Raw genomic sequence first — 244547 nt, 5'->3', positions numbered from 1 at the left:
AGGCTTGTAACCACGTGTGTTTAGAATATTCTTTAGAAAAACTAATCAACAGACAAATGAGCAATATATCCAGGAAGGGCAGGGTATGGGGAACCAAGAAGGACCAGATTACGGTCAGCTGTCTTCTGGAGGTTAGTAATTTTGACATGTACAGTAGTTTAAATTGATCTAATTTTTTATTTAAAAGTACGACTCCATGCTACCAGTGGTGCTGTATTTAATAACAAGAGGAAGAGCTGCAGTGAAGAGTAGCTACCAACATTGTACTTCAGCAGCTGCCAGGAGAACTGCTGTCAGAATGCAGATTGCAGATGCCACCTAACACCCCTTCCCACGAGACACAGGCAGAGGAACAGGGTCTTCACCCTTTTTTTCAGCAACACAAATGCTGGATTTCTGTGATAACCATCATCCCAGGGTTTAGTTCTTCCCCTATTGCCTCTTTAACGTACCAAACAGCTACATAATGTGAATATGGATCCTGGCACTCTTGGATGAACCTTTAGACTGTGAGTGTCCCATTGAAGACCGAGTCGATTTACTCTGCTCCAAAGAAAGTGAAGTCCTGCTTAGTCACTAAGTTAATCTCTCTTTCCAGAAGTACTACTTGTAAACAGGTGCTGCTAATTTATTCTCTCTCTAAGTATTTATTGGCCAGGTAGCCTGACCAGGCAAATGTTTTTCCTCTCTGTTGCCACATGTCTAGAAGCAAGCTGATCATTTCAGTGCTTGACTGACACAAGCAGGTATAGTTGAGGCATTTTTTTTTTTACACCAAATATAATCCATAACAAAATCCAATGGGGACAACCTACTACTGTCTGAAAACATGAAAGCTGGGCCACCCATTCAGGTTTGTTTTTTTTTTTATGCTGAACAGGCACTGATTTCAGTTTGAAGAGAAACATTTTGTTCATGAGCATAATTTTTTGCAGCAACCTTTAAAATTGATTGCTATACTAATTACAGGGTTTTTACTGTCACCCAAATGACTTGTCAAGTGTGTTTTTCTTTAATGTTCACATTTTTGAGGACTTGGGGGAGGAAGGGTTTGATTTTGGTGGGTGAGAAAATCAATTTTGTTGACCAATAATCAGTTTTTCAGAGAAATAAAAACATTTATTTCCATCTGTCATTGCTTGACTGCGGAATTCTATATTATGAATTATTTCTAGGGACAACTGGTATTTGTATGTAGGCATTCTTCCTGCCTGAGGTTTATTTACAGTGGAAATGAAACCAAGACATCCTCAGGGCCTGCAGACCAGTTGCTTCTTCTCAGACTTCAGTTTGAGTGGTTTATTATTTCTTGAGGGTCTGGAGGGATCGTCACCACCAAAAATCAATACGTTGCATCAGGTCCCTGTGTTGGATTTGGCTGCCACCTCATTGATCTGGTTATTGTAGACCTCAAAATTCACATAGCATTTGGGATCCTTTATTTGAGACTGAAACTGCTAAAATCACATCCCTATCCCTCTTTGAAAAAAAATATGCAGGCCCAGAGCACAGAAGTTCATCCTCTTTTAAACTGAGTTAGCCCTGATAGCTGGAAACCAGGCTTCTAGCATCCATGCTGGGGGGAAACCCTTGTGCCAACCTGCTGAAGCATCCTCTCTTTGTACAAGGATAAACTCCAGAAATGAAGGTGGCCTCTAATAGTTGGGGAGAAGTCCACTTTCCCTTGAGTGTGTGGATTTTTCCACGTATGTGTTGGCCTAGGGGCTTAGTATGTTACTGAGTCCCCTAAAATAATCAAGAGTGTAGTATTTTGCAACTGATGTTGGATTTTATGGGCCAGATCCTATCTTTTGCCCTCTCTATTCTGATTACAGATTGGTGTAGTTTCTGGATTGTAAGAAAATATGCAGCACGGTGATTGGCTGTTGTTATTGTTGCATTGACAGCAATTGTATGTTGTCTCTTGCATGTTGCTTCTAAAAATACATTTTTTTTCCATTGCAGGTCAGAGGAAACCTGGTTTGATCAGACTCTTCTCTCTCAGCCCTATTGAAACTGTATGTCCATGAGCTATTCTCTCCAGAGAGCCCATTGCTGGGGTGAACAGGCTGGGTTTGTGCTCCTTGGGGAGCATGAGGTGTTGGTGTCCACACCCAACCCAGCAAGCCCTGGTCCTTGGAGCACAGCTCTGGCTTGCTGGTCCAGGGAGAGATTTGTCTCTGTATTCCAGAGTCTGGACTGATAAATGATCTCATCTATAGCTCCAAATTGTCTTCTAGCTTCTGTTCTATTATGTAGCTTGTCAGTGTTGTTATTAATTTTCCTGAGGAAAGTGTGTAGTGTGGGCTGGCTGGCCTTGCATGCTCGCCATTAGGATGCAGTCTGAAGTGCAGGGCAGTGACCTCTCGAGTGTGTACCTCACTTTGGGCATTGACTTGAAACAAAAACTACACATGCTGAAGTCCCCAGATCTCATCTACTGCACTCATTCTGGCTTTAGTTCAATCCAGGGGGCTTAGCGGGGATCGCCAATGGATGGTTGATACTTCATTTGATTAACCTGCAAGCAATTACACTCAATGCAAAAACAAAAGATAAAACAACCAGAGCATGAACACTAGTTCTGAAGCTCTGTAGCTGTGATTTCACTAATCCCTGCCGCTTCTGAATAAATACTTCAGCTCCAGGTGGCTCACATTTATTGCCAGATAAGTAACAAAAGTAGCTCTGCATTTCTTTCCCTTGCTTTCTCCAGTTCAGGAGGCTTGTTTTTCTCCTGCTTGGGGCTGTGCCTGGGCAGCTCAAGAGTAATAGTTTTGGCCCTAACGCAGTACTTGGTCTCTTCAAAGCATTGTACAAACCTTCAATTAAACATCTCTCTACCTGTAAGAGGAAGAAGGTAGCAATAAGCTCACCTTGCAACTGGAGAGGTTGGAGAGGTTTGGCTTCCACCCTCCCAGGTGGCAAACTGCGCTTCCAAAGTCGTGCTCAGCTGCCACCATCTTTCACAACCCCTCTTGCAGAATAGAAAGAGACTGAAGTCAGTGAGGTGCTATGACACATGGTTGTTTAAAGGTGAGACTTGCAAGCTATTCAAGCAAATACAGGGCACCCCTAAGATATCTAAATAAGCTTAAAAAGAAATGCTACAACCCTGTTAGGCTTGATATACTTTGGGGATTTTTTTTTCTTCCAACTCCTTCTCAAGTGAGAAAAAAACAAATGAAATAAAATTCCCTTCACCTTTCATGTTTTAAGTAGGGTCTGCTAATGTCTTCATCTCCTTCCTCTGGTTCAGCATTTCAGTAGAGACTATAATTTTCAGTTTATGATATTTCAGCTCCTTACCATAGAACTCAAGCGTTACAGGAGGTGGCAGGGGGAGAAATAACAACAAAAAGCTTCCTTGAAATTTGTGAAAGAGCTTTGGTCATTCATATAGCGGTCACAACAAGATCCTGAAGCACTCCAGGAGGGTCGACAGCAGGAACATTTTTCAGGTGTGGTTGCTGAGATGGGGCAAGGCACAGCTGGGTCCCAGCTTCAAACCCTCCAAAATGAAAATGACAACAGTGAGAAACTAGGTCTTAAACCCTCACGGATTATCTTCCTCCTTAAGCATCTGCTCCTTTTTCTCGCAGTTGTAGCCTTTAGATGAGTAGTTTAAAAGCTGTGCTATCGCCTCAACCATAACCAATGCAGCTATTCCAGGAGAAAGCCGCTTGGCTCAGGGACAGCTGTTCCACAGAAAAAATTCTCTTCTGATGCATTATTGATAGATGTAAGTTAAAGCCATAAAGCTCGCAGCTTTATCAGGCAATATCTACTAAATCCTGGAAGCATGTAAGATAACCTAAATGTAATCTACTGCATACGAGCTCCTTCAGTGATGGATAGCACAACAAAAGCAGGACTAATGAAAAATTAATGAAAACAGTTACTTCCATAAGAGAAATGATCTGTTTTCTCCCACCTTTGTATTGATTTTAACTGGCCCTGTAATTGGAAGTGTATAATTTTTTCCTAAGGTAGAAAGCATTGAGGGCGAGGGAGAGCGAGCATATAATTCTATCCATGTTTGTGACATACTTTCAGGCTACAAAAACAAAGCATTTTCCTTAGGATGTTGAAACCGCCTGTGAATGCAGACTTCAAGCATATTTTCTCAGCTCAGGCAAGCTGCCACGCTGGTTGCCTGAAACCAGATATTGCATGAGCAGAGTACTTGGAGTACTTTGAAGGCTAGCGAGGAAGTACAAAGGAACAATGTTTAAGAAAAATCAAATACAGTGCATGTAACTTGGTGTGCTTAACATGTTACATGCATTCAAGTCTATTCTTGATTGATCTGCCACTTTATGAAAGCGAAAAATCCTCCAGTAGCTCTTTGGAAAGTGAATGAACGTCAGGCTCAGAGGAAGAACCTTCTCTGTGAGACCAAACCAGTTGCACCATGTTGGTTGTGCTCTGGCTTGACAGTGAGCTAACTGCCACATACAGTCCCACCACCTTCTCAATGACACCCTTAAACACAACTGTCTCTTCCCCTAAATTTAATAGAGCATGTTTTTTGTTTGTTTGTTTCCACCATACAACAGCAGAAATCAGCCTGATCTGTGATGCTGCTGCAAGCTCTATGTTATATTATTCTTAAGTTTTTACCTGCTTAATATTAATATAGCCACTGAGCCCAAAGGGCACTGCTGAGATAATAAATCAATCAGAGTTCCATATAGTTTGTTTTGGTAGGGAAAAAATGCATTTCTCAAAGTGTTTATGAAATGCCTCTTTCCTGTGCCCTGTTGTGCATGGTATAGGTCTTTTTCTAATCTCGTCCATGAGAGCTATCAAAGACATAATGTGGGGCCATATTGTGATGAGGAGCTGAGAAGAAAGATGTTTCTGCGTATATTCGTAATAAATGCTACTCTTTGTCTTTCTCTAGCATCTTTTAGCTAGTATGCCTTCATGTAAAATATACAGCTATTTATAAACTGGAGAGATTTAGCCACATCCTTGGTTGTTGCTTTTTGTTGTCTTTCTCATTGACCTGATAACAGCTGCAACACAAGATGAACCACCTCTTTTGATGCATGTCATTAAAAATTAGGGCATTTACTTGTCCTCGGTGTTTGACTTGGCTTTGTTTTTGTTGCAGCAATCTCAGCTGGTCCAATCTCATCTGGTGCTCTGTGCAGCAGATGTGGTGAGTGATGGACATGGGTAACCAAGGGCTCCCTTTTAACAGTGCCCTCCCCAGCTCTCTGGGCCTTGCTGTGTGAATGAGTGTTGCAAGAGCAGCACCAGTGACGAGAAACTACCCAAAAGTTGCTGTGGCTGCAGTAAGGGGCAGATACTGTACCCACTGTTGGGACTGTCCAGGCTGCAGGGGTGGGAAGGATGCTGCTGGCAGCAGAGTGTGCTGGGTGGCCCATTCCCTGCTCCACCCTCAGGGCAGATCCTCCAGGCACAGATCCTCCACGTCCCCTGGAGATACTCAAAAGCCATCTGGACACAGTTCTGGGCAACCAGCTCTAGGTGGCCCTGCTTGAGCAGGGGCAATGGACAAGATGACCTCCAGAGGTCCCTTCCAACCTCAACTACTCTTTTTGTTGTTCCCAGGAACATGGGAAGGCACTGGGGCCTCCTGGGGGCTGAGGGTGCTGGCAAAGCACATAAGGGTGTGAGCAGGGCATTCCTGGGACAGGCCAGCTGTGTCCCTGGGTGACAATTAGCGCGTGCTTGAGTAGCTAACTGCATGAAGAGCTCAGCATCCCGGGTCTCAGTCCTGCTGCTCTGCAGTGCAAGCTCAGCTCTCCATGGTGGGAAGTAGTGTATGAAAGGAACACTATGTAACCAAGAAAGGGTCTTAATGTGGGAAAACAAAGCTGTAAGTCATCAAAAATCGTTAACAGCAATGTCACAGAAGAAGCATGTAGGTTCACTGGGAACTCTGGCATTAGGAATGTATTTTGTATACTGCTTGTTAATTCAGGCTAGTGATGGCAAAACGTGGCAATGATAAATGGTGAGGGCAAGTAAAACATGCATGTGAGGAAGTGATTAGCAAATACTTTTTCCTTAGCATGCCAGAGTGAGAGGAGGACAGTAATTTCAGTGAAAACACATAGAGTAGAAAGTGATCCTGATCACTTCCATTCTTTAAAGAAGAAAACCTACAGTTACACCTGTTACTGCATCAAAAAAGGCAGGCCAGCCACCTTATGCTGGGCAAAAAAGAAGAGACACACTGAAAAAGCCTGTTCTGTTACAGATGATGTTCTGACTACTTTCTCCTTTCACCATCTGTACATGAATTACAAAGTCAACCTTCTGCCTGGGCATCAGTTCATTCTGTCTCACTCAGCCTGTGCTATGGACTGTAAGAAAGTTCATTGAAAGAAATAGAAAAAATATGTAATTTTTTTTCCCAGAAACAATCATTATTTACACTAATACATGACTGTTTTTCTTAAAAATGAATATGCACTCTGTGTCTGTCCATTCCCCCACCTTGGCATTTAACTGGGCAGGGCAGAGCCTGAGTAAAGTTTTGCTTTGGGAAGAGCAGGAAAGGAGAACTCCTCCGCTCCACACATTGGGATAAAGTTGATGCTTACAGAAAGAGCTCTTCTTCCAAGCGACAACTGTGAACTCTCATTAAACAAGCATAAATAAAACCAGAGCCTTTTGAGCAGCATCAGGAACAGAATAGTCTGCATATGTTGCCTCAAAAATAAAAAAACAGCAGGGAAAGGGCTTTCATGCTTCCTGGCTCTTCTCAAAGAACCAGAGAGGCCACAAATGCATTTCTTCCTCCAAGTGTCACTCTTAAGAAGCACTGTTTATTTCTAAGCATCACAATTGTCTTGCATTTTCTTAGAAGTGAGACATCACTTCATTCTGTTTTCCTTCCGTTGATGTATTATCTGGAGTTTTCATTCTGTCCTCTCATTTTTTTCAATCAAGACAGAGCTTTTGCAACTTTTATTTGTTTTCCAGTAGGGAATGGAATGGGGATTCAGTCCTAATGGGGGTTGAAAGCCATCGGGTGCCAGGGCTGAGCTTGATGTAATAAACTATATTTAAAGTATTACTCATAGAAAGTCTGTGAACAGTGAAACTGCAGTTCATAATTACATGACATTGTTGCTGAAAAGCCAACAAACAAACAGCAGTGCTTCGAGAAAGGTAAAGCCAGTGCTGCTCAGAGCTCCCTTGTGGGGCCCCCATTTGGGAAGGCATTTCAGGGTGTCCTTAGCCATCAGTACAGTGGAATTTTAGTCTTCATTTCAATGGGACACTCACAGTATTTATGCATATATTGTACATACATTTCCATACCTCACTAAGCTAAGACACGGATGCCTAAAGGAAAGAAGGGCAACAAGACACCAGAGAAAGCTTCCTCAAAGCTCCTTCTTCCTGATTTTTTTCTTTGTTTTACTGGTTATAGGGACAGATATTGATTTTCAAGCTCTAAAAAACTGAAGACATATAGCATCTTGTTCTGCCATGTTCTCAATATGCTTAAAAAAAAATCACTCCATGACCACATTTTTCTCCTATAAAAATATGAGCAATTAACACAGCAGGTTCTCAGTTCAATGTGTACAATTTATTGTAAAATGTACATAATTGGGTTTGGCAGACAGCAAATGCACCAACACAAGCACAAACATTTTACGAATCTATATGTAATACTGGATGTTGATGGATTTTTACTACAGCAAGATGTCACATTAAATAACTGATGCAGATGTACAGTAGCAAATTACTGGTTTTGCCATTTTCATTAAAAAAGGAAACAAACAAAAAAACCCCTATTCACATTTCCATTATTTATTCAAGATTTTTTTAATACACTCACTGCTGGAGCATCTGGGTGTATTAAACAGCTGAATTCAGTATCATATTAAGCTAAATTGCCCACAATAGGCAGCTGCCTCATTTCACTCTTCTTAAAAGTCCAAAATGTGTTTGCTGAACCTGAGGCACTTGTCTCCTCACTGACAAGGTGTGCTGGCAAGTATTTCACCAAAGAGAGGGAGAAGCAGGAGGTGGGGGGCACACGTTGCTCTGCTGCTGAGACCCTGGCCAAGCTGTGGCCAAAAATTTCCATGCACAGGGGAAAGGACAGGAACAGGAGTAGAGGTCAAAACTTCATATTCACGGGCCTGTTTTAAAACCTGGTGGCCAAGGAGCCATCTCTGAGCTGCCCAGCAGTTGCAGAGTTGGGTCTGTGGAGAGAGCTGAGTTAATTCAGCAACCTCTCAAGCTCTCTGGCTCCCAGATATCTACTGTAGAATCATAGAATAGTTTGGGTTGGAAGGGATCTTCAAAGCTCACCTAGTCCAATCCTCCGCAATGAGCAGGGACATCGTCAACCGTATCAGGTTGCTCAGAGCCCTGTCCAGCCTGGCCTTCAGTGTGTCCATGGATGGGGCATCTACCACCTTGCTGGGCAACCTGGGCCAGTGTTTCACCCCCCGCACTATAAAAAATTTCTTCCTCATGAATCTCCTGAATCTCCCCACCTTTAGTTTAAAACCATTACCCTTTGTCCTATCACAACAGTCCTATCACAACACTAAAAAGTTTGTCCTTATCTTTCCTATGGGTCCCTTTTAAGTACTGAATGGCTGAAATAAAGTCTCCCCAGGGCCTTCTCTCTTCTGGCTGAACAATTTTCAGCACTCTTTTATCTACAGACCCATGGATGGACATTTTATTTTTTTAAAGCACTCCGACATGTAGCAGGGGCACACCACAGCAGTCATGCATTCCCTTGGCCACCTGAAGTACCCCTTGGTGCTTGAGGTACCCCCAGCAGGACATGGGGAAATCCCTGCTGCTGGGTGAGAGGCTGGGAGCAGCAGGGTGCTGCAAAGAGGGCTGCACGTGTGTGTGTTAGGGTAGGGGAGTTGTGGTGGAGGGGTGAACTGAGTCTGCCCCGTCTGGCATGCCACATGCCCCCGCCCTGTGCTCCTTGGTCCTGTGGGAAGCCCTGCAGTGCCTCAGGAAAAAATAGAGGGTCCTGCAGCACCTGCCCAGGCTTGGACCCTGGTGGGCAGGACAAGGGGACCTCACTCTGTTCCTTCCATGCCCCATTACCCTTATGTCTTTTCCCAGAGACCACAGGCAGCTCAGACAGTTTCCCACCTCTCTGGAGGTGTAAGTGTTCTTCAGAGAAGTCTCTTCATGTCACTAGTGGAGCTCAGACCCTGATGTCAAAGTCCCTGTGTCCATCCCTATACCCAGCACCACCTGTGTTTCACACAGATGTTCCTCCATTTGTCACCTGCTTTCACATCTTCTTTGGCCTCTCCCTCATCCCAGAGTGGATTTTCCCATTTGTTTTCCCATCTTCTGTATCTTCCTTCTCCCTTAATCCATTTTTCATCATCTGTTTTTTTTATTTCTCCTATAATCCTGCACATTAGGATAATTTTCATTTCAACTGTTTAACATAACCACTAGATTTGTGTTTTAGCCTTGTTTGGCAGGTTGAAGGCTCCCTTTTCTATCATCTTAGGTTCTGCATTTTCTTCTCCCTCTTAATAAAGTCCAGCGTTGACAGACTTGGGATCCAGCTCAGCTTCAGTGGGAAGCTTCACCAGTGATCTCCGTGGGAGCAGGGGGAAAACATTCAAAATATTCCAGTGTAAGAAACTATAACTATTTGGGTTTGTCTTTGGCCAGATTTCTCAAGGTAATCCACATTTCCAGCACCCTCATCTCCAGAGGGACCTGTAGGTAGAAAAAACAACTTTTCTGAAAAGCATGTCATGTTTCTTTAGGTTACAGATGACGGAGGGAGCATCATACCTGGTTTGATCCAACATGCCAGAGCACGGACCTTATCTCCTGCAAGTCTCTTCTAGGCATCATGCCCAGTCCTTCTGCTACATTTATATTTATCAGTAGTACATTTGGAAGGAAGGAGAAAATCTTTTTTGCCTTCCAGCTTCTTTCCAGGGGCAGTTCATAGAATTTCAGATCTTTCAAGCAAGCCAGACATATCTGTTCCATCACCCAGTTTACACACTCATGCATTGCATGACTGTGGAGCTGCCCCACAGTAGTTTTCTGAGTGTGTGTATCCTCTAGACATGCTGTGTCCATCCCCAAATCAACAGCTGTGATGGGTGACACCATTCATCCACATGGCTAATCTAACAAAAACCCATAACATATGTTCAGCGATATGCTAGAAAATACGCTTTTGCTGGCAGGACTTACACCATGACATTTCTTTCCTCAGCAAGAAAAGGAGGGACTGATAGGAGGGATGCCTGCAGGAGGCTCACTCTACCTCTGCATAACCTGGGGTGGCTGCCCTGGCAAAGCTTTGCTAATGCAGTCGTGAAAATAGGCAGCCCTTGTTGTTTCCAGCCTTGTAGAAAGACTCCCACATTGTGCTCCCATCGTATTCAGATGGTTTTAATTCTTCAGTTGCAAAACACCTCAGAAAAATAATCCGAAATGATCTCAGGAGTGAAAGAAAAATGGAGCGGCAGCTGGTTTTGAGCAGGGCTCCTTCATCAAATGGTGTCTGTTCAAACCCCTTCTGTTCAGTGGGAGATGTCCCACTAGAAAAAGTCCCCCATTCCCAGTTATCTTTCCTGCAGCTGCCATTGCACTGCTCATTGTTCGTGAAGTTACCGACACCTGTGTCTCCCTCAGATGCGATCTGGAGGCTCCCACTGTTTATTTCAATGTAAATATTTTTTTTGTTGAGAAACAAAAGGGCTGGAAAAAGGGAGGTTATGGGAATATTCAGGATGAGATAAGGAATCTGAGGCAGTGAAGAACACATCAATTACCTCAGCTCACACGCTCATCTGCCAGATGAAACCAGTTTTACCGGCTGTTGCCCAAAGGCAAAACACCATAGGGCTTCTGATGTCATGTTGGCCTTTGGTTATGAGCCCGGGTAAATGGGTACCTGGCAGAGAGAGAAAAAAAGGGCTGTGCTGCTTAATGCCAGCTTCATCTATTTATGTTCGTCTAGCATCAATTAAAAATATCTCTGTCTCATTCTGCCTGCCTGCCTGCTAGTGTGGTATTTGTTTTCTTTCCATAACACTGTAGATTGCCTTGCCTTACAGTTTACAACAGCGGGAGCTGGCATTTGCCTCTGGCAGGGCAAAAGATGAGAAACCATTTCACTTCCATGCTACTTTTCCTCCACTCTTTCTCAGCACAGAACAGCAAAGGTGTTGGATGTACTGGTTGTTGTGGAGAGGTGATGTAGAAGGCCAGGGTTGTTAATTTGCAGTGCTTCAATAACATTTCTTTTTTCCTTAGGATTTAAATTGAATTGGTAGCATTGCTGAGACAATATAGTGCTGTACATCTGAACTGCGTTCTGTGTACTCAACTGTCATTTTTTCTTTAGTATATTAACCTTTTTTTTTTTTAATCCTTTTTATATCAGCAAGACCCAGTGAAGCAGACTTTATGTTGCAATGATTCTGCATGTTTTGGTTATAAATATCCCGAAGCAAAGTTAAGGTTTTTTTCATATAACTATCAAAGCAAGTGTCTGCTTCAGCACAGAGTGAAAGGGCCATTTTACACATAAAAGCTCATCAGTGGGTGGTAAACAGCTTTTGTCCTAATACATATTGCAAATATTCTGCTGCGGTGTAGACTGAGGGCTTTGGTGAAATTGGTGGCATCTGACTGAGATGCAACAGTTCTCTATGTTAGTTGCCATCGTGGGAGCCTAACCAGGGTCTGAGCACTCAAGAAATCCCAGGAAAATCAAGTTTTTTGCCTGTTGCATTACAAAACACGTCTCCCGTGTTTTAAATTTCCAGTTGTCTCCTTGAGCGAAACAAAGCCACAAAGTAATTTAAAACCAAAGGAGGTAAAAATCAGTAACTTCAGCAATAACAACGTAGACAGTTTCCTCCATCGCAATCTCCCATCTAGATTTTCTGAGCAGAGTTGTGATTTCAGCAGCTGCCTTGGCAGGTGCCCATCATGATGCACCTGAAAGCAGCCAGATTGTCTGAGAACGGATCCGCAATGGTTTTGGAAAATCAGAGGTCTTCAAGAGTTCTCAAGTCAAACATCAAAAACTACTAACTATTTCACATTTTTCTCCTTCCTCAGTGTTGCATGCCCTCAGAATGGCAGTTTCATGATCTGAAGTCAACACAACAGCACTAGTGTATCACCGGCTTGCAACAAAATCTATTTGAAGGGATGTTTTAAAGCAGTCTGCAGTGCTGGAAGGCGGCTTTTTCTGTGCTGCTTCTAGCAAGGATGTGCTGATCTGAGCACTCAGTGGCATGATTTATTTATTAGAACTTCATACCATTTTTTTTCTCCCCATCGACACAGGATTAAAATTAAACATCCTTAACTGCACAAGATGAAATTATAGCTTAGCTCATTCAGGTACGTCTGTGTTAGATATGTGTGTAAGTGATTGCTCTCCAGTAGCTTGATTTTGTGTTTGTGTACAGGCAAAAGTCCCCTGAGACAGCTCGCCCAAGTCAGATGTTCAGAAGAACTGTAACTATTTCCAGAAGTGGCAATGATTGGACTAGGCCAGGGCAAACATTTGCAGCCTTTGATTCTTCGAAGACCCCATCAATAGCTGTCACTGATACTAAGGGGGGCTGTCATTAAGGCTAAGGTCCTTGTGAATGCATTAAATTCATGGCCTCATCATTTCACCTGCTGAGCATAGCACTGTGCCAACAAGCCTTAAAGCTCAACAACTCACCTCTTAGTGGGCTGATGAGGAGGAGATGTGTTCTCAAGTCATGCACCTACCTGGCCACTGAGCACTGCTCTCCAGTGGTATGAGTGGCCCTGGGGACACCAGTGCTGGAAGAGTCTGACCAGGCAAGAGGCACATCCACAAGTGACTGCAGCACAGTGGGAGATCTTAAGCTGTAGCAGCACTGAAGCAAAGCTCGATGGAGGTTTACATTCAAAGACCCCTTAGAGGTGCACTGGGCCAGGGATGGTGCTTCAGCACATGCAGATTTTGCACGACAGCTTGGGAAAGCAAGGGAATGCCAGGAAAGGCAGCCGCTGGCAGCACAGACAGTGATCATTTGCCCACTCTACTCCACATTAAGAATTTGCTCACAGCAGTTACCAAGGCTGAGGCTAAGGGCTGTAATGGTACCTTACCAGGATGTCATCCTTTGGTCATGTTTCCTACTTAGAGATGGTCCAGGAAAATGGGAAATGTCTGGCTGGGTGTCCTGCTGCTGGTGCACAGCAACACCTCAAAGGGTGACATCATGGAAAGCCAAAATGCTGAGAGCAGCCCTGGAGATACACAGGACCCAGGAGAGGGGAGGAAAAGCAGGTCCACTGTCACGGAGACACTGCTGGCTGCTTTGGGTGCTGGGGAAGCAACAGGCACGTGAAGAAACACGGCTGGCAGGGAAGGTATCTGATGCAGAGCGAATCGGGACCCACATCCAGGCACTGCCATAGGCACCCAGGTGACCCAGCCCTGAAAAACACTGCAGGGCCTGATTGCACTACTGCAAATGGGTTGTGTTGTGCCGCTCCACCATTACATTTTCTCTTGCCCCATCAAGCACAGTTACTCCAATGTCCAGGCTGACATGCATGAATTTGAGTTTGAGGTTCAAACAGTATGAATGGGGAAAAGGGCTCCAGAAGATAACACCAGCTTTTCAGGGAGGTGGTTTACCTGTGCCTCTGCTTCCCTTGGGGTCTCCACTGCCCTCACAGCTGGGGAGAGAGCAATGGGACATGGTCATCCAAACTAGCCATGGGTCAAGCAACCTGCTGGTCTTTTCCTGATGGACACAGTATTGAGTAGCCAGAGCCAGGCAAGTTTGTGGGGTGTTTTGTGTCATGCTAAGAGCATGCGTGATGCAGGCTTGCTTGGCCTGAGTAGAGTTTGAAAGGGCCTTGTTGGGGATGCAAGGTTCTTTTTTTGGGAAAAGTGTTGCCTATGAGGGACTCTAAGCTTCACAAAGCATGCAGGTGAGCACACTGCTCTGAAAAGAGTGGGAAGGACTGTGGCAGAAGGTGGGCTCTGCCCTCTCTGCCAGCGGGTCTGCACAGCATCCAACAGATCAAAGCAGGTGCAGGCTTCAGGGGAAAGCAGGCCCTGTAGTGCTGTGTAAAAGCTGAATGCTTCCCCTGCAAGGATCACAAAGGAGTAATGAAATATGCTTCTTACTGAAAACATTATTTAACGTACAACTTGCTGCCTTTCACACCAGCTGCTTTGAAACACAACCTCATCCTGCATGCAACCAGCTGCAAAAGCAAGGTCTGCTTTAGCCTTCAGACTGCCTAGCTTCCCTCCTTTTGCAATAACTAACAAGTGTATTACTTTGTCCACTGGTCTCCGTGCATATGTTATGTGGTGACATATGATGTGGTGACAACATTGAAACCAGCTGCCCTGTGCTCAAGATTCCCCAAGGTTTGGAATGAAAGTTATCATCACAAAGACCTTCACACTTGAGTTGGTTGGTGATTACAGAGTATGAAGGAATGAGATAGTAGAGCTTGGGTAGTTTTATTGCAAACAATGTGGTCAAGATTATGCTGTAGATGTTGAGGTGGCCTCATTCATGAAGCTTAAATCACACGATAGGAGATGCAGTCATGTTACCAATGCTCGCAGTAGCATAATATATATGAAAGTACTTCCAGTGCTTCCATCTCCCCAGAAGTAAACAGAAATTAAAATATGCTCTAAGTTTGCACACACAGAATCATTAACTTTGTATAGTTAGGGACTAGAGGGAGGGAGGGAAGGGGGAATTTTGGTAGGTTTTTTTCCTTTTTTTTTTTTTTTTGCCTTGAGCAAAATTTTCAACATTAACTAATTAATGTTTATAAAGCACTTTGCATATATAGTGCCTTTCATCAGGGGATCTCCAAGTATTAGATTATATTATCTTGAAGGCCCCAGGCTTGTGCATACTAGCCCTATAAAGTATTAGCCTTATAAACTTTAGTAATACACTTTGGTTTGGTTTTTTTTTCTGGGCTTTTTATTGTTGGGTTTTTAATCTTCCCTCTTCTGAAAATGTGCCGAGCATTTTGGCTGTATATGTATAAAGGCGGTAAAAAGGGTGGTGTCAGACAGAGTGACCATATGAAAAATCAGGGCCCCATAATGCACTTCTCAAATCCTCTAATTGCTGGAGTTGGGGAGTAGCAACCGTGCCAAACTTAAATTGAACTATAAATCCCACACATCAAGTAGGGATCAGGAGGAGGCATCATCACCGTTTGGGGAAGAGGCTCTGATATTTAGTCTGTATTACCTGGTAACAACAGTGGAAATAAGGAGAGAAACAGAGATCTCTGATCTCTATCAACATCGGGAGGCAAATGCAACCTCCTGCACAGGGACAAGCTGGTGGCTCTTCTGTATCGCATTAAGTTTCAGTTACTGATGGCTGGGAGCCAGGAACCCAAGGATGAGCATGAAAATGGTCACATTCAGCCTGTCTGGAGTGTCTCGGTTGCTGTCATCCTTGCGGGCAGAGCAGGAGGCAGAGTACCCCAAAGCCACGCCAACAGTAGTGAATCTCCCATGTGTCAAATCTGAAAAGCCTGCTTGGGTGTGGGCTCAGTGGATGACTCAAACAATTACTTAACAATAGCTGGTTGCGTGAGCTGGCAGGGATGTAGCCAGGTTCACAATGGAAAAAATGTGTAGGCATCTTGGCTTCAGCGAAACACATGGGGAGCAGACTTGCTGCTGCATGCAGGAACTACCAACAGAGAAAGCAAGGCCTTGGGGAGCAGAAACTTGACAGGGACAAGGCAGAGGATGTCTTTGCCCTTACTTGCAGGTCTTACAGGTGGAATTCCCCCAGCTGAATTTAGCTGGGTAAGGGCTGCTGTTCTGAGGGCAAAGACCCAGCAGGAAACCCAATCTTTCAAAGAGTCAGCGGTATTCAGAAATCAAGAATGGTGCCATCTCCTTCAAGGCTGTCTTGCCCAGACCAAAGTACCCTTGTGACCAGTGAAATTTCACAGTGAAGGGTGGGACTTCCCTCTTTTTCAAAGGCAAAGGAGAGTCCAGCAGGTCAAAAGCACATGTGGCTAAAACCAGACCGGTACTGCTTCATAGAAAGAGCCTGAGAGCACTTCCAGAGCTTGCACACATTGAAGAACTTGATAGTGAGCCTGGGATCAGTAAAATCACTCACTCTCCACTCATGGGCTGATGATCTGAGTCCCAAAATAACCACTGCGCATGTACCATGGGAGAAGCAATTGAGAGAAGTGTGCAAGGGTGCTGCGGGGAATGGCTCACTAGGCAGGATGCAGGTAGAATCTGGGCATGGAAAGCCATATCAGGAAACTGAGCAAGTAGGATTCACTCAACAGACTTGCAATGTGGACAAGAGGCTCATGAGACTAAGCCTTGCACTTCGCATTGTGCACTCCTGGTCCTGGACAAAAAATGGGAACCACATACAGATCTGGAGGGTGCTCACTGTGTTGACCTAGAGGAGCATTCAGATGTAGATGCAGGTGTAGCACAGCTCTTGGTGGCAGGGAGAAGCCAGAGATGACTTTGCCATGGAGCTCCATGTTCTCTGTTCCTGGAGCCAGCCCTGTGTAGAGCACCCAGGAGGCCACATACTGTCTTGGCAGATCTCCTAGGAAGCATAGCCCACACAGGCTGCTCCTGTTGTAGCAGCAAGAGGGGGTCATAAGGGCCAACTATGGACTAAGAGTGAAGAGAGAGCTAACTTTTCTCCTTTGGAGACATTACACTGCAGAGACTTGGCCTGGGAGCAGCCAAAGGTCTCATCACCTTGATCCAGCCTACAACTGTAGGCTGATGTACAATGTGTGACCTCAGTGAGCATGAGGAAGAACTTTTCCTGGTCTTCGGCCTCCCTCTCATCTAGCTGTGGTTGAACAGTGACTGGAAGAAGAGAAATTGAAGCAAGAACTACACTGGGGTATGTCTGGGTCTGCTCCCTGGGTTCTGATGGTGCTTCTTTCCTGGGATCTCTGCATATCCTGGGTGCACTTTGCCCTTTCGGCTTCTCCTACACTACACGTGCCATATTTGTTTCACACTGGCAAGTGTGTATTTACACTGGCAAATGAGACCATCTACTAGATAAAGAGCCTCTAACAAGGCAAGCAGGCATGTTTAGGAGGTGCCGTTGCCACTGGCTGTGTATGTATGTGTTATTCTCACCTCTTCTTTGAAGTAGACACTCCACTTACCGAAAGGGTCAGGCTAATACGCCTGGTCCTTCAGGCCAGGATACTCCCACACTTGCTTGTTATGCAGCAGGAGGGAGTGCTTGGTATTATTGATATTGCCTCCAGCCTAGGGCAAGGGTGGACTAATTCACACTCATCAATAGAGAACAAGGCACCTTTTCCCTTTCAGGGAACTCAGGAAACAGACATTGCTGCACCAGGCCCCAGGGAGCCCGAAGCTGGGCATGACAGCTCACCGGTAACCATAAACCTGTTGTGAGTCACTCCTACCGTGGAAGCCAACCAGGTCCTGCTCATGAGCTACCGTTGCAGGAGCTGCTGCTCCTGTTAGACATGAGTGGTTTTGCTGCCCACTGGTAGTGCTCTCTGCCCACTGGGTTGGAAGTCACCTGGATTCTTCTTACATGGGTGTCTGGTACAAGTGCTTTGGAGAAAAATACAATGCTCAGCTTTGAAGGTAACAGCGTTTTACCCATTGCACGGCTGCAGCTCCACCCCTCACTGAAGCAGGTGCACTGCCAACTGCAGACTTCAGTCTCAGCAGGTCTGGGAGAATTGGGGCTCTTTGGTTGCTCTTCCCATTTGCATGCAATTCCCTCTAACTCCTGAATCCTCTCCCTGAAACAGGTAATTTGCCTACCTTACAGGAGCTCAAGAAGAGCCACGCAGCCTGGGATTTCCCCAAATTTCACACCAATGAGTCCTGATGGGTACACTCCTGTAACTGTGAGCTGGGACATAAGAGCAACAAAGAGGCAACGTGCAAGGATGAGAGCGGCTTCTGCTGAAGCAGAAGAGATGCCGGTCCAGTGAAGAGGGACAACAGTAATGTGTGTGGGATTGGGAAGACCAGCCCATAATGCTGTGTAGTCAGTCTTGGGAGTCCTCTCCCATGGACGTCACCTTGCTGGTCCTCTGGTGTGGACAGCTGTAGCTGAGCAGCTGAAGCATGACCAGAGAGCTTGCAAGGACCGACATCACGGTGCTGGCAGTGGCTGAGGGACTCCAGAGGGAGGGACAAGAAAGGACTTGCTGCAAAGCTGACTCTGCAAGGCTGAGTTGGGCAACAGCAGTTTAGATCAGCTATAGATCTAGAGGCCCTCAAGTGAGGCAGGAGTCGGAGGAAGCTTCCCTCTCCTGCCAGCACATCCATATTTGGAGCTGTGGGTGAAGGCTGCTCACCGCCTAGGGGCTCAGGCGCCAAAAAATGGGACAACTTAGCCTAGCACTGGGGAAGCTTGCTGCCGCGCTCCCCTTTTCAGGTTGGGGGCTTTTTGGGTGACTTTGAAGTAGGAGATATACTCATTTGTGCCCCCAGATAAAATATTTTCAGCTCTGTCCTGTAGCATGCTCTCGCATAGTGTGAAAAGCAAATAATGTTCCTCCAAAAGAGCCATTGTGGGCAAATGTTCCTGCCTCGGGCAGCACTACTTTGGTTTGATGGTCCAGGCTACGTACAGCTTTGAACTGTTCAACGTAGTAACTCTGTCTCACTAAAGTCTGTGGGACAAAATGGAGATGCTGCTTCCTCACCACCTGTCCAGGGGGAGCAGACCAGCACTGGTGCAAGTGGCTGTTATTACCCTCCGTGGTGAGATGGGCACTGGGGATCGTCCGTCCCTCCAGGCAGCTCAGCAGGGACGTGAGGGAGCAGCAGTGATGTGCCATGGTGAGGGACAACACTGCAATGAGGCAGCCTTAAGCGACTGGGAGGGTGGGTTGACCATATGGGGCTGCAGCACAGGGAGTATGGGTTCCTATAAGCACTTGTAAGCCTCAACTCCAGCCTGTCAGCACTCTCTTCCCAGCGGAGGGAATGCAGCTTCCCCTAGAGCATTGAAAACAGGGAGGGAAATACCCTTCAGAAACTGCCCAGATTTTGTATTTGAAATTCAGACCACCAGTCTTGTGATTCCTGGAGATCTGATTCATGCTTTTTGAACGTGTGGGTTTGGCAATACTGTGCTTGCACTTAGAGACATTTCCCAACCCTTTATTTTCCCCAGAGGTGTTCTTTTTTCCCTTTTTTTGCTCTTGTGTATATAAAATAAACTGCTTGGGGGTTAGGGGAGTTGTTACCGATAGCAAAACTCATCTATTAAATTCACAGTGAGCTGCTCACTAAACAACAACAACAAAAAAAAATCCCCCGCAACTTTATAGTCTAAAATAACCACGGCAGGTTGGAGCAACTCCTTCCCGCTCCTGCTTTGCCTTGGGGCAGGATAGACTGGGGAAGGGCTCCTTTCCCCAAAGAGCAGCAGAGAAAAGCTGCCCCTCAACTGCACCATGCTTGGGGCAGCGGACAAGCCCTGGACCTCCATGGTAGATGTGACCTGTCTGTCCCCACATGTTCTGTGGGAAAACTGAGCTCCTGCCCCCATCTGCTGCTCTGGGGATGGAGGTCATGAGTGCATGCAGACATGCAAGACCTTAGGAGAGCATTTGGGTGCCTCTCCTGTGGTCACAAAAAGAGGAGGAGTTTGTTTCAGGAGATTAAGTTTAAAACTTCTGGACTCATATTCAATCAGATTACCAAAAAAAATTTGTTTTTTTTTCTCTCAAACATTTTTTTCATCCAGTCATGGCAGCGACTGTCTATCACCGTACATACCAATCAGGGGCACAAGTGCTACCTGAGCTCAACGAAATAGTATTAATTCCCCACAGCCTGTGCTAAGCACCATTTGTATTCCCACAGACTGCTGCTGGCACAATAGAAGGCAAAATCCCACACCCATGGGAGTGGAGACTGTTTTCCATTCCCTGCGAGGGATCCCTGCCCACTTGAAGACAGGGCAGCAGTCAGGGAGCAAAAGGGATCCCCGCTGTGAGGGAGAGGGTTTGCAGGGTGTCAGCCTCAAACTGGGCTGCAGCAGGTTCTGAGTGCACGGGGACAGGCATGGGAGGTGCTACGAGATGCGTTCTTGTTGGTAGGTTTGGGACTCAGGGCTGATTTCAGGAAAGACCTTTGTCATGGTAAATATTAGGGAGCTATAAACAGCCCCTGCCACTCTAGGAGTCCACTGCTGCAAGAGGCATGCCAAGGAGATCCCCAGAAGATAGCATATCAGGAAGGGGAACTACCTAGAACTAGATGGAGGGAAAACCCCAACTAAGGGCTTTAGCTGCTGAGAAGGGAGCGCTTCCTTCTTGCAGTGTTCACTGTGGTGCCACAGAAGCCTAACAACAGCAAGTTTTTGTTGGCATCACAGCAAAGGACAATTTGAAGGAGACAACCAAAAGAGAACAGCTTAATAGTCTAAAAGCACTGCAGCTGTATGGGACAGCCCACCTCCTTCCTGCTCTAAGTGCACACAGGGGTCTAGGAAAGAAAAACTGCTCTCCCTCCCAGCTGTCCTCCCCCGAGGAAAAGGCAACCTGCTTCCCCAGCACCTTGGGAAGCTGGAGATGACAGTGGAGACCTTTGCAGCCAGCATTCCTCAAGGTTCTCCAGAAGTCACATCCAAGATTTGGAAGCTCTTGAGAGGGCTAGTGCAACGGAAGCAACATTGGCTAGTAATTAACAAAGTTTATAGGAAGAGAAAGTAACTGAGCCCTATTTTAGCCCTATTCAATTTGATTTAACATCTCAGCATGATGGAGGGTCTCCAGGTGCTCAGAAGACAATTGGTCTGCTATAGAGATCTGTGAGCCATTAGCCCTGACAAGCAGTAGCTGAGGAGCTGCTTGTGCACGTCTTCCTATGGAAGACAACCAAAGCAGTGAGCCTGAAGAAAGCTGAAAAGGGATGGTAGTCGTCCAAGGGAAACAGATTATTTGGGAGATGGGGAAGAGAACTGGCACAGCCATGGAAGCTGAAGAGGAACGCAAGCTTCTGGGAAAAGCAGAAGTGCCCAAAAGGCTGTGCAAAGGTGGAAGCACTCAGTCTGGTCTTTGCTTGGTCATGACCATTTCACTTGGGTTTCACCTGAGCACAGAAGTTAAAGCCAGGCTGGAGGGTGCCCAGACAAAGCAGACAGTTCATTCCATGTTTAGAAATCATTCCCATCATTAAAACACTGCGAAAGGGCAGCAGCCAGGGAGACCAGCAAGCAAAGGCGGGCAGTGCTACAGCAGGTTTGTGCTGTAAGGCACGAGCATGGGGGCAAAATGCAAAACTAAGGCAGCTGTGGTGGGAGAGGGGAGGTGGGAAGGAGATCCAACAGCACAGAAACCAGGTGGAGGAGATGAAAGGCAAGAGTGGGAAAGATGAGCTGGGCCACTGCTCCTCAGCCAGGCATGTCTGGGGATCTTTGTTCAAAGAGCCAGGGAGTGCTTGTGCCATATCTTGATGTCAGGAGCTGGAGCCCCTTATGTATGGCTTACCGCCCATGATGGAGACTCATGGAGCCTCCCTGTGTCAAGGACACCTCCTCAGCATGAGGCATGTCTGTGGAGGCTGAACATACAGTGCCATGACAGATCAAGGAGCACCCAGTGGGGACTGGTGGGCATAAAGAGGGCTCAAAGCCCCCACGGCCAGGCCTCCCTCCCACCTACGAGCTCATCCTCTGGCTGAGAGCCACCAGACCCCAGTCTGGCACAGCTTGGGGGCAGGGCAGTCCCACAGCAGCTCTGCGGGCCCCCGGCAGGCTGGGCCGGGCCAGGCATGCCTGGTGGCCCTGGGGCGTCGGGGCGGTGCTGGCTCCTCCGGGCCCTCCGCCAAGCAGGCGTCTTTCCCAAGGGCAGCTCCGCCAGCGCAGCCCCACCGCCCCTCCCGGCACCGGGGTCCCTGGGCAGGAGCTGCAGGCAAGTTGCTGCTGGCTCCCGCCACCCATTGCCCCCGTGTCACCCACCCTGCCCAAACCCTGCGCCACTTCGACTTTCACATGTCGAAGTGCCACCCAAGGCAGGTGACAGCTATACAAGGCTTAAATCCTTTCTCAAACTTTCTTGGGGGAAAGAAATCACAAAAAGAGGTGGCACCATACCCCCTGCCACCCCGCAATGGCTGGGCTGTGCCTACCTGCCTTTCTCCCTTGAGGGACGCTTCCCCAGGGTCACCTCGTCTTCCCTGGTCCAAGCTACAGTCAGAAACTGCAGGACTGCAAAAAGTCTAGCCTGTTAAAGAGAAAAAGCCTGAAAACGGAGCCATTTGGGAGGTGGAGGAGCCTCACCCAGGGGTAGGGATGTCTGGAAGACTCGGGTCCCTGCAAAGTTTTCTTAAATTTTGACTTGATCAAGACTATAGAGAAAAAAAAAAAAAGAAAGAAAAGTCTCCTGACTCACTCTCTTCCCAAGACTGCCCAAGCCCTGAGCGTTTTCCCTGCCTTGGGAAGTGTTGCAAAATCCGAGCTTGCCCTGGAGGTATCTCTCACTAATTACTGGATATCCTGGTTTTGTGTAAGGACACAGGCAGAACCTTCCCACAGGTTCTTCTTTACTGCATGGGAAAAAAAAAAACAACAAAAACCGAAACACTGATTTCTGTTTCAGCATCCCGAGCAGACTGCTGTGAAGGGCTGATTACCCACTCGAGGGGATCTCTTTCTGGAGCCGTCCTCCCCAGCTCTGGGGCATCACTCACCAACAATCTCTAAGAAGCGAAGAATTTCAAAGGCATAAAAACAACCTTACTTTTAATATTTGCCCTCTGTACCTGAAGTTTGGGTCACTTTCAAATTTTTTTCCCCTGTAATAAAGAAGGCTCAAGCTTTCAAATTAGAAGCAAAGACTCTGAGAGCTCTGTGAGATGAGGCCCGTTTGAGTTCGCACCACCTGCCAGCCATGGCTGCTGAAGGGCAGGGTGCAGAAAATTACAGCCCTGGCCCTGACAAGAGGTAGTACAACCCTGATTACCATGTCAGCTCGGCGCAAGGCAGATGCTCACACGGACGGTAAGCCTCCGTCTGTGGTTTATTCACATCAGCAGAAGAAAACTGCTCTGGCTCTGAGAAGCTGACTAGCCCGCACTGTATCTACACATGTTCTGCTTGTTCCAGATTCTCAGCAGCAGCGAGGCCACCAACTCCCATGGACAGCACACGGCCCCCCGCACCCCGCAGTCCTTCAGCTCTGTGGCTGGACCACAGCACTGGGCTGCAGCTGGTGATAATCCTTCTTGCCACTCCTTCAAAGAGAGATGAGATGATTTCAGAGGGATTATCCCAATTTTAGGAAACATGATGTTAAAAACAAAATATATATTGAACAGGAAACAATGGTTTAAGGATTTCTTCCCAAATAGAAATTACTCAATAATTCTGCTTCGTTAAATACATAGTCTGCATATAAATATCTACCAGCTTTGATGGATCTTTTTTTTCTAGAAAGGCCCTTTTCTGTCATGAATCTAAATGAAAGACATTGCCAAAATGCACATAAAGTTATCACCAAAGCTCCTGGAGAGAGGAGCAAGCTCTGTCTTCAATCCTCTGAGTGCTTTCTCTTTTTCCTACCCTCCTTTCTTGAGAAGTCCTGCTGATCAGCTCTTCAAGGGAGTCTTTATTCTCTGCCTAATTTTGCACACAGGTATCAAAGGATTTTAACATATTAAAACTTGAAACCTCTTCAAGAATTTGTCTCTTTCCTCTCTCCTTGTTGCTAGAGTTTCACACCTGGGAGCTGTTATAACTCAGCCCTTACAAGAAGTAGGGTATTTCTTTTTAAAAGTTACTTAGCCATCCTTATACTCTCAGAGAACATGTATATTCACACATAATTACTTGAAAAAAATACTCTCCCTCCTCCCTTCCAGCTTCTAAGGACAGAAATAAGAAACACCTTCAAATAACTGTAAATAATAAACCCCGTCACGCTAAACACTTCAAAGTGGAAGAGCAAATATCTCAAGAAGCTTGGGGAACTACACATAATTATGAATTAACTCTCAAAACCAGATGATCTGTCAGATAATTTTTCATTCCAAATAGATTTAAAAGTAATATTCCCTGTGATCTGGTAGACAGAATAACCACTTACTGGTAACTGCAATTCTTCAAGGAAAGCCTGTAGAGTGGGAGCATGCATGCCAAGTGTCTGAGATGAAGATAGGTTTTTTGCCTTAGCAGTGTCCATGCAGAAGACCTCCACATTTGCACCAGGGCCCCAGGTGACATTACTGACAGGCAGAGCTCTGGAGAAATACACACTGGTCATCCCTGTGGTCTCAGTGCAGGTCCTGTATCTAGCCAATGTCCACCTGAATCATGCAAGACAGGGCTCTAGAGCCCTCCCTAATTCTGAGACAGAAACAGACTTAGGAGATATCTGGAAGAGCTGTGGAACTGTGAGATGGGAGCTGTGGAAGAAAATGGATGACCGACTCTGATATGGTCTCCAACAGGAACTTTAGGTGGCTCTGCCAGGGAAACATCCCTTGGAAGGTGGAAAGTACCTACTGCTGCAAGGACCTTATAGAAAACTCTTGACTGAAGTAGGACTTAATGGCACAGATCTCAACCACCATGAAACACAAACTTTCTGTGAGGATCTGCTCCCTGCACAGAAAGTAGCAGCCTCAGGGCTGACGTGAGCTGACCTGCACCACCACCTCCTTCTACTCCAGTATAACTATTTAAGTCTAGGATGGAGATTCTCCTTTTCCTTGCTCCTTCACAAAAAAAACAAACCTTTCAAAAGCAGGCTGCTGGAGGCAGCCTATACACAGAGAAGAAGGGGATCCTGATGAGAAACTGGGTAGCAAAGTTAGCAGCTAACACGCCAGAGTAACCACAGGCAGCAGGCAAGAAGTGACCAGCTCATGCCTATAGTAGAAGTGGTATGAAGAGGTGGAGCAAGGACTGCTGTTATCTGAAAAGACAAGGTTTCTTGCTTATTCCTTTAAAGTGCTCATCTGGCTCACAAAGGGCCTGTAACAAGTGAAAACACTCGCCTTGTGACCTCCAGATAGGCAGCCTTTCTACCAATTGAGAGTGGGACAAGCCACCTACACGTGGTAACAAGCCCAGTACCATAAGTGGAAAACAGAGGAGTCTGGTGTGCTGCATTCTTCAGTCTCGGTAGTCAATATTGTGCTCATCAAAGGAGCAAAGCCTTCACTGCAGACTGCAGTTATCTCCAGACCCGCAGGCTCCAGCCATGGGATTTTGGATAACAACGGTTGGATCCAGCTCTTGGAGGATGTGCAGACATCACGTGTGCTATGTGCACAGGGAAGAGTGTGCAGTGCTTGGCCTCCAAAACCCAGCAGCCCTTGTTTGAAAACTTGCTGAGAGCAAGCCCATTTCATCAAGTCCAATCACTTGGACTGTTTGCCCCTTCAGGACATCCTCGTTTGCTTTTGTCTTTCCTTCTTCACCCCAGTGATTACAAACGAAGAGGAAAGCAAAGAACAGAGCAAAGAGATGAAACTGGAGAAGAGCTGACAGCGCTTTTGCTGAGCACAGTGCACTCACATGGCAGGACACAGGTGCCTACAAGAGAGTGGGCCTGCACAACTTGATGCAAACAGTAGCCTTAAGCTACTCGTGTCAAAGTGTCCAAGAGAGTGCAATGGCTTTGAGGAATCATCTAGCAATGTCTCGCGGGCCCTGCTACCTTCCTCATTAAACCTTGAACAAAGCTGCGGGGTGTGTTAGCGCACTCCGGCTAGTCTTTCCCATGGGGAGAAGGGAAAAGCTGGAGTCAAAGACAGTGCAAAGGGCTGGATTTAGCAGTAGGACTTGAAAATGGCGATAAAGGGAAAAATCAGCAGCTGAAGGAGAAAGAGTACGGGACACTTTTGTTACCACGTAACACAGAAAACTTGGCAAATTATTGCTGCTAAAATAGTAGCAGTCAAGAGCCAGCAACAACAGCTTCCCCCCCACAACTGTATATAATGCTTTCTTTCAAGGCTGAATACTTGAGTGGCAGGGATAGTTGCCCAGGCAGCTCAGTGCATCAGAAATTGCCACCAGGCTAGCAGGCCACCTGGACAGCAGTGGGTGCCTGGAGCAAGCCTCAGACCCCTCACAGCATCAGTGGCATACATGGCTCTACTGCAAGGTTCCCAAGCTTGAATACGAGCGTCCCGAGAACTAAGAGGCAAGGGAGCATCATGGCACGGTTTGTCCTCATCACCTTATGACTGGGATTTTAGTATGCCCATAAAAGGCAGCAAGGTTGGGGCAAAAGTGGGGAATTGAACCCCTGGTCATCTCTCCTTTTAATTCCTGGTGTGGCTGAGCAAAGTCTCCTAAGCGCCATTTTAGAGGAAACTTGTTATTCTTAAAAGCAATCTGAGCTCGAATGAGAGGTGGGCAGTACACTTGGGAGGGAAACCAGTATTTTTAAGCTTTGCACCAAGGTGTCATCTGTCCCTGTCTGAAATCAGGCCTAAAGATCTACTGGAAAATGTTTCTGAAAATGTCTGCTGCTCCTTACAGCATAAATTTGAGGCTTGGCGTGTGTTTGGGGCAGGGGAAGAGGGCACTAAGGGAGGTACCATTGGTGAGAGACAACGTGCTACGGCAGCAGTGAAGGCAAGCAATCTGCATCGTATGCAGGCCATAAAAGCACTTCAATCTCATCTATCACACTTTATATACATCTGTTTAGCAATGAAGTTTTTGTCTCCAACATATTTCATTTTAATTATTGCATTGGCTTAAAGAAGATGAAAAGGCAGGCCAGTAAGCAGATGGCCATCTTTTTCTCCAGCCTGCACTTAATTATTTGTGAGTTGCTTTAAAAATAATTTAGGACAACGCTTCCACTGCACATTGCTGAAGTCTGAGACAGCTCCTGTGTTTTTACTTCCCAGAACACATGCAAAGCACTCACCTCTACCCAGCTGCTAAAATAACCAAACCAAACCAAACAAAAACCCAACCACCACCAGACTCCGTGCTGATTGACTTGAGGAAATCAGACAAATGAGAGGCTGCTTTTCCTCCCTGCCCACCCCCCTTCAAGTAATTCTTCACTCCCATCACCTAGTTCTGTTTAAAAACTTTAAAATATAGATGTTTATCATTAATACGTGATGTGAGGCAACCATGCCAATTACTGTGATGTGCAGATAGCTGGGGCTTGCTCTCAGAGCCACGCCATTAGTCATGGTGATGACAGCTTCAGACGCTGAAGTTCTCACATTAGGAAATAAAGTGACCGATTTATTATTTTTAATAAAATAATCACTTTAATGCAGTATTTAAAATAATTTTAAACATCTGATCAATAAGATACAGTACACAAATATGGAAAATGCTGCACTTTACATAAAAAGTAAAGCTAAGCATTTAATTATAGAAAACAATTTTGCCTGATGCCATCAATATCTTGCAAACCATAGCTTTGTCAAAGTACTGCTTTTCTTATATATTTATATATATATATGCTATATATACATATATAAATAATTTACAGCATCCATTTACTAGATTTTTTTTTTACTACTGTTCCAACAAAAAACCATAACTCATTCAAAACGTAGTGAATTTGGTAACTATCTGCAGTGGTTCTGACAGTGGAGGGTGTTTGAATCATCGCTTCAAGTTTTGAAGTAGCATGCCAAACAACCATTGGAAGCTTGTTCCTTAAAAAAGAAAAGAAAACCAAACAAACAGTTTCAGCAGGAAGCCATTCAATACAGTCAGTGCCTTTCCCACAGGTCCTGGAAAATAGCCATGCTATACAGCACTGTGTCATAGGAGGCAAAATGTATGGAAGCTGGGGAGAAGGGTGACCCAGGGGGTTTTCCTTCCACCACAAGGAAGTGTTTACCAGCAAGTAGAGAGAAAACCTTTGAATCTGTTCTAGGAATCTTAATAATCTGGAGTTGACCTCCTCACTGAAGGGAAACCAGGTAACTGACTACATACTTTCTATTTGGGAAGTTTCCCTGTTATACCACACTGAGGTATTAAATCAGTATTCCAAACAAAGCAGTGAATCCTGTTCTTTGCAAACACTTTTCTCCTTATGAGAGCATCCAGCTGCAAAACTTCAATGCATCTCAAGTTTTCCCTTTTTTACAGACAGCACACGTTTCTTTTGTTCATTTCTTTCTACATCCATGCTCAATTTCAATGCTATTTTTTATAGCTACAGGAAGATAAGCTGTTTCTTCTGTTCACCCCTCCTTTTTATGCTCTTCCACTCCTTGTATTAAAGTTTAGTAACTGTAAGTTTTCCCCCAAACATCAAAGTATGCCCTAACTACACTGCCTGATGTACTCCAATCACAAGAATGACCAATTCATTCACCTTCCCTCGGTCAGTTTCTCAGAGGAAAGGGGGACGCAGTTGAGGCCAGGGGAGGAGAAAGCACCCCTCATTCCTCTTGCTTGCTACTTTGCTTTCCACAAACAAGCATTCAGTTGTAATTCTAAACCCAGAAAATTTCAGGAGATGCTGAGCCAGATAGGCAATACATTAGCATGTTGACTGACTGCTGCTTCATGATTAAATACAGTTGCCATGCTATGTAGTGCCTTTAAAGTGTTATTTGTTTGCCTAAAGAAGGTTGGGTTAGAAGAAGGCACTACATGTAGAGCAGATGTTGCAGACTCCGGAGTACTAAAGCAAGTGACATACATAAACCAGGGGCACATATCAAGCCCTCTGAGCCTGCATGATAGTTAAATGCAAGCAGGTAGTCAGGTGCTTGTGTGTACAGCTCAGTGTTTTCACTGGTTTAAGTAAAATATTATTAAAAACCCTGCAGGTGATAAGTTAGGTATTTAATAAAAATGTTTATCTGTAAACAAGAGTTATCCTTACAATGGATCATTTTCCACAACTTGGAATTTCAAGACAGTGCAACAATGCTTCAGTGTTTTCTTTGGCAGTAGACAGCAAGTTGAAATGTAAAATTCAAATCACTTCAGAAGAGCACGGTACAAGGTTAGAGAATGCTTCATCTCCCGCTCTTGTTCCATGCAGAATATCAAGTCCCTGAGACAGACGCGGGTTATTCTTGGACAGAGCAGCTGTTTTGTAAGGCCAAAACCAGATGATCCAGGAGCAGTTCCATTGCCATTCAAACCCTAAGTGGGGGAGGGAGAGAGAAAAAAACATTAGAATTCCATATAAATGCAAGTCTTTAAGCACATTGGATTATACTGCCTGTTGCATTAAACTCGTCTGCTGATGTTCAGCTGAAAACCAAAAGTCCTTGCACATTGGATACTTTAAAAGACAACGCAAGCACTTGCCAGTTAATGGTTTATCTCAGTCAAAGCAACCAGAAAACTTTATATTTCTTTAAAACTATGTTATTATGGTAAGATAAATAACTGCCGCTTCACTGAAGATGACTACAGAGACACTTGCTCTAAGAAAGGACAAGCTAACTACAAAGAAGGCACCGACCACAGTGCCTGTGCAGAGCCCCAGGTTGTGCACGGTTCTTACTCCCACACTTGCAAACCCCCCAAGCTCTAGATGTTCGCATCTCTTGAAGAAAACCATCACTGAGAATAGGCTCTAGCCTTGAAACACAGCCAGGAGAAACTCTTACCCCAACTATCACCTGTGCATTATCCTTTAAGGCAGTAACAAATACACACAGGCAAAGCATCCGCGTGTTGAGAACACTGTATCTGCGCCTACCCATCTCAGTTGGCCGCCCTGCTCGGTTATGAAAGCACAATAGGTAGGAGATGATGATGTTTAGTAGTTATACATTCAGGCTACTGGAATGAGCAACCCCCACGCATTCCAAAATGCCCCAAGATTTATTATTAGGGGTGGGGAGGAGGAAGATTACCATGAGCTGCACAATAGACCGGCTACTTATCTTGGAGCCAATCTATGCTACACAGCCAGTCTCTTATCACTACTGGAGGGTTCTTGGTAATGAATGCAATTTGTACAAATACGAGTGCTCAGTCTCTGTAACTTCAGCAAGGCAATGCCTGCCAGCATCAACACCACTTGGAGATGGTGTTGCTTGGATGCCATGTTAACTATATCAATTCTTACCCTAACGCTCTCCGCAAGACTTGAGCAAAATGACTTTGCCCACTTTGCTTAGAGAAATCTGGTTAAAAACCCCCATATATTAGAAACAGATACTAGTGCTGGACTATCTATAGCAGCGAATGCTACCCTTGTTAGGGGGCAGGCATTGAAATTTATTTTAAAAAATGAAGAGATTGACCAGAGAGCACACACTAGCCACAGAAAACCCAAGGCATATTGCAGAAATGGAAGCTGTATTTCTTACTAGCGGCATGCAGGGTATTCAGCACCATTTCATTTGCTTTACAGTCGATACTATTCAACACTACGAAATGCCATCATTTCAAACTTTCAGTTTGTTAAATGGCTTGGAACAAACGCGTGCGTAGGGAAGACTGCTGGCCACACTGCACAGAGAGGGCACCGCTGTCCTGGTAAGACACAAAAGGGTCACAGTTCAAGTTTGTCATATGACGACCCCGGAGGATCCAGGGAAAAGATAGCTCTGCAATGCAGCTGCCAGCACGGGTTGAAAAGGAGGTCAATCCAACAGGATGCAGCAGAAGGCCTGAGGCAACGTTATAAATGAAACAAACCCCAAGGGTTTTCAGTAACCCAACAGCAATGTCCTTTATAATTCAAAGAACTTTATGGAGGTGAAAGTATTTTCTCTCTAAATAGTCATTAGACTAGAAGTCTTACCTTTAAAAAGACACCAAACAGAGCCACCTCAACTCTATTCACCCCCTTACAAAAAGGAGGCAGACAGCACAAATCCCCCAGCCTACTTTGGAAGCTGTCGGAGCTGCAAGATGCTATACAACAGGACAGAGGTGTCAAGCTGCCTGCATTTGGGACAGTTATGCGCTTGTTTCTTCTTAAGTTCTTACCCCATGCCCAGTGCAGAGCCATTAAGCAATGTTATGCCGTAATATCACACCCGAAATCAAGCTTATCCTGGAGTCCTGTTTGCTAAGACAGCCAGTTCATACTTTTAAGTTTCATGTAACATCACACCAGCTTATCAGAGCTACTGAGCACAGCATTTCAGGGACTCTTCGACTGCTCACTGAACATACTTAAACCGACAGCTGCCACCACATCCAAGTTAAAAGAAAAGGTCCTTCTCTCAAAGTGCAGATGGTTTCAAATTAAAGAAGCCAACAGACAGCCTGGGTCATTCCAGTCCAGACTGGGACAGCAGACAAGCTTTGTCTGGTTGGCGAACTCACCCAGCACCATATGCCTGGCTGCACAGAGCCTCCTGCGTGCATCTCTCAACAAAATTTATACAGTGATGAGCACTAATTCCTTTTAGCTTCTGTCTTCCACAGCTGCATCAAAACATGGATCTTTTTATGGTTTTGTTTTGGACTTTGGACCAAGAAGTGGAGGGTGAGGTACTGCCTGTCTTTTTGTAATAGAACATTTAAAGAACCAGAAGTGAAAACACTTGAAGATGACATCTGTGCATCAAAATGAATCATCACAGGTGCTTCTGTTAACACCCAATACCTTTTTTAGGAAGTGCCAGACTCTGAGCTCTCCAGCTCACACCAGGGACACTTCAGGGGAAGGTCCTCTGCTGCTCAGTTCTCAGAGCCTACTCTTGAGCAAGTCCCTGTTGGACAGCAGGTCGAACTTGTCTGGCCCTAGCAGTCAGCAGTACCCTCCTTTAAATCTCACATACCCCTTCCTGCACAGAAGTTCCCCCATACTGCTTTTGAGACCTTAATACCCTGGTTAGAAAAACACCAGCCTACTCCTTGGCTCTTTTACATTCCTCCTAGTTGGGCAGTGACCACTTGCATCTTGCTCTTTTGGGGGATTCTTCACTGCCAAAGTCTTCAGACTACCCTAAGACAGCTTTGTGAATCTCTTCTGAGGGGAAGTGAAAAACGCTGCTTTGCAACCAGGGCACAGACAAGCACAATGATAAGTGAATATAAAATGCATCCCTGCAGAACCAATTCTAGCAAAGTGTACTGCAAACCAGGCTGTACCCCCCTTCTGCAATATCTAATTGTAACTTTTTTTTTTTCTTTTTTTTTTTAAATCAGGAACACTCCTCTTCTCCACAATGGAGGCTGCAAGAAGTTCCTGTCTTTCACTGACCCCCAAGCATGCCATTTTCCTTCTGAAAGAGAAATGATGCAGAGACACACAGCCCGAGATGGGTAACTACCGGCATAGATACCACCTGGGTATCAGCAGCTGTGCTACAACAGCAACAACAGCTTCAGCCCAGCTGACAGACCCTGTAATGGCCAGGTAAGGTACTGTGACAATGGGACTACGCACAACTGGAAACTACCCTTCACAGTACAGAGAACACCAGTTGGCTTAAAACCACCCCCGTGAATCCACAACAGCTGCAGTCCTGCTTTTGGCCTCTCCTCAGAGTTGAATCAAATCAGCAGCTTTGCCAAAGCAACACACTGTCGCCTTTGCTTGATCCTTAGAGCCTTTTATATACACCTGGCAGAGATCTGTTATTCTCTGTGATCTTGGCAGCAGAAGACATGATGGAGCTCCTGCAGTAGTCCCGTGCCTGCTGTGCAGCTTATCTTGTTGGGAGGTTGCTCCCAAAACCTGTCTTTAAGATCTCTAGAGCTCTCTCCAGTGGCTGGACCAAGAATTAAATACTAACTCTGAAAAGGCACGAGTGAAGCTGACAGGAGAGCCACAGCTCACAACAAGGCTCTTCTTTTACATGAGCGACCACTGTCACCTTATTCTTAATCTGAAAGGTATGCAGAGCATGTGACCTACAAGTCTGCATCTTGGGTACTGACAAGGATGTCAAAGCTGCTCAGAACTATGCTATGGGCCCTGACACAAAGATCAGAGGGCTCTGCAGACACCTTCCTTCCCCCCAACTCTGGGTCAGGCTCAATGAGTGTTTCTGGCAGAATATATGCTCTCTTCTCAAATTCAACAGCTTCATACCAATCACATTTTAAAACTCCTAAGAGGCGGACACTTGAGGGGTGCAAAGCATTCAGTCAAAAGTCAAGCCAAGAGTTCTCATTTCGATTTTTGGTGTGGCATAAACACATCCCAGACTCAGAGCCAAGATCCCAAGAGAGCAAACTGTCATTGCAGCTCTGCTGTTCATTATAAAAATACCACCGGCAGAAGGAAGCAAAGTCGCAAGACAGTTTTCAATGACATCTCCAAACAGTGAAAAATTACAGCTGCGTGCAGAGATGTTGTTACAAGGTGGTAAGAGCACCTACCGAACTGGAGCAAAAGCATCCAGGTTCAACCCCCAGCTCTGTCACCTGTGGCCACACTGAGGTCTCTGATATCTACTGTACCCTGTACATTAGTTTCCCAGCTGTACAACACAGAACACATTCCTGTCTCACAGGAGGAAAAAAGGTTAAAAATCCATTAAGAGACTGTAGAGTGCTCAAACACTTTCCTGGGTCTCCCCCAGCAGCAGTGGGGAAGGAAGAGATCCTGTCAGAATTGCGACAGTTTTGCTTGTACAAATAAGTGCCTAATTTAGGCCGGAGAAAACAAAGCGTAAGAAGTTGATACTACCTGGGTGACAAGCCAGCCTATTCTAACAAGCCTCAGTCTGACAGAAATACTCCCATATTCACAATTACTCAATACATTACTCAATATTTATAGAATTCTTTTTTCAAAAAATAAAGTTGGTTGTGTTAGGTGGTTGTGGTTTTAATGATTTTTTTTTTTAACCTTCTAGACCAGGGGTGTCAAACTCATTTTCGCGGGGGTCACATCAGCCTTTCAGTTGCCTTCAAAGGACCAAATGTAATTTTAGGACTGTAGAAATATAACTATTCCTGCTGTTCTAGACCATTAGGATAGACCAAGCCAATGTCTGAAAGGCTTAGATCTCTATTTCCATGCTGCTTCTCATGCAGCTGAAAACAAACATGTATATTTATGATGTTATCTGTAGTCTACAAAGAAGTCTCACGAAGCTGTAAGATCTATATAATAGAGAATGCTATTCAACTATGCATTTTTCCTCAGATTTCATTGCAACATTCCTGCAAGTCCTTTCAAATGTAGGCAACAGCATGTTTTACATATTGAAACAAATCACTGCAAATGTAATGTCAGTTTATTCACTATTATGCCCAAGATTCATGTACGCATGTCACTTCGTATGGCTACATCAGATGCTTAATCTGTACCTGGAGGTAATGAATACTATACAAATATGTCATGTTAGTTAATAGACAATTATTAAGCTGAAATTTTCTGGCTCTTTGCCACATCATTTCAAGCAATGTATTGTCAACTAAATTATAAATCTCTTGACCCTTCACATGTCATCAACATTTGCGCACTACCAATATGTTCAGCCTAAAGCTACAATGCAATTAGTCATTTAAATTGCAGATATCTTTCGCACATAAGAAGAATTAAGTTCATCTCTAGCACGGAGAAGGCACGATACGGGCCAATGAACTGTATTTCTGAAGCGTGTGAATGGCAGTCAAGAATATTTTTGCCTGTTTACATGGGAAAAAATTCACATCAAGTGTATGGCCTAGACTGACAGCAGCCAGGAAATTCAGCACCGAAATTGAAACTCTCTAGCTGACAGGGCTGCGCTTAGGTCTTGCAGCAGATAAGCGAGATGCTGAAGCCATATTTTATAACTGCAGCAACACTTTTAGCTCCCCTCTTCCCCAAAGGTATGACCACACTGTTGACTCTTCAATTGTCTGATAGCCTGAATGAGAACCAGAAACTGAAGTCAAGGGTCTGCATATATTAAGCATATGCGAAGTAGAAAAAAGAAAACTCCTCCTGTATCACTTTAGACCTATAGGATGGGGGAAGGGGTGGTAGAGACAGAAAGAGACTCAGAGAAAGAGAGGGAAACCCCTCAGGTAGAGAAATAGATTTTGTGGCCTGGCTCTGAACACCTACTTACATGCAAGTAGTCTAGGTCCACCTTAAAATTATTGCTTTTAAATTCATTTTCTGCAGCTTTTAAGAAAATATTTTAGCAGGCTATCACGTACCAATGCCACGCACCAGCCAGCAGCTCCTCTGCACCCCATGGATACATACAGAAAGCAGTAAACCTATCGTCAGTTACTGCAGAACCAACTTCTACGTTTAATTCACATTTAGACACAGTCACTTCCTTAACACCAGTACTAAAGTTGATGAATTATGCTAGTGTGCCCTCTCATTAGAAGAGCTTATGGCCAAAAAGGGAGCAGTAACTTCTACAGCTACAGCTTGTAAGAGTGTAAAACCACATACACACTTAACTACCCCATATCCCTCCTGCAAATGCCAAAAAAATGGAAGCGATTCGATCATAACACAGTGGAAAAAAGGAAACACCTCTCTTCCTTGGTCATTTAGAAGAGTTAGGATTTTCCTTCATTCTGCAGAAAAAGACTTGTTGCTCAAAGGCATAGCTTTTCCTGAGTCAGCCTAAAAAGCATTTCCAAAGGTTAAACAAGCACCATATACAGAATATGTTTAATCGACATGCATACCAGCATCCTAAGCTGTAAGGCAAGAAGGGTAATTTTCAGTTCTCCTAACAATGGTCAGATGTGCAGAGACCTACTAGCCCTAAGAGAGGACAAGCATGTTTTCTCCACCCACAATCAATAATAAAAATGGAACAATGACCAGTGTGGTAAACAAGACATTTCTCCCATTTCCTCTTGCCAAACCTCTTCCCAGAAGGAGAAGACAAACTTATTTGTGGACTGCTGCATTAGATGTGCGTCACTCTGGAAGTATCACGTTATTTTATGCATGTTGGTCAGAGCTAGGAGTCTGACAGGAATAAAGTACTTGAATGGCTCTGCACTGACCCCAGGATATACATTTACTTCTGTAGCAGCTACTTGCAGTAGCCTCAGTTTCCACAGCAGAGGTAGACTATGGGTGGCAAGGCAAGAGCCACACGTACTGACAGAGCAGCCAGTCTTGGTGTGGGACAGAAGAACCAAAAGCAGTATCTAGAAAGAGGAAATTTCCTTTGCCATCAGACCAGGCAAAAAGAAAGAAACCCACAAGATTTACCCCTGAGTCAGTTAACGTGACCAACCTGGAAGAAGGCAAGTGAAGGACGTGCCACCAACAGCACTTCAGGGCAAGACAGATGCATCACTTCAAAGTAGCTAATGTGTTACCACTGAGCCAGAAAACTGATCAGAAGCAAGCAGTGTGCCAAAAAATAAAATGCAGAAGTGCAGGCATTCAAGTAAGTTTGCCTGTATAAAGCAGAAGAATGGTCCGACCACACTCTTTAGAAGCTGACCGTAAGAGTAACATCCAGTCTCCAAACCCTACTTTCAAAAAAGTATCTAGACTTATTTTTTCCTCCCTTCTGCATGATACTGCACAAATATGCTGCTCTCAATTCAAGGCCAAAGAGGACATGAGAGCTGAGACACCTTTGGATAGAAGGAAAGAAAGTTTAAGGACTCAGAACTACAGCCTGTTCCCTCACAGCAAAAAGAAGTTTTAAATATTTGCAAGGCTTTTCAGACTTCTAAGACTCCAGTTACAGTGAGAATGAGACAAAACTGTTTCCAAAATAGCTTTGTCATCAGAAAAAGCAGTAAAACTTAATTCAAAATAATCCTTGACTATTTCTCAGCATTGAAAACATCATGGTGCATGTTACCAACCAATAAAAACTGTGAAATAAAACACAGAATCGGGGAAATAAGTCTGTGGCTTCAAGTTTGTGATTTGTTTTAGAAGTGTTCTCCCTTCTCAAAATGAGTTACTTTTCAATTCTTCCCACCCTTTCATTTCATTACTATTCACCACATGCCCCCCAGAAAAGGAAAAGAGGTGGGTAACAAATACACAAACAGAAAAACACATATGAATGGAATCCAAAGACTTCTCGCCCTTATTGTATCCAAAAATGTCCAGAGGGACCAGAATGGGACAGATTAAGATATTACCACCTCTGGAATACAAGTAGCACCAATTAACACATTTTCACAATAGAGGGATTTTCTTACCAGGGCTTTCTCAAATTACTCTTTCTGAACAATACCATTCAAATGTTAAGTTGTAGTGAAGAGAACATGTAAAACTACTCAAACCAGTGTTTCCAACCAGGAGAAAAAGAGTTCCCATTATACTGATGCCTTTTTTTTTTTTTTAATTAGGACTGGTGCATTAGCCTTATTTTTTCATCCCATGATCTTCAAGGATTTCCCCCTACTCCTAGTTCAGGTTTAGTAATATACAAGCAATAACCATGGCAAAATAGAGTTTACCCTTTTTATATTGCTTTTAGGGTCCAAATTAGTTGACAGACACTCCTCTGGGCAAGAACCTTTTTATTTTCTACCTGCCGTATTATAAAGTGGTGTGGCTGCTGGTAAGCGGGCTCCTAGCTGTAAAGCACATGTTCATGTTCTAGTTGCCAAATTAAAATAATCCATAATAGGTCTCCTTAAGAGACAAATTAAAGAAAGCAGAATTTCAAAGAACAAGATAGGATGAATGTGCAGGAGTTGGGCATTCAACTATACCAGGCAAAAGATTTTCCAGAAGAGGTGCAAAACCAGATAGCAGAGTACAGAGGAAGCAGATGCCTTGGGCTGAAGAACCATCCCAATTAACCACAGACCCTTCATTTGTGGAGAAAGGAAACGTGGTATACTGACAAAATGCTGTTCCTAGCCCCTCACACCTGTTATTGCACCAGAAGGTAGCAGATCTCATACCAACCCAGTCTGCTGAGCTCAGTCTTCACTACCCATTATACTTTGGTACTGAATAAAGAAAGGGAAATGGATAACAAACTTGCTTACAGTTTCACTTTTTAAATACATACTGTAACCTGATGATTTCTTCCCTGTCTCCTCAAATACCTTAGGGCTTCAATTTACATCAATAATGGCTTGAAGCAATTCCTTTCCTTTAATTATTGCAGTAGGCAACGATAAAAATAAGCTGAAGAGAGTCAACTTTGCTCCAACCCGGACGTAAGAGATACAAACATTGTACAAAGAACATTATCCAAGGAAAGTTGAAATCTTATTTAAAATCTCAAATGCAGTTAGCAGTATTTCATTTGATGCTATCAAAGGATCAATCATATTCAAGAATAACTTCTTCCATCATACCTGCCTACCAAGATATTAGGCTTAAAAAAAAAAATGATCACAGGAGTATTATGTACGGATTTACTCCTTGCTATTGCATAGTCAGGAAGTTCTGACATTTCAGACTACTTGAGAGGAAAGCTGTCTGTATTTGCAATTTGAAATGAGAAAGTACATCCTGCCTGTTTAAATTATTCTCAGACAGGTTACCCAAAAAGACGATTTTGAAGATGCCCAAATGTGTATCGGCCTAAGGCCATATTGTGCTTGCTTTCAGTTTCAAAGACCTCCTTTCATCTTTGAAGAATGGAATGTTGTTTACTGCTCAGGATGTTTTGCCATGTTATCATGAATGTATTGCAAATGTTCTGCTTCTTGAACTAGAGAGTGTCTGTCAAAACCATTCTTTATTCTACAGGAGAAGTCTTAAGCCTTTTATAAATCCTGCTCAGATATATTGGGATGCTTAAATGTCTAAATCTAAACATCCCTCTCAAGTTTGCTATCTGCATAATTTCAGAAAAGAGAAAAAAGGTCTGCAGAGAACTGCTTTCTGGCAGCACAAAGCCCAAGTACTATGCGCTGGAATGCAAGATTGCATGTGACAAACACAAGTAGGTGCACTGGCAGAATTACTTTCATCTACTACCCTTACAACTCAGTGTAGTAATGCACCTATATGAAAAGCCTTTTAAAATACAGCGGGTAAATCTGTGACAATGAAATGCTGTCAAGGTTTATGGTCAGTTTTAGGCATGTTATGTCCAGGTTCTTTTAAACTGACAATGTAAATAATGGATCACCACCTTTAGCAACACTGTTATCTGTCTTACTTTGGCACAATCTCATGCAGCTTTTAATAAAGCAGACATGCTGCAGACGATGAGAAATAACTGAAAAGTACCTAACAGGCAGACTTGTTAAATATTCAGAAACAAATCCGGCAATAATTACAGAAAACCACTACGAAGAACAGGAATAGTTACTCAATAGAAGCTTGGGGGGAAGAGGAGAAAAGGATGGGGAAAACTGTTCTTGTGCTAGACTTATTTTTTCAAGTTTTTCCAGTGGTATTATAAAAAACCAAACCAAAACAAAAACCCCCAAAACCAACAATACTTTCAGCTTCATGTGAAAGCGCATTAAAAAACTTCAAAGAAATGAAGAATAGCTGCTCAAAAGCTGGGAGGACTGCTTTCTGTGGCTTGTTTAGATACAGATTCCTTCATTTGTGGTAAAACAGGGAGCACTCAAGGAGCTAACTGTGTCTCCATGTCAGAGAAATGGAGACTACTTCACCTCCTTAGTGAGGTGTCTCATCACAATCCAGGCTGAAGGAAAAACCTACAGGACAGAAGCCACCTCTATCTATCTCCTTTAAACTGCAAATAACTGAACTTCATACAAGGTCCTTCCAGACTCCAGCATGTAAAAAAGCTGGAGTATTTAAGCTTCCTCTGCCACAAGAATGAAAAAGACCTCAGGTTTATCAGAAAGGACAGAACCTTTGGCACCACTACTTCTACACAAGAGTTACTTTCCAGGCTCCTGTTCACTGTGCTTGGGTCACAACCAACCAGCCATTCACCTGAGCGATGTTGAGGCTTCATAAGGAAGAGGGGCAAAACAGGCAACAACACCTGAGGGACAGCTCACAACAGATTTCTCCCTTCTCCAGCCAAGATGATCACTATCAGAGGTTGGCTGTCAGTCTCCTTGGAAACACCTTGTGCAGCCCCACAAGCTTCCCAGGTCCCAGAAAAAGTTAATCTCCAGCACAACATTAAGAGATTTGTTCAGAGCAAGATTTGTTAAAAGCACCTTCCAGTCACTTTTACAACACAGCACGAGCCAGAAAAGGTGACCTGGTTCATTGCAGGAACCAAATGGTCTAGATTTTATTTCTTTCTTTATTGCTTTTTGGGGGGTCTAGCCACAGCAAACACAGTATAATTGAAAAGAGTCCCTATGCATGGAAACAAGTCCACAGCCAAATGTCAAAACAAGAGCCATTTCGAAAGCCATCCAAACAGCCATCATGACTTCAACTGAGAGGCCATGACCACCATCTGCTGTAGAAGACCACCACAGCTTCGTTACCCTCCACCGCAGATGGGAGTTTCTCTGAGACATCGTTTCACTCAGTCTTTTACATACGGTGCTTTTAACCACAGTTCTTCCTATAACACACCATTAAACATCCCCATCAAATTTACCAGAAGCAATCCTTTGAAGTATCTAATATATGGACTAGTTTTCTTACAGTAGATAACCAGCAATTTCTTCCTACAAGGAAGGATAAGAATAATTCAGTATGAAGATACAACAACATAAAAGTCATCTCTGTACCTCCAGCCCAGATCCAACGTTTGATGAATCCAGTGGTCTTTTCTTCCTTGGTCCAATGGCTGCCAAAGCTGTGAGGTTGGCTTCTCTTTGTTGCATTTGTGCTAACTCCAATTGTTGCATCTAATTTAAAAAGAAAACACCTACATTAATTATGGTATACAGTATTCTGAAGGTCTTGGTTCTCCTTACGGCACCTTCAGACAGCTCTGCAGCCCCCCCTGAAAGAACGTATTTCACAGCATTTTTTTCCTGCCTTTCTAGACAGCTTTCCAGTATTTTGGAGACATTCCAATACTCGGTCATACTTAGAGCTTTGAACACTAATGATGCTATAGATAGTACTAAGGAACACTTTTAATAGAGACAGTATTGTGGTATCAGTGGAGCCTTAACAGGAGCTTGCTGCAGCTCCTCAGCTCATAAGCTTTGCCGTTTCTGATTACCAGAAAATATTGATCAGAATTGCTTTATGAAGCTGGACTAGTTTTAAAAATTGAAGTTACCATGTTGTTTGAACTGGGCATATTCTTAATTCAAAATCTCAACTCATGACTGCACAAGCAAGACCCTCAATTTCTTCACACTATATTACCTGAATCCAGCACTCAATATTGCCATTCCGAAACATCTTATTTTCCAACTGAACAGGACACTTACTTTTCATCAATATTCTTTCTTTTCCCAGTACTTATTTGAATCTTCAGGCATATCTGAAGCAAGTTAGAGATACACTGCGTATATTTATTTTCACTCAACTCCAAAAGCTGTTCAACACAAAGAAATCCTTAAAAACAACCTCTACTTGGGTTAGGTAAACTTGGGATAAGAGAGAAACCCATAATCAAGAAGATTAATTATCTGAGCATTTCAAGGTACATACAAGTTCTTTCTATTGAATAACTATAGATGCCAGTCACTCTGGACCTCAACCCAGTGAAGTCCTCTCATAAACTTACTATTAATATCTTGGACAGGCCTCCTTGCTAATACAATTACACTGCTTTCAGATCCACCAGCTGTCCAACTTGGAGCGTGGGTGGAGGGGGACATGCTCACTCTCTCTGTAGAGAAGGAAGGTTTTCTATTTACACAGGTCGAGTTTGTCCTTAAGCACAAACCTCTAGGTTTGATGTTAATCTTTAAATGATCCAACACACAACTATAACAGCTCCTTAGCCCATGCTCTTCCCACTCACAGAATCCCAGAATGTCAGGGATTGGAAGGGACTTTGAAAGATCATCTAGTCCAATCCCCCTGCCAGAGCAGGAACACCTAGATGAGGTTACACAGGAATGTGTCCAGGTGGGTTTTGAATGTCTGCAGAGAAGGAGACTCCACAACCCCCGTGGGCAGCCTGTTGCAGTGCTCTGTTACCCTCACTGAGAAGTTTCTTCTCAAATTTAACTGGAACCTCTTATGTTTGAACCCATTACCCCTTGTCCTACCATTTGTTGTCAGAGAGAAGAGCCTGGCTCCATCCTCATGACACTCACCTTCTATATATTTGTAAACATTAATGAGGTCACCCCTCAGTCTCCTCTTCTCCAAGATAAAGAGCCCCAGCTCCCTCAGCCTTTCCTCATAAGGGAGATTCTCCACTCCCTTAATCATCTTTGTTGCCCTGCGCTGGACTCTCTCCAGCAGTTCCCTGTCCTTCTGGAACTGAGAGGCCCAGAACTAGACACAATATTCCAGGTGTGGTCTCACCAGGGCAGAGTAGAGGGGCAGGAGGACCTCTCTCAACATACTAGCCACCCCCCTTCTAATACACCCCAGGATGCCATTGGCCTTCCTGGCCACAAGGGCACAGTCCTGGCTCATGGTCATCCTGCTGTCCACCAGGACCCCCATGTTCCTTTCCCCTACGCTACTTTCTAATAGGTCATTCCCCAACTTATACTGGAACCTGGAGTTTTGGATGGGAATTATTTACATTCATGGACGTCCATGTCTTTAAAGAAAGCACAGCCATATCATTATAGCAAAGCATCCAACTCTCCTCCCTTCCCTCAACGCAGCAATTCATATAAAAAAAAAAAAAAGAAAAAAAAGAAATCCTCATTCGGTCAGTATAGATATTTTGGTTACTAAGCTTGCAATACACAATATGTCTTTGTTTGCTTTTCAGCTCCTAGAGATCTCACTTGAAGAACAAAAATTCAGCTGGTAAAGAAATGAGCTCCTAGCACCTACACAGCACTAATCCCCCATTTGCTACTATATCACTAAGAATCCATAATAAAAAAAATACCATGGGTTCAGGGGGCAGAACAGTGGTGTCTCTATTGTTGTCAAGAGTTTGTTTTTTCATTTGGGTTGGTTTTTGGGGCTTGGCTTCACCTCCCTGCCAAGTCTGTTATTTTAGTTCAGATTGGTAGACTCGTTCTTACTTTAGTGATGCTGGCAGATTCACATCAAGTACTGCAGCCAGTGAGGCTATTTAAAGAAAAACAGTATTTCAGTGCAAGATTCCTAAAAGGATATCCTGCCTCACAAGACTCAAAATATACATATGCTCAAGATTTTTCAACAGAAATTGGGGAATGCAAGACTTTGATGTACATATGTTGAGTAGTTGTTGTGGGGTTTTTTTTCTGTTGTTATCTGTTTGGGTTTTTTAAGATGAGGCATGATTCATTTACAAAAACAAACACCATTTGCAAGTCAGCTTTCATCACACTACGTAGGCTTTTCCTTATAGAAGTATTTCTTCAATGCTAGACACCATCATTCACTTACCTCACACCAGTCTCGCTTTAGTGTGCCAAGTAAACATTGATAACTGTATTTATTAGAATTACTTCAGTTCTGAATGGGGTTTTTTGTCTTTTTCCAAGGATATACTATTGCTTTCAAGAATATTTTAGAGACTGTAAGGTTTTATGTCCCTTAAACTTGAAAACAACAGTTCTGAAATCATCTGACATTACCTCCAGCTGGCCTACTTGGATAAGATGTTTAAGATAAAGTTCCCTTTAATCTCAGTCTTAAATATCTATATTTATTAGGAGCACATTGCAACCAATGAGGAATGGGCAAAAATAAGACTAAATCCAAAGAAGTAACTTGAAACGTCATAAACCTCTGTGAAACACTGAGGCTTAGAAACCACTTTTTTGTGATGTCTTCACCCCCTGGATTAATCGGGAGGAATAAAATGCTGAGATTCTTTGAAAGGGGCACATGCTGACTTCCAGCCCCAGCTGCCCAACACCTGGAGCCACCTCTACCTACAGACAGCTTGGGAGCATCCCCGTAGAAATGCACCTTCCTGCGAACCATGTAGTTCGGTCATCACAGTGGTTGCATGGACACGGCAGCTTTCTTGCATGAGAAGAGGCACTGCAACACGCAAAGCACATGGCATCCCTCTGGGAGCAGATTAAATCCCAAAAGGCTCCAGTGGCAAAGAAAACCAGAAGGGGAAAGATGTTTTGTTTTACTTTTAAGAATCACTGCACTTAAAATGAAAAGGACTTGTAAAACTATTAAACCTAAAACAAAAAAACTAAAAGTCTTTTATCAGTCTAACCTTGTGCTTCCATCCCTGGCAGCCATCACAAAACACATCCTCCCTTCTCCCTTAACCCCTACAAAACACATACAAACCAGCTTTGCTGCAGTTACACATGTCAAAAACAGGTGGCTGCTGAACATTTGGTCACTGGCTTGAAGCAGCACTGAAATTCTGGGCTTATGTAGCCTGGAGAAAAGGAGGCTGAGGGGAGACCTTATCTCTGTCTACAACTACCTGAAAGGAGGTTGTAGCATGGAGGGGGTTGGTCTCTTCTCCTGAGTAGCAGGTGATAGGAAACGGCCTCAAGTTGTGCCAAGGAAGGTTCAGATTGGATATCAGGAAAAAAATATTCATGGAAAGGGTTGTCAGGCATTGGAACAGGCTGCCAGAGAAGTGGTGAAGTCACTATCCCTGGAGGTGTTTAGAAGACATGTAGATGAGGTTCTTAGGGACATGATTTAGAGGTGGACTTGACAGTCTTCGGTTAATGGTTGGACTTGATCATCTTAAAGGTCTTTTCCAACCAAAATAATTATATGAAATAAGGCCTCCTCTCCTTTTTACAGCTGGTGTTGAGGAGCAGCCATGGTAAAGATGGAGGACCAGAGGCAGAGCTATGAATTAAATACCGAGGGAACTCTCTGTTGGCATCAGCATGAGTGAAGGGGACTGGGTGGGTTAGGTGCCTCTTGAGGGAGGCACCAGAGTGCTGCTCTCGCTGACGACTGGGGCACTGTCACCATTTACCCCACACAATCGAAGCTGGCCAAACACACTGTCACCATGGATGCTGTCACCACAGACACCTGGAGCAGCGAGTGCTGCTGCTGGAGGGCAGGGCTGGCAGAAAACCCACCGATACAAAGGGTGGGATGACGTGGTATGAAAACGACGTGCTTTCTAGAAGCATAATTGCTGCATCTTTGACCACGCAGTTCCCAAGATGATGTTGGAAATGCATGTCATTACCATCATCTATTCTCCCCAATACATTTTCCACCCCATTATCAGTCAAAGGATTTTTCAAATCAGAAGGAATCTCAGCTGGGTTTTATTGTAAAAGAAAAAAAGAAATCATAGTCTTGTTGCATTCTAGACATCTTGGGGATTTTTCTGAGAAGATAATTAAGACAAATGAATTTAAACACTCAATCTCCATAATGGACTCAACAGATCCCCATTAAGCCATTTGGGCAGGCATCCAAATTACCCTGCTGAAGCCAGCAAAATCATCTTTTCATCAAGTTTTGTTCCATTAAAAAGTGTGAGATTAAATGTCCAAACATTGTATGAGCAGTTAAAAGCACTGGATAAGGGGAAGACAGGCAGATAACATCAAGGGATACCTGAGGATACTGGCTGGCTAACTATTGCTGGAGTTTCCTAAACAAGATTAAGAGAGGGCAAGAGGCAACTATGTTGAGTCAAATCTTTCTTAAACAGACAGTTTTGTAGCACACAAGTTAGGGCAGAAAGATCACTGCAGCAAGTGAAAGACAGTTAAACTATAATAGTAAATACACTTTATTAAAATATAACACAGAGAAGCTGCATCTAATATTTCTTCCTTTCTAGAGGCTGCTTTCACTAATATTGGTGTCTCTGAAATAGGCTACAAATAAGAACTGTCATACCCACGTCTGTATCTTGAAAACATTATTTTTCTTTTCCCCTTGAAGATACAAGTGTGTCATGGCAACTCAAGAGGAGGAGGGTGAACCTGCCCCATACATCGGACCCACAAACTAGCAGGTTTCCCCTCAACCTGACCTACTTCATCTTGTGAAAGACGCTGCTGTTCCACCACAACACAGGAGTCCAACACATGTTCTTTTCAAAATTCATTCCTTGAGAAGGGTGTTGAGAAGGGACACTCTCCAGGCAAGAGGCAAATGAACGTTCAGGCTTCTCCCCACTTTCCAATTTTTACATATGCTAAGAATTGCAGTACAAAGAGTTCTAAAAACCTGTGTATAAAGATCAAATTGCTATGAAAACGTCTCAGAACTTGTAAAATAGTCTTTGTTGCTGCTGGCCTTTTTAATAATAAAAATAGGGTTTAAAGTCTGGTCTTGCAGCAAGCAGGAATCTCTAGGGTGGCACAATAACCATTTTAGTTAATCTGACCTGCAGCACAAATCAAGAAGTGAGGCACGTTTTAAAGTCCTCCCTTATAGTGAAATGGCATTTGCAGCATGGCTGTAATCACACAAAATGAAAGGTTTTTAAATTGACCTCTCCGTTCTTCACTCAATCCTTTACTGAGAAAAATATTTCTTTTCCTGCTCACAGGAATTCTATCTCACTTATGTTTCATATTCCACATTTCAGAAAAAAAGCAAAATCTATTTTAGTACTACACCAATGACATTTTTGTGGCATTTTATTATTAAAAATTAAATTTCAAGTTGCATAAGAAGATAAGAAGTACTTCAGCTATGAGATGCCAAGACTTGTTTTTGTAAAGCAATACTGCAAGTTGGCTTTAAATCCTTTCAGTTATCAAGTACATGATATGTGGTTGTTCACATTATCAGAACTCCAGTAATTCAACTTATGCAGACACTGGAGGAAGAATTCCTTAAACACAGCTGAAGAAAGGAAAAAGCATACTCTGCTACAAGTAAAGTCAACTAATTCATACCAGCTAATCCATGATGTGTACAGCATCTGTATTATCAAAGGGGGGAAACGCAATAGCTACCTAGCTCAATATATAGAATCCTAGAATCATTTTGGTTGAAGACACCCTCAGGATCACTGAGTCCAACCACAACCTAACTTTGGCACTAAACCACATCACTGAGGACCTTGTCTATAGGTCTTCTAAATGCCTCCAGGGATGGTGACTCCACCACTTCCCTGGGCAGCCTGTTCCAGTGTTTCGCAACCCTTTTTGTGAATAAATTTTTCCTAATATCCAATCTGAACCTTCCCTGGTGCAACTTGAGGCCATTTCTTCTCATCCTATCACTTGCTACTTGGAAAAAGAGACCAACACCCTCCATGCTACAACCTCCTTTCAGGTAGCTGTAGACAGTGACAAGGTCTCCCCTCAGCCTCCTTTTCTCCAGGCTGAACAGCCCCAGTTCCTTCAGCTGCTCCTCATCAGACTTGTGTTCATGTTCACCTTCAAAAGGAGTAAAGAAAACCCTCATGTCAGGTCACAAAGTACCCAAGGCAGAACAGGGTATTTGGTATAAGCTTTCATAGAAGATGAGCATGTGAAACCTTTACCCTCTAGATCCTCAAGAATAGTTTTACCAGGGCAGATTTCCCTAGAGACAAAAAATCAAGCACCTGTATTAGCCAAGGCTCATAGAGCAGTAACAGGCTTGAGGTTAAGGAAAAGCCAAATAGGTGGAATTTGTCCAGCACAATGTTGGCAGATGACATGCATCTCAAGACATTTATACCACTGCCCACTTCTGCAGAAGCTTCAATATCTAAAGTACTAGGAGATAAATTAAGAGATTTCTTTTCTCCACTGCTCAGATTTAAAGGCTAGGAACTTATGTTTAGAAAAAAAAAACACCCCAAAAATATTATTGGCAACATAACAACAAATAAATACAGCCGTATGGATGTATATGAGCTCAGAAGAAATGCTGGAAAGACAGATGGAAAAGCAAAACACCACAGATCTGGACTTGGTTGTGATTAATAGAAAGGAAAGACTAAAAAGCACATGTACATGATACTGAGTTTAATATCAATAAAAAAGTGGGGATGTTTCCATGTATGACATTGTAGGCTGAAAGTATGGGACAGATTAAATAAATATTTAAACTAACAGAAGAACTGGCAGGAAAGGAAACCAGGGAAGGCTGAAGACAAGTTAATGTATGCCTAAGGGTTATGTGTCTTATCCAGCAATAAGTACATCAGGAGTAATAAAAGCACTAATGTAGATGAACAAGAATTTGTAGAAGACTTGCAGGGGAAAAAATGCAAGGAATATAAGCATACAAAAGAGGCAGAAGGCCCCAATTCTTTCAGCTTCCACAATAAAGAAATTAAACAATAAATTAATGAATATTAAAATTCAAAGTAAGTAAAAAAAAACTGTGATCAAATATCAACATTCACTTTTTTCTTGCTTGCATCAGTGAAAAAGGAACCTGAAAACCGACATGGGTCCTTACTATTGCCTCTTAATGAAAATTTTTGAAGAACTAAATATTGAGGTACTTTTTAAGTGGGGCCGCTTATCCCATTGAACCAACTTCTCTCTCTTCTTTCTATTCATTCTTCTTCCTGAGCATCTTTTTCAACATTTCACTGGGTTTCACTGAGTCCCCCATTTAGTGCTTTGAAAGTTTTCTACTGCTCCCAGTCTCTTCTCCCTTCATTGTCTTTGGAAAAAAAGAACTCGATTTTTTTCACATTCTGTTAAGCATTTTAAGGAACTTGTGATGAAAATGAAAAATAAACCTTAAAAATCTGTTTTCTATCCCAAGCCTCTCGCACTGGTTGTCATAAAGCTCCATGAGCATTACTGCCTCCAGCCTCTACCTTTCCCATACTAAATTTTCTGCCCTACAGGTTGAATGTGGTTGAATAGCAGACTTCTCATATGGGGGACATTCTCTGAGGAAAACTGACATTTGAAGGCTGCATATTTAAACATTTATCATCCTCTTCTCTTGACTATAATGCAATTTCTCTTCTTGCAATTGCTTCCTTTCAAACTGTTTTAATTAGCCATACAATTAGTTTCCACTGACTTTTCCCTCTGTTGTAATTTAGATTTAACAGCAGAAAGGCAGAATAGCATACACTGGTTTGATATGCAGTCCTAACTTATAAGAGGGCTATATGTAATACTGTAGTTTTTTTCAGGTAATGTTCCACATATGTGCCTCAGTGGCAGAAATGGGCACAAAACGTGGCTATGTCCCCAAGACCAGGTCCCTTGTCTGTCTAGAACTAGAGGGTGCAATAAGATGATTTGGAGAGCAACAGAAATTTTTTTCCAGTAGTAATATATCCATTTGAAAAAAAAAAAAATTCAGTTGCTATTTGACATTCTCTGATATATAACTAACTATGTCCCCACAGAATTAATGAAAAAAGTAAAGGGTGCAGTGACAACTTGACTCCTAAATTTGCCCATCCTGTTAAGAATTTCCCAAGTGTGGAGTGTGTATTTCACAGAATCACAGAATGTCAGGGATTGGAAGGGACCTCAAAAGATCATCCAGTCCAATCCCCCTGCCGGAGCAGGAACACTGAGATGATGCTGCACAGGAACATGTCCAGGCGGGTTTTGAATGTCTCCAGAGAAGGAGACTCCACAACCCCCCTGGGCAGCCTGTTCCAGTGCTCTGGCACCCTCACTGAGAAGAAGTTTCTTCTCAAATTAGAGTGGAGCCTCTTGTGTTCCAGTTTGAACCCACTGCCCCTTGTCCTATCACTGGCTGTCACTGAGAAGGGCCTGGCTCCATCCTTGTGGCACTCACCCTTCATATATTTGTAAACATTAATGAGGTCACTCCTGAGTCACCTCTTCTCCAAGGTAAAGAGACCCAGTTCCCTCAGCCTTTCCTCATAAGGGAGATGTTCCACTCCCTTAATCATCTTTGGCTTTTTATTTCCTTTTACAATGATTTTTTTGTTGTTGTTTTGCTTAATTATTGATGCATATCTGTATATTCTAGTACACCTGGAGCATGCTTTTCCCCGTGCAGTCGCATCAGCTTGCTTTTTGGAGGCCCAGAGAAATTCCTGGGTGTCTAGCATCCAGCACCGAACTCTTTTCACGTCTGTTTTCAGACACAGCCCAGGCTACTTTTGCTACAAGGTCAAGAAGAGGCTACAGCACACCACACCAAAGCAATATATTCTGCAGTTTCTGTTTCAGATGCTATCACATGTGAGAAGACTGCTCAATGACCATCAGCAGACCTGCATTATTGCAACAGTACAGTGCTCAGCCCTTGCAAGATGTTACTGTAAAACCAATCACAGTTCTTCTAAACACATGATTTTTTGAATGATTTTCAGCTGCTCTAAACACTGTGTATTGATTCACTCCCTCTTGAGGTCTCAATGCTAGAGGACATTTAAGACTTATCTTCTACCTACAGGTTTCTCCATCTCACCATTTAGTCCACCCAACACTCATTCTCGGCACAGAACTCTCTGGTTCTCCATTATCATCTTTTTGTCATACTTTCAGTTCTAAATTTTCCTCTATTAGCAAGCTTCTAATCCCAGTCCATACTTTCAGCTGGTTACGTGTCCATTATAGTCTATCAATCAGACAAACCTAGAAAAGGCTATTTGAAAACCCAAGAACAGTCTTAATGGAGTTCTGGGGGGGCTTTTGTTTTTCACTTGATAAAGATAGTTGTTCTGGTCTTCCAGTCAGCTCAGTTTAGGGTATCTTATGCAGCGTCTCAGCTGCTCTTCTCTTCTGCTCCTTCAAAACACCAATACAAATGTCCTATAAACAGGGATTTGATTGACTTTTTAGTTTCCTCAATAATGTAACACTTAACAGAATTCCCATCCCTGACTTTCTGCAAGAAGCATAACACACAGATTCTCTGATAATAGCCCTTTGCTATTTTGTAGGGCTACACTACAGGTAACAAAATTTATGTCTATTCAATAATCATGCCTTTTTTTTTTCCCCCAAAACAGGCAGAAGCAGGTAAGAAACACTACAGAAAAAAAAGAAAAAAAGATAATATAAATCAGATAATTAAACAGAAGCTCTCAGGATGTCACTGAAGGCTCATATAAAAGCCAATTGATCGTGATGAGATCTTATTTCGCTCTCAGCATCTTGTTTGCTTATTTGAGAGGTTATGGTTAACTAGGGAGTTTCCTCTTCCCCTACCACAAGAGTTGTCTTAAAGAATTTGAACCGTTAGGTCCAAAAGATGAAATAGAGAAGCAGCAGAAAAGGTGTGGGGAAAAAAGGAAACAAACATCTTGAAAATGTGGGTTGGAGATGGTAGGGAGAGCAGCTGACAAAGAATCATGTTACAGTTACTTGTTATCTGAGAATGTGAGAGGAAATAAGGGAAAGAGTTAGGATGGACACATGAAATAGAACAAAAAAAAAAGAAGATGATTTTTGAAAAAAGATACTACAGAACAACTAAAGTTCAGTCATTACTATATAAAACCCAGGAACACACTGGAATCACGTGGACCTTTTGTTTCAAGTTCTTTGTAGGGTTTGTTTTGTCTCTATTAAAAAAAAAACCAACCAAACAAGCAAATGAACAACAAACCCTGGGGTTTGCTATTTCCCTCCCAGTCAGTTGATAGTAAAGGTATTGAATTTTCTCAGCATCTCATCTGCTGCCATCTTGCGACATCTGTGTCAAAATCAAACCAGTAAAATGCGTGAATGCATCAAGCAGGCAGGAACAAGGGACTGTGCAGTCGCCAGCAAACAGAGCTGCTGGAAGAGCAAGCTGTGGGGCAGGCACGTCTGCTGCCCATCAGGTGCTTCACTCGTGCCTTCCTTTATCCACCAATAGATGCTGTAAGGTGCCACAACATAAGAGCAGAGATGAAGGGAGCTGCTGCAGAATCAGCAGAGATGCTGCCAGTACGATGCCCATTCACCTGCTTGACCCCAAATCGCAACCTGGCACACAAACTACTGAGAAGGTTTGCCTGGCCTCTGCCTTCAGCTTCCTGAAGCCACGCTATGAGCACAGCTGCTTTTGAAGATGAGAGACAGAAGCACAAAAAATCAGGGTTTATATTTAAAGTTACAGTACGTGCTGTTGAATACTGACAATTTACAGTTCTTCTGGGATGCACTGTTCATATGGCATGCTTGTGCATCTGATGGTATCCTACACCTACTCAATTTAAGCAAGCTAATTTCAGAAAAGGGATGAAGCCGGGGATAAACTATAAATACAGTTAAAAGAAGTACACCAACAGAACAGTTTCTTTGTAATGGGAAGCATAGTTGAAAGTAGAACAGGAAATAGCAGAAAGCACCTAAAAAAAGTTATGGTTTAAAATGGCAAACATCAGGGACAATGCATGGACTGTCTCCTCTCAGCTTGAAGTAGCAGATAAGGCTGAATGAAAAGCAGGGGTAATTTACCCCGACTTTGGGAATGCCATTGCACAAAGAGCTGGCCCATGAGGTGAGCAAGGGCAAAAATCTTGAGTGCACAAAGGAGCAGCTTGGGGTGAGCCTTGCAGCTGTGTCAGAAGGAATGCACACTTTCTGTAGGCACTGAAATCTGCTGGAGCAGGTGAAAGGGGGAAGTAAATAAAGAATTAATTCATAGCAAGCTACATAGACTAAGAATATAGCAAAGTAAATGAGTTGGCATAGGGGAAGTTTGAGGCAATAGGTCATGCAAAAAGGGATGAAAAGGTCACAGCAATTATGTATATAGCCTTTTGGATAAAAGAATCCACTGCTGAGTCTCTGGATGTACTTCCAGCAATGTTAAGATGTTGCCTCCAGCTGCCGGATGACAGCACATCCTGGATTCATAAGTATTCACTGTTAGGATGTGCACTCTCCATTTTGGGAAACATTGCTTTAGAACATGCCCCAGTGCCATTATCTCACAGCCTTCTCCTGGGAGGTCACCAACAACACATAAGAGACACCTTTGAGGAAGGAAGGGCCATATTCATTCTTAAAGAACTTTAAGCAGATCAGATTGGGCTTTCCAGTAGATACTCACCACAGTGGCCTGGAAATGATCCGATTCCATCTGACAGAGGTATCAAAATTCTCAAGTGTGGTTTGTTAGGAGCAGGTTACACTCAAAACATGGTAAGACAGACACCGGTGAGCCTTTTCAGGCTTTCATCCCAGTACACATTGTGCTTCTGAGTCACCAGTTTCAGCCTTGGGATATTTGTTGATTTTTATTTTGCTCTTATTCCTGCTCAGCTCAGGTTTGCATTTTTTTCATGCAAATCTGTGCTGACCATTTATCTCCAAACTGTCAATAAAGTGCCCAAACTGACCAGCTGCATTTGGGCTCATTTCCTCTCAAGCCTGGGATGGTCTCACAGGTAAGAAAGCACCCCTGGCATGGGAGGTGGGTTTCCCATGCAGCATGTGAAGCCTGGAGAAGTTCTGGCTGTCCCACTCGCCCGAGAACAAAGCAGTAGGACAGATGGCAAGGCGATACCAATACAAAGATCTGTGCTGTCCCAAGAGGCACATTTGTCTCCTCTTCTTTGCTGAAGCAGTTGGAGACCATCACTCTTGAAGCAGCACAGCATAGAGAAATATTCAGGACAAACACAATGAAGGCTGTGTTAATCTGGCACAAGATGCACTAAAGGATGTGAATTAAAGCACTTGATAGAACATTAAGTACTAAACTCAGACACCTTTCCACTCTGTTGGCTCCTTATTTTGTACACCTATATGCCACTTTTTAAGAGGTCTCATTAACAATACCAACTAATCTAAAAAGTGACTCAAAACATACACATCTAACTTCTTTCTGTTCTAAATATGCAAATCACAGAATATTTTTCAAGATCCTACACATTATTGTTCAGAGGAAAAGAGAGAAGTTGCATAAACGAATTGCTTTGCAGTGTTTTATTAAAAGAAAGAACCTCTAGAAACGACCAGATGATGCGGAGGTAAAGTCACCTACAAAACAAGACAAATTAGCATCACCCACTGATTGTTGATCCTGGTGGCACTAGAGGCAAACTGGGAAGGGCTTCAGGGCAACTTTGTACTCACAGATTGTAAGCATGAAGAAAGAGATGTAACCAGAAAAAAAGAATTAAAAGACAAATAGTAAACCACGTTCTTTTTCTCTCCTCTTATTTTACAAATTTCTTATACTATGGTGCAAATCCAGAGCATTGATTTTAATTTTACTGGATTTCCATTTGTTTTGCCTGGGTTCCTACATTAATCCAAACAATAAGGGCCTTTAAAGCATTCATAAATAACCTGCTGCTGCTGCTGGCACGTAGGAGCCAAGTGCAGCAATGTTAAGCAACAACAAATTTCATAGTTCAAGAGGCACAGTTAAGGAAAAAGGTTGCTCAGAAAATCACTCTCATTTAGCACAAAGATCCTTAAAAATTGCATGAAATCAGTCAAGTAACTATAGAAACCAATTTCTTCAGCTCTGTATCACACGTCTCACACCTCAATTGTCTTTATTATCGTCTGCTGTCAGATCCTTAATCAGAAATGTGAACAGGCTTGATGATTTATTCAGCAGGGAAAAGAATCTGTAGGTCAAGTGAAAAATTTCACACACACATACACACGCACACACATCTTCAACCTTAGGTACTTTCATTTCATTCTGTTCCCAGTAGCTCTGGGGGCAACTCCAGTGAGATCCAATATTAAGGCTCAATTAAAATAAGCTCCAATTAGTGGAGCTTTTTTCTCTCAGGCTAGAAAAGTCAGGAAATGGATATTGGGAAATGTAAAAAGTCAGCTACTGAGAGGAGGCTGCAGACATAAATGAACTTATTTGTTGATTTCTACAGTTGCTATGCAGAGGCCTCTGGGAGTAAAAGCTTAACCAGTCTAAGCTATAAACTAAAACCCCTGCAGCTAAACATGAACTGTGTGAAACAAGGGCTCCATTCCAGAACAGAAAACTGCTGGGCCCAGAAAATTAAAAGCCAGAGGCGTTTTCCATTTAAAACTAAATCCCAGTACCGCCTCCCAGCCAAAGAATTATAAGCAGTATCAGATTTACAAAACGAACAATTACCCTGGAAAAATGTAGCCTATTGTACAGTCCCAGATGCTAAATCTCAAAGTTTCTTTTTTTTTTTCCCCCTAATCCCACATTATATTCCTACCAAGTGTAGCGCTGCAGTTTACAAAGGACCATTTCTAGACAGGACTGAAACTATGAAAATAAAATGTTAAAAAAGACAGCTCATAATTCATTGACCTCATTTGAAGCACTGCCCTTGCCTGTGGCAGTTCCTGTCCTTCCCCAAGGCCTCTGCAAATGGTATGCAGCAGCAAAATAAACCCTGACCTAATTGCCAGGACAGGGCTGCCAACCTTCTCTCAACACACAAAGGCAAGAATGGTAACTGGAAAGTCCTACCTCTTTCGCTTTCTGCTTTAACCGCAGTTGCTCTGGATCCTCTTTATTGGAACGGCTCTACCAAAGGAAGAGGAGAAAGACTGAGTATAAATAACTGGCATCCAAACACCATCGTATCCATTAAATATTTAATAAATGACAATTTTCTCTGGTGATTGAAAGATTTAGCTCCAGGGCTGAATGCCTCAATCCAGACTGGCTTCCCTCCCCCTCCACACACATACACACACCCCCCTTCTCATCTGGGCCGGCTGCCTCTGCTCTAGCCTGAAGCAAGATTAAGCTGAAAATGATGCTAACACTGTCAGTCAGGTCCAGTCTAGGCATGATGTTGTTCATGTCAGCAGCAGACACTTAAAAACGACAGGAAGTACAGGAAAGAAAGGGAGTCATACTCGCGCAAGTATAACATGATTCTTTCAAATCAAGATTAGGCTTCCACCCAAGGGGCTCCAGAATTCAGCTTGAAACAAAACCAAAAAAAAAGCAACCAACAGAAGACAATCAAGTCACATCTGAGGGAGCAACACCTACTGATTTTTTTTTTGCTTCGCTTCTTGAGGGGAGGGAAGGGGGAAGAAGGGTACTTATTCTGTGCTAGCAGTGGCTCCATCAGGGGTTCTCAGATGCCAGGGTACCAGCTCCATGGCTAGCACTGATCTGACTACAGAAAAAAAATACAACTGGCAGGATGTGGGCTTCCACCAGGCTTCAGCTTGAACAAGCTTAGTGAACCCATACACAGATACGGAGACAGGCATACTGATTCCAGAGCCAGAAATAGAGCCAAGAAGGACACTTATGGCTATGTGAATACTTCTTTTATTTAATTTTCACCAGTAAGAATAATCTCAAAGTGAGAGTTCACCTCACTACACATTTGAAAGAACTCTTGTTATTTTTTAAAGAATGGAAAAAGCTAAAATCCCACTCTGTATAGCCTAAGCTATCCTAAACATTACACATTTCCAGTTACAAGGTTAATGGTTACTATATTTAAAGCAGAAATAGGAGAAACCTGAGGATGTTCATCAGTCTAAAGGACACCACTACTTCCTTGGAAAGTAAGAAGCTAAGTTCTTACCTTGGCTGCTCGAAGCAGCATTTCACGTTCCTCTTCATCCTTTCTCTGCTTTTCTAGGTGATCAAGCTTCTCAAGAAATCTCAGCTGTGCTCTGGTGTCACTAGATACGATGTACCTATCATTGCCCTGGAAAGACAAGTTTGTTATAGTCAACTGGGCTTTCACATACACCGCTACAGCTAATAAGCCCAATGGGAACAAAAAGAACACCCTAAGTTTTCAAAGTGTAAAAGTGTAGGCTGTGTCAGAACGACTTCAGGTGTTGGTTAGTCATTTCCACATCTCCTCTCCACTGAAAAAATGTTTCTTGGCATCTATGACTAGCAAGAGGATCTTGCAAGAATGACATTAGCAACATCTAGTTCTGTAACTCTAACAACAATGGAACAAAAATGAAGTCTAAAGGCTAAAATTTTGTTTTAAACAGCAATTTCATATCCAGTACAAACACATGTACAAGACTTTCTTTAGGACAGGTTAAGAGGGGAAAAAAAATAATTTTAAAGCCACAGAATATCATATCTTTCAATTTTAAAGAGAAAGGGTGATGAAAAGATAATATTTGAAAAGTTATGTTTCTAGTGTTTGGTATTTTAATTTCAGCCATTTAATCTAGACTTTGAAATGAGTCTCACCTGGTATTTCTAAGAGAGAGTTTATGGAGCAGAGAGGCGATTTAAAACTAGTCATAATGAATCTTGAGGGTGGAGAAAGTGAGATGATTAATTATATATGGTTCATTATAGCTTTAGGAATACATACTTTTGCTTCAGTGGATGCTCTCAAGTCATAGAATAGTTTATGTTGAAAGGTGACCTGTGGCAGTCATCCGGTTCAGCCCTCTGTGCAAAGCTGGACCAGTGAATGACAAATTCTAATAATAACTGAACACACACACACACACACACACACATTGAAACAAGACTATGGTGCTTTTAGTCTAAAAAAAATAGCAATCAGTAGTGTATTTTTCATACTATTTTTGTCCTCACTGGAAAGTCTGAGTGAGTTTACTTTTGCTTTGTCTAGATAGGAAAGAAGACAGAAAGGAAAGACTTAAAACGTGGACAACTGGCAATGAAAAGCTTGGCTTTGCTGTCTCTGCTCTTCCAAACACATGCTATTTAAGCCATGCATTGGCCAAGGGGCATTAGGCAAAACAAGGCAGGGAGCCCATTCTTGATGTACATCTGTGTCACCTGTTTGTGCCACACTTTAATGCATGTCCTAGAGTAATTTTCTTTCTCTTACTCTGTGAACTTGTCTTTTCCCGAGAAATTTATCCTTGGGCTTTTACTAGCCAAAACCACTACTTTTTTCATCAACCCTTCTTTCTATCCAACCCCAATCTTACACTTTAATGAAGCAACCTTGACACACAACTGTTCTGGCATAAGCAGAGCACATATTAGAGCTACATTTTAGGCAAGGGTATATTTTAAGTATATGGACTATCAGTGACTTCAGTTCCTAAATTTCTAGTTTTCAAACACATGATACTCAGACTCTCCTTCCCATACCCAGTCATATACTTTTAAAACCTGAGAGAAAAGTAAAAGTCTCTTTGTGGGGCACTGTTGTCTCCCAGTCTGAATTCCCACAACCTAGCCAGCCAGAGCATGAAATCAATGCCTCTTCTGGTATTAAGTTGTATTCCCTTCAATGAGCCACCACATTGTCATGTATCAACAACTGTGGCTCAGACCACACCATGTGCTGCCACCAAGGAGACTTTCTTTCCCAAGCAGAGACTGTGGCTTTGCAAAAAAATGTCCAACAAACCTTTCCCTGCCCTTCTGCTACTGCTCAGGATATTTTTTTCCTGCTCCCACAAGACATGTGGTACTTTGAGTCAGTCTCAGTACATTAATACAATTTGTTTTGAAGCAGCAGTTTATAAGAATATACCACCATGCCACAATCCTTTTAAAGGGACAAATAAGAAATCCATATTACAAGAAGATTATTTTCCCAAAGTTTAGAAGTGTTTCACTCTGGAATGCTCAGAGCTAGATACTCACATTTTTAAAGCCAAGTCTAAGACTCTACAACAATTAGGAATGCAAGCCTCCCAAACAGAAGCACTCCAATGCACTACCATGAGCTGATATGGGACAATAAATGGGTGCATTCCTAACGGTATTTCTGCTCATCAACTGTTTCAAGATACCTTATTTCAGGTCTTTTTTTTTTTTTTTTTAGAAGAGGAACACCTGCAGTTATATTTTGTAATACTCAATAAACTTGTTCTCTGTGATCATTTAACACTGAATTGCTTAGACAGAAAAAAAAAATGTATTATATATCTGTTCATAACTTGTAGTCATCACTGTAATAATGAAGCTGTACTCAGTTGTAATGACCAAGTTGGACGCAGTTTTTGTCCATGTAACAGTTCAACTTCCTCAGGTAAGACCAAACTGATCCCAGCTACAACAGTGCAATCCCAATAAAACTAAAGTTGCAAGTGTATTCGAGGACAGAATTTAACTTAGTGACAAATAAAACATGTAACTACAATACAGTGTGGTTAGATTTGTATATGCCAAAGCTGAACTTGTGTATCTGACAGTTAAAAAGTCATATTTACTGTAACTGAGCTAAATTCAACCCAGAGCTCACTTCACTATCCTGAAAGAAGCTAGTGCTTTCACATAACAACAGCACACTAGTGCATCTTTACAATCCTGTTACAAAATTAATTCCTCCACAATTTTTTTTTTCTTAAGAGAAATGTACACATTCAAGACTTCATGGATGCTCTCTAAAGCACAGCCAACTCCTCACAAAATCTTTATGTTAGGTTTTCACACATTTGAAATATGCAGCATTGAAGCAAAGCATTCCCAGGTGTGAATTTAGTGAGAAGAGAGCTGGTGACAAATTCAAGAGCAGTTATTTGCCTTGTCTGTGATTTGCAACTTCCTTCCTAGATTGTCACATACCTGTAAATGAATCTGAAACCTGACTAAGGCACTTGCAGTTTAGCACCAGGAATGTATGGCATGTCCAGGGGCACAAAGGAAAAACCCACACACAGGGAAGCTGCACGACAGTGCAGCAGGAAAGAAATTGGAAGAATCCCACGAAGGCCAGTTCTCCCACAGGATCTGAACAGTTTAAGTCATGTTGAATAGCCTTGCTGAGGACAGATGAGGGACAGGCAGTTGCAGGGGCACAGCTACTATGTGGGAACCTACTAAACTTTGGCTTCTATATAGTCAACTCCTAAACCAAGGTAATAATAGAAAATTTCCTGCTAAGTTACCTCTGCATTCTGCAGTTTGATGGTGTGTGGGGTGGGAAGGAGGAGGCTGCTGTTTTCACATCTAAGCGCACTCACTCCACTACATTTAGAGCTCACCCCTTAAAACAATGCAGCTGCCACACCACATTGCCCTACAGATAGTACAGTTTAGGGTCTAGTGTTTTACTGCTACTGCACATGGGGAAAAACGTTTTCATGGAGCAATGTTTATAGCACAGCCATGTACAGTGCCTCTCAAAGCCACGTGCTCGTGGGCTCCAAACACAGGAGCATGGCAGTCATCTCATGCTGTGTTGAACCTGCCCACAAAAACGTTTTTAATCACTGTACTGTTTAGTTGTCATTATTAATTCTGGTTTTGGGTATCATATTATGTCACATGCATACTCTTATACCTCAGCAGTTCTCCAGATTGTGGGAAGGAAGCAGCTGAGGAACCAAAACAGCTAATTGCCTTTATGTCTTACCAAGGCTCTACAAAGGCACTGCAATGAGTTGCAGCACAGGCAGCAGCTTACAACAATCTGAAAGGCTATTCCTACTTTGGATGAAGAGACTACCATGATAGTTTTAAGCCAGTTAAGTTAGTAACTTTCAATTACATAATTTTCCTTTCTCCTAAGAAGAGTTTCCCGAGCACGATCCTATGAATTAGTGACTTTTTACACCAACTTCTCCCCTAACAATAGTTACCTTGGTTTCACCACACCTATCCCTATTACTGTGTGTCTTTATGTAATGAAGGTAGACCAACACAAAGCCTTACAGGGCAACTACCTAATCTTCCTGGAAAGGATCTGGATAATTCTCTGAAATACATGGAGCCCACATTGCACACTGGTGCCTATGAACAGCCTAGAGGGAAAAGAGGGCGGGGCAAGCAGTGGGGGAGATGGAATACTGGGGTCTGTAAATATATATATATATATAAACACATAACAGGGCTCCAAACCCCTCTAGTGTTCTGTTCTTGAATTTAGATTTGTATAAGCTTGTCAGCATCTCTCACAATACTACTACTCACAAACACAATCCTGTAGGATACTCTTCTGTAGTGCAATACCAACTGCCTAACAAAAGAGAGCACCCGTGCCTCTAGGATTATTATGCCCATTACTTTTTGTTTATTTGTTTTGTTTTTGAGAAAAGAGGCAAAGCAAGCAAGCTTATTGCAGTCTTACAATCTTATCATTCTTTCTGGCAATTAAATCAGACAAACAATGAGAAAGAAATCAGCCCCATCAAGTCGACTGTCCAAAAACATTCCCTTGTGTCCTTGCTGTCTGCAAAGACACTCAGTCCCACTCAGGACTTGAGCTTCCACCTCACTTCTTCTCACGAGCTTTGTTGGATCTCCCGCTTTGGAGAGACAACACAGAACACGTACAGATTACTAAAGATTTATAAAATAAAACTCTCTCATTTTTCTGTATTGGTTTTATTTCTACTGCATCTTCTTCTGGCAAGGAAAAGCATACTCCAACTGCTCCAGACATCACTATAAATACTTCGAAGTTTCCAAATAGTTCCTGCTCTTTATTATTGCTTCTCCAGTGCTTAAAAGCCTATAAAAAGCGCTCAGTACAGAAATAACCCCATCCCATCAGTTAGCTGCTCTTGTCAAGTTCCATTAAGTGCTAAGCTCCTGTAAAAAGAAAAAATGAGAAAAAAAATCCAAACCCACCACAACAAAAAAGAATTTAAGAGCTGATGGATACATCTAACTTCCAAATCTAACTCCCAAATTTTTTTCTAAAACAGGTTGATACTTAAAAAATTAAGAACTAACATCTTATTATTGAATGACAAAAAAAAAAGGCCTCAAAGAGCTATTTTGGCTACTAGTAAGCTATTGCTTCCCATTTGTAACATACAAGCATCTTAAGGGATACTGGCTCACTGAAACCCAATATACTTTATATTGAATGGAGCTTACACAAGAGGGAGGAAATCTTAAGCAGCACTGGCAGAAAAAAAGTCCTGGAAACTTTAAGATCAAAAGGATCTCTGCCTTCACAATGAGCACTTTCTAAAACTAAAATACTCAATTCAGCTTCCCAAGGCTTTTTACTGAGCCAATACTGCAGTTCCACCAACAGTAAATGCATAAAGCAAACCCAAGTCCCTAAATCAACCTGACCACCACGACCATTCAAAAATAGCTTTACATTTACCATGCAAGACAGACTTTGTATAACAACCATCCTTTCTATGGAAGAGGAGAAATGTGTGCATTTACTCTTTTGCCTGGTTTTAAGAGCACCTATCGAACAAGCCGAATGGAAAACGTAAGGAGTAGTTAGAGGCTATAAACAGTTAAAATAAAACCAGCCTTTGGTAGATACTGAAAATGCACATATTGCATATGATGTGCCTGTGCTTGGAAGAGGTTTACCTTCAAGGCTGCAAAGCAGGAAAACTTTGGTGCAAAACTTGCTTAATGATTTCCTTTACCTTGTGGGTTGATAATCTGTGCTGAGCAATTACAGTTAGTTTTTCTAGGAGCCCTCGTAATCTCTCCTGTGTAGCATGGGAGATCAAGTTCACAACATCAGAGTTAAGTTCCATAATGTCATGCCTTTTACCTGTGGAAGCAGAGAAAATCCATTACGTGTTTTAGTAGTAGCTGATAATTGAAATAATTAGCACAGCAGGTATTCTGTTCCCCCTGGAAGTCATACCCATTATGAATAAAGGTTTGGAGATTATGATTTTCCTGGAAAAGTCACAACTTCAAAGATCTTAGACATTACATTAATAAAACTTAGCCTGGAGCTTCAGAAAATATAGACATTGTTTCACTTAGCCTCCAGAACCACTCTCCTTGCAAGGTCATTTATAGGACAAAGTTAATAAGAACACAAATCAAGCTTCATGTTCAGGGAGGGGGAGAAGTGGTAGCTGTAGAAATTAGTGCCATATTCTGTTAATTCCAGTAATTAAAAAAAAATGGAGAATTACATTTTGCCCTGCTTGACACCGTGCTTGTTAACAACTCATGACATTTATTCGATCAGCGAGGATGGTTTTTGCAGCGTATTTCAGGCACATGGGACCCTCTCACCTGCCTCAACTGAATTAACATGAGGCAGACCAACCCAGCCGTCCTGCTGCAGCAGCTGGGACAGCACAGATCACGTCCAGCCGGGGTCATCATGCCATCACCTTCAACCTTTTCTCGCGGGCTGCTGCTGCCTCTCTGCGTTTCAGCAGCTGTGACAGAGGCTGGTGACAGCTCCAGGCAAAGCTGTCCCAGCCCCATGCCCAGAGCTGGGCATCACCTCTGCAACCCTCCTGCGGCTGCAGGCTGCTGACAGAGAAGCCTTCCCGTGGTTGACACCATCGATCACTCAACACGACTCCGTCAAGACACCTGGACAGCAGCAACTTTTCCCTGGTAGGCACGGCAGGCAGCAGTTTCACATGCTTTCATATGCTGTACCTGTCAAAGGCATTTTTCCTCGCCCTTCGCTGCATTTACAGTGGCTGTAACATTTTATGATGCAATATACAGCACGCTTTCAAAAGCTGTTTCGGTATTTATTGCCAAGTGGAGTGTTAAGAATGGATAAACAGTACACCATAAAAAAAAAATAAAAAGTCACCTTTTCATTTGCCTTTGCTACTCTAACTGAAAATTAATAACAATCTCGCAAGACAGGGAGAATCTACAATGTTTTCTCAAATATAATCACAGTGTTCCCGCTGCTTGATCTTGGCCAGTGAGCACTGGCCTGTACATTAGCTGAGTGCAAAGCTCATTTTGCTCAAGCACCTTTCAACACTTTCTCAGCAGTTTCCCACTATACCATCAGCATACTAAGATGTCAACTTAAAGACAAAAGAAAATCCCCCCAAACCTCAAGACCTCCCCCCACGTGCACACACACACTTCCTAAACCAAAGAGGGCTCAGTTCAAAAGCAGAAGTGTTCGTTTTCTGAATTGCTGTACTCCCTAACAGTATTCCTTCCCTTTCAATCAAAAAACTTCTCATTTATGACATGAACTATTCTTCTTCTTCTTCTTAGGCATGGTAGTGGTATTAATGTGGAACAGCTACCATGCCAGCCATAAACAGTCAGGCTTGTACCTTCCATCTTTCAATGAACTGTCTGCACAGCCCAAAACAGACAGTTATTATAGAAGCACTTTATGTTTTTGTAGAGGTCTTTATTTTTCCTTATATCTACTTCCCCCTTTACTGAATCTTGAGAAAAGCTTCTAGGCACCAGTTTCAATGCATATTTTCCCTTTTTCACTAGTAATACAGCCCTTACTTCACTCAGCTATGCCCCACACAGCTCAGCTCAGCCGGCGCACCTGGGCGGGACGTATTGAGGCAGCAAAGAGCATTTGCAGGTTCCGTGCTCATCACAGGCGAGTTTGGTTGCATGTAGCAGGACTTTGCAATCACGTAGTTAAAGCACTGTGACAGAATTATGACTGCACGTACGAACCACAAGCTTTCCTGAGTGCTCAGCTCTAGACTCACTGTTCCAGCATGGCAGCAGAAAGCAGGAGCAAGGAGTTGAGCAACATTCACCCAGTTTGCCATAGAGAGCAGCGGTACCAGCCAGTGTGGTGCTGGGCAAATTCATGCTCCCTGCTCTGACATAATACAAAATTGCTAAGCAACAGTTATTGTTTTGCTCAGAAGCTAACAGCTGAAATGATACATACACTAAAAACTTTCTATTACAGTTTAGTCTCAGCCATTCAACATGTATTGTTCACTGATACAGACAACTTTCATTAATTTTCTGTGAAAGAAATGTTAAAGATTTTCCATAAAAGGAGTCATAAACAAAGGTCTGCCCTGTGCATATTAACAGTTTGCAACTTCTTCCTCATCACATGGCCAGGATCTGAAATGTTGGTCAATAGAGTACATATATCTGAACGGGCTGAGGAATGCAAAAGTTGTTAGAAAAGTCAGTGTAACACACCAAGTTAGGAGCTGCAGAAATAGAAAAGCATGCTTAAGTGTCTGATTTGACTCTAGCATCTATATGGTTATGTGTTCCATTAACAGTAATAAAGTTGCTCAGTTGTCACATGCAAAAGTGGCATCAATTTCTTTTTTCTGGTTGTGCTTCAGACTATTTCCATGTAAAAAAGTTCAAGAACAGTTGTTTTCTAGAAGAGCAAGTAAAAAAAAACTCAGTATAGTTTGGTAGAAATACATTAATTGAGATGACAGATCATAGCTCCAGCTCTTTCTTCAGAGACTGGAGGTTGGCTGCTGAAACAAGCAAGGACATACTACACCCATACATATCTGTTATGTATGCTTTCTTCTCACCTATGTTCAAGATCTTCTTCTGAAGTGCTTCCGAGGAGAGAAAAGGTTCATCTGCACAAGAGTGGATCACTGTACCAATGAGCTCAGAGTTTGTTGCCAAAATGCACGCGTTCTCCTCGTTAAGATTGACCCCAGCCATAGAAGTCACATCATTGATGTCATCTTCATCTCTACTAAAGAGAAAACCAATATTTTATACTCTGTTCAAAATGGATAAATAGAAAAGGCCTCCCAACTATCAATAAACAGCCACATTCAGGTACCTTGGAAGCTACCCTTATACGATAGATGCTTAGTGTAGTCATGGACACAGACGGCTCCTATTAACTTTCACACTCCAGTGCATTAGCTCAAATGTTAGCCTCAGTTGCTAGGTATAAAAATACTTTACATGAAACTGAAATTCTGAGCAAGCTTGGAAACCAAGGACTCAGGTAAACCTGGATTAAAAGTCCCCACAAGTCCCCCACCATTCACCACCGCTCTTACAGCCTGGAATTTGTTCTAAAACTCTAATTCACCAGGTAGAGTCAAGAGTTGATTAAAGTCAAATGCTGACTCATTGAACTTAAAAAAAAAAAACATTTTCTGAGATGCCTATCCTACAAACTGAAGCTTACAGCACAACTGTATTAGCACAAACATGATCTTCATTCTTCTTTTAGTGAGTTCCCTTAAAAATAAGATAAAAACGCTCCTTGTCAGTAGTATACAGAACACACCAGACCTTGCCCTTTGAATCAGTCCTATCATACAGTACTTATGTATCTAGCAGGAAGGATGCTGCACTTCTGAAGAACAGCAGCAGAGCTCTAGTTCTTAACATCCACCCCTCCATTAGCTGGATTCTGTTGTAGCAGCTTTGGTCTACATGTCAGAAATAAAAACTCAAGTCTGGCGTACTTAGTGCTAACATAACTAAGACTAACTATAATCACAGCAAAGCTCATGTTATGCAAGTAGCCTGTGTGCCTCAGCTTTTTTTTTACAGTATAATTTTAATTAAAATACTGAATGAATTTTATATGGGTAAAGTTTTTGCAAGACTTCAGCAATGAAAATACCCAAGTTATTTTCAATTAAGTTTAGATCATTCAAAGAAAGCATTTTTACTTCACAAAGTAACAAAGGCTGTAATGGTGGCTTCAAGGATTTAAAATCAAAACACAAGTCAGCATTATTAATAGAGACAGGTGGAAGCACTCTATCTGAAGGTCTTTTGATTTGGAAAACAAAAGAAAACAAAAATGAAAACATCACTCCCTCACCTTCAGAAAACACTGTGTGGTCTATGTAACTCTTGAATGAGGAAACTTGCTATTCTTAGGTGAAATGGGATCTCTTGGAGGCTGTCCTCTTGAGTGGCAACAGGTAGAAGCTGAAGTTATCAGAACATGGGTTTGGTTTGGGCAATACTCAAAAGACACAAGAAAGTGCTGGGATTTTTTTCTGAAAGTATAGATGCATTTTCTCCTTTGGGCTTCAATAGGTTTCTATGGTGCAAGTCTTCTCCCACAAATTTCTAGAGAGAAGCCTGGCTAGGAAAGGAGTCCAGCCTTCCCCTACTCATCTCACCATTTGTTTCTGTGCCTTCATGGCTAGGACTTCCTATGTGATTTGTACAGGAAAAAGGAGACCCAAGAGATTCTTAAACCAGCTTCTTTTGTAAAGCCAAATAGATATATTTTCATGACTGGGCTTGTGCCCCAAATCCATCGTGCTATAAAAAGCATTAAACCTTCAGATTGTCAGAATTGTGACATCACCACAGTTACAATCCACAGCTGAAATCACCTCTGCCCTAATAGCTTCCTTCCTCATCCTACCCTTTTACAACCAGCAACCAATCAGTTCAAAGCACATACTCATGCTCTATCAGCCTAACAGAGACCCTGTTCTTTCACGAAGCGTGTAAATGAAGTTTCACTGCATGTTAACTGAGTATTCAAAAGTACACTCCAGTTTCTTCTCCTCAATGACCCCTACAGAGAAGCCTTTGCTGGTGGCAAAGACAAGAATGCCACCAAAGGGGAACTGCCACAGATCTGCTGATAAAGGACTTTACAAAATCAGTACAACTAGTACCAAAAATGCACATCACAAGCTATCAGAGCTGCAACATTACCCTGATGCAGCTGTTACATGGAATCCAACTACGGATGCTTGCACCTCAGGTACAACTGTATACACACGGCTTCAGTAAATCATTTTAGCTTTCAATCTGGCCACATACTCCAAATACTCAAGCAAGAAGGAGGTAAACTTTTATACTATACATCTCTCTACATACCCAAGTTTAAGTTCTCTAAAACCAGCCTTTATCAGGTTACTATTTTATTTAATATTTCCATGCACAGCCTCTCTTGGGAGTACACACGTACAAAAGCTTATATGCAAGTAGACATCTCTACCTGTGCTGTTTTTAATGACCGATTCTAACTTCTTCACTGTGGAATATAAGTTTGCATTAAGTCACTGAGTCAGTAGCCTTGATGAAAGATTGATTTGCACCTATAAAAATACTGCTGCACTTATTCTACTTAACGAAACTATCATTACATTTCCTTAGAAGTCATGTTCACTAAAGATTAATGTAAGTTTCAGAAGCCATGTAGAGTTTGTACCATTTGCTATTCCTTTTTCCTTGCTGTTCAAACAAACCTCAGTCTTTTTAAGCAGGGTACCACGTACTTTGAGTAAGCTATAAAAATCATTCTACTGAAGTGATAAATTTAAAATACTTCAGAGTATACACGCAGACATTTCTGTTGGATATGGACCTGCTTTCATTTTCAGCAATCCCTCTAGAAAGCTCCTCTTCTACAACACTTCCTTTAATGTGTTTTGCATTTGATCAGGTCACACCCAGAAATCAAGAAGAAAAACTCTCCCAGTCTCCAGTGACTTAAGCTTATCAGGACACAGGGGAAAACAGAACATGGAGTTCTGAGCACTACCATGCATTAAGTCAGATTTGACATTTATGTTTAATATTCCACTGGAAAAAAAAGCCTAAGCAATGCAGATACACCTCAGATCTAAGAATTTGCCTGTCTTGGCTGAAAAGTGAGTCTGTGGCACCCTCTGGTGTTGGACCAAGGCACATGTCTTCTTCTGAATTCATCTTTATTTACTCAATTTTATACAACAGAAAATTAGAAAGGCACACTTACCCCAAACCTCCCTACACCATTATGGACAACTACAGGGGACAGAACAATTCCAGCAAAGCAATAATCACCAGTGCTTCCCGCCACCACCGGGCAGGGGGAGCAGCTGCCCAGATGTTTTCCACTCTGCTGTCTCACTCCTGCTTGTTTGCTAGTTGAGATTGCTGGTAGCTTCCAGACAAAAAGCACAAATTGGAGTTCTATGTGCTTTGGAGAACAATTCTATTAAATAAATAGATGCACAAAGATATTTGAGGATGCAAATACATGTCTTATTTTTTCCAGGGTGCTGTTGCATACACTTTACAGAAGATGTAAGTGCAGTACTTTATAAAAATCTTGACGCTTTTAAAACAGACTGTCCTTTTATAATACATGCCATGGGGTAATCAAGTGCCCGTGATGCTCATGCTTAGTAGAAATTATTTCCAGAGCTTTTTTTTAATTGTGGGGGTGGAAATCACCATTTTTTCTATTGCTCATCTCAAGCAACCAAAACAGCCTGTCAAAGAGCAGACAAGGTCAAATTGCAGCTTATTAAGTACAGCTTAGTGAGTATTACATTCTCAAATCCTAACCTAACCTGGTCACACAATGGCAGACAGCATCAGGCTTGATGACACACTGCAAGGTGAGTACACAGCTTAAGTGTCACATGTACAATCACATCCATTTCAATACATGCTCTCTGCCTATAACAAGTCTCATCACAAAACCTGAAAGGGGGCCCATGGTGCTTCTCCTCACCTCACACATGATAAGCATTTGACGGATCGCAGGTCACAAAGAAAAGCTGTGCTGGGAATACTGAAAGTAAGGACAAAACAGAGCAAACACCTACATGGCTTACTGGGAAACATCTGTTGCCCAGGCCCGATTAACAGTATGTGGTGCTACACCTGCTTGGTGAACAGATACTTCACCTCAGGAAGCCAGGAGCTCAGGTACACACCGCCCATACCAGCGAAAGAGAGATGCACCAGGGATGCATCCAAAAGGATAAATTCTTCAGACGCAAGAGACTCATCTGTAAACAGCAGAGATTATATCTGCTCTAATCCTATGGGGAGCTTTTAATACAAGGTAACTTTGCTTTAGTTAAGGATGGAGATCAATATGGCTCTTCTAGAAGTTAAAACTGATTTATATTGATGCACACTGTTTATATAATTACACTCTTGTGACAATACAATGAAAATCTAACGTCATTGAAACAGTTTCCTTATACTAAGAATAACTAGATCTGCTATGAGGTCAACATTTTTAGGCACTTGTCAATTAGTATTATAACATGAAAAACACCTATAATAAACAGGTTTCTAAAGAAAGTTGGTTTTATTTGGACTTTGTTCCCACCTCTGTACTTGCTGTCCGTTCATTTTGTTTCTTCCTACAGTAAAATTCTGATATTGTATTTTTTTTACCTGAAGGATGTTGTTCCATTCTCTTTTATTTTAGCATTCTGAACAGAAGATGCTTGAAGTGACAGAATTTTATTTCCTGGCAGGGTAATTTGTTTCAGAATGGAACCTAAAACAAAGCAAAGAACACATCACAGTAGAAGGCACAACATAAGGTAACTGTTTCATCAGTTCATGCTTCTGGTAAAGGCTACTGGAGACTCAATAACAACTAATTAGGTTCATGTGAAATCCAGGCACTGTAGAGTCTTACATTCTACAAGTTCTGTATGGCCAAAAACCCTACATGTTCTGAGCAAACACTACCCTCTGTGCTGACGAGTGAAAGGTTTTAGTGAAAACTATCTGGCTGAGACAAATTCACATTATACATCAACCTGGACCTGTTGAAGGAAAAAGCAGAGTCTCATGAAACAACTCTCAAAAACATCATGGTTTAAAGGAGTTTACTTGCAGTATTTTAACAAGCACAAATGTTTAACTCACACATTTTTAACAGGTGCCAGAAGTAGACACGGCACAGTTTCTCATCAGAACTCCAAGCAGGCAATAAATATGTTCAACTTCTCGCACAGAGTTGGCTGCTCCAGACAAAAACCCACTTTTTTACATTCCTACAACCTACAAACAGCCTGCACTTATTTCTGTACTTCAGCAGTCCTCTCCCTTCTCCACTAAAGAGGTCCCACTTTACCTGCAGAAAACTGGTTAGTTTGAACGAGTGTATTCAGCGGTATCCTTTTCTCAGCAGAAGTCTGTAGGGTCAGCGTTGAGGGTTGTGGGGGCGTGGATACTTGCTTTACAATGGTTCCTGATGGTTGCTGGACTACCTGGAAGTGGAATATCCAATATCAAGAGTGAGAAGAGCTAAACACACAGAGAGGTAAATAGTATCAACACGTTCATTCAGTCAGAAGTGCCGCTGGGCATGCATGCATGTCTAGCTTTCGGTTTAAAGCAAACAGCACGCTCAGAAAAAACTCTTTTTGTTTTTTCATTTCATGACAAGAAATCTTGACAACTGGTGGTGAGCTTTAAGCTCCAGCTCATTCAGTGAGCCCTAATAGACACTTCACCCCTGCTCTCTATTGATAACCATTTTAGACCAGTTTCACTGAGTATTACACAATCCATTACACTAAGAAGCTTTCCTCTCTGTAAGTCTTGCTTAACAGTCTAACAATTGAATATTGAGTCTTCCTGCCAATAAGTTCAAAAGGGCAGGTATCACATACACCTAGTCGAAAAGAAGGAATACCAAAACAAACAGAAGTCTTGCATTAAATCCTTTTCCTACCAAGAATTAAGAGGACATGCTATAAAGTTACTAACATAGTTTTGGAGCTGCAACATCAATTGTAAATTGAGTTGCTGAGTTCCAAAGTGTTAAGCAAAAGTACACTGAGCACATCAGGTAGCGGGAACATGAAGTACCAACTAGCAACACCTACAGTGAGTAGAGCCTCTACATAAAAACATCAGTACATTGCTGAAGGGGGTTGATAGTTTTGTTTAAAGAGGCTCTTGAAAGAAACAAAACCAGACAGCAGGGTGTCATCACAACACGCACCTACAGGCACAGCCCATAAATACTAATTCTTCCTCTTCAGGGGCAGCTATTAAAATGCAAGACAGTTCTAAATTGCAGCAGCCCTGAAAAGCTTCATTTCTAAGCCTTCTAGCTAGCAGAATGTGAGCTGCAGCTTTTGATACATCGTTTAGAAAAGTTTTTGATTACTAGTAGACAGATGTGCTTTTACCAAAGGATAGAATTATCATCATCTTCAGACTGAATCTTATTTTTTTCAGAGGCAAAAAGCTAACACAAAGGAATTTTTAGGGTCAAGAAACTGCTTGTTCTTCAACTTCAGAGAGTCTAAAGAATGCTTCTTCAGTGACTGCACAAGTTTCATTAAAGAACTGACATGTACTATATTTCAGAAATTAGACTGTCTCCTTCTGTCATCTAACTGCAGATTTATCAGTAAACCTCAGCAGCAAAAGCATCATGCATTCACAAAAAGAAGTACTTTCTGTATTGAATAGTCAAGATACACTCCACCCATCCCCATATTAATAGTATCATCATTTGGTATAGCAGTGGTAACACAGAACAGCTGAGCTGAAGGTGATATCTAAAGACGAGACAACAGACAGTTCTTGAGAAGAAACATAAGATCCAGAAGAGGAAAGAACCATGGCAGTACAGGGAAAGACTGTGGACAGGGTAAAGGTTCACACATGTGGCACCTCCTCATGAAGTAGCACAGGCACCAACATTTGCTTCTATGGGGTTTCACCAAAGCACAGTTATGTCAAATCATCAGCCTAGGTGGAGATTGGGAAATAAGTAACCAAGGAGATCAAGAAGAAACAGAAAGGGTGTGCTGACAGTAAAGCTGATTTTCTATTTGCCATTCTAGCTGCTAGACTAACAAAAGCTGCAAGTCCTTGGGACTTGGAACAGGAGGGGGCAACAATTCTAGAAATTTTGACAAGGATCTAAGGACAGAAGTATTACAAAAACAGGTAATATCTGTGAGAAAGAGTTATTGTCTCTTTTCTTTAGGTTAGCAGCAAGAAGTAATGGAGAAAAGGGACTACTCCTTTGTGCCCCAGCAAGAACGTTAACAGAGACATCAGAATAAAAAGCACTGACACTCTTAAGTAAAAAAAATGCACCACAACAATTAGGTTGAGGCCAGTTTTATGAGGTTTAACAAGCCCAAGTGCTGGGTCCTGCACTTGGGTCACAACAACCCCAGGCAGCACTACAGGCTCAGGGAAGAGTGGCTGTAAGGCTGCCTGGCAGAAAAGGATCTGGGGGTGTAGACTGACAGCCAGCTGAACGTGAGCCAGCAGTGTGCCCAGGTGGCCACAAAGGCAAACAGTACCCTGGCTTGTATCAGGAATACTGTGGCCAGCAGGGCTCGGGAAATGATCGTCTCCTTGTACTTGGCACTGGTGAGACCTCACCTCGAATCCCGTGTTCAGTTTTGGGCCCCTCACTACAGGAAAGACATTGAGATGCTGGAGAGAGTTCAGAGAAGGGCAACAAATCTGGTGAGGGGTCTGGATCACAAGCCTGATGAGGAGCAGCTGAGGGAGCTGGGGCTGTTTAGCCTGGAGAAAAGGAGGCTGAGGGGAGACCTTATCGCTGTCTACAACTACCTGAAAGGAGGTTGTAGCATGGAGGGGGTTGGTCTCTTCTCCCAAGCAACAAGCGACAGGACAAAAGAAAATGGCCTGTTTTACATTCATAAAGCAAAGCTCAGAGACAGCAGAGAGATGTTGAGGTATCATCACACACTACAAGCAGTAGTGCTTCATGAAGGAAGCCTCACCATTTGAATGCGAAAGCATATACTCAGGACAAAAAATTCTTGAAAAATCACGGAGGAGACTCTTTGTTCAAGAAAGCTCAGTTCTGAGGGCACTCAAGACTACCAGCTCTCTAAGAGCAAGTAGTTAAAACAGCACAAGCGCTTGACTCCTTGCTTCAACTATTAGTAATACGCAGGGAGAGCATCTCACTGGTAATAGCAGGGACTACACTGCAGAACTCTTGCTCTTTATGCTTAACATGAAGTTGTAGCCTCACATTAGCTTTCTCACCACTGGAACCCAGCAGCTGGTAATGTATATTTTCATTTCTTGTGCTTTAACAAGAGACAAAACAATAGTACAGCATGACAAGCTTTATTTCCAATATTACACTTATTTGTAAGACAATGCCCTTAAATAAGGCTATATTAAGAAAGTTACCAGGAGGGAACCCTACTAAACGTGCAACTCTTGCAGCAGAGGTGTGTGACCAATCCCAACAGCATCTCTGAAGAACAAGTCCCTTGGTGTCCAACATGCAAAACCAGAGTTCCAACAATGAAGCCACAGAAAAGAAACTTACATGTCAAATCACTGCAGTCACAGTTTTGATTTTAGAATACTGCAGTGCTGCATTTTTAAGCATAATCAACATTACAACAGAGCTGGCACATGAAAGTTTGCTTTACGTTCCTCATGCACCAGAGACCTAAATCAGAAATGGGCATGGAGAGAGAGAGTATGGCATTAGACAGCCCTGCAGGCTGGAAAGGCAAAGAAATTGCTGGCAGTATTGTATGGACAGATTTGCACAGCTGACATGTGCTTGCTTTCAGCTGGCAGCAGGACCCTTCTGTTGAGGGAAGGTGCATCCAGATTTGTCTTCTTGTGAGAGGAAAAAGACCCTCTTGTCCTTTCAAGGAAATGCACCAGAGAAAGCTTAGAAGATGAAGATACTTCTACTAACTTGCTCTTCATGCTAGTAGGTTGCCTGAACAAACACCAAGCTCCTGATATGGCTTTGCTGCGAAGTGGTCAACTTAGCCCCTCAACCACATCCAAAATCAAAATTAAACAGGTATTTTGAAGAGCAAGTATTTTTATCACCGTGCCTGGAATCTACCCAGATGAGGATAAAAACATGTTTTGTATGCAAGTCAACATTTGTATGGCACAGTGAAGAAAAGCAATTGCAATAGGCTGCCACGCTGCAGTCGTGGAGGAGTTAGAAGTAATTTATTAAGTTCAACAATATCATATTCAGGAAGTGTTTTGAATCCCTAGTGTAGAGTTAAGCTGCTTCGTCTATTTGTACAGATGGTCAACCTCTCCCCTGGATTACATGCCTTGCTGTGTAGCCAAACTGCTCTCCAGCCCTTCTACAACCTAAGAAACCCTCATTTTCTTCTGGCTGGAATTTCAAATTTAGTCCTCAAAGACAGTAAGGGTACCAAATCCATCTCCAATTTGGCTTTAGCTACTACTATCGAAGACTCTTGATAACTCTTCAGTTTGGTTGTTCAGTTGGTTTGTATTGTTTTTGAAAAACACTTGTAAAAAAGACCCCCTATCCCCTTCATATAGGGGAGTGCTTTGTTCATTTACTTAGAATTTTTTATTTAGAATGCAGCATGCTTGTATTATATCCACCTTACACACTTTGAAAGGAAGAAGATTTTAAAAGCAAAACATTTTAGGGGTCTGAATACTGTAAATCAAGTATACACAATAAATAAGCTATAAAGGAAATTCACAAACTAGATGACCTGCTATAACTGTGGAAAGTAAATCTAGCTTTACATGAAGACTAGTGTTTTATTCTCTTTTTGATGAACAAATCTTTACAAGGAAGTGCTATTGAAGAATTGAGTTCTTCATCTGCCAAAGAGGGACCAGTGTCTCAAAACACTTGAGAACATTTCTTGCAAGTAGACCAGTCAGACAGCACACTACACACCTCAAACACCCATAAAATCCTAATGTATTTCACAATGTTGCTCTTTGGGGTATACCTGTGATCCACAGTTTGTTGGTATTTAACATTAACATTAGCAAGAAGTTAACCTGTGCCAAGAAAAAAAAATATTAACACATTGTTTTTGCAAGTATTGTTTTAATAAGACATTTATCCCTCCTGGAATTTGCTAGCTAACAAGATCTGATAGAAAAGTTCACTTTTGGATAACTTCATAATTAAAATGTCTTAGTAAATCTGGAGGTCAGAGCTCTGCTCTGAAAAGCTCCTTCAGCTAGTTTGTACATCTCAGTTAATATATCACTAAACATCACCAAGCCACCTGTGCCTGCAAAGTAACCAGGGTAGGAACTATCAAACTAGAGACTGGAATCCCTAGCAGCCAGCTGAGGCACAGCCTTAAAAGGCCATCTAATAGTAATTAACATAAGCATCCCATCAGCAATTTCTGTTTCTGACACTTGCATTTCCTGCCTTTTCTTTCAGATGCCAACCTAGCCCAGCTGCACACACAGCAAGGGTCAGAACTCATGTTCCCTTGTGTCTCAAGCTGGACGTTCAGCCTGGTACAAGAGTGGTCAGTGTGCCTTGCAAGAGACTGAGCTTACAGCTTGGCTTTAGATTCACCTTTTCAGCAAGGGCTCAATGTCTCTAGCTATAGAAAACAGAACTGATTAACTCATGACAGACTAGCTTCATATGTTAAACAAAAAACAAAAACAAACAAAAAAAGCTAAGATCCAAATTGAAATCCTCTTTACAAATTGGTAAGAGTCAAAGCAAAGAAGCCCAGCTACAGAGAAGCAGAGAAATTAATCTTACCAACTGTTTCACTTTAACCACCTGCTGAGCACCCACTGACTGCGCAACGATGGAGTTTGGCTGTGAGATTTTGATACTGATTGGGGTTCCAGCAACTGGTTTCAGAGACTGGAGAGGCGTTGTCCCTGAAGATACCGCTGTAGAGACCAGCATTGGCTTTGCAGACTGGAGAGACGACTTTGCTACCACAGAAGTGAGCACAGGCTTGACAGTTTGGACAGCTGTCAGCCCTGATGATGTTGTGGTGAGGACTGAAGATGCAGGCCGAAGAGATGCTGTCACCACCGCAGAGCCAGGAACAGGCTTCATGGTCTGCACAGCAGCTGTTGTCGACACACTGACAAGGACTGGTTTGATAACCGGAGAGGCTGTGACTGTTACAGAGGCAGACACTGGTTTTATAACTGGAAGGGAAGTTGTTGCCACAGCTATGGAAGGAGCTGGTGCTGCAGAGGTACAAGTCGAAACAGTTTCTTGGGTTGGAGCTGGCTGCTGCATACACTGCTGGATAAAGCTCTGAGCATTGGGCATTAGCTGCCGTAAGGCAAGCATGCTTTTCTAGAAGAAAAACGAAAAAACACTGGCTGTAACATCAGCAGAGTCTTCCATGATTCATTCCACATTAGCAACTGAATCTCCTTCATCGTATTTCAATTTAATTTTTCATAAGACAATAAACTGCTTATTCCAAACAGGTTTTGCTAGAATTCAGGCACCCTTAAATTGATGATACTGCTCAGTGAAGACCACAAGAGTCACCAACACAAGCTGAGCAAAGGTCAACAGTCACCATGGCTTCACTGCATGTAGCAAATTCCATCTATAGAGAAACTCACCCATAACTTTATTCTTTCCTTCAGATTTTTCAATTTGAAATTTGTGTTCTAGAAAAACACCAAGTGTTTAACTAACTCGAAAAAAATCTGTTTTGCCAAAAATCCCTCCTATATTGTAACAGCTGTGTTTATTCCATGGAGCCTGTCTGACAGAACTACAAATTATCCAACGAAGTCAGAAACAAGCTCCAAAGATATGAGCACTTCCACACCAATACAGCTGGATCTACACTAGGGGGGGATACCACTTTAATAATGCCTGTATAGCTGCAGCAGCACAACTTAAGCCAGACAGTTCCCTGCACAAGAGAACATTAGCAAATGTATCCTGGAAGATCTCAATTTTATTACAGCTATGTTGGAGAAGGTTAATGGACAGAATAATCTTCAAGCCCTCTACAGATTTTTCTCCTTGACTATTTACAATCTATTATGGTTCAGAACCAGGGGAAATCAGTTCTGCAGCTCCCTGTATATTCTCACAAACCTTTTATCTCCCCTCCTAACAGTTTTTGAAGTTTGTAGGAGTCTCTGGCACAGTACTGTTGCTATGGGCTTCATGAAAAAGGAACATGTTTCACTTGCTAATACACTGAGTGAACAAACTGTTTGGACATCTAGACCTTCTGTGGCACATCTATCTTTAATGCTCATTTCCTTTTTTAAAAGGCTGCTCAGCTTTCCTCATGCTCCTGATGCAATTTATTTCCCAAAAGGATCCAGCAGAGATATGAAAATCAAGCCGGCTTTACAGCCAAAGCTACTGTACTTTTTCACCTATCACAACAGACAAAACAAAACACACGTAACAACTTCCATCAAAAACCTGCAGCTCAAAGATAAGAGGCAAGTCCAGAGAGTCCTCTCTAGAATTCCACTTCATTGGCTAGAAGTGAACTGGCAACAAGCCGTATCTATCACATTTCTTTCCAGCCGTGAGCTGGAAGCATTTCCCCCACAAACAAGGCCAGCACCGATCCTCGTAGCACCTTAAGAGAAGTGCTCCTGAAGTCACCTTCCATTTGGCACTTGGTCCTGTCACAGCTGCTCGGAGTTACAGACCAGACCTAACTGATGTGTATGAACTACACATCTTTAAGGCTTTTTGCAAAACAAAACAAAACAGAACAAAAAACAAACAAACAAACAAAAAACAAACAAACAAAAAAACCCAACCACCAACCCAAAACCAACACAACAAAAAAAAACCAAACACATTCTGGAAAAAAAAAAAAAAAATCAGAGTGCAAAAAGTTTTAAAGGATGGGTAACACTACAAAATCCGATAGCTTTGACCATGACGGTGTCTAAACAATATTTCCGAAGTCACAGTATTTCTTTGTTAATACAGTGTGCAACAGGGAGAGAGCACCCTATCACAGAAAAACATGCAGCAGCTCTTCTGTGATGGGTCAGGGTCTGACCCACGCTGATGAACCCAACTTAACTCCTGTGGAACTACCTCAAGGTCTGTGCACCACACGTAGCAGCTCTCCACATTGTGGGATGGCTTATGAACCCCGGCTGAACACCTCCACGAGTGCACGAGGACACCGCTGTGCCCAAGCTAACAAACCCTTGGAGGACCCAAAGGGGTAGAAGCGTTAGCAAGTGCTGTGAAGTCACCTCTTGCTTCAGCTCTGCTGCATGAACCAGACCAGGGCTGTCATGGCTCATCATCCCCAGATGAGGTCTAGCTGTGCTGGTCTTAGGCTAGGTCTGTGTGGAGCAACTGAGTTTCACAGCACAGGGGCACCTGAGCTGGCCCCACACACAAGCAGCCAGCCCACATCCAGTGGGGTTCATCATCCAGGGTGCCGCAGAAGGCAGCTATGCTACATCTGAAGCCAAACCTGGCTTGGCAGTTAGTGGAGCTCTGCTGAGACTACACGCAGCTCACAGAAAATCTGTGCCAGCCACACTGACCCTGCACCCACAACCTTCTCCTTCTGCAGCCAGAGCTACACTGGGTGCAGAAAGGCCCATAACTCCGAGCTTTTTTTTTTAAGCTTTTGCATGAGCCTCTAGGAAACCTCCAGGGCATTAAACAGAAAATAAGTAAGTAAGCAATATGAAAATTTTATATCAAGCCTTGCAGAAAAGACTGTAGTCTTCCAGACTCATGGCAAACTTTCCAGCAAAGCATTTAAAGGCTGCCACTGTAATAAAAATATTCATCCCACACTTTAGCAGATTAACATCAGCCACCTAAAGTAATATCAACATTATCACATGCATTGTTACATGTGCTGTCAAATGCTAAGAACACAAACTCCAGAAAACCTCTGTCCTAGCTTTAGCACTGAACTATTCTCCCTTGATTCTCAACTGTGCCTATAGTGAATGGTAAGCAGAAGTACAGACCTATAAATCCTAACAATAAGATGTGCTTTGCAACTAAATATAACCAGGTTTTCTGTATTTCCACTGGAATTTAATGCTTCTTATACAACAAAGATATTAATTTTAATTTTGATTGTTAATAAACTCCATTTTAAAAGGACAGCATTTTTAAAAATTTACGTTATTATTTGCTTGAATAGAGGCAGAGTTATCCTGAGTTACTCTTCCTAAGTTGCATTAGTCCTGGCAGACCTTTTCTGACTCCACTTAAACATGAGCCAGCAGACAGATGAATGCTAGTTCACATAGATTCTTTGAGCTTAAAAAATGCATAAACTGTGCACAGCCTCCATTTTCAGTCATCTGAATTAGAATTTAGTACAGTTACAGTTTTGATGAGAAAGTAAAAGGTTATCTTATGCACAGCTGCTCTACGGTAGATGCACCAGCTTCCAAAACATTAATCTCCACTAATGACTGGAGGGTAATCACTCTCCAATTTAAGAACATAGCATAAATTACTCCTCCAAAATGCTCCCTCCCTCAAAATCTTGTCTTTCTAAGAGCAAGAGTCACACAGGTCGAGGTGAAACACCATTTCCTCAGCTAACCTGAGCAAACACCTGTTTGAATGCTCTGACTCTCCTTGCCTTTTCTGGTCCTCCTCCCCGCCTCATTAAATACTACATATCCACAATCAGACACTTACCTTGAGAAAAGGAACTAAATACGGTTGTGGAGATGACTTGAGTTCTATGTATAGTTTTTTGGTAAATTCTTCTGGCTCAATTTTCGCTTCCTAAGAGGAAAGTATAATTACATTGGTAATCTATGATTTCTTTTTTTCACAGGTATTTTTAAGATTAATGGAAATTTACATTGTTGTGGAATTGTTCAGTGTCAATACTCAAATTTTTTCCTCTTTTATCTTTAAACACAAGGTTTTAGGATAGGATGATCTTGTAATTTAGATACAGTATTATCAAATTAAATTAATTTCTTAAACTCCAGGCAAGTAGCACACTTAAGGATACTTGTTCAAACACCTCACTCAAGTGAACTGATAGAAACACGTTTATAAGTAGCAATGAGTACCTCATTGTTAAGCAGAAATATTTAAAATCCACTCTTTTCTGTAAAGGTAGTTTATCTGCATAAGGATCAACTTAAAGAGACAGCAGACAAAAGACAACTCAGTAGTTTTTGTAAGACAATTCTAATCTAATGCACACATAGCATAATAAAGCAGAACACTTAACATCGTCTTTCAAAAGCAACGGACACTGAACATAGGAGCATTACTTGTGCATACCACGGTAACAGTTCTCTGGCTTGCTGAGTACAGTCCCCTTCAATGCTTTCTGCTCTGCCCCAACACAAACACCTGACCCAAGGGCTTGACAGGGTCAGGAGGCTGCAGGAGACTTCTCGGGACCCTCACTCACCACTTCAGTGTCACCACGACAGGGCCCAGGTGGTGGGTAGCCCCAAAAAGGTTGCCCTTTCTCACTGTCCCAGGTGAGACCCTGCCACAGAGTCACCAAGAATGCTACCTCCTCCAAGAAGGTGCAGACACACAGGAAAAGGGACCCCAGCACCAATCTGTCTCTGCAGAGAAATTACTCCTCTTACCCATATTCTCCTTTGGAGCAACTGTTCCAAGGAGTTCCATGACCAGAGCACAGGTTTTTAGGACTGTATATTCACAGACAAACAGAACTTACAACACCTCTCCTATTTAGTCATTTGATCTGCTGCCTGTTCGGTCTCACTGATCTTTGGATACAGGTCATTGAGGTCTCACTGACACAGATGCAGTGATTTGGTACACCACATTTCTCTGTATATAAGGTGCTTGACACCCATTTCATGAGATACTGCCTTAAGGGTCATTTTACTTCATAGCTGCCATTTACCCATTTCCCTCGCACATATGAAACATTAATTTATTTTGCATTTAAATCATATATACGTACTGAGTGGCAGAACAGCAGCATTTTTAAAATATTACATAAAGCAAATAAATGCACACTTAAACGATATATTAATATCTGGTAACAACTGTTGTTAAAAAAAATAAAGTACTGTAAGCACAAGAAGGAACAATTCTAGTATTTCCCTACATACTCAAGGTGTATAGTGCACATACTCAAGATGTATAGTCCAGCAGGGACACAAAGGCAGAGGAAGAAGAGGAATCAAACAGTTTTGCAAGGCTGCATCTCAGAACAATCTGCTCTTTGAAATTACACTTTGTCTACACCATGCTCCTCTAGACTGAAAAGTCCTTTGGTACCACTAGCAAAGCCATCCCCCTCTACCAGCCCACAGCCTTCTGCTACAGTGGAACAACAAAACAGTAGTGGTCAAAAGCCAAGACAAGATGTGGCAGAAGAAATCGTTACTGAGAAAACCCAGCTGTGCAGAGGTACAGCACAAAGCGGCACATGGAAGCCACCTGCAAGGAGAGAGAGAGAAGCTGGCAGCCACCACGTTATTTTCTCCATCTCATTGTCTAAAGACATAGATAAGGTCATGCGTGTTCCACTGGAGCTTCACTATCAACCTATAAGTCAGTTCTGTAAAACAACAGTATGAACGTAGCACTGCATTACAACCTCCATAGTAATACTCTTGCCACTGAGGACTCAAAATTATACTAACATGAAAAACAAGGCAGCTCAGACCCAGAAGCTGTGTTAACACTATCAGCTCCTACTGCTGTCTGTTATCTGTTTGCATAAAATGAAACAGGAATGTGAAGGGGAAAAAAATACAGCATGGAATCCAGTTAGAAATAAGAGTTGCAAAGACTTAAAGAAGCTCAGATGTACTTGGCCACAAATCAAACTCTTCAGCTGCTAAAAAAAAAAAAAAAGACAAGGAACAAAAGTATAATTAAATCCATGTCAAAAATTAAATATAAATAAAGCAGACTTTCTTTAAAAAAAGTCTCACCAACAGATTTTGCACCAGATTCTTCACATTCTGCCCCATCTGAGGGGCTTGAGGTCCACTGGATGCCAGTTTTATTAGTGTAGCAAGAAAATTCTTGCACTTCTTCACATTCTCTAGCATCTCCTAGTGTGGAAATAAAGAGAAGACTGTTAGACGTGGCATTGGCTCTCCAACCTCTGATGAATATAGAGAATGTTAATTTTTAATTAAAAACTTTTTTTTTTTCCCTTACTGTAGAAGTGCTGGTCTGTGCTACTGTTGTGCCCTCTGCTTTCACAGAGACTGCCTTTTGGGAGACAGCTTGCGCAGGTGGTCCTGTAACTGGAAGTTTTACAGGTGTTTCAGTACTCGAAGGCTTTACAGCAGTAACTGTAGTAACACTAGCTGTTGCAGCTGCTGGCTGAAAAGAAAAATTAACACTTCTTAACCGAAGAGTAACGTGACAAACATACTGTATTCTGCTAGTGTATAAGGTAGCACCCTCCCTTCACACTACTATTCAAAACATAAATAAACAGTTTTTACCTTTGTTTTTAAAGTTCAGATTAATTTCCTTTGAGAGGCTCTATTTCATAAAGTGATGGAACCCTCACAGCCATAATTCTGTTTTTAAATCAATGGTGGGGGAAAGAAATGACAAAGGCTCACCCAGACTGAAGCTCTGCCTGCAACTTCAACTGGAGAGAGAAAGGTAAACTTGTCTTGAAAAAGCCAATATATTAACTTCACCAGGCTTGTTCAGTCTAAAACTAACGAATTTTGAACAATGCTAAGCCAGGTGATACTACTCTGAAGATAAATACAACCTCAAGTGATTATTTATCTTCCCTTCCTACCCTGCAACTCCCCTCCCAATTGCAATATCCCTTACTCTTCCCATCACACATGCAGTGGGCAAAGGATGTCATGTCCACTTTGGAAGGATGCATGTGACAGCAGAAGTAGACAGTTAAGCAAATGCACCTACCAAACCTAACAAGTTCTTCCTTGTGGGCAGCAATTTGACTCTCTCTCTGCCCAGACACAGACCCTCACAAAATTCTGTTGTCTTGAGACCTGTGTTTAAAATCTCATGAGAGTTTACCCACAGATTCAGAAGCTCCAGCAACAGGAAAGTAATGAAGATTTAGGAAAAAAATAACACAATTGCCTCTCTCCTTTGAATACCAGGCTACATGGAAGTTTCCAGAAGAAAACCTACTAAACTGAAGTCCTTCTAGTTCAGATATTAAAACCAATAAACAAACTAACTGACCCCAAAACACCGCAAACAAAAAGCCTAACACAGTTCCCATACAACACAATGCTATATGAATAAAAGTCTGCCTCTACAAAAACCACTACTTCTGATTTCTTAGCTTGAAAACTAAAAAGCCAATTTGAATCTGCAGGTTACAGAAAATAAGGAGTTTCAGGTTAGCATTTGAAACCTGAAGTTGGGTGCTGGTTTTCCTCCAAATCTCTCAACAGAAAGGGAAAGTCTGGTTTTGTAGGCCAAGTTCTAGCTTAGGAGGTGCACATCTGCTTTCACTGACTCAACACATTTAAACACCCCAGTTTAGCCCAACAACCACAAATTAATGCTAATTGCTAAATGCTAATTGCATTAATGATAAGATGATAACACAAGAGCCTAACTTATCCTACTATGGATAAAACAAAAACTGATCAGAGTTGGACAGAAATCACGCAGAGTATCAAAGGGCTTTTAAGTCTTTCAGGATAGGGAAAATTAGTGAGAAACATTTAAAGCTGAAGCAAAACACTTGCACTTTTGTTGTTTATTTATAAATTATATTTTTTTCCTGGGTGTGTGTCCCCCATCTCCCCAAGCTGCTGCCAGTTTGACATGAAAGAAGCAGGCAGCTACCAGGGAGCTTTCCAGCTTAGGCTCCCACTGCTGGTAACACTTCAGCAGCTCTCTGCAGGATCTTTGCCACCACCTCTGCCTCTTCCAAGGATGAGGCTCAACAGCTCTAAAACCACAGGGAGGCAAACTGGGCATGAGAATCCCACAAACAGATGGATGGGAGGAAGACAGAAGGGGACAGAGTACAGATCTGTCAAGCTGCAATGCCCTGGGCTTTTAAAAGCTGAAAACGTGAGGTTCTCAGGAGCTGATCTCTTGCAAATTCCAGCGTGTTTATACATCAAGACCAGAACAGCATTTTATCAGCTGAGGGAGGGAACAACAGGAAGCCTGCTGGACACTTTCCCCAGGAAAATGAATATATGGGAATTAAATTCTGTCATCTGCCCTCAACCTTTTTCATTACCAACAGTTCTCCTTCTCACTTCGAGCAACAGAGAAACAGCCACCACAAAAAAAAAAAACACACACACACCCACGATGCATTAATCCTGCATATTTTGAAATAGTTACAAGAGAAGAGGTGCTCTGCATCTAAATGAAAGTGCCCCAGCATGATACTAATTAGATATTTGCAGCTTCCTTACCCCATCTGGGAAGAAGGTAAAAAATAAAAATGTGCAGGTATTTTGTCTAACTTCTGAGCTTAAACATTCAGGAATGTAAACAAATCGAAATATTTTTGTAGATGAGGAGAATAATGCTGGAGTCAGTAACCAGAGAGAGTTTTGCAGATAGCAGTGTTCCAAGCTGTACTTTGCACAGGATAGGAGATATACAACCAAGCCAAGGATAATTCCCTCTCCCCTGTCTCCCATGTTCTGTGTTGACATTGTACATCCACACCAACACTCCTCTTCTATGACCTCAAAAAACTGCCAAAACTAACATCAGCAAGTTATTCTAGGACTGATGAATGAAACAGCTGCCAAAGTCAGAACCAAAGGTTCTTCCTTTCTTTCTCCAGACAACCTTATGCACAGGTTCCCTTGTCAACAGTCTTCTCTCACCCACCCCAGGGTAAGAACTGAAGTGGCTCTGTGATGGCAGGACATATCCATATTGCACCTATTTACTCTTTATTGTACAAGGGACTTACACATATAGCTTTGCAATCCTCTGCAAAACAGGCTCCAAAGAAGCCACTCCAAACAAAACAGCACTATTCATTTTCCCTAGAGCCATCCTTCCTGCTGTTTAAATCCAATATTAGACATGTTCAAAAATCTACAACTAAAAAATATGGCTTAGAAAAAAAATACTCCATGTGTACCTCTTTAAATATCTCAGAAGTACACAAGTTAAACTGATTACCTCAAAACTGAACTAAGAAAGTACAAAAGAACCAAGTCAAAGGCAGATACAAGTTAAAAAAACAGAAAAATTAATAGCATGATGAACCTCAATGTTTATCCACATGAGAGTATAAGGATGCAGGCAGGTTCATCTCGCAGAGGCAAAAGGATGCTGGGACAGGAATTAGCAGGGCTCATTTGGAGAGCTTTAAACTAGATTTGAAGGAGGATGGGGTTGTAGCTGGGCTTGCATCAGTGGGGCAGCAATCTAGAGCTGATGAAGATCAGGAGGCCTCCCATACCCCTAGAGTGAAATCGGTGTGCTCAGCTCGCTCCCTGAAATGCCTGTACACCAATGCACACAGCATGGGGAATAAGCAGGAGGAGTTAGAAACCTGTGTTCAGTCAGGAGATTATGACCTGGTGGCAATTACAGGGACATGGTGGGACAGCATGACTGGAATGTGGTCATGGATGGCTATGTCCTTCTCAGGAAAGACAGGCCAGCCAGGCGAGGTAGTGGAGTTGCTCTTTACATGAGAGAGCAACTACAATATATTGAGTATTGTCCAGTCACGGATGAGGGGCAAGTTGAGAATCTGTGGGTGAGAATTAAGGGGCAGGCTGGCAGGGGTGATACTGTTGTGGGTGTCTATTACAGGCCACCAGATCAGGGTGAGGAAGTTGACAAGGCCTTCAACAGGCAGCTGAGAGTGGCCTCACAGTCACAGGCCCTGGTTGTCTTGGGGGATTTTAACTTCCCTGATGTTTGCTGGAAGGACTACTCAGCCAGCCAGCCACAGTCCAGGAGGTTCCTCCAGTGCATTGATGATAAATTCCTAATGCACATGGTGGAGGAGCCGACTAGGAGAGGTGCACTGCTGGATCTCATCCTCACTAACAAGGAGAGTCTGGTTGAAGCAGTAAAGGTTGAGGGCTGCCTTAGCTGCAGTGACCATGAAATGGTAGAGTTCAGGATCTCATGTGGCAGGAATAGAATAGCAAGCAGAATTGCAAGCAGGGCAAACTTTGACCTTTTCACGCAATTGCTAGGGGAAATCCCATGGGAAAGGGTACTTGAAGGTAAAGGGGCCCAAGATAGTTGGTTAGTATTCAGGGACTGCTTCTACCAAGCTCAAGGTCAGAGCATCCTGATACACAGGAAGTCAAGGAAGGGAGCCAGGAGACCTGTGTGGTTAAACAGGGAACTGCTGGGTAAGCTTCAAGTGGAAGAGGAGAGTTTACAGATCATGGAAGTGGGGGTCAGTCACTTGGGAAGAATATAAGGCTGTTGTCAGAGGGTGTAGGGAGGCAACTAGGAAAGCTAAGGCCTCCTTAGAATTAAACCTGGCAAGAGGGGTCAAGGAAAACAGAAAGAGCTTTTTCAAATATGTGGCAGATAAAACTAACACCAGAGGCAATGTAGGCCCACTGATGAATGAGGTGGGTGCCCTGGTGACAGAAGATACAGAGAAGGCAGAGTTATGGAATGTCTTCTGTGTCTCTGTCTACTCTGCTGGAAGCTGTTCTGAGGAGCCCCGTACCCCTGCAGCCCCAGAGGAAGTCAGGACAGTGGAGGAGTTCGCCCTGGTTGATGAAGACTAAGTTAGGGAGCCATTATGCAATTTGGACATCCATAAATCCATGGGTCCTGATGTGATGCAGCCGCGGGTGCTGAGGGAGCTGGCTGAGGTCATTGCTGGACCACTCTCCATCATCTTTGCCAAGTCTTGGGAGACTGGAGAGGTGCCTGAGGACTGGAGGAAAGCAAATGTCACTCCGGTCTTCAAAAAGGGCAGGAAGGAGGACCCAGGTAACTATAGACTGGTCAGCCTCACCTTCATCCCTGGGAAACTGATGGAACGACTTCTCCTTGGTGCCATCTCAAGGCACAACAAGGATAAGAGGGTCATTAAGGGCAGTCAATATGGCTTCACCAAGGGGAAGTCGTGAATGACCTATTAGAGACCAGCGTAGGGAAAAGGGACCTGGGGGTCCTGGTGGACAGCAGGATGACCATGAGCCAGCACTGTGCCCTTGTGGCCAGGAAGGCAAATGGCATCCTGGGGTGCTTTACAAGGGGGGTGGTTAGTAGGTCAAGAGAGGTTCTCCTCCCCCTCTACTCTGCCCTGGTGAGACCCCATCTGGAGTATTGTGTCCAGTTCTGGGCCCCTCAGTTCCAGAAGGACAGGGAACTGCTGGAGAGGGTCCAGCGTTGGGCAACAAAGATGATGGAGTGGAGCATCTCCCTTATGAGGAAAGGCTGAGGGAGCTGGGTCTCTTTAGCTTGGAGGAGACTGAAGGGTGACCTCATTAATGTCTATAAATATACAAAGGATGAGTGCCACAAGGATGGAGCCAGGCTCTTCTCTCTGATAACCAATGGTAGGACAAGGGGCAGCGGGTGCAAACTGGAACACAAGAGGTTCCACTTAAATTTGAGAAGAAGCTTCTTCTCAGTGAGGGTGACAGAGCACTGGAACAGGCTACCCAGGGAGTTTGTGGAATCTCCTTCTCTGGAGACATTCAAAACCCACCTGGACACATTCCTGTGTAACCTCATGTAGGTGTTCCTGCTCCAGCAGGGGGATTGGACTGGATGATCTTTTGAGGTCCCTTCCAATCCCTAACATTCTGTGATCCATCAGATGGAAAAAAAATCTTAACCTTCATCTTTCTCCCCAGTGTCAGGATAGTATAGTAGATGACTACTGCTTTTATATTCTGAAGATCTCTATGCAGATAACACAAGCACATGGTTTGCAAGCTAGTATTCCAAATTAAAAGTGGGTAAGGAATATCCACTACTGTTCTTAGACACGAAGTGTACGTTGTTTCCATTCTAAGCAAAACAGAAAGTGTATTAAGAGAGGCCTCTGGGTTTTCCTCTTTAGCCCCGACATTATCTATCTATAGTGAGAAGGAAGAGAGAGAAGATCACAGACAGAGCTATGAGTAGTTTTCAGTTGCTGATACGAAAGAACAGCAAGAATAAAAAAGTATAAGTCAGGCTGTTAGTTACCACTGTCAGTGAACATATCCCCCAATCCTTCAAACACCCTCAAGGTCAAGAACATATATCCAGCTTGGGGTTTTTGAATGACTGATCCTGCTCACTTACTGAGTGTTTGGTCAACCACAACAGCCCAGTCTCCTTCAAGCTCTTGTTCGCAAATGAAATGTACAAGCCAGACTTCTTCCTAATTTCCCCTCCAGGTTAGGAGGAGAACAGAATATTTTAGCTGCAGAAAGCAGCAGTTTTCATCACACACATTTATCCAGAACTCTGGTCCCCATAAACAGAGGAAGATCTGTATTTAGGAGAAGTCTCATATTCTACGGGTAGTAAGAGTCCCTTCAGAAGAGTCCTACAGCATTTTTCTCTGGAAAAAGAGAAATAAGACCTAGGAAATAAGACAAAAAAATTTACCTAAAAATAAAGAGGTATGTCCAACCATTCTCTATTTACAGTCATATCTCTGGAACCTGTCTGCTAAATTGAATTAGAAAACAGAGGTCTTCAGCTACGACCTTCCTTTAAGAAGGAAAAAAAGTGTAGACATGAAAACCAGCTTGACTGGTGCAGACAGTACATCTTCCCCTCAACAATATCCCAGGTATACTTTTTTTTTCCTCTAAGGAATCAAATCAGGGAAATCAAACAGGAGAGAGCATTAGGAAGTCTCCATCTCCCAGAAAATCTTCAGCTAGACCTTGAAGAAGCTATGTCATAGGGTACAAAAGCACTGGAAATGGCTCTCTTAACTATTAATTTTATACATTGTTCATGCCCTTTCTACTGTAGTGAGAGATGAGCTGATGCACACTGGCAGAAGCATAATTAAATTATGCATTTAAAAAAAGACACTCAGGAAAGAATTTATCATGAGGACAAGAGTTACTAGCTCAGTGAAAAGCAGATTAGAATTAGAAATAACAAGAATGAATCCATATTTTCTTCAATTCTCTCTGTCACTTTTTCCACTGCACTATAAAGCTTGCCACCTACCTGTATTACAGCAGGTGCCTGAACAGTAGAAGCCACAGCATTTGTTGTTTGAGATAATGATTTCACAGGAGTAGATGTTACTTTCTTTAGTAACTGGTTGCCAGAGTTCTTAAAAAAAAATAAGAATAATTAAATATGCAGAGAAGAGTTGTCAAACAAGTCAATGACAAAACAGACACTGAAGTTAGTACCTGCTCTTCTCCAGCATAAACCAAGACACCCTGGCCAGGAAGGCCAATGGCATCCTGGGGTGTATTAGAAGGGGGGTGGTTAGTAGGTCAAGAGAGGTCCTCCTTCCCCTCTACTCTGCCCTGGTGAGACCATACCTGGAGTATTGTGTCCAGTTCTGGGCCCCTCAGTTCAAGAAGGACAGGGAACTGCTGGAGAGGGTCCAGCGCAGGGCAACAAAGATGATGGAGTGGAGCATCACCCTTATGAGGAAAGGCTGAGGGAGCTGGGTCTCTTTAGCTTGGAGAAGAAGAGACTGAGGGGTGACCTCATTAATGTTTACAAATATATAAAAGGTGCGTGTCACAAGGATGGAGCCAGGCTCTTCTCTCTGACAACAAATGGTAGGACAAGGGGCAGTAGGTGCAAACTGGAACACAAGAGGTTCCACTTAAATTTGAGAAGAAACTTCTTTTCAGTAAGGGTGACAGAGCACTGGAACAGGCTGCCCAGCGAGGTTGTGGAGTCTCCTTCTCTGGAGACATTCAAAACCCGCCTGGACACCTTCCTGTGCGACCTCATCTAAGTGTTCCTGCTCCGGCAGGGGGATTGGACTAGATGATCTTTTGAGGTCCCTTCCAATCCCTGACATTCTGTGATTCTGTGACACCCACTCTTACAGTAGCAAAACAGGTATCATTCACCTATGTAGCCCGTACAGTTTAAACACCATTCAAATCTACATGTCTACCAGTTTAATCCTCAAGAGCAGATTCAGAGACATTTAGACACAGTGCCTAATCAGAACAAAACAGTTAAAAGATTAGCATGTTGGCAAGACCTATGCAGATGGTTACTTTTTTTGTACCCACTCTTACTCTTCCATGCTGACCACATTAGAAGAGATGGAAGCAAAAGGTCAGCAGAGCTCAGGGAAGGAGGAACATCCTGGGGACACTGGAAAGGTCCTCAGCTTCACTCAGCTTCAGAGAAATTATCCCACCAGAGGACGGTTTATGATTGTTTACTAGCAGTAACCATTTAGGTAGTCAGGTTTTGTTGTTGTTGGTTGTTTGTTTTGTGTTCTTGTGGGGTTTTTTTTCTAAGCCCTTTATATCATCAGGGAGGAATTCCTTAATTTGAACTACACTGTATGTAACGGCTAGCAGGTTTTCAAACTGAGAAAGCAAAGTGCATAGTGTTTATGTGCAAACCAGACATCATCACGCTGTTCAGAAAGTGTTCAAATGCCTGTTTTAACCCTCCATAACTTATTTGAAAACCCTGTTATAACTATAAAACATACAGCTACATCAAATTAAAGCTATGAGAGAAGTTACCTGTACAGCACATATTCTGACCGTAGGTGTGCTGGTTGGTACAGATGGTGTCACACTTGTGTTATTTTGTGGCTGACTCTGTGTTCGTGCTGTTGCTTGTTGAGATACTAGCATTAGTTGGCCATTACTGCTTCTAATGAGAACAGTTCCTGTTAAAGAAAAACATCCAGAGTGTTAGAAATGAAGCAATATTACAGCTTTCCTATGCTTCTGTGGAAGAAATAATTAGACCACACTGATAATGTAATATTTAGTTTCTTACTCCAAGGAACAGCTGTCAAGAAAGGTAAGAGCTAAGTGTACATCAGTTTTACTCTGCATTTTATGACAGAGAACAATTCCTAAAGTCAAGAGAAAAACTTAACTAGACAGCGACATCAAAACACTGTGTGCACACAAGATGCAAACTGCAAAGCAGTGCATCATTTCACTTAGAACAGTATTTTGGACATGAAAAAGACAGAGACAGCCCACATACACACTTTGAGATTACTTCAACAGTAACTTCTTCAAGCAGTTCCTCAAAATTCATCACCACTATCAGGTTGGGCTGCCTCTATACATCTTCACTTTCTGAACATTTAGGCGCATACTTACAGACAAAGACATGGTTTAAAGAAAACCTGTAATGGGAACTGAAGCCTGATTAATACCAGTTCATGGTGGTCAGAGAGGGCAGTGGTCTCCAATGAAAGTCAAAGCCACTGCGGCATTTGAAGCTGTCCCTCTGTCAGGGGTCAGCCTAAAAGCATTAAAATGCATAGTTTTCATGAAAGCAGCTTACAGACAAACAAGGAGATTCCAATGGAGATAAACAAAACCACATCCCAACACCACTCTTCTGCCTTGTTTCCTTGCTTTTTGGTTTTTCCTTCAAACCTACAGCTATGTCCACCCAGCTCGATTCAGCTCCTACCACCCTTCTCCTACACAGCTGTAATGACAAACAATTAAACAGTTAACAAACAATGAGTATTTTTACTAAAGCTTTCAAACAACAATCACCCTACTGAGGATCAGACAGATGCCATGGCACAGACACATATTCCCTGCACTTGGAAAGTATTCAGCTACCAATGCCTCCTCCTCCTCCCCAGTCCCCTGAGGGCCTGGCTCTGGATAAACCCAGATGTTCCATCAGGGTCACAAACACAAAATGTCATCTGGATCACTGGTCTCAACGGCTTCAGTTCCTTCAAGGGAGCTACAGCGCACCTTACCTTTGCTGGTGCCTCACCTCCCTCACCTTCAACAGCAGCTGCTGCAGAGTCCACCACCAACAAAACCTCCCTCATGCTCAAACACCTCACTCAACAAAGGCCTGTCCCGTAAGAGAAACGGGGAAGGCGCAGGAGAATGCCAGATACATAAATAAGAGCACCTCAACATTTTTTGAGGACTACACTAAACTTTCTTGCAAGCTATTCAATATCTGAAGAATCCCAGATCTTCTATCCACACTTATGATCTCTCCTAGCATAAAAAAAAAGACTGCATTAATAGAATAGCCTTTTTACTATCCGGTTAGCCTGGAAGCTGTCAAAAATATTGCTGTGCAATGCAGCCTAAAACACTGCTTCTGTCTGAGCCGACATGAATACAACTGGAAAAGCCACAAGCTCCTTGAGTTGGGTTTTGTTTAAAAAAAAAAAAAAAAAGTCAAGCCATAACCACATGCTCAAGCAGTTTTTCATCCTCCACATCTAAAAGCATAAGAGGATACTGCAAGACAACACAAGACTTGGTATGAAATTCTGTAATGTCAACATATTGCCATTTACATAGCACACACAAACTGAGACTGCAAGAGCAGCATCTGGAGCTGTTTCCTCCTTTCTCAAGCAGCCTTTACCAGATGGGGCAGATGCACAGGACACTTGCATATCCAGAAAAATACTGTTACTCCATCTGACAACTCAGCTTTCTCCTACTGCACTGACATCTTGACTATAATTATACTTAGGGACAGATGGATCTTTTAATTTAATCAATGAATACCCAGAATCACAGAAAACACAACAGATTTCTAATTTTCTTTTCATGCCATCTTATTTCAACAGTGATTCATGGCACACAATTTATCATCAAAAAAGGTAATTTTTTTTTTCTTGTTCCCATTGCATGCTTATGCAGATTCTAGGGGAAGAGAGAAAGCTGATGTTACCACACTGATTTTGATAGCAATAGCATTTTTCTCTGCCATAGGTCTACACCCAGGATGGCAGAAGTGTTACTTCTGGAGGTTTTAGGGCTTGTTTTCTAAGTTTGCTTAAAAATGCCATTGCTAGCTCTACTCTTTGAAAAGGCACATATAAATTTATCATCTAATTCCTTTAGAGATTTGGAATGCATTAAGTGTTTTGTTTTCATGTATTTGGATATTTTGTCACTACTCATTAATTTGTTTTTCAAGTCAAACCATCAGAAGCAGTTTCTACTTCTCTAAATCATATCACATACCAGAAACGGCAACGTCACCAGTCAACTCGATTATAGGTTTGGTGGTTTTTTTCTGCACTTCTGAAGTTCCAGTTAGCATTTGCCAGAGATGGAGACCCTGCCTGAAGAGTCTCCCATGCTCCAGGCAGTTGACTGGGGAGAGTTTCCAACAGACTCCACTGAACTTAAGAGCAACACAGCTAGCAAGCTTAAGCAAATACAATACAGTTCATATGCAAATTCATGAACATCTGAAAAACAAAAAGTAAATAAAACCAACCACTGCAAATCTTAACAAGTCCCAGTAGCCCCTTAACATTTCACCATGAGCACGATGACCCCCAACAGCACTGTACCCTGAAACAGAAATAATCTTTCCTCCTTGTAACAGGATTAGTCTATACAAGGAAATCCATACTTCACCAGAAGACTGTAAAATAACTTCAGGCTTATTCTTGGTAAAAGCATCCACAGAAGTTACCTAAGGCTGCTCCAGTGGTCATAGCCTTCGAACAGACAAGTAAGATGATGTCTGTTTATTTCCATTATAGGTTATGATAAGAACCTGTTCCACCTGGAACAAACATTAATTTCCCTACATTTGTTCCATTTGGAAGAATTTTTTGATATGGTGGTGGCTTGTTCATGGCTGTAGCTTTTCACAACAGCTAGCAAAATTAGAACTCCAAAGTTAATATTACAGTAATCTAGTCACTGCTGCTTTTGTAGGCTTAGTACCATAAATACCTGATGATAGCACAAATAAAGCTGAAGGCAAATTTGAAATGACTGTCATAGCTACAGATCCATACAGTGAAAAGCCACAAGACATCACTTCAATCATGAAACAGAGTTTTGGGCAGTTACAGCCTAATGTCGCAAAGTGACAGTAAACTGACAAGTGGATTTTCTGAAACAGTTTGAAAGCTGTTTCATTTATTTTTTTATTTTTCACTTCCAATTGCCACAATTTAGTTATACTTTTTCACAACTTAAAAATACCCCCTGTCTTTTGATACTCCCTTTTCACCTTGAAACAAAACCAACAACCTAACACTGAAGTCGATAGTGCAGGCTCCAGGAGGAGACACAGGAGGTGTCTTCTGCCAGAAGAGAAGGTTCCACAGCACTCAAAACCAATGCCTTAAGTCTCATACACCACATACCGTTCATATGTGTGAAACAAGGGAACAGCAGGTGATGATAACCTTGAGGTTCTCAATAGAAAGGTCACAGACTCCTGCAGCTACCAAGATGCTACTATCAAAAACACAGAGAAGATAAGTGCAAGAATCCATATTCTTCACGTGGGAAAACTTAAAAAAAAAAAAAAAAAGAAAACCACAACACTGAAACAAGACATAACATAGTATTTATTATCAAGAGCTGTTTTCACATTCATTAGAAAGCATTTCTGCCAAACTAAATGTGAAAACAGATCAAGTCACGCAGCCATTGCAACTCCACAGGAAAACGGGCACAGGGGTAGGGAGGGAAACCACCAAACATCTGAAACATTGAAGTTTCAGCTAACTCTCCACAGCACAGCACTTAAAACCAGAAAAGATACCTGCAATCACCAACCACAATACCACAACCAGCTGCAGTTACCCAACAGCAATCGGGCATCTTTTTAACACTAAAGGTGCCCTCTTTTGGGCAGTATTTCCAATAATGCACCGTTTACAGGATACAGAGTTTGATAGTTTTACTGAAGTTGTTTCAGAGAACAGGAAAGACTTTCTCACCACTCGTGCATTTGATTCTAAGTGGAAGGTATGATCCCTTTGGGGCTACAAGGCTGTTCCTATTTTCAGATCACAAAAGAAAACCTAAGTGACTAGTTACCAGCAGAGATTAGTTCTTACATGCTTCACTAGAGGACTCAGGTGCTTCTCAAAGATTAACAAACAGCCTTTTACAATGAATTGAGACTTCTGTCTCCAGATATTCTGCCTGTCCTGCCAAAAACATCCTTTGGAAAGTTATTTATTTTTCTTGACTGCTAGAGAAGCAGTTAAAATAAAATCAGCTATTTCAGCCCTTTGTTTCCTGCACACCTTCCTTCAGCTGCAATCCTGCAGAAAGGCTGGAGGGGAAGGAACCAACAACTGTAACCCAGCTCAGCTTCCTCCAAAGCCACCCAGAAGGAGCCACGCTATAGCTTCTTACCTGGCAGAGGTCTCATTGAGACCTATACCCCTTCCCTGCAGCAACCTGCCTTCTCCTGGCACAGGGGCTCCAGGAACCATGCCTCCAAAAAGAGCACCTGGCATCAATCCTGCAGAGCTCAGGCAGCCACCACCCAGAACAGCCTCTACCTGGGCAAGCCAGCAGTGTGTACCATGGAAAACCAGATGTCTTCTATTGGAATTCCATTTGCTGATCAAACCTGAGGTGCCTTCACTCTAAATTTTTGCTGTCCCAGTACCACCGCCCAAGGAAATCCACCTTTTTCCAGATTTGGTTATAATGCAGTTCAAATTTTCTAAGCTGTAGCTATGTTTAGCATCCAAGCTAGGAATCAAGAAGCACAAGTTAGCAGGAAGAGCAGCTGCCAGATATCTCTTCATTGTAACTACAGAGAACCAAAAACTCACCAGATACATGAAAAAGATGCTGTGGGATCATGGCAGAGATCTGTTTATGCCACTGTACGTAAGGGCATCTGCATGGGCTTCCCTGTATTTCAGGGAATAGTGTTAAGGAAACCACACTGCTGTGAAGCTGTGTTGCCAACTGAAGCTCAGGGTTTCACGCAGCAGTGTTCACCAATGCGTGCTGAAAACATCCCACCATGATGGCAACTTCCACCATTCAATTTCTACCACATAAGACAAGCCTGAGAACATTTCTGAAGGGGAACATCCAGAAGGAATTTCCTGAGATGAACCAGCCAGCAGGTGTGCTCCAGTGGAGATAAACCATATGCTGCTACACGTCAAGCTGAAATTACCAGGATAAGCCACCACTTTGATTACGTGGTTTACAACACAACTGCTCAAAACAACAGCTCTCTGGAACTGCTGGCTGGGGAGCAACATGAGGAAGACAAGTCTCCCGTTCCTAAAACAAAACACAAGCAACAACCAACTGCATTAGACTCAACTCATTTAAGAGAACACAAGTTACAAAAGCTGCCTTCAAAGAAGGCTAAGTTTAGCTTATATCAAAACCAGGGGTGCCTGCATCAGGCATGTTGCCAACTTTAGTAAAGTTCACTTTAATACCAATTCCAGTTACAGGACTAAACGAGAATTTCAGGTCCCAAATCAGCACGCAAACAGTTCAACAACAGAAATGTTTCCGATACTGAACTAACTTAACTTTTACATGACTTACATTAACCCTTCTAATATGTTAAGGCTGTATGTTTTCAGATCAAGTATGGAATGTACTGCATGGAGGAGAACTACTTATTCCCCATGACCTTCTCTTGGTGCTTGAGACTTCCTAGATGTCTACTGCAGATTTCTGTACTGAAGATGAAGAAACAAAGACAATAGCCCAATACAGAGGCAACATCCAGCTGTGCTTCTCACTGTCTTAGGAACGAAGCTACAATGAAGATCTGGTGGCCACTCAAGGTTTCCTTGCCACAGGCTGCCAATAATGAGCTCTAACTTCTATTCTTTAATCAAATACAATTGACTTTGGACAACTGATCTTCTAGGAAGCCACAAAGATTGCCTGTTTGGGGCTTTTCCTGGGAAAGCATCTCTGATTGCTCTTAGATTTCCCAGACAAGAAGGGCAGAGGGCTCATCTACACCATGTGGGTCAAGTTGAGTTGTTCAGCTTGTACACTACACCCACAAAGCATTTACAATAAATCATTCCAACTTTTGGAAGTCAATATTAGTTGATGCAAGAGGAATTCAGCAATGATCAATCCATAATTACCACTGTTATGGCAACAAAAAGAATCACATACCCAGGCCCTCAACCAATTCATTCTGCTACCATGTCATTTCACTAACCAAATAATTCTATATCTCACAAATCACCTCTGCGCCCTTTCCCTCTCCTCCAGGGAAGGTTCTATACTAATGGGTCTTTGTAGCAATGGCTCAGGATCAGTGACTAGCATGTAGATATTGTAGTGTTACAATGACATGCCTGATTTTGAGTTCAAATGAAAGACACCTCGTTTTGCCCACAGATGTGGAATTCACTTATTTCCAGGTCAGGAGAAAAGTTCAAGGTGCATAACTCCAATATGCTTTCATGCGCCAACAGAACACAGACAGCCTAAATAAAATACAATACAATGTTATACCCACAAGTTCTCTGAAGAGGTTGACTGCATCTTTGCCAACTGCACAAGCACCGCACTGCAGATTCTTGTAAAGTCTTGTCTACAACTTTTAAGGTTGCATGAGCCTCAGATGTCTCACATCTCACCTTTTCAAAGCCAGGGACTAGCCTTCCTCACAGACATCACTGTCCAGTTGACAGCGCTGTTTCACTAGCATTAATGTTTCCCAGATTGCCTGTGTTGCCATGAGCAGCTTTTAAACCACCGCAGTCTCACAAATCTGTCACACAAACAGCCCAAGCAACGTACAGCCCCAGTGAAGGCTGTTGCCTCCAGTAACTCCAACCTTTCTCTGGCAAAGTTTTGTGCTAACAGTGAGCACCAGCTCCTGAGACACTGAGTACAGGCACAGCCTTTTCAAGCATAGGGAGATAGAAAAGGGAAAAACATCTCTCTTCTAAACAGGATGGAAAAGAGTCTGACAACATATTGTTTCAAATAGACTGAAATAATGGACACCATTCATCTTTCTGAACCATCTCAACAACAACCCTTCTCCCTCCCTTCCTCCAGAAGCTAGATACAAAGTGCTAAAAAACTTAATCTGAAGCCAGGTTTCACACACTGCTTAATCAAGGTGTTGGAGGCTAGCTGCTCATCAATGCATTTTGGTGCTCAGATGGATGTCTGTATTTAACAGACTAGCAACTGGGCCCCCGTAGTGCTGATACGTGCTCACAGAGTACAGGCCCATGTTTCAGAGCTAAGAGTTCTCAATTGCACACATGGTTGAGCTTCATCACTTGAGAATACATTTCTATCCACACGATTCTACAGTTACAATAGAACTCTTGTGCAAAAAAGAAAAAAAAAAAGTCCCAGTTGCAAGGTAGTATACCTTTTATATATAGCAAACAACAGATGTCCCTACCAACCATCTAAAGAAGATCTGGACATTGCATTGATTCTTGGAGGGGCTGTAAATAACCAACAGGTCATAAATATTCTCTGGGCATAGTTCCAAGGTGGCACTACTGTATCTGTTAGAATTCAACAGAATTTATTGTATTTATTACACTTGAATCCCAGGATTTTTTCTGGATAGGTGTATGGGACTCCCGGCCAACGCTGTGTTCCACAAGGCACTCTTATTTGGTATCGTGAGAACGTCTAGCTCTTATCCTTGGGCTATGTCTTTCAGCAACTGGGATCATTTTCCATCAGCATTTCCTCATCTCATCTTTGTGGTTTGCACCTTCACTACTTAGGGCTTGGTTGCTTTCCTATCTGAGTAATCAGACAGTTCCCGGACTGTATACAGATAAGATGATCTGACTTAAGAGTTCTCCAAGACACAAGTTACTAAATGAGTTTAAGTATTTGCAAAGGATTCAGCTGGTGGCAAAGGAGCCAATGTGACAGTTCCTTACTTCCAAGACAATTCCTACTGCACTGAAAAGGACACTAAATCTTGCACCTCACCCTCTTCTAGTTTGCTGTGTACTCCTAGTATTCACTGGAGCCAAATTCTCTAAAAAGCAACTTAGATGCTTGGCACACTGCAGCCATATATACACAGCATGCAGCTTTATAAAGAGAGCACCTTTCTTATGAAGAGAGCCTGAGAGCGATGGGTCAAGCCTAGAGAAGGTTGAGAAAGGATCTCATCAATATTTATAAATACCTCAAGGGTGGGTGTCAAGAGGATGGGGTCAGACTCTTTTCAGCGTGTCCAACAACAGGAAGAGGGGGAGCGGGCACACACTGAAGCACAAGAGGTTCCATTTGAATGTGAGCAGAAACTTCTTCACTTTGAGGGTGGCAGAGCACTGGAACAGGCTGCCCAGAGAGGCTGTGGAGTCTCCTTCTCTGGAGACATTCAAAACCTGCCTGGACACATTCCTGTGAAATCTGCTCTGGGTGAATCTGCTTTAGCAGGTGGGTTGGACTAGATGATCTCCAGAGGCACCTTCCAACCCCAACCATTCTGTGATTCTGTGACCAGAAGGTATGCCAATACACTGCCTTTTCCATTTCTACAACACTGTGAGCTATTAAGCTCTTACAGAGAACTGTGAAACTTAGAGAGTGTTGAACTACAAATCTTAATTTTAAACCAAGAGTTGCTAAGAACATAACAAATGTCTTGGTAGAGTTCTAATAAAGGACAAGATCAGCCTCCTTTAAATCTCTAACTCCTTTAAGTAAGAGGAGAATCAACTCAATTAATCCAGCTTAATTTTGCAATGGGACACTTGTTTTCTTGGTGTTCACATGGGGACCAGCAGAAGGTTGAATTCCACTCATTTTCCTCTAAAAGTACATATTCACCCCTCTGTTGGATGGATGTTCATTTAATTCTGAAGGGCAAGCAAAGGCTTAACACTGAATTTTAACATTGATTGCCACCTTGCGCTAAGTGGGATGGAGCAAACAAAAACTCTTGTAGAAGACAGGAAAACCTTCATGGAAGTACTAACTTCTGTCTATGTGGATGCTGTGGAAACTGCCACCAAAACCGTGTGATATTTGTCAAATGGTTAGTATGCAAGCCATACATAAAGTTGTTCTGAATATGCTTACCCCCTTCAACAAATACCATCAGCTGCCTTGAGCAGACTGCCTGGTAATACACCACCAAGGAGTCAGCTGGATCCAGCTTTGATGGCTACACTTAAACTAGATGGCAAATGCCACTTGATAAACGGCAAGTGAAAAATCTTCAGGTGTTGCACCAACCAGAGCATGCTGCTTCACCCCCACCTGTTTATCTTGCCTGTACACCACACAAGAAACCCTGATTGCCCAGACAACTCCTAAGAGCAGCCAGTACTAAGCAAGCCATCTCCTTTGCCTCCAACCAACTGGCAGCATGCACTAGAAGAGGTCTGCAAACACAAGCTATGAAAAACATGTACCATCTTAACATTTGACTGTTCAACAAATCACCCCAGTAAGATCATTGAGCTTCACAAGTTCTCCAGCCTTACCAGACCCTAGATTTGCTCATTAGCAACAAGGATCTTCCATCTGCTGCCATTTTTAACTTGCTTCAGTTGTGATCAGAGACTATTTCTTCACGATACTACAGGGAAAGATCCATTAGTGGACTTTGTTCTAAAGGTGACCTAGATGGCAGAACAGACCTTAATCCTGACAGTTTGAGTAGCAAGACACTTAGAAACATCTATTGTGATCTTTTCCACTTTGCAAATTGTACACATTTTTCTTCTGAAATTATCATAGTTTTCAGAGAAGTAGCTTCACGACAAAAAAGCATCTGGCTTTGAATTTTTGTCCAAGTCATTAGGGCAGTACTGATTATTCATCTTTGATAGTTATCAAAAGCTTTGGAACTTACAGCAAAACTCCCATATACAACTGTAACATACAATCCTAACCACTAAGCACAGAATAGATTTCTACCACATGGCATGACAAATACTTGGTTCTCTAAGACAACTTAAAAAAAACTAGTATTGCCTACTATTAAAAGTAACAACTCATGAGCTTACCTACTTTATCAGCATCTTTGGGAAAAGAATAATGAAACATAATTAGTATTTCTTCCAGCTGTCACTTGTGTGTAGATGATGCTATTTTTACTGCTACAAGCTGAAGGGTCCTTTAAATACTGCAAAAGCAACAGAAGTCAGGCTCACATTTTCTCTCTTCTAAGGATTAAAAAAAGTTTACTATTCACCAATTGGTAGCTGTAATTCTTTGCAACGCACTCCAATTGATAGTAAAATCTGAACAGCATTTAACATTAATTTTACTGAGCATCATATTTCAGTGCTTCAGTATTCAGGATGCATTTGGTTGTGTTTTTTTGTTGCCTTTTTTTTTTTTTGGTGAAAGCCATAAATTCAGACGTTAGCTTTATATCTTCTGCCAAGATTTAAATCCTAATTCCCAGAGGGCTGTGCATTTAATGATATGAAGGCATTGTTTTGCTAGACACATTCAGCCCTGAAAGGAAAATCAAGTCTTGCAGAGCAACTGAAATTTCTACTGGTTGCAGCAGAAGACACTATTTTTAATGCTCAATTTAGCTTCTCAAGTCTGCCAAAGCTTTGCTGACCCCTCCTCAGACAAAGCTGACTGGTGTCATCTATTGTGAAGAGAGAAGTTTGCAAACAATCCAGCCTGATAAACCTGCTAAACACAGGACATGCAATATGTAATATTTAGCCTCTACTAGTCATCCAATGCACAAGTATTATGCTCAAACTTCATGAGATTATTAACATCCAGAAATTGCAGAGTTTGAAGGAGTTTCTAGATTTTTTTGTGTTGTCGAAACAAGAAATCTTTGAATAGCCTCCTCCTACCAAAACAAAATATGAACTAAGAAGTATTTTGAAATCAATACTTCCTCCTATTCCAAAGTGAAAGACTAGACGCAGTTATGAAAATATTTAATTCCTTGTGTGGTTTTACAATCAAGAAATAAAAACTAGAACATGACGAGGGAGATTCAGAGTACTGTGCTTGAGAGGTATCAAGCCAACTTCAAAAGGAGAAGGCAGCAGCATCCAGATGTCTACCAGCCCTTAACTCTTCACGTTACCTTAGTTTCTATACGCAATTAAGAGAAAACTGACGAGATCAGGCTCTGTACCACCCCACAGCAGTTTTGGGATACCCACATCAGCTCTCTCTCTCTCCCACTCTCTCTCCATCCCACCCATGGGTGTCCGCACGCCGACTGCCTGCCTCTTGGGAGGCAGCCCTGGCCTCCTGCCATGAACACTGCTTGTGCTTTCTGCACGGTTACCCACTATCAGCCTAGATAAATAAACTCTAGGCAGCAGAGAACCTGCCAGGGACAAGCCAAAAACATGCAGGCAAAGACAACTGAGCTGCAAACAGAAACCAAGAACTTGTACCTGCTGCCATTCCCCTCCAAGTCCGGTGCAAAGGAAACTCTACGTAGTGGCCATGCCTTGCATCAGCTCGCTAGTGCAAACTGAGGCAGACTGGGGGCAGCTTCTCTTTGCTGACACCATACTTGTTCAGGCCCATTGGTGTTAGCAATAACAGAAAGGGTAAATTAGAAATACGCACAGCAGAGGCAGCTGACGCTACAGCAAAAAGCATCAGCAGCTGCTGTCATAGCCCTGTAACCAGCAACAGTGCCACCAGGTGAGCTTTTTGAAAGGCTTCTTGCTACAAGCCGATTCTAAGGTAACAACTGAGAATCCTTAGCATCCAGGAGAATTCTGTATATTTTTCATCCCTCCACAAGAGAAGCAGATACATCTGCTAATTGCCCTTTCAATGCCTACCTGTAATGAGCATTCCAGGGCCAGGGATAGAATCAAAGACATAAAAACAGACACAGAAATGACAAAAAACTAAGTTAAAGAAAAGTAAAGAAGAAAGGAAATAAAGAAACAACATTCTTCTCATTATTTTTTTGCTCTTTTTCTACTCTCCGGTTCTCCAAAGCGGTGCAGGGCCCAAATACACTAAGGTGATCTATAGACATTCATCACGGCCCATGGAAACCTTGTCACTCCTTCCCCTTTCCAACCATTTAACCATTTTGTTAATAGAACAGCCCAGCCATTTTTACCGCCAACATTAAGCTCAGGTTAACCAAGGACACAATTTCTTGTTAAGCAGATGGACCGTGACATGAGACATTTGTAGTTTTAGGAGCATCAGCACAGACCACACAATCACCAGAGCCCAGGACCAAGGGATCTGCTGGCAGTACGGCACTCACCATGCTCATCTGCTCTCTGCTGAGTCCCACAGACTCATTTGCTACATGCAAACCCTTCTGAAATGCTGCTAATGTGTTCCTGACAATAAAAGAGCAATTGAGGGAAGGTCCCTTTAGTAGATCATACAATTCCCTCCAAAAAGCAAGACATAGTCCAACAGCCTAACAGCTGATGATACGTAAGGTCAAAATGCCACAACCCAACCTTCAAGGCAGAATCTGTTCAGCTGAAGATGTACAAAGGACAGTCCCCAGATGAAGTCTTACTGCATGTTAAAACCTCCAGTGGCAGCTGGCTGTAATCCAGGGGTGGGCTCACACCTCCTGACTGCTAGTACAGGAGATACTCTACGGGTGAAGGAAGAACAGAATCATTTCAGTTGGAAGAGACCCTCAGCAACATCGAGTCCAACCATAAACTAACACTAGCACTAAACCATGTCCCTAAGAACCTCATCTAAATGCCTTTTAAACACCTCCAGGGACAGTGACTCCACCACTTCCCTGGGCAGCCTGTTCCAATGCTTGACAACCGTTTCCGTGAAGAATTTTTTCCTAATATCCAGTTTAAACCTCCCCGGCACAACTTCAGGCCACTTCCTCTTGTATCACTTGCTACTTGGGAGAAGAGACCAACACCCTCCATGCTACAACCTCGTTTCAAGTAGTTGTGGACAGCAGAGAAATTTGTAGACAGGAGGAAGGCACTGAGTACCAGCTGGCTACTCAGTTGAAAATCAGCATTTTGTAGAGGAGAGCATAGGAAGGTGTTGAAAAACCCTTGTTACTCATGTGCAAGTCTGGGTCCTGCAAGACTTGGAGAACTTGCAAAGCTCAGTGATCTTCCCTGGGCAACCAGGTAAAGCAGCACTTGGCAGAAGGACAATCTATGCTCAGAGAAGTGAAGTCATACCTGGTCATCAGCCAATGCCTTTCCCACTGCCAGCCTTTATTCTGGGTAGAGATGGAAGAAAAAGAGCATCCTAAATCCCTGACTTCCAGGAACCTCCGCTGCCCCCACAAGCCACAAGGTCAAATGCAGCTCCCCTGGTGCCCTTTCTTCCCAGACTGCAGCCCCGTAGAAGAAAAGGAGCAATGCCTGCTCCAGGCCACATGCAGTTCAAGAGTATTTCAGGATGACCAGTACAGGCAGTGCTGTCCAACCCTCCCCAGAACAACCAGTTCAAATACCTCCCTTTGAAACTCAAGGGGGAAATGCTTTCTGTATGCATTTTTCTTAACAGGTTGAATGCCATGATTTTAAAGCCAAGTGCATCCTCTCTTCTGTATTTTGTCCTGATTGATTAGAGTTTACAATTTGTTTGAAATACAGATGTTTCAACCCTAAGAATTTGGTGGTTTATTCCACTGTCTTTTCTAACACTTGTAGCTTTAATGGCATTCATCTTGCATTTAAGTTTCCGAATGATTTTATCAATCATTAACAATCAAATCTACATAGAAGACAGAGGTAGAATACTAATACTTACTCAAGCCAGAATGCATTTTTAAATTGTCCTTAGGATAATTATATAGAGACGTTTCTCTGAAACAGCGATCTATTTGAAATCCAACAACTTCTGTCCTCTTTCTGGAACATTACTCTCTACAGTTACTTTCAATTTACAATGCTGTACACAGTACTGGCACCTCTGAACTTCCAATAGAAAGCCTTCTCACTTTGTTTCTTGTCCCAGCAGCAAGGGAAATAAGCTGATGCAACTGAAGGGTAACTGCCATGACACAAGTTAAATGACATTCAGCAGGATACCTTGATGTAATCAAGCCAAGCTACTAGGAAAAACAAAAGTTCTACTAACCTGTAGTTCCCAAACTACAGGCAACTCACATGAGCATTGACCTTCACGAAAAGATGTTTAATTCCAGAAAACAAAAATATTAGAGAGAAAACCTGAAGATCTGGGGGACCCTACTACAAAAAGAAAAACTTACATCGTGGTTCATTTCAGAGAAAGGTTGGCAAGGATTTAGACTCATCCTTGAGTGCTGATTACCCAGGCATAGCATCATGTGAGTGCTGGGAATCCACAGTGAAACTTACTAATTAAAGGCAACGTATTTTTAAAATTACATTAGGATCATGTATTTGCTTGAGAGGTGCAGGTCTTTGACAAAGACATGGAAGGTTAGGGGAGAAAAGCAAGAAAAAAGGAAAAAATGCAAATATGTACCAGCAGCACAGGAATTAATGTAAAACCAGTCATCCTTTAGGCAACATCCTACCTGAAAGTAATTGCAACAGATGCTCTAACAAAGGAACTGTCCTGGCAGGAAATCATTATAGCAACAATAGCAATAACATGATTACAAATCTTGGGATCTCAATATAGCAAGACCAAGACCAGCGGAATCAAAGTCACGTTTTTTTTAAAAAGCATTTAAATACAGCCAAACAGGGACGAGAGGGAAGTTTGGAACCAACAGCATCTGCTTCCTCTTGTAAGGAAGTGCAGGTAGGAGCTCTGGCTAACCCTGTGCTGCTACGCAAAGTATTAAGCCATCTTTATCAGCACTATGCAATTCCTACATCAATATCTTCTTTGCCACTATAGGAAGTACATCTTTAAGTGTGGCATCTCTCTCAACTCTTCCTTTCCCACATATGGGTTACAGAAAAAAGGCATTTCAAAGGACAACACGTCACGAAATTTTAACATTACGCTCCTTATGCAGGGTAATATTTTCTTTTAATAACGATTCACATTGGCCTGGTTGTAACAGTGAAAACAACTCCTCCAGAGCAGCTTGCTTGGAGGGGGAGTAAGAGCACTGTGACTTGCACTGTACGTGGGAGTTACTTTGCGGTCGCCAACCCACGCTCACACTTCGCGGTGTCACCCGTTCATCCAAGTTCCTTGAAAGCCTCAATTAGTCTTTTTCAAGTCACAAATCAAGGTAACTTGGCCACTGAGTTTCTGGTTAGTCCTCCTGCTCCTCGTGCTATCCAGCAAAGTAAGTATAAAGTTGCCTTAATCCAGAGACTTCCAGATTCATCCTCCAGATATGCCGTACGCACCTCAGATGCTATAAGCATCCCCATTGCTAAGTGACTTAACCCATGTACGTTTCCAACGCCCTGCAAGACAGACAAACACCCCAATTCCCAGAAGTTTGGGGCAGAAAAGCAACTCGCCCCAAACTTCGGGCACAGCCGCGAACCGCCCCCTCCTGCGGCGGCAGCTGCCGCTCCCCCCGCCGCCCTGCCCGTCCTTCGCTACGGCTCGTCCCCCGCAGCAAGGGCAAGGCGACGGGCTCCCGGGGACGAGCGGCTGCCAGCCCGTCCTCCCCACCCGCTCCCAGGCAGCGGGGAGCGCGACCCGCCAGGTGAGCCGCGACACGGGAGCCAGCCCGCAGCCCGGGCAGGGCGACCGCCCACTCACCTGGGGGCAGCTGGAAGTTGGCCGGTAACTGCAGGGTGGCCGTGGGCGGCCGCTTGGGCGCCACGGGCCGCGGGCCCCCCGGGGCGGCCACACTCGCCACCACGGGAGCGGCCGCCAAGCGCGGCGGCGGCGGTTGCGGGGCGGCGGAGGGCGCGGGGCCGCCGGGCACCTTGGCGGTGGGGCTGCCCGGCTCGGGCACCGGGCCCGCAGCGGGGGCGCAGAGGAGCTTCACGGGCGGCGCGGCGGCCGCCGCCGCCTGCTCCGGGTGCCCGCTGGGCATCAGGCTGACGGGGGCCGCCGCCGAGGCGCTCATGGAGGAGGATGCGGCGAGGGGACAGGGGGTGGCAGCGTGGCGTAGAGCCCCGCGCCGCCCCGCAGCATCGCGGGCGGGAGACGCTCAGGCGCTGCGCCGGCCGCCGGCTCGCTCGCGGAAACACATGGTGGCCCCGCTCCGCCGGCTCCCGCGCACGTGGGCCCGGCCGGCCCACCCTCCCCAGCCGGCGGCGGGCGGGAGCGAGCGAGGGAGGGAGGGCGAGCGAGGGAGGGCGGAGGGCGGGCCCACGCCGCCGGCGCACCCTACTGCGGCGGCGCCCGGCCCAGCCGGGCCTGGCCCCACCGCCCCTCAGAGTCCGCCGGGCCACGGCGCGTCCGTGGCCGCTGTGTCTATAGAGCCATGCGGACGTCACGCAGGCGGCAGGCTCGTTTCCCCCGTTCCCGCGGAGAAAGTTGGCGGCACCCCCACGCTTGGGAGGAGGGGGGTCCACCCAGGTCGGCCCGGGACGAGGCTGCGGGGCTCCGCTGGGAAGGCGACGCTCGCCTCGCCTCGCTGCGGGACCCGGGTCCCGCCACAGCGCAGCGCCGGCCGCCGCCTCCTCTCCCAGCCCCGGGTGCTGCGGGCACAGCAGAGCCCAGAGCCGGCGGGCCGGGCGCTGCTCATCCCGCCCGCCTGCGCCAGCCCTCCGGCTGTGTCTGAGGGCTGCAGGTGGCCTTGGGGTTTCCTTTAAACACAAAGGGGCTCCAGCAAGAAGCTTTCCACGCCACGGTCAGCTCGGGGCCGCAGCTGAACTTGCTGACAGGCTGAAGAGCCAAGCACAGCACATACCTGTAGGGATGAAGGGGATAAAGTTGTCCCGTTTGACCTTCATGCCCAGGGCTCGATTTGAGGAAAGGCTGAGGAGGGACAGTGCAGTTCACTGTCCTTGCAAAGCAAGCGTGATGATTACAGGATACATACAACAGTTTTTGGAGTATAACTGAAGGTACTTGCTCATTTGATAGGGATGTCAGCGTGACCTTCAGTAATTCTGTTTGGAGGTTTTTGTGTATCATAGCTAAGTTTGGGCTAAATTTCAGTAGGTTTTGAAGCATGCTCATGCACGTGCTTCTCTTTACCCAAAAAACTTAAGGGGCATTGCTCATCTGTCCAACTTGAGCACAGCGTGATTACCAAGGCCTCGTATACAGTTCATTGTAGTGGTACAAGAAGCACAAAATCCAACCAAATGTTAGGAGAGCAAAAAATAATGACTCTTGTATTAAACATACTTTGCAAAAATGTTTTTTTCAGGTAGAAATGAAGAAATTATAATACTTGAAGATACACTGAAAATCATGTAAAACGTGAACAGAATGCAAGAAGTTATACAACTTGTCTTTCCATGCCCTGAAATATAGTTCCATGTACTGCTGCTTACAGGTTTGTCACTGTGGAAGCAAAGGAAACACTCCTCTCTTCGACAATTCCCATTCACAATCTTGCTTGATTTCAGAGTATTACTGCTTTAAAATACTGTCAACACCAACCAAAACAGCTACAGAACAGAAATCCCTTGAGGTGAGAGTGCATATGGCCACAGCTTAATTTCCAGCGCAGTCACAACACAGGTAACTGCCCTCCCAAACTCTACTAGTACAGGTAACAACACGCATGAAGATAAGTCGAATGGACAAGCTGGATAAGTGCCTTAATCTCTTACCTGCGTGCCAGGTTCATTCTACCATGCTTTTACCAATGTTGTTACACTGGTAGCTTTAACAGATTGCAGAAAGCGCAGCTATTGCACCTGCCTTTGCAACTTACCAGGTAAGAAACACAGTGCCACAGAGGTCTATATTTAGGAACACAAAAAGAGGGCTGTTCAGGATCCAAACACAGTATTTGCTCTCTCACACAGCATCCCCTCTCCTTCATCATGGCACTTTTCACCTTGCCCCAGCTCTCACCATGCTGACCATTCCAGAACAAACAGCCCAAAATCCCAAAGAGGCAGCAGGAGCAAGGATTAGAGTTTCCAAATGTGAGAGCCAGCTAGGAAAATGGTGGAAGAGGAAGCAATGGGATAATGCAGGAGGGAGGCAGCCTCTGTACACCTAAGAGCTCTGCCAAGTCTGAGCAAATTGCATCGCTTCTTGTGCCTATGAAGCTGTGTTATACACAAAGTAACATCCAGGACGCAGTGAGTTAAGTCCTACATACCAAAGGATGCTCATAGACCAGCAGACAGGGAAACTTCAGTTCCAGTGAAGACCAATAGCAATTGATGGCAGAAGGAGGAGGATGCAAGGGAAGGTACGCTGTCCGCTCTTCTTGGACTTCAGGAAGAATGGAGTTGGCTCATTCCTTAAGGACAAGTTTTTCTCTTATTGGGGCCATTCAACTTCTGAAGGAATCTCCGAGCCCCCCCTACAAGTGCTCTGGAATGAAAGTGTATGTGGAAGAGACAAAAAGAAACAGCTGAAGCCAACAGACGTCTATGCACTAAAGCTGTGAAGCACAACAGACTGTGAAAAGACAAAGTAGAAAATACAGCATAGCAAGAGAAAAACATACGGAGGCTGAAAAAGGAGCAAAGGACGTGATATGAAAGACAATCCAGAAAAAGGTATAGCACAATGATAATAAAGAGGCAAAACCAAGCAAACATCCCCCCCCAACACTGAACAAAGCCCAGAAGATTTAGAAATATGCGCATCTTAAAAAAAACTGGGCTAAGTTAAAGTGCTGTAAGTGTCGTCTCCAAACAAAGCAGATGCACCCATCATTCTGTGAAACTGCCCAGGAGATAAAAGAAAGAGTCCTTTTTCCAGACTGGAAAAATGTGTTATAATAGAAGACTGAATATTACCAGTATGTAGTCTTCATTACCCATGTTAAGAGATATGCAAAAAGTCAGTCAGAATAACAAGGAATAAAGAATCTGTAATTTTAAAGCTATTTTCATAACAGAACAGGTTACAGCACATGTGAGAAAAGTTACTTTTGTCAGTACCCAGAGTTTTGTTGTTTTGGTTTGTTTTAAATCTTTGTTTTCTTGAATGACTGCTACCACCCAAAAAGAAGTCTGAATTAAGTCAGCATTCTTGTTTACAACTTTTTTTTTCTTTTTCCCAAGACCTTATCCAGGAAATACTGATAAACAGGATAACTGCTTGTCAAAGTCAGCTGAAGATACATGGAGCTGTTCATACCATGAATGCCCAGCCTTGGCAAACTGACCTGCTTTACTACTTCAAATAAAGCATGAATGGACTCATCTGACATTCATGTAGAAGTGTCTTCCTTACCTCCCAGGCTCAGGAAAGCACAAAAGCAAACTGCAAACAACAGTCCAGATCTCTTTCCCGGGAGCTGTTATGTTACGTACTGCTCATAGTTTGGTCTGTGTAACCCCTTCCCAGCAGCTGACACACTGACCACACTGAATCAGTCTCTGCTGTTCTAAGCTTTCTTGAGGCTTTCAAATAGCATATTTAAAATATAAACCAACTACCAACCCTCCAAAACTCCTCTCCAGGCAGCAGGCCTTACCTTTTCGAAAGACAAACCTTTATAAAGTCCTCTGGATGTTAAAGTCAGTTTCACCTCCAACACGTTGGTTTTAGTTTCCTACAACCATATAAAATCTGTCTAATATGCTTCAGGGTTTTCAAACTGCAATCATCCTTTCTATGAATACAAAAGTTTTATTTTTCTCTCTGATTGATAAATCATCAATTAAATACAACCAGCAAATTAGCTGGAATGAGAAACTTGTAGTACAGAGTGTTTCAAAAAGATGGACCCACTTTCATGATGGCAACAATTACACAAAAATTTGCAAACAGTTTAATGAGTTACCAAGTTTGAGTGACCTTTTTATAAATGCCCTATCTTCCCTCTACCTGCTTCACGGCCAACATCAAGATGATAGCTGAATTAATCCCAAACACCTCTCCTATTGGGTCCATGTTTTTGAAACAACCTGTATTTGCGTTAAGCTTTTTTTAAATGACAGAGACTTAGCAGCACTACGGAATTAACTTTAACATGTAACAGGAACATGATGGGAAGGAATACATGTGAAGATTTAATCTCATTAGTTAAACTAGTAAAGTTTATTGGGAAAAAATAAAAACTTACCATGAGAGAAGTTAAATAGTAATAAAGAACAGTAGCTCTTTAGGAAAAAATGCTGAAAGAAATTATATACTGTAGATAAAAGCAATAAAAAAACCCAACAGGGAATAGAAAATAGAAAAATCATTTTTTTAAAAAGTAAGAATGAGTTAGTTGGAAATACAAGAATAGAAAATATGACAAAAAGAGGAAGTAATGGGAATACAGTTGCAAATGTGAATTTATTTACTAATGAAAACGGCCAAGTGAAATCACAATTGGCTATTAATTATCCTCAGTAACCACACCTATACACTAAGTTCGCAATTTGAGTAGATTTTTTTAAAGTTATAGTCAGCATTACAGTCTGCCCTGTTTATTCTGTCTTGACTGATGATCTTTTATGGGGATCACAGAATCACAGAATGTTAGGGATTAGAAGGGACCTCAAAAGATCAACTAGTCCAATCCCCCTGCTGGAGCAGGAACACGTACATGAGGTTACCCAGGAAGGCGTCCAGGCAGGTCTTGAATGCCTCCAGGATAGGAGACTCCACAGCCTCACTGGGCAGCCTGTTCCAGTGCTCTGTCACCCTCACTGAGAAGAAGTTGCTTCTCAAATTTAAGTGGAACCTCTTGTGTTCCAGTTTGTACCCATTACCCCTTGTCCTATCATTGGTTGTCACCGAGAAAAGCCTGGCTCCGTCCTCGTGACACTCACCCTTTGTATATCTGTAAACATTAATCAGGTCACCCCTCAGTCTCTTCTTCTCCAAGATAAAGAGACCCAGCTCCCTCAGCCTTTCCTCATAAGGGAGATGCTCCACTCCCTTAATCATCTTTGTTGCCCTGTGCTGGACTCTCTCCAGCAGTTCCCTGTCCTTCTTGAACTGAGGGGTCCAGAACTGGACACAATATTCCAGGTGTGGTCTCACCAGGGCAGAGTAGAGGGGCAGGAGAACCTCTCTCATCCTACTAACCGCCCCCCTTCTAATACACCCCAGGATGCCATTGGCCTTCCTGGCCACAATGACACCGTGCTGGCTCATGGTCATCCTGCTGTCCACCAGGACCCCCAGGTCCCTTTCCCCTACAGTGGTCTCTAATAGGTCGTTCCCCAACTTATACTGGAACCTGGGGTTATTCCTGCCCAGATACAAGACTCTACACTTGCTCTTGTTGTATTTCATTAAATTTTTCCCTGCCCAACTCTCCAGCCTGTCCAGGTCTCGCTGGATGGCAGCACAGCCTTCTGGCGTGTCAGCCACTCCTCCCAGCTTGGTGTCATCAGCAAACTTGCTGGTAGTACACTCTATTCCCTCATCCAAATAACTGATGAATATATTGAGTAATATAGGCCCCAGTACTGACCCCTGAGGCCCTCCACTAGATACAGGCCTCCAGCTAGACTCCGCCCCATTGACCACGACTCTCTGGCTTCTTCCCTTCAGCCAGTTCGCAGTCCGCCTCACTACCCGATCATCCAGACTGCACATCCTCAGTTTAGCAGCAAGGATGCTGTGGGAGATTGTGTCAAATGCTTTACTGAAGTCAAGGTAGACCACAACCACTGCTCTGCTATCATCCATCCATCTTGTTATGTCCTCATAAAAGTCAATGAGGTTGGTCAAGCACGACTTCTCCTTGGTGAAGCCATGTTGACTGCCCCTAATGACACTCCTATCCTTGGTATGCCTTGAGATGGCACCAAGGATAAGTCATTCCATCAGTTTCCCAGGGATGAAGGTGAGGCTGACGGGTCTGTAGTTACCCAGATCATCCTTCTTGCCCTTTTCGAAGACTGGAGTGACATTTGCTTTCCTCCAGTCCTCAGGCACCTCTCTCATTTCCCAAGACTTGGCAAAGATGATGGAGAGTGGTCCAGCAATTACCTCAGCCAGCTCCCTCAGCACCCGCGGCTGCATCACATCAGGACCCATGGATTTATGGACGTCCAGATTGCCTAACTGCTCCCTAACCCAGTCCTCATCAACCGAGGCAAACTCCTCCATTGTCCTGACTTCCCCTGGGGTCTGAGGGGTACAGGGCTCCTCAGGACAGCCTCCGGCAGAGTAGACAGAGACAAAGAAGACATTCCATAACTCTGCCTTCTCTGTATCTTCTGTCACCAGGGCACCCACCTCATTCATCAGTGGGCCTACATTGCCTCTGGTGTTAGTTTTATCTGCCACATATTTGAAAAAGCTCTTTCTGTTTTCCTTGACCCCTGTTGCCAGGTTTAATTCTAAGGAGGCCTTAGCTTTCCTAGTTGCCTCCTTACACCCTCTGACAACAGCCTTATATTCTCTCCAAGTGGCCAGCCCCTCCTTCCATGCTCTGTAAACTCTCCTCTTCCACTTGAGCTTACCCAGCAGCTCCCTGTTTAACCACGCAGGTCTCCTGGTTCCCTTCCTTTTGGACATTCAGGTCACAAATGCCAAACTAAACATCATACTTATTTATATAAGTCAAACTCTTTGTTCCATTAGGTACAATACACTGCAGCTTTAAAACCTTATAAAACATTTAAAAGTACAACAGAAAGGTACAACAAAAGAATTAGGTATATACTTTTATATTGTTCTAAGCTGTAAAGCTTGGCTGAGTATATTGAGCTACTAATAACAAAGAGAGCTAACTGAACATGGAGCTTAGCCACATGGTGAGGTGCAGTAAATTCCAGCAGAGGAAAGCCCATCTGGATGTGTACCTTCAGTTCCTGCTGGTTTGGGGAACCGAAAGCTACATTATCATAGAATCACAGAATACCAGGTTGGAAGGGACCACAAGGATCATCTGGTCCAACCTTTCTTGGCAAAAGCACAGTCTAGACAAGATGGCCCAGCACCTTGTCCAGCTGAAGCTTAAGAGTGTCCAACACTGGGGAATCCACCACTTCCAATGGCTGATTGTTCTCATTGCGGAAAAAGTTCCTTCTCGTGTTCAGTTGGGAATCTTTCCAGGATTAACTTGCACCCATTACATGAAGCCACAGAAGTGATCTGATGAGGTGGGAAGGTCAGGGAAGCACATTCACCTCACAGGCTAGGCTTTAAGTGAGGAAGAAAGATCAAAGGACTAAATGAAGAGAAGGGAAAGAGAGAGAGAGAAGTGAGGAATGGCCACAAGCAATATAAATGGTTAGCTGAAAATACACAGTAATGGGAAATAGGTGCAGTTAAAATGTCTCTGCAAAAGAGGTTCACAGTATTAAAGGCTTAGCCATCAGGCACAAATATATTCTCAATGGAACACAAAGAGTAAAAAAAATATCTAAGACTTAACATTTTAAGAACTACATAACTGTATTAAGAAGTCATACTGGATACCACTTGCTATCTGGTAAAATTCACAAAAAGAAAGCAGTTGTATCACTGAAGCTGCAGTGGCCTATAATAATAATAATGTGGCATGAGGTAAAGTGACATTGCTAATCTATTTTCCATTAATAAAGTACAGTGTTGCAACATTTAGTGAATGAAACAGGAGAAAAATCAGAACTTACTGGACTCATGATACCACTGAGCAGTAAGTATCCCATTTGCAAAAAGTTACAGTAGAAAAGGAAAGAAAATAGGGGTTCTGACAGATTTTACATATCTCGTACCAATGCTAACTAGAGCAATCATCAGCTCCTCAATAACATGTTAACAACTTTTTTATGGCAAACACACGTACAAGAAAAAATGAATATGTGAATATATACCTCTTTGTAGAGCACAGGATGAATGAGCATATTGGTGTTCATTTACCACCTTAAACAGAGACTGGAATTCTGCTATAGGATGTCTTCCTGTTCTTTTATGCTATGCCTTAGTATTAAACAAGCTCAGGTGTCAGTCAGAACTATACTCCACTAAGTACATTCCAAAATTTAAAAATGTGTACTGTATTTTATTGCGTTTATCAGCATTTTATAAACACATAGGTAATTATGCCAGATATTAGAAAATTTTATTTCTAAAAGAGAACAGAACACTCAAGAATTAACACTTTGGTGGTTATTCCAACTTTGTTGAGAAAATAAGCCTAGAGTTCAGTTATTTTTCCTCTGGGGAGAAAAAAAGGCAAACTAAACTGACTAACCAAACACCAACAAACACCACTGACTGGAAAACAGACATTGCAAATCAGTTTCATCAGGGCAAACCACGAATTCTTCAAATTACAAGGTTGTGTCCCTGTTTTTCTCTGTCCTCAGAAGTAATCACATTGTAGGAAACTATTGCTGGACTGGTGCATTTAATTTCTGCCTCCTTGTGCTTGCATATCATTGTGGATTAAGCAGGTGCATGTATTTTAGCTGAACTGCTGGCTGTCTGCTGGAAATTCATGATCTGATTCTCCCTTAAGCACACACAAAGCATAAAAGCATGGAAATATACGATTTCTGAACCTGGAACTGCAATCTTGCATCCTTCTTTTAGTTCCATGGATGTCTCAAACATACTGGTTTACAAAAAAGAAAAGGTGCCTGCAAAGAACACCTGGATTTATCGTTTTACTTTTACTTTTGCTGAAAAATAAAAAGATCAAGACTCTTTTTTTCTTCCCCTCTCTCCCCTCCCCATCCTGTTCTTATATTTGAAGGGGCAGAGAGATATTTTAAACTTTGAGCAAATGTTAAAACTAAAAAATTAGTCTGATTAACGTCAAAAGCATTAATGCAAAGCAAATTAATTTCTTAACTTTACATATTTGGAAAAGTTTGTTTACATGTTGCTCCCTCCCGTATTTTCTCTGTGCTGTTTTTCTAAACATCCAAGTCACAGTCACTTACTGTACTGTTGTATTGGGAGAGATCAAATGTACACTGAATTTCAAAGCACACATTCATTGTTAAAACTTGTTACTCAAGCTGAAGGCCTAGAGACAGTCACCTCTCCATCCACACCTGAGAGTTACTGGAGGAAAAAACAAACAAACAAACCCCACAACCAAACAACACACACAAAAAGAAAAACAAAACAAAACAACCATGATGAGCTGGGAAAATGAACGCAGTTTTGAAGATGATGTCTTTATTTTTCTACCATCTCAGAATCACCAAATGGTTGAGGTTGGAAGGGATCTCTGGAGGTTCTCCGGTCCAATCCCATCCTGCCCAAGCAGGGCCACCTAGAACCAGTTGCCCAGGACCATGTCCAGACGGCTTATAAACACCTCTAAGGAGGGAGACTCCACATCCTCTCTGGGAAACCTGTGCCAGTGCTCAGTTATCATCTCAGTGGAAAAAAAAGATGTATTTCCTGATGTTCAGAGGGAACCTCCTGCGTTTCAGTTTGCACCCATTGCCTCTGGTCCTGTCACTGGGCACACCTGACAAGAGCCTGGGTCTGACCTCTTTCTACCCTCCTTTCAGGTATTCATGTATGTTGACAAGGTCCCCATGAGCCTTTTCTTCTCCAGCCTGAGCAGTCCCAGCTCTCTCAGCCTTTCCTCATAGGAGAGATGCTTATCATTGGGACCCTTTGTTGGACTCTTTCCAGTATGTCCATGCCTCTCTCCTACTGGGCAGCCCAGAACTGGACACGGTACTCCAGGCGTGTTCTCACCAGTGCTGAGCAGAGAGGAAGGATCCCCTCCTTTGACCTGCTGGCAATACTTTGTAGTATGTAGTAAGCATTAAAGTAACTGTTCCAAAAACCAAAAATACTGTGTTCTGGTAATATTTTTAATGTAAATTTTTTGTATACACTCTAAAGCCTGTATTCCCCACTTGTGGTAGAAACAGAAGCTATTAAGCTACAAAGGGGACCACAGCATGTCAGAAATACTGTGATAAGAATCACTACAGGATAAAACATTGCTATCATTTTCATCATTTTCAAAGACAATGATAATGTCTTACACAGCCCACACAAGTAGCGTGTTGCCATACACCTTCCTACGCTGCTTCCTGCATGAAATGTTCCCAGCAGTGTCTTACACTGCTATAAATTAGCAGTAATCACTATAGCTTCCAGCACTATCAATCTACAGTGACACTACAAAAGTCACCTAACATTGCACCACCAGATGTTAGGGGAGATTTCATGCATCAAGTTGAATGCACATGTGTCACCCAGAATAATTTTTGTGAGAAGATTTTGTATACCAGCTATACGCTTGTTTCCTATAAACTCATTAAGACATAGCTGTGGCGGCTGGTTCCTCCTTATTATAGCAAGTTCAATGTTTTTTCTGCCAGATTTCACAGCATAGCATCCAATGAAATCACTAGAACAAGTAGATTTACCAAGCTGTCGAGGGTTAAGATTGCGGGGTGACAATAAAACCCTGGCAGATGTATTGTTAACCCCCTCTCCCCCCCACACACTTCCCTCTCCCTCACCCCTCTTTTCACTAAGGAGAGGCAATTGGGAGGAAAAGAAGGACAGAGTGAGGAGAGTTGGAAAAAATTAAAGATGTTTTACTAATGCTACTAATAAGAATAGAGAAAATAATACAAAATATACAAAACCAATCTTGAAAGTCTCAGCAACTGCAGAGCCGGCAACCAAAGTCCTGGATTAGACTCTGCAGCCAATCGGAGCTGGATTCAGTCTCTCACTAGGCCTCAGTTTGCAGGGACGACTAGCAAGGTCCTCTCCTAATGTCGGCCATAAGCAGAAGGGAAAAGGCAAAAAGGGAAAAGGGCAAAAAGGCAAAAGGGGACGAGATCCTCGTGATCTCCCACTTTTATATGAAGTATTCACGTGAATGGAATGTTATACACAGTTGGTCAGTTTCTTGGTCACTTGTTTCTCATCGCCCCTCTCGTGAGATGTCCATCCGTGCTTATCAATAAGTTTGCATTCCATTGCTAGGTTTACCAAAACATGTGTCTGGTTCTCCAGGAAAATGCAGTTAATACGAAGGCTTTAGCTGACAGGAAAAATTCACTGAAAGAGAAACTTGTTTTTAACAAAACCAGGACACAAGCATTTCACGTTTTCATGAAGGAAAGAAGCCCAAGCTTTTCTTGAAGCATTTATGACATGCTTTATACTGGATTATTTCTTAGTAAAGCTGACTGCTGATTCAGTGGTGTCCCTTTGAGCTCCTGTAGCTGCTTCTGGGTAATTCTTTTCCAAAAACTCTTACCCAGTTTTAGCATTGCCACCAATTGCACTGGCCTGTTGAGGTCAGAAAAGAAGTTATAAATCTCACCACAACATACATTAACTTACCTGCTGTAATCAGTCTTATAAGGGCTTGTATACATTTCATACTGGGAGTCCCCCACCATCACTATGCAACATGCAGTGCACAACTTGCCAGTCTGCCAGGTCAATGATTTCCCCTTGCAGCTTCTGCTTAGACTCTGCTCATGTTTCAATACTTCATCTTAGGGTATCTGGGAACATAAATATATGAGAATAGCAGTTCTCAACTTTTTCGTGCCATACATGTCTTTTCTTTATGAAAGCTATTCTAGCAACTCTATTTGTTAAAACCCCTTGTCATGTAGAGCTAGAGGAAGGACAAATTTCAAAACCATCTAACACAGTCCTGCGAGCAATAGTTGAAGAAACTCAAACTAAATTCTGTCCATGGGAGAAACATCCTGAGTAAGCCAGGATATAGAATACATCTTTAACCAATGTAGATCTATATTCAGGGTTTTACAAATGTTGTGTTGTTTGTGGTGTTTTTTTTCAGTTAAAAACCAAGAGGTTCTGTTTGGAAGAAGTGCCAAAGTTTGGTAGCTCTTACATCAGGAAAAAAAAGGGATACACGTGGTTTCTTTCAAATGGAATTAAAAACTTTTTACAGTTTCATTGGCATTTAAATTGCTATCAGAAATTCCTAGTGAACTGAGGAATGTCCATGTGGTCTGGTATGCAAGACTGGCTTCTAGTGCTGCAGCTATTGTATTTTCTTGCAATACCTAGCGAATAAGTATTTCTAGTGATTCAAGGATTATCTTCCCCTCTCTGAAATGTAATAAGAATAAAAATATTCTAATGGAATAATAACAACAAAATCGCTAGCATTTATTAATTTAAAAGGGAAGTGGAAGGTGGGCAGAAATTTCATCTGGGCTTACTGAGGGGCTGATTATGACCATCTCCACCCCACTTTGTCAACTGTATCCCTAGTGACCCAACTGCCAACACACCTCTGCCAGTCCTGCAGGCAAGTTTCCATCAGCATTTTCTCAGACTAGAATGAGAATGGCAAGAATGGTGTCTTGCACTGTTTACAGTATTTCATGTTTACAATAATGTCATTAATAAATAGTTGCCAGATTCTATAAATCCTCAGCTTTTCACAGGCTCCTTGCTTCATCTGTCCAACAACCATCTGCATGTCCCAGGACTGTTTGCCAGCTAGCTCAAAAATGCCTTTGAGGTATTGTGATAGCTCATGAGCACAGCGGTCTGTGTTTTGGTCTGAGTTCATTAGAATGAAAGAAATCCACAGGACAGGGGAAAAGCAGATGGTGGCTAGGACTTCCCTGGTTTCTGGCTCTTGGGAATCAAGCAGAGAGTATGAACTGCAATCCAATTAACTGCAATCCCTTGAGGCAAAAGCTAGGGAATAAGAAGCAACTACTGGCAGGTCCCAGCAGGACAGGGAACCAAGAAGGTGGCGTGATGGGCACATCATGGTACAGAACAACAGAAGACTACAAAGCAAAACCACGACCACCTGCATTGGCATGTAACACTGCTACTCTATGCTCGCGTTGGGAAAAATAACAAACAAAAAAAAAAACATGCAATAATTAAGGAAGAGGGAAAGAAGTAATTAGGACATTTCCTACCCTTTTGTCCGAGTTAAGAACCCAAATCTCAGAGCAAAAGGTGTCGGGGATTGGCTCAAGGAGCACAGACATGAGTCCACCAAGCAACTGTACGAGCAGAGCCCATTTTAGTTGACATAAGTAGGCCTTAGTTAGCTTGTCTATTAGGCTGTGGGAAAGGGGGGAACGGAAAAGTACTAACTAAGGCAGGGTCAGGATATTTTTGAAGAGATAAGAGTCAGAAGAATGTGGGATGCGCATAGCTAGCTAAACCCAAGTAGGTGGAGTAAGTAAATGTGCTTAGCCTATTAGATAGAGACAAGTATGCATAATTATGGTATTTGGTATAAATGCACGCTATCTCGGGCAATAAAGTTGAAGTATGCTTTAGCACTCATATTGAGTCGGCTGCATTTCTTCCTCCGTCCGCTCGGGTCTGGAACTCTGATGGGACTTTTCTCTGCAAAAAGGGAGTTGGTAGATAATGCTAACAGCAAGAATGGCTATTATCTGACATATTAAACTATCTACAAGGCAACTTTCCCCACAAAGTTTCTTAAATGGAGACAATGCAAAGTGTTTACTTACTTGCCAGTTCTAGCAGCTATGTTAAAGCCATCAATAGCATTAAGAGGTGTAAGAAAAAAGGCAAAAGTATCAAATTGATAAAACCACTATTTACAGTACCAACACAGGAATGAGAAATACCAATATAATAAAGCTGTCCAGTTGAAAACAAAGACAGTCAATATAGAAGTGATGCTCACTATTCAACTTTCTCTTTGGATTTATTTAATCGGTGAGAAGTTATTCTCACTATTCAGCTTTCTCTTTGGATTTATTTAATTGGTGGCAAAAGACAGGGAGAGACTTATAAAATATGCAGAACATACATAAAACTAGTGTAAGACTTAAAAGGGACCTCATGCCCTTCAGATCTTTGCCTCAAAGCAAATGTTATCTTTGATTTAACCTTCATCAAGGCACATGCACTTGCACATCTGGGAGAGTTTTAATCCATTCCACAGAAAAATTGCTCCTATTTACACATAAACAAAGCACAAAAGCTATTACAGCATGCTGGCGTACTAACTTCCCTCTGCCTCCTAAGTTTAAGAGATACTTATTTTCAGAGGGAATTAATCCAAAGCCTTCTGAGCAGTGAGAGTGGACACTGCTCCTGTCTGCAATGGGGAGACCAGCCCACTTCAGCAGCTTTCAGTTGCCACAGCCACTCCTGCGGCAGAACAGAAAAGTTGTCAGCACATGGCTCCAGGCACCAGAGCTTGATTATCTCTGTCGCTACAATAGTCTCCAGAATACATCAGCAATAGGCAGCCAGGACAGCTGGAGGCAAGGAGAGTCTGGTATGAATGTGGTTTTGGGGACAAAAAGTGGTCTTTGGCAGTTTCATTCACTAATGAAGAGTGAGCTCTCTCATGTGAGCTCATGCACTGTAAGGGCTTTTTCAGCAAGTGCTAGACACAAACTCAGCAATGAAATCACACCAGTAGCTTGAAGTGGTAAATATCTGATTGACTGAGTACAAAGTACAGGCAACACCGGCTACAGTCAGGTGTGACCGTTCCTTCGGCCAGAGGACATCCTCAACCCTGCCCCTACATGTCTTCAAATAATAATAATAACAACAACAACAACAACAACAATAATAATAACAATACAGTAATAATACTCTTGGCCATCGCTTCCATGACCAACCAACATATTCAACAGTTTCTCCACAATTAGAAAGGAAGCCTAAATATAATCATCCAGATTACTCTCTCGCCACTGCTTCCAGCAGCACGGCTGCAGTGCTGACAGGGAGAGCTCATACATACACAGAAGGGTTCACTGTACTTGTTCCAGTCCTGCTTGAGTCAATCACAAAATCCTGTGATGGAGAGCAAGTTATGACTCAAAATTCTCTGGCACAAGAACTCCAATAACGGCCCAGTTGCTGTTTGTGTTCTTTCAAATAGAGCTGATATGCAAGTTCTCAGTACCTGTACAGAAAAATTTCTACAGAAAGTCATCAGTGAACAAAAGAATCACAGAGAAACACAAGATATATTTTAGATATTTTTTTTCCTGTATGAACAGGCTACCATTTATCAGAAGAAGTATCAAGCCTTTGTAAAGCTTTTACATCTATTTATGTATTTTTGCTATAGTTCATTATAACTTTATTTCCAAAACCAAGTATGCTCCAGTGACTTAGCTTGAACCTTCCTTCTGATCCTGTTCATGTTTGGTTCAGAATTCAACATCCAATGTCAGAGACATTCAGTAACTATGCAAAAACTTTCAGTGCATAGATTCCTCATACAGTCCATATATGTAGTACTTACACATAAGTACTTAGATACTGACAGATAATATGCATGTATTAAGTTGACACTTACCTTCCAAGACTGGTAAGTACCAGATGGATCTGTCTGGTGCAGGTCAGGACTCCCGCTGCTATCAAAGCCCACAGTCGAGGCAGACATAACAAAAGGTCCACAGCCACTGTCTTGTGTGCAGCACTGTGGGAAAGCTGACTGGTTGTAGCATCCCAGAAAGTTAATAAATTTACTGGCCCAATACACAAGCAAAGCACAAGACTGAAAAGGCTGGATAGAGGTATTCACCATGAACCCCTTAATTTCCATTACTTCAACAGCTTATTTCTGGTCATCAGAAGTCAGCTTGTGGTCAGTGTTCTAGTTGCTCAACTCACATGCGAGTAACTGAGGCAAAAATGTCATCACTATAAAGAAACTACTCCCTGTTAAAACCACACAGACTACAGGAATTAAGGTTCAATCACATTGTCCTTTAACATGGTCTCAAGCACTGTTGTGAACAGATTTGAAGGAACACCTCAGATGGCCGCAATCAATCCGCCTGCTCACAGGTGTTCTCCTAATCTTTAGTATTAGAAAGTAAGAATCTGTATCTGAGTTTTACATTCAATTTGTCATTTCACATTGCTCTCTTCTGTAAGAGATTTTGTTGTTTTCTGATTAAGTTTATAGTTTTATCTCAGGTATTTTATACAGCAATATTGTTTGGTCTCTCTGCATTATTATTTCCAAATTATACAATAAAGTTATTCATTCATTAATACATGTGAGGAACAGTTATGTTTGCTTGTGCTTCTTAAAAGAAAAGAGCCCATAATGGTGATTATTTTCTTGTGAAAAGCAGTTATTTTTCTCAAGTGATATTCACTTTTTTTATAGAAGTTGTGCAAAGGAAACTTAGCCTCACTTCCTTTTTTACAGATAATAATAGAAACACTTGGTTTGTTTTCAATACTCAGGATCATCTGATGCTTTTAAGCGAAAACCTAAAAGTGTCGAGGTGCTTACCTGCTGAAGTTGCAAAGCAACGTGTAGTATATTCTACTGCAACTAGACCCTCAAGAGTCAGTTTATGGCACTGTTAATCACTATTCTGGCACCAGCAGCCAGGTCTGAATAATCATAATGATAAAATCATCACAAAGACTCTTTCATTAACTAGCAACAAATTATTATTCAAGAAGGCACAAACCATTGCAACTTCTTATTTTTTAAGTCAGAAACTGCTGAAAAAATTATGTAGGTGAAGACAAATTCAAACCAGCACAGAGCAGTAACTTTATTCTAGCTGAGAAACAGCAACTTCAAGTAAATTTCAGGCCATAATAATTTTTAGGGTTACAGAAAGTTAACTGACAGAACTCAATATGGATTTAGCCCCTCCAAAAACACACATGTAAAAAGTACCCTGCTCCATACCGTACCACAAGTTTTGGTATTGTACAACTCCCTCCACCCCTCAGTACCAGGGGTTACAGCACCATACCAGCTGAGGTACATCCTTTTCTTCTTCATTACAAGCTACTGTAGACAATACAAGGCACATTGCACATGGTGACTTTCCTGGCAGTAAAGCCAGTTGAGTAGGTTCCTGATTTCCCAATTTTCTAGTCACTGATGCACTCACCAGTGTAATTCTTCATCCTCCTGCTCACCCACAAATTCACCTGCTTGTGAGGCCAGTGAAAACACTCAGCTTTCAAAAGTAAAAGATACATTTTAAATTCTTTTTTAAGTTGGATCATTTTGGTGAGCCATTTACTACAAAAAGATGAACATTTCTTCTGTCCTTTGGAATTCTCTTGGGGCGCAGCTCCATGTTCAGCATCAGCTGATCTAAGAACACACTGCTATCAAAATCGGAGATTCTCCCATCTCTTGTCCCTCACTGAATCTTCTCATTCTCTCCCTATGTTAGGATGAGCTGTTCTGCAGCTGTTAAGTCAGATCAGTGTGTTGACCCAACTCAGAAATAAATTGTTTTGGACAAGCTAAGTTTTGTTTTCAACCCTTCTGAAAGCATGCAAAGAGGACAGTTTCACATCCTGATAGCATGATCTACATGGAGATTGCTACAAAAGCAGCAATTCTGTTCTTCCCAGCCACTTCCACATAGACATTCCAGCAGCTTCTCCTGAACTGTATTTAACAATCACACAACTTTGTGGCCATTAACCAAAAAAAGAACTCACTTTCACATAATCACAGAATGTCAGGGATTGGAAAGGACCTCGAAAGATCATCTAGTCCAATCCCCCTGCCAGAGCAGGAACACCTAGATGAGGTTACACAGGAACATGTCCAGGCGGGTTTTGAATGTCTCCAGAGCAGGAGACTCCACAACCCCCCTGGGCAGCCTGTTCCAGTGCTCTGTCACCCTCACTGTGAAGAAGTTTCTTCTCAAATTTAAGTGGAACCTCTTGTGTTCCAGTTTGAACCCATTACCCCTTGTCCTAGCACTTTGCATCAGATCAGTGAGTTTAGGACATTTTCTTCAGCAGCAGCTTGCCTGCACAGTTGGTTGAGTGTAACATCAAATTGCACCCTCAGTGGGTGGTAATAATTGTTTGACCACCAGAAAAGGACAGTGCCATCTCCTCCCCCAACTTCTTCCTTCACTCCCCTCTTCTTCCCACACAGAATTATGGGGTTCATACAGTTGCACATTGGATCAATTCAACAAGCAGATTAAGAGGGGTTTTTGTGTGAGGGTAGTGAGTTGAATCAACTGACAAGGGGTCAAAGGAGCATCAAAAAGGGCAAGAGTGCCCAGGGTAGAGCAGAGACAGGAGGAAGAAGTGGTACCACCCAGGAGCATGCACTTGAATGAGAGTTTAGACTGGCCTAAGTCAGTGCTACTGTGGCTCTTCTCTGTGAATTGCTCCCCTTTCCCCTGAGCCTCTGCTGGCTCTCTCCTGGCCTTGGTCAGACACTGCACAAAACCTTTTATTCCTGGTTTATTTCTCCGCCAGCCGGCAGGCTTCCAGCCTGGCTCACCCTGCCTCAGCCGGCCAGCAAAGCCAGCACAAAAGTGACAATGGAAAAGCACAGCCCAGAATAAGACCTTTGTCTTGCAGTGGCAACTAGCCACGACCAGTCAGAAGAGGTCACATGGAACTGTTCATTGAGATGAGACATATGCTCTAGGCAGTTTTGCTACCCAGTTTGCTGAGTTTCCATGCAGTCTTGCCTTCATTGAATCATCATCTGAAGGAAAATATTCCTTGCAGAGGCTAATATTCACAAGTGTTGGTTGATATATGGAACAGGGTTCTCATAAATGAGACAGGCATGTCAAGAGGTAGTTGTCGTAAAACTCTCCAGGAATATTTCCAATATCATCCTCATTTGTTTTGCTGAATTTGATCTCTAGGTTTGCCTTTCTGATCCCTTTCAGTCTGCCTGTTACCATTGCAACCAGTACAGAGCAGCTTCTGCTAACTAAGTGGCTTGTCCCTCAGGATGAGCTGCAAAGAGACTCACGTAACATGATTTATGAAAGTGGGACCAATAAGTTTTAACAATTTAAGTAATTCCTACTGGCCCCATAAGAATCCTTCAGCTATATTCAAATCAGTTTTGTAGGAACCCAGGCTTTCATATCGCAAACCACCACATCCACCTTCACAATGTTTTCATAAATCCAGTCTTTAAAGGACTTTTACATACTCCATACCTGCAAAGGAGTGAACTGTGGAACAATACCTGCAAAAGCCAAACAGACATGATCATCAAGTACATACATTTTCTTCACAGTTCTTTCCTCTGGAAGCTTGGCAGCAGATGTTTTTTTTTTGTCTGTGTATGTAACAGAGCTGTATCTAGCCCTCAAATTCCAACCTCTTAGGTGAGAATAAAGAAATTGTTCTTATTTCCAATATTGACTTTATTTATGTTATGCAGAGGAGACGTTATAAGACCAAGTCTTTTCACAAGGACATCGGCAAACAGCTGTGTGGAGGCAGTGTCATCCTCCCTGAACAAGAAATAATAATATTTGACATCTGTTAGGAAGGAAAATAAGGTGTGGTAAACGTCACAGCAAAAACTTTCAAAGTTGCAAAAGTTGTGGTTTACAAATGCAGTACAGAGAGGCAGCCCCTGAAAAAACCTTACAACCAAAATAGAAAACAAAGGAAATAAGGTGGTTACAGACACAAGAGCCCAGGGAGACAGCAAGACAACACAGATCAATGTGATAAGCAGTATTCTCAGGACTCACTGCTCAGAGGTGCGATCATGGCCAAGCTGATCTGAAAGCTAACTGCTGACAGAGAAGGGTAACGCTGCGCCACTCCTGTGCCCCAGTAATTGTCTTCCCTTGCTTTGACATCAAAACTCATCTCCTCCCAATTTGTGCAACTTAACGGGCAGAAATCTGCTTTTATAGAAAAGCAGTTGTTTTTCTGCTAATTTAGCTTCTTTAAACATCTCACTACAGGATCACATGAGTAAAAGCGGTGGCACAGGAGACTGCGTGGGAACACGTGGCCATGACTGTTGAGGGGACAGAAGGAAAAACATGGCTTTTGGTAACAGCTAGCTGTCAGGTTTACTTATCTATAAGGTAATTCCAGACTACAGCTTAAATGCTTGTCACAGGTTTCATAGGTATTTTGGTGCGGAAGAGTTTCGAAGGTAGACGATGACATACTGCAGACATTTCTGAGAAGCTCCTTTCATATCCACAGGCAGAAAGAAAGAAAGATGAAGAATGCTGCTTTGAAAACTTCTAAGAAAGACTAATGGAAAGGATGTTAAGGTCAACATCTCAAGAGCAGATAAGATCTTTGTTTCTTTCATGGTTAGTTTGAAACAGCATTTCCCCCCATAAAACCTTTTTCTTAGAAAATGCAAATCAATCATTTTTTAACATCATGAAATATGAACACACAATATCTGTCATTTCAAGCTAAGAATAAAATGTATGCATCATTGTACAAGAAATGTTATAGAGCCTCACTCTGGAACTGGATCTCCAGTCACTGTAATTTCATCCTCGGAAATACTTGAAAAGTAGAAAAAAGCATTGAAGCAGCATGAAACCCACAGACATTAAAAGTGGAAAACAATAAATGTACATTCATTACAACAAGATTTTAGTTAGAGTATAATTCCCAAATTGGTTTCAAACACAGTAATACTCACAAAGCATATTTACAAAAATGTGAGTGTATCGTTTCTTTTGCTATGCTTTGTTGTCGCTGAGGTGCTGTGTATGAGAAATAGCAACACTGGTTATTAACAATGACAAGACTCTCTCTATAATCTAGTTTTCATCAAATACGACTGTATTCCCTATTTTGTATTTCATTGTATAATTTAGTATCTTTATTCACCAAAAGAATTAATCTTTTAAGATTTTAAGAACTTCTGATAAAATATACAGTAACTTTCAGATACATTTTGTATAGAAAGTTAAAGAACACAATGTTAAACGGCTATTTATTGCTCTTCTATGATTTTAGAAAGCAATATACAGAGTATATCAACAAAAACAGTGGACAGAAGAGAACAAAATAAAATGTCATTTATGTGACAGCAGCAGGAATGGAACATGGAACTCTGCCTTGGGATAGATGAGGAGTTAATTGGGAACTGCTGGGGCAGAACAACATAGGCAAAGTTCTGTGTGTCTGCTACAGACACTTTGATCAGGAAGACAGTTGGAAGAAACTTGGTGTTTGTGGGCCCTGATCCTCATGAGGGACCTAAACCATCCTGACAACTGCTGGAGGGGCAGCAGAGCATGGCACATGCAATGCAAAAGGTTTGGAGAGTGCATTGATTGACAAATCCCTAACAAATATGACTGAGGAGCCAACAAGGAGCCAGCAAGGCTCTGCTGGACCTCACACTTAAAAACAAAAAAGGACTGGTTGGGAATGTGAAGGTCTAGGACAGCTTTGGCTGCAGTGGCCGTGAGACAGTGGAGTTCAGGATCCCAAGAGGAAAGAACAAAACAAAAAGCAAAATCACAGCCCTAGATTTCAGGAAATCAGAATTTGGCCCATTCAGGGACCTGCTCGAAAGAGTCCCATGAGATGTGGCCCTGGAGAGAAGAGGGATCCAAGAGACATGGTCAGTTTTCAAAGATCAGCTCTTCCAAACTCAAGAATGGCCCACCCCAACCTGAGGGAAATAGACCAAAGAGGCCTGCAGGGTTGAACAAGGAGCTCCTGACAAAACCCAGACATAAAAAAGGAAGCATAGCAGAAGTGGAAGCAGGGACAGGTGACCTGGAGCAATACAGAGACACTGCTTGAGCATGCAGGGAGGCGAAAGCAGTGGATTTTTTTTGTGTCAACCTTAGTAATGTTTTAGGCAGTTACCTCCAACAACATTCTCACAGGCAAACTGAAGTAACAGATTAATTGTACAGTGAGCTGTACTGAAAACTAACTGAACTGCCAGGCTGATAGGGCGGTCAGTGGCATGAAGTCCAGCTGGGGGCCAATCAGTAGCGATACATCTCAAGGGTCAATACTGGGGCAAATACTGTTTAACATCTTCATTAATGACCTGGATGACAGGTGATAGTACACCCTCAGCAAGTCTGCAGGTGTTGCAAGACTGGAAGGAGTCGTTGATACACCAGATGGTTGTACTCCCATTCAGAGGGACAACAACAGGTTGAAGAAATTGGTAGATGTCAACTTCATGAAGTTCAGCAAGGGGAAGTGCCAAGTCCTGCACCTGGGGAGAAACAAGCCCAGGCACCAGCACATGCTGGGGGCCAACCGTCTAGAAAGCAGCGGGGCAGAAGAGGCCTTGGGGGTCCTGGTGGACAAGGTGAACATGACCCAGCAATGTGCCCTTGCAGCAAAACCCAAGAGCATCCTGGGCAGCACTGGGAGCAGCACTGCTAGCAGAATGAGGGAGGTCTTCTTCAGGTCATGGGATTAGGCTCAGTGAAAGAAAATTGCACTTCATATAATTATCTTTCTATACTCCTTCAGCAAGTTGTTGATTAGGATTGTGACAATAAGGTAGAAGTACTGCCCCGTAACCATTCAGTCATCTCCTCTGTCCTTCATGGTCATGAGTCTTCAGAAAGCAGAAGCTGAAGATGATGCAGATGGTGCAGAAGAGTCACCAGAAGCATCCCTAGAAGAATACCTCTCCACTGCATATGTGTTGCCCTAAACAGTTCTGTATATTCAGATCACCAACATCCTTGCTACCTTTTCTTCAGCACTGCTTGGCAGTGCCTCCTCATGTTTATCTTTTTGGCTTTGCTTTTGACATCCAAAAAATGAGAAAGTTAGTGAACCGCAGTGCTTTGCTTCTGTGTCCTAAAATAAAATATTAACCTCTACAAATTCTTGAAGAATTTTCAGCTCTAAGGAGGCTTAGATTAGATGTTCTGCTATTCTTTATTTATAGCCTATGCTCCTAGTAGCTGGAGATTCCCTTTTGAAGAATAAAATCAGTACACCGAAAGCTTTTTTCACGGCGGCTGTTGCATTTACTCACACTAGCGCAAACTGCTGAACCTGCTGTGAGTTTCTTTATTCCAAATATTTATATTTGCAGACTAAAATGACAGATACTAGAATAAAAATTTAGCATCCCAATGATTTTTTTTCTGGGTTTGTTATTGCCCCTCTGGAACATGGCAGAGTCACCAATATCATTGTAGCATGTAGTGCTGTTTGGGTATTTCACTTTATATCAGAACATATAGGCTTGAATTTCAGGTGCTACTTCTTATTAATATTCTCTACAATAGCACAGAATATAAATAGCAAAATTGAAAAACACAGATAAGAAGCTAACAAAATAAATCTGAGACAAATTTATCCTGCTAGTGTGATCCCTTTTAGTAAGCAAAAAGCAGTATCTACCCTAGCAACAGTCTGATGCTGTTGTGTATTTTGATCACAAATTACTGTTTGTTAAATTAACAGAATCTGAGACATTTTCAAGGCTCTACCATGAACACTGGCAGACCTTCAGGTGCAAGCTCTGTTTTGCAACACGATGAATTAATATGGGGACACGGCACATAGGAAATCCCACCAAAGTTAGGAGATCACACCAACTTCAGTTGGTGAAGACACACTAAACCAAAAATAGCATTTCTCCCTTTTGCTGCCTTTCTTGGCATCTGCTCTGTTACCTGATTTTATTGCTGATGTTACAAAAAACATGTATAAACGTATTTTTTAAAAATTGCAAGATGAAAAAGCAGTCTGCTCTGAAAGAGAGGCTCAAATACACCCTGTCATCCTCTTAGCAGTAGATCCTGAGCTATCGTACCTAGTATAGTAAAGAAAGTGGGGTTATTTTGGTCAATTTGAAGTCAATGCACAAAATGAGGTTCTGTCACCAACATGCTAAAGGCTTTGTCTGAGTAACTCTCAGGAATCATTCTCAACTTTCAGACTGAGACCTTTAGTCAAGCAGGTTTAAGCAGATGTTGCTACCATGGAATTCTTTGCTGTGCTCTATCTTGTGTATATAGCTTTGTAAATGCTAAGACTGGAATTTTGATTTTAATGTAAATTTGAAAATGCTGATGAATCAGCATTCTGTATTTTCCTATTGTGGATGGGAATGTCTGTGGGTTCTTTATTTTACTTACATCTCCTATTCCAGAGAATTTATGGAAACTTGGATAATACAAATGGCAGAAAATACAGACAGAAACTGAAGATTGCTTACCATTTTTTCTCAGAATTATTGGAAGACTGGATCACTGTCAATATTATAGCTTTCTCCAAAACTAAATTAATTCATCTCCAGTGAGAAATTTTGACATATCCTGAGAAGACTAAAATCACTCTACTATTAGCACGTCATTTCAAACAGATAGCTTTCTCTAGGAACTAAATTTAATGCTTTCCAGACCCTTGTCTCAGGAACTGTATCTTTACCTATTACTTGTTACTGAGAAATACAAGTTGTAAACATAGGGAAAAAGTCTTTCTGAAAAGGACCCATCTTGTTCTTTCTGCATTCTTGTCTCTCCAAATGCACATCAAAAATAAAGAGACACTACACTGACAAAAGTTGGAACAGAGGTGGAAGAAGATCTGATTGAAACACATTTGCATGTGAAACTCTCAGTGATGATCTAGATTTATGCATCTAAATTACAATTAAATAATGTTAAGGTTGCGAGTAACTCACAAGAGCAAAGAAATGTGCAATTAAAGAGAAAATATACCATATGTCCTTTGATATCTAGGCATATTGCAGTGCATTAAGAAAGTCATAAAAGAGACACCCTGTTGTGGTTATGTGTTCTGAGACATGTGGCACATTTCCATTGCAGCGATCTATTTCCCTGCTTGTATGCATCTGTGCCATTATTTAAATGTTGATTTTGAGTGTGAATTTCCCTTTTCATAGCAACAAAAATGGAGCTGTGGACTCTTTTTCCAATGTTTCTTTAGATCTGTTGCTATTTATGAATGTGGAAGTCCAAAATGTTAAACATGTGCATGAAAAATCACCACAAAGGGGAATAAATTGATTCAATTTCATCGTCAGACAAAATTAGGCAAAAGAGATGGTTTTAGTTACTACGAACAAATGTTCTTATGTGTATATATTCCTCTAAAAACTAATATAGTTGAATTCCAAACACTGGTCTCCTGTATTTTGCTTGGAAATAGGAACATACTAAAAATTTCATGTTTAATTTGAACCATTTTGGGAAATACAATGGGAAATTCCTCCTTTCATTGTAAGGTTCCTCTACTGTGGCATCCTGCAAGGCTATTATTTTTTCCTCCATTCAAAACCAACCTGAAAATGTGGGAGAATACGATGGAACATTCAGATCTTAAAAGCAGTAGTTGTGTGGCTGACATCTAACCCACACTGTCTCAAATGCTGTGACCACCAAGATACTCCAACGTGAAATATTTTATAAACAGTGGTGGGTAACCAGAGAATGACAGAAAGATAAGTTATACTTGTGGGAAGAGAAAAACATTTTGTGGAATTCCCAGTGATCAGAGTATTTCATGAGTACACACTTCCCCTCCAGTTGCTGAAGATGCCTGCATCCTTGGGACACTTTCACACACTTCATCAGTCTCCAGAGCCAAGTATATACTCCTGTTAAAGAAATAAGTCCTTGTAATTCTGTTTGCGGCTGGCTAGGAGACAGTACCTTCTGATTACATGCTGCTTTGGCCATGGCTGTCTTGCATTCTTCATTCCTAGGATTCGTTGTTGTCATTTGTACTAACTAGAAATAATACCAATTTGGGCACAGAGCTATTTTAACAGTTATCCTATGAGTTCATCCCAATAACATAGAGTAATAACTATGAATCACCAGGAAGTGTGCCAACTTTAGAACAGGCTTCTTCAACCCCTTCTTTGCCTTTGGTTCCCTACAAGTATAATGATGATGATGATGATAAAGTGTGTGGGAGACAGAAAAAAAATTGCTACTAGTATAAAAAATGGACCCTGATACAATGATGATGCGTGAAATGGTTAGAAACACAAACACCCAAATGGATACACTGGCATCACTCCTCCTCCTTAGTGTGACCTACAAGGCAAGGACTGGGCCAGTGACATTTTCTGGAGAGGAAAGCGAGTCAGATTAACAACATGTCAACTCAGGGTCCTGTGTAATCTGAAAAGACAGGGACGAAGCAGCGCCATGCTAGAAACACATCATCAAGCCCAAGTGGCGGGCCCCTGAGCAGAGGAATGCCGCAGGAATGCAAGAACAGCTTGGAGCCAGCATCCTGGGAACTGCTTGTCAAGGGAAAAAGCAGAGGGTGATGGGCACTCACAGTCAGTCCTAGGACAGCAGAGCCAGGAAGAGCCATCTCCATGGGGCTGGGGAAAGGAGCCAGCCTAGAAACAGTCTGAGAGAGCACGCCAGTTGGGAAGCAGCTGTAGAGCCACAGGGTGGCCAAGGACACCACTTACAAATGTGTGCTGCAACCAAAAGGGTCAGGGCTTGAGGGAAGAGCCAGGGACTTCAGCCAGCAACAGCTGAAAAACAAAGCGAGTAACAGGATGAGTTACGGAACGAGATTCACGTTTTGTGGGGTGTCACGGTGTAGTGTCCTGTCAGTCACAGCAGCATGTGCTTATGCCAACCACAAGAGCAGGAATCGGTTTACATAAGGCCAGAGCCTGGCAAGGAAACAGGACTCACAGCCTGGTGTGTGGCACTGAAAGGCACATGGGCTGAGCAAGGGATGTACCCGGGAAAAAGCATGTTTGAAATGCTTTAGTTGGGGATTTTCAACTTCACTGTACCATTACCCTGTGAAACTCTCTCATCCTTATAAAGAATAGTCTTAGACTGCTCAAAGTTGTACGTGACGATCCGCGGTGAAACTGAGATTCCCTCCAGCGGCCGCACTGAAAAAACATCAAGCATCAGCACTTTCAACGTCTATCATTTATTTAAAGTTGCGGCAGTAAATGTTTCTCCTTGCTCCGGTTTCACTCTCACGACAGGGAAGCCGCGGCCGCCCAGGTCGGTAGGGGAAGCCGCCCCACACCACCGCGCCGGGAGTCGCACAGCACCAGCCGCCGCTCCTCTCTAACTTTTCTTCACGGTTTGTTTCGCCCCCCACCTGTCAGCGCTGGCCGCTGCCGAAACAACGGCTCCGCAAACAGCCACAGTGTCACGGCGGCAGCGGCACCTCTCCGGTAGTGAGCGCCGGGCCCACGCCTGCCAACTCCCCTCACGGGCGGGCCCGATGGTACCGCACACCGAAACCGTCGCGGTCTCACCCGGAGAGCGCAGCACCGACCGCCGCCGCCTCGGCGCGTCCCTGAGGTGCCTCCAGCCCCGCCCCGCCAGAGCGGGCTGCCCGGGTGAAACCAACTGTCGCGGCGGGTAGAGGGGGGAGGAGAGCGCGCCGCTCGGCACAGCCGGAGCGCGTCCCATGTAACGTGCGCACCACAACGCTCCCATCCCCCCCGCCGGCCGTACCACTTCGCTGCCTGTCCGGCGCTGAGGCGCGCTGGGCAGGAACGTACCAACGCCGCGGAGGGAAAGGGGTAGCCAAGAAGAACGCGTCACAAGCGGAGGTCACGTTCAAAGGACTCAGCGCCGACTCTCGGTCCCACTGCTTTGGCCGAGATCTGCCAGGCGGCCACGGCCTCATCGGGGCTCCCCCTCGCAGCGGGAAAGGGGGAGGAGCAGCCGGTCCTCCTTAACCCTTCCCGGCGGGACTGGGATGGGCCGTCCCGCTGGGCAGCCGCCCCCGCCCCCCGCGCACAGCGTTCTTCCCGGATCGCTGCCGCCTCCCGCCGCTGCTGGTTCCGCGGGGCGCGTGAGCGGGCGGGCGGCGGGGGCGGACCCTCCTGGTGCGGCCCGACATGTCGGTGGCGTTCGCGGCCCCGAGGCAGCGGGGGAAGGGCGAGATCACGCCGGCCGCCATCCAGAAGGTGAGTGCAAGAGAAGGAGCCGGGCCGGGCCTGGGGGCTGCAGCTGCTTCCTGCCGCCGGGCCGCGCGGGGAAGGGGGTGGCGGCGGCGCTCCGGAGCACCAAGGCCCCGGCGGCGGAGGGGCGGCCAGGCCGTGGCTGCTCCAGTCGGGCACGGCCCGGCGAGGCGCTGCCTCTCCGCACTTCGGCAGTTGTTCGGGGGTCCCGGCGCCGGGAAGAGGCGCCGGGCGGGCGGGCTGCGGTGGGGCGGGGGCGGCCGGTGGCCCTGGGGCCCTCCCAGCTGCTGCGAGCGCTCCCGGAGCCGCGGGCGGGAATTAACCCGTAAGGACTCCGCCGGGCACGATGAGGAAACGGCGGAGTCGAGTAACCCCTTCCTGTGAGGGGTGTCTGTAAGTCCGACTTAGTTGGGTTGTTCCTAAAGGCTGCCGAACTTCGGGCTCAGCCTCCGCGGGCTGAGCGGCGACCGCAGCTCCCAAGCTTGGTCCGCATAGCACTGAGGCTGCTCCTAAACTTTTAAGCGTTATTAACGAAGAACATGATGGTCGGAGCCAATGACAGCGACTTCGAACGACTCGATTTAAGCCTCTGTGGGAGGGAGCAAGTTAATTCGCTAAAGCAATCAAAGAAAAGCGTGTGTAGGATTTGTTACAACCCGTGGTGTTTTGCATGGGCAGAAGCAAAGGAGCGCGTTCAAGTTCACTGGTGGTTTGGTGGTATTCAGAAACTTAACTGAAGACTTGCACTGTTACCCGTGTAAATAGCCATGAATTGAATTGATTCCAGAGCACTACAAGCTCCTTGTTTAGGAGCTTTTCAGGTAGGTACAGCTAACCTAGGATTTAGTAGAAGATGAGGTTGTCAGCAAGGTAGATGTTGTAGCAATCAGGACCTCAAAGGAGACCTCAGAGTTATAATAGAGGCCTCCACAGTTACAGAGCAGAAGTCCTTGCTTGACAAATAGATGTGAAAAATCCATACCCACTGGGTGGAAAGCTGCTTAAAGGTGATAGTCAGTAGAGACTTCAGGTCGCTGGGGTGCGTATGGCAAATGCAGACAATTAAGTTTTTCTTGTGCTGTAATCAAACCAGTAATTTGATGCTGGTGTGCTGGCAAAACCCCGGTGTAGTTAAAGCTGAAGAATCTTTGTAATTTACATAAACTGTCAGAAGCCCTGGAGGTGTCTTCATCCATCTGGAAACTAAATTCTTTTTTGACAGTAGGTGTTTATAACTCTTTGAAAGAACTGTTTCAATTTTTTACCAGCAACTGCTCAATCAAAACTGGATAAAACAGTGCCTGCAGCCCTGTCTCAGATACAATCGTATTCCTTCTTGCGTGCTCTCCTATTCCTTTCCCACCTTCCCCTCAGCCCCAAAAGGTCCAGATTATGTGGGGAAAGTGAAGAATGCAACCTTCTAACTGGCAGTCGGAAGGTCTACCTGTCTGCTAAACTTTATCTGCTGCCTTGCTCTGGAAGGTAGGAGATGTTTTGAGGAGAGCCTTGATTCACAGCTTCCTTTCAAGTGCTCTGTTAGACTTTGGTGTCAAAGGTATTAGTTCCTTTTTCCCTTTTTTTCTTTTTTTTTTTTTTTTCCCCCTGGTGAAAATGCACACTGCATTTCTGTAATATTTCATGTTAATAGATGTGAATTGTGTCTGTGTAGCACCGTTTTTATGATCCTCATCAGTGTGTGCAGCTGCAGTTCTGCCTAGTTTCTGAGGCTGAGACAGTAACTCAAAATACTGCAGTTCTGTCTGTATTTAGTGCTTAATGACAGTGTTTCCAGATCCAGCAGTTTAGGTGATTGTTCTAGCCAGTTCTGGTGAATTACTGGTTTAACTTAAGCAGACTCATCTGGTTGGCTCAGTCTTACAAGGCTAGAAGTCGTGAGTGGACTGCATGAAGTTTCTGACTCCATACTCTTTTCATAGTAGAGGTGGATTAATCAAAAGGGGAAAAAAAAGTGTCAGTACCTTTTTTCTTTATTTCTTCTTCTTCTTTTTTTTTTTTTTTTTCCCTATATAATTTGTTTAGGTTGGATTCCTAGGGAAATAAAGATGATTTAATGAGAGTGTTTGCTTTCCTTGTAGTCGCGTGAGCCTTTTGGCTAGTCTCAGCCATGTTTGGAAGAAGGAAAGAAAGTGGAGATGGTTAAGATCCTGTTATTTTTGTTAAATTCAGCAACTGGATAAAGGGATCTAAACAGCTTTCCACTGAGAGTAAGCAAAGGGAGAAATTGATGCAGAATTTTCCATTTGACAGTAAATTTTCTGTTCAGTTGACTTGGATAACTTAGCTGGTAGCTCAGATTAGCCATGGTTCTGATGACTCTCAACTGATCAGAGTGCAGGAGAGTGGTTAAAAAGATGTGAATCTGGGGGTATGCAGTTCTAGGGAACGAGACTATTATTTTTTTCTGTTTACGGAGCTTGGAACACCTTGAATTCATCAGGTCTTTGTGAAAAGCTGAGATCTGCTATTTCTCCTTATTTTAGGACTACTTCTCCCCCGCCCCCCCCCCCCCCCCAAGTAATTCACTTATCTTCTACTGTAGTAGATCTAGTGTGCCCATTATACACAATATTTATGAAGTGCAGTTTAATTGGACATCCTTAATGTAAATATGGCCTAGCTTTCCAATGCATTTCCTTGAAACAAACCTGTCCGGTAAGCTCGTTTTCTATCAATAACAATTTCAATGCCTTTTGTTATTAAATTTTTGAACGTTTGTGGGCTTCAGAAAGTAAAAGGAAATTTGGGAAATAAATTTTTAAGTAAATTTATTTGTAGAGATCAAACGAAGAAATGCAAAACTTTGAAAGCTTCATAAGAACTTAATGTAGAAAAAGGATAGGTATTTGAATAGGAAGCTTCACAAATGTAACTACAGTGGTGTCTTCAAACCCTTATGCTGGAGACTGTAAAACTAATGGGAGGGAGGTGAGGAGATGTGAGCGAAATTGTGTTCTATAAATATTTGGTTGAACTTTCTGGAATACTACTTTTTAATTTGCTTTCAAAAGCTTCAAGAAGAGGAACAAGAACCAAATTTATCCTAAGTTTCTTTCTGTAAAGAACATGAAACTTACTCAAGACTTCTTTATCGTTTCAGATGTTGGATGAAAATAACCATCTTATTCAGTGTATAATGGACTATCAGAACAAAGGAAAGACGTCTGAATGCTCTCAGTAAGACATTAATCCAAATCTACTGTGGACTGGGTGAATTTCCATCTAGAGGACTGCTCTTGATTTGTTTGGCTCACTTTGTATGGGAAGTGTGCTGCAGAGAATAAAAAAGTGTTGCTGCAGATAGTAAACTTGAAATTTATGTTTGTATTTGCCATATGACTATCACTTCTATCACTGAATTGTTGCAACTTGACTGCTACAAGTTGGTGTTACGATGGTGATGCTCATAAAAGTGGGGACTGTATAACCAGGACCTTTTTGCTCTGCATCATAATTACATTTCAGGAAAGGTAGTTTTCTTCGTAAACCCTTCAAAATAATTCAGGGAAGGACCTTCCTGATGGCGTGTTTAAAAACTACCTGTTTACCACTTGCCCAGGAGGAACAAGCTTGTCTTGAAAGTTTGGCTTGCCAGAATATTCCAGGTGGACTCACTGTCTAGTGGGGTCTCTGGAGAGTGATCTGAGACAACTGTCGAAGGAGTGAATTATGAAGGAATATTATTTTCCCATTACTGTTTTCTGGCATGGAATCATCATGGTACCCTTGTAATCACACAAATGTTCAGTTACATGACAGATGGGGCATCATAGTCTGGCTCTTGAGCCCTTACTAAGACAACCGCTAGTTTGGGGATAGGAGAGGGGTCATAAATGGTAGGTATTTTTACTTTAAGGGAATTCTTTTATTGTAGCACAGTTACTCTGTTAAGCTGTTTGCAAGCCTGTTGTTACGTATTCATAATATGTTCCTGCTTTGAAGGTTATTCTTGTGACTGTGGGGCTACTTGTTGAGACCTTGGAATGTGGTTCTTTAGCAGAAAAATGATTCTATAGCAAACTGCCAAAGCTCAGGGTCCTGATGAAATGTGTGCATTGATCTTGATTTTGGTTCACATAATTCTATGACATCTCGCATCTGAGAACATAATAAAAGGAACTTTATTTCCATAGTGTTTATTATGGAAATTACATCGAATAGCACCCCTCACACACAGTATGTGTCTCCTGGTGACTTAGTTTGGGGCAGGAAGTGAAACAGGTGAAAACAGTATTGCCCAGCTTTACGTTTTCATAGCAAGATGGAAGTTACAGACAAGATACAGGCACAGATTTCATGGAGACATTGGGAAGGGCTGAGTAATAGGTGTGAGGGGAAAAGGCTTAGGATTCCTAATAATGGTACTCTTGTAAGTCTCATGAATCTTGTTTTACATAGGTAACTTTATGTGTGTAGAATTAAAGTAAATTCTTATGTCTATTGTATTCACACCTTAAGATCTGTTTTGCTTTTGTTTATTTTGATAGATACCAGCAGATGCTGCATACAAACTTGGTTTACCTAGCCACTATAGCTGACTCCAACCAGAACATGCAGTCTCTACTACCAGCAGTAAGTACAGAATAGTGTAAAAGTAGGCAATAGATTTCACTTGCGTTCCTGGAGGAAAAAAAAACCAAACCAAAACAGACAAACAAAAAAAGAAAACCGAACAGAAGTGTTTGAGGCAGTGACAATACATTTAGCCTCTAATTTACTGTACAGTGAAGACAAGATGCAGTGTCTTTTCGTCCTGTATAGGGAATCTAGTAATCTCACTGCATAGGTCTTGCTCAAAATCTGACTTGTTTAACTGAGACTGATATTCTAGATTAATTGCACAGTGCGCAAGTATCTGACCTGTCTCATAGATAGTCTTAGTTTTTTTCCTCAGCTAACAAGTTCAGTGCTGTGGTTCTTTGTTCCTACAACAGTACCACATTTTTCATCTTAGATTAAGGATGCAGGTCTTTTTTTTCTTTTTTCTCTTCTGGAAGATCATCGATTCTTTTGCCTCAGTGGAATAAGGTTGGATAAATCAGTCTGCTTTTCTGTAGTCTAGGTGAGCATCTTATTCTTTGCCTCTCTCCTGTATTGGAAAGCAACATTTTTTTAAGGTGGATAATGGTAATATGCAAGAAAAAAGGTTGCACAAGACTTAACTTGAAACACTGTATCACTTTTTATAAATGAAGCATTTGTTGAATAATGCTTTTTTTTTTTTTTTTTTTTTAAATCTGGAATTTTCTGAATCTCTGTTCCTGAACTCTTTATTTTAATAAGATATCTCCAATTTTTGCCCCTTTCCATTGCTTATGGAACAGTAAGGAAAGATACAACAAACATTAAAATAGCTTGCTATCTGTTTGCTTCTTGTGTTAATTGGAAAGCTTGGGGAGTTCATTGTAACACAAGGAAGTTCTTTGGTTTTTGATAATAAGACTTTACTTGAATGAATATAGTCTTGATTCATTTCTGTAATATGAAGCTAAAAAGAATGTCTATAAAACAGCCATTCCTAGATACTAGTTTTCACCAACTGAAATTGAATTACTTCTTCTTTGGTCTCAGGAGAAGTGTTCTCCAATCTTTGCTACTAGCAAAGCATCCTTTCAAGTTGGTACCTAGAGGACCATAGAAGCAGTGGTTCATTATGTCCAACCTGTTGTGCCCATGGAGGCTTCTCTTTTTATAAATCCATGCTTGTAGCTGAGGGAGAGGGAAAGAAACCTTTGAGAGGGCTGTGTGTATTACTCAACTAATATGTTTTTGGAAGTTTAATTCATATCCTGGTTCTGATGACAGCTGGAAATGAATTTGACCTTATCCTGGTCCCTAGTGAACAGCCTTGTTCGTAAAGTTGAATGTGATGACATTCTCTGTTCTTCAAAGAAAATTAAGATAGGGATGGAAAAGACTTTTGTGGATCAGGACTGAAGTGCCTTTTTGATATGGAATGTAAGAAATAGAATTGTGGGTTTTGTTTATGGGTGGGGGGAGAAGTTCCCTTTGGACAATTGGGCCGCAGAATAAAAAGGTAGCTTCTTATTTTTTCTTTCAAACTAAAATACAAAATGACATTTAGATGTTCAGTCTTACTTAAGTGTAGGTACTCTGACCTATGTAGTCAAATACTTGAAGATTTGCCGAAAATGTGACCGCATCTGGAATATTTTGTCCAGTTCTGGGCCACTCAGTTCAAGAAGGACAGGGAACTGCTGGAGAGAGTCCAGCATAGGGCAACAAAGATGATTAAGGGAGTGGAGAATCTCCCTTATGAGGAAAGGCTGAGGGAGCTGGGTCTCTTTACCTTGGAGAAAGGAGACTGAGGGGTGACCTTATTAATGTTTACAAATATGTAAAGGGTGAGTGTCATGAGGATGGAGCCAGGCTCTTCTTGGTGACAGCCAATGATAGGACAAGGGGCAGTGGGTACAAACTGGAACACAAGAGGTTCCACTTAAATATGAGAAGAAACTCCAGTGACAGAACACTGGAACAGGCTGCCCAGTGAGGTTGTGGAGTCTCCTACTCTGGAGGCATTGAATACCCGGCTGGACGCCTTCCTGTGTAACCTCATGTAGGTGTTCCTGCTCTGGCAGGGGGATTGGACTGGATGATCTTTTGAGGTCCCTTCCAATCCCTAACATTCTGTGATTCTGTGAAAATGTAGTAATGTGATCAAGTAAAATGACGTTTTGATGGGGCTTTTAGAAAAATATTCTTTGAAGTTTCTTCCCAGAAAATTTTAGCCAGAAGAATCTGGAAACATTAGCACTGTTTTCTCAGTGCAAGATAAAGTACTGCAGACTCTCTACCTTTATTGGCTTTCTGTTTGACCTGATGAGGCTCGTGTTGACTTGGAAGTATTATGTTTCTGTTCACTGTGCTTCCATGTCAGCTGTTGAACAGTCTTACTAAATTCAAGGGTTGTGGGTGACAACAGTTCAGTATGGAGTAAGTTACTGTGTGTGTAAACATCTACTATTTTTAACAGTAAAATACATCAACTTTATGATATTACCATTGCAGTAGTTTCCTCCTTGACTTAGGAGGGCTTCAATCTGAATATCTTCTGAAGTTTATTGTATCCGATCTATTAATACCTGGAAGATTGTTCTCCTAGTAAACTATACTTTATTTTTTGTTTAAATTTTATCTTGTTTTTATTTTATTGGGTAAAATACACTCTTACATTTCAGAACTTAACTGTTAGTTTTTATAAAATGTTTTCTGTGATAAAATGAAGTTGAAAAGAGAATACTGCTGTTCAAACTGAACAAAAGAGTTAAATGATAGGTTCATTAAGTTTTTAATAAAAGCTAAAGTGACCTGATAACTTTGTTGCATCCTCTCACAGTATTCCTTAGACTCAGTGCTTCATATTGCTGGGAAAAATGCTTGTAGTGTATTCTCCCTCATGTTTTCTGTCAGAATTACTCAAGATAGTTACTGGCTCCTGATCTTTTGTATTGGACCTAAATGTTGGATTTTTAATATAAAAAAAGTCAGCCTCTGTCCACATCTTTTTAGAATGTACTATTCTAATCAAATTATTGTATATACTTTTTGAAAGTGTGGTATTGCCTGTAGAGAGCAATACAAACCTTATACTAGACACAAGTATAGTCAATCAACTGTGTTGTGCAGAGAAATGCTTCTATGAAGGGCCTGGAACTGAGGAAAAGGTGAAACAGGTGAAGCAAGCATTGCAGGCTGTGGGTGCGGAGAACTAGAAAGACTTTGAAACTCCAGTGTCATAACAAAGCTCCTGTTGTCTTTGTATGCGTGGTAAATATCAAGTATTAAATTATGACTTCAGGGGTTAGAGGCTTGCTTTCACATTAGAAGACAGAAGTGTGAGGTTGATCTCCCTGAGTCAACAAGTCTTTTCTCAACCACATGAACAGCAGCATTACTAAACACAGGGCTGTTTTGTCTGCCCAGCTGGATGAGAGTTGTTGCAAAGTCGGCATGTAAAGCTGATGCAACTTTTTGCTTGCTGTTTCCAAGTTACAGTAGGTATTCTCTTTCTTGGACAGCAGTGGAAAGTGTGTTTACCACCACCATATAGGATAAGCTAGTTTCCCAAGAAGGGCTTGTGTAGTTGGCAACACAACACTTACATTCATATGACTTCCACTGGTGCTACTTTTGAGAAAAGCAACAGCAAAGTATTCCTCTACTTGAACTGTAGAGAGAAAAGATGCAATTAGAGTTGATTACGGGGACTTGCAAAAGAACCACCCAAAAATAGTGAAGCATTGTGTGTGTTCCTAAGCACTTCAAATCTCAAACTGCAGAACACGTATCTTATCCTCCCTGACTTTTATTTTTTGTTTTCTTAATAGTGTCTTAGTGGATTAAAAAGTATTGAATGAAAGACATTTTTTGATTTGGATGTTTTCCCTCCCCCATGTGTATTCATTTTGCCAAATATTTATGAAAAAACAACTCATGACCGTCACTGTATTGGGAAAAACAGAGAGGAATTTTTGTCCTGCAGTCAAGCCTTTTCATTTTGGCATTTGTTTTATAACAGACAGATATTGAGGTCTGCAGGAATTACTTGATTGGGAACTTTATCTTTTGTTTTTTTAAATGGAGAAAAAGTTGTGTGTTGTGGGTTGTTTTTTTTTTTTTGAGTTTTTTCTTACATAATGTAACTTTCTTTCTGTGAGTCTGCAGAGCACTTAATTTTGATGTTGTGTTTCAAGAAGGTGATGAAAATAGATGCTTATGATTATTACTCACTTCTATAATGTGACAGATTTCTTTTATATTGAAAGTGCCAGCTTCTTCCAGTACTAAACTAAACTCTGTGTGTAGTTACTTCCAAGAAAACTCATTGTGTGAGTTGTAGAAAAATGTGCACGTTGCATCAAATTGTTTTTCTTAATTTCATAATATTAGATTATTAATAAACTTATTAATAAAAGTATTTTTTCTTGCTTGAGATACTTCTCTCAAAACAAGTGCTTTTTGTAGGACTTGAGAAATCTCTTAATCTGTGTTGTTCCCAAACTTGTCACACAGATTAAGGCAAAGTCCATGCCATTTTGGTTACAAAAGACTCCTGTATAAAATGGTAATTGCTTTTTGTAAACATCTAACATCATCAAGCACTGAAATGCTAGTTATTTCCGAAGAAACTGCTTCAAGAAGTAGAACCATTAAACATCATTAGTAGTGCCTAATGAAACTTTTCTTCAAGTTGCTTATTGGAAGACAGTTTTGTGTGGGTTTTTTTTGTTGTTGTTGTTAGGTTGTTTGGGGTTTTTTAAAGCTGCAGTGTTCAGGTGGCTAGGAAACTCTTCAATGTAAGAATGGTTTTACTCAATCATCGGAAAGTCTTATGTGTACCCTTTAGTACTTTTTGAAGGGTAATGTTCAATATATGGTTTTAATGTACTTGTGATGTAAATAGTTTGTAGAAACAATTCAGAGTCTTAAGAACTGAACAGTGCACTCTGTTTTTTTTTAGTAGCCTCTATTCTGAACATAAAACTTGTTTGAAATGTTAATTTAATTATCTTGATGCTGCTTTTTTTTTTCTTGAAAAAGCAAGATGGTATCCAGGAAAGAGAAATATGGCTCAGTTTTAATAGCTTAAAATAAAATATGCAAATAAAACTCTTGTTACTGAAGACTAGAGGAATGCTACATTAATAAAATTATTGTCCAGTTATGTACCAAATGCTTGGGAAAGTCTAATATCTGTGGTAGTATAGCAGAATATCTGTTAGTGGTATCTGCTTTCTTGCTGATCACAGCTGGCATCAGTCTTTAAGTTTCTGGATTAATTCAATGTATTGAAGGACTAGAGTGTACTATCAGCAAGTTTGCTGATGACACCAAGCTGGGAGAAGTGGCTGACACGCCAGAAGGCTGTGCTGCCATCCAGCGGGACCTGGAGAGTTGGGCAGGGAAAAATGTAATGAAATATGACAAGGGCAAGTGTAGAGTATTGCAACTGGGCAGGAACAACCCCAGGTTCCAGTATGAGTTGGGGAATGACCTATTAGAGAGCAGCATAGGGGAAAGGAACATGGCGGTCCTGGTGGACAGCAGGATGACCATGAGCCAGGACTGTGCCCTTGTGGCCAGGAAGGCAAATGGCATCCTGGGGTGTATTAGAAGGGGGGTGGTTAGTAGGTCAAGAGAGGTTCTCCTTCCCCTCTACTCTGCCCTGGTGAGACCACATCTGGAATATTGTGTCCAGTTCTGGGCCCCTCAGTTCAAGAAGGACAGGGAACTGCTGGAGAGAGTCCAGCACAGGGCAACAAAGATGATTAAGGGAGTGGAGCATCTCCTCATGAGGAAAGGCTGAGGGAGCTGGGTCTCTTTATCTTGGAGAAGAGGAGACTGAGGGGTGACCTTATTAATGTTTACAAATATATAAAAGGTGAGTCTCATGAGGATGGAGCCAGGCTCTTCTTGGTGACAACCAATGGTAGGACATGGGTAATGGGTACAAACTGGAACCCAGGAGGTTCCACTTAAATTTGAGAAGAAACTTCTCAGTGAGGGTGACAGAGCACTGGAACAGGCTGCCCAGGGGCTTGTGGAGTCTCCTACTCTGGAGACATTCAGAACCTGCCTGGACACCTTCCTGTGCAGCCTTATCTAGGTGTTCCTGCTCCAGCAGGGGGATTGGACTGGATGATCTTTCGAGGTCCCTTCCAGTCCCTAACATTCTGTGATTCTGTGATGTTGCGTGGTAGTGTGTTGATTAAATTAGTTTTAAAGTAGATACAGAAAGCAGTATGCTGTATTATTCACAGAATCACATTACCCTTTCAGAACACAAGTCCAGGGCAAATTCAAGTTCAACTATTTGTAAACTCAATAAATAGAGAACAGAGCAAAAGAAGGGTTGAATGTCTCCTGTCAAGAGGCAAGTGAGCTATTAGTCAGAAACAGAGCTTTGGATTTTGAAGAATAATTCCTCTGATTAAATGTTTGTTAAATGCTTTTCAAAAATCATATTAATTTCTAAAGTTTTTTTTAAAAGAGAAACATTAGAGAGCAGATTTTTTGAGAAAGGGAGGAAAGTTGTTGCATTCATACCTACTGTATTATGTGAGTATGCTCTAAGGACGATTTCTAGATCGTGTAACAGTGACTGTTCCTGAAAACAATGAATTTGAATGCTTCTGTTTGGTTTGGGATTTCATGTTAGAGTAACAACCAAAAGAGCAACTTTTCTGCTGCTCTTTAAACAAGAGGCAACTGTGGTTCAAAAGGGTAAAAGAAATTTAAGCTTCACGTGCCTGTCTTGTTATTGTATTAGAAACTATCAAGCCCAGTGCAAATCCACAGTTAATAAAAATGAACCTCTTTGTGCCTGCATGCTCCCTGAAGAATTTCTTGAATTGTTTCCTCTTCCACCTCTTCATACTCTACCTTTTTATTTACTATGTTGATTTTTGCATAGCAAAAAATATTTTCTGTGTTTTGTGAGCAAGAAACATAATGGGGTAAGCTTCCTTTGGTAATAGTCTCTAGCCCACAGTTGGTTGGGCTTTGTCACTAAAAAATGGGAGATAAGAGACATGTAGGTTCATGTTGTAGTACCACATTATTCTAAGAAGTTAGTGGTATCCCACTGTATTTGAGTGATCTCAGAGACCCAGCACTTTGAACAAAATAGTAAATAAGACTTTTTCTGAGGTGTGTTATGATATAGCTATCTAAGTGCTTACAGGGAGGTGGAGTGTGTTTATATCACTTAATTGTCTTTGCTCCAAGGCCAGCACATGATCATCTCTATCCATTTTCTTTCTTTGAGGCTTTGGATGATGTTTCACTTCTGACCTCTGAGCGAACACTCTGCGTATGTGTTCATTGTATATACAAATGTGGTTATGGGATATTAACCAAAAGAGAACTAGTTTTACAAATCGCTACTCATATTTTTGTTTTTTCTTTGGTGGAGCATGAAGGAGTGCATTCATTGCTTTTACCAGAAAACTGGAAAACTACTCATTAGGGGAAGGAAATATTGTAAAATTGTGAGTAGTAAAAGCTTTTTGGAAGACTTAAAAGGCAAACCAACCAAATTCTGCAGTGATTTAAGTTTTGTGGGGTTTTTCTCCCCTAGCCTATTTGTTTAATCTCTGTAACAACACCAGTCCTTGTGTTCATATGCATGCTTTGGGGCTAACAGTGTCATCCTGCTTTAGGAAAAGAGAATTGGGTATGCTGCATTTTTTAAAAGAATTTTCAGATTGTGAATCCTCAGTTTATCCATGTATGCCATGGTCTTACAATAAAAATTGCTTTTCCAGTTTGTTTTGGTCCAGAGTAGCTTTCGAATGTTGGAAAGAAGTTTGGCTGTTGTTTGACAAGATTTCTTTTCGATGGTTGTGCTGACATAACCAGAGCCATACTCTTGTTAGCTGCCATTCTGTGTGATGTTTTAAAGCTGTTTTATGATGAACTAATCTGGAGAATCAGTCCACTTTAATTAGGTGGAAAGGGGGATATTTTCATTATGGATTAGTTCAGATTAACCGCAGGGCTATATAAATGGCTGTGTTGGCACAACTGGAAGTGTAGTATTTGGAAACAGCAGCTGGAGGGAGATTCTTAAGCCAACAATTCAACTAAAAAAATCAGAATATGGGAATTTAAGTTTTTGCATGTTAGGAGTATTCATAGATTGCTACTGTACTCTAAAAAGGAGGATCGCACTAACTTCTGTAAACTACTTTGAATGTATTGCTGATCAGGTGTGTCCACATGGGGAGCTAGAGCACTGTATACAAAAACTACTTGTATTGCCTACTAACTTCTGTGTCTGATTTAGAAATCAGTAAAAATAGCAGCCAGTTTGAATAGGAGTATGCTCTGAAGTGTAATTCTTTCATACTTGAGGGTGTGATTTGCCTCTTTAGTACAGCATCTGCACAATAAATACCTATTTCAACCCTGGGCAGTTGCTGAGAGCTGTGCTGGGCAGTCTGGGAACATAGATGCCGAGTCTTTTAGCCTGTGTGGCTTTGCTGTTTGCCCAGTGAAATGCTCCGAGGGTTCTGCAGGGTTCTTTCTGCTTTGAGTTTACATAATGCCTTCTAGCTGGAATAGAGGTGGAACTTTTCTCTTAAGTTACTAAATGGAAGCAAAACCTGCAAATATCGGACCAGGCGTTAAACCATCTTAAATGTCAAAGAGGCAGGAGGTAAGCAGCTGTGGAGCAGAAAGCTCCTCCTTTTGAGGACAGATAAGAACTGTATTTTATGGGGGAATTACAGAGTAGATCTGAAGTTGTCTAGTTTCTATAACTCAGTGTTCCCCGAGTTAATATCCACAGTTAACTTATTTGAGTCAATTAAAATTAAACCATCTGAATTCATACCAGATAATTTAACATTGATTTAAATAATTTCTAGATATATTGAGAATTCTTTGTGATTATTTTTCAAGATATATTGAGAATTCTTTGTGATTATTTTTCAAGTATCAGAAGAGCTATGTGGACATTAAGTACTTCAGGGTTAAATTTTCTGTTTGTAAAAATAATGCTAAAGAATTTTTGCACAGTGAAATATTTTTATACAGTCATATATGCAATTTGCAACAACTAAAGATTCCCATTTCTTCTTTAAATATTACTTGTCGAAGCATTACATTATGCACTATTTTAACATTTTGTTCAAATATAAAGTCAGAGTTTCTCTGCTTTTTGAAGATACTGATGTAAATAGAGATTTAGAAGCTGGCTGTCATTCTAAATTTAGTATTCTTTACTGCTAGTGTCACAACTGGTGCTTCAGCAGTGAGCGCACAAATTACATTTGTAATTGACTTCAATATTTAGACATGATTGTAAATGTTTTTTTCACATGGAAATCCTTGCTGAGAACTGATAATGGTTCTTTACTTTTTCATTTAAGACATTCTCAGTACTATAATACTCTGTACCTTGTAGAAGAAAAGTTGTAACCCAATTAAATACACCTCGCCTCTTTCAGATCTCAAAAACGTATTCCCGTGTGCTCTTATCTCCCAGACCGACACCTCGGCAAGTGCCCTGCAGGTGCCGTCACCACCAGTCAGAGTCCTGGTCTCTGAGACGGGTTCAGGTGCTGTGGTGTCGGCAGCATGATCTGAGCAGGGCAGCGAGTCTCCTGGGACACGGGGCATTTTGCTTTGTGGGAAATGGTCTTCGAAAACTGAGAACAAAGATGATTGATTAAATCCCCAATTAGAGCTTCTGTTAGAAAGATCAGAAGGCTTTTAGGTGTGTTTCCGTGTAGCTTTTAATTGTTTTTTTCTGAGAGAATTTCAATGAAATTGTGGTTTTGGTAGTGTACTTTAAATATCTATTGCTATTTGTATTGATTAGCAATACTATGTTTTAGTGTGCTTAACAGTATTTCCTGTCTCTTAAGTTCTTATCGATGACAGAGTTGATATTCCACCTTAGTTTTTATAACAAAAAATGTTCCATAAAAAGATCCTTCAACCTGCTATTGATAGGAGAAATCTGTTAATATAAAGTAGGGCAGTGAAGAGATGATAAATGAAAGTTCCAGGTGTACCGTTCCTGTGTGGCAGCTTTTATTGTTTGCTGTCCTGTATTTAATCCAATTTATTACTTAAAAGAGTCCTCTAAAGAGTGCAGTTTGGCTATTGTTTTAAGTGTATGCTTTCGAATAACTTTTGAGTTCAATAGGGTTTTGTTTGCTGAAAGCTGTCAGTTAAAATATAACTTCTTTTTTCTTGTCTATTTTTTTTGGTTACAGCTGCAGGTCAGTTTCAGTCTTTTTCCACTTCAGGTTTCCAGAGTTGGACAAAATAGCTTATAATTTGTTTCTTTTCATGCTCTGATAAATTTTAAATGTAGCGGCTATAAATTGTGATCTGTGTGTTTATGGAAGTGAGCAAAAAAAAAAATCAGTGTTTAGCAAGTTGAAGCTATGTCAACATCTTATTTCTAATTCTTTAATTTACTTTTTACTGAGAGTAAACTATTTGTTTTCTATTTCATAATTGGAATAAAAACAGCTGTGATTTTATTTTCCATTTCTTTTTATCACTCATCCAGGAAAAAATAGGGAAATAGCCTTACCTTGGTTTCTGTTAACCTGACTGCATTTGGATGTCAATCCACCCTTCAAATGTAGACTGAATGGGTAGGATTTGTGGTGGATAAGTTTCCCTTAATAAAGCGGGTGGAGGACTCTTTTTTTTCTTTTCTTAATGTTTGGCTTTTGAATACTTCGTAGTAATTTTGTATTTTAGAAGGTCTTAATCATGGGTAGTGCATATTGCTGCAGATAGTCAATTTCCTTGACTTCTGTAAAGAACAAACAAGGTTAAATGACCCAGGTTTTGTAGTTGTGTGATATATATATATATTTTTTTTTTAATATCAAAGATGATGTAAAAGAAATTTATCAGCTCTAAAAGCCTGGATCAACTCTGGTAGAAATAGGGAAGCGGCTACTTTAAAACAGTTTTTTTTTCTTGTTTTTTTTTCTGGCTGTGGCCAGTAGAAAAATACTCTGGAGGAATTTCAGCAGGGAATAATTATACCTGCAGGAGACATTTTTTCTTAATTAGTATCAGGTAGTGATTGGTTTATGATCCTGACATGAAGACTTATAACGTGCTTTTAAAACATCCTATATAACTGTTTAGATTGCATATATGTATGTGTAATTATCTCTGAATCTTATTTAAACTTTGTAGTGTCTTGTGTTGATGAGTTCCTCAGGTTTATGTGATTTATGTGGTGTCTTGTATGTTTAATATTATTCCTCAATTTATTGACTATTCTCCTGGGGTTTTCTTTGTTGTTAAAGCATAAATTGGGTGATCTACATTAAATTGTATTTCTGTCATATCCTCTTACGTTCATTTCCTTTCGATTAAAAAAAAAATAAATTAGAAGTCTGTCCTTTTTGACTTGTTTCAGGTGAAAGACATTCAAAGTCTTTAATCACTGGCTGCTTGTCTTTGGAATCCTCCTGCTTTTACAGTATCTTTTTGTGATTCCTTTCTTCAAACCAAACATATATCATGATCACAAATATCTTGGCATTTTTTTTTTCTTGAATATTGTACCTCAGTTTTGATATATCAGGTACTGCAGGTAATCAGAAGGTGAACACAGTATTTTTTGAATATTTTTTAGGGATTTAAAAATGTTTTTATTTCCCCCCCTTCCCAAACTGAGTGATAGTCAATTCAATTCTCTCTCTTCCCCCCTCCTCCTGTTACTTGCGATAAGAGTTTCTGCTTTCTGAAGAAAGAATGGTGAAAAGCTCAGTGTAACTGCTGTATAATTATCAGTGTTGAATTTTACCTGGCACCGTTCTGATTATTTCTTCCACATTTTTCAGTAACTAATGTTACAACATCTTCATATTTACTAACAAATGTCTTCAGGGGACCTCTGTATGTTCCTTTATTCTTTGAACTTCATGTAAGGTTATTGCTTGCTTATTCCCTTCAGACAATTTCTGGTCAGTGAAAGCATGTACCCTTGGACAACATTTTTCCAAATGCTTTGTCAAAAAGCTTGTATTACGGAGTTTTTGATAAATATGCAGCTAAGTGGTTTAATTTATATATTTGAAAATTAGAAGATTAGAAGGATATGACTTGACTATATTGACACTTTACTAACTCATCTTTATTTTTATCATCCTTGGAGTTTATTTTCATCAACTTACTTGTAGCTTAGGGAATAAGGTGCATGGATTTATGATTCCTGGAATTGATCCTACTACTTTTTTATAGAAGGAGGTACAGTGTTCACCTGCCTTCCAGGTACCTTATGGGGTAGTTTATTTTAGTCAAAGATTTAATTTTTTAGCAGCTTGGACCTTTTTCTTGCATTATTTTCAAGAGTCTGAAATGGGTTCACGCAGGTCTTTGGGCTGTTTCCACATCCAGAAGCTCTTCTTGCTAAATTATTTTCTGGTAATACCTTTTTGGGTGGTTTTAATTACTCCCTCAGTTCTCCCAAGTGCCTGTGGTTTTTGAAGTCTCTTGCAGGTTCTTGTATCTAATGGGATTTTTAAAATCCTTAATACTTTTTTTCCCGTCCTTGAATGTTTTTGCTCTCCATGCTGTTTTCTTTTTGATCACTGCAGTGTTTGTCTTAATGTTAAACAACGGTTGTTTCAAAAACTTCCAGAATAAAATTCAGAGTCAGAATATATGGTTTTGTCTCAAATAATCTTTGGAGGTGGTGTTTGTTTTTTTGTTTTGTTTGTTTGGTTTTGTCCCTCTATGCATAAGGGCATGCCCATGCTTGTGGAATAACACCTGCACCATAGTTAAAACCTAGGCATGATCTAATATTTTTTTTAGTACTTTATAGTATTTTTCATTATCAGCATGGTGTGTAAACATTTGGTTTACTAATGATTTATATGTGGAATCTAAGAAGTTCATTTTAATTCTGAAAACACTTGAACTTGGATGATTTTTTGTCTTTGCTCTGTCTGCTGATGTGGGGCTGCTCTTAGGCTCTGAACTTCAGCTGCCTAGGTTGAGGTACTGGGTGTGTTTGTTTTGCTCATATTCCAAAAAATACTTTTTAAATTAAAAATAGTATCTGTTTTCTTGTTTGTTTGTTTCTCTGTATATTGGTTTTAGGTGATTTCTCTTAGATGCAGAAGTAGGATGACAGTGAGCTTTTGAAGTTGAAGGGAAGACTTAGTTAAGTGGCCTTGCTGTGGTTGCTCACTAATGGAGGAAGATCAAGCAAAACAGGGCAGCATTCACCTCACACTGTTTGGAAAGAAGAGCTGCCTCGCTTACTTTTTCCATCTTCTGTCACTTCTGCTGCAGGATGAGGAATAAACTTGCTTATAGAAGGTCATTCTCTTCGTTTCAGAGGAATTGACATAATATAGCAAGAGAAGTTGTCCACTTGCTTGCATTTTCCTTCATCTCCTTCCTTCTTCCTGCTGAGAAAAGTTTTTAGCTAATTTCTTGAGGATTTTTTTAATATTGCAGGGAAAATAATACATGCTTGATGTATTTAAAGAACAGTTGAGAAAATAAATGAGTACTATTTCCCCTTTTGCCCTGGCAAATGAATACGCATGTGTTTGTGTTACCCAGACGTTGCCTTCTCTAAGGACCAAAAGGAGTCCCACTTTACGCTCATGTGGAAAGAGTTACTCTTTGTATTATGTCTTTATGAACCCTCTGACTAGGTGTAGGTATAAGGTGAGGCTGGACTAGGCAGGAAGGTAGGGAGCAGCTCTTTGGTTGTTTCTGTGAGGAGAAAGGTGGAAAAACACACGCATGGTTGTCTCATGGGAAGGGTTTTGCGTGAATAATTATGGCCTTTAGAGAGGTCCTTGAAAGCTGGAGACTCAGGCGTTTGCTCTCGCAGAAATGATTTTTATTCCCATGAAAGCATTTGGCTAAGGTATGTGAGGAGGATTGTACAGTCTCGCAGGTGTTTTTAATAGGGAAGCGAAGCTGGCTACTAGCAGTTTCTGCATCTCCTTACATTGCTGTGAGTAGAACCTAATAGTAAATTCCCCCTTGTATTTACTGTTTTTCTTGTTCTCCCTCTTTGAACTCTCAAGGTTATTCAGTTATTTTCCTCACAATTTCATTAGGAAATTTGCCAAAAACATCCTTTCTAGGCAGCTGTCTCTGGACCTTTGGAGGCCAGCACTAATGTGCTTTCAGTCTGTGGGGGGTATTTGGCACAAAATTAGGAACTGGGCCTTCAGCGCTTGGGGGGAGAAGAGGGGAGGAGAGCGCACAAACGTTTTACCACACCCAGTGCAAATTTTTGCTCCTCTATGAGCATTCAGACGCTTTCATCTCTTGTTGTACCTGTTTTGTCCTGGTACGAGGTCTGTTAGCAGCAACAAATTGTTGATGTGAGTGGGTTATAATGAAAGAGTTATTTTTCTGTTCACCAAACGTTGTGTTGAAGGAAAGCTTTTGTGTGTGTGGGAGGGAATGACTCCAGCAGTCTTAAACTGTTAAGATATAATTTTTTAATGAGGCATTGATTTGTACATTTTTAATTTTAAAGCGGTGCTCGAAGGTGCGGTAGTGTTGTCTGCACGTAATCCTTCATGTAAAATTGATCAAAATGTGAAACGTTTTGCCCAAATTAATATCGGGAGGAGTTAAACATGCCAGGAAGAGCAAGAAATACGTTTCAGTGCTTTCTTTCATACCCTGCTTCGCAATATAGGCAACTGCCATGCCGTATGTACATATAATATATTTGTCAGACTAACTGCTTCTCGTGTTTGACTAAACTGTCTCCTTTCAGCCACCCACACAGAATATGCCTATGGGTCCGGGAGGGATGAGTCAGAGCGGCCCTCCCCCACCTCCGCGCTCCCACAACATGTCTTCAGATGGTATGGTAGGTGGGGGCCCTCCTGCACCACACATGCAGAACCAGATGAACGGCCAGATGCCTGGTAAGTTTTTCTCCTCTAAGACATTAACACCAGCGTTGCCTGGCAACTGGAACGACATGGAGGCTCAAGGGATACTAGATTGTTGATGACAAAACTGCTTTGAATGCCCCCGAGTACAAGCTCTCTTAGAGTTTGTTAGCTACAGAGCTACGTGACCTGTATTCAGTGTTTATCAGGCTGCCCTTGGGCTTTGATGTAGCTGACACACAGCATTCCTCTGATGAACAGAACTGGCTAAATTTAGTCTGTTTGAAACCATGCAGTACAGCTGGCTTTAGAAGGCTTATTGGGGAAAGGTATTGGCCTGTGGCTGAGTGAACACAAATCCTTCCATGAAAAGATAATGTGAAATCTTTGTAGTTAAATAATAAGATAATAATAAAACAGATCTTAAAGGGGGTGTTTCGAATGTGGGTAAATATTTAAAAAAAATAAAAAAATTGCTTTTATACAGAAAGTCATCCAGCTTCCACTAATCCTCCATGTTCTTTATTATTGAAGATATGTTGAATCGTAAGGGATTTGTAAAGAAATGGCCTCCAGATTATTGTTCTAGGTGTAAATTTTAAGTCAGTTTTTATGTCATCCTGTTTTGTAATAAAAAGAAAAGCGCTTGGGAAGTCAGAAACAAAGCAGTGAAACAAGATGATAAAAATCCACACTGTACCTACTAGTACTGGCTTTGGGGTAGCTATTCCCTTTAGCAGTCAGATCAGAATGGAAGAGGCCCTGGAAAAGCTTGCTGCTTTATACAGAGGTTGTTTTTCAAAATTTCCGCTCATAAAGTCATACTGCCTGTTTCACGTGAATTGGCTTCTAGCTTAAAGTTGCATTCCCAAGATTGCTTTTGTTAGGTCCTCTTCATTTTTTTGTATGGAGGAACTTTTCATACTAAACCTCTTCAAGGTATTGCTTCTTCTGAGAAGGGAAACGCTGTCAAAGATCTTTGAAAATTCATCTCTTAATGGGCACAAGGGTGAGCTCCACGACAGCAAACACAGTAAATAACTATGCAAAACCTAATATGAAGTAAAAAATGTCATTGCTGTAGTCTCTAGTTTCTGTGCAAATCTTGATAACATGGACCTGATAGTGACAGCTTTTCTGAGGAGAGTAGCTGAATAAGCCTCCAGAGGCCATGTGTAATAAATGACCTAGAGAAGAAGTTGCTTTCATCATACATGTTTGTGATGGTCTGCATTTGGAAGTGGAAAGAGCAATATATGTTGCTTCCTAAGTAGGGCAGAAATACTCTGGTTGTGGAGTGCTCTATCCATCTATGATCCATCAGCTCCCATGGAGTATAGCATCGCCTCTCACAAATCAGTCTCTTTGACCCTCTAGTGTAATCATATTATTGTTATTATAATGATCTTTTCCAAGGAGAAGTATTACTAAGTCACAATTTGAGCATAATGACTTCACTGCAGAGCCACGGGGGAGAAAAGTCACTACTTAAACATATATATTTTGTAATTACATAGAATAAGAAAAGAGCTCTTATGAAAATATGTGAAAGGTAAATAGGTTTGTTTTGGTATTCACCTAGACAAATACTTAAATATGGTTTCCAACTAAGCTTTAATTTAGCCTTTCTTACAACGTATTCCCTTTTTGAATGTCTGTTCCTTCCTTTCTCTATTTAAGGTTGTCTCTGAGGATGTGAAGATAAACAGCTTAGGATGAGAGCATCTCTAATACCAGAAAGGCATGCTAAAATAATTTCGTAGTTAGGCGTTGGAAAAAGGGAAACAGAATCATCTTGTTAAGTGGATAGCTGAATGTTTTTTGTTTCTTGGGGTTTTTTTTAAGTGTTTGCTAGTTTGTCTGTATGCGAGCCTTTCTGTATTTCATAGACATGTATTTGTTGTGATTTCCACAGTGTATGCATTTGCTTTCTCTTTATAGGGCACTTAGTCTACAGTTATGTAGATGCTTCATAATAGAAGCCAGATGCAGAAACTTAAATGTCTGAAGAGATGATCTATCCGAAAGGAATAAAGCCACTAACATGCAAAGTGAGAGAATCCGGGGTTGAAAACCACAAGTTGACCAGCCTGGAAGAAATAAAATGCAGGCTCTTAAAAATACCATCTAAGGATTTCTGGAAGCCTTTATCTGAAAAAGGGTCCTCCACAGGCCTGAGTGCAGGTAGTAGGGTTGATTGGAGGATTGAACTGTCTACTGACAGTCAGGGCATTAATTGATTTAAAGTTCTGCCATAGACCTGTCCCATTACCTAAAGGTCAAGGGGCAGTTTTTCTCATAATTATGTTTTGGTTAATAAAGGACTTAAAGTGCTGCTGGGGCCCAGAGTTGCATCCCTTGACAAATCGGTGCTTGTGTCCTCTTACCAGGGAAGACAGTCATGACAAACTTTCAGCCTATGGTGGAACTGAGTGTGACAGATTATGGCTTTTGTCTGAAAAAATTACTGCCTGAAGAGTTACATTGACAGGGAGTTTGTGTGATGCGAAGTAAGGGTGGTCTGGATTTGGAAGGAGGTGATGAACTGGCTTGTGGGAGTGGCAAGCTATCTTCCCAATTTCTTGAGCTTATTTTATCATGTATAGAAAGTCGAAAGGTAAGACTTGCTGTAGGGTTCTCTGACCTTTGTCTTGGTGTTGGTAAGTGACCTTCCTGAATAGCAGGTGCTTCTGTATTGCCAACAGGTTCTCTCACAGTCTTCTTTCCTTCCTGCATATGTAGTCTCAAATGCACTTAGGCTGGTTTACAGCTTCTCAGAGCTAAGATATTGTCCATAAGTGCTTAAGAAGAAAAAGGGCTTCTTTTTATAGTAAAGATAGATAATTATTCCACTAGCTTTAGTGTAACACAATCTAATTAGTATAGCATTTAAAACAGTTATTTTAATAGCAGATAAGCACTTCATGTCTCATTCATTCATTCATATTCTGGTCTTCCTATTTCAGTCATATTAAAAAAAAATCAACTGTGTCCTTATGTGCAGGAGAACTCCATGAAATATTTTGGAAAACTATTAAAAAAAAGGTGTGTTCTTAACTGTTTGTCTTTTGCAAGGTGTTTGCATAGTATTGTGTTAGCTTTTCCTCTGTCCAGGTCTTCTAGCTTCTGACTAACAAATTACCTAGTTTGATCCCAGAACATAGACAACCCTAACATTTCATCTGCCAGCTTTTTCCTACAAGTGTTTTCTCGTGTTTTGGTTCAACACTAGATGTGACATGTAAACCAGCCTTTTAGAGAAGGTGTTTTATTTTTTCAGCTACTCTACTGCAATGATTTTTGCCTTCCCTCTTTTGTTTCTTATGTATACCAGTTTATAAACTTATTCTACTGTGTGCTTGGCTAGCTCTCTAAAATCTACTCTTGACAATTTCTTCCTTTAAACAAAAAGGACCTGGGAGTGGTTTTGTTACTGACTTTCTGACATGAACCCTGTGTATTCCTTCCTTTCCTTAGGATAGAAATTAAGAAGGTAGTCTTCTAAGCAGTCCTGCAGTACTTGCTTGGCACTACAGACTGGGGCTTTTCTTCACCTTAGCTTTACTTTTAACACGTTGATGTGGTGCTTGGAGATTATCTCACTTTTTCAGAATTAAACTGTCTCCATGTTCTCACCATTACAAAGTTAGGCAGTGTTCAGTTGAAGAGGGGACAGTATAGACATCTATAGTTCTCTGTTCCCTGGTCATAATCATATTCACAGAGATTTTTTTTTTTCCTGTGTTTGTGGTGGATCTGCCTTTGTATAATTCACCAATGTCTGCTCACCTTGTTCTGCAGAAGCAGTGAACTGTGCATATGATACCTTTTTTAGCTTTTTCACTTGCCTTGATAAAATAAGCTTATATGTTCATTCCAATAAAGTGTCTTAAAAAGGGCAAGAGGACAAACATATTCTTAAGTATATTCTCTGTTACTTCGTGTTGGCTTTTAGTAGCCGATTTCTTTGATAATTTTTATCTTTTTTGTTCTGCATCGTTTTGTTTGCAGGTCAGTTGGTATTGCCTCTGTGACGTTGTGTACAACTGTCTATGTCCTTACTTTTCACTGCATTCTGTCCTAGATTAACGCATTTGTTGCTTTAGCCAAAACAGGACTTGGGAGCTGTGTTCGTCTGAAGGCAGATATATATCTAGTTAGTTAGTTAGCTGTTGTTTTTTTTGGTGGTGTTTTTGTGGTTTACTTTTGTTTTGTTTTGCTTTGTGGTTTTGTTTGTTTGTTTTTATTTGTTTGTTTTTCTCCAGGGGGAGATATGTAACCAAATTGTTACCTTCCTACATAGTTTCTCTTAGGTTCCTGTGGTTTTCTGTATTTCTTAGGGTTTTGTAGCTTAACAAAAAAACTATGGCATGTTTGGCAGCAATGGCATCTTCTAGTGAACTCTGTATTTATCGGCACTTGCCTTGTTTAGAGTTGACATATTCTGTCACATATTCTGGTTGTACATATATTCAAAAACTCTTCATGTGGTGCTCACATATGCATAATCCTTGCATTTCATTTACTTTTTTCACTTGTCATCTTTATATCCAGTTACACCTCTTACTAATTTTACTCCTAGTAGCTGCTTGCATATCACAGCTGAAGTAATGAGTAAGCTGATCAGATGGTATTGTAATATTTATGCTTTTAAAAATACCTATTGAGAGTAGATTTAATTCTGAGAACAATCTGATTGCATCCTGTGTTGTCAGGAAGATGAGAAATAGAGGGTGAATAGGGATAGCTGGCCTCCTTGGTATATGAACAGGTAGATGCTCTTCCTTTGCATCTTTGCAAGCATGAGAGGTGAGCTCATAATTTGGTGGTTGTCCTTCCAGTCATCATGTCCCACCCTAGTAATCTGTAAATACAGTGGCAGAATATTGGCTACAGATTATGTGTTCAAACAACATCAAAAATGCCTTCAGCCATTTTTATTCGACACGTATTTGTACCATGTCAAACTTAATACTGCCTGACTTCTGATAAAAATATTAACTGTTACTTTCAGAAAAGTGTCTAATATGGTTTGATTGAATAAACAGAAAAGTTCTAGCTATTGTAACAGTTGTATAGCCGTGATATAGCTGCCAGGCTGGCTGCTAAACAGATGTTGTGCAATTTAGGTTGAAATTCTGAACATGTTGTGTGTATACCAAAAAGACTAGTTTTGCATATGATATGGATATAAGGTGAGCTGTATGATAACTTACACCTTTGTTTTAGTAGCTTCAGCTGCTCAACAAAAGAAAACACATTGTGTAGCAGAGCTGAACTTTGACTGTTAACTTTTTTCTAAATTTAAGTTGGGAAATCATAAACTCTTTTAGCTTTGTTTTGAAGTAATGTTATCTAATGACGTTCATTCAGTTTTGTGATTCACTATGACTGTATTTGCTTGTTTTGTGATACTTAACATAGAATATTTTTTCCCCATTTTTCTTTCTGAAGGACCCAACCATATGCCTATGCAAGGACCTGGACCTAACCAGCTCAACATGACAAACAGTTCCATGAACATGCCTTCAAGTAGCCACGGGTCAATGGGTGGCTATAACCACTCAGTGCCATCCTCCCAGAGCATGCCAGTGCAGAATCAGATGACTATGAGCCAGGGGCAGCCGATGGGCAACTACGGTCCCAGACCAAACATGAACATGCAACCAAACCAAGGTAAGTGAGGTGCTTGTGAGCTTCTGTTAAAAGGAAACATCTCAGGTACAGACTTTTTTTTTACAGGTCTTTCCTTGCAGATTTTCTTCTCTAAATCCATTTGTATCCATGTTTGGAGGACTCTGTATCTCCTTTCCTCCCATGTGTTAGTGGCCTATTATTTATTTGCAGACATTGAGTTGTTTTCAGGTGCTGTGTGAGAATCTGGGAATGGGTCTGCTTTCATCAGTTATGAGTTTGAACTACTGTTTATCTTTCTCAGACTTTACACTTCTACCTAAGTGTTATTATTGCTCAAGTTGATAAAATACATCTCTACTCTTCAGTCTCTTGGGTAAACTGAAAAATTAAAAGTCAGTTAGCCGTCAATTTTTATACCTAATTAATCTCTGTTCTCTGCTGCATGCTGTTTTAGCATGGAATGTCTGTTAATCTTGAAGAAATAAAATTCAGTTCCAGGAACAAATCTGCTACTCCCTACTGTTTTTAGGATATGTCCTTGTGCATATAGTGAAATTTAAAACTAATTTTGTGTCTAGTATATTTGCATAGCATAAACAGATGATGTATCCTGTTGACAGTATGGTCCTTGTTGAAGTGCAAGGACACTACAGAATTAAAATATTGCATTAGAGTCACAACAGACTAAATTATTAAATTTTATATATAGTGCATGTTCTTATAAGTGTGCTTTACAAGTCAGCAAGCAGTATTTTCAGCTTAACTTTTAAGTCTGTTACTACATTGGATCTGGACATACCACCTGCTAGAAGCCATACTGCAGAATTTTTTTAAAATGTTTCTGCCATGTTTTCAGCAAGTTTTTTTTTCTAATGTGTATAAACTTTTACAGATATATTTGCTGAAGGACATAACTTGACTTGAGGTTTCATCTCTTTTCAGATATTGTAGGAGAACATATTTCTCTTTTTCTAAGGTTCCCTCCCTGGTCATTGTAGAAAAGAAATAATCCTTCAGTAACACAGGTTCTTACTGCAGTATACTCTCATTGGGGACCAAAGCTCCACTCTGTTTCATAGATACCATTTGTTAGTGAGATGTACAAACAGACCAGGTCATACTGATTTGATTATTAGATCACAGAAGTATTCAAAACAGACAAAAGGGTAAGTTAATGAGAGACCAAAAATAAGTCAAGACGAAACAGCTGTTTCTGCAGTTTTCTTGCCAGTAGTGGAAGTGGGAAGTCTGGGTGCTTCATCATCCACATTGTTAGTGGCATTTTTCTTAAAATGTTAACAGCAGAAGAAACAAAAGATAGGCACATAGCAGAGGAAACCATCACAAGTGGGAACATTTTCAAATGCCTCTCTGTACTGGTAGAACACCTGTGTGTTCTTGGTAATACCCGATGGAGGGAATAATTTTGTAAGATGCTTTTGAAGGGTCCTGTGCATGCTCTTGAAACTTCTTGGTTGCAGAGGGTTAGCAATAAATATATAGCAGTATGTGTGAGGGAGCCATCCATTAAGTTGCTCTACAGAAAACAGCTTGCCTTATATGACTGGCTTACAATTTAGGACTAGTGATTATTCCATCTCAAAGTATTGTTCTTTTCCTCATAATATTCTTCTGCTGTATTTTCAGTACTCTGTCAAACTTGAAAATTGCTCTTTAGAAATTAGGCAGAAAGATACTCAAAAGGTTTATTTTCTGAGCAAATAATAGTACTAAAGTAGCTTTGGCGAATAGAGGACTATCTAACCAAATTATAGGTTCCAGAACAAGAGCTGGTACCATTGCCTACACATAGTGCCACAATAACCTTTCACATTGGGTAACTCTAATTTTGCCAAATTTGGACCCTTTAGGCTGAGCCGTTTTCCATTATACGTGTCTGCTTCAAGGCTGACTTTTTTTTTGTGGAAGTTCACGGAAGTGAAAGCTGTTTCTGACAGTGGGGTGAAAAATTACGTTCTTTAAAATATGTCAGTGTCTCACAAAAACACTAGTAAATAGAGCACTTCACATGTAAATTTAGGAGTGCAGGTAGCCCTTTCTTTAGAGCAAGGCTTTGAAACTTGTCTGTTATGCCAGCAAGGTGCCATTTGCTGTTTCAATGAACTAGTGTCCTGAATTAGTCATATTATGAATATCTATAGAAGAAGAATTCTTTAAGTCTGAAGATGTGCATGTTTGTTATATGTTGGTAGCTAAGGTTTTTGTCTTAAGAATATCCCTAGTCAGGTTCGCTTAATACATTTCCTCCTTTTTCTACTCTTAGTTATTATGTTTATATTGAGATTTGGTGACAAATTAGAGTAAATATTTTTGTATCTTCCCTCTCTTGTGACTCTAAGACAGCAAGGGAGAGAATGGCAGAGAAATCTCTGACAACATGAGATGTTTAGATAGGTAGCCAAGAGAGTCTCAGTCAAGCACAGACACTGCAGGCTTCTCATATAAGTGAAGAAACAAGAATGAGCTGCTAGGAAATTGCATCGAGATGCACTTTAACAAAAAGGGAATAATCAGATTTGGACTAAAGATTTCTTAACTGGTAGTGTGTGCTGCCATTCAGAAACAGAAATGAAGCAAAATTTTGTGAGCCTCAGTATTCTTGTCAGAAAATATTTGTGAACCCCTAAGCATGCTTTGTTTCTTTATCTTATAAAGGGGTGATCCATATTTAGAATGAGAGATCCTACTGTATCTATTGGTTAATAAAACAACTAGCTAAGTATATTACTAAATATTCTGCAAGATAGGGTCTTAGTGTCTCAAATTGGGTGTTTAAAATTAGTAGATGTTTTTGACCTCAGTCTTTCTCTGCATGGATTCCCCATCTGTAGAGGAATTAATCTGTTGGTAAGATTATGATCCTGTCTGATTTCACAGGAGTACTGTGAAAGTATGTTTTTTATGAAGATTTGGACATTTTAGTCTTAAATGCCATAAGAAAACCCATGAGTAAATTAATCAGTCTGTCTTCAGTATGTGACTCGGCATGGCATCTCACGTGAACAGTTAGGAGGAAGCAAAATATTGAAATAGCTTTTTTAGTAAATAATATGTACTGTGTACTGAATGAGGCCAGTACTTCTACAGTGTAGCATGTTTTTTTCCTAATAAAAATGCAGGAAGGTTTGATCTAACCTTTGGGTGGTTTTAACATAACTTTTAAAATGTGTTTTCTAGCAAAACATCTTGGTGTGTACACACATTTTGAGGCAGATGGTGTTAGTAAGAAAAGATTTAAAAGTGCTAATTAAGAAATAAAATGCATAGTAACAGAACCCAGTGTTGGATTTACTTTTTCTCCACTTTGTACTCATAGATTTGCAATAGTTTATAGAGTGCTAGCCAGAGGAATATCTCCAGTGAGAAGCAAAACTTTCATGGTATTGTTTTTATATAGTCAGTGCAGTTAAAGCTTAAGAATATTAGTAATTTTGGACTTAGGAAGCAGAATGTTTTAAGTGTAAGGTTCTGTAGATGACTCTTGATTAAGCAGCTACTGTGGCAATTTGGGATATCCACAAGGAATATCTTGGCTACCTTTGTCGGAAAGGCAGGAAGCAGCAGGAGCTGAATATGGAAGAAACTCCCTTCTTATGGATTCATTTATTCTTTTCAATGGGAAGCTACTTATGTTGAATGAAATATTTCAAGTCTTGCCAATTTTTTACTTTTGGAGGGAAGGTATAAGCACGGTTTTCTGGAACCTGGTACTCATGTGGAAATCCCTCTTATGTTGAACAGGTCTTTCACAGAGAACAATAATAAACAATAGAATTCAAATGCTTTACAAGTAAGGACCAAGGAATTATCACATGGCCATCTCAGAAATGTTTTTTTTTTCCCTCGGATATTTTTGCTAAGCTTGACCATCTCAGAACCTGCATTTCTCAGATCCTTTTGCTAAGTTTCCATTCCCTTGCCAGAAGCACTTGAAGGAAAGTTGCCAAGCTCTCCAGTCTGTATTTAATGAGCATTATACATTGCTTGGGCTGAGGGAGGGGAGCTGGTTTACTTTTAACAGGGAAACTCTGCATGAGAATGTCATGTTAACTTGATCATTTGCAGAAGATTTGTCACATCTGGTGCTGAGATTTTTTTTTTGTTATGACAGCTTCATTTGTATAAACTTAGAAAAATTCCATCAAAGTTTCAGAGCTCTTTCATTTGCAAGCAAATAGGAAGAGATCACAGAGGTGAGGCAGGTGTGGAATTCCTGTTCTTTTGCTGTCCCCCTGAAGACAGGAACATCCGATGTTATCTGAAGAAATAGCTCGTACTGCTGCTTTTTGGTGATACTCAGCTGCTCCCAGAGCTCTATAGTCAGAACAGCAGAACCACTGGCTCATTTGTGAGTGTGGTTCTGCACTTCTTTGCTTCTTCAGAAGTTTCAACCATGTCAGCAGTTATTCTTGTTCTCTCATAGCATTTACCACCAGTATTTGAGATTCAGCAGAAGAGACAAAGTTAAGGAGACACTTTTAAACCACTAAGTTTTTCTGCAACTCTTTCATCCTCAGTACGCTTCTGGTGTCAAATTTGTTAGGTTTATCTGAGACCCGCTTCTGGCCTGCAGTTTTGTTTCTCTCTGTTCATCTTACATGTCTGAAGAGTAGGTTGGCAGTTTCCTGAAGTCATTTCTTGTCAGGAGACGGTCACCAGGTCACTGCACTTACAAGAAGATCGGGTAACATAACAGCTTATTTTTACTTATATCCACATACCTTTTCTTCTCTATGTGTGAGTCTTCCTTATGGCACACTAGATGAAGCAGGAACAGGTTTTTTTATCATTTAGTAGTTCTAGATGACTTTGAAATGAGCAGTTGAGGAAAATGTTGTGTATTCTTGATAATGTAGACTATTTTTAATTAAATTGAACAACAAGCAGTTTAGTTTTCACCTATTGTCTGCCCTGCTTTATACATTCACTTGCTCCAAAAGACTGATTTGAGTCAACACTGTGCATTTCTTAAATGCCTGTTTAATGGCTACTGAAACTGCCTGCACTCCTTACAGGATCTATAGTATTACTTCTTAGCATCTTTTTTTTTAAGATTTTTATCCCAAAATGCTTCCGGTATATTGACATGTGAAGGCTGCCGTTTGACTATACAGAAACATTTATGGAACTTTTGTACTACCAAAGGTAAAATAATTTCTTGGAAAGACAATAGTGTGCTTGCGTACTTGGATATTTACAGGAATAGTCCTACACAATATGTTCTTGGACTCGCTAGAAATCGGACTTTTTGTCTTCACTGGAATAAATAATTCCAAAAAAATTCACCAGAAAATAATTTCTAAGGAGAGTTTTTGAAAGCAGTGAGCATTCTCTTGCAGTGCACAGTTTTGTGAACTTCTGTGTTTTAAGTCTTATCTTAAAGTCTGGAAGAGATCATGACTTCCTCTGACTGTAGTTTGTTGTGACCTGGTTGGAGATTCAAGAGCTGTATTTTAAGTGGGCTGTAAAAATATGTGCTACGAGTGTTAAAAGTCTTAAAACTAATCATCTTAAGTTTTTGACCTAAGTTTTGTGGAGGGATTTTTGTAGGTTAGTTTTATGTCATATTAAACATAATACGATGAATAAATATAGCATTATTGTAGGCTTGAGTTTTTCAAAAGAAAAACTGAATTCAAGTTCCCTCAAAACTACTGCAGAAAATGGTTTTCTTGCATGAGACGATAGAGACCATGGTGGTTCTTTTAGGTATTGTCTTAATAAGAGAGAGATGTGAACCAAACTGGAAGGAAGCCAGGCACTCTGTTATTAACACAATACACAGTCTGATACAGGGTAGTGAATTCTCATTGTGGCTCTACAAAGTGTTAATGAAGTTCTAATTTAAAAAGCAAACAGAAAACCTCTACATTGCACCATGGGGACTGAACACATTTTATCACATTGTATTGTGACTAATATTAATATTGTTAATTAACAAGCTTTCCTGAGATCTAGGAATATTATGGCAACAAGTTTCTGGGTTTTTTTTTTTTTCAAGACTGCCTAATGTTTCTCAGTACCTTCAAACAGAGGAGCAGTGGAATGGAGTGATCTACATTGCCTACTTGTTCAGAAGATCAAAAAATGAAATATATTTTTGCAAAGTGAAAAATCATTACAGTATCTCAATTTAAAGTATTTAACTTTAAATTTGGGACACGGATACTGCCGTGCTGTAGGACAGAAGCATAACTGGATCATTTCAATAGTAGCCGATATTTATCTTCAGAGGAAAATGAAGCTTAACAGAACTAAGGCCACTTTACTTCTCACAGAGAGATTCCACACAGGGGTTTAATGGGATTTAACTAACGTACTTTGAATTCATACCATTAATTAACTTGGCTTAACTTTCTCTTGTATCCCCACATAAACGGGATCTAAGTGACTATGTCTTCCTTTCCTTATATAAATCCATTATCAGTATTGAGTGTATCTAGGTAATTTTCCAGTATTGTGGTTTATGCTAGTGCTTTATGCGTATGCTCCAGCACCTAGATATTACCTAGATATTTAAAAGTATTAAATGCAAGGACAAATCTAGCCTGTAGAAAACTAGATGATACACCATCCTTTTTCTCCTAGGATGGGGTTATGGAATGGCTGTGCCAGTTTGATGTTTTGATTTGTTTTGGTTTTTAGTGAGACCTAGTTAGTGGTCTTTCTAGTTCATAAAATGTTTTTTTAAAGGGGCAAAAAAAGCTCAGGGTTTCACCATTATAAAATGTGCAATAGGTGGTAAATGGTGTGAATTAATGTGTTGTAAACACGTTGTTTAAGAAGTTTAGCTCCTTGTCACAACTCTTTGCTTCTCGTATTTTTAATACCGGAATAACTCATGTCTGAAGTGGTACTGCAGAGGAAGTGAGGAAGGTGTTATTTTTTTTAAAAGTTATATCAACCTAACCTGCAATCTCGTACAATGAAATGGCGTAATAATAATTTTCATTGCTGTAAAGGTGGTCTTTAACTGTTTTCATTACTGAAATTAGCATTTCTCCAAGTTCAGCATTAACCAGATTTTCCCAGTTGTTAAAACACAGACAGTACTTGATCTTTCCTGGTATCTTCCTGTGGCTCATAGAAACTTGGTGCAGCTTGGTATGAAAAAAGATTTTTGTTACAGGCTGTTTAAGGCTGTTCAGTGGTGGGTAGAGCTTGTATTTCTATGGGCCTTATGCATACTGCCTATTGTGCGATTGTCTCAGTGGTACAAGCGGTTCGTCTTTACAGGCTTAATAAAATGGTTTATTTTGTGATAACAGCTAAGTGACTTGTTGATGGACTATAACAACAACTACTTATTAAAACTATGTCCCAGGGAGTTCATAATGTTAAATATTTTTCTGTGACTTATCAAGGTTTCACCATCTGGTTTTGATCTACACTTTCTTTGCAGATGCTTTTTAAAATGAGCAAACAAAGAATGGTAAAACTGTTTGTTATCTTTATGTATGAGTAAACTAATGTCTGTGTAGTTTGAAGAAAAAAATATCTAGAAAGCAGCCTTGTTTAGGCTGAGTTCTGTTTTGTAACTTGGCTACTGAATTGATCACCTGCATTTCCATAGGTCCAGAAATAATGAATTCTTATGAGAGCACTAGAAATATTGAGCATTTTTTGGTCCATCTTTGAAGGCTGTGTTTTCCATGCTCTTTTTGAAAGATTTAATCACAAATCATGTTTTACAGAAGACATATGTGATACTTTTACAGGTCCAATGATGCACCAGCAGCCTCCCTCCCAGCAATACAACATGCCCCAAGCAGGTGGCCAGCACTACCAGGGGCAACAGCCACCTATGGGGATGATGGGCCAAGTTAACCAAGGAAATCACATGATGGGTCAGAGACAGATTCCTCCATACAGACCGCCGCAGCAAGGTAGGACTTCAGTGTGTTTTAGATTGATTTTAAAATAATCATCTTTAAAACAATTTTATGTCACTTCCTGCTTACACCAAATTTTGGTCGAAACATCGGGTGTCACAGGCTTTGTTTGCAGGCTCTTTTTTATTAGCCTCTTGAGGGTGGTTCTTGCAGCAACGGATTACTGGTATTACCCTGAAACATGAAGACAAGTATTTCCTTTGTTTTGACTTCTTTCTGACAAGAAGTATCTAAAAATATGCATCTCAGATATGCTGATGCAGAATTCTGTTTCAATATTTAAATGACAGGTATAGAAAAGGAACAGAGTACCCGATTGGTTATTAATTTGTTCAGTTACAAAAAAGAAACAATATTCCACAATCTTGCTTTTTTTTCTCAGTCCTTTTAGAAAAGGGATAACTTCATTTTTAACAACTTAATCTGTTATACACATTCCTAAAATGAGCTCAAAACTGTAGTTTGATATGTATGTTCTCAATCTAGTGCAGCCAAACAAGTATGTGTGTGTATATATATATAGATAAATGCATATATATTTTTTATTTAAGTAAACTAGATTATATATGTTGTCTGAAATGCAACAATATGGGTGGGGAGTACATTTGAGAAATATTTCTCATACTAAAATCAGAAATTAGCAGGTTTTATATCACAGAAAACAAGTTATTTACGTATTGACTGGTTGTGGTTTTTCAGGCCCACCACAGCAGTACTCAGGCCAGGAAGACTATTATGGGGACCAATACAGTCATGGTGGACAAGGTCCTCCAGAAGGCATGAACCAGCAATATTACCCTGATGGTAATCTCTCATAAATATTAACTTTCCCATTTTCTATACCTGCCCAATACTAATGTAGTCATATGCCCCAAGTTAGAGAATGAGGCAAGAACAGTAACTGGATATCATACCTCACATTTACAAAACCTTCCAAATTCAGAATTGTTACTACAGTTTAAGTTACTATGACTGATTTTACAACTTACTTAAAGTATGTAATTTGTCATACTCTCATTTGAACCATGGAACAGTTTTAGTGTTTCAAAATGAAAATTCTGTGATTGGTTTATCTAAAATTATGGAAGGCTCCTAGTATACCTGGTAGTGTTGAGATGAATTAAAACAGTCAAGACTTAATTATAATTAAGACGAGGGCGATATCCTTTTATTAAAGATTTTATTAAAGTGGAAAAACGTGCTTAAAATATGTGGTTTCTCTGTAAATATTCTATTTTCTAACTTAGTGTTTAGTTTTAATAGAAGTCACACAAATGTGTTATTGCTGCTATGGATGGTATGGGCCTTTTGCTTGATTTTTACAAAGGAGTAAAATGGTCCCTGCCCTGAGGAGCTTGTAGATGTCAATCCTCTTTAGAAGTTCCCCCAGTGTGTCGAAGACAAGACCATAACGTCAAATTGCATAAATCTGTCCTCCTGCCTCTTGGAATTTAGTGTGCTGAGGGCTATTGGGTTGTGTTATAAGTTAGCAGAGTTGCGATTAACCTGTTTTTAGGCTGTGCGGAGTCTGGGAGAGCAAAGATGCCAACTCGTGACTACTGTGATAACCGTGTGTGCAACTTAATGGTGTCTCACAAAGTTCAAGGAATGGGGTAGATGTTAATGTTTTGAAAATGTGCACAAAGCAAAGCTGTGTAACTGCTAAAGCAACTACTCATTGCAAATGAAAGGATACAAGTTAGTTGTTTGAATTTTAATTTCTATTACACTGATTTTAAGATGCATCAGACCATGTCTATATAACTTGCAGTGTTAATGTTGGAGAGATATGTGCAGAGTTATTTTACAAGTTGCGTTAGCTTATAATTATTAAACTTTCCGTTTGGAACTTTTATGTTGTACACGTGAACTTAAGAGAGTTACAGGCAATTTACTGTAGTAAAGGCAATTGGATGTTACCATCGCCAGCTCTGTGGCAGCACAGATTACTTCTCTAAGACCTATTCCTTCTAAAGATTCATTCTTCATCATTACCTCATTATTACTCTTACATAGAAGGTAAAGAGAATATAAGGCTTATGTTAATGGTTATGTTTTTATGTTAGTTCAGTCAATGACATATGGTACAGTTGCAGAACTAGTTACAAAGACTGCTTAGTTTTAGAATAACATTTTCCATTCCTTATTTTTTCCCAAAATTTAATTCCAAATTTATATTATTTGTATAACGTTATTTCAAATTTACATGAAACTTTGGCTTGTTTTCTTGACAATAAGAGATATTTTGGTCACCCATAAGACAAAATGTCTTTGTTCTGAAAACAACAGGTGGGGTGTTTACTGCATGTGTCGGTTTCTTCATCAGGGATGCCTGTGGTCTCTGATAAGTAAAATTATCCTACTCAGGACTGGAATGTAAGAGGAAAAGTTTTCTTAAAACTTGTAGAAATTTTACTTGTAGGGAAAACCTTGAGAGTGTGATTTTTATTTATTTTTTTTTTCTGTCACTTAAAAGCAAAATTTAATGTAGATTGTGGTTCGTAACTTCATTGAACTTTATTTTCTATATTTCACACTGTTTTTAGCATATGCTTTTGAATTGGAGATCAGCAGAACAGGTGTTAAACAAAGTATGATAATTGCTTTCTTTGTTCATTCTAATTTAATTCAGGTTATTTACATGTGAAAGGCCTAAATGCTTTCATTTTTTTCTTTTTGAGTGAAAGATAAAGTACTTTTTTTTTTCCTCCCCCCCCGCAACAAGGATTATCAGAAGGTTAAAACCCATTCCTTGCTGTGATGTTGCTAAATCTACTGCATTAAGCCTTTTTTTTTTTTTCCTGTCACATGTTAATTCAAAATGAAAGGAAATCATATTAATAAATCTTTGGCTAATACAATTGAAAATTCTTTTCCATGTATATCCAGTTGAAATTTTTTTCATTTTTCTGAGAAATGAAATACTTTTAGGGTTTTCACTCAGAGGCCATTAACGTTTCTTCCTGTCTCTTGTCGAATTGATGTAGGTCATAATGATTACGGTTATCAGCAACCGTCGTATCCTGAACAAGGCTACGATAGGCCTTATGAGGATTCCTCACAACATTACTACGAAGGAGGTATCTATATACCTTCACACACATACGCACATACATTCCCTTTCCTTCCCCACTCGCAACGGGAACAAAAATTCTTGCACAACACAACTTATACCCATGCAAAGCTCTTGTAGAATACTAGTTGCTGGCTGTCTTGGAAATTGCAGGGAACTCGAAGCATTCGGAATAATTTCTTGCAAACACCCAAAATAACCACAATTTACCATTTCTAACAACAGTAAAATGACTAAAACACTCTAGAGACTTTTTTTTTTTACCTCGATGGAAATTTTTATTTAAACATAAATTTGTTGGTTCAGTTATGTATCTTTTTGTGTGTGTATATATTTTGTATAATTATAGTGCCGTTAGGAAACAGCTTGCTGATCTTGTGTAGCTAGTCTGTGCTCTTGTAGCTGTCCTTAATTTTGTCTTTTTTTTTTTTTTTAATTTTATTTAGCATAGTCATGATCCTATGACTGTGATGGTCCAGTAAATGTAATGCTCGTTTGGCAGAGATGCTGAAAATGCTGCAGTTCAACTTTGCAAAATTGGCTTTAACTGCAGTTTGTTTGACCGAATTCCTTCTGTTTGGTTTGAGTTTTCTTTGTTTCGTTCAGTTTTTGAACTCAATATTGCATTTTCATTTTGGTCTTGTGTTGTTGGCTGTGCATCTTAGAAGGAGAAGAACCAATAGAGTAGGTAGCTTTATAATTTTTTGCTTTCTTGCCGTCATCTTACAGGAAACTCGCAATATGGTCAGCAGCAAGATGCATATCAAGGACCGCCCCAACAGCAGGGTTATCCACCACAACAGCAGCAGTATCCAGGCCAACAAGGCTATCCAGGACAACAGCAGGGTTATGGTAAGAACTTGAAAAGATAGACAGCAGTCGCAGAAAAGAGCAAAAGAGATCCTCATATGTTAGTCCATCCCTGGTTTACTCGATTGAAAGGCCAGGCTTGTGCAAAAAAAAAAGAAAGAAGGCGGTGTGCTCGCAATGTCCCTGGGCCAAAACAAGAAGGCATAGAAGATGGCATCTTTTGGGAAGTGGATCTGTCAGCAACCTAGGACAAGGTGGTACCATAAAAAAGAGGGTGGCTGGAAAACATTTTAACAGGTGTCTGTAGTTTAGAAAGAGTCAAAGATTCTGCTCTTTTCTGTCTGTAGGTGAACACAGAGTCAGGAGGGCAGAAAGATGGTGGAGAGCCATTTATACCCTTTAATCCACTGCATTTGCCATTTAGAGCAAGATCTTTTAAAAATTAGGTTGATCATTCCTTTAAAATTCTTGTACTGATCAGTAAGGAAATTAATAGAAGCATTGTCTATGCATCTTTCAAGAGAGTTTGTCTTATAAATTTGCCCTAGTGGTGCAAGTTGTCAGATGTGTGGCACCAAAGAGAAATCCTCTGCCACAAGTGAGATCATGTAGTCCTTGGATTCAAGGAAAACCTCCCAAACAGGAAACTTTAACAGTATGTAATTTTTGTGCTGTATTTCTGAAATCTTGAGGTCAGAGAGCATACTGAAAATACTGCCCTCCTAGGTTTTGTTTGCTTACTTATTTTAAAGCTGTATATATTTGTCTCAGAAGAAGGAATCTCTGAAATCTAATTCTATGTATTTTAGCTTCTAGCATTGTTGCAGGTTTAAATGCTAAACCTTCCAGCATTGTGGGTATGTGAGGCAGTGCATGGCTGACTTGTTTATCATGTAGGTAAATGACAGATTTGCATTAAATCCAATTATGTTGAGACAGAGTTAAGTTCTAAGAGGATCTACTGAGATTTAGCAAGTTTTCTCCTTTTGGAGGTTGTGGATGAATTCCTAGTTTTAAAATCATATCCTTACATTCTGCTAAACATAACAGGAGCAGAATGAGGACTGGAGTTAAGGTCTATTTAGCACACTATTCTAAGTAAAGAAATAAAATCTGACTTATTCTGGAAAATTTAAGTTAAGAAATACTAAAGGAGAGGGATGAAAGAATCTGTTAAAGCGACTTACCTACTGTAAGTTGTAAACTGAAACAACCTACTAGTCAATTTCTATTGTTCAGCAGAACTAGATACTGACGTTTCATTCTTATTTTATGAAATCTGTCACTGAATATTTAGAATTCAACTATAAAGAATTACCATGAATAAATAAAACCAAGTTTCATTTGTCAGATGAACACAGCACTTTCTAGGATGTAGTATCCTTGCTCAATTTAATATTTAACTGCTTTCTAATTTGCAAAAATAAATCAGCATCCCAGCCATTATTATCAATCTTTAAGGTCTTGTTCCACTGTAGAAAGCTGAAACTGCATAGTTCAAGGTGATATGAAGCCTGAAGAGACTGGTGAGAGCATATGGAGCTTTTCTTCTCCAGATCATCTTTTTCACCATCTCATAGATGCAGAATTACTGAAGGATTTACCAGCTGATGTCATCTTAAAGCCCAGTGCCTGTAGCTAAAACTAGTTCTCTCTAGCACTGAGTCACACTGTTGCTAAAACACATCTGTTTCTTCTGAGAGGGGGAAAAAAAAAGGTTGGTTTGTTTGAAAGAAAGCACTTCTAGAGAGTTGCAAGTCTTCCTTAACTGCCAGGTTTTAAGAGTTGGTGTTGAAAAAGCTAACTTGGGTCCACTGCAAAAGATCGATCTGAGTGTCAGTGAAATACACAGTACCGTCTCTCCCAAGGTGGGAAGGAATGGAGTTAATTTTGTTTGGAATTGTAGTAACGTGCAGCTTCCAATGGTAGACAGGCTGAGCCCCTGTGAATAGTGACAGAAAGAGTTTGTATTGACAAAAGAACTCTTCCTTTTACAGCCAAAAGAGGCTGGAGTTAGCGTAGTGGTGTGCGGGGGGATTTTTGTTTGTTTTTTCCTATCCTTTTCTGAGAAAGTTAGATGACCAGAGGAGTATGGAGTAGAAGGTGCTTTTTTTCCATCCCACAATAGCGTTTACCGGTTGTCACATCTCACATTTTATGCATGTAACTTGCTTGCCTGACATCCTATTTATGGTTGCCTGCTGTGGTGTGAAACTGACTTTCTGGCAACGCAGCGATGCTCGTCTCTTCATAAAGTCCAAATGCTAAATGCAGCTGATCATCTGTCTGCTCCTGGCACTGTAAAGTTCTGGAACTGGAGCAGCATATGGCAGGAGGAGAGTCTGCCTCCCTCAATCCTGAAAGTACTCATGTTTATGACTTGTCATTTCTTGCTGCTTTCTTTCCTGTCTTATGACCTTGTGTGGGGAACTACATGCATTGGCAATAAGTAATATATAAATAAAGGTAAACATTTCTGTGGTTGGTGTACAGACCCTGTCAGCTAAGGTGCTTTCCAGGGTGAGAGGAGGGCCACTGATCCACAGAATGTTTTTAGGTTGAAAAAGACCTGATTGCACAGTAGAAATACTTCTTAGTATTCTCAGTTGTAAAATTCAACGCTTCTACTGTTCTTTTCTTTTTAACACCTTAAGCAATCTTTTTGTTTGTTTGTTTACATTTTAATAATCTCCAGGCCCCTCCCAGAGTGGTCCAGGACCTCAGTATCCCAATTATCCACAAGGACAAGGCCAGCAGTATGGGGGATACAGACCCACACAGCCTGGGCCACCACAGCCACCACAACAGAGGCCTTATGGATATGACCAGGTATTCTTTCATTGGATTAGAAAGTTGTGATTCTTAGACACTCCTTTGATAATCTTAGTTTATTGCAGACATTTAAAATAATGAATTTGAGGACATGGTCTTTCAGGTGTATACATACAGTTGTCATGGATTTTGTTCCTAAGTGAGTTACACAGAATCCTTTGTCTGGAGGTGTGATTAGATTTCTCTTCTGAGTTTGCAAAGTGAGGCCATCCAGACAATTTTTTTAGACCTTTAAAAATTAAGGTGATCTGTGTGATAGCCTCATGGTGAATGACTGATATGAAAGATGAGGTTCCCAGATCTCATGGTAGATCGTTCTTCGTTACTGCTTTGAAATAAAAATTGTTGAATTGATTTTCCACAAGCATAAATCCAGTAATCCTCCTCTCTAGTTGCAGAAGCACCTCAAGTGTGCAGCTGAAGTCCTTTGACTGTAGAGTTGTGTAGGGAGACACTGAGGCCTATTTTTGCACAGATTTTCTCTGAGCAGTATAAAGGAACACTGAACGTGGGAAAGAAGTGACCTGAAAATCAGCTGCTTCTTACCTATCTCTGCTTGGATAAGTTTAAAACAAAAAAGCAAGAGCCACCAAAACTCTAAGCTGGTCTTGCAGTGGAGGACTCCTAAAAAAACTATGTTCTAATAAAAGAATGAAGTAGAGGTTTTATTCCTGTTGAAGGTACTAAACTGTAAAAAACTAACCTTTGTGATATGAATTCACAGAATCACAGAATGTTAGGGATTGGGAAGGACCTCGAAAGATGGGACCTCGGACCTCCTGTGTTCCGGTTTATACCCGTTGCCCCATGTCTTATCATTGGTTGTCACCGAGAAGAGCCTGGCTCCATCGTTATGACACTCACCCTTTACATATTTATAAACATTAATGAGGTCACCTCTCAATCTCCTCTTCTCCAAACTAAAGAGCCCCAGCTCCCTCAGCCTTTCATCATAAGGGAGATGCTCCACTCCCTTAATCATCTTTGTTGCCCTACGCCGGACTCTGTCCTGCAGTTCCCTGTCCTTGAACTGAGGGGCCCAGATCTGGACACGATATTCCAGTTCAAAAATATATATATACACTATAATCTTTATCAGCATAAATAAAATGGAGATTAACTAAACATACCTTATGATCTAGTTGAGGTTCTAGTGTTTAAGTAAAATCCTGATTTGTCAGCAGGTGGTCAGTTGAACTTTCAAGAACTTTCCCTTGGAAGTGAGAATAGCCACAATTGTCCACATTTTTGAAGGAGAACAGTTGGTTTCCTTTCTACAGAAATTAGAGAAGGAAGAAGGAACAAACTCAGTCTGGTAATTTAGAGACAAACAAAATGTTTATGCACTGAACTTACAGCTTCTGCCTGTAAATAATAAGCTACAGGAAAATACTCTGCTTGTGGAAATGTAGGGTCAAGGAAACCTAATCTCAATTTGCAGTTTTTTCCAACTTTCTTTGCAGCAGAAGTGGATAACCCTCCTTGCACTTAGGCTCTACTCCTCCAGTTTGTGCAATCTATGTTCCACTGGGAAACTTAATTATAGGAGACCTCTCCACTCTTTCATGCTAGCCGTTCCCATAGGAATTGCACTGCCTAAGTTCTCAGCTGGCAGCTGTTCTGAAATACTTCTTCCTGATTGATTGTCATATTACAATGGAAAAAACCCTGAAATTGCAACATAAAACTGGAATTTAAAATACTTCCGTATCGAAATGGTGCTTAACATGGAATGGTGGTGGGCCTGCAGTTTGAAGCATATTCCCTTCATAGCACATTACTTGTTTCTGTAAGCCCTGAACCCTGTGGTGAAGGATCATGGTAAGCACGTAGCATTGATGCTTTCACCTCTGCCCTCCTCTGCATTCTGTCAAAAGAAAAGAGAATATCAATAAAGGTAATAATTCTGTGTATTGGCTCTATGGAATAATTGATTCCCATAGGATATGTTGACTAGTTCTTTATGTTCAGCAGGGTGTGCCTTGTGTTTTGAGATTTGTGTATCAGTCCATTCTGTGATGCTTGATATATGAATATTTTCAGTTATCTCTGAAAGCAGATTAGTTTGCTAAATTACTTTGAATTTAGATGACCTTCTCTTTTGGAAATGATTTTCAGATCTTAGGTGGGAAGTACTTCCCATCTTTTATTTTTGGTGGTGCTCTGTAGATTTCACAGCAGTCTGTTGAATTTAAAGACAGATGATTTTGATCAAATTAGGCTAATGGCTTTAAATTGGTATTATCAGTCCTACATTAAAACACAAAGGACTTACAGTGAGATGAAACTCTGTACCACTTACTTATCAGTTTTTATTTCACTGTTTATTTTTTTCCGCCTTTTAACATGATAGTTTATTTGGATGGTCTTCTGATTTCAGTTTTTCATACAGGAAAATATGCCTTGTGGTCTAATTATGTATTTTGAATTTCTTTTTTAGGGTCAGTATGGAAATTATCAACAGTGAAAAAATACTCACATTCCGGTAGGCAATATCTATTAGCAGCCATATTATCTCCTCAGCACTGTGGACATCTTCCTGAGATGAGAACCTCCCATTCCATCTAGCTTTTGGAAAAATCTTGTGGCTGTTTTATGGTATACAGTCTTTATGGGTTAATTGTTAAAGACTGTAGATTCTCAGAAACTGGTTTCACATCTCTACTCTAGATGGCAATATTGGACAGAAAATATGTGACATAACAATATGCAGCGAGTTAAGAACTGTGTGTCAAATAGACTGTTACAGACCGAAAGGTGCGAACAGCTTTGTATGTTTATGAAGGTTATGGGAATTTAATATTTTTTCCACAGATTTTTTTTGTAGGGGGAAAGGGGAAATGCACACTTTTTACAGCAGCAATATTTTGTATATTATGTTTTTCATGTGGTGAATATGCAAGACAGTACACTACTCACTGGGCAGGATAAGAAATCTACTGTTAAAAATGGGTAAAGGCATGATAAATGCTTGATTGTATAAGTCTCGAAATGGTGTACAATAAAGACAGTGAAAAAAGATGGAGAGCATCATACGTCACTGATAGGCTCATGTGCAAAAAATCCCAGTTATCTAAATGGGAACATAATTAAGGACAGTATAATATAGTCTTGTGCAAAGATTAATTTTTTAAGCTTTCCAATTTTTCTGAGTGAAGCATTTTTGTAAAAATTATTTCTAACATAGTTTGACAATTTTCTGCAACATTTTTTGGGTAACAAGATAAACGTTTGGGTTTTATTTCTCAAGTGTTTTGTCACAGCTTTGCATAAGCAAGCTATAATCCCTCTTATTAATTGCAATAACAAAGAAAATGACAAGTGTTAATTTTACTTGGCTTGAATATGCAAAGAACTTGAAAAAGAATATGGAGGACAGGACTGTATTGTATAAGTGTATTTTAACCTTTAGTTGAATAATTTGTATGTATCAAAATAGCCTAGAAGACTTTGTAAAGCCTATCTAAACTTCCCTAACTAGGAGTTAATATCTTTAGAAAGGGGGCATTTTTTTGTGCGTGTCCATTTTTCTTATTGGTTAACATGAGACCAAGGGATCTTTTATAACATCAAATGTAAAACCTGTTGGTGAGGTAAATGCCAGATTTTGTTTTGAACTGCATTAATGCTTCTAGTGTTGCATGTGAGATAGAGGCAGCACCTTGATCAATAGCATAGTACACAAAAATTTGGTTTTGAGAGGGTCCTGCAACTATATGTCAGATAACTAAATTGATATTCTGATGTGCAGGAATATATACATTCAGGAATTCCTGGCAACTTTTATAAAGGACAAAACTTAAAATTGGCCCGGTAGTTTTTGTTTTTGTTTTTTTTTTTTCAGTTGGCCATCATGTTTGTTGAGGGGGGGTGGGGAATAAAAACAACTGGTGTTCATAATATATATGACTATTATACGTGGAAGACAAGATTTTAAATTTGCTCATCATTTTTCAAGGGAAAACACTTTTCTTAAAGTCGGTAGAAAACACACATCAAGGTTTGAACAGATACGGCATGAGAAGCATTGTTATGAATGAAATGCTTGTAGGTTCTGTGCCAATTTTCCACCACTGTGTACTTCATTGGTATTTAAAACTGTACTCCATCAATTCTAACGAAAGAATAAATTATTTGTGATTTTAATTTTCTCATTTGTTTCTTTAAATTAGATCCCTATCACTCTGATGTCTCATCTGGAGACTCTGCTGTGGGTTTTTATTTTATAGAAGTTTGGCCAGAATAACCAAACTGTATTTGCATTCTAGGACTTTATCAAAATTCTCTTGCCATAGCCAAGTTAATTAGAATTAACTGTTCAGTAATCAGCATGTTGTGTAGGCTGTTTGTTAGGAAACTCTTCCTCTGAAAATGAAGGTCCATGAGGCTATAATCAAGATGACTGAATTAGATAAATGAGTTGAGGAGGCAAAATGTGTTGAACCCAACCTGGTGCAGATAAGTTATCTCATTTGAAATAAGCTCAACTGACATTAAGAAATAATTTGTCTTGCCAGCCCATCTTCTGTTGTCTTATTCTCCTTTTTAATGGAAACTAAAATTGCAGTTTTAATAAGCAGAATTTCCTCCAGGGTTTCCTTCCTAGAGACTACTGCATTTGCAAGGTTTAATTGTTTTATAACGGTCCTGTTTCGTAAAACTTTTTAATTGGTGGTGACAAAAATTACCTTATTCCTCTGATACTATGCCAGAAGAACAACTTGAGACGAGATAGCTCCATGCACAAGTCTTTCTACTAAAATTACATATTAAAAAAGAACCAGTTTTCCCTAAATAAAAGAAGCAGGAATGCATGATGCAGGACAAGGATGAAATAGCAAAATACAAGGTTCATTTTTGTAAGTATTCTTTATGAGAATAAAATCCAACCAATAGGAAACTGGTAAAAAAGCTGTTACTTTTGGCATTTCACATGTAGAAAGAACGACCGAAGAGGGGGACTGACACAGCAAATCAAATATGTGAACAGAAATGATACAAATGTTCAAAGAGTAAAGAATGAATTAAGTGACTTCTAGTTATCACAGCACTGTGATTGTTATTTATTTTTTCCCATTGTATTTTGCTTTTTCTTTTCAGACTGTTTTATTTCCCTTTCTGCTCTGTGAATGACTTGGAGAAGGGCAGAGCTGGCTCACTGTTTCAAATGAAATTGAATTCACAATGTTGGAACATAAGTAATCAAATGTGCTACTTTGTAGAGCAGGATAAATGTAACTTCTTGTAAATTGTCCTGCTTTTGTTTTCATATCTAAAATTACTTTTAAATGTTTAAAATAATTGATTTCTTGAGAAAATACTCCTGATTAAAGAGATGAAGAGACTTTAGTGCAAAAATATTGTACTTCTACAGTTCTCACCACAGCGAATGCTGAAATAACTTTAATGCGTTTTTTTTTTCTTTTTAAAAATTATTTTAGAAGCAGCATGATCAGATCTTAGATTCCAAAAAAGGAGTGGGTACTTGAATTTTCAAAGTGACAATAAATTGTTACATCAGCATGTGGAATTCAGCCAAAGGCCCTGAAGAAGTTTAAAAAGCAAGTACCTGGTTTTCCTAGATGGGCAACAGTTGCTGTATCATAAAGTAGAAGTGTAAGGGTGAGATCCTATGGAATGAACCCAAACCAACCTTTTGAAGTGAACAGAGAGCTGGATAAAGTAGTAACTTAAAAAAAAAGAGTAAACAACAAAAGCCCCACAACATTCAAACCTGCCCCTTAATCTATTAGAATTGTTGTAAAACATCAGAAAACAATCCGATGGAACTGATCTTTATGTTCACAAAGACTGAAGTTCTCTGAGCAGCTGCTACCATAAAAATAAAGTATGCAGTAAAGTGGACTGTGAAGGACTGGAAATTAGATAAGGTGGTGTGGGGGGGGTGGGGAATAGGAATAAATGCTAAATAGAAAAAATTATGGAGATTGATAATTTATTATGGCAGAGCTCTATTGGAACCACTGTTTAAATAAATTGAAGAACAGAACATGTTCTGGTAGCTGAATGAGGTGGACGTGGTGCTGCTTAGACCATGCAGGATTTAAAACTTTGTGGAAATGCAGTGGTCCAGAGCAGAACTTGAGAAATAGCTGAGGTTTACAAATAAAGTTGGTACAGGGTGGTATAATATCCATTTACTCATATGCTGTTAATAATTCTATTCTAGCTGTCAGGAGAAATTCTGTGGCCCACACTGTAAAATTTCTGTTCAGTGGGCATCATCAGAAGTCCCAGGACCACCAGAAGGTTCAAAAAGTGATGGTATGGAAGGTTTAACAAAATACCGTAAACTCTGAGTTTTATCAGTGTTAATACTTGTCTCTCTCATATCAAAAAAAGATATCTCAGGTAAAATGTAAGTGGGTAGTGAGTAGCTGACAACAAATGAAGTGTTTATGATTCCTTATTTCAGATGTTGGTATGTATAAACCAGAGGTACACTACACATAGTGTAATTTTTGCAAGGATACAGAAAACATGGTGAAAATTGAAGGCAACACCTTTAAAATCAATAGCAGAAAATGCTTTTTATGACATGCACGACTGTGAACTCCATCCTCAAGATATTATTGAAGCCAGGGGCATAGTAGGATTAAAAGAAAAGAACTGGAGATATGTGTAAGAACATAGACAGTTACATTAGATCAGGTGAAACAGTTTATTTTGAAAGAATGTAAAACCTCATGCTTTACAGCTTTATGCAACAAGCACCGTACTGGAGTTTGGAAGATATTTCTGTTGGTGCCTTGGCAGTAAATATTTGGAGTATGTTTAGATTTCTTTTTATCATAAAGTAAAGAATCTCACTCTGCAAAACCATTATTAGCAGCAGATTGTTGGTTTAGGTTGCAGAATTAAACTGAGATGTAGATCTGAAGTGTGGTGGCAATGTTCTGTTCAGATTTTTTTTTTTCTACTGTGGTGAAATGTATCACCAAAATAATGCGAATAGTGAAATACTTCTGTTTCAAGTTTGCAAGATGTTGGATGCTTTCACTCAATTCTCTTAAGCTTTACACAACACAGTTTTTCAAGAATCTTGAAAAAGAATCAAGATCTTGACTGATCCAGCAGAATGTCTCATTTCCCCTGCCTGAGATCTGATGATTTAAAATAGTTTTTTCAGTTTTCTGTAGGTAACGCTTTCTAATTTTCCTTTGTTGTTCTTCCCTCTGTCTTAAGAAATGAAGGTAGTTTAGTGTGTCAGTGACTTCACATACGTACGTGTCTGGTTCCTGGTGGGGAAGAGCTGTGGGGCTGGAAAAGAAGCTGCTGGAATAGCCAGAGCTATTAATCTGCCAGCTCTTCAGAGCACAGCTTTATATTCACTTGCCTTGACACTTTTTAAACAAATGGTGTAGGTAAATTGCCATATGAATACTTTTGCATTTTGGTTCATAATTTTCATTTAATCTAAAAGTTAATTTTACACAGCATAAATTCTAATCACCTGCTGCAGTTGGTCTTGCCAGAAGTGTGCTGGCATCTTGACACAGGCATATTACAGATATTTGTGTAGAAAAATGCCATTTGCTAGGGCAGGCTTGGTGGAAATACACATTTTGTTTTCATGATATTAAGTTAAATCAATTGTACCTTTTGACTCTTTTTAGCAAACTTCAGATCAAGTGAAGAGTTTTTAATCTCCTGTTTTCAATTGCTACCTCTACGTTTTTCCAGCCCGTAGCTTTTCGTAGCCCAGAGCCTTTAGGTGTCCTTTACACAGGGCTACAATATAAACAGATGCCACAGTTCTTAAGAGTTTCTATCTGATCAGTTGCTGTACTCATTAAGGTAGTTTCTTACCAAGTTGGTACAGTGTCAATCTCAAAGGTTAATGGTGGTATATCTCCTTCTCCTTTTCTTTTCCCCCAGCAATGATACAGATCATTTCAGAGCCAGCTCTTTTTATTTGAGCACCTAGATAACTACATCTGTCTACTTGCTCCCAAGGCTGTTTCCAGTTTGGATAAAATGTTTGCCTTCTATCATGAAAAATCTTTAGAAACTTACTGTTGAGGGGAAAGGGTTCTGCTAAAAAGCGACAGAGTTTTTAATTTCTTAATCCCGGAGAGCCTGTCTGTCTGAGCATGACAAAGTATTTGTGAGCTTGATGCTGGTTTCAGATTTATTGCCTGCATCAGTATCCATGTAGGCTCAGGTAAGAACATGGCAAAACTGAGACACGCGTCAAGGTTTTTGTTGTATTCCCTGAAGTTTTTGGCTGATGGCAAGTGGTTGATTTTAGCACCGTGAGTAGATGCTTGGTGGGCACCAGGATATCTGTAAAGGCTACAAGTACCGTGTGTGCATGCTGACGTGTCTAATGGAGCCTGGTGTTCATCAGTGCTTGTTATGACGGTTGCTGTGCTCTTGCTATAAAGGCAGCACTGATACTTTATTGCCTCAGAAGCTTAGTTCTGTATGGCTTGTATTATTTGCCCTTCAATTTCACATTGCTCCATGTTTTCCCACTCTTTGGCAGCAGACAAGGAAGGCAGAAAAACAGGAATCTTAAGTGAGACCCACTCTGCTGAGGAAGGAGCAAGGAACATAGAGACAAATTAATTTGGCTGCTTCAGAAGTTCTTTTTACTGTTCAGAAATTTGGAGTTGAAAATGTGGTAGACCTGAGGTCTGTGGGCCCGAGGCATGGTAGAGGTGACCTGCTGACTAAGTCTTCTTGATATTCTGCAGTATTATAATTAAGTGACCACTGACAGCTGCTCACCATTTGAATGCTGTGCGCTTGGCAATATGTTTGCGTGACCGATTTGTATCAGTTTTTTGAAGTGAGCCAGTGGGCCAAAGCACCTTTTGTTGAGCTGCCTTCATTTCTATGGAGAGTTGTTGCAGGAGGATGCTGCGGGGTGTCGTGCTGGCTGGTGTGTGCTTGTGTCTTTGCAACACATTGGTCCAATGACTCAGTAACTTGTAGGCTACCCCACGTTATCCTATCAGTAGTGCAGACAGTTTGTATATTTAGATGAATATTGTTGCTTTGTTGCCGTTTCTTATCATGGGACTGTGTTGACCATCTGTTTCTGTAAGCCATGACAGCTCACTTCTTGACCATGCCCATCCTCTAGAAGGGTAGCGGACAAGACTCACCTTGAAGTCTGACAAAGATGCAGAGGTAGAATTGCTGCTGGAGATACTGGAAAGTGTCTGTGAAAAAGAATGGATAGCAATTATTTATGGAGCTGGCCACATGGATAATAAGATCATTGTAGTTCCTCCGTTGGTATGTGTTTTAGACTACCTTCTCTGTTGCTCTTAGGAGGCTCTGAGCCCAAGAGACAGCTACAAATTAGTGGATTTACATTATGTTTATAATTTGGAAGAAGAGTGTGAAGACTGCTGTAGGGAGCTGCTCTCTGAGTTTCTAAAAGAGCACAACACCTTCCAAGCACCACTACATGTGAGGGAAAGGGTGCCCAAAAGGCTTCTGTTGCTCAGTGGCTGATGACTTTGGAGTGGGAAAGTCTACTGCAAAGATGGACAACAAAATCTGCCTTTTCCTGGCAAAATCCTAAAGGTACATGGAGCCTCACCCAGTGTTGAGTCCTCAATATCTAGCACTGTGACCATACCTGTGACTACATCAACAGGAAGAGTTTACTGCTCCTTTTAAATGAGACTTCATGGATTTCCACAGACTGGTGTCACTGGCCCAGGCTGGGATACCCCTCTCCACCACCATCTTCTGCATCTTGAGAGCAGGAGAGACTGGTACTCCTTTTTCTCCAGATAAATGCATATCCAAGGAGAGTAGGTCCCTAAGTGCATTCTGGGCAGTGGTGCCAACAGTTGGTGGCATAGGGTCATGACAGTGAAAAGGGTCAATTTTTCCCCTATGCTGTACACTGATGAATCTGAGAGCTATGTAGACTTCAAAAGCAAAAAGATACATTTGGGTAAAGGGAGAGTGTCAGAAGTTAGGAGGAGGAAGAGATGGCAAGACTTAAAAACATCTACAAGCATAAAGGCTTCCTTCATGTAGTGCAGGAGGTTTCCAAGGACAAGGGAGGCTCTGTAGCGCCAGTGCCAACACAGGGGGGAGAACTTGATGTTTTACAATGGCTTCAATGGCTGATGGTATTCTGAGAAGGCAAAAAATCAAACTAATACACATTGGAAGGGACCTAAGGAGGTCTTTAGTCCAACCTCCTGCTCAAAGCTGGGTCAATTATGAAATCAGATCAGGTTGCTTAGGTCTTCATCCACTCAGGCCTTGACAACTTGCAAGAATGGAGACTGCACAACCTCTCTGAGTAAGATGTTCCTGAGTCTGATTTTCCTTCATATGAAAAAGTTCTTTTAGCAAGTCTGAACTTTTTTTTTCTTCAGCTCCTGCCTGTTGTGTCTTGTCCTTCAACTGCACACTGGCATAAAGTACCTGGCTTGGTCTTGCTAACCTCGCTTTAGCTGCTTGGAGCCTTCTGTTAGGTCCTCTCCAAAACCATCTCATCTCATCTCAGCTGTACAAGCCCTGTACCCACAACCTCTTCTCAAAGGGCACGTGCTCCATCCTGGTTGCCCTCCACTGAATTGCTCTACTTCATCCATTTGTTTGCTGAGGATGGGACAAGGCTGGACACAGTACTGTAGGTCCACACAGCTCCCAGTGCGCAGTCAGTCTATAGCAGTCAAAGATATCAGTGCCCAGAAACAGAATGCGACAGGAACCAAAGATTATATAGAACGAGGTATTAATTTGTAAGATCAGAGGAGAAACAATAATGAGGATAATGAATCGATATGTTTAAAATTCCAGATGTCTGTATATAAATGCAGTAAGTACAGGAATATACAGAAAGATCCTTTAGCATATGATCAAAGTTATGACTGCATTGGCATAACAGAAACATGGTTCTATTTATTTATTTACAGGGCTTGAACATTAACATATACAGAACTTTTTTCAAGGACAGCGACTTGAAGAGAGGATAGACTTTGTCAGAGAGTAAGTCAGTGTGTCTTCTCTGAGGTATGGAAAATTGACCAATTGAGAATCTGTGGCAATAACAAATGGGAAGAGAGGAAATGCTGTCATTGTGGTGAGAGTTCATTATAGATTTCAAACTAGATCTGCCTGAGGTGCGCTGGGCCATTCTGCAGCTGGCCAAGATGAGTCACCTGAGATGCAGAAGTTGATGGTAATGGAGAATGGTGACTCTGCAAATGTGGCTTGAGAAGGGGGTGCAGCAGAATACAGGCAAGGTTCCTAGGAGAGTTTTGATACAGAAGGCTGAGGAAAGCAGCCAAGAAGAGGTCCTCTGTGTTCTTTTTTTACCGGTGAAGTGATGTCACCTCTCAGTGCAGGGCTTAAAGGCAGCTCAAGTAAGACATCATGAGGTGGTAAGAGTTTACTCTCAGGGAAGGAGAGGAGCAAATAATGTTTTGAACAGCAGAATGAATGTTGTCCACTTTTGCATTGTAATATCAAGAATAAATTTATGGTTGGATTCTCTGATGCCTAATGAGTTGAGCTCTAACAACAGCCTTTGCTGAACTGAGGTGTTTATCCAATCTCTTTTCATTCCTAGTTGGGTTGTTCTGTGTCCCTTATAGGAATGTAATGACTTGAAACATCTCTCTGAGTTGAGTGAAATTTGTCAAATTTGGTTGAAGTTTCTCAGGGAGTTCACTGTTTCTCAGGAAGCTCGACAAACAGCAAACTTCCACAAAGAAGGTGTATGTAATCTCAGAGCACGAAGAGGAAACATGTCATAGGGGAAAAAAGTCTAGAACAAGGAGTTTTAGGAGAGCTGCAAGTCCTTAAAACATGGATATACGAATTATCCCAGTGTGGAAGATCAAGAGCTCATTAGTGCCTTAAAACAAAAGATGAGGTGCACAGAAAGCTTCAGTTGCTAGGATTAAGTTTAGAAGAAGAGTAGAAAATGTGGAAATAAAATCAATGCAAGCCGCAAACTGAAGTGTAAATATTCAGAGATACTGTTAGAAAAGGGAGAGGTGGTCCATTACTTCACAGAGAACGAAAGCTGTTGATAGTGTTGCTGAAGAATATTCAAGCTTAGGACATTGCTTCTAGACTTAGGTGGGTGTAACTTAGTTCAGTTACACAAATGCCTCATGAGGGACAATTCGTTAGGTACATGTTACTTTACTATAGTTACAGGAAACTATTAGATTGCTACCCCTATTTTAGGATCAAGGAACTAGTATATTAACAGCAATAATAACAATACAGTCCAGATTTGTTATCTTAGTGCCTGTATCAGACCAATTTATGGCAGGAGGTAAGATGGTGGGCACATTAGAGGTAGGCTCTTGGTGGGGATAATTATACCCAAATGACCACTGGGAAGATGTGAGCATGGAGAGATGATGGTGGGTGGATCTCAGAGGGGAATAACATGTATTGATCATATTTATCAAACACAGTGAGCTGACCACAAGGTCCATAATACTATATTTGCTTATTATAGTACCAAACATATATTAGCTCTAACATAGATTACACTTTTAATCCCCAGCACCGCTGAGGGAGCCATGAACTTCCAGCAAAGGATCGGGCAGGGAGGGAGTAAATAAATGGTCTTGCAGAGCACCTGCCAGCTGCCACATCCCATGGAAATGGATGCTGGGAAACCAGTAGCTAGAACTCTCATTTTGAGCATCAGTTGCTGCTGCTGCTCGGTTGTACTGTTATTCATTTTTTACTTAGAAAACATCCTTTAATTTTAAACTTTGCCCACACAAATTAACAACTTTATGATTCAGTGGGTCCCATGCTGCTGAGTGATTATCAACTTTATTAAGCATCAGTGCAAGTTTCCCAATTAGTGCTGAGAAACTGTGGCTTTCGGGGAGGTGAGAATCCAAGTTCTCTATTACAGAGGCTATTGTTAAGCACCACCATCTATGGTTTGTTTCTCTTTTTGGTGGTGAGAACCTAATGATGCTCAGGATATCCTTCCCCTTCCACCATCATCTTCAGCTGAGCTGGAGATGTCCCAGCCAGATCTGCAGACAGTGCCTGTGCTAGGGAAAGAGGTTTTATTGCCGTCACAGAAAGAACTCCCAGTCCCTAGACGCTCTTACTTGGGCTGGGAGGAAGAGGAGGTAAAGAAATATTCTTCTTTCTCTGGAGGAAGAAGCTGAGCAGCTGGGTGCCAAGCACTGCAGAGGAAACTGCTCTTACTAGGGTGGGGAGCACTGGGGTGGCACAGCAGAGTCCCTGCAAGACACAGAACTCAGCAGAAGTTCTTTTTCAGAGTTATTTAATTGGCCCTCACCTACTGCTTTAGACCACGCTAGCTGGTGTGTACGCAAAAGCAAGTATAATACTTCTTCTGAGGTGTGCTGAAAAAATTAGCTTTGCACCATCTGGGCGTATTTCCTAGCTAGTAAGCACAGGGACTTGGGAGCAATGGGGGTGGGGGGGACATACTGGGCAAGGACATGCCAGGATGAGAGGAAACAGCCTCAAGTTGTGCCAGGGGAGATTCAGATTGGATATTAGGAAAAATTTCTTCACAGGAGGGTTGTCAAGCATTGGAACAGGCTGCCCAGGGAAGTGGTGGAGTCACCATCCCCAGAGGTGTTTGAGACAAATAGATGAGGTTCTTATGGACATGGTTTAGTGCTGGAGTTGGTTATAGTTGGACTTGATGATCTTGAGGGTCTCTTCCAACCAAAAATGATTCTATGGCAACCATATTATGCATATTTTGGCACTTCCTGGAACATCTGAGAACACAGGAGCTAAACAACTATTTTTGTTATCTCAAATCCTCTCACATTTTTAAGAAAAAACCTTTCAGACTTTTCTTAAAGGTTTCTGAACATAATCCTAAAGATTGCAGTTGTCTTCAGCAGCCATAGTTCTACTAAGCTGTCAAGACCTAGTACTTCAATTTCAACATCCCACTCTCTAGCAAGTTGTTGAAGCTCCATCGCAAAGTTGAGTACTTCAAATCCTGCCAGTTAGAGCTCAGCCCTCATTCCCACATAAACACAAGCATTTTGCAAACATGATCTGATATTAATTACCCCCATGGCACCAAAAGTCAGGATTTCCTGATGCAGCCCGCTAATGTAAAATGCATTAGTGAAAATGCTGGCTCCAAGGGGTTAGGTTCTCTAAATAAACACAGCAAAGTTGTGTTTTATTTGCAGCTCCCAGGCTATTCTGAAAGACTGATTTCTCCAACAAGGAAAAAAAAAAGACTAAAATCATCCTTGGGTTTTTAATAGGTTATAAATGCCTTTTTTACTATTCAGTTGCAAGAACTGAGTGTCAGGTTGTAGACCAATTAAATCTGAATCTTTCTTGCCTTAGAATGAAGTTTGTCCAAGCTCCTTTCTGTGAACATGTGCTTTGTGTTGTGTCTCTAATGGCAGGTGGCTGAGGGTCAACAGGGCAGGATTGCACTTCTGACTTTTGGTCTAAGGAAGCAACACTAGCAGTGGTGGGTAAAAAAGGAGAAGTTTGTTAGAACTATGTAAAAAAACAAAAAAAAAGTGGTAATGTGTAAGTCAATGAGTTAAAATTATTTTTTTTTTCCCCACTAAAAATGGGAAGGAGGACTCAGACAAAGCCAGCTTGCAATAAATGATAAATGTTCAGCTCTGTTAACAAAACATGACTGTGAGGCCGGTGATTTCCATCTGAGAGACTGCCCGTGTCCTCATTGGCAACCCTGGCTTAATGTATTGTCACCTTCTGCCAGTACCACACTGCATTGCCTTCACATTTGCGCCAGCACTTGGGCACGGTGCGGAATTTGATCTCACTTGAGCAGAAAAATAAGGAAACTTTAAAAAAAAAAAAAAAAAAAAGACAAATGCTCTGAGCCATTCCCAGCACTGTCCCAGGCAGTGTTGTCCTGGGACACCTGACAGGCTTACGGAAGAGTGAGAATAAGAGCCAGCAGGAGATAATCCACCCATGGTTGCCCATTGCTGAGCTGCTGCTGCATCCCAAGTGCCAGCAGCAAACAGCTGGGGCTGTAACATTCTGGTTTGTGTGTGCCAGTAGTGTTTGCAGGGCGAGAGCTGCCTGCCCTGCCTGTGCCTGGAGAGGGTCCCAGTGTGGAACAGGACTGGAGAGCATCAGGGAAGGGTGAGCTCCACTTCCAGATGTTCTCCTGTCTCTCGCTGGCCATGCCACTGGATTCAGGAGCTCCTCCGAAGTCCCAGGCAGTGGAATCTCCACACTGGCTGGTAGAAGGCTGCCTAAAAATGCCTGTGGGAGATGCCATAGAAGTCATAGATCAACAAGTCATAACCCAGCTTGGACTCCCCTGCCTCTCTGACAGCTCCACATCCTATTTGTGCCCAGGGTTTTAAAAGGGTCTTTGGAAATGAGGCCCAAAGTATCCATCCTTGTTCTGTCTCTTCTATTGTTTGCTTTTTCCTGCCTTTCCCTCCTTAGGGACCAGGGAAGTGGATTAAAGCCCTAGTCTAGCCCTTTTATATGGTATAATGAGGCTGAAACAGTAGTGAGGATTTCAATCCGTAAGTGGCAAGTACTATATAACTAGATTGTCAAAATAATGTGTTCTCTTCCCATTTCAGACCAGCTAAAAATATATGCACTGGTATGATAAGATCAGGTACCAATATAAACATCTCACCCCACTGATTTGAAACAAAAATGCCTGTTTAATATTACTCCACTACAAATAAACAAATTTGTATCTAAAATGCTTTCCAGCACATATAATAAAATCTATTCAGCTAATGGTCCCTTCACATCTATAAGAAGGGCTGAAACCTGCAATAGGTTGAAAGAAAATTCCATTACAATTTCAGTAGAATACTTGTCCAGATCAAATTTTGTTTGGATCATCTAATAAGGCAGCCTTCATCACTGGGAAGCTACAGCAGATTGTAGAGCAGTTTTCAAATGTTAATTGTGGAGGTAAATGCATATTTTTATTTCAACAGTTTCTGTATGCCATGTTTCGTTACAAATTTAACTTTCATGATTCCAGCTAAAATGAAAATCCTTTTTGTCTTGGCATTTTAGCCTTGCACGTTCTATTCTTTAGTCGAATCACATCCTAGAAAATGTTTTACTTTTGTCTTCCCTACTTATGGAGGAACAAGTGAGGAGGAACAACTTCAGTCTTCTCCAAGTATTTTTCTTAATCCAAAAAAACAAGTTTGCTGTACAAGTTTTCTACCAGTGTCAAGATCTGGGGGGAGAGGGAAGGATAGAGGATTCTAAAATTTCAAAACTGAATGCCTCTTTTCTAACCAGAGTTTCAGGATTCATTCTTTGTCACACAGGTCTGAAAGGTTAAAAATAACTGTACCTCTTGAGACTTCTCCCTGGGCTGTGCTCTTCCCTGGGATTCTGTAAACTCTTTCCACCCAAACTGGGACAGTCTCCATACTTAATTTTTAAATCTCTGGGATCCACTGCTTTATAAAAATCAATGAGAACTTTCCCATTATATCATCCCATCAGTCACATATGATATGCTCTGGCCTGATTCTGCTTAAGCTTGATTTCATATATTAAAATGGTGTTTATTAGTTTTAGAGAGCTGCAAGATTCTTGTGGAAAGTTATGGGGAAAATTCTTTGTATGTGGAGTCTTTTCTCTTTCTCTTTATGCAGACTCTTTCCTTTTCAGGCAGGAAACCTATAGTTAAAATGAGAATGTTTCATGATTTAATGTAGGAAATTTTCTTTTAAACTAAAGGCTGAGAAAGTACGTTTTCTTATGTTTGCTCAGATTGTGTTTACAATGTGTTTCACTCTGTGAAAATGTAATTACAAGAAATGGTAACAGAGATCACAAATATCTCTACAAATATTGTTTTTCAAGACATTTTGATAGCAGAGTTGTTCATGCAGCAAGCCTGTGAGGCTGGGAAGAACTCAAGCAATACTAAATAATATAGGGGACCGTAACGATCAGATCAATTAATAAACCAAAATGACTTAGGTATTTATGTGAAATACCTCATTGTTTTTCCGGTCTCTGCTTAGAGAGACTCTTCTTTGCTATGATGCCTACAAAATGTTTGACAACTCTTGGACTGCTTGCACGCTAAACCAGTGCCCACCACACTCACCTTTGTCTGTTTTCTGGCTTTTCTGGTGATATCCAGCTGTTTCTAGACTCAGACTGTATTGGAATAAGAATCTTTCTGATCTGCGTTTATGCAGCACCTAGCACAGTGTCATCCTAATGCACGGCAGGGACTAGAAGATGCTCCTGCAAAGAAAACGAACAGTGTCTCTGGGATTTGGAAATGACATGAAGAATTATTCAAGATTCAGCTCCAGAAAGCAAATGACTAAGTCAAATTGTTAATGAAAGCTGTGACAGGCTGCTTGATAGCAATGCATGGTTTGGAATACTATTGTAAACAATTAGACAAATACTTTAGATAATGAACAAAGTAATAAAAAATCAATGTCTGTTCCCAGATAATTTGTGAAAACGAAAAAGGAATATATTTATCAAAAATATTGTTTCTGCAAATAGTTTATCTCATTATTTCAGAAGGGAAATAGGTAGGAAGAGAAAATGAGCTCAACAAAACAAATGCTGGTTTACACGTCAATATCCTAGTAAATGGCAATGACAGAAGGGAAATACAGCTAATGCCATATGGGAACAAAATAATTTCTAAATCAAATCTTCTGTTGCGATTGTCCCGAACCTCACCAGCTCCAGAACGATGATAAATCTGAGGGGTCACATGCTGTTACCTGGCAGACTTTGATGTCGCAGATGGAGCCATAGGAGAGCCCTGGTTGTGCCGCTCCAGTAGCTCTTCTCAGCTCTCCCACTCTTCCCATTGCCATCCGGTGCCATACGTTTCCATTTGCTCTCTGTTTTTCTGCAGCAAAAGGCTGTTTGGGAGACAAACAGGGACATTTCTGAATTCCAGGGGAACAGCAGCCTGGCTCGCAGCAGATTTCCGTATGACTTTTTAAGGACGACATTAATATCATTTATAGTCATCTAAATCATTCCCTTTGACAGAAACAACTGCAGAAGAGGGAAGCTTCTTCCAGGAGATTGACCCTGCCTTGCTAGTGGCTTTTCCCTTAATTAGGAAGCCAGAGGCATATGTCTGAAACTTACCTAGGATGGATCTGGCTACCTCAGACCCTAGTCAAGGCACAGAGATGTCTGCATGACCTGCTGCCACATCCTTTCCTCAGTGGCACTGAGTTTTCATGGCAGCTCCCCTCCCCACCTCCCAGCATTTTTGTTTAAGTCTGGTGAATCACGCTTCTCCTGTCGTTGGGGTTTATAGGAAGTAGGGAACAGCTGCTCCAGTGAGGTACGATCATTTATTTTGTTTCCGATTGGAGTAGTTGTGATTTTTTAAATGGGTTATTTTTAGTCTGATCAGATGCAGGAGAGGAGACGTGTGATGCCATAGCTGGGATCAGGATGGAAAGCAAAGCCAGAGAACCTGCCTGCGCTCCCTGCCCTCTTGCTGCAGGAATGCCTCCAGAAACACCAGCTTCTGACCTGGGAAAGCAGAGCAGTCAGGAGAGTGTGCATGTGGGTGGGTGGCGGGGTGGCAGGGTCCTGCCAGTGCCCGTTTGCTCTGTCCTTGGCGCAGACGCTCCTCCTCGAGCCTGTGGGGAAAAAGAACAACATGATGTTTGAGGTTTGTATTTTCAGCTCCCGTCTCCTCCTCCAAGGAGTGTGACTGGTGTTGCTCTCACAATGATGACAGCCGATGAGCGCAGTGTGCCAGTGCTCTGTGCCTGGAGAAATCCCACCATGCGATCCACTCTTGACAAGCAAAGCAGGTCAGTGGTCTTCTGCTGGTGGAATATCGCACAGGGGAGCAGAGCGTTGGAGCTGCTTGTGGGTCCTGGGGACCTGGCAGGATGCAAGGAGGCCCTGGTCAGGGTTGGCAGCTTCTTGCTGTACTGTCCTCACACCCTGGCTGTGGGCTTCAGCATCGCTTGCTGTACTGTCCTCACACACTGTGGCTGTGGGCTTCAGCATTGGTTGCTGCTCCCCTGGGTGGCTGAGGAGCAATCTCAGAGCTGTGCTCTTGAGCTCTGTGGCCGCCCCTCAGATCTCTGTGTTTTATTCCCCAAAACAGAATCTCATCGGATTCTAGTGGGAGAGACTCTCTCTGGAAAAAGGATTTTATCTGCCAAATGCTGGAACCCTAAATAAGAATGAGACTGCAACTGGAGAATAGACTGAGTATCACAAACCCCTCAGGATGTTTCTTCTTTCCCATTAAAGCCCTAAAACTAGGCAACATATATCAGGAGTTTTATCTTCCACCTTTCCACACTGTTATCTTCCATTAGTACTAGTAATCTTTTAGGGCCCTGTTTTCATTTTATGAGTTTCTCACTATGCAGAGAGACAGGTAAGCATGGTCTCCATGTAAGAACCTGTTTGCAATGAGCAGAAAACAACATCTAGAGAAGGTAGGGGGCACTTGGCTCTACAGCCTCAGCTCTACATTTGCTCACACCTCAGCAAATATTTTTTCTAGGATCTTGAGGGGGGCATTTGCATAGCTTAGCAATAAATGCCCACAATATTCAACTCATTTTGGGGTGTCAGATGTTCTCTGCCATTATGTCCATGCAAAGTCAAGATACCCTACAGCAGGGAGCTGAGTAACAGTGCTCATCAGCAGACAGTAGGCACTGAATGCTGCTATAATCAATGAAGGTCTATCCAATAAATAGCTTGCAGTAGTATTTAAACCTCAGATGTCTGTGGAAAACATCAACTTGAAGAACTTTCTGTCCTCATTACTTTATAGAGTGTGTTCATCCAAAATGAACACAGAACATCAAGGACTCCGAAGCTCATTGAAAGCCTATGCAAAGCTGCAGCCTCAAATTCACTTTTAAAGCACCAAAGAAACCTGATTTTCAAAAAAAGTGACTGTAAGATCTAGTTTTCAAGGTAGTAAAGAAATGCCCATGGAGGGAAATGGTGTATCGTATCCTCTTTTGTTGGTTTCTGACATCTTCCTTGGCTTGGAGAAAAATGAAAGCAAAGAGGTGGGAAAGCCATTACAGGAGGGATTGATTTCAGCTTGTTGAGGTTACACAAGCCTCACCCTGACTGCTCATCTTCTCCAGGAGGCTAAGTGGTTATCTTAAACGTGAGGGAGTCTCTCCAGGTGCAGCAGCCAGTCAGGCAACAGCAAGGATCCGGAAAGGAACTTAAAACACAAACAAAAACTAAAGAAACCCAGTCCTGGTCTGCCCTGAAATAAGATTTTTCTTTTACCTACCTGACCTGATTTGTGGAAAAAGTATTTGCAATACTGGAATTTTTCCCTCAGAGAAGCATGAACTTCCTTCTGCAGACTGTAGCTCACCATCTGCACTTTGCTTTCCTTTGCACAGTCTGAACCGAATTTTTCTGGGGACTGATGAATGCAAAAACCAAACAGCACAGTGCAGAGGAAATCTGGCAAACCTCATCCTCCTGGTGGGTGAAGAATTTCATCTCACTATACCTGATGGCAAACTCTATGTTTTGATAGATTCAGATGTTAAGTGCCAGTTTAAAAGGTGGCACAGAGATTCCAGCATCTATAGCCCATTGGAAATCAGTGAGTGCTTAAGTCTCTTTATGCTAATCTTGGGCTCCTAGCCAGAGAAGTCTGGCCTTTCCATACAATTTTCATGCTTCTAATTCTTTTGAGATTTTTAAGATTGCTTTTCAAGTGTTTGTTTTGCCAGCAGCTGACGTGGAAGCCCAGCTTAAAGTTGTTCACATCCTCAGCAGTCCTTCAGCTGAGCTTCACAGTCTTTCAGAAGACCTGTAATATCTGGTGCCTGGCTGGTACAGTAGTTTGGTACTGTCTGTCACACAGTTTAGATGATTTCCCCCTCTGTGTCTGAGTGCCTGGATTTTTACCATCTTGCTTGGACCTGCCATTAAATTGGACTCTCTTGCCAAATGATGCACCACTGCCTCTATAGAGCTGCAAACCTCAAGTGATCAAAAATCATGAGCTAGATTCTCTCAGGAGAATCAAAGTGAAAAGGCTGCTCCCCCAGTCATTAGATCAAAAAAAAAAAGAAATTCTAAACAGTGTTTTGTTTTGTTTTAAAACTGTCCTTATTTTTTTTTAAGCTTTTCTTCCTTTGTACTATCTGTACATCAACTTTATTTGAAAAAACAACATTTAACACATCCAGAAATTAACACCAAACCTTGCCTGCTCAAGTGGGGATTCTGCACCTGCTGAAGACATGGGAAATCCATGTCATTCAGCTGTCTGGACTTTCTTCTCTACCATATCCTTGTCTGTCCCCTATACCTGCTCACATATAAGGGGTCTGAAATGAAGACAGTGGCATATTTTTTTATGCACCCACTGAGAAGTTATTTTGCAATACATATTTATGTGAACTACAAACATCTTTAAATGTAAAGTTGTCATTACAGTGTCAACCATCTTGCTAACTGCTGGAACACCCCTAACTTAAGCAGTGCTTTTTATAACTCAGCACATTAATTATATTTAGAATCCTTAATTATCTCTTTTCCATAGTCAACTCTAATAAATTCCAAACATTTAAAAATAATTTTAAATAATTCTGCTTTCTTTGCATATTTTCAATCAACTGCACAAATATCTAAATTAGCTGGTGATTAGACGACATTTGGTTTACTTTAAAAACTGGTGATTAATTGTCCAATGCAACACTTTATTCTTTTCCATTGTCTCTCCCTCTCACTGCCCTGGGACCCACTCCTGGGTGCTGGGATGGGCGCTGCTACATCCCACCGTGTGGCCTCAGGCATGTCACTTAGCCTCACGGGGCAGATGTGCCCCTCATTGCCTGCTCACCCCTGTAAAGCACTTTGACAACTTTGGACAAAAAAGCAGTGCTTTTGTTTGGATGTTGCTCTATGCTGGGTCTGTGGCAAAAAGAAAAACAGTGATAATAAAACAGGGACTGAGTTTGCCCTTGGGGTACTCAAAAAAAAAGATGAACATTTGAAGATACTTGAAGAAATGTTTTCTGGCAGATTATCTCATGTGAAAGAAGGAAAGTGGAAGCAAAGGGGAAATACACCTAACAGGAACAGAAAAGAGATTTGTGTCTTGAGGCTTCCTTTTCTATGCCAGGACTTCCGTGATGCAGGTCTCCACCCTCTTACCATGGCTTAAATTGCTCCTTACTGGGGATTTCTTACAGTTATTGGAGTGAAGACTCTCTCAAGGATAAGTCTGATGCAGCTCTCTCAAAAACTGACAGGCCAGAAAGCCTCTGTGGGTCCTGTGAGTGGTGAGCCTGGAGCAATGCTGAAGAGCCAGAGAAGAGAGCCAGAGAATGAGGAATGGAGGAAATTGAGCCATGTATGCAGGCAGATGAGGAGAAAACAAAACCTCTCAAGTACTGTATCAGCATCTGTCTCCTGTGGCATCAAAGAGGCAACAAACAACTAGGAAAAATCGTGACACGTTGGAAAATTCAGGAAAGATCCTTTAATGGAAGAGGTTTAGGAGAGCTAGTTGTCAGAAAGAAAACACCAATCCTGGCATCCTGATAAAACAAAGATATTTTTCTACTGCAAGTAATAAGAATAAATGTAAAGGACAAAGTACCGACTGTAGAAATAAAAGTTATTTAATCTCTATTAGCAGAAAGGAAATGTACTACATGTCAAGAACTCCTCTGGCTTCTTCATTAATGACTATGAGAAACATAATAGCATCGTTTTACAGATGGGTAAACTAATTGCCAAGGGAATCAAGTTTCTTGCTGTCTTCACACAATATATCTAACTCATACCTATACATGGATCCCCTACACATCGGGTCATTCACCTCTCAGTTGCCATGTCAGCTGTTAAGAAAATACTTGGATTATAAAGAAGAACTATTCCATTCACCCAGCAGAAGCTGATTGCAGGGCACCCACTCCATCCTTTTCTAGACAGTCCATGGCACCATTAGTCTGTCCAGGTGAGTTGTTCCCAGAGGCTGGCACATAAAAATCTTCATTCACATCCTGCAAAAAAGATTTTTAAAAATTCTGATTGTATCCCAGAATTATCTTGTTATGTAGCCACCCCCTCAAGAACAAAACTGTGAGTACATGGTTTGGTTCTGTTTTTTGTGTTGTGTGGCTATTAATGTTTGCACAAAGTGGGTGATGGTATGAATATTACTTTCTGGGTCTTTTGTTGTTTTCCTTGTGTTTTGAACTCGTTCTGCACTGTGTCAATAGCAAGATCCAGGTCAGTAGAGACTTAGACCAACGGACTACTTGTTCGCCTAAGTGCATCTCTGCATGTTGTTTTCTCTGCCTCTGATTCCTATAAAGTGTTTTTCCCTGTGGGATTATATTTTAAGTTGCGTTATAAAGCTGATGCACATTTCCCCTGTCCTGGGGTTATTTGTGCTGGATTGCAGCTATGGAGAAAACTCAAAGGATATATGTGCAACTAAACAACTCAGACGAGATACAGACTGCTATGAAATACATTATTAAGTAAAATGACATTTGATTTGTAGCTGTGAGACCAACCCCTTTTGACATTCAAGGGAGCACAGCTATGGGCTGCCTTGAAAGCCTCCACGCATTGATAGTTTTTCTGTTGCTAGGAGGAAGGATTTTGAAGCGGGAGGAGAAGCAGAGACCCTCTGGTCAACAGAAGGATCCTCATGTAAAGGTCAAGAGGGAGCAGAACTCAGAGAGAGAAAAAAATTCAACTGCCCATACTGTGCTATTCTCTGCTCACTTTAATACCTACACCTAATGATATGCTTTAAAGCTAAAACTCAGGATTGTCAGGAGTTTTTTTTTCTCATGATGACATCCCATGTAGGAGGAATCTCCTGAGTTCTCTCTTTAAAATAGAAAGATGAAAAAACTTGCCTTGGAGAAATTTCCTCTGGATTTGAGCTTGTTGGTGTGTTGTTTACTCAAATGATTTATGGACTGGAGATTAGCGAAGTCATAGCAACACAGAAATTGCCAAGTGAAAATAAAACCAGCCCTGTGTGCACTTATTGAGAATCATGAAAGAAGCAGTTGACAAACACAATTTTTTTCCCCATTATGCAGAGATATTGTATGAGACAAAGACGATTCTTGCCTTTCAAAACTTTTTGAGCAGTGTCTGGCATTCCAATAGCTGGAATAATATTACTTTGATTAATATTACTTTGACAAATAACAAGGTATTTTTGTATCCTCTCATACCCTATATATAATGCAGAAAGACTTATTTCCTTCTGGAGAGATGAATGTGTCCTTCTAAGAGGCAAGAGCTCATTCCTAGCACTGCCACAGGTTGCAGAGGGGGAGACCTTTTCTCTAAAGCCAGTGAAAAGCCACATGTCTGAGTTGAGCTCATCCCCTGGCACCTCCAAAGATGATGGAGAACCTTCTTTGCCATATCTTTTAGTGTATTTTATATATTTAGATTGCTAAGCCCTGCAGAAAAGGGCTCTCTTGTTTTGCTTTTTCGCATAGCAGTATACATGAGAAGATGATGTTTGTAGGGGCCGAAAGTTGTTGCAGTGCAGTTAATAGCTCACTCCAGAAAGACCAAGCTTGAAATCTGACCTCAGGAGCAGTGTGACAGAGAGGTGGCACCTTGATGGCTTCTTTTAGCACATTCTTGAGTGGCCTTGTGATAGCAAAGCAAGGCTTTGAGGTCACTTAGATGATGGTGGAATTATTTATTTACTTGAATGCAAAATGCATAGTTTCTTCTTTATGTAAATCCTGTTCAGTCAAGGTAGGCAAGTAGAGAGGAAAGAAGAGTGTTTGTGAGCCTGGAAAACAGAGGAAGAATAGATAACTGCATTTGTGAAAGCTGCCAAACTCTAGCCTAGTGCAAGATCAGGGGAGGTGTGTCAAGACCAGTGAGAAGAGCAAAATGCTGAAGTGGTGTGAAGTGGAATGAAAGATCAGTCCAAGAACTAAACTGAAAATGCACATCACCTGAAAAGGGGAGAGGAAGGACGATACTTTTTGGCAAGTTTGGGGTCTATGAAGATTTCTCGAAGTCAGGAAAAGGCTGTGGTTCTTTGGGAGGTGGTCACAGCTTCAAAGTCAAGAATCCAACCAAGAAGTGGTCTGGAGGATATCAAAGACAAAACAAGTCCTTGTGGGGATGCAGGTAGCAAATAACCGAGAAGATGGTCATCTAGCAGAGATACAGATCTGCTGGTAGGAAGCAGAGGCAAGTGCCCAAATAGAGCCGTAAGAAGATGGGCCACCTTGTGTGTCTTAAGATCAGCATCGAAGAAACCAACCAGAAAAGCTTTCTTCTGCTTTGTAAATCTCCATATGAGCTAGCAGGTCCTCTGATGTGAGGCTCTTGTGATATCAGATTATCCAAGCTCTAATCCTTCAGTGTTGTCTTCTCCTCCATTAGATACAACACTCCTGACCCTGTTGGGCTATTTGCTGTGGACGCCGATGTGTATAAGCAGTTTTAGTATTGCTGTCCCAGACAGGTTACTGGGAGCTCATACTCTACCATGTAGCATTTCCAATGCTCACACTGTGATTGTTTTGGTCTAACTGCCTCTCTGTAGATGGAGCTCTGCCAGGATGGCTCAGAGAAGCGACATTACCTTTACCCAGTTCTTACTGTAACAAGAAGGAATAACATCTTTTTTACTCAGCGCTGACGCAGTGGAATACTGCCAAACCCCTGGAAAGCCTCCAAATCAGCACATTTCTCATGCCCATTAAAAACTAATACAGTACTACCAAAACAGAAAGAACTGTTGACAAAAACATATTTTTCCCACAATTTAAGATCCCAATTTACATGTAAAATAAACATTGAATACAGATTTAATTCACTTTTTACATCTTCTGATGGTGTATAATAGGAATAACACCTCTTTTAAAGTAAACTAGAAAAAGGCAGACTTTCGTGCACTGAATAAAGATCTCAGCTCACAATTTTGGCTTCCTCGGCACACAGCACTAGTTTAGTTCCTAATTTCCTCTCGAGTGACTTAACGGTACTGTATTGCTTAATTATAGCAGTTGCAAACTCCATCCTCTAAGAAATATCACTGGGACCCAAACATCTGCAAGTTTTTGAAGGAGAAAGATACCACATAAAATATCCATTTTTGTATTATTCTGTGTTTATTAGTCCGTCACACATAGCATAGCTACTAAACAGATGGAACAATGCAGCATTTAAACAAGAACCAATGGCAATGAAATATAAGATATTATGTTACACAAACTCTCCTTCAAAGGCTCAGGCTACAGTAGGGGGTACTTTCATGTAACATGAGGTTTTGAGGTTTTTAAAAGCAAAATACACGTGGAACAGAGATCCTAAAGGTGGTACACATCTACTGGGTCATCCTAGCCCACCCCTTCCCTAGCCCGTGAGCATTGTTCTCGGCTGCCTAGTTATTGCTGTTGTGTCATGTCTTTTTTTAAATGTCCCGAGTGATATGGCTTCTACCCTTTGCCTTTGGGAGTCTTTCCTGGCCTATTAGATCTCAATATTGTGAAGTTTTCCCCTGGTTTTTCAGTGTTACTTCTCCTTTTTGTAGCTGTTTTATTCCCTTTACTCCTGGTTATATCCTTTTTATTACCTTTAATATTTCCCCTCCCTCCCCTCATCTTAGCATTGCAAGGGAACATTTGCATGTTATGAAAACAGTTATCCCGTGTCCTGAGGTACATAGGGATCTAGGTTCTTGTAGCGGGGGAGAGAAGACAGAGCAGGATTCAGCATTCAAAATTCTGATACCTGTTCCAGCACATTGGGCAACACTACTTGCAGTGCAACCTCGATACCGTGCCGCAAATGGCAGCCGGCACTGCAGAGACACATGGTCCTAGCAATGGTCTAAATGCGGTGGGATGTGAAGTCAGTCATTCTGCAAGTTGCACGGATGCTCATGGGGAGCATGTTCACTTGCATCCATTGGCAAACTCCACACCTGCAATAGTGTGAAAAAGCAGAATTCCCCTCAACACACAACTGGTTTTGAGGAGAGCAGGGCAGAGATCTCTCTGAAAGAAGTAGCATTTGCCTGTTCATAGTCTATATATCTGAAATCTTAAAGCCTGATGAGGAGGAAGAAGGTTCAAAATGCTTTAATGTAGTTGCTGTTGCTATAGAAACTATTTCCTGAGCATCTGTGCGCCCCACGCGTTTGTCTCACCTGGTCCCCGGCTACTCGAAAGGAGGCCCGTGGGGTGTGAGCAGTGAAGGTGAGGGAACACACCAGAGGTCATGCGAGCCCATATTATTTTGTATGGTTTTCTCTGGAAAAAGTGTTAAAAAATAGACAGTTGGGTAGCATCAGCCTATTACTAATGGAAGAGAGGAAAAGAAGCATCAAGATCCGGAGAACTAAATTCATCATGATGGAGCTCCAGTGAACAAAGGAGCTCCAAAGGAATTTATCTTTTACTGTCTGAAGAGCTTGGTCCATGTGTCCCACCTGCCCAGGTATTTTCTAAAGGCATGTGATACATTTTAAACTTCATTAGGAAAAATGTTTAGTACTGCTCTTAAGAGTTGCTCCTGTACTTTCTAAAAGTGGACAAATGGGAAACAGCTAAAAAAGTCTCGGTTTTCCTCAGGTTTGTTCTCACTTTTGGAACAGCAGGATGAGAAATTAATGGAAGAACAATAGAAGAGATGTCGGCAATGGAGAGAAAACTTAGCCCAAGACATTCCCAGAACTTTGTGTCTCCTCTCTGTGTGTTTTGTTGTATTATTAAAATGTTAAAACCAAATTGGTAGCGCTTCCCTTACCCATCATCTTCCCCAAGCACAGTGTTTAAGGGGGCCTATTTTGAAAGGTGGCTTTGTTTTTCTAAGCATTGGGTATGTGGTTGCGGGGAGGTCAATGAAAGGTCAGGCAATGCCAGTCAGCTGGGACGTCAGACAATTTCTTTTCTCTTCCCTGGAAAGAAAATAATTACCTCTCAGCAATCATATTTCTTGTGGGAAGGGAGCGGAATCTGAATGGGGAATGAGGAAAAGAATTTATGCATGCAGCTCCTATTAATTTTTCGCTTGGGTCATGGGTATTAAAATTTGCCTAGACTTTTCTAAAAAGTGCATCCTGCAGTTGATATGGAAGCAGCAAGGCTCTTCCTCCTCGAAATGCAGAAATGTAATAGGTAAATACGCAAATCCCCATAAATAGCCGATGACATCTAACCCCAGTCGGTCTTCTCCTTTGCCAAAACTGTCAGCTGGACGTAAAGAGCCTGTTGCTGCTGGTACCTCTGCTCTTGGTCTTTTTGCCTCCACTCTTCTCTCCAAAGACTTTCCCTGGAACACCAGACTGTTAGCATAAGATATATTGAATAACTGTCTTCTGAAAAACAGTTTCAATTCCCTTTCACTTCTTAATAAAACCCACTGTGGTGAGGAACTTACATACTGTCCTTCACATTTTTTAATGAAGGCACCTAAGTGTTCTCATAATTCTTCAGAATTGTGCTCCTCCTGGAAGGAATTTAAGATTAATCTGCCTCCACAAGAAAATATTATTTTATATCAATTATTAATGAACTCTTTAAGAGAAGTTCCCTAGCTTGCTGTTGCATGTCAACTTCGGACATCTTGGCTGTTTTTCCTGGTGGCTTTGAAAGACAAGGGGAAAACTTTGTTTTATAGACTTCCAATTGAAATCTTGGGAACCACAAGAAGAACTAAGAAGAATCCACTTTATCAATTGAATAATACTGTTTCTGTCTGACTAAAGCTTTTCCACAGTGAAGCTGAGATTCAATGAACAAATTGAGCCAAACAAGACTGGAAGAAAAATAGCCAAGTCTCACACAGGTGTTTCCAAAGGGAAGAGGACCAGCCTTCGTACCCCTTCTCCCAGGGAAGAAGAGCAAACCCTGTGGTTTCAGAAGCAGCAGCTTTTATGAGTAGCTGAATCAGGGAGGGAAACAAGTAGCTCCACGGGCAGCATGGCAAGCAAAGCCTTCCAGCTCCCTTGGCTTCCTGCCCCACATTGCTGCCCACCAGCCAGGGGACAGACATGGGGGGACCCCGACCCCCAGCACCGGGGGCTGAGGCTGGGGATGGGCAGCAGAGCTGGCTCGGGCAATCTGCCTCCCTCCCCCTCTGCCGAGGCACTAATCAGGGTTTTTCTCCTCTATCCAGCTGTTCATTTTTATGAAACTTGTAGGAACTTAATATCTTTGAGACTTCTATTGCTCTTTTCAAATTTGTCTGAAAGTCGCTAATGGGTTGGAGAATTATTAGGGGAGGACTGACTGACAGACAGGTTGATTGCGGAAACCTGGTTTCCTCCTGAAACAGGGCTGAAAGCAGTTAACTGCTGGGAAAACTTGTGCCGCCTTCTTTGATACAGACTTCTTTTTTTTTTTAATGTCATTTGGATCCCTGCCCTATTTAATATACACCTTTTGAGCATGGACATTTATTACACTGCTAGATTAGCTGTAAATAAATCTGCCGCCTATTCAACTTGTCATCCAGCTTCTGGGAAAACATTATCACTGACAAAAAGTGCCATTTTTAAAATACACGTAAGTCAAATTTCTACCAACTTTCAGCAGAGTTTTTTTCATTAATCCTTAAGGTGAGCATGGCATCCTCTGTTTCTTACACTGTGTGTTTCTGCTGGAGAGTTGTTCCAGATCACTACTATTATCATTAATTAGTATCATTATTAATACTATTGAAATGAGGGGGAGAGTGTGTTATTTGCCTCTGCGCTTTTTGCGGAAGTGGTCTCATGAATTTTCATGTGTCGTCTCCTAAAAGTGCTGCAAGTGGTAGAATGTATCCTGGAATAATGGAAAAAAAAAGGTTGCACAACGTCATGAAATAATAAATATGAATTTCTAATTTTTCACACTTTTCTTTCATTCCACTTGATACATGTGGACCAGAATAACTATCTTCCTCACTTTTGCTGGATGTCACCTTGATTGACTAAGGGAGGACACTTCAGAACAGTCAGATTTATCAGTCTTTAATTTAGGTGCTGAATAATGGAGTTTCCCCTTAACCAATTTTGGGTATGGTAAAGAGATACTATGAAAAAATAACAAACAGTTTTGAATCCTCTGACTAGAAGTATGTTACCCTCATTTTTTTAGAGTTTGTTTCTGTCATGCTTTGACAGTAACACTGACTTTGCAGCCAGCTACAAACACTCCTGAAAAGTCAAAACAGAAATGGTTTAATCTTTGGAACGAAAAGCAAGAACCTTTTGCCCAGCCCACCTTAATAATGCTTTATAGGCATAACAGATTTTGCATCATTAAAAAAAAAATGTACGTTTATATAGATCAAAACCCCCGCACTGTACCCTCCTGTTTTCAGGTCATTTTTTACTCTGCTTATTGCTAATTTCCGCTATAAATATATTAAAAGTGCTCAGTATGCACAGTGTTTTTCCCTGTCTTTCATTCAGTCTTTCGCAGCTGACTTTGCTTGGCTTCCAGGTTATACTAAGGCTTTTGGCTTCGTGGCTGTAGGGACAAATCTCAGCACAGATGTCGAGCTCAGGCAGGGAGGGCTCAGAATCATCATCCAGAAAGACTGACGGTAAGTCAGAGGTGGGCAGCAAGGGACAGAAGAAATGATTGACTACCAGCAAAATCAAGGATTAAAAACATATCATTGGGAAAAAAAAGAACCAGCAGAATGTAAGATTCTCTGAAATGTTCTCTAACTTAAAATCAGAACCCCAATAGAATGAGAAATAAAAAAGTTCTGACTTGCTCTGTTTTATATAAAATTCCCTCTTTACCTTTCAGATGCAGATCAGGTATGGGGTGTTTCTTTTCCTTCTGTTCTTTAAAAGCCAACTTAAATCCATGGTTGTTTTATAGAGAAAATTGTAAGCTAGGGGGGTTTATAAAAAGATCTATAGAATGAAAGGTTTAGTCTTTTGACAAGGAGCTAACAGGAGTGCTGCACATACTCAGTCATCGCAGCCCTTCTCCTGCAATAATTTTTACTGACCTCCACTCCAATTTTATGCTCATTAGTCAGGCAAATGGCTCATTGTTTTCACTGGCAGCTTTGCCTGAGTATGAAATTCAAGAAGCAGCTTTGAAACTGCAAAGACGTTGTAGAAATTCATAACCGTTGGATTGATTTAAAGTGAAAGCCAGAGTAGCAATACTGTAAGGTGCCTGAGAGCCCAAAACAGCCAAGACACCCATAGCCAGACACCCTCTTGCCTGGCCAAATGTCCCCAGGTCTGACCTGGATGTCCTGTCTAAAATCCTAGGGGATGCCTGTGACATTAAGAGCTAGATATTTAACATATTTGCAACATGAATACAGGCTGTGCACAGGTAAAATCTGCAATAAATGAGTGCTGTTGCATTTTTGAATGTAAAACAATGTGTTGGGGAATAAGTGATTTGCATCTGCAAAGGTGTCAGGTGTCGAAAATAAACATAGCAAAGGATTATCCATCAGTTCTGCTCGGGTTCAAGAATCTGTCAAAGTGAAAAGGGCCAGGGCTAGGGTGTGCTCCAAAGCTGTAACCCCTGGGTGAACAACCTTCCCAGGATTTACCAATTTTGCAAGTTTTTAAGGAGCGTCTTTTAGCAGAGATACATCTTGCTTCCTAAGCTGAACTCATGTTAGCTCTTTTGAAGACAAAAAAGGAGCTGGAGGGAGAGAACCAGAGCTGCAGGGAGTCCAGAAGAGCCCACGGAGAGTCCTCTATGTGGCACAGGCTGCGGGAAAGGGCCACATCAGGGGAAAAGCTCAAAGGAAGGGCAGGAAACTGGAAGAATTTTTAGAGGACATTGAAGGAGGGAAAGGAAGCTGTAACAGCAGAAGAGGCACCACTGTTGTATTTTGTTTGTTTGCTTGCTTTTTTGTTTTGTTTTGTTACTGAATTAAGTACTTCATCACTGATCAGGGTTGTGCGTGAAACTGTGAAGCATGTCACTGCTGTTTGGTTGCACAGGGACCACTTCAGTGTACCCACACACTGAGCCAAGGGTCACGGAAAGCACTGACATGCCAGACGTGGGGGCACAGGCAGGTCCTGCAGCACAGTTAGGTTAAATTGTGGAGTGAGACTCAGTGTCCTGTGGCTTACTAAGAGGCAGGAGCAACAGGAGTAAGACCAGGGCTGGAGCATCCAGTCATGCTGCTTCTCCAGCAGTGCCACAGATGTCAGGTGGCAGGGTCAAGTTCCTTTTTGCCTGTTTTCAGCTTGGTGCATTTGGCATCTTCCACAGAGGTCCAGCCATGAGGAGAGAGGTCACCCCGAGGCTGCCAGTACTGCCCAAGAGCTGTGAAGATCAGATCCCTCCAGGCTCAGAGCAGCTGCCAACATGGGTGCCTCCCTGCTGGCACCCCATCTCCTGCAGCACACACCAGGGTCACTTGGATTGTGTCAACTGACTCCTCCAGGAGCAAAGACTGGTGAGAGGAACACCAGAGCCTTCCCAGCTTGCTTAACGTCCACTTGTCCAGAAGAGAGGCAGACACATCTTTCCCCAGCACCGATATGTTCTTCAAGAAGATGAGGGAGTCTAATCAACTGATGGGCAAATGAGATCGTTGTAGGCCCTGAGACCCAGTGCTCAGAGACAGATATAGATTTAAATCTGCAACTCCTTTTTACTGGAAAAAAAAAATGTTCTGTAATGAACAATGGAGTGAAACCAAAATGAGACATTTCCTACAGAGTGAAGATTCCAATTTTTATCTTAAAAAATAATTGCAACAGCATTATGGTTTTGTTTTTCAAGGAAAAGTTGACAAAACTCCCAGGCTGCTGAGCTGCTTGGCTCCCTGCTGCAGGGTGCAGGTCAGGGATGCTCACAGATCCCCTGTCCTGTCTGGGATTCCCGAGAGCTTCATGGTGGTGCAGAGGAAGACTGGCAGGGAGATGGGGTGACACGTGCCTAGTTCCAGCAGGGAAATTTGCCAAAAACATTCTGTTCTGCAGTAATGTATCAAGTTTGTAGACATAGCATTTTCCCCATGGTGGGAGATCTCTTCTACTTGAACCGTTCTGAATAGTTTTACCCAGGAGCAAGGAGTAAGCCCTGCCTCCTAAAGTGTCCTGGCCCACCTCTTCAACTGCAAAAGCTTCTCCAGTGGCTTTCTATGCAATGCCAATAAAGCAGCATCGGCTAATCCCAAGACAATTAAACCTTTTGATTTTATCATGTTGTTATTGTCTCTGGCTAGGGAACATCCATGAACTACGTTCTTCCATCAGCTCCTCTCTCTTGGGTGAGAAGGGATTTTTCAAAAGAGCATTTGGGACCTCGCAGTGGCAACTGGAGGAAATTTGCCACACTGAACTAGTAATCACTCAATGCCATCTTCCAGTAAAATACCTCAACTGGATGAGGGATTATTCAGACTGTTTCCTACAGATGTTGATTTAAGAAACTATATTATGAAGACTTTTAAAGGAAGGGCATCCTTCTCTCTGTACTGTGGACAATACACTTCTGTGTGATTCATGTGTTCACCTGCAGTGTGTCATGTGAGGGATCTGCCGTGGCACAGGGTCTTCCTACTGTCCAGTGTCACCTGCCTTCTTCAGCTCTGCCTGTCCTTTGGGTAATGGAGAGAAGGGCATGAGTGGGCTGAGGGAACTGGCTTTGGGAGCTCTGCCAACCCAGCTATAATAACACCAACCAGCAGAATGGGATTGGGAATGGGGCGTGGGCCAATGCATCTCCTCTATAGACTTGGCATGGGGAGTGACCATTAACACTTATGTGCGCAGAAGATGAGAAGGCAGCAGATGTATAGAGACATACTAGCTGCGGGTAGTACTTAACTTCTGCAGCTGTTGTGAACATACTAGTTTTCTCATATTTTTCAATTGGTTTTAGAAAAAAAAAATGATAAGAGTTTAAAAACAAAAAAAAGCCACAAATACTCATTCCTGTGTTGAGTAAATTTATACTTGCTTTTACTCCTTTCCCTGTCTGCTTAGCTTACTGTCAAGCCAAACAAGCCTCTAAGCACTGCCACTGCAGTAGCAGGTTAAGTGATTTGGAGTATATAATCTCAAAAAAGACATCAGCTTCCAGACCACATTGCCCTAAGTAGGGCAGTGATTTCCTGTTTCATCCTAGGGCTACTGTTTTGTGTTACTTGTGACTACTGTTATTTATTTCACAATAATCTTTTTATAAGTTGCTGGACAAGCAAGAAGGATGTAGAAACCTGCAAAAAGTGTGTTTAAGATGGCCAACAATGTTGTCTTGTACAAAACTCTTACTTAAAAGTTTGTGATGTTTGTTTGTTCTTTCTGTCCTTCCTAGACATCAATTTTCTCCCACAAGCTCTTGATTTTATTTTGTGTAAGCTTTGATGTACTTTTGCAAGCTCCTACCACTGCTTCTTAGACCTTAGTTTCTTAACTAAAGCCATTTATTGATATACTACATCTCTCAGTGAAGTAGTACATCAATAAATTAAAGATTAGTTCAGTGTGTCAGCTCTCCCAGAGCATTCTGGGAAACATTTGCCACTTTGGATGACTGTGGAGGCCACGCAACATCCTCGCACAGGAAAGATAATAACTCTGGAAGATTTAAGCTTTTTCTCCATGACATCTCCTCCTGCTAAACAGTTTTTGAAAGTCACCTTTTAAACTAATTCACAGATTCTACTTACCACTAAACAAACAGGTAGCAGTATGTTCACACACTATAAAGAATGGTGCCCAAACCAGTTTTCAGCTGTATCTTACTGCATTTTGTTTTTTCTGCTCTCTGATCTGACTTTATGCAGGCTACTTGTAGTGATAAACAGTTTTGTCCTGTATTTAGATGTATCATGTTTCCTGCGTGACTCAGGCTCCTATTGCACTTGTGACAATTTTAACTGCAAGCTTTCATTGCAGCTAATTCTTTGCATTTCTGCTGGAGAGGATGGCATTGGGCTTGTCTTAACTATTCACGTGAGCTACTTAATTGTTCTTTATCACTATTTTTACATTGGCACTCATGCATTCCTTGGTGCTTAGTTCAGAGTTTTGTACTGTTTACTTCCCAGATTTTATGCCTTGAACCTTGCAGTTGATTTCTAGGTTTTTACTTCAGGCAAGATTTCAAAATGTGAGCCAAAAATTAAGAGTCCAAAGCCAGTATCTGTATTCCTAAATAGGTGCTTTATATGTAAATGTTCTGATGGCAGAGCAAATCTCATTAATTTTATTTTGGAGATGCAGGGTAGTCTGCACTTGTGCAGATGACACCTCCCATTTTGGTGTCCAGTTGAAGCCTTGGTTTCAATCCTTCCATTATGAAAACGGCACCCCAGTTCCTCAAATCCCAAACCTGTGCTCTGTTGTCAGTGTACTTCTTCCAAAATTCATATCTTATTCCTGGTGCATCTCTTGATGAGGAACGTGGACATGGCATGACAAACTAGAAGTGTTTTGGATGCACAAAAAGCACTAGTTAGAAGGAAAATGGTTCAAATCAGTTTCCTCTGGTATTCTGAACCAGTTCCTTTGTGAACATGACTTTTTCTCTATTTTCTGCTTGTTGGTGAAACAAACTGGATTTCTGCTGTGGCAGCACTAGGATGATATTTGGAAACCACCTTCAGAAGCTGGAGCTGTGTTAGGTGTTATTATAAGAGAGTGTTTGTGATTTGGGGGGGGTTGTCTTTGCACGTTGTTAACTTCTACTGTTCACTGTTAGTGCTGAGTGAGCTTTGGTGAAGTATCTTGACTGGGTACAGGGAAACATTTGAGATGGAAGAACAATGAATGATACATAGCAGACAGTCCTTGTAATGAATATTTTGTTGCACACAGACACTCATGTTAACATAGGAATGTGGCCATTTGTATGAAGAGCAGTTGTTCTCCAGACCTTCATGGGGAACAAAATCATGTTTGCACAAATGTTTGTGAATAATAAATATAAACAGGGACACAAAGAAGGCACTTAGATACCATGATGATGGGTATGGGATAATGGTACATACATAGCCAGATGGCTTTACACAGCCAGTTGTAACTGAAAAGAATAAATGATTCCTAATAAACCCTTCTCAAGTGGTTAACCCAGGCTATATCAGAGATAGCCTGTAAGATCATAGAAAAAACTCTCCAGCTATTTAAATATTTTGTAGCAAAATCCTTAGCATAGATATATCACTCCGGCTTGGAGCCTTTGGGAGCTGTATGATCTGGTCAAACTTCGCAGTGTAGGGGGTTATTATTATCTGTATTGCCTCTGAAATGCAAGCTGACAGTAGCTAGAGTGTTTGGGAGGGCTCATGCCCTACATGTCCAAGCTTAATAGACACATATTTTTTTGAGTCAGTCACAGTGACGGATGTTGCTGTACCAACCTTCCTCCTCTGAGGTGAGCTGGAGTTTAGATGAGTAGCAAAGAAAATTATATGATTTAATTAATTGCCTACCTGGCATTCATCAGTGGGCAGGTTCTCTCCCATTGCTAACATGCAAAATAGCAGAAAATTACTTTAACAGGACAAGGCTCCTGCAAATTATGTTTCTGTCATCACTGCACAGAGAAAAGAAATACCTGATGCTGTCCTATCTGTTCCAGGAGGCAGAGTCACTTGTGCACTAAATTGTGGTGGTGGGATGAGACAAATTCATCTCAGCTCCAGCATGGAGCTTGCCTTGTGAAATTACCTCCATCTATAGATAGTCTTCATCTGGTTGAAAATTCTCTGAGCTAAATTTCTCAGCTAGAAATAAGTGTATTCACATTGAGAGTGTACTAGAGAGTTTGGGCTAAGTCTCCAGGGAAATGTACTTGGTGTGCCCCAAGCGTCATCCCAAGGAATGAGTGAAAACCTCTATATATGACCTCAGCATAAAGTGCTGTACATTCCCTGTGTAGCCAAGAAAGGTATCTGGGAACTTTTAATATCTGACTCTCAGAGAATGACACACATTAGCCCTGGCGTTTAACTCTGCAATGTTTCCAAAGAAATCCTACAAAGACAGTACTTTGGCCTGTGTTTCAGCAAAGCTGGCGCGTGGGGAAAATGAACTGTACCAGTCACATGCAGTGCTGACTCCTCTGCCACTGTACAACTGGTTGCTGCAGTCATTCAGGGATGTATTCGCACTCCTAGTTACAGAATTAGGATGTAGGCACTTACAGGTGAGGTTTAGGCACGTTTCCAAAGGAATACTTCTACTACTGAGTTAAATGTGTAGTAGTTACCAGTTATTAGGAACCTTTGCATATAGAGGCCATGGGTAAGCTTTTGTTAAAGCGAGGAGTAAAATGTCAAGCAACCATCTCTGACTGACACTTGGGAAACTGAGCTGCTGTTGATTAGTATCCCATTTACAATTAAAATCTGGCCTCCTTTTTAATTTTTTGTTGATGTGCTGTTAGTCTGTGGACTCCTAGTAGACAACCTGGATTTTTAAATAGACCTTGCTTTGGCTTCCAATTACCATACAATTAACAATTCTAAAAATGCTGCCTTTTAATTTTACTGTTTGTGTTAATTTTTCTGTGCACTCTTAATTTGCCATCCTGACATATGTCTTTATAGACTCTGGTTTAGCGCATCGGATGTCTGTGTTTCTGTTTAAGACACAGAAGTAGCTAGTCTATATATCTATATTAGACAAATTCTTGCTTTTGAACAAAGGAAAGCTGTACATAGCTCCACAAGCTATGCTTCCCCTTAATTCACTGCATTTACTTGGCAATACCACACTGTGATTTTAATCATGGTGTTTTTGAGGCAGAAACCCCTGGGCACAGGAGTCTGTGGTCCCCAGCTGGAATACACATACAGAGCTGTGCCTGTGTGCATGAAGCCACTCAGGTATTTCAGTACATGGTGTGCAGCTCTTGACTGTCCCCTTCAGCATCTCTGGGAACATAAGGTTTGAAAATGCTCATAAATCCAGTTACCTCTTCCTCCAGGAAGTGCAACAAGAAGGAAAACGGCCCATTGCACTGGAAGGCAGTAAACCTTTCAGGGCCTGCCCTTGTAAGATGCTGGCCCCTCTTATTGTCTTGTCCACAAGACTCAGAAAATGGCTGGACACCCAGGAAGAATGTGGGGGCACAGTGCTGACTCAGAAGGAGCAGAGCTTCGTGGAGAGCCGTGCTACCTCCGATGCCTGCTCAGCATCCCTGTGTCTCTGCAAAGGAGATAGCTCCATTCAGGGCTCACGTGGGGCCAACAACCAGCAGTACACTTTGGGGACAGATGTCTGGTAGGAAAAAAAATAAAGATAAGTGGGGCAGGACCCTAGAAAATTTTATGATGGCTCTTCCTCATTTTAAGAAGATAATTATGTAAAGTTGTTGCCTGCCATCACCCAGCTTTGCACTAAATGACACAAGGGGTCCCTTCAGCTCGGTGTTTTCATGGGCTACAGGAATAGTAAAAAAACACTGTGGAGAGTGTTTCACTTATCATGCATTTGGATTTGTTTATTGCTGGATTTTCCCAGGTTGATGCTATGTTACAATTTTCCTAACGCTGTTCTTGCTTCATACAAATACTCAGAGCTTTCAAGAAGTGAAGTATTACCTATTAGTGTGCCCAGGAAAGGTATTTAGTAATCCTAGGTGCTTAAACTGGTAATTTAACTGGTATTTAATGGGTGGATGCTTAGACTGGTAATGTTTGTTTATTTTACAAGACTTCCCCAGTAAACCCATCCTTCTTGCTGCTGCTAATCCCTGGCAGAAGGGATATGCAAAGATTACAAAAGCTGCCAGTAATTTTCAGGACCAAAATTCAGTCTCCTGGTACCTCCCTGATCTCTTCATTGCTTTGTTCTAGCAAAAGGCCCTTGGTAGCCAGAAGGACACTGGTTCCTGAAAGGAATTTCAAAAAGTGCATAAACTTGGTGTCTACTTAGAAGTAATACAGAACAGGAGCATCTGCCAGAGACAGGAGCATGTTGCTGGCTTAGTAAAACAGCAGGGGAACCTGCTGTTGACCAGATTTGTCCGTATCAGCGCAGGTGTCTCTGCAGTTAATAAGAATTACTATTTACACTTGTTTTCAGAGATTTGGAGACATGGGGGTAATATAGATAGCCCGTAAGTCATAAAGAGCAAGTAGATATGACACATGTTCCCATTAATGTATAGTGTTACTCCTTAGAGTTTGTGATATTGAGACATTAGGAAGTACGGTATGAAATACAGATGGCTCTGAATCTTGACTGTATTTGTTTAATTAAAGCAGAATATATTCTGAGACAGATTTTTATCCCGAATTCAAGATGAGAAAAAGGATGAGTGAAGATATATGTAAATTGACCGTGTTCAGAATTACTGGGACACGGCAACCAGGCATTAAGTTTATCTTCAGAAAAAAACAAAGTGAATGTTTAAGCATTAGCAGTCATCTTCCTTTGACAAAGTGTGTTCTGATCAGTCAACAGATGCCTTATGGCCATTTTTCAGTCAGTGTAAAGGAGTCTTTCTCCATGCATGTCAGCACTGCAGAGGCAGATCCAGGCCTGTCAGATGTGCCTCCTGGCTGCTCTGGCCCTGAAGGGAGGAACCAAAGTGGGATGGAGGACTGGGATGGAGGAAGGGGAAACCCCTCAGCAGTGGGGCTTATTGGTCTTGTTACTACTTGGAGCCCAGAGAAGTTAGGCGACAGCTACAGGATCTACAAGGGGCTGGTTTGGCCTTTTTTTCCTTTTACCTCTTGCCAGCAGTAGCTTCATCCTGCATGTCTTCACCAACCTGGCTTTGCTGACCTCTGGCACAGGCAAAGTAGCAATGTGCCAGGATGGCAGTGGCTGTTTTGGTGCCTCCAGTGCTGTTTTTAGAGTCAAGGCTTGCTTCAGAATCAATACCAAGAGTCAGTCCTGCAAAAATCTCATGGCATCTGAGCAAAAAGCAAAGGCTGGCTGCATGGGCAGGCTGTTGCAAAGCAAGAGTATCTGAACCATGTGACTATTTGTAATTAAAATGGAAGAAGTTTTACTGTGTGCCAACTCCTGGCCGAGCAATGCAACAGGTCACGAAGATTAAATGTGTCTCCTCCCTCACGCTGGACACACGCGTCCCTATCCAGCTCTAAAACACAGATCTTGAATCTGTCTTATTAGTCTTCATGCCTTGACTTAGTTCATCCCAGGTGCAGTGGGACACCGTAGTGTTTCCAAAAGACAGATAACCTGCAAAAGTCTTACAAGTGAGAGAAGCAGGTTGTCTTGAAGAGGGGAGGCAGAGGGATGCCGGCTGCGGCTGGCTGACGTGTGCAGGGGAACTGGCTCTCTTTCCATGCAGTCCTGGCCATTGCAGAGGTGGAAATATTAGAGGTTCTGCTCATATGTGCCTCCCATTGTGCTGGGAGAAAAAAAAAATGACATTATAAGATGTGACTCGTTTCTGTGGAGAAATAAGCCTTAGTGAGTATTTTCTTTTGGCCCTGTTTTCAAGTGTAAAATTGGATCACTTCCACTAAATAACACTCTTTGTGGCAGGCTGACTACATACTCTTTCACCAACATAAATTGTTATTTTTCTTTACAGTACCAGGTGGGAGTGAGATAAAACCTTCCTTCTGGGAAGCCATATAATCTAATTCTTCCATGGTTTCTTACTCTGTGGGTTAAATCCCATCCTACCAACAAACACACAGAGGAAAACTACTGAGTAGGCTGCTTGGCTGGCTCTTGCCCTTGCAGTACAAGAAGATATCCTAACATGTGGTAAAAGTGGCAAGAAGCTGCCTTTGGTTCTGTCACCTAATGGGAGACCTTGGTCACCTGGTGGTCCCTCCTGGGATAGCTCAGGGGAATGGGAAAGGGGGAAAATGGGGAGAAAGAGTGGTCCATCCTTAGAGGCAAAATCTCCAGGATCAGGGTGGTGAGAGGAAGGGGGAACGAGGAAAACTGGGACCAGGGAAGGTGAGTCCTGCAGTGCTGGACCAAACCAGAAACAGAACTGGGTGGGATTATGAACGTGAAGATTTTTACATTTAATGCTCCTTCTGACTTCGGAAATGGCTTTAAAAAGTAAATATGTAGAACTTACAAGCACATGTCTGCGTGGAAGAAGGGGAAGGGTCAAGAGAGAAGCTGGAAGTACTTGCTTCCTCTTGGATATTTACTGCTTCAAAATGCTGGAAAGGGGCGATATCTTTCATACTTGATTTTTGCTGAAGTACAAAGTAAATCCTCTCTGCATTAAACAGCAAAGAGCATTCTTGAGAGTAAGGACCCTTAAAGACTCTTGTGTTTTGTTTTGTTTTTTTCCTTCTGGGCAATGAATGACTAGTCCCTTGACACCTCTAACTGTTTATGTAGAAAAGCTAATTTCACTTCTGCCAATAAAGTTCTCTTGCCACTCTGAGTTTCTCATTAAAATTAATATTCTTATTGTATGTCCCTGTCTTTTCCCTTGCTGAGAGAGAAGCTAATAATCTTTCATTCAGGGCCAAATTCCCACCTCTTCCCCATCCCAAAGCAGAGGAGCGGGGAGAAGGTAATTGCATATGGAAAGGCACATTGGCAGGAACACAGTCCTTTGGAGATGTGCTTCATTTCATGGTAAAGAGAAGTATTTCAGTGGCTGCATCTTTCAGCTGGGCTGTAGGAGACCTTGGTTCACTTCTCTACTGGAAAAAGCTTCAAGCTTACATCTCATGGGGCAACACCATAACTAACAGGCCAGGGACTGCAGGGGATTGTTCCAAATTTCTCTCCAGTGAAAGCAGCGCTATTTTGTAAGAGAGAATTAAGTAGCCAGGGAGAGCAAGTACAGAGGCATGGCATGGGGATTAGGGCACTCAGCTGGGATGTTTCAGCTCCTGCTCTACTTAATATGAAAACTTTACAGAGTCATTAGACGAGAGGAGGCGTTATTCCCCCCGCTTGCTCTGCCTGGTGTGACGCTGGAGCTGTTAAGGGAGTACCTACTGGAGCATTCCTCAGAGGTGGGGAGGATAAGCTGTTTTGAGGAGCCCACTGGCGCTTGTTGTGAAACAGGTGGGATCATCTCAGCATCCCAGATGTGCAATGCCCACCTGCACATGGGGATATGTCATGCAGAAAGGGGAAAGCTGAGAACCAGACAGGTTTGGGCTTAGCACGCCTACAGGAGAAATTAGGTGGGAAACCCTCTGTGGCTGTAGCCTAGGAGGACCATGTGGCCAAGCAACTGTTCACACCTGAGGCTTAAGCAAGTGCGTAAATCATTCTGAAATCCTCCTGCAGCCACGGTGGGGGATCGTTCTGCCCTCACACACCCAAACAGCATCACCACCGTGATGTCCTCATGCCTGAAGGGGAAAATCCCTTTTTTGAAGCAGACTAGTTCACACTGGGGTTTCCTCTTTGCGCTCATGAAACTAAAAGATGTGCTCAGTGACAACATGATGGATAAAAACCCAGCTAGAACAAATCATCCCATCAGGTCGGACTATAACAAACAGGGATTTCAAATCCCTTTCCTCTTTTACATCCTCCTGCTGCCTTTTGGCCTTGATTTTGAGAAGGAGGGGAATGAAAGGGTGGCTTAGTGGGTTTAGTAGGTGTCTTGGAAGTATGCTTGGAAGTAAGACCCGGCCTTTCAAAAAATGTCTAGGAAAGCAATTCCTGACAACACTGAGAAAATCACTAATGCTAAATATTCCTTTAATTCTAATTTTGAGACAGTTGCCAATCTTGCAAATTAAAGATTTATTGCCTGAGAGTACTCAGATCACAACCTAACACAGGTTTAGCTGCTTTTTTCCATCTTGTTTGGAGTCGTTCCAGAGGCTAAGCCCCTGTATTAGAAACATCACCAATGCAAAGATTGAAAGATCGATCAAAGCAATGCAGATTATGAATTCTCCTATGCAGTCTTCCATAAAGGGGATCTAGAGAAGTAGCTTTTTTTTTTTTTTTTCTGTTTATTTTTTTGCAGACAGCTTTATGTCAAAGATTCTGTGAGACTGTTTTGTAACAACCAGTGTCCTTTATTTAAGGAGGTAAATTTTGCTAGAATAAATATTTTTCAAGTGAACAAGGAAATGGCATAACTGAGACAAGACATAGAAATGAAATGTTCTGCACAGTTCGTCAGGATAGATCAAAGATAGCAAAGGGAAAAGGTATTTCTAACTTCAAAACTCCAGAATAAATAGACTGTTACTGATGCAAACTCCCTAAAGGACACAAATAGGATGCACTTTTGCTCTGTTTTGAAATTAATTCTAAGTCCAAGGAATGGAATACATAATGTGTGTAATAATTTCAGTGTGAATCCCAGGGATATTAAACATTAAATCTGGGCTGAGATCTTGCATTATAAAAATTATTGAGAGCATGTCATTAACATACATCATTCAGCTACTTACTGTATTTGAAGAGGCTAGATTTATACAAACACATCAGAGTAATGCTTTGCATTCCGGGGCGTGACCAAATAATCAAATTACAAAGAATGAAGTGGTTAGGGCTTGAGATAGCACGGTAAACACTACAACTCAAAGGATCCTCTGTTGTGGATCAGATCTTGCTCTCTGTAGACTGCCTGCAAAACAAAGGAATAAATAGGTGTGACATCAGGGATGTCTTTTTCAAATTATGTAGATATCATCCAAAAGCTTAACACAAAAAGCAAACCCAGCTATCCAGCAGGAAAGAAAACAAGCCACCTCAGGTGCTCCTCCAGTTGTTCTATTTGCCTCTCAGCTGCTCAGTTTCAAGTGTGTCTGATTATTGATCATAATCTTTTTCCCATCACAAACCTCTTTATCAGTACAGAATGTTCACCATGTCACCCTGGTTCACTTTTTATGTTTCTGGGAGCTTTTCCCACTCTAATGTATGTTGTTCTCTAGATACTACAACTACAAAAAAGAGTGCTTAAATCTGGATTAATCTACTGAGAACTAAACTTTTAATTAACTCATGAAAGAAGCTTGTAAGAAACGTGGCTGAAGATTCTCTTGAGCTTGTAATTTTTATTTAGGTTCTCTACTAGAAAATAAAGACCCATTACCACCGACCCTTTTTACCATATTGCATCTCATCTTGATGGTGGGCAACTTCCTTTCTTCCTTCTTTCCTTCCTTGGACTTGGTCCTGGAGCAAACTTGCAAGAACTTTGGTAGGTAAAGTTTCACCAAGATTTTGGGTTGCAAAACAGATTTCCACCATCATCTTCTGTAGAAAAAATAGCAGAGTATGTTGCTATTTTCATGGTTTCTATGCCTGGAAATATGACAGCTTATTTGCTGCAAACTAGTTAGAAAACCAACTTTAAAAGATCATATTTGCAATGTATCTTTCCTGTTGTTACTAAGTATGATAAACACTAACTCACTTACTAGTTAATCTATTACCTCAGTTTCTCAAACTCCTTGTTCAAATTACAGAGGTTCTGGTTTCAGAATCTATTTTTCCAGTTTTTTGGATGCGTTCACATTCCCCAGACATTCTCTCCATTTGAAATCAATTAGGAGGTTCTGTTTTGGACCTCCCAAATCTCTAGTCTTTTTGGCTTGTCTAGTCTAATAAATGTAAGGTTTGAGACAATGCCTACAATTCCTTCACATTTCACTGATTCTATTACACATTCAATCGCCAAAATTCCCATTGTTGTTGTTAGCTGTCCGACTTAAAATACAAGTGGCGTGCTGGTCCTTTTACACGTCCCTGTGTTTTGCTTCTTCAGTTTGATGTCCATCCCTTTCCTGAGCTGAAAAAGAAGTTCTCTAGGAAGCAACGGTGGTCTGCCCAGGGCAGTCTTATGTTCATAATAATCCTTTTCATGGGCACAGTTTTCAAATGAAGTTCACATCATTCTCAATTTCATTTTACTGAGATAAATATTTAATTTTTGTTATTTTCCAATAACTTTGTGGAGCAGGTTTGTATCCTCTTTCCCTGATACAGAACAGCACTTAGACAATTTGTAGGGACTTTCTTTCATTCCTGTTACCGGAAATTGCTTCTCCCTTTGGTTCGCAGCTGCAAGGAGAGAATCACAATTTCCATGGTAAACTCTGGAGACCTGTTGGATTGTCTCTGGCTGCCATTTACTGACCTTAGTGTGAAAGCCTAAACCCAGTTGAGCACCTTTGAATTGATCCCTTGCCAGTTTATTCTGAAAGCCCTCACTGACATCTGCTCATGCCAGAAACACAAGTTTCTGCAGCTTCTCTTGCAGTTCACGTGGGATTTTCACTTCCATTTTTTTTCCTTTTTCCTTTTTCCTTCTTCCTTTTCTTTGGGCTTTTAGTAGCACCTGGATTGACTCAGATCTGTAGATGGTTCTAATGAGAGGCAGAATGAGACAGAGGTTTGCATGAAGCCTATTTTTGGGAAATGAGAGCTGTGGGACTTTCCAGGAAGGGCAATTCAGCCTTGCTGCTAGAACTCCTGTTCATCAGCTTTCATTCAGCCCATGCTGTTATATTTAGCAACGTAAATCTCAAACTGAGTTTTCCCTAAAACATATTAGGTATTTGCATTATTTGACCTACGGAAGTGCAGCCAGCTTCTCCCACGGGACTCTGTGACTTTGCCAACCAAGCAGACAAACTGTGGTAAATGTCTGGTTTTGCCTAAGCTCTCCGATTGGCCCAACTGAACATCCAGATGGCTGGCTACCATGATGGTCTGTGACCAGACATGTCTCCCTGGAGCTGAAATTTAGTCAGTGAGTCCTTGTTCCTCTGCATCCCTGCTCGTGAGTTCCCAGCTGGTGTCTCCCTGCCTTGATGCTTCAGTATTGTTGCCATTTACCTTTTGGGGCTTACCAATTCAGGCTGGAAGTTTTGCAGCTGGCCTTCTCAGCCTGTTAGGACATTTTGTAGTCATTACTCCGACACAGAGTTCACCTCTGCCTGAAAATCACTTCAGCCATTTCTGGGAAACCTCCAGATGCTGCTCTAATTCCTTTTGTAAAGTTTCCAACTCTTGTTTTAGCACCTTCTGGTCTTGTTTTAATTCCTTTTGGCTAGATTTGTTTTCTGAGACCAGATTTGTTATTGGTTCAAGAAGAATACTAGCTCATAATTTCTCCATTTGAATGGGGTCCCAGTGCTGACACCAGGCTTTTATCTTGTGACCTGATCAGGTTATTCAAACTGGAAGAAGAAATTGATGGGGGGGTTACTTCTGACACAATTCTGTTAATTTATAATAATATCTGAAGTTCTGTGTTCTTAGGGGAGGTGTTAAACATGCACAGATTTCTTGCCCACAGTTGCTTTTGCTAGAAACCTGTCCAAAAAATCCCACTATTAGCCTTCCCTTGGGGCCTGCGGGAAGGTCACAAATCTGCACAGCAGAGGCAGAAACACCTTAAGGAGAGAGACACTTGCTCCAGTCACAGGCAGGGGTAGGTATGTCATGCCAAAGAGCTATAGGCAGGACAAAAGTGTAATGCTCTGAAACCAGTGGCCACCAGAAAAAGCTCTAAATAAGACAGTGGGCAACTGTGTGATGGGCTTAGAGGTGAAGCACATTCTGCTTCTGATGACTGGTTCAGGATCTGCTCTGTGTCTCAGCCTGTTTTGGGCCCTCACATACAATAGCAGCCAGTGGAGCTCCCTAAGGCAGAGCCACAACACTCCTAAGCCTTTATACGTCCTATAATTAGATGTAGACATGTCCTAACGGAAGGACTACAATTAAATTTAAGCTCATTACCTATCACCACATAGAGACATCATTTCACCAGCAAGGTATTAGGCAACTGGTGAAAGAAATAAAGAGTCAAGATTGTTGGCCAAAAGAGCTTATGAGTTAACAGATCAAAAAAAATTACATTCAATGTTGAGAAGAAAGTGGGCTGGGGAACACAAATGGTGAGATTGGCATAGCACTCTTTGGGGGTTTTAAAGCAAGACATGGAGGAAAGAGATGGGAAAAGCTAGCTCAAATGGTGTCAAAGAAGACAGAGAGCAGAGTGGAAGAAGGGGTCACAGAGGCAGAGCAATATGGGATCACTGAGGGAAATGGGATGAAAGGAGCGCAAAGATGAGATTGTGCATGTTCCCCTAAGGAATGAGGACAACTGAAGTTGACACAACACTTTCTTGTCATTCCTAAGTACAGTTAAGGACTAGAACCTCTCCTGTACAAGGACAGCTGTAGATGAAGAGCACTGCTAGAAGTGTTGCTAAATTCCTCACCCTTGGGAGAGGAAAACCAAAAGGGCAGTACTGGTAGGGCACATGGAGGCCTTTAGAGGCCTGTGGTAAGAAGTGAATTCTTAGAGCAGAAGTCCCCTAGAGCAGATGATCACTAGCTCAGCCACTGACAGAATTCCAGTTTGAATGCATCTCCTGGCCTCAGCTATAGCAGTTTGCTACAGAGAGGGACACCATCTTAATTTAATGGATCCTCAATGATGTTGAGATTTTTGGATTTGCTCAAAACACATGGCTTGAGTTCCAACTAACAAAAAGACTAAAATATTGTGAAATGGTCCAGATTGGCAATAAGATGGTTCATGTGATTAAATGCAGATGAGAAAAAAGTGACATCTGGAATGCTATTTGGTCTGACTGCAAAGAGAAGGAACCATAGGTGAGGTCACTATGATTAATGAAATCCAAGGCCAGAAAGAACAATTGTAGTCCTGTCTAGTGATCTGCCTCTTGACCAAAGCACACAATGATTCCTGAACAGCATGTTTCTGAGACTGTGCCGAGTACCTGAAAAGAAAACTTTCCCTCTTACCCTTCTAATGTCCAGACTTAGATATTCATGGCACCTGCAGGGACACCTGCAGCCCAGATGCTCTCAGTGAGACAACAGACCTGTGTCCCCTACACCCAGTCTGAACTTTCTTTCTCTTAATGCCTCACCTCTTTCCCTGCCCTATGGGCTACATCGTCCTCTCCATTTCCCACCAGCCTCAGAACCAGCTTTTGCTCCTCGCTCTCAACATACTGTGTGTCTCTCTCCCCAAGGGCAGAATTTGTAGTACACGCACTGTAGCCCAGACAGCAATTCCAGTGCTTGTGACTTGTGTTTGTTCCAGATGTACCTGCTTTGTCATGAGTAGACCTTTTACATGCTTTTTCTGATACACCACGTTCAACCACTGACAAGGCATCTGGATACAACTCTGACCACGTCCTTGTGGAGTTCCTCATATCACTATGAGATTAACATAGACTTTAAGTCTTGTCTGCCAAACTTTTTACAGTTTTGAGGGAGGCTGGATTGCTGTTCAAGAGGCTGTGTAAACCATCTGCCTTTCCTGTTGCAGGGGCCATATCACTCCCCACTGTGAATTACTTCACTAGCTTTCTGTCATCTCCCATAACCGGTATAAAGGAAGGCACTGTCCTTACCTAAGAACATTGCAGTTTCGATCAAACACAAACACTGGCTGAAGGCTGAGGCAGATAGGTCTTGGGGGACCATCAGTAAAAGGTGCTGGGGAATATGTCACTATAAGAAAGCACAGAAATAAAAAGTAGAACAAAAACATTTTTTTTGTAACATAAATTGATGGGGTAGAAATTGTACATGTATGTCCAAGAATGAAGAGATACATGCTGTTGAAGAGAAGGATGAGAAATACAATCTTTATACAGCATGAGAAAAGAAAGGAGGTAAATGGTCTGAAAGGTTCAATGGTGTGGGCAGCAAAATGGTGGCAGGATTGTCTGCCTGTTTGGAGATGAATTAGCACAAAGAAAGAAAACAGAGCCATCCTCATAATAGTGCATAAAAGAATGGAAAGGAAAAAAAGGGAGAAAAGAAAAAAGAGCAATGCATGTATATGCAGAGGGGATTTTGTGGATTTCTTTAGTTAGAAAGTTTATTAGCAAGATATCAAAAAATTATACAGACATAAAGTTACTTGCACAAGAATATTTACAATATAAATTCAATTTTTGGCTACAGGTTTCATTATCTAGTGAGTAATAGCTCAAAGAATGTAAGCTGGAATTCTGTCTGGCATGTAAATGACAATTTGCAGTGTTTGGTGCAACAGAAAGTATGCTGTTCAGATGCCTGTATAAATTTAAGTTGTATTGGCAGTCATAGCATAGACAAGGTGCCCTACCTGTTATCTCTTCATAGAGGATTCTTGTGTTCAGCCTGAGTGTTGCAAAAAATATGAAGTCATTACAGCTTCTGGATATTTTTCTATACTTTGGGGTTTTCATCACGATTCAGAACCATTTTCAGAGAGTGCATGCCCTAAGACCCTCTCTGTCACTTACAGAATGCTGCAAATTGACTCTATCACTTTACCCGCTGCTGTAAATTGGCTCTGAGCACACATAATGTGTCAGGTTTGCCTACTCACTTTCAGTTTTCACCCGCCTCTACTGGGCATATCTAGGAGTAATGGGATGAAATTGAGCAAAGGAAAATTTAGACTGAATATCAGGAAAATTTTCCTAACAGTGAGATCTATTAGAATGTGGAATAGTCCCCCAGGAAAAGTGATGGAAACCCCGCTGCTAGAATCATTAAAAATAGACTGGAAAAAAACACAGTAAAAATACAGTAGAAAATAATCTGCATTGTCAGGGGATGGACAAGATGATTCCCTAGGTTCTCTCAGGCTCTAATTTCTAGGATTTTAGGAGCTGAGCTCCATCAGTATTAAATTCCCTGAATGCCCAAGATCATCTAATTGAAACAATAGAAAGTTTGCTCATAGGCATGCCAGGGAGAGTGCTCAGTAATGATCAAGCTGCATCACTGCTGAGAGTGTATCACTTGATCTGCACTGTACAAAGAAACAAGGAAGGAGACAATTTTTGTCACAATTTACCCTTTGCTAAAGCTGTTCTTGTAAGTCAAATATGCTGGCTTGATTCAGCTTTGCTGATGTTATAGAAAGAGATCTTTAAAGGGGGTAATAATGGAGTCCAGATCACAGTTTGTAGTGCTGGAGTTTTGTATCAAAAGCTCAGCACACGTGTTCAGAATCGAAATTTCCTCCTGTAACACATGTACTTTTCACCAGAAGTCTGTGCTGCTTTCATAGCAAACAGATGCCGTGCGCTGTCATTTCACTTGTCTATGGAAACCTTGCCTGTATATTGAGGGATAACAGATTACCTCCATAGGGAAAAGGCACTGATTCAGAGTTTTTCCTCTCTAAAGTGAGTTTGCTATTAAGATTTTCCCGTTCTCGTTGGTTTTAATGTTTCACATCCAACGGCTGAATCTCAACAGATGAAAAAGGTAAGAACAAATTGCTAAAGTAATTCCAGGTACTGCAGCCATCTCTGAAGTTAGCGCCACATTTTTACCTTCAGCAAAATAAGTCACTTCCATGCTTGTCATAAGACACCTAAGAAAAGGAGGGAGAAATGACATGGCACACTAGCCATGCAGGAGAATGGACTATCTTACAGTTGTCTGAAGAAGTTTTAAAGCCAGAAAATCCTTTTATTTTTTCCTCGTAGATTGCCACAGTGATTTTCCTCTCATTTCTTGCAATACTCTCGCATCCCTGAAGACATGCCTGTTGGAATGCATGCTTTTCTGGGGCCAGACTTGAAGGTCAAGAAGGTGAGTGAGGTGGAGCATTGCTCATGCTTCTCCATCCCCATGCATGTCCCAGAAAAGCCTGTTGGAAAGCCCCTCCGCCTGATCATGCAGCAGGGACCCTGCTAGGAAGTTACTTACCGTAATAACTGAGATTTGTAACTTATTTCCAGGGCTGGCCAAGAGAACCACATTGGGGAAACTGAAAATAAATAAAGCAACTGCCCTAATTTGTGGCAACGGATTCGCAGAGTTCCATCCTCAGCCTTTAAAAGCAGCAAAACCTTGTGGCTCAGACCTTCAACCCCGCTCTGGATGCTTTGTTTCTGCAAAGGGGAGCAGAGAGGAAAGAGCTGCAGCCATCCAGAGGATCTTCAAGGGCTGTTTGTGGCCAGGACACCTCTGCTTGGCTGCAGCCTTTGGCAAGGTAATGGTCTCAGGGAGAGGTGCGCTTGGGGTGCCCTGGGGAAGAAGCCACCCATGTGGTTGTGAGGTGGTGTGGATTCTGCACCACAGAGACGTGCAGCCCCTGGCCAGCCTGCACCCCTGGCTTGCAGAGCTCAGGCTCTCCTCAGCTCCTGCCATCCCCATGCTCCTCAGCCAAGTCCACTCCCGAAATTAAGGCAGCCCCATTTCTCTATGTTGCCTTCCAGAGTCCACAGGTTGTAGGCCTCAGCAGCAAAGCACGGCATTTACCCCAGGTACTCTTTGCAGGCTGCTCTTCACACACACGATGTGCACGTGTACACGTCATGCAACATGTGAATGTACCCACTGATTAAACAGTAGTGGCAACGATGTCCTCCTCCTCTCATTCTGAGGACTGCCAGGGCCGGGTGAGAGCCTGGAGGTATCAGGAGATAATAGGACTGCCTTGTAATTTCTGCCTGTCTATCCCTAGCTGATTCAGGTCATTAGAGTTATTTTGCAACATTCTCTTAATAACCTGCAGACGCTCTCCTCCAATGCTGAAATCATACGCAAAAGGCCAAGGTTTAGGGAGATGAAGACAACGCTGATAATGAGTCCCTGATTGATTAAAAGTAAATACATTTTTATTCAGAGAAAAGGGCATTTGTTACCACAAACATTTCACCTTCAGCACAAATAGGAGTTGCGCTTACATTTACTAAGGGATTATAGGAGCACTACAACTAATTACTTCCCAGCAGCTATTGGCCTCAGGTTAGATGTAAGCTACTTCTGGCAATATGTGGTGTGAGTTCATGTAAAAGGGGGCCTGTATTTTCATTGTCTTGGTAGAAAACAGTGCAATGGTGAGACGTGAGTGAATCTTCTATGCATAATGCAATACAAAATAAGAGCTTATTACAAGGAGAAGACTCAAGGATATCAAACAACATTAGTCCATACCACCATTTTATGTTATGAGGGAGACATTAATTATTCTGTTTGTATTTCGTGGATGGCCTCGAGTTGTACAATTATCACATAGGAAGGTGCACATTACTTGCTGGAGACATATTCCAAATTCAGACTCCTTGATTACCTTCAGTTGCATGAAGTCAGTTGTATATTCCTGATGTGACCCATGAAAATTATGGTCTGCTTTTGATCAGTAGAATATTATTTGTCCCTGTGTTATTTACCAGACCTTTGCTGTGAGATTTATTTTTTCTGAAATCCCAACAAAGATGCATCTCTACTATTCTCATGTGAATCTCTTTACTCTTCCATCCTGTGCTACAGAATTTTTACTAAGCCACTAGCAAGTTATGAGATTACTTTAAAATATCTATTAGGATTCAAAGAAGGAGGTTTGTCCAGGTACAGGCAATGAACTACCCTGAAATTATTGAGTTATTCATAACTTTGAGCAGTTACAAATTACTGCTATTAACCAAATCCTGTAATTACAGCAAGAAGCAAGGTCTTATAGCATAATTTCTGGTGTGGATAGTTTTTAGTGCATGTCTTAGGGAGTAGAAACTCAGGGCATGCAGATAAATGACTCTTGCAATCCTGTAAAAATATTTCATGTTTCCTAAACTGGATCTGCTCTAGGTCGTGACGAAATGAAACATTCATCTTGTAGGAGACACAAGTCCTTACTCTGATTTAAACAGTGAAGGGATGGTGTCTTCTAGCCCAAGTGAATGCTCTCACCAGCTGGACTATGTTTCACCATGACACAAGGAAGATCTTCCTTGAAGGTCTCTCATCAGAAAGTTTGACAATCGGCCTGTAACATCAAAAAAATTGCTGGGTGACTCTAGGTAATCCCTTTGAGCCAAACCCCCGGGTGACTGGCCTCAAGGACCATAACATGGAGCAAGTGGAGACCTCAGAGCACCTCAGCACAAGTGCCAAATAACCATGTGTTGTCACCAAGCAAAAATGCAATGCCACAGACTGGTCGCTTGTTTAACCACTGCAGTTAGTGCTGGCACTGCTGGGTCCCATTCTGTGCCATGTGTTTTGATGTGTCTGGAGTATAGAAAGCACTTAAGAAAAATAAGAGTACTTTAATTGCAAAAACAAACAGATATTCAAGCTGTTGGGTTAATTGCTCTGATTGCTGGAGGTCAGCACACAAAGTATTGCAAAGTATCTTCTGTGTCTGGGCACAGCAGCTGGGCATGAAACTGGTATTAATTTTTGTGCTTCCTAGCTGCAGTAATGATGAGTCCAGCCTCTGTTTGCTGGTAGCCATACCCCATCGTTCACTACACCTTGAGAAGGAGGCCTTCTGGAGGGTATTGAAACCTAAAATATCCCTACATTTGTATTATCTTTCACACAGTCAGTGAGAGGCAAATAGCCCTGCATCTAGTCCAAGCAGAATGAAACAGAGTGATTTAGATTTCATACCATGTATTTTTGACCTTTCAGTTGGAAGACTTAACACTGAGCTTGTTTAAGAGTAAAAGATTGATATACATCTTGTTCTGAAAGCAATGTTTTAAAAATGGTACCTTCTTACTCAGCAGATCTGCTTGTGTCGTGTACTGAGAATCACTGCTGCCTGCATTCAAAACTAAAAAGTTTATGGGTTTTAGCCCTGCAAAACCAAACCTCTTCAGGACAAGCAAGCTGGTTCCCCTTTGTTGTATTATTAATAAAACTCTGTACTACCGATCAGTTAACAGGCCAGTCTGTGCACACACTGATTGTTAACAAGTATTCCTTGATCTCTCCCTTTTTTACCTTCAGTGTTAGCATGAGTGGAGTTTCTCCTTGTGTAGAGGTCAGTAATGTTTGCACAAGAATAATTCTTGCATACTTTCACTGGCAGAGATTTCCTGACCTGTGAGTGGAAGGAAAGAACCTTGCCTCTGGTTGAGCTTGCAATAGAAAAAAAAAATAATGGCAGGTAAATAGTGGAAATCCGCAAAAAAATCCTACTACTACAGTGAATGGGAGTTTAAATAGAAAAGAAGTAAGCAAAAGGCTCAGGATTTGGCCCTGAGAAAGTCTGTTCACATGAAGCATCTCCTAAAATGATACTGAATGGATTATCAAATACAGATTTTTAGTGGAGGTCATCTTTTACAAGAGAGCAAACATGCAAGGCAAACTCTCTGCACCAGGTGTGTTTTTATTGTAAAAACAACCTATTTGCTCTAGGTATGGATTAGCTTTCCAAAGCAAGAAAAACAGGAAAATGTTAAAACACCAGCCACTACTGCTGGAGCTAGTAGGCAGATTTAGAGCTTCTCTGCTTTCTCCCTTACATAGTTCCCTACATAGAAATCAGCAATGTTTGTGAGCAAAGTGATGCAGAAACCATGGTCTTCCCTATGCCAACATGGAGAAAATGCCCCATTGAAATGTGAGACAACAAATAACAGTGCATGACTATACATCAGTTGCTTGTTGAGGACTTCATATACAGAGGCTTTCTTTTAATGAAAACATAAGATTTCCATCTGTTTTGGTTACAAATATTATAACTGTTTTTATGATCTCCATTAATGACAACTGTTCCAACACCACTTATCAATATGGCCCTTCTACTGTTACTTCCCCTTAGAAGGTTGTCCAGTTTGTTGTCTGTGGTGATCGCTGTACGGAATTATTTCTGACACTGCTTAACAGAAACTTAGACAGTGTTTCAAGTTCCAGTACCAGACAGATGCTGAATTCAAAAGTTCTGAGAAAGGGTTAATGCACTGGAGTTGCCAGGCTGTTTGGGGAATCTGGGTAAAATCCTTTGTGGACTCTTGAACTTTGAAGAGGAAGATGAGAGACCTGCTGCTTTGCCCAGGACCAGCAGGGGTGAATCAAGGTTTCCTCACACACCCAAGTTTGTACAAGGTCAGTTAAAAAAGCCAAAAATGCTTCCCTGTCACCTTGTCCTCCAAACTTAATTACTTGTCCCGCAAACACTTCTGTCCAATGTGGAGAGATAGAGGAGAAATTCGGAGGAGCTAAGCTCTTAGAGGGACTGTCTGGCACCGCTACGTGTTTACTTTGCTTACAGGGAGAAATTACTTTGGCGCTGCGACCTCTCAAGACATACTTATCACAGTCTGAAGTGTGCCTCAAAGAGCATATGGTCCCCTGCGGGACGCCCCCCCAGCATGCCATGAAATTCATCTGGATGTGATCCCCACAGCTGCAAATCCACCTACTGTTTCCATTACACATTCTATTAGTCTGCCGTGCTTCCCCTTTAGCATACATCAGCGCAGCTCTTTATTTTAGTGTTATTAATTTTTGACATGAAGTCACTCTAAACATGGTAAATACAGAAAGTAATTGGTATGTTAAACAGGGGAAGCATAATGAGTCTCATGTACAAACGCGACTCGCTCCTGCTGCAGAGCCGGACTGAAACAGAATACACAATCGCGCTGCCAATTGCAGCAGGAACTTCTTTACCAAGTCCCTGTGGTTCACAGGCAGTGCCTCGACCTCTCCTGTACTTATGATACATCCAGCCACAGTTTAATGGCTGAAATGACTTTGAAGCTTTCCCAGTGGAACCAATTTTCACCCTCTGTGAATACAAGCTCCAGCCTTTCAGCAAAGGTTTTAGTTTGGTGATAAATTAACATGTGAGACCAGCCTGAGAATGAATTTTGACTGTTGCCCTGATGGTAGGGCTTTCACATTGTGACTCATGGCGACGATGTAGGGCTTTTTTGGGAGATACATGCTCTCCAGACTAATACTGCTCATGTTCCTTGCAGCTGGTGAGGCTGCTGCTGATTTCTCAGCACTGATGGCAAATCTTTGCCAGGAGGACCAGACAGGGAAGTCACAGCCCACCTCATCTCAGGCTTGCAGTGATAACAGGTTGATTGTGAAATACAGGGCATGAGTTTTAAGGGTACAGATGAAAACTTCTCCTCTAAATTTGGCTAGAAGTCATACATATATATCTAGGGAGATACAAAATCATAGAATAGTTTGGGTTGGAAGGGACCTTCAACAGTCATCTAGTCCAACCCCTTCCAATGAGCAGGGACATCTTCAACTAGATCAGAGCCCCATCCAGCCTGGCCTTGAATGTCTCCAGGGACGAGGAATCTACCACCTCTCTGGGCAACCTGTGCCAGTGTTTCACCACCCTCAGTGTAAAGAATTTCTTTCTCATCTCTAACCTGAATCTCTTCTCTTCTAGTTTAAAACCATTACCCCTTGTTCTGTTGTAACGGGCCCTGCTAAAAAGTCTGTCCTCCATATATCTCTAGGGAGAGATATTAGAAAGGGTGAGAAGAAGAGTTAGAAAAAACTTCTACATAAGGTTCAAAATAATACCAACCCCAGCATGGCTTTTTCTCTTTAGCCAGATTCTAAATGTCCAGTTTTGCCTAGGGAATAATACACACTAAATACAGTTATCCTAACTTGTATGTTATAGTTTCAAATCCAATCAATTTTGTCCAGAATTGAGGCTGAAAGATCAGATCAAAATTATTGCACAATCCAAAATTAACAAAACACATATATCTTCCTTGAGATGCCATTTCCCTGCCAGCTCTATGACTTTTCTTTTAGTGGTAAATCACAAATAAAAGACAGATGCACTCGGCAGCAGGATGGGACCGTAATATTTAACCAAGAGTAGAGCTGACATACATCAGCAAAATGCCCACAGACAGCATAATCAGGAACCTGACCTGTCTGCTGCTCTACCAATGGTACTACATAAATAATTAATTGTACCTGACAATGTAACATATAACACCAGGTAGTTCTTTGCTTTTTGTTTTCCACGATAAGCCTTGATCTTTTTCTGTGTTAGCTCTTGTAGAAGAAGAAACTGGAACAAAGAGAGCAGATCCTTGTTACTTGTGTAACAGCCTACCTGTTTTCTTGGGTTACTCTTGAAAAGCTGTTGTTGACAGGATATCAGGTATCTCAGGAATGCCTGGAAGAAAAGAATCAGTAGGAAAAAAGCAGTATCTGGCCAGCTTAATCTGAGTTTGGTGCATGAACCAAAAGAACCCATAGATCCAATTTTTGCTTGGGACATTTAAAATTGGGCACTATAATGTCACATAAAATAGATACAAGGAAACCAGCAGGAGCTAACAGTAGGATAGATTTAATGGCACAACAGTTTCTTTCTATTTGAGTTTATGACCTAGGTTTCAGAAGAACCCTGAAAACTGTCTGGAGATACTTTTTTTTTTTCCTTTTCTTTACCTCTTTAACACCTTTGTGATTTAATTTAAGAACGTTTCATTCTGGACAAGACACCCATGGTATAAGGCTGACAGCTGAGACCTGAAACACATATTCGGCAACTCAGCAAGTGTATAAATAAAAAAGACAAGTTAGCACTAGTACCTTCTCTGAGGAAACATCTGAGGTAAGTTTCAAATGCTGAAATGAAATACTGAATTCAGTTGAGGTACCTCTGCACAGTTTCAGGCGAGCAGCCAGCACTTCTTATTTGTTTCCCTTCTAGGGGTTACAGTATTATTACTATTTCAATTTAACACATGTTTTCTGCAGGAGGATGGAAGCCTTGCCCCATGTAACTCACATAGCTCTGTTATAGAGACCATAAAGCTCACAAGAAAAAAAAAAAAAGAGTTAGAAAACCCAGCACAGCGATTTCAAGAGTAACTCCCAGAACCTACATGAATAGCATGCCTTAATGATGCAGAAGCTGGACAATAGCACATGATCTCATAAGGGATAGGGTTTCAGCCTGGGCCTGATAAACTCAAGTACATAAACTTGCACCTGCACTTTCCAAGTGCAAACACCTGGCTTTGCATTACAGAAAGAGTCAAAAGCCTGCATGGTCTCTTTCAACAGCCTTTTGTAAGTGCAAGGATTGGAAGCTGTACCTGCAAATCACATTCCTGGACTACTCCTTAATAACAGCAATCCTTCTGGCTATGCTGTCTTCAGTACTTCACTAAACATTAAATGCATTCATTTTAGAAAAATGACAGAGAAGTCAGCTTCAATCACAGGCAAAGAAGGAAAAATCCTGAGCCTGAAACTTTGTTCCTGATAAATTTGTCACACCTTCTCCTTCCATCAAATAAGGGTTACATTTACGTACTAGATTACCGCGCACTATTTAGCTGACATTGCAGAACCTTTTTCCAACAACGTGTGTTCTCAGGCAGAAACTTTCTTCTAGGACCTGATCTGGGCTCAGACATCACTGTACCTCTAATGCCCTTCCCTGAGCTTGTCCCAATGTTGATACCAGTCCAACTACCTGAAATCTAAGGAGAGAGCTTGAACCTTTTCTGGATTTTACAGTTAAACAGAGACTTTTCAAATTGGGAAATTTGATTCATGGGTTTAGAAAGATAAAGAATCAAGATCTGAAGCTGAGGTTTAGGGCTTGTGTTTAGACTCATCATTAATTTGTAATGCACAACCAAGATGAACAATGGTCCCCTTTGTCATCCGCAACTATTCAGTCTGCAGGCCAACAGGCAAAAGTTTCAGCAGAGAACAGCCATTGGTAGAGGTGCACAAACATGTCAGGCAGAACCTCTGAACTTTTCTGAAGTGGTTTAGCTCCTATACAGATGCCATCAAAAGCAACTAAAACAAAGCTTTCAGAGCTGGCTGCTCAGTACCCTCCATGAACAGCGTGAATCATCCGGCACACAGTAATGGTCTGCCACAGAAGCTCTCATCAAGTGCATATGTGTGTTTTCTTTTCACGAGATGACAGTTCCCAAGTGAAAGGACACTTCAGCTCTGATAAAACTTTCCTTCTATTGTCTGAGTTTTGTTTGTTTTCCGGCAAACCCCAGCGCTGACTCTGCTTTCTGTGCAGGCACACATTTCCCATGCTCGTGCAGGGAGGCCAACCAAAGTCTTTGGAGGCTTCTCAGTAGTATTGCCTGAAGCAAACACCACAGCTCAATAGCAATTTAGTATTGTAATCAGGGAGCAAACTGTGCAGTTTTGGCACATTGTGATAATTATTAACTACATGTATTAGTGTTGCGATTCTAGTAACTAATATTTACAAAAGGTTCCCTGTGTGGGGAAGACCTCGTTTAGACGTGAGCAGTTGAGCTATTCCTGAGTGATTGTCAGTGGGCCTTTAAGCCTGTGCTCGTGTTCACTGTTTAAAGATAAAACATCAATACTTAGAAATTGTACTTCAAAAGACCTATTTCATGAATAATAAATTCTCAGAGTGTAAAACCATACCAAGCGCCAGAACGTTTTGTGAATTTATGGGGAAGTTTTCCTGTGGAAAAAAAATCCTGGAAGATAAGATTAAAAAAGCACATCTCAAGCTCCCTAACATAATATAAAGGAGATTGGATTTAAACATTAAATCATTCTTGCTCTTAGGATTTTTTTTCATGCCATGACATGTGTCTTTCTCCTGCTTTCCCATCGCTATTACAATTAATGACCTTATGAACCCAAATTCAGAACTAACAAGCAAGATATAAGCAACAGCAAAATGTTCTCCAAACTCTAAATCTGTAATTGACAAATTAAATTTCTCCATACAGTTATTATGTCTAGGCTGACCCAAGGTTGAAGCAAAGCTGCCTTTGCCTTTGTGTCTTATGCAGCTCTTGTTGGTCTAGCAGCTCTTCACCTGGCCAAACGTGGTGGTAAGGAGTGAAGGTGGTTGGGTGAACACACTCATATCAAACACAGATGACCTATATGGTATGCTTGGCTAACTTTGAACCTCATAGCATTCCTATCCAGAGTAAATAATTGTATTTCTTTCAGTAATCAATTGTGTGTTTTTCCAAATAGGTGAGGACACAAACAAAAACATTCTTGACATGGGCTTGCTCCTAGTCTGTGGGCTGTACCACGTTACTGACATGCCTATATGCACAAGAGAAAAATAAAGCCATTTACTTTCTAATAGCATTGTAGTTGGGAGAAGGATTTCCTGATGCAACCTAAGCTCTGTGCAGTTTCTTCCCTTCAAGCTCACCCACATTTCACACAATTTTTCTGGCAGTATTTGAACGGCCTTTTAAATTATGTATGCTTTTGGCTATGCCAGACTTGTAGTCTGAAAGACTATATTTTCCTACAAAGAAGTAATGATTTTACATTGTTTATTTTGCTGCATAATCACATTAGATAAGGTAATGTCATAAAGATGACTTGAAACAACTGTATGTAAACAAATCAACAAGCAAAATGCACCCCTAGCTTCAGGTGGTTCCGATGTCACAGCAGCCAGACATTAACATGTATTTCTTAAAATTCAGACCAGTATTCAGTGTTATATCAACATGGAAGACAAAGATGGTTCTTTCCATTTGTCTGCAATACACTTACCAGCCAGGAGATGCCTGATGGATGCTGGCAGGGTGTAAAAGTAACCAGTGAGGTAGTGTTATCTGACATGGTCATTGGTGTGCGGAAAGCACTATGACATACCAAAAAAGAAACTACAGAGGTAGAAGCACAGGCAGAAAGAGACAGAGGAGCCAAAGGAAAATGAGACTTCAAGAAAAAGGTAGGGGAGCGATCTCTGAAGTTCTTCACAGGTTAAGGAGGGCAGAGCTGGCTATGAAGAGAGTAATGAAGACTTCACCTGACTGCAAGGCACTGGAGACAGATTGAAGGAAGTTTTTTGGGGAGGGGAGAAGGGAAAACACCAGAGAATGACATGTCCGATGTGTGTAGGGACAGGGTAGTAGCTGTAGTGGCAGCTGCGGTCAGGTATACAAATTTATGAAGTGCATAATATTAGTATTGGTGTACATAGTATTAAAGAACGCAGTAATGTTTGATACGTAAAGTTTGTCCATAACAAAGGTTAATACAATCTAAACAAATTCTACCAAGAAGCAATAAAATGACATGCTTTATATTTATTATTTTACAGAACATAAAAATGAAAAAACATGTTTAATGATAATCAGCTAGTGTATGCCCTTTATATGTGTAAACACAACTTGCCCAAGTCTACATTATAAAACACAGTATTTATTAAGTAATGTTTCCCAACTTACATTTTCACCTGTTTTGTTCCAAGTACATATTTTAAGATTAATAAATCAGCCACTCTAAATTCCATTATTCTCACAGGTTACTACTAGGACAAGTAGGCATAACATTAGTTTTCATACGTTCCTTTAATTAAAGTAATTATGTCAAAGATAAGATATGGTAAGCATATTAACATTTTAAGCAAATATTTGTGCTTGTTGTCAGAATTAGTAGAAACAGGAATTTGGCTACAGTTAGGGTTCTTCACTGGTTCTGAGTGCTGTAATAAAGAAGGGGAAAGGTAAGTGTATACCTAACTTTGAGTATGTGCTTAGCCTTTCTAACCTGCTGTGAAAGCAGCAAGTTAAGGGGACTAAGTACATCTCTGAAGGTAAGTACGTGCTTGACTGCCTTGCTGATCTGAGGCTAGAGACGGAATGACGAGGTTTCTGAAAAGGTTGCTGGCATGCTCACCACATCTGTTCAGGGATAACAAATAACTTTTTTACAGGCAACTTAATGATTGAAGGGATGAAGGACTCAGTTACGCAATAAATTGGCTTTGGCAGCAAAACCAGTTAAAACCCTTTTTTTTTTTTCTCTTACGTGGAGACTCAATTCTAGTGAATGAGTTCAAAGCATGCCAGTGGTGCCTTCATGGCTGCAGAGATGATGAATTTTGGCTTAAGAACAAATGGCCACCAAGGCGCAAGAAGTTATTCAGTCAAGTTGATGGTCAAAGTTGTGCATTTATATTCTGTGTCCTTTAACATGTATTTTGGTGTTAGATATACATAGAAAAGCTCAGGTACCTAATACTGGCCTGACTCTGCCTGCAAGTGTCCAAGTCTAGACTTGTGATCCTAAAATTCCTGGATACTTCTGGAGGTGCTAAAGATGTTGGTATTAAAATGCACCTTATAGTGGATTTCTAAAGTTCAGCTCTTCTGTATGGCCAGAAACACCTTTATCATCCTTGGCAGTGTTGGCTTCTGTCTCAGTCTAATCTCTTTTGAGATCCACAAATGAAGGGCTTTCTCAGTCTCCAAATGGAATACTGCTGTAGATACCTGCAATGAAGATTAGAGAGAAGGGAAGAACGCGGGAATTAACTCTACTGTCCTTTCAGCTACCAGTTCAGTGATTAAAAAACTCAGACTGTGTATGGCAGAAATTGGATAAAGTACTGAATAGTTAGCATAAGCTGTTGCCATTACTTCCTTTGTACATATTGTAGTTCGATATTCTATGGCATAAAGCAAATGGTCTAAATTCCACATTATACCATAGGAGGCAACATAATGAGGTAAACCCCAAATGAATAAACAAAAAAAAAATTGGAACTGAGGAACTCGCAGGAGATCATTAGAATATTAAAATGTTGTGAGTTTCTCGAAATCTTGAACATTTACCTCAACAAGCCGCCAAATCTCCCTTTTTTCCCCATAAATGTTGAGAAAGAAAGTTTGAACACTCTTGCCTCTCAAAAGAAATTACTCCCCCCAGGCAAATAGATGGCTAGGACTTTGCAAAGCGGGTATACACTCTGTTGTTATGAAACTGTGTATATACAAAAGACAGTTTGCCTATTAATATTTACAGATGAGAACAGTTAAGCAAACACTAAATCTCCATACCTTTTTAGGATAAAATATCAAGCTTGCTAAATATGCGCATACCTACATAAATAGATTGTGTTTTCCGCTGGGGGGAAGGGTCAGAGGTCGTGTCTGTGAATAAACAACTCTCAGACCAGCTCTCCTCCATCTCTTCCACTGCTGCTGCCTTGGGCTCCAGGGTTTTTTGCATGCTAAGGCCAGCTGCTTCCTCACCAGTTGGATCCTCAGCCTTGGCCTGGGCTGCCTCAGGGATGGTGAGGGACCAGCTCCACTGGGGCCACCCCGGCTCTCCCAGCTGCATGCATACGTGTGGTTTATCTGCCCGACGGGCCCAGGCAGCAAGGCAGAGCTGCTCTGCTCCTCTCACTTTCTTATCTTCCCCTCACTTCTCTGGCAACAGTGACCTGCATCACCTTGCCTGAGTGCATCGGCTTTGCTGCCGCCAGGACCCAGCACAGGCAGCGGTAATCAGGTGCTCTGCCCAGCTCCTCATGTTTTTTGCATTTATCACTGCTTACCCTCCCGGTTGTTCCCATAACTATCAATAGCACAGCGTCCGGAGGCAAGGCGCTGTGCCTCCCCATGTCCAGGCTTTCATGGGGTTACGCCTGAGCAATGCCGTACAGATCAGGGCTTTTATAGCAGCATTATAGATCCCTGGTTTTAGTTGTGGCTACATCTAACTCTTCAAGAGGCAGGCAAAGGAGGCAAAGGGGGCATACACAGCACACAGAAGCCTGGAAATTGCCTACTAACACTCCAAACTCAAAGGAGCTGCTGGTCTAGGTTCATGGTCAAAGCCGTGCAGTTTTAGTGTTTAAAAAACACTATTGTGTTTTCAGTGGGGCTGTTATGAGGCTGCCCCCATCTAGTGAAATTTAGAATCATAGAATGTCCTGAGTTGGAACAGACCCACAAGGATCATCGAGTCCAAATCCTGTCCCTGCATATGACAACCCCAAAATTCACACCATGTGTCTGAGGGCGTTGTCCAGTCTCTTCTTGAACACTGTCAGGCTTGGAGCCGTGACACCTGCCTGGGGAGCCTGCTTGAGTGCCTCACCACCCTCTGGGGGAAGAACTCTTTCCTAATGTCCAACCTGAACCTCCCCTGGCACATCTTCCTGCCATTCCGTCAGGTTCTACAAAGAGTCCCTTCGGTACTTCCCCTTGGGCTCATCTCTACCAAGGAACAGGTTTTGCAAATGGTGGTGCTAGTTGAGGATTTTTAGTTGCAACTCCTCAGTAAGAAAGCAGGGGGGTTATTTAGCATGAGAAGGCTCTGACAAACATCTCACAGGTTTCAATGAACAGCTGAGACCATTGCTCAGTGACACAAAGATCACAGAAGATGGTGGAAGACAAGACAATTTTGGCAATTCTAGGAAGCATCCTGCAGTGGACCAGAAAGGACTCACTGAGACTGGCCCCAGGTCTCCTGAGATGGAAGGTGTGGGAGTCCTGTCTGCTAGGTGTAACTCAGATCTCCAATTTGTACACACGCAAACAGCACTCAGAAGAATGTTAAACATTTCCTCCCTGCTCTGAAAAATGCTAAAATCAAAAATTGTTAAATCAGAAGCGTTCACAAAGCAAGAACTTTATTGAATTATCATAATGGGAACTGTTTCTGGAAAGAAAGTGTCATGACTGTCAAACCCTTCTGCTTCATTGATATGCCAGTAAATTAGGGCTACTGACGTTTTATGAAAACTGAAGTAAAAATGAATTTTTTACAACAACAGCAGCCTAAAATTTTCAGCTTTATCCATATTGGGTTGTTTTTCGGTTAGCAGTTCATGCAAAATTTTGAGATACGAGGATATGAAAAGAAAATATCTCAAAATCTCCCATCTTGACACAATAGAAAGCCTGTTTCCCGAACAGTCCTGCATGTGACACAGGAACATCACAGGGCACTTTCCATCATCCTTTCACTCAGTTTTAAAGGCTTTTTTACACAAAATGTCGATGCTAGAGGGTTTTCAGAGGAAATATTGCCAGAATTAACGTGAGGAAAACTGTAGTATCCTTCCCAGCCTCTCAGAGCAACAACAGCAACTACTAAATCATATTGAATAGGGGGGACTTTCAAATTGTAGTTTGCACTTAAAATACCTACATTTCCTTACACAAAACTTCTTGTAGTGGATGCATTGTGGGGCAGGTTGGCGAAACACTCCTAGACCTGTGTAGAAATTCCCTTCAAACTAAAAAGCTGGGGCTGGGCAGGTTAATACTGCCTCTGAAGATCTCTGAGTCCAAACAGAGCCTGATGCCAGGCCAGATCTGGCAGGTAAATATTTTGGCTGCCTCCTCACCTCTCCTAGTGGGAAGTTTCCCTTCTTCTGGCAGGCTGGAGGACCTACAAGGTCACCTCACCACCCACAGGAGTGCATTTTCTTCTTTGAGATGCAGTAGGTGATGCAGCTAAAAAGATTCCCTCACATCTCCCAGAAAGAAAACCTTTTTCAGTTGCCCAGAACACAGACAAACTTTAATATTAAAGAAGAATACCGATTTTTTTCCTTATATCAAGACAGAAAGCTGAGTTTTGCCACACTTTGACAGACCACATATTGGAAAAAAAAGCCCAGTCTGTGAATTCAGGACATTTCACAGCAATGCTCCAGACCTGTGACAACTCTAATTCAGGAAAGGCACTAGTTAATTTTGATTTCTCAGCAGTCTCTTCAGTTCTGTTGTCATAATTAAAAAGTCAACATTTACCCACATCTATCATGAGACCTAGGAAAACTATTAGTTGCAAACAGCTGATTTGTTGAGTTTAGCTCTCTTTCCTGATTGTGGTTGATCAACGACCACATTTTAATTTCTGTTAATTTTCTTCACTGTATAAATTCTTCCGTGACTTGTTCACACGAATGCATTTCAGCCTATGTATTGCTCACAGACCGGATGGCATATCAGATTTTGTGAGTTGTAATTCACTATTCCGTTTGTACATGAAGGATCATTTGAATCCCAGTCTATTGTTTCCGGTCTCTAGGTGAATAGTCTTCAAAAATATAAAGTGATTGCAGGATGACTTCTGCAGAGAGTTTGGAAGTTTATTGAGAACAAAATTCACAGGAGTATTTGTTGTCTTAATGTAAATTTATGAGCAAACATTTTTCCTGTATATGTATATTGAAAAAAAAGAGGCTAATTGCTTCTGAAAACAACAGAAATATTCTCACTGAAACAAAAACAGAATCACATAAAGTTCACTGTGGATAAAATGGGAGAAATTATTGTCCATTTCATTTGGTGGAGGTTTTTGGTTACTTTTTGTCTTGCTTGGACTCTTAAAACCAATCACCAGAAAGACTGTCATTCTTTCCTTCCTCCTCCCCATCATTCAGTCACCTGTAGGTATCTCTCTGGTCTCAGAGACACCTCAATAATTTTCTGTTCTTCCCAAATGACGGCATGGAGAAAGGCTGTGCTTTTTTTTAAAAAAACAAACAAACAAACAAAAAACCCACACAAAACACCACCTCATCGTTGAAACACCATTTCAGAAGAGCAAAAAGAACGCAAAAAGAAGCTGCACATTTTTTTTCCTGAAGCATTCAAAAGCCTGTTGAAAGGGGAGAAGTCTAACAGTACATACAGCCCACCAGACACTCCCTGCCGCTTGTGTGCAGAGGGGACCATCAGCCCGAGGTCACCACCCACAAACACAGCCCACTCAAAACAGCTCTGTCTGGCTTGACAGCACAGGCATCTGTGGCTTCTAGTGCCAAATTCTGTGCATTTCTTCTCAGTGGTGGCTATCAGTATTGAGTGCATCAATCCTGAGCTGTGTCATGATCCTCTCCTCTCCAAAACACGTCTTTTGCCTCAGAGGTCCTGATGATGTCCCACCTTTGTTTGTGCACTGAGAAGCTTGGAAACATTACAGAAAACATTATTTTGGAAATATATCGTTTGGAAACGTGTGTATGTATATATAGAGGGCAAACTGTAAGGAGCCAGGGCTGGGTCTCGGGCCTGTAACCTGGCAGACCACTAACAGCAGCACCCGCCAGTGCCAGGCACCACGAAAACGTGGCGCCCTTAATAAATTATGCACAGCCGACACCTCCCACCTTGCCCGTCGCACCGTCACGGCGGCACCGCTCCCCCAATCCCTGTCGCGGCCCTCGGCGGCCCGCCTGGCCGGGGCTGGGCCGGCTGGGTCGGATCCGTGGGGCGGCCTCACGCCGAGAGCCGGGAGCTGTTGCCATGGCGACGCCGGCAGAGCCGAGCCGCGGTGAGGGAGCGCGGCCCTGCGAGCGATCATATCGATTAAACGAGCTTTATATACATACATATATATACACACACACACACACACACATATATATATATATATATATATATATATATTTTTTTATTTATTTTGGAGGACAGTGGGGTGGGCGGCCACTGCAAGCCACGCATGAGGAAAGCACTGAGTGGAGCCCCTATGGAGAGCAGCCACCAGGGCCTTTCTCCATCCCTGGGAGTGGGCAACAAGGCTTGTGCGGTTGTTCGCAGGGTGAAGTCTCCCTTCCACACCACATGCGGTAAATAAATTATGTCCTCCCTTTTCTGAGCACCTGACACACGCTGCCCTGATGGTGGGACATGAGGGGCGCTTGGAGGCAAAACTAATTAGTTTTTAGGATGTTTAGGGACAGTGATAGGCACTTGGCAGTGGGGCAATGCTCAAGCCCCGCTGGCCAGACCTCTAAAGTGAGTCAGTCTCCAGACACCTCAAGTCTTTCCACAGGGTTTCCTTGGATGGGAGGTAAGGACTTTCCAGCTGCAGGAATGTCTCCTGCAATATTAATGATCCTCAGCCTGACCTCGGCGTGAGGATGCAGTGACCCCTCGTAACAACAGGACCCCCCTCGCTCCCAAGTCTGACGACCTGTGCGGGTGCGTGTGTGCCCGTGCGGTCCTCTTGCCTCCCCCATCTCAGGAAAGCAGCACAATACGGTGCAGCAGTCTGTCGGCGGATTTGTTACTAGAGGAATTCATGCATCTTGCATCTTGAAGATGCATTATTAATGCCTGGACAAATCACATCAGGTGGAGCTCAGCAAGTCCCTGGCACTGCAAAAAGGAACAAAGGCTGGTTCTACAAGAGAGAGAAGGATGAGACAAATTATAACAGCTGGGAGTTTCTTGTCAGTAAGATGGCATAAAAACAGAAATGCTAAAATTGTTTGCACATACGGCAAGTTCATACTTTTATTGAGTAGGAAATTACACATTGCACTGTGAAGAAGATACTTTAATTGTATCCTAACAAACTTCACATTGTTGGGCATCTTTGAATTTCACAGCAAACTGGGCCAGCTTGCTGGCATCCAAATTACTTCCAAGCACAGTTTTATTTAGTATCTGGAAAGGACTATAAAGACTGGATTTGCTAGCAGAGGGCTTGATTCTCATCTCCTTCAAGTCAATGGCAACGCTCCCATTCGTTTCGGCAGTAACAGGATCAGGCCAGAGTTTGCAGCAATCTTCCAAAGGGAAGGAGGCAACGCTGCCTGCCACAGCACGTGGGAAGGCACGGACCCCAGCCTCCCAGGCAGAGAGCAATACGTCTTCATCTCTCTAACTCTTGATGAGAAGATCTAATTTGTGCAGCACAGGCTTTGATGCCAGCTAATATTTTTATCCCCATGGTGTGAGTGCTTAGCCAAAATCTGGGCCTTGCTGGCTTCATTGCATGAGGAGGGGAAGAGGGTGATAGGAACCCAGGATTTCTTTTGGAATGGCCATGCTTTTTTACAGAGGATGCACACAAAATGCTATTACAGCAAGACAGAAGCAAGCAAGGTAGTTTCTTGTTTGGAAGTGTAAGTCTCTTTTTAGTGAGCACTCAGCCAGGAAGAACTATATTTTGTTTTCACCCCATGACAATGCACCACTGCTTATTACTCTAGCAGGTGGTTTTCACAATGTCTTCTCTTTTCTCATTGTTTTTCGCTCCCTCACACATCCACCTACAAGCATAAAAACCCCCAGCTGTTTTACTCACAATCTTCACCCAGGAGAACTGCTGGGTCTGCTCTCAGCTCCTGCCCTTTCTGCTCTTGTCTTGTCAAGCTGAGCCATGCTTTGGGCAGTGACTTCACTTGTTTTTGTTACCACTAAATTAAAGGGCACTTAATTGTTGTTCCAGTTAGCGTTTTAAAAAGTTAATTGAAAAAACCTTCTGACTTTCATTGACTTTGTGTTTTGTGATTGCCATTTTAGTACATCAGTATATTATTTTTTACTTCATACTGACTGCAAGGCAGTATCTTCTTTCCTAAGAACCTCTTGGGTTTTTTGGTAATTTGTGTCTAGCGGACAAAAAAACCAAACAACCCAACAAAACACTTCTGGACATCTTCTACCAACTTGCTGGTTTTTTCTTCCCTAATATTTAGCTATAGGATTTCTATCAAAATTATTTATTAAAAAAAAAAAAAAAAAAGAAAAAGGTTAAGTACTTTAAAAGAACCCAAAGTAATTATTTTATCACTAAAACAGTGTGAAATGTGTTTTTACAAGGTCACTGAAAACAGATTTAGCCTTTGGTATGGCGTAGAGAGAGAAGAGTATTTGTTAGGGATGTACACGAGATGGTAGGAGATTATTGAGATATCTCTAGCCATCACTACAGTGATAATCACTCCCTCAGAGGAAGAGATAAAGCCCTCCAAGAAGTAGCACCCGCTGAGGAGAGGGAAAAAAGAGAAAGGGCAAAACAGGCAGTTTTTGCTATTGAAAAAAGTAAAAAATGTGTCTCTCTAAGTCTTTAACGTACTGGCAAGCTGATATTGGTAGCCTTGTTTTGCCAAAACCAGATGGATGAGTGAAGACCATGATTGAGGAGCACTGGTGTGAGGGTTATGCAGAGACGAGCATGCACTGATAACATTGTGGGGTTACAGATTATCAACACCCAGCTTGGGAATGGATCTGCCATTAGTAAGAACATCTAGTCAGTGCTCACAGACAACCAAAAATGTAATGTTAGTACATAAAAGGAAAGGGCTTGAGGATGACACGTCAAATATTTAAGATACTACCATATAAGGGGGTGAAGCATCATGGCATACAGCAATTAATCAAACACTGTTGAGAAAAGTTAGTTATTGGGAAGCAGAGATGATCAGCACATCAAGGAGGACTGAAAGCACAGGGAGGCTTCCTGCAAAGAGAACCTGCAGAGCTGAAGCTGTTTAGATGTGGCAAGTCTTAAGAAAGAAGTCTTTAGTCACCATTCCTTGGGACTGAAAAGTGGCAGGGCACTTAAGGCAGATAAAAGCATCTGGAGAAGTCTTCACATGAGGACGGTGCACAAAGACACATGGCATTTGCTCTGATGCTCCAGGCCCAGGCAGGGTTAAAGCACTCTCATCGGTACTTCTGTTTCCTTCAGTGAAACTCTCATTTGATTAGACCCAAAGTGCATTTTCTACTCTTTACCTAAATTCTGAAAAGAGGATTTTCTCTTATTAAATCACAGACTAATGATTTCTAGCACATTAGAAAGGGGCATTTTTCCAAAGCTACTTCCATGTAATCTGTCTGTTAAATAAGAATATTCCTGGCACCCTAAAGGAAATGACATTGTATTTAAACATGTTACCTGCTGATCTACTAGAGAAGCAGGCCAGCAGTTTTTTTGTTTGGTTTGTGTATGCATGTGTGTGTGGTTGTTTTGTGGCTCCTGGGTAATGTTATCCATATTTTTCTGTTTGGAGAATCACTTTTCCCTACGCACTCACCAACCAACATGAAACCACCTAATTATATTTTCATAATCATGATTAAAAACCATCTAAATTATCCTGCTTGATGTACTCAAAGAGTTTGTTGATTGCTTTTTGATGTGTATTAGAGCTTTTTGCAGAGCCACATCAAATGGTTTGCTCTACAATGAAATAAAAAAATCTTGTAATATACATATGCACATCTTTAAAAAAAAACATATATAATTTATATTCTGCTAATTAAGCTACATCAAAACTCTATCACCATGAAATAATTGTGTAAAAGCTACTCACCTATTACAAGAACATTAATTTCCACTTTACTTTTTTTTTTTCCAAAATATCGATTTTATCTTATACAAGGCAATTCAGCATTTCAAAACCTCTGAGTCTCAAAGTGTTTTTCCACATCCATGGAGACCTTAAATCTTGAATACAAAATCAAGTTTTAGAATAGAAAACTCAAGTAAATAATATTTTCATGTAGAATATGTTCCTTCTGCATAATGGATCACAAACATTTTAATTTCGTCCTCTGTGTGGTTTTCACGTCTTAAATATGTCACACGAAATCTTGACAAAAGTTCTGCCTGCTCCAACAAAGATGTTGATACAAAGAGGGGAAAAGGGGGCTTGCAGAATTTACCTCTGATACTGAGTTTGAGACTGATCTATGGCCCGTTTTACCAGGAGACCATCACAATGTACAGATGTAGGTTTGGTGCTGCTCTGATTAATCCTGAAGACTGAGTTGGGACAACATCATGCAGAGGGGCAGAATTTAGTGGAGGCTGGGATTCCTCAAAGCCTGAAGGACTTTACTAGGTCAGTCCATGAGCA

General features: G+C 41.6%; 2 protein-coding genes and 2 long non-coding RNA genes across 9 annotated transcripts; 2 read left to right on the top strand and 2 right to left on the bottom strand.

Annotated features, from left to right (window-relative positions):
- Positions 1-27247: 27247 nt before the first annotated feature.
- Positions 27248-106602, bottom strand: TAF4B (TATA-box binding protein associated factor 4b). 4 transcript variants are annotated; one of them, XR_010470523.1, is made up of 16 exons: positions 106075-106602; positions 90244-90392; positions 88736-88843; positions 81794-81961; positions 81562-81684; positions 79313-79402; positions 75425-75982; positions 69998-70133; positions 69307-69412; positions 64713-64885; positions 61863-61993; positions 56141-56266; positions 55057-55113; positions 40482-40601; positions 28858-29123; positions 27248-27670 (listed from the first exon to the last, which is right to left on the bottom strand). XR_010470523.1 is itself a non-coding variant. In XM_065053375.1 (15 exons), the coding sequence occupies exons 1-15, from the start codon at positions 106385-106387 to the stop codon at positions 28956-28958; spliced, it is 2526 nt and encodes an 841-aa protein (XP_064909447.1). In that variant the 5' UTR covers positions 106388-106602; the 3' UTR covers positions 27248-28955. The 4 variants fall into 4 exon arrangements, 3 of the variants coding, with proteins under 3 accessions (XP_064909447.1, XP_064909448.1, XP_064909449.1); XM_065053375.1 differs by having other exon boundaries at positions 27248-29123; XM_065053376.1 differs by having other exon boundaries at positions 27248-29123; positions 64713-64882.
- Positions 105795-109612, top strand: LOC110365732 (uncharacterized). The gene is made up of 2 exons (XR_010470525.1): positions 105795-106018; positions 107642-109612. It is a non-coding gene; the product is annotated as an uncharacterized LOC110365732 (long non-coding RNA).
- Positions 109613-125396: 15784 nt separating this feature from the next.
- On the bottom strand, positions 125397-132499 carry LOC110365727 (uncharacterized). Its single transcript, XR_002425459.2, has 3 exons — positions 132295-132499; positions 132015-132076; positions 125397-126270 (listed from the first exon to the last, which is right to left on the bottom strand). It is a non-coding gene; the product is annotated as an uncharacterized LOC110365727 (long non-coding RNA).
- Positions 132500-133723: 1224 nt separating this feature from the next.
- SS18 (SS18 subunit of BAF chromatin remodeling complex) lies at positions 133724-177726 on the top strand. Of its 3 annotated transcripts, XM_065053372.1 has the most exons (11): positions 133724-133912; positions 137025-137101; positions 138412-138496; positions 153195-153348; positions 158770-158991; positions 166692-166859; positions 167565-167669; positions 169853-169945; positions 170668-170790; positions 173444-173577; positions 176021-177726. In XM_065053372.1, exons 1-11 carry the CDS (start codon positions 133844-133846, stop codon positions 176045-176047), a joined length of 1257 nt encoding a protein of 418 aa, XP_064909444.1. In that variant the 5' UTR covers positions 133724-133843; the 3' UTR covers positions 176048-177726. The 3 variants fall into 3 exon arrangements, with proteins under 3 accessions (XP_064909444.1, XP_064909446.1, XP_064909445.1); XM_065053373.1 differs by lacking the exon at positions 169853-169945 and having other exon boundaries at positions 133725-133912; XM_065053374.1 differs by lacking the exons at positions 167565-167669; positions 169853-169945.
- Positions 177727-244547: the final 66821 nt, after the last annotated feature.

The sequence above is a fragment of the Columba livia genome, chromosome 2 (assembly GCF_036013475.1).
Source record: "Columba livia isolate bColLiv1 breed racing homer chromosome 2, bColLiv1.pat.W.v2, whole genome shotgun sequence".
Classification (NCBI taxonomy): domain Eukaryota; kingdom Metazoa; phylum Chordata; class Aves; order Columbiformes; family Columbidae; genus Columba; species Columba livia.
The sequence above is the reverse complement of the archived record's forward strand: the minus strand, read 5'-3'. Positions and strand labels throughout refer to the sequence as shown.

Coding starts and splice junctions, on each gene's coding strand:
- TAF4B (XM_065053375.1), bottom strand. CDS start 106,387: ATGAGCGCCTCGGCGGCGGCCCCCGTCAGCCTGATGCCCAGCGGGCAC. Junction 90,393..106,074: donor CAACTTCCAGCTGCCCCCAG/GTGAGTGGGCGG, acceptor TTTCTTTAACAG/GAACTGTTCTCATTAGAAGC. Junction 61,994..64,712: donor GAAGAAGATCTTGAACATAG/GTGAGAAGAAAG, acceptor CTGCTTCCACAG/GTAAAAGGCATGACATTATG.
- SS18 (XM_065053372.1), top strand. CDS start 133,844: ATGTCGGTGGCGTTCGCGGCCCCGAGGCAGCGGGGGAAGGGCGAGATC. Junction 169,946..170,667: donor ACAACATTACTACGAAGGAG/GTATCTATATAC, acceptor GTCATCTTACAG/GAAACTCGCAATATGGTCAG. Junction 170,791..173,443: donor AGGACAACAGCAGGGTTATG/GTAAGAACTTGA, acceptor AATAATCTCCAG/GCCCCTCCCAGAGTGGTCCA.